The sequence below is a fragment of the Vidua macroura genome, chromosome 8 (assembly GCF_024509145.1).
Source record: "Vidua macroura isolate BioBank_ID:100142 chromosome 8, ASM2450914v1, whole genome shotgun sequence".
NCBI classification, from domain to species: domain Eukaryota; kingdom Metazoa; phylum Chordata; class Aves; order Passeriformes; family Viduidae; genus Vidua; species Vidua macroura.
The window spans coordinates 16,330,536-16,576,230 of NC_071578.1; the positions used below are offsets into that span (position 1 = coordinate 16,330,536).

The following is a 245,695-nucleotide window of genomic DNA, read 5'->3' on the forward strand; positions in this document are numbered from 1 at the left end:
GAAGCTGACTAATGTTAGAGAAGAGAAAAATCTTTTTAATATTATTTGGAAAGGCTACGTGGCAAATTCATTTTATTTTATAAAAACACAGTGCACTGTGAATCAGATATTAATATTTACTTTCTTGTTTTACCAATAGTATTTTATTACATAAAACAAATATTCCTTTATATTACCATAAAAATTGTTCAGTCACTATTAAGTTTTGATCAGGAAGTGAAGGAAAAAGCTGTTTGCTTTTGAAAAGTAAACCTGATTTTTTTTTTTTTTTCACTTTGCCAGAATTATTTCATGTCAATCCATGCCTTGTAAAAGATGTGTGTTGAATTTCTTCATTAAACATCATCTTTATGTAATATGAATAAGACCCTATGTTCTGCTGTTTGTAGTAATGTATGTAGGGAGTCCATATGAAAGCACTGAGCTGATGTTCTTTATTCTTGCCATGTGGTAAAACATTTTTTTCAGTATTAAAAATGGAGAGTGATAAAATAGTACAATCTGAAATCTCACATGGGAGTACTGCAAGACAGCCTTTTCTTCCCTAGAAGCCTTACTTGCATACGTGATTTATCTCCCCTTTCTGCTTTACCTGCCAGAACCATGTAGCTGTGTTTCCTTTGCAGTTTGTTACTTCTTAATTTGTACAAAAGGTGGCTAATTTAAATTTCTGATGTTACCAGCAGAGTTATGTGTTTTTTTTAAAGGAAGGAAAGGAGGAAGGTGTGAAATATGCACATGCACATATACATATATTAAGACAAGGTATAGACTTTACAGATTAACCATATTTTTTGCATCAACAAGACTTGTAAATTTTAATTACAATGTCTGTCATAAACCACCTTGACGTTGCTTTACAGAACAGCCTCTTGTATCTCTTGTTCTCTTAGGAAGGGGAAAGGAAGGGGGAGAAAAGGGAAAGGAAAAGTCTGGGAGAAAATCTTTGTTCTCTCACTGGCAAGTTCTCTGTAGCAAAGCTGTCCCACTGAAGCCTGTCTGTGTGATTGGGTACAGATTTAAGGAAGAGAAGGAACAGTTTGTTCTCTGCTGATTATATAAGAATACCCTTGTCAGCATGTTGCTTGCTTCAGATTACAGCGCGTATCCCATGATTAGAATGGAAAAAAATAGGAAAACTAGAGTGATACCCACATTTCTGTTTCTTTACTATACCTTCTTTTAATCTTGGAAACCTTGGGCTTAAGGTGATGGATATTATTTTAGCCTGTAGCTCTCTAGATGTCAATTTTGATCACGAAACTTAAATACTGTTTTCCTCAAGAAAAATATATTTGCCAGTTTGATTCTGCTGTTTAAAATTTTCTGGAGAATTCTGGTCTTTCCAAATTATCTGATGCCCACAGATATTTTTGTAGCATGTTTTTCTAATTTGCCTTTTGTCTCCTTGGATATTTAGAATTTCATTTCAGGATTGAAAGCATTTTTGCACTCTTTACAGGTCTTCTTTTGTGACAAGACAGATTTCCTCTTTCATATGCACAGTTGGTTCCAGGTAGAAAATTAATGAAAAAGCATTATTCACATTTCATTTCTCCCATTTAAATGTTTTTAAAGCATTAGGAACTTCTAGACAGAAGTATGAAGAGTTACATTGCACTTTTTAAAACTGCAGCCTAGATCTCTTTCTCTGGAGCTTAATGGATATGTTTAGGCCCCCAAATTTTTATATAGATCATTACCATGCCTATATACAATTTGCTGTAAAGAACAGCAGCTACTTTCAGTTGTGCTCCCACTGTCATCTCTCAGCAGTGGTGCCAGTGGGAGCTATTATGGTTGTACTCTCAGGGGACAGGCATATTGGGTGTGCAGAAAAGGGAATACAGCACTACAGATCAGTCAGGTCTGCAAAACTCTAATCCTGCATATGGTGAAGATTCATGTGGTTTGAGGTCATCTTATGCTCTCTCTCCCCTCAAATGCTGCCGTCGATGGACTGCTCACTGGAAAGCTGATCACATTTACAATACACTGGCAACTGAGAAACTTGAAACCAGCAGATATCAGCACTGTGCTGTCTTCAGAAATCCTAGAAATTTGTTTTGGACAAATACTTTATGAAGATGTTTCCATACCAGCTCCATTCACAAACAATTTGGTAATTTAGCAGCAGTTTTGCTGTCACAATCTTCTTGGTAACTTTTCTGCACATGATTGTAGGTGGTGCTTAAGTATAGTTTTATTATTTACTTTTTTCCTTTAAGTCTCCATTTTGTTTTTATTACTTTTATGATAATTTCAGGTGTAATTTTATTGGTATGTTATCATACTTTGAAGAATTTTTGACTAGGTTGTCTGGGATTTTCAGTATTAAATGCCTCATAACCACATGTATTTATTTTCTTAACCTTAGCATATATGTGACTCCAAATTGTAATTAGTGACTCTGTGTTAAACTGTATTAACATGTCTATAAAACACAGCATATGGATATCTTGATGAAAGGAAATTGGGAGATGCTGCTTTTATAAACCTGAAAGCTGCAGAGCAGATGTGGAAGGAATTATTGCAAAGAATCTCAACTGGCATATAAAACAGAAGCTGAAGTTTATTTTGGTTTTATTATAAAAGAAAAAAACATTTTACTAAAGCTCTGTTGTATTTAAGTTACATAAAATTGTGTTGTTCAGGACTAGCTGTGAAACTAGCTATGGAACAATGTGACAATGGAACAAGGCAATTTTTTTCCTTTAAATATTTAGTACTAGAACTTTACAAGTGGATTGTAAAACACGTATTTTTAGAATTTACAGTAAATTCAATAATGTTCCTTTTTGGAGGAGAAGACTGTAATAGATATTGCAAAGTTTTTTTTTTAATTTCATGAGCAAAGAGCAAAATAGTGATTACCCTTTTTGCAGTCTGATTGTCTGGCTTCTTCTGTGGAAAGTCCTGGTCATAAATGCTTATTTCTGAAGAACTATTAACCACAAGCATTCCCATGCTCTCATATTTTCAACACCTAATCAGTCAGCCTGACTTTGTAGAAAACACTAGATTATTATTTACTTACCTATTACAGATTTCAGCAAAGTGTTGATGTGCTTACCAGGCAAGTCTTGTAATTTAATGCAAGAAACAACACACTATCATTATAAATGTATTAAGGATTTTACTGTGTATTTGAGGAACTTCACAACTATATGAGGAAAGTAATAAAGCAGGCTTCTCAATACATTTTCAACATGACTGTATAATTTGATGTGGAATGAAAGTGCTAGTTACTTACCACTTTAAAATGACTAATATTTCTGTCTATTATTGACTCCCAAATTCTCATAGATTAGTCAATTAATAGCTATGTATTTTCTTCTGGGGTTGTTTTTAGGGAGAATTAGCAGAAAATTATGGTATAGTATTCAAATTTATAAAAATTTATTAACTTTATTCAATTACTAGTATTAATACTTTGGCTTCCATTGTTCCTGAAATGCAATGTGAAATAAACAAGAGTTATCATTCCAGTGTTTTGAGGATCTGTATTTTAACATAATCTCTAACTTTAAAAACCATCATAAAATAATGGCATACTAAAAACATAGCTAAGTTATACAATCGGAGTACAGTTAAGGCATAAAAGGCTTTCTTTGATCTACATTAGGAGCTACTTCATTGAAATATGAAATTTCTCAGACTAAAACTTGTGTAGCCAAAAAATGATAATGCAATTATTCCATATTTACAATTAATTATCCTTAGCAGAAATGTTCTCTCCTAGAGATATTTGAAAAAAAATGTGTGAACTTTTGTCAAGTTTACTACGAAACCTTTTGTTGCTCTTCCAAAGATTAACTGGGGGATGACTTTATTAATGATTTGAAAGTCAAACAGCTTATGTCAATTCCAAAGCTCATTGTTTCAGCTTTTTTTAAACTGTTATTTTTTTAAATCTAGCTACATTTTTTTTTTCCTAATTGAAATATCAGAAAGTCTTTAAGCAAATTAATTAGATTTTCAGAATTGCCTCCATGGTTATAATTGTCAGGCAAAACTGACCTTACGTCACATAAAGTAACATTAAGTTTGGAATATAGTGACAAAGCTTCTGGAACATTTGTAGGATAGCAGACTTCGTAAGAAACCTCCAGTCCTGAGTTAATAATGTGAAAACAATTTCTGAAATTCAAGTAGTTTGTCTTATTTATTAATTTTTATTTATTATTTTGAATCAGTATAGAAATTGTAGTGGTTGGGATTATTTATCTAGCAATCACAAACAGCCTCAAAATAGGTCTCTTAGTAAAATAATTGACTTAAGTGAAACTGCCTTTCTGTAAGAACTGTTTTCATGGGGCAGAATCCCTTTGTGACTGAAGCAGGGTTGTGCTTTACAGAGAGCTGAGATGCCCTGCCAGAGCAGTCGCCACCCTGCCTTAGTGGGCTGTACTTGTGTAGAATGATAATTGGTTTCTTGGAAGCAAGGAACTAATTGCAGATAAAGCCTGTGTGTTTCTTCACAAGAAAACTGCCTATCCATTAGTAAATCAATGAAAATTTTGCTGTACTGAAACCAGAGTGCAGTTAAGAAAACATTCTCAGTCCTTACTTTCATGTGTTTCTAATTTTCTTTTAAATTTCTGTTTGCATTTGTGCAAGTGTGCGTGCTTTTCTTTAGACCTAGCTGAAGGGTGAGTTTTGGAGCAAAGCCCAAGGAAAAACCTTTTGGCTATTTTTTTTTAAATTAAAAGCATATTTTAAGTGTTTTATGTAATTTGTTAAATAAATTGTTTGAAAATATTGCTATATAATACCATGATTAAAAACAAAATATTCCTTTATACATTATATTGCAGGGTTTATTCCTTATACAAATGATTCATAGCTCAGACTGAGTGCAGAAAAAAGCCAGGTATTCTTAAGTACTGATGCTACCACTATACCTTTTTTCCTGATGGGAAGATTGCCCAAGTAAACTCAACGTTGGTTTAGTTTCCCCATCTGTATAATGTGAATAATACTTACCATCTTACAAGAATGTGTGGAATTTAATATTTATGCATCACTCTAAAGTTCATCTCTAAATCAGTTCTGTAACCCAAACTCCAAAATGCATGGTTGGTAGAAGACTGTGAGACACACCAGTATTTTCTGGAAGGACTGTATTTTTCTCTACCTGTAAATACTGTGTTTGAGCTGGATGTGTTGTCTTTCTATATCATCAAGCTTGGTGGAGCAGTAGGGTATAATGCGATGACTAACAGAGAGTTCTCATGAGAACAGGCTGGACACTGATGTACAATGAGAGAGAAAACTGAAGCATTCTCAAGGCACTCTCTGCTTGGCTGAGAATGTTAAAAAGAAACCATGACCTGTGAGTTAAGTCCAGCAAAAAAATACTTCCTTCATCTGTATAACATTGAGTTGCCAGGCAGCTCAAAATTCACTTTGCAAAGTTCCCCCCAAGAAAGTGGAATTCTGGCTGCCTGCAGAGTTCGCCCACCTTGGGAACAAATTTGAAGAAAGGGAGGTGACTTTTTCTGAGAGAAGTCACTTCCATTCTGTGTAAAACCAGGGAGAAATGTCCTGGCTAACAATCTTAACAGCAGCTTTCCAACTTGTCGCCAAGGAAATGAGCTTCTTCTCAAGTAGGTCTGCTTGCAGCAACTTTATTACATACATCTAGACACCATTATTTCTTCATAGTCAAATTTTTCTCACCCTGCAATGCTTGGTAGCAGGGATGCAATTTCTGAACTGTTAATTGCATAAATACATTCTAGGAAAAGAGCAGTCCTGCAGCTTTTTGATACTCATAATTACTTCTTTCCTACAGTTTCAGAGAAGCATATGTCATCCTGGAGGAAACGAGCATCTAATTACTTTGTAGAGAGCACCTCTCTCTGTTGTATCTGAAGTGTAGCTTTCATGGTGTTCAAAAATCTTACTGTTATTAAATTATCATCCACTATCCTGATGAAACGAGAAGTCTTCAATTTACAGGTGAGGAGCTGGATCTCAAGAATAAAATCCTTAATACAAAAAATCGCTCAAGCTTGTTATTGATCCCCAGTATGCTAAGCTGGCCCATTGATATGTGCCTGAAGACAGATGCCTTTTTGGCCAGTCAAGCATATGGTGATTTCTCCAAATTTTCCATTCAGTAAAATACAACACTTCCCTTTCAGTATAGGATATCTTTTATTGTTGGAGTTTTGGAACTTGGAAAGAAAGTGCAAACACATTGTAAAGGAACAGTTATATATTTTTTTCCCCGGAATAATGTGATAGCAACTTTCCTGCACTCTTTAAAACAAATGGAAAAGCAGAGAGAAACTGGAAAAAGCTTCCGTGGAAAGGCTGGTGTTGCTTGTGTGTTTGGAGGATAATTAATTGTCACTATTGTAGAGCTGAAAAGACATTGCATGACTTGCTATGAAGCAACTTGACACAAGTTGCAGTGCACACTAGAATATTATTAACTGAATGTATTTTGAGCCAATATTCATGCTCTAAATATAGGAACGTACTGAAAAATACACAGATCACACAAAACATAAGTTGGAAAAGATTCACTACTCCAATTTCATTTTTTGCAAAGTATTGTCTTATGGCATTTTTTGCATACTATATGCAGTGAATGAAATCCAGGCCACGCTGGAGGCAAAGGCAATGCTAAATTTTCTGCAGGACCTGGATTTTATCCAATATGTACTATATTTCAGTATAGAATGATCAATATTACAAGTTAATTACCTAAATTAGTTTAGACTGACCATGTCTTATGTCTCCTAAACAGTAAATTATTTAGATTATATTCTGCTAAAAAGATCAAGGTGCTTTACTATGGTGGATGTATTTTCTTCTCTGTTCTAATAACCAGAACCTATAAGCCATGGAACAACTCAGAATTGATAATAAATGTAAAGCCAGGAATTAATAAGTGAACAAATATATAACACACTACACCTGACCTAATTTGTTTTAAAAATCCAAAAAACAACATAAAACCTGTTTGAAAATACGTAACTTACCAGTGGGTAACTTCACTGGTTTTTTGGATGTATTTGTTGAATAAAGTATTTGCTAACAGACTTTCTCCACTGTTATTACTGTCTACAGGACATCAATACTCTTGTATTATGCTCACAAAACAATTATTGCAATGAGGTGATGTGTGTTTGCTCAGGTAACAAAGTAGAATACGTAGAGATGGATCTGATTTTCAAGTGGTAGTATAATGTAAATAGTACGACGAGTTCCTTGCTTTCAAAGAGAATGAAATAAATGAACTGTGAGTTTTATAGCCCCACACTAGGACACGATCCCCGCATACCTTTGTTATGAGAATCGGTGCCCTTCACATAAAAACGTCCTAAACAAACCCGTGTTAGCTTATAGCCAACTCTCGCCAGTTTAAAAATTGACAATGGTTCCTTTAAACTAGAACTTTACGAGACTCTTTTCCTTCTTGTACTTCTTTCGGAAAAAATCGCAGGCAGAGGTGCACTGCTGCTGCCTTTCCCGAACCGCGTTGTCCCGCAGCGACGCTGAAACCACGCCGCGTTCCCCTGCCCTCCCCAGGCTCCGCGCTGGCCCCGGAGATGCTGCCGGGGCGAGGCACCGGGCCGGGGCTGCGCTCCCCGACCCGCTCCGGAGCGCGGCCGCGCTTCCCGCGCTCCGCGGCGCGCCCGGGGCGCTGCGGGGCGGGGGGCGCGGGCGCACATTCCGATGCGGTGAGGCAGCCGCGGCCCGGCCCGCCCCCGCCCCGGCCCCCGCTCGCAGGGCGCGCACGGCGATGGCGCTGGAGCGGCTCCAGCCGCGCGGGACGGCGCCGCTACTCCGCGGTGCGGAGGCGCGGCACTGGGGCGCTTGGCCGACGGCGCCCGTTTGCGGGAGGTAGGAGGAAGCTCTTCCGCGGGCGGCTCCAGCTGGCAGCTCCCAGCGGCGGGACGGGACCCGGGGCGCGCTCTCTGGCTCCGGGAGTCCCCTCGGCGGGAGCCGCCTGCTCCTCCTGGAGCAGCCGCGCGCACGCGGGGCCGGGGCCGGCGGTTCCTGCTGCCGCACTTGCGGAGTGATCCACCGTGCCTGTGGGAGCGCGGGGCTGCCCAGGGCAGGACAAGGAGGAACTGCCGCATCCCATCTGCCTCGCGTGCAGGGGATGATCCTAGCGACCCGTCCCGAGGGCAGCCATCCGGTGGGAGAAACCCGCTCTCCGCCACCGAGGAGGGGCGGTCCCGGGGCAGCCCTCCCGGGCGGCCCCGCGCCCTCTGTCCGCTGCTGACTGAGCCGGCGGCGCTGCCCCGCGGCCCCTCCCCAGCTCTCCCCGTCCCTCCCGGGCCCGGCGGGGAGGCGCCGCAGCCCCCGCCCCCGGCCCGCCGGGGAAGGCGCCTCGCTCGCTCCGCCGTCCCGGGCAGCGGCGGTCGTGGAGCCCTGGCGAGGCGGGGGCGGCCCCGTCCCGCAGAGCGCTCCGCCGCCGCGGCCCCGCCGCCGCTGGAGTCACCGCCGACCCGAGGAAGAGGACGAGATACCGGGTGACGCTGAAAGGTGCGTCCCCTGCACACCCCCGCCCGCTCTCACGGGCTCTTTCCCTGACTCCCGAGCGTGGTTGGCTCTCCTCTGGGGGCTCTCTGGGGCCGGGTCCCGGCCCCCACGGCTCTCGTGGCCCCGGGGGTTGCCGAGGGCTGCCCGCCCGCTGCGGCCGTGCCCGGGAGCGGGCGGGGGCTCCGCTTTCGGCCATGTTCCGCAGCCCCCGCTGCCCGCGCCCTCCACGCCGGACCTTCGGCTTAAGGGTTCTCCCTCTTCCTCTGGGAGGGCTCAAGAAAACCCCAAATGCAAAAGAAAATTTTGGGTGTGGGCTGCCCTTATCCCACATGCTAGAAATGGTTCTGAATTCATCATTCTCTTTCTCTCTTCCACTACGACTGTACAATCAGTTATAATTTTTACGTTTAAGTCTGGCAAAATTTAGTCCAAGACTGGTGCAGCGCATCGGAGATGTGGCGCTGGAAGGAGCCTGTGGCTGTAAGCGACAGGGGTGATGTCTCTCCCCCTCAATGGGTCTCTGCTCTTTGGGGGTGCTGCAGGCCCTGACACCCAGGCGTGGAGGGGCAATGCATTCCTCCCAGCTCCAGACTTCTCTTTGCCCCACTTGCTGAAGTGTTGTTGAGTTAGAAAGACTCAAAGTCTGCAAACACTTAGAGAAGTAGTTTCGCTGAAGTGTTTGTAGGATCAGGACCAAAGTGTCTAGGTGTGATGCTTATCTGTTCTCCTTCACCCTCTTGGGATGCCACCAGCACAGGTGATAAAGGGAAGAGCCTATACAGGTGACTGTGAACTGGGCTTCTTCTGATAAAAGAAATGAAAGAGCTCGAGTAAGAGTGGTAGAGAAATGCCTGAAGGATCAGCTGTACTTCAAGGAACAGTAAAATGTTTTGTTTCATAGTGAGGCATTTGTGTAAGGAGCAGAATTTGCCCTCTTGTTGTATTTATTATGCTAAAAGTTTGATTAAAAAGTTTTCCAAATATTTCCATCCTCTATGTTTGTATGACAAAAGTTTGCTAAATATTTCCATCCTTTACATTTGTATATTTGAAAGAAGATCAGAGAAACTGCCAATTATGAAGCAGCCTCTTAGTAATCATTGCAGAGCAATGACTATTCTGTCGTTTAAGAAGTCATGTTTTTCCAGCAACAAATGATCATCTTTGATCTGTGCTATCACATCCCTTAGAAAGTCAATGGCAAACAACCAATGTTTGTGTTCATTACAAAAGCACCGCAACAAATATGTGAGCAGTGAAACATACAAGGTGAAACCAGAAACAGACACTGTTTTGTGTAGTAGGAAGTGGTCAAGAGAAATTCCCAAGACATAATGGGCATGTATGCCCATCTGCATAAATTTGTAGAGGATTTCTAAAATCTTGCTTTCTTAGTCATCCAAATAGAATTCATTCTTGCCATATTGAGGTAGTAATCTCAGATACCATAATGAATTCATTTGTGTTTTCATACATGGTAAAAAGTCTGTTATTAAGACTTTGTGACTGTAGACGAGGCAGTGCAGTTCCTGTCCTTTCAGTTATCATTAATTTAATGTGATACATTTGATGCAATAAAAGTGTGATGTTCAAACCAAAGTTCCAAGACATTAAGAAGGAAAAGAAATACCACAAGGTAAAACTTCCAGATCAAGAAACATGAAAGCCCTACTGCAGAATAAAGAATTTCTCAAAACTCTGTTAACTGGAGATCATAGAGCAAGTTCATGGAGATGATAAGGTAATTTGATATCTGGGAGATTTGTAATATGGGAAAAAGAAATTCTCTGTATTTAGGTTATCTAAAAGAATGTAATGAAACAATTTGAGAACTATTTGTAAGTATCCATAGAAGTATTTCTTTTATCAAAGGGCTCTTTTATTTAAGAGAAATATGGATGTTAAGATCCACTAGTGACTAGAACCTGCACGGAAATCGTGTACAGGAGCAAGGCATACATTGAAAAGTGACAGCTGTGACTCTTCATGAAAGATTGTTGATTTATAACCACTGGGTATATTTTGCTTAAGTTAGCAGTTCTTTTTCTCTTTTGAAGAAAGGCAACTATAATTTAGCAATAGTTCTTGGATTTGAAATGAGAATTAGTTAAAGGAAAACTTCAGTTATTAAGGGGGCAAAAAGTAATTAATCTATTATTTCATTAGAAGGTCATGATTTGCATAGGGATTTTTTAATTAAACATTAAACTAAGGGTTTTTTTTAGTGATCTTCTTAACTTATGTGCATATTTACAAAAGCATTTCTTTAGGAGTGTTTTATTTTAGAACACTGATGACACTGATGGCCACACTTCAGAACATGGGTTGTCATTTTGTTTCCTGTTTCTAGCACTTAGTAAAAAACAGATTTTGGGTCATGACTGACTCTTAAATTTTATAAATGACAATGATACGTGTTATTAGCAATAATTAACTTTTTTGTTGTTGTTGTTTTGTTTTATATACTTCTTGCAAATACCAGTAACTGAAAAGTTGGAACGAATCATGCAGCTCCAGTGTGGACAGACTTACTCTCATGCCTGTTCACAGTGCAGCCATTGATGGTTTCATTGAGCAATGGCTGTCATTTGATTGTGCAGACAGCAGGTTAACAGCTGTCTGTACCTTTCATATGCAGTCTGATTCATTTGAAAATAACACTTTTCATCATGTCTCTGGTTTAGGAAGCTGTTAGCACACTAGCATTAAATCCACGCTTTCCTTAATTTTGTCCCTTCCTGAGCCTTCTTAATCATTTAGAAGAGAGGTGTTGCTCATGTACTAGAGGAGCTGCATGACTGAGTACGTATTATGTGAGAGCAGTCCAGCTTTCTCTGCATACTCCTTTATTTGTCTTGGCAAACCTATATATATATATCTGCTTGTGGGTAGGGTTTTCCATAGCCATGGTACTGCCAGATATTGGTCATATTTCACTCCTTGATTTTTTTGAGCAGAACATCTATCTGCTGAAACAAGACTTGTGTTTAACAGCTGAGGATAAAGTGCTGACAGACTTTCTATGAATTTCCTATATTGGGAGGTCTCTAATATTTTTATTCCGTTTCAAGGCACAGAATTTTGGTTTTACTTGAAACAAAGAAGTCAGTTTGTAAGTATGTCAATGTGGGATCAAAGTCTGGTCCTCTGGTTTTGCATACTCTGTTATGCTGACATCTCTGTGCAAGACATAATTAATGTCACTGATTTTAAACTAGGCCATCCACAATACTTTCTTCTTAACTGCCTAGTCATTCATAAATAATCCAGCATGTTCAAGCAAGAGCTCGATGTGGCAGCACTTACTGAAACCAGGTAACAAGAGCTAAGAGGAACGAGCTCAACTCCCCACCAGAATTAGCCTTCTTCCAGAGCTCGCTACATTGCTCCGGTTTATCAAGTGTCAGTGACAGTGCCACAGCTAATACCAGCTCTTTCAGTAAATGACTTGGAGCAGCAGGACACAAAGCTTGTGGAGGATGTGACATGCCCCATGGAGCTGCCTCCTGCATTCTTTACATCCGAAACTTGGGTGTACTTGGCTTAGCATTGGGGATTGAGGCAGTGCAGGCGTGAGTCTTTTACAAGGAAATGTATTTGGTGGGGCAGTATAGATACTGTGACATTTTACAGTAGTTTGAGGCGTATCATAAAGGTTTAAATAGGCTGTCCACTGTGGGATACTTTTTATTCTACATTGTTATCCGTAAGTTATATTTAATAACTTGTTACAATATTTTCAGTGGTGCCTCCTCATTTTAAAAAAAAGTGGGTATACTATTGTATTTGTCAGTTGTAACATTTCATAAGTAATTAAAAAATAAAATGCTCAGGCATTTTTCAGTGTTCTTTATGTTACTTATTTCAATGTTTTAAATGAGACACAAAAAAATAGAAACACTGAGAGCAAAGTTGAAGCTACCATTTGAAAATATTTGTGGGGTAATGGTTTTATTCTGTTAGTATGCACAAGTGCTGCATAACTTGCATCTAATAATAGTGTGTTTTCTTAAACAGATGACTCTCCAGTTGCGTTGACCTTGCCTTGTGTAGTAGGACCTTGCTGTCTGCTATTTCAGACAATGCTCTGATGTGAGATCTCTCCTCCCACAGTATTTTTCTCTGTCTGTGCTACAGCATACAGCAAGAATGCTGCTGCAATGATCTTTGGTATTTGAGGTTTTTGTTACACTGCATCTTCTTTCAAACATTTTCATGATGCATTCCTTTACTCCAAGTACAAAAGTCTGTTGCTTAGATTAGGTTAATTTCTTTCTGTAGTGGTACAAATACCTTTCAGCAGTGTTTTGGGGAAAACCAACTTGGTTTGCCTTTGGAATTTAGCAAGATAAAAAGGAATCGGTACCAGACCAGCTACTGCTTTGTGCACTACAAACAGTTCACATCAAAGAACAACCTGTAGATTTCTTTTTGAGGAACTTTCTTGGTGTGAATGCCTCCTTTTTAATTCCTTTAGGGTTTTGGATTTTTAGCTCTGTACCAAATTGCAAGGGAAAAAGAAAACCCAGTGTTGAAATATCCAGGCTGGTTTGTGTTTTGAAGATGGTATTCTGCTTCTGTTCTAATTCTAGGTAGTTTTCATACTCCGACATTTTTCAAAGATGTATTTTCAACATTTAGCTATTGTTCAATATGGACAAGTATGTTAAAATGTATTTATATCAGATTGTTGCCCATTGGTGGGCAATTTCTAAGAATTGGTTAGTATTTTTCTAACTTTTTCTAGAAAGAGTCACACTTCCGGTGACTTTCAAGTGTGTCAGATGTTCTGTGAGTCCATGCATTGTTTCTACTGAAAGCAGTGGGAAAATAACCTCATTGCAGGTACTTCTTGTGAAAGCTTTAAGTTTCTGATCAGTCAGTGTGCACCCATTTTAGTTCAGCACACTTATGGGAAGCAGTAAACATAGAGAAGTATCTCTGCAAGGCTGGAAGCCCCTGGATTTCTGACTGCAGGAGGGGCTGGCAAACAGGCTGAGTCCCTGCTTGGTTCTGGAGTACTCATTCACTCCTTAGCTGTGCCACAGCCCATGGTTTTGTAACATGTTCAGTGGCAGTGGTGTCAAAGAAGACCAGGCAGATAATGCTTCTTGAAATCTTTTGTATTATGGTACTTCTGCATTTTTTAGGTGAAGAATATTTCTTAATATGGCTCCTTTAGAGCCCGTGAAGATTTTCAGTGTAGCATGAATAGTCTGTTGTTTGCATTTTTACCTCCAAAAAACATACAAAAAGGGAGGAATCTTACATAATTACCTTTGTTTTGTTATGATTGCACCTTTTTTGTTTGTTTGTATCTTTCTTAACAATCAATTTATGTAATAGACAACAAAAATGGAAACAATAAAATCAAACAGTTGGACATCTGTTGGAAATATTTTTGTCTTAAGAGCCACTCAGAATGTTGCTGTCATTATTTGAATATACATGTCTTCTCATTCTGTGCTTTTATTCAGAAAAGTATAAGCAAGAAGTTCAACTTCAGTGGTGGTGTTCACTCAGTAGACTTAGAAATGAAATAGGGAGAAACAACATAGAAATAGATGGTTACATATGTGTATCATTTACTAAAACCTCCTTGACAATACCACTTAGAGGCATTCCTTATATCATTAGCCTGGGTAATTTAAGTATTTAAATACAATTATAGGGTTTTAATTTTTTTTTGTTGGATGGATTTAGAAAGTAGCTATCAGTATTCCATCATCATGTGAAATTATATTAGCTTAGGCCAAGTCCATGTAGCATTGGGTGCTGTTGTTTTCATTGTGTTACTTGTTAGGCTTTTGTCCCTCTAGTTAAAACAGATTTCAGAGACTGTAGGACAAGATTCCAGTACATGATTAAACTAACTTGCAGGATGAAACAGAATTGTTTATTAATTTTTTTAAAGATGTGTCAGGTGGAAGAAGAAGGTGTTTTTATTTACCTAAGCCAAATTAGCCTTCTTGGTACTTAAGCATAAAAGTATAAAACATTTGTAGATAAAAGTCTAAAGTTGAAACTTGGAAATAAAAACTTGGAAAATAAAAGTTAAGTGTATATGTAGTACCCTGGTATAGGAATGCCGTGATCGTTAAAAATCTAGCTTTAGCAGCCGGTTTCACTGTGGAGAAAGAGTATAATATTAATACTGTTCATTGTTCTTTGTGTTAAGCAGATATCATCAACTACCAATCTATTTGCACAGATTGAATTTATATATAGTTATGGAAACATTTTGGATTTGCTATAAAGAAAGAATATTCTTGTAAAATGTTAGGCCCATGACTAAGAAGGCATTTATGAATCTCTTAAATTATTCAATGCCTTTTTTTTTTGTTCTTAGTGGTCAGCTGAATTTTTTTCTTGTTCCAGCAAATTCTGAGCTATGGCAAATGTTTTTTGGTGAATCCCTGTGTCACTCACTATGAACATTTTTTGGAAGAATGTTTTGCTTGCTCTGATTATGTTAATGTAGCAAATTCTGGAACTCTGTCCTAAAACTTCTTATTTCTTTATAGTAGGAGATATAAGGACTTGAGGGATTAGGGAAAATAGAGTCTTGTTTAAAATTTTGTAGATTCATTTGTATAAAGCAATATGAATACCTTGGAAGTCAGCAACATTTTGGGTTGTAAATGGTCCTTCAGCTTTACCAAGATAAGGAAATACTAAAATTTTAGATTAACTTAGGGGGCATTAGAAAAATAATGGGGTAATTTATGATATTAATAAATGGATAATATCTGCAATTGATATGCATTTTCACTGTTTTGTCTAGTCATTCCAATCCATTCTAGGGACATACTAACAAACTGATTTTATTATGAAAAATGTGTTGTCAGCACTGTTTAAAGCATCAAATTCCAAAAGCTCATTTTTCTTCCATGGAACCTTCCTTTTTGTCTTAGAATTATTAAACCATTATTGTTCCCATTTGCATTTTGTTTTTATAAATAAAGGTTCTCTTTTTAAGGTTCAGGTTATGAATAATTATATTACTAGTACTAGTAATTATATAATAGTACAACTAGGGCTAGGAAAAAGAGTGCCTCTCTGAGTACATGGCTATAAGAATTGGCAATACTGGGAATCCTCTTCAGAAATTAATTCTGTATGCTTTGTGAGCTGTGATTCTAGATTTGCAAGCCAGGTTCAGTAGTGGTGTGTAGAAATAAACAGTTCCCTAGACAGAAGGCTATAAAACAGGTCAGTGTTAAAATATGCAGTAACATCTTTCCAATGTCTGTATAGTATTAGACTACTATGCCTGCCTGAGTTCTCTTTCAGGATTCAGATCATAGCATTTGTTTGGAGTTTTGTTACCTGATAAGTGTAGGAATGTTAGAGATGCACAGGCAGTAATGGGTTTTCTGGAGGTCTTCACTTCCACCCTCCCAGAAGAGGCAAGTTTGTGTATTCTCTTAACATTTGCGAATATCATTCTACTTTGCCCAAAGCTTAACTTCATGTTCGTGTCATCTCCTCATTTTGTTCCACATACTCTTTATTCTGTTATGCAAGTTGATAATGAAAACGTTTATCCTTAACAGTCAGTTATCTTGTTGGCTAGGTACAGAAAGCTGGTTTTGAGGCTAAAATTTCTGATTTTAGCCTCAAAAGATACTGTACCACAGTTACAACACTACAGCATAGTATTATCCTTTATAACAGCTTCAGTGCACCGCTGAACTTCATTTCAGCTGTGGTGCTTTACAGAAAGCTGCATAGAATTGACTTATGAGTTAGTGGGAGAGCTGTAAAAATATTTGAGGAAGGTGTGTGCACAGATTTAAAGCAAAGAAAATTGTTTGGTATGACAGCATTGGAGCTCTGAGGTTGCTGTTGAGAAAAATGGAAAGCCCTGGACAAAAGAGAAAAACCAACCTTCACTTTCTTGTTCTTGCTTGAACATTTAGCAAAACTCTCCCATACATTTTCTGTGCATTTGAGTCAAAGAAATCAGTGGATAATTAAAAAAAAAAAAGCCTTTGTGTCCTGGTTTTCCCGCCTTAGCCATTTTGCTTACAATAAAGCTCTATTTTGTGAGCAACCATATGCATCCCAATAAAGGTTTTAAAGTTTGAATTGAGACAGAGACTGTCTCAGCTTTTGGCCAGAAAATGCAAAGAAAGTTGGCCCTGTTCCCTCTCTTTGCCAGAAAAGCATGAAAGCTGGGGCCCCTCCTCTGTCAGAGAGAAAGGGAAGCTCTGATCTTTCTGCATAGAGATTTTTGGAAGTATTGAGTCCTTGACATATTACTGGTATGACTTGTCTGTCTCTTGCTTGCTAGATGTGACCCAAAGCCCCCAGGAAAAGATCTCTTATCTGCAATGAACTTGTATAGATTAACCTGGGCTTTTTCCTCTGATTATCAGTTTGGTACTTTTTTCCCCTTCTAGTTGCAGTCCTAAATATCAACAATTAATAAAACCAACTAGCATTAATGAACAAGTAATATACCAGAAAACTATTCAGAATCCTTGAATAGTTCAGTGTGAGGAATGCGTTGTCTGTTTCTAATTTAATTTGTTCTCAGATTACTCTCATGAAGTGTTTGAAGTTTGTCAAATACTTTATGAGGTCTAAGGTAGATTTTGGGTTTGAAGGTAGAGCTTGCCTTTCCTAAACTAAATTTAATTCTACTGATTTTTTTTTCTCTTAAAGGTAGGTAAAAAGGGAAAGCAGATAGTTTTGGAAATTGGTAAGAAGGTTTCTTGAATACATTGGGTCTGAGTGTGATATAGTCCCCACTAAATTAACAGGAACAGATCTAGAAGGAGGTACTTACAAGATTGCAAGATAAGCTTGTAATAAAATAAGAGGACTACTGATAAAAAATTAAAGAATCAAGTTTAAAAATGGTCTAGAACTTGAAGGAAAAGATGGAAATGAAAAAGATCTATAGGAGCAGCTAACTGTTTTGAGGTGTGCCTAAGAAAACAGATGAACAATATTTAATTTGAAATCCCAAAGGACAGGTTAGTCTGCATTCATTTACGAATGCTGGTTTTATATGCTCTTTCTTCAGAGGTCATCTACTGTTATCCCTGAACTTTATTCTAGATGTGCAGGTACTATATCTTCATAACTCATCTCCACATTTCTCACACAACCTTGTGAGAAATTGACTTCTTCTTGTTGGCTTTCTATCGACCAGAAAGTACCAGAGAGGAAAGCAGTACCATCCACATTAGAAGCTGTTACCATTTAAACAAAGATCTCTGTACAGTATGCAAGATATTTATTGGGGAAAGGGAGAGCTGCAGTCTGCCTGTTGCACCTTGTGAGTGCTGGAACAGGCGGTACCCTCACTGAGCTACCATTTGTAAACACTTTCTGTTCATATCATCAATGAACTTGACCAGTTGTGGCAAGTCACTGATAGGCGTCACCTTGCAAACTGTCTTGAAGCAGATTTTTGTTTTGCACCGTTTTGAAACATTACATAGGTTTTTGTTGCAAGCAGAGCACTGTTGCCAGCATCAGCCTTTGTTTTGTTCAGAGCTGTGTAGACTGTGCAGACCATTATTTTTCCTTGCTGCTTTGCCTCCCTTCAGGGATCTTTTCTCGTGCCAGTTATTACTTCATAACACACTCAGCCGCCTGCTGCGGTCAACACTGGTTTGAACGGTCTGTCCTGCAGGTGAGCCTCCTCCTGCACTGGTCTGCAGGGTTTTCCCCTCAGCGGGATGAAGTCAGTGTTGTCATCTTGCCCAAGAGAAGTGTGATTACAAGGCCTTGGACTGCTCCTTATCTTTCAGTTTGCTGCTTCAGTACTGGCCTGATAGTGTTTGATTCAGCATTTCAGAGTAACCTCCTCATCCCTGCTCTTGGCGACATGGAAAAGTCCATATTCATACTGCTGTTCAAGTGTTACTTGATAATTGATTTCCCTCAACTTCTTTTTATAATTTGTGGTTGTGCCTGATGGTGAGATTAGTGACCTCTTGTGCTGGGGAGTTGCAGAAGGGGTCAGTGGGAGGACAAGCCTGGGGCTAAGACTCTGCTGCAGTTCACCTGAGTCAAGAAAGGCATCAGTGGGTGATCTGGGTCCTGATTCTGATCTTACGAATCTGATCAGATGGCCAGGAGCAGCAGAGAGTGGGGGCCTGAGCCTGGAGATGTCAACAACATAGCTCAGCCAGAACTGGGGCAGTCCTGAGCTGCAATGGCTCCTGGGCCTGCTGTGGGGGGCTGCAGGTGGGGCTGGTGATGGCGTTTAAGGACTTGGTGTTCTCAGAGCCCTGACAGTGCCTCTGATAAACACCCGCATTGATCCTGCCCTGTGTTGCCATCATGGAATGCTGTGCTGGTTGTAGCGTTTGTTCGTTGTTATCGTGCCCAAGTACGTTACAGAAAACAGAGTGGTTTGATCTTAAACTGTTACAGCAGAAATAACCTTGAGTGTTTCAACATGCGTCTGCTGGCTCGTTATCTTTTACAGTCCTTCTGTGCTTGTGTTCTTTGGCTTGTTTAATTGTGGCATCAACTCCTTCCTCTGTGGTGCTGTCCCTTCTCTGCTCGAGTTTAGAGCATTGATCAGGCATATGTGCACACCTCCTCCCTTCTAGGACCTTTTTGACCTAAACACAAGGAGTAGAGATGTATTGAGTTAATGTGTTAGCAGCAGGGCTGCACAATCAAATGCATGCAAACAAATCTTTCTACTTCACTGAGAAAGTATACATGTAACGCCCATTTTTATGTAATATGTTATTACAGAGGCATATGAATATAAGAATGTGCCTAGGGTAGACCAAGATGATTTCCTAGCAACATTTTCAGATTTTAATGAAACAGTTCTGTTTGGATACTAGCAGACTTTCTGGCACATATTGCCAGTTAAGTCAAAATAGAAAAAAAGGTGTTCTGGAGAAGGAAGTGTCATTTTCCAAATTATGACTGCAGTTTTTAGCCTAGTTTCTTATGGAAATGACTTTGCAAAGGCACACTGTCTGTCTGTACATATTTTCTTGCAGCTTTTAACTTGGCCTGTAGCAACTGGGTTTATTACAAAGTGCAGATCTCAAAAATGCTAGACTCAATAAATTTCATGCAGATGTTACTCAGATATAGAAGAGAAGTTCTGTAAATCATTTTGGCTGTGAAGAAGTTGCAGATTAGTTGAGGGTCCATATAGGAGAAAGTCCTTAGTAATACTAATACCTCTGCTCTAAGAAAAGCTTTAGTTGGAAGTGGCATCACAGTTATTTCAAATTTATTACTTCTAGGAGTAACTAAGATATATAATGCTTGATTATTGTGCATGCTCTTGTTTTAGATTGTACCTTTAGCTACTCTATGTGAACCTTAAATATCCTCTGAGATACTTGTCCATTGATTTTACCAACAAGTTCATTGGGTTAAAATTCCATCTATTCAGCTGAAAGTACAACAACTTTTAAGAAATGTAAAGAAGCTTTGAACAAGTGAATGTTTGTGTTAGATAATATAGAATGAGCTTTTGCCACACATTCTTATCCTAAGTAGCTATAGTGTGTGGACTGAAGTAGACTAAAATCTGGCATCAAGTGCCATCTCATCAAGGGAGCAGATTTTCATGTTTAGAATTCTATTTTCTTACTATTCTTGAAGCAAAGAGCTTGACTGTACTACCCACGAGTGACCTGTTTTATGAAGACTGAACTTGAATACTTGGTGAAGGTTGCCTTTTTATCCTAAAATAATAAGTGAAGTACAAATGCACATTTATAAGCTACAGATTGTAAGTACAAGTAGTCAGAAATACGTAATGGACTACTTTCTTAAAGTGTCTGAAAGATAACCAGGAAAAGCAAATAAATATCTCCTCAGCAAGGATGTAGGTGTTCATTACAATGATTTTAAAGGTTCTCAACTGAAAGATCACCTAAATATGTCATAATCATTAATGAAGACATACTATGTTAATCTTCAAGCATGTTTCTTCTTCAAATAGGTTAAGTTGTTCAAGAAATGCAACTGGAGCTTAAGGAACATGGAATTTGTTGTGTATTTTCTGTGTTTGACTCCATGTACCTTGGAAGATGTGACAGTATATTATAAAAGAAACTTTATAACTTTGATTGTGGGTATATTTCTATCCTATTTATTTATTGAGTGAGATTGAATAGATAGTGTTTATAATTTGAATTACAATGAAGCCTATAGGGGTTTTTAAATATTAAAACATTTAATTTAAAATGATCACTGAAAGGGGCTTTCTTAACATAATCAATTTTATCTGAACATAATGAGCATCTTGCAACATCCTGAAAAAATAATTTGCAGTTGTGTAGCGACTTGCTGCTTGCACATTAAATTTTAGCAAGAGCCAACATTTTAGAGGTTGCTTCATGGCTTGAATTAGATGTCAGGGTGGGCTTTCTCCCAGAGAAGGATGTGACAGATAAAACCATCATAGGAAAAAAATTAATGTAGTCTTGATTTGCTGAGCAAATACTATTTGAGTAGTGCTGTTTTCAGTGTCACAGTGCTTAATATCTAGAAATATTAGAACACTAATGGTAAAGTAGAAATTGTTTCATGTTTTTCAGGGTTGCTGAATCAATAGTCTTCTGAAAATTCCACATTTTAAAAGAAGATAATTAATTGCAATCTAAGCAAACAGGTTGTTTACTCTTGCCTTGTTTTGCTCTTACCCTATTTTTTATTCTTATATTCTCTCTTAGGCATAATAATATGCACAGGACATAGCAGATGTTCAAAAGAGAAAGAATAAGAGATTAAATATTAAGATTCCTGAATGAAAGCATGAATAGATCCAGAGTGGTATACAAAGAAAATGAATTTTGAGAAAGGGGAATAGTAGTGCAGTAATTTAATAATGTCAATTTTCAGCATTTGAAATATTTTTCTTTGCTTTTCTTTAACTATAGTGTAAATGCATAAATTGACAAATGACTGAACTTTTGTCCTCCTACAGATTAGCATTTAATTTTTATTTGAAACATATACTGGGGTTTCAAACTCAGTCTTGTAGTTATGACAGCTGAACAGTAACATTAAAGTTATTCCTCAAGTCATGTTTTAAATAGGACTACTGTGGCTTAACATACTGTGAGTAAAAGTCTTAGCTTGAGTTTACAGAAGATAAATTGTAGTGATATATGTGCCTTTAACATACCCTCAGACATTTTAGTCTCAGGAATATTTTTTTACAGGTTTGTTCTGTTCTCACCAGTGTGGCTTGAATTACAGCTAATACAGGACAGTGAGAGAGAGGGAAATGAGAGAAGACTTGGGTGCTCACATGAGAAAAATGATGTAAGGAAGAAGAAACAAGACCAGGAAACTGAAGTGTTCTTGTTGCTTATTGTGTCACACCTGGATTGGAGTAATTTTAAAACTTCAGGTTGACAGTTTCTTATGACAAAGTGCAGTTGCTGTTTATTGAAATCTATGTCAGTGTGGCACATTAAGTCCCTTGAAGGCATGGTTTCACATTGGGTAGAAATGCTAATGAGCTCACATGGGAAGACTACTATATCAGTGGCACTTTGTGTTAAGCAGAAGTAGATAAGAAAGGATTGCCAGGGCTAGAGATTCCTGCTGGACGTGGGGTTTTGCTTTGTGATGTGAACCTCTCTGGTATTGCTTTAGGAAAAAGGAGAATGAGAGATAATGGTGTTTGCATATTTGGTAAATGGTTCTTTACCTCAGGGCTGAACTGTCACTGTTTTGGTGTCCAGGCAAATAAACGTGCTGCTGCAGAAAGTGATGTGCTGGTTTCTGTCACTGCTGAAGCGTGGATGCCAGTACAGTGGTGAAACTTTGCTGGGAGGCATGGGTGGCACTCCAGGCAGGGCGTGGAGTGTGGCTGGCATGCTGTGATACCTGAACCCTGTGCACTGCTCCAAAAGGGTCAGCCTGCTGTAGGGCTTGGCCAATGGCTGGCTGACCTCTGAAGGCTTGGAGCAACTGACTCAGACAAATGGTATCCTCTGGTTAAGGCAGCATCTCCGAAAGCATTTTTCACAGGTGTGGTAGGAAGAGACTGGGATCAGAGCATGAAACACCCAATTCTGTCACTGGTGTGCCATTGTGAATATGTGATTGGATATTTTTTACAAGTGAAGGCCAGCAATCTGTTTCCTACTTACTTTCCCTTCGCATCTAAGAACTCATCTGGCTTTCTGTAATTTTTCCTGCTCATGTACTTTGTACTAATGACTCTTTGAAGAGAGACTTTGATGAAAACTAGGATGGATGTGGTATGCCATGTTTACAAATTACTACTACATCAGTATGTAGTCCCAGGTTACTGTTGACTCTTTAGAGTCATAATCAGTTCATATTTCCAAGTGGCAGATTTTGAATGTGATAACCAAATTCTCAGCACAGTAGTGTTTGTCTGTAAGCCTTCCATTTTGTATTAATGTTTTAAGGCCACAAAAGTGATTGATAAATAAGTACATACTATCATTTCCCTCATATTTATTAATTGTATTTTGAGTACAACAATTATTTTCATTAATATTTTAACAGAAACAGAATTTGAAGTATTTTAAAAATAATTTGATATCGAGAAGTGTTGTGCACAAAACACTTTCAGTAATTCTTCTTCACTTCTGTCTGGTGGACTTAGAGCCTTGATCAGTAGAAGTCTCCTGTTATTTTTAAACATATTTAGTACTGGATGGCGTTAATGAAGGGACTTACTGTGCTTTATCAGCTGAGGAGAAATGGCATTGTTTGAGTGAAGTGAAACCATGCAAATGAAGGAGTGTGTGTGTGTGTGTGTGTAGAACTCAAGAATTTTTTAAAGTGTAAGATGAAGATACGAATGATGGCATTGAGTTCAGGGGAACCATAAAGTTTTCAAAGGGGGACAAAGCCTTGAAATAGGATGATGGATGAATTATTTTCAAGTCTGAAGCTCTAGGTGTTTCAAAGGATCTGAATGACTGATTGTTGGTACTCAAACACACACTCAGTGTGTGGGCAGGGCTATGAATGTGTTTCTTGCTGTTCACTGCGGATTATGTGAATAATTACAGTGAAGCAGAGGATAACATCTGAATTTTGAAAAATGGTTGATAATTTCAGCTAGTACCAATCTTACCATTTCTTTCTACATTTAAATGATGGAACTTGCCTTATGGTCTTTGATCTGTTTTGGTTTGTCTTATTTTTTAGTTGGAACTTGTGTTGCTTGTAGCTCTCAGATTTTTCTACTTACATGTCTATAATCCTGTAGATCAGTTTTTAGAATGTATTTGATGACTTATTTAAGCTGTTTCAATGTGAGATGCTGCAGATGCATTTCTACTTTGGCCTTGGATTCTCCCTTAAGTCTCTACCCAGCTTTATGCTTATGCTCTCTCTGTCAATTTATAGGACTAAATTTGTGAGCAGCATCAGATAATTCTGCCAGAAGACTCTCTTCCATTCTCAGTTAGTTTTCCTCTGGATTAGTTGATTCTTCTTCCTGCAGGAGCTCCTATTCAGGAGATATCTAATTGAGAATGATGGGGACCAGCTATTTTGGCTAGACCCTGCCAGTAGGTTGGCTTAAAACTCAAACCTCATTTTTAATTGTGTTTATTTTTTTGCATGGTTTGTATGATTACTGTTTAAATTTTCAGATCTTAAAATAAATTCTGATGCATTAGTGCATTTGTTTTCTACATGCTTTAAAAAAAAATATTTCTCACACTATTTCTTATTTTTCTTCTGTATAAGCATTATTTGTCCTTTTATTTTGTATAATATAGTTTATTAATTGTCAGTAATTTTCCTTTTTAGTTTGTCTAATCTTTCTGAGATCTACTTGTCAGTGACAAGTCTGTTGAATTCTGTGCCTTGAAGATTTTTTATTTTTAATTGTGCTGCACTTTGTTTTCCTGTGAGTGACTCAGCGCTTGAAAATCTTTTTTATACATTTAAGACTGTTCTCACGTTCCTCAAAAAATTAAGAAAAGTTATTCCAGAAGTACTTGTTCAGAGATGGAGAAGAATTATTCTGCCTTTAACGGCTGGAGTTGTGCATCTCAGATGGAAGGACTTGTTTGTCCAAGTGTCGATGATGGAATTACAGCTTCCAGATAAGGTCACTTAGCATGAAATTCAAGGAACCACTAAACAGAAAGTTTATTTAAATAGCTTATTGCAGGTCAGATCTAGAATGAAATACAGAACTGATCCTGACAGTAAGATAAATGCAGTTTTGGCTTCTCTCTGCTCATCTCCTTGGCAGAAAAGGAATTCTTGTAAAGAAATGAGGAGTGGAGCTGGTATCTGGCAGAAGCTTCACATTCTCCCTGATGGAGTGATGAATGATGAGGCAATTGAGAGAGTTCACCATCTGGCAGACATTTGCATAGTTTAAGACATCTAATACACAATTATGTTTAGATAAGTATTCTAGAAATTAGAAAAAAAGACTCTAACTTGACAGGACATATAAATACTTTAGTTCTTTGAGATTTTTTTTGTTGTGGAAACACAGATGCTGGTGGTAAATCTGAAGCTCTGAATTATGCTCTATGCCAAATCAAATGTTGTTATAACTTGCTTCCAACTGTTCAAATAGGATTTGTGCACATCTTGAGTGGTTCTTAAGAGTCTAGCTATTTCCTCCTTACTGTTTGCCCATAGTTCTCTAGGGAAAAGTGAAGTTTAGAAAATGGTGATGACATGTAGGTGCCCCGTTATTATGATAGTATCTCCTGCTTGTTTCTGACATAAAACACTCTAATGAAAAACTAATAGTCTGCATGATACAGCATAAATTAAAGAGGACTTAATAAATGTGATTTCTTATTCTGTTCAAGGAATTGGTCTGGAACAAACTATAGCTTATTTATTAAAAAACAAAGCTCATTATTCTTTTTCAATTGTAAATGTATAGTTATAATATACAACACATTTTCCTCATAAATCAGTTTTCTCCTTAAGAGCTTGAACTGGGATTATAGTTGTCAGGCATAGTTGTTGGGGTGATGTGACAAAGATGATCAGTAGTTTTATATCCATTTACCATGCCAAATTATTTTCTGTAATTTCTGAAGAATCTCTCACTAACTGAATGCTTATGCCTTAGATACTACGTAAATAATAGTAATTTGAAATAATTAATAAAATTACTTGGTTGTTGGTGGGTTTTTTGTGTGCTGAAATGTCTTTTGCCTAGGATAGATAGTTACCTTGTATACATAGCATGTAGGATGAACGTTGAAGAAATAGTTATGAATGTCCCAGTGTGACCAGGGTAGAGGGGGGGATTGTCATTTCTCTTTAGCTGTTTTGAATTACTGTCTGTCCCAGTCCAGTAGCAGTTAGCCCATGGAAACCACAGTATGTGTTTAGTAATGTCATGTATCTGTTTCAGTCCCCCTTATTCTCTGCATTTATAATCCTGGCCCTACCAGGCATTGGCTGAATTTCCTGTGCAGCTCCCATGGCATCGTACATACAGAATTGCATTTGGCATCGCTGACAGCACCCAGCTTCTCTAAACAATCCCCATCTTCACCTTGACACCCATCCCTTACTTGCCCCTCTTGCAGTTACTACTTGTTCCCACAGTCCAAACAGCACCATCAAATATTTACATGATCATATTTTCCTTTGACAGCCTAGAATTGAAAGGCTTTCTAACTTAACCACATTGTGTGATGGCTCTCGTCCTTCATATGCCTTTTCTAAGACTAAATAATGCTCTAAGTTCAACATACTATATTTTGTTTTCACTGAAGCAGGATTCTGGCTGACTTCAGATTGAGTAATGAGTTATAGATTAAACTGATAGTTTAAATTAATACAGTTTTGTAGTTGATTATGTTGGATGTTTTACCTAGACTGTTGTAGACTTCAATTCCAGATATCTGGGGATTAAGAAATCATTACATGTTGATATTAGTTGTTATTAATACTAATTAAAACCCACTTGTACTTGAAGTCTTAAAGTATATGCAGTCAGTGTAACTGAAAAAAAAAAAAGTAGACCAATTTTGTGTCACGTGTTTTCAGACTTAATACATTCTGTGAATGCATGTGCTGAATGGTTGCCAGATTGTTTATTTTAATTACTCATTTGTCTTTGTTGGCTGACCTCTGCATCCACAATCATTCACTAACGCTGTATCTAATTTCTTATATTTTTACTTTCCTTTACTGATAGAAGGAACACATTACATTTCTGACATAACTTAGGCCTTGTAAAATGAACCAGTGTCATTATTAATGGATTTTGTCAGCTAATCTAGTGGCTTTAGAAAATGCCAGCATGTATTGAACACAGTGCAGGCTTTGCTATCTATTTCATGTGCTTTTATGTTCAGATTTAACTGTAAACTAAATCAGTGTGGATGTACAATGGGAAGAGTATACTTTTGAATAATTTCAGCTTTTTTACATGCAAGTGCATTTATATATTTGTTTGAGGATTTTGTATGAAGATCTAGGCTTTGGCCACCCATGTGCAGACAGGCAAGTAAAGGAAGCCACAGGGAATGATAATTCTGCAATTCTACAGTAAGATAGGAAATACAGTTTTATTTGTTGAGCTTGTGAGTTTTTTACTTGATAGCATTTATAACACTGTGTTAACGCACTTCATAGCATGTGTAATGAATTCCATGACTTTCAGGAATTTGCTGTGCACACTGAATTGAAATCTGTTGATTGCAGTGGAAAGCAGACACTGGGAAGAGTATAACTGAGGACACATGAAACCCGTGTCATCTGTTCAGCAGAGCCACAACTTCAGATATTTTTGCAGTTGTCCATAGATCAGAGGCTCTGCCATTGTGGTATTTACTTGCTATTTCATGAGGTTTTGCATCATACACTAGACATACCAGACTTAGAGAAATTTCAGGGTGCATTTAGACATCCTAGCAAACATGATCTAAACTGAAGCTTTTACTGAGATGTGTAGTCCCCACCAGGCATTCCTAATATTTTCTTTTCATAGAATATAGTGATCATGTGGCCCCAAAGTGAGTCAGTTTGTTTGGATGAAAAGAACACTTTTTTTGACTTATCAGCCGGGTGAATCAGTTCAACTCTGTGGATTCATGATCTCCAGATGAATGAGGTGGAGGGAATGGGAACTAAAAGAGAAGAGTGAGGAGAGGAGTAGGTCTGCCAGTTTTGGTGGCAGCTACCTGCTAGATTGACATAGCTGAAACATCACATTATGTTTGCAAATTGCAGAAATGTGTAAACCACATTAGGAAGCATTTTCTTCCCTTCCCCATGCTGCTCATTTTCTCACTTTTGCTATTGTTGCACATTAGTACAACCATGCTACGAATTAGATTAGGAAAATATTTTAGCTGTGAAGTAACTTGAGTAAAAAGATTCTTGAGATGGATCACATTTGCATTGCAGTCACATTGCAGTGATCACAAGAGGATGGGAACAGCTGGACATGCAGTGGGAGCTTCTTATGCAGACATTATTCTTGATGAATTGGATTTCGAACAGGCACAGATAGAGAAGAGTGATACTGATAGAGAAAATGGGTGAGGAGAGAATGGAGAGGTGTGTGGCCTCAGCAGCTGAGGAGATAGGTGACCAACAGAACCAGTGTTGAGGGAGATTTGAGATAATTTCTTGAGAAAGGAAAAAGGTCTGAGAGAAGCTGTTCGGGGAGGATGTGTGGAAACACTTTGGTGTAAGAGAGAGATTTGAAAATTATGGAGTAGGAAGGAAGACTTGAAAGATCAGTCTTAGTCTCTGAATGAGCTTTGTAGATAGTCAGGGATAGAAATGGGCTTCTGGTTTTAGTAAATTTCTACTTACAGAAGCAAATTAGTGATGTGATTATTTTCCTTTTTTAAAGTTTCTTCATAATAAACAACGTAATTTAAAGTCCACAGTCAATTTCATGATCTTAAAATCATTGTGAGATGTTAAAGTTGCATAATTATGTTGTCTTTTTGCACAGTAGAGTGGTATTTTGTAAGAGTTTCATTCAGCAACAGGTGTAATAAGAGGTATAATATTTGCAGTGACAATCCAATCCATTAATTTTTATTCTTGACTTAGGAGTAATACAGGGAGTACATTTATGTATGTATCATGGTGGCAGAAAAGATATATTAGTAGATTAAGACATTTTGATAGATCACAGAATTCTTTGGAAAATCAGTGCTGAAGACAGCTACTAATAGACATGTTTTATACCTTTTACAAAGAATTATTGTTACTTGATATAGCAAGAAAGAAACTAAAGAGATAAAGAAAAAAATCAGCTGCTTCTTCCTAAACCTTTCTCCTTTGATCAGCATCATCATATGTACGTTTGGACTGAAAGGCCAGTGGTTGCCAGAAAAAATGAGATTCATCAAGTGTGTAGTGTCAAAAAGCTGTCATCTGTCATCTGTGTATTTCAAGAGGAAGGACAGGGAAGAGGGATAGGAAATGGTAGAATAAGAAAATTGCTGAAGTGCTTTCCTTTTTTTGTGTGCATGGTGGTGGTAGTGTGGGGGTTTTTTTGTTCTTTTTAAAGTGAAATCATTGAGGTTGAGGAAAGCGGATTAAAATCAACTTCAGGGCACAGTTTAAAGGTAGAGGGACTACCAGAGAATGTAGACCTAAAAAATTGGATGAGTGTTGCCTTTTCATTGTATGTGCTCCTCAGCTGAGCTGTTGCAGTAAGTCATAGGGTGCTCTGTGGGCTGTGTTGGTAACATGACTCTGTCTTGAGACCCAAGCTCGCCACTCCATTGAACTACTGCCACCTCCTTCTACACAACTTTTGTATGAACTGGGGCTGTTATTTTCCTTTCTGGTGCTAAATCTGTCTAGTACAGGATCTGAGTTTACCACCTGGACTCTGCTCTGGCTGATCTGGCATGCATGTGTGCTTCGTCATGGGTGGAGAATGTAAAACTTGTGGCTCTTTGTTCTCTCTGTCACTTTCCTTTGTGACTGTCCCTGTTGTTGAACCAGTAAAATTGAAACCTTGATTGAAGTATGAAATTGCATTTTTTTCCACGTACTTGTGGTAGTTACTGTATGAAGAAAATAGCGCTGTTCCTGCCCTAGCGAACTTTTAAGCCACAAATTTGTAGCAAAATGTAACTTCTCTTAAATTTGTTTTTCCCTTTTTTTTGTGAACCGCCCACTCTGTCAAAAATGATACATGTAGTTACACTTATGAATTTGATTTGGTCGGAAAAATGGGATGTCAAATATCCCGTGAACTAATGAGTGTGTTTACCTTTTGCTTTGTGCCAGACTGCTTTTGGATGAAGGTTAGTAATAAATAAAAATGAAAGCTGACATTCTAAAATGGATTAAAATAAAATTGTTAATCATAATTACTTGAGAAAAGTATCAGAACAGATTTTACACTTAAAACTAATCATTAAGCTTTCCTGCTTTTTATGCCTCCCATAATTTCTAATTCTATTCACTATAGATGATTTAATTATTATATGTAGCTGAAACAGTGATTACATCATTTGCCTTAGTTTTCTGCTGTTTTTTGCTGTTGAAGCTTTAAAGTTTTGGGGTTTTTTTTGCTTGTTTCTATTGAATTTGGAATGTTCTAGTAAATGTATGCCTTAATATAACTGCCTACATTTTCCAGTTTTAATAATACATGTTATGCTTTTCAGTGGTAAATGCGATAAATAGACGTATAAGTGCATTTGTTTAATTCACCATGATTTATCTAGGCAAGTCTCTTTTAGTCTTCTGTTTCCTTTTTTGAGCTGTCTGTAACCTCATATTTTCTGATTCCAAGCTTTGCTTCTACTAAGCTGCTTGCAGGAAAATAGCTGAGAATTAATGACAATGTTGAAATGCAGGTTAACTCTTTAGCTTAAGGTGTACAAGTAAAGGAGTCAGAAGATTATTTCAGTTTTAGTCTGATCTGTCTTCATGCTTTTTCAGTTGTAAACTTGTGGCAAAAAATACTATGTTTTCTTCATGATTTCAAGGAAAGCAAAAACCATGTAACACCAAAACAATTGTAGTTGTAGTTCTGAACAGGAAAAGAATTCTTTTAAAAGACAGTGTAGATTTAAAAGTGAATGTGTTCTTCAAAATGTTTTATCCTGGCTATGAGTCAGAAAAAATATGGAAAATACATTTTCTTTTTTCCCTTTTTATTTATGTGTTCAATTTCAATGTTACAGCTTCAGAATAATTAGTTTTCTGCAGTCATGTAGCTTTCCATAGTGAAGTGGAGAAAGCTATTTAAATATGTAAAACATGACAGTGATGTTCCAAAATTCTTCTATGAAATTTTAAGACAGATTTAAATGTGAATTTTGGTATTCTCTAGGTCTCAACTTGCGTTGTTGTGTTTTTATTTGTGATGGTGGATTTTGTGCCATGGATGCTGTTCAATATATCTATATATGTCTTTTCTTTACAGAAAACCAATTTTTGGAGTGCCCTGTGGGGAGATGCGTCTGTGACATGGAGTTTGTGTTTGGTCATCTACAATCTGAGGCAACAGCATGTGGGCTCTCTATGATAGAAGAATTAATTGTGGAGATAATAATAAGGAGCTGGTTTAAAAATGTTAGTGTCTCATGCCAGTAATCCAAGTTTGGGAAAGCCTAGCAGCCCAAGAGTAAAAAAAATTACTTTTTTGTAAACATCGGTGCAAAAAGAACAAGCAGTCAATATATATTTCACCATGTGTTCCCTGATTCTTTAGCACTGAATCTTTCATTACACTGAAATCATGGTATGAGGAGTGGTGGAGAAGGTCCTCCCCCCACCCCCAGCACACATCCAGCAACTAGAGACTGTGTCAAGATGACCTCTGAGGAGATGACAGCGTCTGTTCTCCTCTCTGTGGTACAGGGTAAAGTGATAGCTGCCCAGTCAGCTGGAGATGAAAATACTGAAAATGCTTTGGACACCAGTGTTATAAGAAGACATACAGCCAGTTCGGGAAGGCAAACCACACACAATCTGTCTTACTTACACAGACTTGAAGAAGAAAGTCTTCAGGGCTCAGTGCCCAAAATATTCCCTCTGGCCAAAGAACAACTGGCTAACGACAAGAGTAATGAAAATTTCTGGGAGAGGAACAGCTCCATCTCTGATTCAGTGGAATTTCTTAACATTAACTGTAACATTGTACAGAAAAACTACAAAAGCAATATCTCCTGCAGCCAGTTGTATCAATCGTGTGCTCCTTTAGCAGGGGAAGAGGCATGCCTGGAAACTGGAATTCCTGTTTCGCTGGAAAGAGCCATGCTTGCTGAAATTCAGCTGAAAATGAATGGACCTTCATTAAGAAGCCAGACAGCAGTAAATAAGAATGACAGCAGTGATCCTGATAAAGTGGCCTTTTTTCACTTACATTGTGCTAGTGAAAGGAATATATCAAAGGCTTTGTGTGGTTTACACAACAGCTTCATTTTGGATGACTGCTTACAGCCCATGAGTGATGGTGATGGTAACACCACTGGTTCCCCAGCCTGCACTTGCAGCATAATGCAGCTGACACATAATTGTGAGAATAAAAATGGACAGCAGTTGTATGAAGATGCTTTAAGGGATAAGTACTTATGTCTGGAAAGAGCACCACAAAAGGTTAAAGTGGCGTGCTCAGGACACAACTTCTGTGGAAATAACTTTACTGGAAGAATGCCCTCAAAGCCCTTTCTGAGCCATTTTGAAGACTGCAATGATAACTGTGAAGAAGAGATGGAAGAGGATTTTTTTAGAAACAAAAAGGAACGTTCTACATTATTAATAAGACGTTTCTGTAAAAACGATAAAGAGGTTAAAAAATCAGTTTATACTGGAACAAGAGCAATTTTTAGGACTTTACCATTGGGCCACATAGGAACTGTTGCTTGGAATTACGTTGAGCAAAGGAGAAACAACAGTGGCATGAAACTTTCTAGGATTACAACAGAACAGTTAACTATAATTCAGTCCCTAATAAAATGGAAATTTAATTCCTATCCTGAGAAGTCTTTATGGTATGAGGTAAGCTTTTCATAGTGTTTTTTGAGTTTTGGGTTTTTTTTGTTTCCTTGTTTGTTTTGATAGCGTGATGACCTTCCCATTAAAAAAGTACCTTCAACTAGTAAATACTTAGTACCACTGAATGGGATATTTGACTTATCCACATTGAACAACCTTATGCTGAACACTGCTTTTCAGAAAAATGTATTGTTGTCCTCTAAAATTCTTTTGGTTTAAAATAGATATGTGGTAAATATGTCTATAAGTGTATAAAATCTATACATATATATGTATATACATATATATCAGTATAAAATGTGTATAGGTAAATATTTGTACCTAGATTTATGTATACATTTATTTCTTGATAAATATTCTTTGCATTTAAGAATATAACACAGCTATATACAGAATAAGAAGATATATGCATTTTATAGATATTTATATTTTAAATAGAAAAGGTATGTAACATACATTTACATTTTTCCATATATATGATAGGGTTATAATTATATCTTATAGCTCTACGCATTTTAATATATATAGCATATGTATTATACGTATATAATATGCATATACGTATATGTATGTATAAATATTTGATGGATATATTAAAGATATAGTTGTTCCATAAATGTAATAATAGCATTATATATGAGAGTATTAGATTACAGTAAAAAAATTGTTGCTCAGGAAAAGAAAGCATAGTATTTCCCCAAGTTAAGGTATTTCTATTTCTGTTACACCTATTTTACAATAACAAAACAAGTAATACTTGAATAATATACATTAATATGCTGATACTGCCCTGGTTTGTGTTCTCTTAAGTTACATAATGCAAGAAATTCTAAGTTTAGAATGAAATCATGAATGCATAAATTATTATTACATAAATTACATAGCACATTCTTAATATATTATTTTAAATAGTAAAATATTTTCTGTGCTGGTAGAAATTAAATAGTTGTTAATGCAATCTATAAAAGATTTTGACAACTGATTACTGAGCTTAGCTAAGAAAGGAGCTGTAATTTTTCTCAGTTAAAATGTATGAATAAGCTCAAGGGAGGGGAAAATAATCACGGTAAAGGAGTGTGTTGTCATATAAGCTATGCTTATAAATTGGTCCTGAATAAATGGAAATATCTTCTTCTCAAGGAAATTTCTAGCACTTATGGGTCAGAGTCTTCAATAACTTTCAGTAGGACTGAAATGGAGGAAAACTTACATATGTGGAGTCGTAGAATCATCTATCATTTACATTCATGTAAAATCACAGAATCCTACCGTAAAATTGATCAAACAAATATGAAATTTTGTCAGTGGTAAGGGAAGAGAGGACTCTATGTCTCCATGACAGTTGTGCTCTCCTGTAATATCCTCATGTCCTTCTAGAAATTAGTATTTTTCCATTTAAATAGTTAATTGAAGAATTCTATAGACTTATGTTTGTCAGGTTTTTTACCAGGTTGCAGAGCTTTGTGGTACTGTTGATTATCGTGAAATTCACTGGTCCGTGGAAGTACAAACTTGCTGGGACAGCAGATGCAGTGGAAGAGTGTGTGATCATTGTCCCACAAAGGGGTGAATATAATACTGTGGGTTTACTTAACATGGTGTATGTGTGGTACATTTAAGTGTCATTGTAAGCATCATTTTAAGTTTTACGGGGGAGAGATGGGACAGTGTTTTGTAGCTGAGATAGCTGAAGGATGTGTTTATATTTCTTCATTGGTCATTTCCAATTGGACATGAGTTCCTTAACTTTTATCATGCTTGACTGTTTAACCACTTTCCACTACCACTGTATAATACTGAATGTACAGTATTTTTGGGGTGGGAGAGCTTTAATTTGAAGATTTTTTGTAGTCTATATATATGAACTCAGAAACAAAAGCAATAAGTATTCACTGAATAATTACTTAAGTAGAAAACATTCTGTCTACAAGTCAGCAAAAGATAAAGAGGCACTGTAAAGCACTTTGCAGAACTACAATGCACAGAATGTTTTCCTCAGTTTTCTGACCATAACACATGGTCAGAAAAAACTTAAAACCACATGTTTCTAAGTCTTTCTTTATCCAAATGGACACTAAATCTGTTTTTCTTCTTATCAACCTCTGGTATAATCTCCTTATGTACAACATGCATCAAGTTCTCTTAGCATTGTTTTCTTGTTATTTTAGTGTTGAATATTGTTTCTGCAATAATATTTGTATGTGTTTATGGCTTATATTTTTAGCATTATAGATGGATTTACATAAACATAGAAATTAACTTAATGGATGTGACAAATATATGGACCTATTGAGCATATGCACTGGGTTAAAATAATTTAATGAATTATGGGCATTTGTAGGAATCTTTCATGGAAATAATCAAAGGAAGAAGGAAAAAGTAGTAAATGAATGTGGTAATTTGTTCTTCCTTTCCCCTTATCTCACCCTTTGAGCATGCATTCTGTTTGGAACAGCTAAGTGAACAGTAGTTCTGTTCTTCAAGAGGAAAAAAAAAAGTTGGAGAAATTAAGTTTTCATAGCAGTACTGGTGTAACATGGAACAATAGAGACCTTTATGTTTTAAAGTAGGAAAATGTGGGTCTTATTTGTGCATATCCCTTACATAAAAATTCTAGCTTTAATAAAGGAAAGGCACTGAACTGTCATTTGTTTAAGTGAGTTTTTCTTTTTTCTTCCTTTACATAGGGAGGTGGTACTAAGGATTTGCACTATATAGAAAATACATGATGTTATATTTTTCTTCATGTAGCATATTATTACTGTTTATAGGTATTTCACATGCAGATTTAGACTCCTCTGGATTTAATGGATGTGTTGTATGAAGAGAGAAGATCTTTATCTTGAATATTTTTTCTAATTTTACACTTAGTTTTTGTAGCTAAATACAGTGCAGCATTTACCCTTATCAGACGGGTGTGTGTAACATGGCTGTTGTATCTGTTCAGGAGACATCTGCTTGTCTGTGTTGGAACAGTGCAAGCCCCTCACATCAGTACATATTAAGGGAGTCACAAGTGCGAAGAGTTTGCCATAAAGCAGATCATGAGAGTGCAGGCTCTGCTGTTGGCTTTGCTTGGACAGGTATCCACTGCTTGGGTTCAGCTCAGCTGCACCATGTTAGCAATCTGACTCATTCCCAGAGTCAGAGTTTCTGGGATCTGTGGGATGTAAGGCTCACAGAGCTGAAATACACTTTGTTTTTTGCTGATATGATGGTGGTTTTGCCGTGGTGGTAAAGTAATGTGACAAAAGTAAACCTGTCCACCATTGACTAAGATAAGAAATCTGGGCAGCTCACTAGACTTTCACAGAGTGATACTCTCGAGCTATGTAAGTGACCTCAAGATCTGCAGATGACAGCTGCAACAACATAGTTGCAGAGCATAATAGCGAAATTCTTTTGTTAAGCTTATTTTGTAGGCGTCAGTACTATCTTTGCTGTGTCATTACATTCCTGGTGCCAGCAGTTTGAGCTTTAAGAAGCAAGAACTCTGCTGCCTTGCTCAACTCTGCTCAGATAGAAGTTAGCACTCTAATATACACGGCATTCTTCATAGTTGCTAAGGCACTACTAAAATGCCAACTAGTAATTAGGCAACAATTAAAGAAAATATTAATTGTCCCACATCTGTTCCCATGGAGAATAGTGATTCTATAATAGATTTATCTTGTGGGAATTTTTTGTAATTCATGTTATGATTTGGTATAGTAGTTCAGCATTTGTTAGCATCAGGCTTTTGGCATTTTTTCCCCTGTAGTGTCCATGGTGTTTTTATGACTCATGTGTTAAATGAATGTAATGCAAGGATTTGTGATATGCATGGCTAATGTAAGGAGTCCTATGTTAAGATTTCTTTATTTCCATAAAGTTGAACTATAATCAGTTGGTGGTAACTGTTAACAAAAAGTTAAGGAGAGAAAAAAGATTTGGAGGTAAAAAGTGTTTATTTTTTGTAGAAATTTTATAAAAATCTATATTCTAGAATTTTTATTAATGTGGAATCTAAAATAGTCATCTTGGATAATATTTTTTTAAAAATAGAGCTAGGCACAAGTTGTTTTCTGTTTAATAGATAGTCTTTTAATTGTTGTTTATAATTGATTTTTAATTCTTAATAGATTCTTAACTACAGTAAATATTTTGTAATTAATATAAATATTGATTTTAATTTTGAACCTGTAGAGAGGGCTCAGTTCCCTCCCTCTGCTGTCCTCCTCCCTTCCAGAGCTGTATCAGCAATTCTAATCAGTGCATGCTTTTGTGACATTTCTGAAAATACAGACAGATTGAGTATTTCACTATCAGTCACGGAAATAATGTCTGCTTAGGCTGTTTCAACAACAGTTGCACTGACCAAATGCAGGAGCTTGTTACTGCAAATGCCAACACATTATTAACAAAGGAAGGGTTAGTAGTGCTCTGTGTGTGTAAGAACACTTTTTGGTTGTTTTTCTCAGGTGTTGAGTTAATTGTAACCTTTAATTGTCAATATTTTGTCAGAATTAAGAGTGTAACCCTCTTTTATATCTAGTAGTGTCTTGGAAGATAGACTGTTCCAATGTATTCAAAACATAATTTTTGTAATGAAGAGGCCCATGTTGATTCTTAAGAAGTGAAGAAAAACTTGAAAGTTTTCTTCTGTGCTAGTATTGATAAGCAGCATAAGAGTCCCTGTTTATGTGCTGTGTTTCAGTCCCATGACTGATCTGATTTATTAGACAGAAGGCTTGTGCAGTGTCCACATGAAATCACCTGGACATGAGTCTTATTAGTAAAGTTACTCTGCCAAACTCTGTGATATTCACAACCCACAAAGTAGCCAAAAAGATTAAATTATTACTGACATTCACTTCTGGATTGTTTTTAATTGTTTCTGTAGTAATTTCAGGTCTGGGTTTGCTGTCATACCATCTTTCTGTTAGAATTATGTGCTTTTCCCACAGTTTTTTACTTCTTGCTACATATTTTGAAAGATGGAATTCTCTAAATGGACTTCTACTCTCTTCCCTCACAGTTTTTCCCTGCATACCTGAAATGTAACATTGCTCTTCAGGCTAATATTTATGCTGTATTTGTACTTCTATTTAACAAAAAAAAAAAAAAAAAAAAAAAAAAGGCTACTTTGTGATTCTTTGGTGTGGACTACAGGCAGATTTGAGATTTTTCGCTTTCCATTTTGAAATAAAATTTCTAGTCTAGCATGCTGAAAGGAATTTACAGGAAATAATGACATAAAGCAAATAATCTGCAAGTGGTTGGAGTGTTTCTCCACTCTAACAATAATTTTTTCATCTGACTCTGCATGAGTATTTTGCCTGTTAAAATGCCATTGTGCTTTTTAGACATAAAAGTTTATTTACTTATGGTAAAGTAGTTGGTAGGTAAGAACAAACAGGTTTTTATTCTACCTGGACCCAGTATTTCTTGTTTCTTTGTTTGAAGAAAAAAGTTAATGAGCAAAATTGACTATTTGGAAAAAAATCAGGGAAGCAGGAGAACAGCCAAATAGGCATGAAATTATGTTTTCCCTTCAGTAAGTACTGTAAAAATAAATTGAACTTTTAAAAAATGAAGCTCTATACTTGTATTTGCTTTGGGTTGAGTTACTCCAGCTTTAAAGGCTAGCTTTAAAACCAGAAAATTGCCCTCTGTCTGTAGAAGTCATTTTACTGCCATAATGTGATAGGGTTTTAGCTAAATCGTTTAATATTTTGTATTATTTTACAGTTGCCTTATACCTTTAACAATATTGGGCCAAATTATGAACAATAAGTTTTAGCTGTGACCACACTTAGGTATTTAGAGCCAATAGTGTGGGAGTCTTGGCAAGAGCATTATATTATGCTTTCAGTTTTTCCACATTTTCTGACTTTCCTTTTAGTGACTGTTCATTAACTGTAAAGAAGCATGAAGGTCTGGTTTAGAAAGTCTCCCTGCAGCATATTAAAGGGTTCATATTAGAGTGTTAGAGTTGGACACTTTTCTAAATTCTTTCTCAGTTGGAACTAAGTTATCTCCATTACCTGTATGAGCTGTTGAAAAGTCGGGTTGTTTACTCTGGTGTAAGTTAATAAAAACTGTGCCATATAAACATGACTCTGTTGGTGAGTGAATAATTAAAATCTGAATTTATGAGATTTCATATACTTTTTAATTTATCTTGCTTTTCTACAATCTTTCAGAATCTTTAAAATTTTTTTTCTAAAATGAAATAAGCTTCCCTTGACAGTAATTGGTAGGCATATACCTTACCAGTATGATATTTCAAGAACAACTTAGAGGAAAAATGTCTACTGAAGAATTTTACTTGCCACAATATCTAAGGCATCCTCCATGAGATAGGAGGCTATTTGATTCTTCTGTGTGTGAAAAGTGATTGGATAATGCACAGTTATGAACCCTCTGGTCATGAAATTTTCTTGAAAATGTGGACTAGTGGTGACCTAAAAGTCAAAATAACAATTGAACATTTTACAGCCATTAAGCACTGCCCAAGTATGTATGAGCTGGACTGAGGAGTGACAGGGGGCTCTGAGGGTGCTTCCACACCAGTCAAAGCTAATGACACCAGAGCAGCCCTGGAACCAGGGTGACTCAGGGCAGTGTGACAGCACACAGCCTTCATCAGGAATGCTGCAAGTGGGGCAGTGCTGGAAAATAACATTTAGCCCTGAATTTGTAGCCACTTTTTTCTTTTTTTTTTTTTTTAATTTTTGTTGTCCTTATAATTTCACTAGACAATGATACAGTTAGACGCTTTTATTTCCCTGTAAAACACACGTATCAGACAGTGCTTCTATTGTCTTGCAAATTGTGTGAAAGTAAAAGTTTGTTTAATATTTTCAACTGTAACCAGATACTTTAATTTTTGAACTGAGATTGAAGACTTGCTTTTGGTATAGAAAATACTGAAAGATTGAGACCTACAGAGAAGGTTGCTGTGATAGCACAGAAGCATGCAAAAGCAATGAAAAAGTTTATTTTTGTCTTGAAATCAGCACCTGCACTTGTTGCAGGACTCTGAATATTCTATTGAACTCTTAGCTTTTCCAGTAACTCTAATGCCTGTTGAGTGTTGCTACCATTTGGACTTTGAATCCACAGTAAAATAATGTAATCTTCTTTTAAGGTGATTAAAAGTGATTGTTATGTACTGGTTATTTTCATGCTAGTCTCTCAACACTGTAAATATTGTTTTGGAGCAATCAGAATGGATACAGACCTTCATTAGTAAATAGTGGACAAAACAAAGGATGCATTATTAGCTGCTCTAGTTTCATGTTACAGCAATCATTGTTCTTAGAGTGTTTAGGAATTCCCTTCAAGTATTAGAGAATGGGTGAAATCCTGGTCATACTGTAATCTGTTTAAAATCTCCTATTGGGATAATGTTACTTGGAGGGAGAAAAAGAAGCATGTGCAGAATGAAGCTATTGGGTTCATGTGAACCATAGTTTTATGTCAAATGTTTATGTCAAATGTTTTAAGAGACAGGCATGTGCCAAGATGACAGACAAGCTTAGATTAAGCACTTTAAAAACTATAGTTTTAAACTAAAAATATTCCCTATATAAATATGTGTAATGCATTGTAATAAAACTCAGGTGGGATCATTAACTTAATAAATAAAACTTTCCTCAGTCCCCATCAGTTGCTTATGCTGTTTTTTATTGTTCATGTTATCACACTGCTTGGAAGCCCTGCTTCTGGACTTGAATCTGTGTCCTAGCTGTTTTACAAACAAGTGATGATCTCATCTGTTCTCTAGACTTAGAGGCAGTTAGTTGTTAGTGAGCTCACTCAGAGTTTGGAGAAGATAAACGTCTCCCAAATACTCTCCATATGCTGTGGCTAAATTTCCTTTTATCCTCAGCAAGCTCAGTAGCTGTGTGCTGCACTGTAGTCTGCAGAAGAGACATATCCTGTAAGTTTCCAGTGAAGGGGAGGGGTGGAAACTCACCTCCAAATTTACCTACTAGTTATTAATATTAGGGAATTTTAGAGTTATGAGCATAAGAGCAAAGAAAAACCCAAGTTTTTAATAAAAATGTATATAACCAATCAACTATTAACTACTTCTAGGCTGAATAATAGTTTGAATGATAATTCTGAAAGGTTTGTGTTTCAGCAAAAACGTAAGAATGTATCCGAGGCCTGGAGAATTACTCTAAATGTGATTTTGTGTTAGATCAAGAAATATACTCCAGAGAGCAAGCTGTCCTCAATCTCCTGTTTTAAATTAGGAGTTTATCTTGAGTAACTTTGCAGACTTAGAGCATCCTGCAGCATGCTTGAGGCCATTGTAATTCTGACCCTTGCATATGTGAGATTTTTCTACTTTATATAAGCACATTGCTGTTGTCATGGGAGCTGTAACATTGGACTTCCTGTCTGTTGTTTGCAATCTTGGGATTGCACTGGTGGCTTGTGTATGTCAATGTATGTATTTTTAAAGGAAAACATGTTATTTCATGAGCATTCAGAATATTTCTCTTTTAGGAAAGTAACTTGTGTTCTGGGTTACCTCTGTGTCCTTTTGAAACTTACCTTACTTCAAATACAGTCAGGGGGAACTACAAGAGTGCAAAACCTTTTGCTATGTGAACATTTAATTGAGATGTAGTGATTTGCTGTCAGCATAAAGGAATAGACCATAAAATAGTCTATTCACACCAAGTCACTCAACAGGGTTGGGGCTGCAGAAAAGATAGAGGTTATCTATAAGCATGAAGTATAACGTGAACCATATTTAACAGCAGTGTATTAATTTTCTTATATTCTGTAAGTCCAGAAATAGAGGGGGTTTGTTTCCTTTTTTTTTAATTGTTTTTCTTAACCAACAGACTGTTATTTGTTAATAAATGTCTATCCAGACATTTATGATAGTTTGAATGCATTTGAGCAACAAAGTTCTTTCATCTTTAGCGGGCATTTGTGAATCATTACATATGTAATGTAGCTTGCACAGTGTTTCTTTGCAGTTGGTTTGTAAAAACTGCAAATCCAGCCTTTGTATATGATGGTCACTTTTGAGTCATATTTTTTCTAGTTTTGAATAAATTTCTCATCACATGTTGGTTTTGACCAGCTGTTTCCTGTTTTTTCTCCCAGTGGTTCAGCTGCTGAGGAGATAAATGCATCAGTGGTTTCTTTCAGAATTAAATTAACTTTATAAAATTATGGAAGAGTACAGCAAATATGTTGGACACCATTACAAGTATGAAGTTATGCTGAAATTAAAGAGATGAAGTACTCTTTGCTATACCTAAATGTTTCATATACTAGAGGGCTTTTGCTACACCAGGAACTCACTTGATATAGAAGAATTAATCCAGCATCGGAAACACGAGGGTAAAGCTTTGTGTGGGGAATTTGGGTGTGCATGACGGAATTTTTCAAGCAGTTCCAAGTTTTTGTGTTTGCATGAGGATATTTTGATTTATCTGGTATATGATCTACATAATTACCTGACCATTACATCATACTTGTCCTTTTCTGCCACCCCCCAGGTTTTGGACTGCTTTGGACAGATAATAGGTTCATTTTTGTAATCATACAAATAATTTTGGAGTTTTAAAACTGAGTTTGATATATGTTTTCAGAATAAAGCAGGGCTGGTGTATCAAGGAAGACAGGGAATAATTGGTATATTACCTCCCTGTTAGAACTGGCTTTTTCAGTATACTTTGTTTTTGTTTTGTTCATGGTGAACTGACTCTGTATCCACATAGAGAGCAGCTGTGGTTTGTCCTTGCTTCAGACGTCTTTCTTCAGGACCTTTGAATGACTTAGTTGCTAACCCAAAAGGTGTTTATATAGATAATAATGAAAATATTGCTCCCTATCTTCAGATTTGAAGTAATTTCTGTGTAAGATTGTGGAAGGATCACCTGTTGCCCCATTTTTTTTGGTTCTGGAGTAGCAGGCTGTTCTGTGGCATCCAGCCGCACCTGTCCCTTGTGCTGTTTTAGTCCTCCCCGGAAAGCTGAGCGGTCAGATTTTATTTAGTCTGCACCCTCTGGCACGATAGAAAAGCACACAGAGACAGTTGGTAGCATGTCTTCTCCCATGGTCAGTCCCCTGGATTGATGGCTTTAAATATTCTTTACTGTTAGGTCACTGAATTTCTTACCAGTGAGCAGCAGAGGAGGAGCTGGGTCTGTAGTGAAGGTCCCAGCTCCAGAACCTCAGAGCATGCATTTGCTCCCTTGGACAAGGTACCTCAATTGACTATTTTATTTACCCATTTGTAGGCCTTATTCCATTCCCATTTTCATGGCTCTGCAATCTTCTACACATGCCAGCCTTAACAGTATCAGTTAACATCCTCAGGATATAGTCCAGCTATTGCCATTTGAAAAAGTTTCACCACTGCAGTTTGCATTCTCTTCATTTCTCTATGGCTTTTCCAGGCTCCTTCTCCCCAGGTTGCTTTTGGTGGCTGACTCCAAGATCTGCTCTCTCTTTCAAGGCTTCCTGACCTTGGAAGTCTCCATGGGAATTCTCATTAAATTCAGTGATAGGAAGGGGGATGCATTTTCCGCTCTCCCTTGAAAGTTCTAGTTATTTATAACTCCTCCTAATAATTAGCTTTACTGTTTTTACATCAAGCCTATCAAATAGTTTTCTGATCTTGTCTTCTAATGCCATTCTTGAACTTACGTTCTACATGCTTACTATTCCCTACACTGGTGATCTTTGTGGTGTCTCCTTTATTCTTCATTTTCTTTATAGAGGGAAAGAATTTTGCAATATATTTTTCTTTAGTTCTCTACTATTAGATAGTACTTTTTTGTAATATTCACAATCTAAGTTCAGCCAAGTCTAGTACTTAAGGCTGAAATTCTTTCGTCATGAATTTGTGTGGTCTTAATGGGCATTCCTACTTATGTAAGTCCAGCTTTGTGGAGCTCAAATTCCATGCGGCAACTGTCCCATTTTTAGCTATTATATTTCAGCTCAAAATTTTATTTTGTCCTCTTTTTTTCCATATTCGTTTTAGGAATTTTTTTTCATGTGAGGTTTAGTAAACAGCATTCAAACATTACCTTGGGTGATTGATATGCAAATGGTTATACTATTACACTTTAAGATTGTAATTTCCTTTCCTAAAGAGCTGGTATTTTTGGCCAAAGTGAAATCAAACTATGATAGAGCATAGTACATTTATAAGGGTTTTTTTTCTACTGTACTCATCAGGAAATAATAAGTATTTGCTAATTAATATTTATATTAGGCATTGATGACCAGATTCCTCTAATTCTTGTTGAATTTAAATTCCATCAGTCTGCAAAAAAACGCAAGGGAAACAACAGCCAAGATGAAAGCAGATTCACAGGACATACCCATGTGGTTGTGACTCACTGGATCTAAGAGAATAAAAACTTTAAAACCCCTTTTTTCATTATGTAAAGGACATGGAAATTGATTTAACAGTAGTGGGCGAACTTGCTAATGGGATATGAAAGGTAGTTAACTGAAAGAACTAATGAAAAGGAGCCAGTGTTCTATGAAAAACTTGGAAGGAAAATAAAAGATAGTTGACAAAGCGTCCTTTCAGTTTTGGGACATGAAAAATGTAGAGAGCAAAAACCTAACCAGAACTAAGAGATTTGCTGGTTTTCTGTGGCACTAAGACATATGTAAACCAGTGCTAGTGCTGTCATGATAGTTATGTACAGAGTTTGTACTTTCAAGTAGAAATACAAAGAAAATGAATAGAATTTTTTGAGAGATTACCAGTCATCATTTGATTTTTAAATCATTGTGAATTGAGACACTTTGGCAAGGCTTGATGTGACAAGGCCAAGCATGTGTGGCAAGGCTCAGTAGTTGGGCAATTTTACTACCTTCTTGGGTTTTTAATTAGATGTTATTTTATCAGTTTTTTTTCTCAACAGCATTTCTGCTATGGAGAATATTTGATAAACTGATCTGCTTTTTAAAAAATGATTGTTAGCTTAAAAAAACCAGATCATCAAGAAGAGTTAAGAGTCTCAAGTTTGATAAAAATTGGTTTTAAATTCTTACCTGGTCAACAAAGGAAATTAAATAATGAAATAGAATGACACATAATTTTGGAAAGCTTAGAATAACAAAGTTTCTTAGAAGACGAAGATGAGGCGTATCAAACTATTTAACACTGCTGCTGCTAGTTTGAGTCTCTGTGTTTTCCGGAGATTTGCAGACATCCACCTTTCTCCCAGAGACAAGAAGCAGAGCTTCCACCATTCCTTGCTCCTATATTACCATTCCCATGGTACCAGCAGTACTTGTGCACATACAAGAAGAGGTTTTTGGTTGCTTAGCTGACATTTGTGTGTCATTAATAGTATGTGCACCACAGCTTGGAAACCCATGACTGAGTCCATGATTTGTTGGATCAAATTTTGAAGTTTTTGACTGAGATGACATTATTTGCTTTATGTTCTGTTGATAAATGCTATGTTGGGCCCCATAAATACAGTGTAGATGATAACTTGTTTTCATGTTTGAAGAGCAGCCTATTAGCATCCCTTATCTCTTAGGCTTGTCCTGAATCACATCATAGAGCTTCTCTTTGTGCCTGTGTCAGTTCCAGCTGCTTGGGAGGGAGTCCCACCTAGCCCCTGCTAGGTGAGCAGGGGCTCGATAGCACAGCATATCTGCAGGACTGTAAAACAAGTTTCAAGGTTTACAGATATTTTTTTATAAAAACCTTGCCATGTTGTTAGGCCAAGATGTTAAGATGTTAAAGTCTTCAAGATCCATTAAGACTGGGGAAAAAACTTCTTAATGACTTGTCAAGATTACCATTGTAGGATAACAAAGTGTTTGGGGCATGTTTGTCTAGAACAGATTATTCATTATTTTGTAATGTGGAAAACCATACTATATTTTCTTCTAGATATTTGCCTCATTGTGATTTTTTTTCATTAAGAAACATTCATGAAATTGATTAAGCATTGACAAAATATTAACTGGAAATTCGAAACCACACTGTTTTTGAAAGACAGCAGTGTTGCTGCCACTGAGCATTCTGCAGTTTTAATTTTTCTAATTTTTAATTCACTTTTCCAATTTTTAACTTCTTTATGCAAGCAAGCACTATGGGCAAGTCAGTGGTACCAGTTTTTTTCTCTAGCACAGGAGAGAAGTACTTATTAACATACTTTATCCAATTTTTTCTTCTATATGATCTGTAGTTAGAGGATCTCCTTATTAGCATATCCATTAACATGTGGTCCAGCAGTTGGTCCTCTGCATTTATTGACATACAACTTAGGTAAGAATGAAGAGCATAAAAGAAATCATATTTTGTGTGTCCTGCCTAAATCATGTTTGGTCATAGGATTTGCTTGGATCAAATGGCTCTAGGACTGTTAGACTTTGTACATCCCTGGTTCAAAGGCTATTTGCATTTTGCTAATTGTTGCACGTTGCTCCTCTCCAGCCAGCTGTTGTCATGTTGTCCAACATAGTGCTTTTAACTTAGCCTATTATGATGGGCAGATACAATTGGTCTGACTGACATCAGCTAATGAAAGCATGAAAGTTTGAACTATTTGTCAGAGTTGAGTCAAAACAAGAGTGAGATGATCTGAGAAAGCTTTGTTTATACCGTAGTTCTCATTGTATTTTTCTGAAGTTAGAATTCACACTTTGGTGCTATTTAGAAAAATTGCATCCAAAATCGTGGGTTTAAATGAGACATACAAATTTCCTAATTAGTCTACTGGATAAAACTACCATGATTTTCAAGATGCTGAATGCCCTGTGTTCCTCATAATCAGACCAGCAACAGTTAGAAGTCTTAGGGATTTACAGGTTTGATTTTTAAGAGTCCAGTTTGAAAATTTGGGCTTAAGTTCCACTGAGACACTCTTTGAAAGTATAGACAGGGCTGCTGCATCACTGTCATCACTGATTTCTTCTTAGACCTGGTTTGGCTGTATGTACATACACATATAATCACGAGTAACTGTGAGTATGTGGTATGATACCCATGATGGCAAAATATTTGTCTTTCTGCAGTCCTTTTGACAATAAGACTTCATTAGATAAGAATCCTTATACTATATTTATGCTGACCCAGATCTCTGCGAGGATAGTTTTACAGGTGTAACTTTCCTAACAGAACTGTGTTAGCATCTCCTTGCTAGGAGAGCAAAGGCTAAGGTTTCAATACAGCTTGTAGATGGACTGTGTGTATTTTAAGTGTGGAAATTATATCATGGTTACAGAACGTGCATTTTCATTTGTTGAAACTGTGTAAATACTAAAATATAATTGAAATTTGTACATTAGAAGAAAAAGAAGTAGGAAAAAACTGATCTTTGCACCTGTCATTGAAGTTGTACTATATTTGAAGTAAAATGTGAGGTATATGCCATCTGGTGGATAGAATAATTCATACAGTTTTACTGCAAATCTTGATACATTTTCACTGCTGCATGATCACTTTTAATTGGCATTGATGGGTATTTCTTCAGTCAGAAGTAAAGGGAAAAAAATCTGAAAAATGAATTTGAGGCAAAATGGAATTCCAAACTTGGCGCTGGTGTTTGATTTGACAACTGGATGCTTGGAATAAAACCTCCAAAGCACAAATGGTGAAGAAACCATTTCCCTCCATTTCAAATATTAATTCTAAAGGTTTAAAATTGTGTGCCAATTAGTCAAAGATCATACCTGATAGACCTTTCTCCAGCCTCTGGCTCATTGCAGATTATGGGGTGTTTGCCACGATCTTTACAAACAGATTGGCTGTTGCTCTGTGTCTGCACTGACACAGCAAGTGAGGCTGGGGCAGCCTTTCTGAACCCATACACCCGTGTCCTACAGCAGCGTTCAGGTGCCTTTGCCTGCAGGACAGAATTCCATTTTCCCACTCATTTGGACGGACCACAGTTTCATTAAATATCATTTTCTGCAGAAAGCCGTGCTTCTAAAAATGTTGGATTGCTAGTTGGTGTGAATGCAGAGGTGACATGACTATTTAAAAAGCCTAGGTTAGGCAGATACAGTAAAGATCATGGCCACTATTAAATGTTTCTCTTTGCACACAATGCTACATGGGGGCATGATCTCAGGATGGTTTATGGAATAGGCATAGCATGGGATAACAAATGGAGCAGTCGATGTCTATTGATAGAGAATTTCCATTATGTTGATGAATAGTATTTATTATTTGCTCTTTTATGGACATGAAGGAATGTAACATCCTGTTATCTACTGGAAGACTGACAGTACAGCTCCCTTGTTTTTTCTTCAGACTGACAAAATATCTGCAATTAAAAATATCTAAAATTAATTTTTTTGAAACTTACTATTAGCATATTAGAAAATAATGGAAGTACTTCATAATATCTTTCATACTGTGATTTACTACAGATTTGATCTAATAAAAGCAATTTTGTGCTTATAGTCTGAAAAAGAACAGATTATTCAACTACATTGTAATCAATGCATGTGTGAAATGGAATTGTCATCACCATGTTATGTCATTGTTCCACTAGTTAATGAAAAGGCAAGGAAAGAACTGAAATACAATACAATGGAAAAAACAAGTAATGCTATTGCTTCCACGTGCTTCTGATTTCCCTAATTCACACTAGTTTAGGTGTCTGGAGGTTTATTAGTTCAGTCATGCTGCACAAAAAAGAGGAAGATTTAATTTCCAATGGAAGCATTCATGGCTTGTTTTATTACTGGAAGTAACTGAATACTTTAGAAATATTTTAAAAGATTCTTCTTGACAGTAAACTCGCTTAGAGTAGATTCAACAGACTCACTATATGTGATTCCAAGCTTCATGGAGTTTTTATTCTTCTTGTAACTAAATTATTTCTCAATATTCAAAGATAAATAATGTTTAAAAATACAGTAGAACAAGTGTTCAGCTTATTTGCAGAAATTAGGGTTGAAATGTCACTTGCGCTCTGGTGTATAAGGGCTTCTTTCTGAACTAAGCTGCTTCGGCACTTTTTTGTGTTAAATATTTAGTGACGAAAGAGCAATTACAATTGTACCTGCCTTTTAACTGTTTCACCGGTCAGGAAACACATACTCAGTAGAACATACTAAACTGTTGACAGGCTTATATTTCACATGGTCTGCACTCTTGCAGAAACATATGTATGCTATATTGGGAGTAAATGCTCTGGTTTGTGCTATGGATCTTCCTGTGTCTAAACTGCTTTGTATGATTATTTACCCTCAGAAAGGCCGCAGCACTTCAAAAGGCTCAACAAACACTGGTGTCTAAAGTTGCTTTGAAAAGATCCTTTCCCATAAACTTTCAAGCATTTTCCACATGCTGCTGTTTTCTCCCCCTGAAATTCTGAATGACTTCCATCATATTAAAGAAAAATATTCTTCCCATCCTGGTTGAATGATGGTTAGCCAAAGGAGGACCCCAAAAGAGGTCATTAAAAAAAAAAAAAAGGGCACATGTATACTTACCACATGTATAGGTGTATTTTCCTAATGATTGTTGGGGAGAGTGTTTTTATGATATTTAAAGGGTATTCAAGGATTTCCTTAGGCAATTTGTGGTGAAGCCTTCTTCCACTCTTCCAACTTAAGAGTGTATTTAGAGAGGCTGGTCTTCTTCCATCCTGTGGGACCAGGTAGAAGGGCCAGGTCTTTTTACAGGCTTTGCGATGTCATGTAGGTCAATTGGCCTAGATCCCATGTTTTATTTAGGACAATGAGGTCTCTGATGTATATATCAAACCTTAGTTTTCTGAGATCCATCACTTTACCAGCTTGGGAATCCTCAGAAAATGGTTAAGGTTTGGTTTTAGTGTTTTGCTGAATTTCTTCTACAAACCAGACAAAAGAATCTTTTCCTGAGGTGAATTTGCCCATCATGGAGCCAATCTTCCTGGCTTTTTGTGCTTATATGGCTTGAACAGAGATGATATTTTCTCTTGGATAGTCTTAAGCCATGACACTTATGTTTATATGAATATAAGCAAAAATAAGTTTTATTTTGAGCAAATAATAAAAGATTTATTCTGTTTGCTTTGTGTTGTTGATTAAAATGCCCCTTGTGTTCATACATGTATTTAAAAACATTTAAAAATCTATGTCTAGTAAAATGTTGCTCTTGGCAAAATGATGAAAAGAAACATTTTTTTCATGCAAAGAAGAGTATAAACACTAAATAGAATAGATTGTATAAAAGAACAATTTAATTTTTTTTTCAGTCTTCAGTGCTATGTATTTCAAAAAAGCTTAGGCTTTAAAGTTAGTCAAGCCTCAATACAGCCTGTGAATTTAAAAAAAAAATGGAATGTCACTCCTTCAACTCTTTATTAGAACCTTTTAAAACTAGATCCTTGTTTAAAAAAAAGCAATTGTCCCTTTTACTCTCTATTACTTGAATAACATTGTGGGCAAAGTTTTTTCTTTTTTATACCATTGTCAAGGCTATAGAAAATCATTTTCCTACCAGTAGGTGGAATCAGATGAAAATCTTAATTATTAAACACAGAGTGTAGCTGTATTTTGTGATCCAGCCAAAAAAAATCATCCGAGTAGCTCTAGTTTTGAAGTTCAAAAATAATAGCAGCTTTCTAAAAAATATTTAGCTCAGAATAATATAAATTAGACTAATAGAAAGTTATTGTTTATATTTAAGAATACCATGACTTTGATACTGATTCCTTACATGCACTTTCAGAGAGTACTCCTGAACAGGTTAAAAATGTCGCATGAAAGAAATTTCTGTTATTAGTTAATATCTATGTCTGTTCAGTAGGCAGTTATTCTTCTGGGCAACTTTTTCATAAAACTTTAGAATTAAAATCTTCAAATTACAAATAGAAATATAAGATACAAAAAGAATACAGTACCAGAAACTTATGAACATCTGGGTTTTATAGACACTATTTCAGAAAATAATTCTGATCATTTTTGTAATTTTTTTTTGTATTACATTTATTCTCAGACCTCTTATAAGGAGAGTTGGCAGTATAGTTTCTTTTATACATGTTACAAGCATTTTGGGGCATAGTTTGTTTTCCTCCTGAGTGTTTTGGAAAGTGAGTGAAAATATTCACGCACCCAGTACTTGCAAAACTTTTCAATAAACTTCAGGCATTAGGAATTACACAGGAAAGAAAATGTTAAGGTCTTTAATGATGGAAAATGCAGATTTTCCAGCTTGTCTTTGGCAGGTATAAAAAGTGCAAGTTAGGCTTCAGTCTTTTTTTTTTTTTAATTCTGCTAAATGGTCTCCTGCATTCTTGCCTTTCGTCCTTCTTTACTGTAATTTTGTGTGCTGGAGAGTTCCCATGTATGTTCTAGGAGGAAATAATTTTTCATGGGAATGTTTTTCTCCTTTCACCGAGGACAAGCTTTCCAGGGATGGTTTGGATCAAATCATACAGAATATTTGTAATGAAAAGCATAATTTACTGGAGCTCAAAATGCAGCTCACACTTTCTCAGTGAAAGGACTGGGGTGTTTAATGTATTGCAAATGCAGGTCTTGGTATGGACACAGGTTCCAAAATGTTTGAAAAACTAAAGCCCTTTGGGACAAACCTACACAGACAAATTTAGGAAAGGTATGTGGGAGAACTTGTAACACCAGAATTCTGCATCTGGGGTTTTCAGCTTTGAGACAGAACTTGGCAAGCAGACCAAATGGAATATGTTGGCTGTTGTCTTCTTTTTTTTCCTTTCCCAGGGTCTATACTGTAGTACAATTCCTTGCAGATACGCACTCACTCCAGTTCCATTCAGACACCGAAGCAGAAAGCTAATGAGTTATGTATTTAAAGACTTGTAGGAAATATGGAGTTTGCCTCTGTCCATAGCACAAAGTTTCTGCTCTTTGCAATGTCGAAGAAGGTCACTGTGAAGTTAAAGCTATTTTAGAATTGACTACTCTTAATTAAGAGGTCATATAGTCAGTCTTCTGCAGAGATGGATTGTTCCCTTTGGAAGGAAAACAAAGCTGAGTAATAGAGCACCTTCACCCTTTTGTCAAGAAAATCCCACAGCTGGGGACAACGTCACCTTCTCTGAAAACATGTCACACCATTTATGACTTGTGCTGGCACAATAAATTCTAAACTCTCATCCCTCAGGCATTTGTAGTGGTTTGTTTACCTAAAATTCCTTGACATTGTTGAGAAAACATTGCTTTTCTTCCTTGGACTGAAAGAACAACAAACTGCAAAAAAGCTGTTGATGTGGGTTGGAGGGAACAGTGTTGTTCATCTGTTGGATTCCACAGATGAATGGAACCTCTTGTAAATGTTATTAGGTCCATATGTTATGAGACTGAAAAATACATGAAAAGTGTATTTGACAGGAAGAGCATTTGGTTTTCTTGCTGACCTGTACTAAGATGAACAGAGCAAGGATATCTTACTGGTGCCTGACTCCTGACTGTGTTAGTCATGTCAATAATTTGCCTCATGTCCTTCACATGATACTGGAGTTCCTGATGAGAGCTTTGAAACAACCCTAACCCTGTTTTTGTGTGTGTGTGTATGTATGTATGTGCAGGGACACACTTCAGAGTGCTGTCAGTTTAGTTAGATTGACAAGCCTACTTGTGTAGAAAAGAATATGTTCCAGACCATAGGGACATGATGATCTTAAATTCAACTGATAGAGAACATTATCAGACTGTACATGGAATTTAGATAGCGTTATGTTTTTCTACACAAACCTTAAGTCCCCAAAGAGGAGAGAGAATTTCATTGTTTATCTGCCTGAAGCGCACTGAAATTGTATTTGAATAAATCTGTTAGATTGTTGTTCTGTTGGGACTGCCAAGAACGAATTGGCTGTCTTGAAGTATTCTTTGCATAGTGGATCATGCTGCACATTAAAGAAGCTTAAAAGAAGAAAGCAGTTTCTGTGCTAGATGGTATCAGGGTTCACACTTTGGATAATGATGTGGTCATAGGCACTTAGAATGAAGATTTTATTATGGACAGCAGGAGTTAGGAATTTTCAGTTCAAATGACATCATTTGTTCATCTTTAAATTCTCAAAGAACATTTCTGCAGCATTTGTGGAGTAATAGCTATGAAAGACTGTGAACCTTAGCAGCACACAGTATATATAGCTAAAGCTACAGATTCTAGAGCTGCTTCGCTAAATCCACTGCATATTTATAAACTTTTTTTTTTCAGTTACCTTTTTTCAAAACCATTTTGCTAAGAAATCATTAATGTCTCCTTTAAAATGTCGAAATACTTGAAAATGTCAATACATTATGAACTGAATGCCCATAGATGCCTTCCAGCAAATTTCAGCTTTATCTTGGAATAAATGTCCTTGTAATTAAGAAAAACAGTTGCAACTATTTTTCTGAACTTTATCATATTTATTCATTATATTAAGTTTTTTTCATTCAGAACAATAATCGTTCCCCTACTTTACAGTGGAAGTAGAAGCTGCCACTGGAATGAATATAGTAAAGATGAACATCTTTTCATTGATAATCTCCCAGTAACAGTAGGGCCATCTGTTATGCAGAAAGGTTTTGTTGAAATGAAGGAACAGGATTGTCATCTGAGATGTCCATTATTTAAAATATTAGCAGGTAGAACATCTGTTGACATTTCTCCCATTTCCAGTGTAACATTTGGCAGGCCTGCTAAAGGACAATAGCTGGGTTTTGTGACTTGCAGTTTCAAAACATGCACAAATGTAGGGGATTTCTTTGAGGAGCTAATCTGTGTTGTAAACCTCAGCATGGTTAGAAGTCTATTCAACATGTTTTCTGTAGGAGAGGTATCTTAAAATATTTATATCACATGTCTCTATCAAAGACTCTAGATTTTGACAGATGCATTTCAACAAGAGTTAATCATGAGCAAGAAACCAGAAGGCTGTGTACCTCCTATGTTGTCGTTCTGTGTAGAAACACATTTATTATTTGGCATAAAATAGGCAAGAAGAGACTACAGCTATTTCTCTCACTCTTTACCCATATGGACTCTCCTTCCTGTGTTGTTTTACTGTTGCCCTTTTGCTCAAAAATAATCAATCCATCTCTGACTCCAAAAGATATAATGAAATTAGTATATATGCAAGAGATGTTTACCCTGTTCTTTTCATGCTTGGGAATTCCAAGGGGTTGTCTTCTAGACACAAATCTGTATGGGAACAATGAACCAAATTTTAGAAGACCCTAAAGTCATCATGCTTTGTCAATCAAAAGTACATTTTCCCTGAATATAACCACTAAAATATTTCTTCCAGCTTCCAGCACTTGAGAAAATAAGCCACAAATTGGTATTAGGGAGTTTGGATACTAAAGCATGTGTTAAAATATCAAAGCAATACCAAAGGATCAATTATTAGAGTTAAACAAATTATTTTTTTCTAAAGATAAGTCCTTCACATGTAGTTGTTGTATGATATTAATTTTAGAGAAAGGAAAAATTCTATAGAAAAGTTTATCATATGAATTCCAGGAAGTCTTATTCAACAAAAGCATGCATATGTAATTGTTCTTGCTTCAGTTTTGGAAGAGTGAGAAAACTGTATTGTAATGCCAGAGCCTAAATACATAAGATGGTTCTAAGGTACTGCTCTTTGGGGTGTTTAATGACAAGGTGTTAAGAAGTTTTATAAAATTTTTTGTATAGGCTTAAGCTACTTCCTGCTGGTTTTGCATTACTTGCCTAGATGATGTTGTATTTAAAATTGATAGTCCTGATAAAGACAGTAATATTAAAACATTTGTTACAGTTTTTTTTTCCAGAAATTGTTATATCTGTTTTCTTTGAACATAATGCTCTCTGCCATGTGCCTTTTTATGTGCTTGTTGCTGTTAATTATTGTAAGAGAATACTGAATGAAGCTATCATGTTTTACTAATAGTTGAATGTTTTGCATGCTTTTTACTTTCCCAGCATCCTAGCATGCAACTGTAGCATATCTTTTAAGAGTTCTTCTTCTGTGTGTTTCCATAACGGTAAAAAAAGGTATCTTAAAGACAGTAAATGATGTGTCATGTTAGTTAAAAAGAATTCAGAAGATATGCAATTCTCACATTTACTTCACACTTTCTGCTACTCAGTGGTTCTTCAAAACTCCTGCTAGTCAGTGGCTTTCCTACTTTTACCTTTGTCATCATTACCTTTATCACATAATTCTCTTATTTTTCCCTTCCATAACTTGTTATTCTCACCTATAATCTTTTTTCAATCAGAGTTTGTTCAGAGATCAAGTTACTGAAGAGCAGTATTTGAGGGTTAACTAAATAGTAACAAGGCCTACTTCTGAGATAAAGTTACCCAGGTTACCAGATACGGAATTATTCATGTTTATTTGAAGTGTGACCCACTTTAAGGACCCTTTCTGAGGAAAGCCACAAAATACACAGTGTGCTGCAGTACTTTCATGTTGGCTCCATCATGTATCTTTAATTACAAAAAAAAAAAAAAAAAAAAAAAAAAGATTTGTAGAGCTGCTTATTTCAGTTCCTGCACTAGCAAAAATTCTCCTTCATCCACTTTGTGTTCCTCTGTGACTCTCTTAAAGTAGAATACAGCTGTCCTTGGAATTTTTAGGCTTGCAAAAATGGCTTGTTAACCAGGCCTTTCCTTTATAAATTGTGCCCCCTTGTGAAGAAATATGGTGGGTCAGTAGGAAGGGTAGCATGAGAGCAGAGCAGTGGGTGGCAGCCTCAGCTGTGTGTTTGGGAACTGGTTCTACAGGACTGCAATTAGAAATAATCCTCTTCTGTTTATATAATTAGCCTCAAAGTTTTTTTTACTATTAATCTGTATATTTTCTGCAGTAGTATAATTATATTAGTAGCTTAGAGGTAAGAAATCTAATGTAGGAAGAATAATTTTACTTTTGCTTACAGTGAGTTTACATCATGCCACTGACCTTATTTTCTGTATTTATAAATATGTTTTAGAAATTGCTTAATGGCTGGCATTGTAAATTATTTTTTTTCTATAAACTCATACAATACCAAGCACAAGGCAGTGCTTTCAGATAAATTTAGCATTGCATCATTTAATTTGCAGTAATGTAAACACAAACTCCAGTAGGCCTGCAAAATTAAACATTAAATGTATCAGATTTTATTATCTGTGTGTCCGTGATCACATCGAAATGCTTATGGAGTTTTTACAAGGAACTAATTTCCACAGACTGTTGGCAAGTAGACTTGTAGGAGCTGCAGAGGTGATGCAGCACCATGTGAAATGCAGCAACGGGATTAGGATTTGGCAACACAGTTCTTTTCTCTGCAGGCTCTCAGGCAGTCTCTGTAGAAGGGAACAGACTGTCATCGTTTGCTGCTGAAAGCCAACCTGCACTTTCTGCTTGTGTTGGCTTGCTTCAATGAGTTTTGTCGTTTTTCCTGCCAGTTGATATGATATGGATATAGTGAAACACAAGGGGAAAAGGTATGGTTTATGTAATATAAAATGTTCAAAAGCTTCTCTTACTGCAGGGATAATAGGAAAGCTTTCATTCCTCAAAAAGAAGAATGTAGTCCTGGAGAAAAATATTTTCTTGCTTTATTAAGCAAGGTATTTCTTTCTGTAACAACTTTCTTTTCAGCCAGTACTTATCCTGTAGATGTAAACAATTAGTAATTTTGAAAAGTCTGGGTTGTTTCCTTTTTATTTAAAATACCGTATGTGAATGTTTACTAGCTTATTGTGTTTAATTGATTGTAAAGCCACTTACAGAATTTTAGCACATAAAGTTAAAACAGTCTACTTTTTTGTTTAGTATTGGGTTCTAACTCTACAAATAATGTAATTATTAATTACAGACTTCTATTTTTCTTATTTTGTTGTTTTGATAAAATACTTAGATGCAGTTAATGAAGTTGACATTAAACCCCCCCAATGAATTTCTGACTCTTACTGTGACTTGATGAAGAAATACTGCATTTGCAGCAAGGGTTTATAGAAAACACTTGATATTTTTAGTAAAGTATATTGAAATCATAAACAAAGTATTTAAGACTTGTTTTTTTGAATATACAGTAGAATATAAATGCAAAAAAAATTCTGTAGCTATTGCTTCACCCAGTGTATTCAATACAAAACTGTTCAGTAGAAATGCAATCAGGGTGACATTTGATTACTATGTATATTTTTATAAATTCTAAAAATTCAGTTTTATCTTATTTTCCCATTATGTGCTTGTGAAGCTAAAATTACACTACCCACTAGTGATGATAGAGAATTGTTTCATTTTCTCAAACATATGTTGTACTTTTAAATAGTCTAAAAAACTTGGAAATTGTCTAATGTTTAAATGTACTGGACGAGTCTTCCAGTAAAGCAGTATGTTTCAGGAATTTTAACTGGACAGTGCTTTTGATTGAAGCAAGCAATTTATTGTGTAGATTGGTTAATGAGGAATCCAAATACCTACTTGTAAAAAATAACATGATACTGTTCTTTTTTTGTACATAAGCTCTCATGATTAGTAAGAATAAGTTGTGATGGTTACACTTAATGAACACAAACTCTGTATCTCAGTGACAACTTTTCTTACTTTCACTTAAATAGCAGGAGTTTTGCCTTTCTGATACCTTTGTACTTTGGTTAGCTTTATTATGTTCAAAGCAAATGACCTGGAAACATTATGACAAAGCTTTGAGGTTTTTAGTAAAGGGTCCAAATATAATTTTTTTTTCTTTGTGCTGCTACAAAGTCATAACACAAAGGGGAACTAAAGGTTGATGCATTGCAAATATGTTAAGTCGTACATACTATGATAATGTTTGGCAGCATTAGATTGTGGGACTTACTCTCCAAGAAGCAGAATAAATGCATAGGAAGATAAAATACCCTGTTTTAAAGTGTGTACACAGTGATAAAAAAGGTGAGTTGTGGGTTATACAGATAGGACATTTTACTAAATGACCATATTGCTAAGTAGCATGTGAATATAGTTTTTTGCTGATATATTAGTAAGTATATTAGATATATTTGGTGATATATTTTGTTGATACATTAGTATACAGCACTAATGTCCTGTAAACAAATAAAACACACAGTCAGCTAGTCAGAAGATTAAAAAAAAGAATGACTAGACAAAATGTTGAATCACGGTCACACATGTGTCAAGCACATATCGAAGGAGCAGTTAGCAAACCCATTCTTAGTTTATGGAATTTTATTTGTTGCCATCTTTATTCATTCTTACCTCTCTATTAATTTAGAGAGGGGACATGACTCTCAGCTAGTGTCTTTTTTGTATCAGTCATTTTAATAAAACTAAACTAGTGCCCAAGCTTTATATCTTACATTTTCATAAGTAGCTAGACCTCCTTTATTGCTTCATTTTGTTTTCATGTGGGCTTTACATCTTCATAAGCAGATTTCATTATAGAAGAATGTGTTAGTACAGTTTGTAGAGTAACTTATGGAATATAAAGACTGAGTTTTAAAATAGGTTTTAGAAGTACATGTCTCAGATGGAAGTAACTTTTTTGCACCACACAGTTGCCCTTTTCAGCACCAGTATTGCAACAGGTTTATATATTTAATGTAGATTTGGCATTTGATGAGATTTCTGTTATACAAAGCATATGTGAACTTTACCCTCAATGGAATAGATTGTCCTTGATGTGGCTCTGAGAAGATAGGAGCCTGGAAATTATCTCGGCTTGTTTATTCTGTACTACAGTAAAGATCCATTAGATCTATCTGATCTTTGTAAAGTACTGGTTTTTGTCCCTGATGTCACCGTAAGTTTTTATCATAGCACTGTTTGAACAAGTCTTCCTGCTTATTCCCAGAATAATGATGCTGTGGCAAAACCGCCCTCTAAAGATCTTAAGAATGTACTTGGAAAATTGAAAGTATTTGGGACTTGAGTAAAATGTTAAGCTACTGCTAGAGTTTCATGGAGACATACAATGCTTTCGACACTTTTTCATGTTTCTATGATAATTATTTAAAACAAGAGCAAACAACCATTTTTGCTTAATAGTTAACTGAAACATCCATTACAAATTTCCTTGCCTCAAGTACATGAATAGTTTGTTATGTACACAAAAACTTGCTGCAGTTAATTCAAAACAAATCTGTACTCAGCTCTACCAAAGCTGTTGAAGAGCACTATTTCTCATTAAGGTGAAGCTTTTGAAGTTTAAAGAATTCTAAATTTGGCACAGGTATTTATAGATAAATAAATCAAATTGTTTTCAGAACTGGTGTGATAGTATGAAAGAGAAGCTTGTAATAGGAATCTAGGTTTTATCCTTAATTTTGTGAGGCTAAGCATACACACAGGTCACTTATGCATGTAATTCAGTGTAATATAATTACAATTTATAAAAATGATTACACTGAGCAGAGTGGCTATGAATTTTGGTAAGGAAGCTGTTGTACATACAAAGGTTAGTTGAAGCTAATGCTGAAGCAAAATAAATCTCATGGATGACTAAACTCTGGTCCCTGGGTCTGTAACAATCCCCAGAGAATAAGGAAAGTTAATTTAAAATATTTTTGTTCATCTGGTCTTAAGCCAGATGCCTTAAATTCTGAAAATCAAGCCTCCAGTGACATTCCATTCCAATGGGAAAAGAAAGGAGAACATATACTCTGGTCCTAAAGAAACTTACTTCATCAACAATTAAAAAGTATAATTTAAATACTGAACTAATGTGCTTTTATTCCTTCTCCCTTGTTCAGTCACTCTACTTTTTCCCTCATACTCATTATCTTAAAACAAGCATATTTACCTTAAAAAACATATTTTAAATGTGATGGAGGAATTAGAACTTTTGAAAATTGCAAAACATTAGATTATCTATTTTGTGATTTTCAGTCAAGTGAAACTGAACTGGAAGTATAATTAATGAATCAATGCCCCGTGTTTAGATCTTGGACTTGGCTTCCAAAGCTCCATTTGGAGATAACATCAATTTTAACTTAATCAAAATGTTACCATTCTTTCATCATTTTAGCAGATTCAGATGATAATCAAAAACTCTCTCAGTGACAATTACTTCCATAGATTCAGTTTGATTCCGGTATACAGTTGTCTTAATGTAAGTATGGCTATTAATGTATATTAGGTATCTATCATCAAAGTTGTGTCATAAAATAAAAATATGATGTGAAAATTGAATGTTCGGTGTTCTGCAGAACAGTTATTTAAAGGCAGCAACTGAACACCCCAGTTGGAAAAAATGAAAACAGGAAGTTATTTTTTTAGGTTGCTGCAATGTATATTAGTTGTTCACAATGTCTTCACATGTTTAGCTTTTCTACATTTACAGATGCAGCAGAGTCTTCCTTAGCAGCTAATGACCAGGGAAGATGACTAGTGTTGAAGGTACTGTGTTCTTGATCCAGGAAACCAACATAGGAAAATTACCTCATGGTACCGTGATGGATTATTGTGAGCACTTAGTTTTAACCGAAATTTTTATTCTGAAAATTTACAGGATAGCCCTTTTTCTTTCTTATCTTTTTGTAGGGTTGTTAGTAAATGTTCATTGTGAACAGTGATGAATGAAGACTCACTTTTTATCAGTAAATTATGAATAAACGTGTAACTTAAAAGCTAAGTTCGGAGTATCAATATTCTCTTGTGACTTTAGTCAAGGAATTTTGCCTTTTCTATTTCTGGGTAATTAAAAAAAAAACCTTAAAGTGGAAAATGCCTCTTTTTAGAACAGAGTTATTTTGTTTCATGAAATCATGTTCTGTATCCTGGCCTAAAAGTCTATCAAACAATTCAGTCATGAAAACTCTGAGAATTTCCTGGCCCCTAAGTACTATCCAAAATAATCTTATAATTATTCATGTGACCCTATGAACCCAACAGCTGAAGTACAAGCAAACAAATAGGCATGGATTCAGTATCTGTAAAATTAGAAAATGAGAAGTAGATTTCCTGTGCTAAGGAAAACTTGCTCTTTTATTAGCTGTATGCCATGGGTAGGATGCATAATTTTTACAGCTGTAGTAATCTGCCTACCAATCTTTTACTGTAATATCAGTTAAAATTGGTTATAAATGAAAGTATTTTGGGACACAGAAAGGTTCTGTTGCACTTTACATTTATTCAATCCTTAGGTTTCTGTCTACAGATCTGACCTATAGACTGTTTCTGATAGATTGGATGAGATCTGCCTTTCAATGTAAGTCCAGAATGTAAAGTACAATAAAATCCCATTATGATGGGATTTTTTGATACAAATAAAAATTGTGATTGTATAATTACAAAGACAGTTTTATTACATGTACTTTGTGTCTGAGGTTTGGCACATTTACTCTGAGCTTGAGATCTTCTTAAGCAATTCTGAGCAGTTTCTCTACTTGCAGGGATGCAGCATTACACTGTATAAAACCAGCATTAGCCAGTTCTATGATTTTTAACCCTTACCACTGGCTATCTTATAAATTTTAATACGAGAGACATGGGAATGGAACAGACTGTGTGCTTTCTGAATCAGTTATAAGTATACATATTAACAAAATATTTGTAAAGAACACTTGAGGCCAGAGTTCAGCATAAGCAGCTATAGTGACCTTTGACAAATAGATGAGATTGTAGAAAGATGAAGAGAAACCAAACATGTAAGGGGTGGTGAGGTATGGTCTTCAACAGCCATAATTCTTAGGTTTTTCTGTCTGGTTCTAAGATGATCATGTTGGCAGGAGATCTCTTAAATGTTTTTTTTCTGTACTGTATGTTACCCCTAAACCTTATTGTCAGTTTATAGTTCAGGAATATGCAACTAAGATCATCTTTCAAAGTTGTTTAAATAATCAGTTCACATGAGTGGGAATGCAGCTATTTTTAAATGTGTGAGTTCTGTGGAAGCCTTTCCTCAAATGGGAAGAGTACAGTTGATACTAAGGTACAAACCCATACAGATTTCTGCCTGTACCTGATGCGTGTCTGGGGGTTTTGTTTGTTTTTTAGAGAAAATCCAGACTTGCTATTGCTCCACATACAGAATAATAGGTTAAAAAAAGATGTGGGAAGGAGGCTGTTGGGTTCCTCTGCTTTGGGTGCTTGGCATTCACCTGTTTTGAATGCTCCCATCACACATCAGTATTTTGGAAATGAAGCATATGAACGTGATGCCTGTTTGAAACCTTCAGTGAACTAATTGAATTAATTTCTTTTTTACCTTTGAAGGAAGCAAGCTTTCAAGGATGTATTAAATAGAGTTTTCAGTGGCTTCTGTTAGAATTTCTTACCATTTCTTACTTTCATTTGGAAGATTCAGTGATCCATTGTAATAGTAGCATCCCATTACAGTTTGATGTACCAAAGAGCTTTCTCCTACGATGAAAGAAGGAATTTAAAATGAAAATATTCATCTCTCTTGAATTGAAATTGTTTCATCATGACACATTTAATATTCTAACATCTAAATGCTTTGAGTGAATTATTTCAGTCTTTCTAACAGTTTTAAGCCTAATTAACCTATTTTAGGTAATGTACATAGCTACACTAAAACTTCTGAATCAAAAATTCAACCTGCTAGTCATCTTCTTGTTTTATATACTTTCTATGACACACCTGTAAAGTTTTATATGAATGCACTTTTTTCATCAGTAAGGTGTATCAAAAATTATTATTAAAATATATTTTTGAAAAGTGGTTATGTGTGTGGTACATATACTTTTATGTTAAAAACATAGTAGGTCATTTTGAAAGCTGATAACCCAAGACATTCCAGTCCACATGATCAGGTGTTCAAAGACATGACCCACTTCAGACTAGTGAAATTATCAGCTTTTCAGTAAAAAAACCCCAAGGTGTGCATTAGTTAGGTGGAGATTACACAGATGTTTATTTAAAAGAGTAATTTAATTTATTTAGTTACTAAGGCAGAAAATTGTTCATAAATTATATTGTTGGTGAAAGCTTGGAAGAAGTAAATAAGCACTCAGGAAATACAAAGAATACTGGCTGCATGTAGAATTGACAAGGGTAGAACAGTAAACATATAAAAGTTATAAGTTGCGAAGTATTAGAAAAAGATAAAATATTTAAAACTTAAGTTAGCAAATGAACTTAATAACAAAATAATTAATAACTATATATTTTTTCACATACACATTTGTACCAACAGAGGTATAAGTAACTGACCTAACTGAAAGTTGATATTTTTGGCCTTTTCTAGCTAAGATTACAGAGGTTTCTCTCACTGGCAAAGGCACTGTTCACATTGCTGAAAAGTGATGTGAAGAGCTCCTGTTTTGTGTTCGGTGTCATCCTTTCATTTTCTCTGTAATCAACTTGAAATTTCAAGTGTTTATGAAAAAACTTCCAGATGACAATTAATGCATTTTATCAACCTCTGTTTAGTATCTTAAGCTGATTCTTCTTAGTAGTTATTTGAATCTAAAGTATAATACCTGCCATGAAAAGCAGGACTTTCTTGGGGTGGAGATACTGTTTTAAATCTGTATCCTAATTAGATCACACTGCTTTTTCCATCTTCTAAATCTGTGAAGTTTATCTTTCCTTTGGAAAGGGCTGTTTAATACTGTTACCTTAAAGAAATGGAAAATAAGTAAATAATAGCAAGTTTTTATCAAAAGTAAAAATGATGACTTGTTGGAAGTTTTGATCTGCTGTTAAAATTTCTGGTCATAAATCCAAATCTCAAATTAATTTTTTTTAAAAACTGCGTCATCATATCCTGATGATAACGAATGAAAAGAATTATCCGCTAAAGACACTTGTCAGATACCTGAACTGAATAGGGATGGCTAATAATATTTCTGAAGACTGTTGAACTGTATTTAAGGATTGCCTGTGCAAGATAGTTTCATCCTCATTAAATTCTGTTTCTGTTCTTAAAATTATGTCATCCTTAACAGGATGCAGTTCATAAGGAATATTGGCTGGTGAGGTAATGCACATTCTGTATTTGCAATCAAAGCTGTAGAAAGTTCACAGAAAATCACTTAATGAATATTAGTGTTTGGGCACATCTGTGCTTGATCACTCTCTTGGCAGCCTTCCAGCTGCCATTGACACTGATTTCCATGTTCCCAGGGTCAACTCATCTGTTTTCTGTGTGTCCTCTGCTGCTCTGGGCCACGTTGCCCATTTACAACTTATTGTGTAGAATATACTGTGAGTATTTTGTTGAATACTCAACAAAACTTGCTGTTGAGTAAGTGAGCATTGTTGCTCTGTAGCACGATACTGTTGTCTTGTGCTCTGTCCTGACATTCTATCTACATCTTCCTCATCCTTGAAGAGAGCACAAAAGTTGGAAACGTTTTTCAGAGCAGGTATTGCAAAAATATTGGCAAGACAGCTGCTGGAAGGGTATCCACAGTGTTTCTTCTGAATTGCTGGAACCTGAAGATCATTTGCAGAAAAGGAAAATATCTGGGTCTCCCACAGTGACTGCATCACTGGATGTTAGAAAAGCTGTGTGAGTATGCTGGAAAAAGCATTGACTCCTATGATGAAGAGATGCCTGAAGATCTTTATTTTTTTCCTGTGATGTGTTCTTTCCTTCAGATGTGTAAGGGAACTGGACAGGCTCCAACGCACGCACCTTCCTTGCGAGGTGAATGTGCCCTACCCCAGGGAGGGCAGCTTCTGTTTGAATTGGGAAATTTATTCCCACTATAAGGAGTAGGTGAAAGTATATGCTAGGCTGTATCTTGGGGTAATGTCCAGTCCTCCCACCTCTCCAGTTCCTGGGCAGTGAGAGCATAAAGTATGGTGTTTGCTTTTGCTCACTGTGCAATTGCAAATGATGCAGGGTGCTACTGCAGCAAACAAACCTTGCTGGTTTTGCATTCTCAAAGGATCTCGGCAGGCTACTACATTTAAGCACCATGTGAAAAAACATAGAAAGCAAGATATGAGCAAGTTAAGATATAGAGAACACTGTTAATCCCTGCCATTCTTTCAGATTTTGCTGAATTGCATATATTTCACTGTGAATATATGTTTCTAGCTCCAGCTTTCTTGCTGATGAGTTGTCAAAATAGCCCTTTACTGCTATTTCTTGAGCACAAATGCAAATCTGCACCAAATGGCTGTGTTTCAGCAAAACCTTCAGGTGGTGGTAGTTCTTGTTCTCCTGTTGGTAAAGCTGTGGGCAGGCCAGGTGGCAAGTGCCATTGCTGAATCTGCTGTTAGTCTGCTTGGCAGGGCAGTTGTTGGCTTGCAAAGCCATCTAAAGTGTGATGTTCAAATACATCTCCAAAAGCTGTTGAGTATGAAGAAAGGCATCATAATATGCAACTCTTTATTTGATTGCATTTTATTTTTTTTAATCTGGGATGGCTGTTTGTACTTTGAGAATGTTGCCTGTTAGCCAAAAAATGTTGGATCATGAGATGCTGGGAGAGGATATGTGAGTTTGATGCCAGCTTGCAAAACTGCCAGATAGTTGTTTTCATGTTTGCCACAGGGAGAAAGTGCAACAGAGTGTCAAAGCAAACAACAGATCAGAGAAGCTTGGGAGAGGTAGTTGTCCTGGTTTCAGGTAGGGTAGAGCTTTCTTCTTAGCAGCTGTTACAGTGCTGTTTTGGATTTGGAATGAGAATGGTGTTTCATCTTCTGCTGGACTGGACAGTCAAGAGTCTCTCACAAATTTCAGTGGTGCTACAATTTAGAAAAGCTTGCAGTTGACTATTTGTATTCACATCATCTGGAATAATAAGTTGGGAATGGAATTTAGTTGACCACAGGTTTTATCATAAACCTTGCCTTACTTGTTCTTGTAAATACCAGAACTCAGGAAGACACATAGTCAAAAATTTCATCAGCTGTCCGGATGTGTGCTTTGGTTACAGGCTGCTGAGTACCACCAAGAAGTCAATGTTCTAACAATCCAAATGTCTGGGTTTTGTACTCCAAACACTGAAAAACACTTAACCAAAATGTCCAGTTTCTTGAAAGGATTTCTGAAGACCTCACCTATTCGATTCCTGAAGTGAATAAGGCTTGCCAGTGAACAGAACTGAGAAACAGTCCTGACAGAGCAGACCTTTCAGCTGTTCACAGCATCCTTTGTCAAACACAGTAAAATCCCTTGGCTTTGAACAACCTGCACAACTGTTTGAGATCTGGGCTCTGGCGTGTCCTCTTGAGAATGTCATTTACACAGCAGGAAGAAAGACAAACATATACACTTTTTTAGGAATAACAAAAAATGCATTCAGTGTTTATTTCAGTTCTTATAATTGATACATAATTAGAAATTGTTACAAGACATTCATATGTTAGAAAGACCTTGAATGAAAGATTTGTACTTTAGCAATGATCTTGAAATGTCATGAACTAATCAGTGGAGGTATGATCATAACCTGAATGAGATAAAGCTGAGAAAATCCATTGTATTTCAGAAAATTAACTATCAGCATTACCTGTATTTACATTTTTTACTAGTATATGCTCTGAAGTGTTATTCTGGAGTACCATTTTGGAAGACATAAAACTGAAATATTGACCAATTTTGCATTAATGCCTCATTCACCCAAGTTCACCTTGCATATTAGTATTTTTCTGACAAAGGTGTTTTTTTTCCTAGCAGACTGTGCTTGTATTCCATGCTGTAGATATCAGAATTAAATGGTAGAATAAATACATGTAAAAGCAATTGGAATGGTCCTTGGTCGTGACTTCCAAGAGATCACTGTTAGCTTGATTTGACCAATTTTAGTAAAGGTTTTCTTCTGAAAAATCTGCAAGGCCAAAATGAAAAATCACCCACAGAATTTCCTCACTTTAATGTAATTTTTCTTGGAACAGAACAAAATTTGAAAAGAGCAGCATTTCCTGTGCTGATAATTGTGTTTAGGCTTCTGGGTTCTGTAAAACCTTTGCGTTTTCAAAGGAGATATTTAAATGATCTTCAGCACATACTGTCCTGAGAGTTATTACTTGTTAATATACCACTATGGCTTGCAGGCATTTAAAAATGCTTTAAAAGCGTGCAACAAATGAAGGCAGGCTGCTGTCAGCAGCCCTCCATCATAGAAGTGCTCTGTAGGTGAACAGCCAGGAAATCAGACCGAAATGTGTCATACCCACTGAACACACACACACACCTCCTACATTTCAGTATTTCATCTTGATCATTTCAGGGTATCTTGATATATGTGTTATATATATATATATATATATATATATATATATATATATATGAGTGTTTGGACAGATGCAGTGAAGTATTAAAACCTCATCCTGTTGTCTTATATTTTTACAGTGTAGTAGCAATAAGCATAATTTTTCATTACTATTCTTTGCAATTAAATTCTTGGGTACACGTATTCTTCTCCACATTTTCTGCTGCCTAATAACGGGACGTTTTTAGTTGGATCATAATTCCAGTTTCTGGCTTTCAAAAGCACAGCAGCAGCTAGATGTTTGGCAATATGATAACATGCCTCTAAGTTATAAGCTAAATTCCTGATGCAGAAAAAATATGAAAAGAAGAAAAAAAAAGACTACAGTAAGAGATACATGTAAGTTTAAGTAAGAAATCACAATTATTTTTAATGAACTGTTATATCTGATATTTCCAGTACAGCAGTACCCATGAAGTCCAGCTTCATTTTGGGGGAATATGTGTCATAAACTGGGCAGTAAATGGCTGTAAATGGTGTTAGGGTTTCCACCATTTCTACACAGTAAAGCTACAGTAATATTGTGGAGACAAGGACATATTACAATTTGCAATTCCGTGATGATTAAACAGAAAAAAAAAGATTGCAAGAGAAAACTAAGGAATAGTTTCAATGCTAGCATAAGTTGCTTGTTCTTACAGTTATTTTAAAAAATATTTTTAATATATTGGCAAAATATGTCTGTCATCACTGTAAGAAAGTTTTATTGCCTGAAGGTTATTAATAAGTTAACTTGCAGATACCATTTTAAGTTACTAGAAGCAAAACTGAGGGGCTTTTAAAAGTAAAGTTTTGATGATTTATTGCATACATTATTAAGAAGTGAATAATCTATCTTGTTTCCATGCATTTTCCAAATAGGGTCTTGGTTGTAAAGCTGCAAGGATGGAATTCTGTCTGAATTTAATCTTTATTTTAATGCTAATTTTAATTTTTGAGTTGGAGGACAATTTTCTCCTGTAGAAATCAGAAATATTATGTGTTGCAAATAATTTTTATTTTTCTTTTACTTACCATTAAAATCTCCTTAAAAAAGAGAAGTCAAAATCTATTGAAGCTGTAGTATACTTTTATCGGAATTCTGGTATATTAGTATATGGAGTTTCCTGTTTCATCTCATTTCTTATTTTAAAAGTGTTGTGTGCTCATTACAGAATGTTTAATATTGCAACACTTTCAGAATCAGATACTGTCCTGAGTTTCTTGTGAGTTACTGCTTTATATTCTGTAAGTGAGACATGGCAACACCAGAATGCAGATGGTTTTCAAATCTTTAATTTGATATGTAAAGCAAAAATGAGGCTTTGTTTCTTGATGGGTAGCTTTCAGTTTAGTGCTGCATCTTACTCTTTTTGGTTCACATTCTTTTTTAATTACATTAGTCATTCTTTGGTTGTGGCATGGATATGATGGGATCTGGATTCTGCCAGGTTGATCTGTAAACCCTGGCTTTGCATAAACTTCTTTGTCTCCCAGGCAAGATTAAGTTTCCCAATTGTCTGGTGCAATCTCTCTGAAAGGTGGTTTCCCCTGTCAGTTACCTGAGGGATTTGTTCCTATTCTGATTGTTTCAGTTCTTTTCAGGGCTGACAGGTATACACATTTTAAGTCTGAATTTTTTGTAACCTCATCTGTGTGCAGCAGAGGTAAGACTCTCAGAACTTTACCACATCAAAACAAACAGAATTTGAAAATGTTAAGTGATGTGCAAAGTCTTTGGAGACAGCTAGTGCCCCAAAGTCTACTTTACACAGAAGAGATTAACACCATTATTCTGTGTATAATCTCTCTGGCAAAACACTGTCGCCTATTTCTGTCAACAAATGGTTTCTTTGCTTTGGCAGCTGAAAGAAATTTTAGTTGTGTAGGCAACAGAACATGCCTTTATAAGTTGCAGAACCCAATTTTAAAAATATTTTGGATAGTAACTGCAGTTTTGAGAAGTTAAATTATATTCATTAACTAAATATTTTTTTAAAACAAGCTAAAAAGACTAATTATGTCTGCTGTGTGTAACACACTCATAGTCCAAAGGTTTACCGTTTCACAGTACACCTTTTGAAAAGGTGCTTGCAGACAGTTAGCTAAATAAAAGGTCCACACACATCCTGTCCAGGTAAGGCATGCTTTAAGAGCACGGTTTTTTTCTGAATTAAGGTGGTGATGTGTCTTTACTGACAGTCTAAAAGCCCATGAAACTTCCAGATAGCAAAGAAAAGAAGATAAAGATGCAGGTGTAATATTTCTAGAAACCTCAAACCAAACAAGTTTTGGAAAATCTGCAGGGAAAGGGGAAAAAAAGATAGATGCCACAGCATTTCATGCTGTAATGTAGTGCATGAGTAGTGTAGTGCATCATGGTGCATCACGGAAGCTATCTTTTAATGGGATTGAGTTATATATAACCATAGTCAACATGTGAAAGTTTCTTTTTTTATGTTAATAAATATGTCAGTGTTCTTTTTCAGATCATTGAATTACATGACTAGTTAATGAATTACTATATTTTTAATATAAAATTTTACTGCTTTCCCTTAAAATGGTTATTACAAAAATTAAATATAAGGTAACAAATATCTACTTAATATATTGGATTGTATTTAATTTTCTGCAATGTGTTTACATGGATGAAAGAGCCGCATCATTGTTCACCTCTTCTGTTAGTGGAGTGTCAGGTCCCTCATGGGGCAGGGAGTTGGATCCCTCCTCACTTACCTGTCAGGGTAAATGCCAGGCTCAGGGCAGGGGTGGATGGGTGTGAGATCCCTGTGCCGGGAGCCACTTCCCTCCCTGGATCTGGGGCTGGGCATGTGTGTGTCCCGTGGGCAGGGTGCGGGTGCCTCTGACATGTGGCATGCACAGGCTGTGCAAACAGGTTCTTATCATCTGGCTGAGCACATGTGTGCTTGCTTTGTAGGACTGGCTGCAGTTTCTGCCATGTTGATGGATAGCTGTATTTTGTTTAAATGTGGGAAAGGATGGCAACAAGGCATTAACTGAAAAAAAACTGTCATGAAGCCATCAGCTTCTTTCTTCTGCGCATCTAAGATTGGTGGGGAACAACCTCATGAAAATTGTCTCAGCACCTGTCCTGGTGACAGTTATAGTGACCTTTCCCTGTGTTAATCTGTAGTTTACACTTTGTAATTAAGAAGCACAGATCATTGAAACAAATTATTAATGTTAATCAGTAAGTCAGCGTACAAGAATGCAAAGAATCAAGTCTCCCCTTGTATGCTAAATGAAGAGATTTCTTCCAGATTCTTGCTTTGATCATTAGACTCTTTTAAATAAGCAAACATTACTTAGTTGCTAAGCCACAGACTGAAGTTCATTAGTGTGTTATCACAAATATTGGAAAAAGAGTACTAAACCAATATAAGACAGAGGACCTTTGCGTAGGCTGGAAGTAATGCAATAAACGTGACACCGGAACATTTTGAAAGAGGGTTCAGAGTGATTAAAACCATTTCTGTTTGCAAAACCCCGCCCACTCAGCAAGAAAAAGTGCCAACCCTGAGTTGATCTGATTTTTCTGCTACTGATATCTCTAAGGTTTTCTGGAAGTACATCAGATCTTATAGTATTATAAACAATTTTGTTCATATTCTGTATTTTAAATGTCGATGAGGTATATTGATGTGGGTTTTTTTTTAGTCTAATGGTTATATTTAGAATGCTTTTAAACATAAGTTGAATGCCAGAGTGACTTCTTACTTAAATATCCTGTTTGGGAGCCTAACTCAAAATCCTAACAAAACAGTTTTGGATAAGTAGATATTGCAGGTTATTGAACTTCACAAGAAGTCGTGGTCATTTGGAATTGTTTTATATTCAGTATGTTACCCTAAGCAAATGAACTAACAGTCCATGCTTTTGCATTCTCCACAGATCTTCAGTACAGTGACAGAAGAAGAGGAAGGAGCAGAAGATATTTTTGAATATATTCCTCATCTACTGAGAAAGCTCCCAACATCTGTTACAGACTGTATATACAAAGGAGGTGGTTTTTATGTAAAACCATGTGTAACAGGTGCTTACTGTCAATATCGTGCCACTTTACAGAGGACTGCACTCTCTAACTATATAACTGGTGCTTTACTAGAAGCAACTACATCATTAGGAGCAAGAAGTGGTCTTTTAAATATCTTTGGAGGATCAACTGGAAGAGCAATGCTTAAAGGTAATGAAGATTTTTTTAAATCTCTGACCACTTAAAGTATAGGATGAGTTGCAAAAGTATTAATACTATATAGTATTCTGTAGTTTATATACTCATCCATGAAGTTAACAGATAAAAAAGGTTTTAAAATACATTTTTTATGTTTTCAAATATTTTCCTTTGCAGTCATTGTGTATCATAATGAATAGCTATCTTAGTTTAATAAAGTAAAAATGCAGCTAAATTGAAAAGACTTGTATTACAAAACCTTTTCAGGTTTTTTTCTTGTTCAAATCTTTTCTGCCTGCATCCAAATTTAATGTCTAAGCCATTGTTTTTAGGGTGTTCCCATGTGTAGTATTTCTCATTTACCAAGTGCTCCTGCTCATGGACTGACTTGGTTGAGAACTAGAGAAAGGAGTGTATGCTCTACTTAGTTATTATTGTTGCCATTATACAGGTAGCTGTCAGCATAGCATTGTGTTGTGAAGCATGTACTCTTCTTACTGATTTATTTTTGGTCTTGTCCTGGGTCCATCATCTTTGTAGTACTGGAACATTTCAAATAACATGGGTACTGTCTGTATGGAAAGTGCCTGTTAGGAAATGGATGTTGTGTACTAAACTTCCATGCTGATAATCTTTGTATGTAATAATATCCTTAATGTGATTTAGTTTAGTCTGTTTTGGAAGCTAAACAAAGCTTTATTGGTAGAAATTCTGTGCTTTAAAATATGGTTTTGTACAGAACAGTAATTACATTATTGATTAATTTTTAATTAATGTCTAGAATATTTCATAAGTTACTTAAGCATTTGGAGATTTGTCATCGTCTGATAAACCATAACAAAAGGATGTAGTATCTCAGTCATAGCATGGTAGAAGTGATGCATGTGGATATTATGGCTTGCCCAAAATTTTACAGAAATATGACAAAATAAGTGCAAAATAAGTACAGTTCCTTAACTAATGCAGATACTGACATGATTTTTAACAAATAATGGTATAGTTTATGCTCATATGTGGCTGTCTTATTTTTATCCCAAAAAATGGCCCTTTCTTGTTTTAATTTGTTTCTCTAGGTGAATCAAAAGGCAGAGAGAGGCACTAAAGTATTCTAAGAATAACGGGTATAGATGGCAAACTTGTAGCATGTGAATGAATTTCAGTAGTACCTTGAGCAGCATTACTAAGCTTCACGTACTGTCATTGTCTGTGAGAAACAGATATGGACAGTATAGTGCCCAATTTTGGTAGGGTTTTCCATTTTATTTTGTTTGGTTTTTATTTGTTCTGGGGAGATGAGTGCTTTAGAAAAATAAACAGGGACAGTCCTGCAACAGTTTGGAAAACAAGATTAAAAGGACTCAGCCATGTGCTTCAGAGCTGAGTTCTGAAACTGAAGCAGCAGCAATAGTTAGCTCAGGCTCACCAAGCTGCTGATAGACTACATCTTTTTATGGAGCCTGAGCTAGTGAGTGCACTTGTGTGCTCTGTGTACTCCATGTACCAGCACACTTTGCACTACTTTGGGGGTATCTATGATGACAGTATTACGTGGTGTATGTTGTTGGATTCTGAGCTAAAGGATGTAAGACATTAAAAAAATGCCAAGAATTTGAACTCAGTTTGCAATTCCACTGCTAGCCTGTGTAGATAGTAGAGACTGGATTTACTGTAGTGGCCTAGGCAAGATTTACTGGGTTGGTCTCTGGTGAGGAAGAGGTGTGCTGCAGCTTCAGGATACTGAAATTTTCTGGATGTGGAAGCTTCCTGTTCATTTATATTGTGATAATGTATTATATCTGAGAAATTTAGAGTCCTCTCTAAAACATCCATAGAGAGTGTTACCTGGTGATGTACCAAGTCATTTGCATTAGCAAGGAACCCAACTGTATTCTGAATTCAGAGCTCTGGTCATGATTCATGGGTGTGCCTTTTGAGAAATTGTCCTGTCTTTGCAGACTGATGAGAAGGTTATTTTCATCTATCCAGCATCCTCTGTATGGCTGGATTTAACCTCAATAAGCTAACCTCATCTAAACCTGAGAAATTTTAATTCCCATCAATAAGTCTGTCGTCAAATGCGATGGAGGATTTCTCACAGGATACAGAATGTCATGGGAACGCTTCACTCAGTAGTTGGTTGGAGGCATTGAAAAGGGAATATATTGATCCTATTGTGGTTTAATAGCTGCTGTTGTTTAACCCTGGTAAGTAGCACCTTTCTTCCACTCAATCCCCTAGAATGAGATGGAAAGAAGAGTAACAGTGCAAAAATTCATTGAAGAATTCAATTGAAGAGAGTTTAATAGATAAAGTAAAAGCTGTGTGTGCAAGCAAAGCAAAATAAAGAGGTAATTCAAAATCTGCAGTCAGCAGGCAGGTGTTTAGCCCTTTCCATGAAAGTAGGGCTCTGTCACATATAATGACTTCTTGGGAAGACACACTGTAACTCGAAATCGGTTGTCAACTGAAGAGTAAATATTACTGCACTTCACATGATTTTCAAGACAATTCTTAAAAAGCTTCCAAAGCAGAAGTAAATTTGTTTAATAGGACGAATCTATAACATGAAGTCTTGAAAAGGTCTCAAGAGCTGTTGAGTTTGTTTTTGTAAAACCTTTTCTGGACTAGACAGCGTTCCACTACTTTCAAAATGTTTGCAGGTTTTGGAGACAAAGTTCAGCACTCCCTTGCAGAGTGTGTTTAAAGAGGAGGCCATTACTTTAATGGGGAATGCCTTAATGATTCAAAAGGAAGACTTCTCAAAAAATTAATACTCTCTTTAGTTAGGGCTTTAGTGTAATATCTGCCCAGGAAATAGGGATCCTGCAAACAGCAAGTCCCTAATACTGCGATAGCCTCCTGGGTTTGTGTCTCCCTAGCACCAAGCACTTCGTCAGTTCTTTGTCTTAGTCCTAAGTGACCTGAGCAATGAACCTTGTAGTCACAAGCAGTCCAACTCCAGGGAGTACTTTCTAAGGTTTTGCTTGGTAGCTAAGGACCTTAAATGCTCCGAGTCCCCAGGGCTGCGATGGTTTTGTGGGCAGCTCAGCCAGTGTTGTTAGTTCCACAGAAGGCTTCCAAACATACCAGACCTTCTAAGCCAGAATTCCCAGTCACGTGGATCTGAGAGTTTTCAAAAACTCAAGTAGGGCCTGCTGTGTAGGAGAGTCATTGTCTCGCGCCTGGAGCAGGACGCCTGCAAGCCCCACTCTCAGATGGCTCCCGGGGCTCTCAGGCTCCCGACTGAGGGGCTGCACTCTGGTCCTGGTAGCACAGGGACAGTCTGAGACTGGGCTCCCGGGAACCACAGATGCCTGGAGTTCCCACAGCTGGTCAGTGACATTCACATCCTTGTCAGCATCTTTGTTGCTACAGAGAACATAATTTTCACATATGAACACTGAAGACATTTAGGCTGCACTGTTTTAGTACCTCTGTATGTAACTCAGAATTTTTGGTTAGTAAAAATTTAAGTGTGTCTTTCAATGGGATTTGGATTGAAGCCAGTTTTTTTTCCTGTAGAAAGGAAATCCTGCTTCTCAGCCTGTTCTGTTTCTTACAAATTGATTGTTACAGAAATTTGCTCATAGTTGTGATTGGGCCAGAACTTTCACTGGAATAATATTTGAAGGGCCAGTCATTGTCATAGCTCATATGGTGTTGACATTTTTATGCAGAAAGTGAAAAAAGTTGTGTCTTTCTTAAAAAGGGAACTAGAGTATGTGAAAATGTTTGTACTCTACATTTGATAGAGTTATCATTTGAAAGAAACATGTACTCTTCCCCCCCACACCAATTTTGTTCTGTTTGTAATCTAAGATAAAGGGAAGGAAAGTTAGAAAGAGGTGGCTGAAGATGAAGCAGACTGCAAGCATTTTGTATCAGTATTCTTTTCACTTTAGCATCTTCTAAAATGGGTAAGTCTGATGCCACTCTCTATGATATAAATTGGACTACATCTTCTAGAGAAAGCTCAACAGGACTTGTTAGACAGACAATAGCAGGTTTTGACCAAGAACATAAGGAAAGTAATTTGTCATGAATGTGGAGGCAGACTGCACTGATCTTAAGAAAACCTGCTTCATTCATCGCACAGGATTTAGTGATTGCCCTTTTTTTGTAATCAGACTTTGCCATCTGCAAGACTACACAGCAAACAGGTGCCCAAGTCTCCGTGGCTTTTCCCACTGCTGTTTCTTGTACCCTTTGCACAAAGAGTATTGTTACAATATTGGGAAAATTCCAGGATACCTGAAGTTGGGGCAGTTGTCTGATAGCTCTATGTCAGAGTCATGGGTGATAACAAGCTTGATGTACATAGATTTAGAAAGGCCAGCATAATTTAGCTGGTGGGTTGTGTGTGTGTGTTTGTGTATGTTTGTGCCCAAAGGTTAAGACCACATAGAATGAGAGATAAAGCCAAATGAGCTGAAATTAAGACCTGAAAAGACAAAATGTGTCTTAGGCTGACAGTCTATGGTGAGATGCATCAGGCAATGCGCTGTAGGAGAGGAAATCAGATACTGGAGACAGGTCAGTCTGTATGTAGATAATGTGGCCTAAGGCAAGGGTGTGAGTCAGGAAACAAGGATTTCATGCCTGCTGTGTTGCCTCCAGGATGTAGGTCAGGAATAGCAGGAACAAGTGCAGGTCATCTGGTTAGGAACAGAAAGAAGAGTGACATGGCAGGAAGCACAGATCAAGGCTGAGACATCACGAAGGAGGAGAAAGATTTTGGAGGACAGCTGTAAGTCTAGGGACACGTGGGACTGTCTGGAGCTGGCTACAATGATTGTCCCTGCAAACTGGCAGAAGGGAAAGATCACTGAGGTCAGTCTTCTGGACCTGTCACCCTCTGGCCAGGCCTAGTTGCAGCCAGATTGGGATGCAATCAAAGGGACACACAAAGGGTGGTGGGAGAAGGACTTAACTAGGATCTTTGACAACATTAATTTAACAAAAACTTCCTTCAATCCAACCTGTTTCATATATTATAGGCACAAAGATTTAAGTTCTGCCAGCATAGCTTGTCTTATCATTACAGTCCTCTTTCCAGGGTCAGTAAAGGCATATTACTGCAAGATAGACACATCATTAAATCAGGCAGAAGATTGAAGTTAACCAGTGTAAGTAATCTTATTAAAAGAATTTAAAATATTTTCATCTGTAAAATTGCACCTTTGGATGTAATAGGTATCATACTCCTAGTACATGTCTATATGGATCTGGATATCCTAACCTGTGTGCAGCGTTAAGCCATTAAGAAACAACTGAGTTTCAGCTGATTTTACATAGATTTTGGTTCCAGTAATACTGTGTGACAGTTTGGCTATGCTGTTGATCCTTTAACGTGTGTATCTGAGTCTCAGCTTATAGCAATGTTTTTGTTGGGAGTCTATAGCTGTTATGTCTGCCAAAAGAAAAAAAAAAAAGTTTAAATACATAGAATGAGTCTGTGTTGTTAGAGGTTTGTTGTGAGGAAGGTAAGGAAGAACATGCTGATGTCTGTGGATGAAGGCTCAGAGAGCAGAAGTTAGTTGAAAGTGATGCTAGTTTTAAAATAAAATTTATTATTTTTTAATGACAGCTGCTCTTTGGAACAAAATGAAAAGGGATTCTGAGTGCAGATAGTTAATCCCTGAACTAAGTGCTTATTATTGTTTATTATTTCAAAGGTCTGAACATTTGTTTGAATGGACCTTGTAAAAGTAGTGTCCATGGGAACTTTTAAAGTGTAGAATGGAACTTTTTTTGGTATGTTTATGCTAGCATGTCAATCACAAGCAGAAAACCCCAAGGACTCAAGGAACAAGATGACTCAAAAATCATCTCTTGGAGCTTTGGTTTTAGGAAACAAACTAGGAGACAGAATTCAGTTTTGTAAGATAATGCTGTTTTATTTCTCTCCAGACAGATTTTTTTTGCTAAATTCTAATAATGTACAGTTTACTTAGCAGATCAAAGACATTCAGATTTTTTTCTTTGGACTTTCAGATATTTGCTTTTATAACTAGTGAAAAATACTTTAGTATTGACCCTATAATGATGAGAAATGCTTCATTTGATGGTTCATTTTATATATTTGTAGTAAGATTGCATTAAAAAAAATTATATTTATAAATAAAATTAATTTTAAAGTTTTCTGTTGCATCTCCATGGGCATCCTTATCTTGTCATGTATAACATGATTTTTTTGAAAATCTAAGTGTCCTAGTTTACATCTGGAAGTTGGAAACAACATTAAATTGTCATTCTTCCAATTAAGAAAGAATATGCTTGTGTTGTCAATGAAAAAATAATGGTGTGTTGGCCAGGTCCCATGGTCGTTCCTTCAGTAGAGATTTTTCAGACAAGACGTATATTCAGCATATAAACAAAGTGTCTCTGAGTGTACTGCTCGCATTCCAGCTCTGCACAGACTTCTCAGACTTCCTGGGGAAATGGAGAAAGCTTTCTTGTGGCAGCATATTGGTTTTCAGTCTTGTGTACTCTAGCAAATTTCATAACTAACTTTTCGGTGATGTAGTCCTGCTGCTTGTAAAAGTGGTGTAAACTCTGTGTAGACACGGGTAAGGTTAGAATGAAGAAAAGAAGTGATAAAAGTGCCCAAGCCAGATACTGACTATGGGATGAAGGCAGGGGTTTGGTTTCTACTTAATTTCTGAACACAGATGCAATATGAAGGCTATACTGTCTTTTTAATTCCCCCTCTTGTAATTTCTTCAAGGTTAATCACATTTCTGGAAGCCTCAGGGAGGTTTTCCTCTACTTTGCCTCTCAAAGAAACTTTTTTGGATGGTTGCCTAAGTCATAGCCCTTGGTCCCATTAAAGTTAATGCTATTGCCTTTTACTAGAGTTGTTAGTGCAGAGAGCATAATAGCTGTAAAGGTAAGGCATTTGCTAATAAAGGAACACACATTGTGGTTTTTGTAGGGCTTCAGATGAAGTTTCCTAAAACAAAAGTAATTCCATTTATTACTTTTGGCCTGTTTAAACAACATTGATATAAATATAACTTGTACAAAAGCCTGAGTGTAGGGTAACTTATTTCTTAATATATTTAAAGACAAAAATCCAGCAGAATTAAAATCACTCTTGTTTATATCTCGGCTGTCAAAATCAAATGTTTGTAGTCTTAGCAGGATGTATGCTCATCCTTAATTTCTAAACTTCCTTCCATTTGAATCTTAGTGTTTCAGCTTTTATCTGGGGAGGTGGGAAACCTGACCTTTCAGTGAGCCAGCCAAATGCATGTCTTCTTCATGGCTTACACAAGGCATGTCAGTTATGCATTTTGCCACAGTTTGTAGCTTTAAACTGAGCAGCTGTTGCCTCACTGTTAGTTTGGACAAGTGCAGCGTGGAGACTTTTTGTGGCACTGAAGTACCTGCTCTTCTGGCATTTTAGGAGGAATCTAAGATTCAATGGAAGGCACATTTGCTGGTAAGATTTGCCCTTCTGTGTAGTACCCAGTTCTGATTACATACAGGGAGTTAAAGTGATAGTTTTATTTCCAGAGAAGGAAATTGGGTGACGGTTTTCTAATCTTAGTTTAGACCTATAATGGCTGCATTTAATAATAGTGCTGTAAGGACACAAAACTGTTTCTAGGTAGAAAATGAAGTAAGGATTTAATATAAGCAATATGAAATAATGTCTTAACTGTGTATTTTGTATTTCAGCTTGTTTGAAATGGAATGCAGTATTTCAAGTAATTTAGGAAAATTGCTTTGCATTTATTTGGTTCACATTGCAACTATTTCAATATTAAATTATGTTGTGGGACATTCCTTTGTTTCTTATTCTACAAAAAACAAGTGTCTGTTACAAAATTGCTGGACAAAATACGAATTTCAGTACTTTAAAAAGTACTAGAACAAGGTAAGTATTTTTTCCTAACGTATATAAATTACTCAAACATTACAAACTCATAACATGTTTTTGAATGTAAATGCACTTCTGTTTTTTCTTTAGTGAGCTTTTCTTCCTGTATCTTCAGTATACAAGTTTATAATTTGCAACCAGTTTTTGTCTTGTGGTTGCTTAAGGGAGTTTACTTTTTTTTCCTTTCTGAATGACATACATGCACAGTAGCACATAAAAGCAATGTTTTGCTCCTAACTGGTCATAAAGAAACACCTCCATTTGCATGTTTTTTTTTTGAAGTGGCATTTGTAACTTGAATGAAGGTTCATAATATTTTACTCTGTGAAAGGAATGTTCTTTATGTACTAACTCTCCCATTTCCCTAATCTGGCTGTTAGCTAAAGGCTATGACAAGCATTCACCATTCAAAGTGATAGTGCCCCATTGCAATAGGAAGGTTGCCTCGGTTGTCAACACCGTTATTCTCACCTCAGTGATTTAGACAGCACAGAAAAAAAGCACCCTGTATCAAGTGTATTAATTGCAAAACAGTGGTGTTTTTGATGTGTCTATTCAGTCAGTGAGAGCAAATCTGAGATAACTAGAAGTGTTACAAGAATGGGAGTGAAATTAATTTTAGTTAATTGCAACTCAGACCCTTCCTTTTGGCTGTTTTGTAATGCTTTTAGCTTTGATTTGAGGTGGAATGGTTTAAGCATTTTTCTAAAAAATTAAGCCGATATGAGGATTTTTCTTAGGGCATAATTGGTTTAGCTTTTATTTAAGAAGATTCATAGAGACATCGTTTTTGAATGTTTAAGTATTTGCTTTTGAAATACTAGTTATGTATTGTTTATGTATATACATAACTAGTTATATGTGTTAATGTATATAAAAGCATTACTACATATTTTAGTAATTCTGAAATAAGTCATTTGCCAGGAAGATTTATCAAGTGCAAATTGAAAATGTTTCAAAGCAACAGTAGAAGAACTAGAATAAAATTTGATGCTAAAAGTACCTATATTTTTTTTTTCTTGAGCTTAATTTTAAGGGCTTTGCACAACTCTACAGTAATTATATATTTTTGTCTACATTTCCCATGGACTTAGTGCGACAGATTTCATGCACACTTTCAGCTTTCTTTGTAAGTGTTGAGATCTTCTAGGAAAGGGGTAGATCTGATGCTGTTGCATTAGCTCTCCTCCCTTTGCCCCTATCCACGGGCTGGAGTGGTGTGTCCTATGAGCATTTTTCTTTGAGGGGGGAAAAAGAATTCTCAATCTGGAAAAGCTATTGTTTCAAATACCTTTTATTATGTTACTGTTAGCTTTAGAGAACATTTGATCTGGAGTTGTTCACCTGTATTTGCTTGTTGCAATTTAAATTGCAAAGCTCCACAGAGAAACACAGCAAAATGGTCCTGTGGAGGGCCAGGAGTTGGGCTGGATGATTCTTGTGGTCCTTTCCAACTCAGCATGTTCTGTGATTCTGTGAAAAATCTCTTTAACCTTGCCTTTTAAAATATTGCCTTTTAAAAGCAGAGGAGTTATTGAAGTATCATAAATATGCGTAACTTATTCTAAAAATACAATTTTTTCAAATAAAGTGCTCTTCTTATTAATTTCTAGAAGTTTCAAGTTGGAATTCAGAAGAATTCAGATTGGAAATGTCATTAATCTTTGGGACTTGATTCTGAAAATAGCTATACCTAAAAAGAATACTTTTGTGATATTTGCTTAGAAGAGTTAGTTCTGTTCTTGTGTTGGTGTAGGCATTTGGCTGATAAAATGCAATTAACATTTTAGGAACTTATTTGTGGTATCATACTTTAAAGCACCATGAAATAATTTTGTTATTATTTAAGTTGAAGTGTCTTAAATTTGAAAAAAAATGAACCTTAGAATTAGAATTTTCTTCTAGGCTTTAAGTGTTCATAATATGCAGTTCTGTAATTGCCATAAAGTAGAGGGAATCAAATTAAATCGTATAGTTCATGTCTACCTCATAGGTACAGTATTTGAATATAAAACCTTCTAATAGCTACTAACAAAACTTTTAAACATGTATTGAGCACAAAAAAGAAGAGATGCTTCAGGTACTGGTTGTCTTGAAGATGGTGATAGCATTTGCATACAAAGTCAGTGTTTGGGAGAGAAGTCTTCAGGTATTTTCCATAACCATATATAGAATGAATTTCTCTAAAAAAGACATCAAGAGGAAAAATGAGAATATATTTCAAATTCTTGTTTGCAGAAATAGAACTAGAACTGTGTCAGTTTGTAGCTTTAATTTGGGTAGCAAATAATTTGGGTAATTTGTAGCAATAATTTGGGTTGGAACGGACTGTGCTGGTCTTAACGACAAATGTGCTTTATTTTTCCAGTTGTTTTGTTTTCTTGCTATATAAACAATATTGTTGACACAGTTGGCCCTAACTCCATTTAAAACCTTAACTGCAGTACAGGTAGGAGTAGCACCACAAGGAAGGAAGAGGAGTGTTAATTTTTGCTATGTACTTTTACAGAAGGAATTAATTGCATTTGAAGTCTTCAGGTTAAGAGAGATTTCTTAAAATCTGAGGAAGGTACTAGTTTTGAGTTTGTTTTCAAATGGTAAAATCACTGGCTTTGAAAGTTTTCCTGTTAGGAAAGGACTGCAAACATCCTTTTTAGAATAATCTGCTAAAGCTTAGTGACAAAGACACAATTCATTAAGGAGTCTTGTGACTGTTTAGAACAGCTTTTATGTAGCAAGTGTATTAATCCTGTGAAAGCCAAATGTAATAAATACTTTCCTTTTTTTACAAGATAGCTACTTCCAGCAGTATAATACATGGAGCTATATACTCTGTTTGCTTGAACACAATCTTTTATAAATGTATCTTTTTAAATTTACCTTATGATGCCCAAATGACATAAACTAAACAAAAACAATTACAGAAAATAGTTGCTTATATAGTTGCTTATAGCAGGGTTTAGTCTAAGCAGAACTGTATCGATTTCCTAGTGAAGTTGTAGGAAAGCTTGCAAGGATAAATAAGTACTTAGAGCATTTATATTGAGGTAGGAAGAAGTCATATTGTGGCAAGTCATAGATGTTGAGATTGTTTAGATCTCTATTATGAAATTAAGGTTGATGTAATACTTTGTGTAGTCTATTGTTTTACTGCTTCTGGCTTCCAGACATGTGCCTGCCCTGTTCTCTGCTGTCTGCTGTATTCCACTAATCCCTCTCAGGCTTAAACTCCTGTGTCACAGAGCAGATTTCAGTTCTAAGGCTAAATCACGCAGATTCCTTCACTCTTTAATTTAAAAACATACAAAAGAAAGAATTGAAAGCTTTGCAGCTTTGACTTTTTGGCAGTTCTTATTATTGTAATGAGTTTTTTTTCATTAAGCTACATAATATTTTTGCTATCTCAGTATTACAGATCCTTTCTTGGACTTCAAAGTTGTATTAAGCATATCAGCATTTCCACTGGTAGCTCACCTGGCCATGTCTGTACTGCATAGCAGTCATGGCTCTCTGTGAAGTGGTGAGCCCACGATGCCATTGGTCCTTCAGTCCTTGGTATAGCCACTGAAAGTATGTGACTGTGCATTTGATGTGTTCTGTATGTCTGTGAAAGGACTTTGATTATATTGACCCGAGTTTTGCTGTGTATTTCTCTTTTCCATCTTAAAATGCCTCTCAGCATCCTTTGAGTTGTGCTTCTGGCACAGCCTTTGTGATTCCAGAAACCTTGCTAAGAATAGCTGGCTAGTAGCAATACTTTCTTAAAAGAAAAACTGGCATGATATAATACTTACATAACATCATGAACATGACTTACTATGATGGGAAGTTGTAAATTCATGGTAATCCCTTATAAAAACAGCGTATGAATTTTCCTTAGCTTCCCATCAGCTTCCTCATGAGAAAAATCAGCTTGTTAAGGATGCAGGCTGTTACAATCCTTTTGAAAATTTTCTGGTAATTGGCATCATTCGATGTTTGCATTGAAAGATACCTTTCAAAATGACCTTTTAAAATTTGGAAATTGCTTTCTAGAGTAAGGAATAGCTTCTTTCATTTAATTCTGTAAACTCATTACAGAATCTTCTTCTTCACTCAGTAAATTTAGCAATGGTAATTGAACTTTGCAAAACAGGTATTGTACTACACTGGAAACTATCATTCAAGTTGCAAATAAGGAAAAAATGTGAGACTAAGAGGATTCCTGCTATTCTAGGTAGAGAGATTGGTTTCACTCTTCCTGAATTACAAGAGGAAGTAGTTCACAGAAGAAAAGAGCTGAATTACTTCCCTTCTGAGGAAAAAAAAAAAAATACCAACAACAGTATGGCAATAATTTTACTTTATTCCTCTGATTCCTCTGTAGTTACAGACTTCCCTTTTTTCAGGCTGGCTTCCTCAGTTGTATTTTAACCCTAGAGGAAAAATGCTAATTTGACATATTGTACATTTACAATACATATTCACCAATGAGCTTGAGAAAAGACTGTGTCTGGGGGAAGAGAAAAAAAATATAAACTAATCCACACTAAAATAAACAATAAACATGTAATAGGAAAGCCATCTGTGTTTTGCCTGCATGGACCCCTTTGCATGTTGTGCATTATAGTTTCTATCCATGAAGCCCTTTACAGGTAAATTTGACTACCTGCACTGGCAGACTCTTCTAGAGATTCCAACAGCTTTCATCTGCTGTGTGTCTCCTACTGCTTGTTTCTTTGATATTACAGAATCTATGTGGAAGAAACATCTTAATGATACTATGATTTTTTTTCCCTTCTTTTAAATTATTTGTTCAATAACATACCTTTTTTCCTGAGAGCACTCAACCCAGGGTATTTAACCCATAATACTGTATTTCTCAGAAATGGCTATTAATACTAGCTTTGAAGATAGTCCACTTTTAATTCCAACCACAAGGAAAAAATGTAAATAATATGTAGAATACAGTAGTCGAGAATAGTTAAGTTGGAAGGGATCTACAGGTTGTCTACTCAGACTGCATAGCTAGTCTTAATTCTTTTGGTCTAAAACATAGGAGACTGTGCTTGTTTTTATCTTGGTGTGCACATAAGACAAGGGCATCAGCTGTGATTTTACCTCTGTGTTTCTGTGCAGTGTGAACAGGACACAATCCAAATGATATTTTGTAGGCAGACACCGAAGGAGGAGTAGCACAGCTCTGGCTGTGTTGGGGTAGAGTGGAGGTACCTGACCCCCAGGACAGTGCTCTGCAGGACGTGGGAGAAGAACTGTGGATTTGCTGCACAGCATTCCCAGTGGCTGCAGCTTACTGACTGGGTCATCATCAGTTAATGACATATTCATTTTCACATCTTAAACATCTCCCTCTCTTTTTGACCAGTTTCAGTGAATACTTTTTTGGTATGTCTTAAAATACTTAAAAGCCATTTCTTTAATAATGAAGTGCGAGTGCTGAATGGTTGTGAATTTTGAGTATTAGCTTTGCCCTTCACCCTGTTATATAATCCATCAATTTATTTCTAGTTCATAATTTTTCTCCATTTTTGGCATTTCTTTCAATTAGTGTCCTTGGTTCACTCATTTATTCTTGTGTGACAGAATCTTTTCATATTTTCCTCTACATTGTGAATTTTGAACTAGGAGGTAGAATTACTGCAGTATTTCTTTCTAGCAGCATAGAACTCACTGTTCTTATTAACTCTTTGTTAAATATCTTTATAAATGATGGTACTGTCTTTAACAGCACTTTGAAAGGCCATATTGTTCTTATTAGGTTATTCCTGCTGTACATTGCTGACACAAAACTATTGGAATAGTTTTGCAGTGTTCCATTACAAGTTTTTGACTAATGCCTTAATAAATCCTGCAGTTTTCTCTGATGTGTCTTAGGGCATTTCTATGTGTATGTGTTTGTTTAAATACAGGTATGTTTCCTGGATTTTGTTTTTTTTAGAAATCTAAAAATCTTGGATATCAAATTAAATTATAGCTGCTACAATAAATCTATTCACAAAATGTTCTCATTATCAGGGAATATTCAGAGCACACAGTAGAGTCAGTAATCGAATCCTCACCAAAACTAAGTGGCAAAGGAGTAGATTCTGTAGGTGCTTCAGTTACGTAGAGGTTTAATTTATATTATTCAAAGTGTAATATAAATAAATGAAAAAGTTTCCTTAGCAGATCATACAGAGATATTTTGTACACAGGTGCACAACCAACATTATCTGCTGTTAGTGGTTCTATTCTCTATTGATTTTCTGTGAAATAGTTATGTGGAGGACAGGTCTCAAACAAACTAGTGTTAGATTCTGTTTAGGTAACTACTGAAAGTAGGCCAGAATGATGAAAATTCTGAACTGATTGAACATTTTTGAAGTGTGTTCCAGTCTTTTAAAATTCTTTTACTGCTAAGCTTCAGGGCTTAAATCGGGACCATCTAATCAAGTGTTGTTTTTACTGGATGTGGCTTGGATTAATTTTGTTCTAATAATCAGTAAGAATAATAACTAAAACACCTTATGCAGCAGATTTGCCTGCCCTTTGGTCTGTGTTGAAAATCTGGTAGCATGTCTCATGCACCGGATTGTCTTTCCTTTGAAGATTCAAAAGGCAAGAAAAATTAGTTGTAAGTGTTGTACACTTATCAGATCTAACTTAATTCTCATGTTATTCTTTGACATAATTAAAATTAAGTTCTCAGATTGGCATCTAGTGTTCATCTTGTATTGCTAACACCAATGGCACTTTTAGTGTTTGCTTCACTTGGGATGACACTGAAGCCATAAGAAACATTCTTAACTGTTTTTACCTTGAATGAGTATATTTAATGATTGTTTTCCAAATTGAAACAGTTTTCATTTGGGTAGTTATTTGAACTTGGGCTTTCCTGTGCAGTATTTGGAAAACTGGACCAGATGAGAGCAGACTATTCCTCTTTCCCACCTATCCTTGAAGGGTCACTGTTGCATATAATCTGGTCTTCAGGATAAGACCAGAGTAAGGAAGATGATGCTTTGGGTCTTCAGGTCCAAAGTAAGACCAAAGTAAGGAAGATTATACATACAAAATGTATTTCTCAGGAACTTAAAGCCAAAAAAGAGATTTAATTTGTGCTTGTGGTAATTTTAAAAGGTTGTGTAGCAAGGTGCAAACTTCAACAGATCATTAATTAAATGCAGGGATTGCTGGTGTCAAAATCCAGTGCACTCAGGCTAGAAAGGAATGCCTCAAGGCTGAGGCTGTGAAACATTGAAAATGCCTGTTGCAGTTTTACAGGTACTTACATTATGTATGCTGTATTTTGCTGCAGCTACAGTTCATATAGTTTTTGAAAATTAAAAAGTTCCTAAAACAGCAACAAAAAAGAAAATACAGAGAATCAGTATCATAAGCCCTTGCTTTAATGGGTACCTAGCTTTGTAGACACCTTTTGTTTAACATCCTTTTTTTCCATAGGTGTGTGTATATACATTCTCAAATTACATTTTGTTTGCATTTTTTCCCATAGTCACTGATTTATAACAGTTCTTTCATTCTTAAAATTGAAAAGCTTCTGCATTACATAAATGGAAAAAAAAATAGAAGTAAGATTAATTTTTACTGCCTTGACCAAAATACTCAAATATTGGAACTGGACTTGAGATTCTTGCACTCTGTCTAATCACTAGATATTTCTCCATTGCAGCATTAACTCAAAGTTGTATGCATTTTAATTTAATTTTGAGCAGCAGCTCCTGCTTTGACTTTGGACATGCTTTGTATCAGTTTTGGGAAGTGAGGTTAAACCTTGAGTTCTGCTTTAACTCAAGCAGTAACAAGTTCATTTTGCAGTGAGAATTGTACAGTTCTTTTTCTACAACACTCTTTCCTTCCAAAGTAAATGAATAAACCTTCCCTTTTGACCATTTTGTTCTTATGGGCTGGAATTTATCTGGTAATTTACATGGACATTTGTTTAGCATTTGAACTTAACATTCCATATGCTATGCTGTATTTATATCCAGATTTTAAAAGGTCTTGAATACAGATGCTGCACAGAGAACCCTCCTGCTGGTGGGTGTTGCTCAAGTCAAAATCCTGTCAGTCTACCACTGTGACAGCCTTTAGGAGAAACATTTATGAAATGTATGTGAAAGTGGAATATTTCTGAAATAATTTAGGAGTTTTGCAGAGGAGGGATTTTATTAGATGGGATTTCATTGCAGGAACAAAATGAAAAACCCAAACCCACTTGAATAGCAAGTGTGGTGGTGTCATAATAACCTCTTTCCAGCCTTTTCACATATCTGTTACACTGTGATATAAAGGTCTAGATTTAGAAGATCATTCATTATAGCCCAGAATCCCTTCATCCAGCCTTCCTGGTGATAGTTGCCTCTGAAGCAATGAAATCTTGTGTCTGGTCTTGCACAGTGCATGCTGCAGCATGCCACAGCAAGACAGATGGCATGTTGGTATCAAATAGCTTTTGAGAACTAATTTTCAACCAGTCAACCAGACATTCACAGTCTATCTACCAAATTATAATTAAACCTTCTTCTGGCAGGTGTTCTGAAATCAGGATTTAGTCTCATAAGTTACAGCAGTAAGTGAAGGTCCCCTAAAATAGCAGGTCTCAGGTGGCCCATTGCCATACATGTAGACTGGAAGCAATAAAGCTGCTTTCTGGCTAAACATGTACATGGTGATCTCTTCAGACTTCTGGCAGCACTGCTGATTCATCTCTCCTCAATACCTATAAGTATGTCTATGTTCAACAAACTCTGTGTAACACAGGGTGCCCTTTGCAGTTGAAGTTATCTGTTACCCTATTAGCCTCAGGGTCATTTTTTACAGGCACTGCCTTCAAAGCCTATTATTTCAGGTGCAGAAGAAATGTTTCCTGGCTGGGGTTAGCACACACAAAACCACATTGATTCTTATGCAGATATTCTGGAGCCATTGCTAGTTGTACTTCTCTGCATAAGGATGCAGTCTCAGCTCTCTGCTAGCTGCCTTGAAAATGGAAAGGAATTGGAAAATCAGCATCAAATTGGACAAATTTTGTCCTGAGATCTTCTGATTTTGCCAAGTCAAAATTAAAGTTACTCTGCTACTCATTGCATCTTTTTTCTTGGGAGTTTACACCTAGAAGAAAACACAGTGGATCTATTTATTACGGACAAGTGTGTGATTGTTTTTACCAGCCAACCTGCATACAGAAAGGAAATGGTTGGTTAAATGTGTTGACAATATATGGTAATTCAGGGACAAGCAGCCAAGTTCTCCTGTATGCTGCAAAATATTTCCGTGAATGACTCAGGCTAGTGGAGTGGTAAAAGCCCTTGGATACACTTCCAGAAATCTGAGCAGCAATGTGGATGTAATTACACACGGCAGTGTAGCTGTACACTACGGGATGATGGGAGGCAGGCATGGCAGTTCAGGTGTGGTGAAACCATGGTGATGCCTTGAATTCCTTTCATGTGTGATGTCAGTGCTTGTATTTCACAGAGATTTCACAGGTTATTTATTCTGAGTTGGAAGGGACCTGGAAGTCCCTTCCGTCATTTGACTCTTCTGATCCAAAAGGATCATGGAGTCCAGCTCTTAAGTGAATGGCCCATACAGGGATTGAACACATGGCTTTGCTGTTATTAGCACATGCTCCAGCCAGCTGAGCTAATGTCAGTATATCTAGCTTAGAACCAGGATCTTCTAATCCAGCCATAAGCAGAGTTTAAATAGGTTTTCAAGCTCATACTTACAGTTAGGAACTTCTGAAAAATGTAAGGACTGCTATGTAGTTGTTAACTCAAAGTTAATATATTAATAAACACTTCATGCTGATCATCTTTAAATCAGCTTTACAATCTGAATGCCTGTTTTGTTGTGCATAGGTTTTTATCCTGTGAAAATGTGTACCCAACTTTCGTGGTTAAAGAAAAAAAAAATTCTTTCCCATGCATGTGCATCTCAGCTGCCCTAATAATTATGTCACTTTTTTAGACAAATTTGTTTCAAGTCTGAAGTTATATAGACAGGTTGTATCTCTTAACTATACAGTACTTACACTTTTTTTTTTCTGCAATTTCACATGATTGTTGCTATAATTGCAAAATTTAAAAAGTGTGTTCAGAGTCTGGTTTTCAAAACTGAACTCTTTGCCAGTTCCTAAAGCAAGAAGTGATTTCAGAAGTAAGTGACTGTTGTTATAATCACTCCATATCTTTCTTTTTGCTGAATTCCACTATTCAGTCGGTTCATGAGTCAGGATTTTGTGGTATATAATGTAATTTAACTCAGTTATACTTCACCATGCTCGTGTCTTTTTAAAAAATGCTCTCCAGAAGTTTCACAGATCTGTTCAGCAATAAAATCTTAGCCTCAGTAGAAATATCTGTGTGTTATAGTTTCAGGGTGTCCTATTTCCAGCAAAATTCTTTTCTACATGTGATTTCTGTCTTTTTCCTTCTCTCTTTGTTCTATAGAAACAATTGCTTTTTTCACCTGGCCCAATGTGGTAACTTGCTGCTGCTCCCCAAGAGAAGATCACCTTCTCCAATGTCTTGCTATTACTATGATTGACTTAAACTCAAAGCAGGCAAAACTAGCTGTGAAGTTTGCTGTTTCTACTCCAAACCTGAAAAGGATCCTGTGCCCTCAGAGTATATCAGTAGTCTTACTTGGTCTAATTAAAAAAAAAAAATTTTTTCTACAGACCCTAGCTCATCTTCTTTTCTTCAGCTTGCTGATGCTTAGATCCTAATGAACTCCAGTTTTATTTAGTGCAAGTACCCTGTAGATCAGAGCTCCCCTGCTAATAATAATTTCCAGTGTGTGCTGATAGGCAGTTTTAAGAGGTAGCCCATATTGCTAGATTTAGGTATATGGAGAGAGAACATGTGTGCCTTCTCATTCTTTGATTACTTGACTCATAAGTAAATTTGAAGATGAAACTGATCTGTTGGTTTCAGTGTTTTCGACAGTGAAATTAAACTTGAACTTGATCCTGTTCTGTGTCAAGCTTCCCACTAAGTTAAATATCAGGCTCTTTAATACTGGAGAGAGTTGTTTGCAGTCAAAATTGATAATAGTGAATTCATGTTCATTAAGGGAGAGAGAGATATTTTTAATTAGATAGAAGAGAAACAGGAAATTAACCAAAGCTTGTTGGCTTGGTTATTATGGTACCGAGATATGTTGCATCCAAGGGACAGCAAAACAATGTTATCCCAGGTGTGCTGATCTGTACTGGAAGCTGGTGTTCAAGTAAACTGCCGTATATTGCATAGGTGTCTTCTGCTTGGGGAGCTTTTATTGTATTTTCCCTCTTCTTTGAACAGAACAGTTCTATATTTTTTATGTTGACAGCTGTTCATCATGGATATTTCTTAAGTTTTTTTTTACTGTGGTCAGTTTTTATTTTCTCACTGTACACAAAATCCATATGTTCTCTTAAAGCATATGAGCAGTTTGGAGGATATCGTAGCATAGCTTACTAAAAAGGCTTCTATTAGAATCCATTTATTGCACACATTTTAATATCAGCAGAGAAATAGAATCCTCTTAAGATATTTCTATACTTTCAGTTACATTAATATAATGTCATAGAAGCAAAGTCTATTATCAGAAAACTAAGCTAAAAGATATTATAATAGGTTGAGTAATTAATTTTATTCTTACAGCTATTGAAATCCATCTTTTGCTTTTGAGCACAGTTTGTCATAATCAAAAGACCTTTGCCAGTAGCCTTCTAGAGAGTGAGCATGTTATTAGGGATTATAATATTCACTTTACTGCTTTAAAACTGTTTTTTGAATGTAGAGCTAGAATACTTTTTTTTTTTTTTTAATCAAAGTAAATGTAGAAAGAAAAGGACCTAGAAATAAAATTAAGATGGAAATCCAGTTATTGAATCTTTCAGTACATCAAAATTTGTTGAAAGTAGATTTTCATATTCTAGGCAGGCTTACTCTTTTGAGATTCCATTCATTTAAAAAATGCAGTGACTTTTCCCTGGCATGCTGTATTTTTCTGCCATTCTTAAAAAGATTATTCTTTTGTTAGAGAAGAAGAGTCTTTGTTCCCACGGGCATCAGCAATGATTAAGTCAGTCCAGGAGTCCTTTGTTAAAGCTAAGCAGAGGTTATCTTGTTTTGATTAATAAAAGCAATACTTGCTATGTTAAAGATTATCTGCTTCAGCTGTTTATCAGCAGGGTAAGCAAAGCTATCAATTTTGGCTTTAGGCAATTTGCAAATGAATACTGTGGGTCTTCATTTTCTTGTAGTATTTTTAGCATTAACTTGATGTGGTAGAACACAAAAACCCAGTATAATTTACTACAGCAGCAGCTAATTTTAGTGGGGATTGTATCTTACCTTAACTGTAAGACAAGCTTCTGCTTGTCCATTCTGCAAGTTACTCTAAGGACCTGGCCATTCTTTGAAGTGCAGAAAAACACTATCTGTTTCCTGAAGAACAAAAATGACAACACAAAGCTGGAGGATTTGCATATGAGACTGGATAAGGAGTTTTGTAGCAGAAGTAGAACCTTTCCTGGAGTGAAAAATGGTAGAAGCATACACACACAAAAAGACGAAAAGATAGTCCAGGAAAGAAACCAGCTTAATACAGGCAAAGAGACAGAAAATAGACTTCCATGCAGAGTGTTAATCATGGAAGGTGGTGAAGTTGAGAATAAGAATCCTGGATTTTCTGTGATAAAACACAGAAGATGGGAATGAGGAAAGATAAGATATCTGAATCTGGAGACGTAAATTATGCCAACAACCAAGATTTGCAAAGATGTGACTTATAGAAGAATTAAATATTTATAGGTGTAGGAAAAGTCAACAGAAATAAGTTATTCTACTTACTTAAATAAGTTATTTCTACTTCTTCAGTATTTATAGCCATACTTTAGCCGTGAGCTGTGTACCTTCAGATTTCTGTTTAGCCTGTGTTCCTCTCCTTGGATATCAGCTGCATTTTTGCTGCAGCAGCCTGTTCCATGTGCTCTCACATTACAGAGAGAATTTACATAAAGTTCTTCCAGTTTAATGAAGAATTGAGGAATGCTAGTTTGAAATTCAGTGTTTTGAATCAGGAAGTCTTTTATTTATTTTCAGTCTTCTTTCAAATCCAGCAATACTAGTGGCTGCTCTTGAGTCATCTTGGCTTAGCTTCCATGAAAAGATTTTCTTTTTGACAGCTTCATTTTTTTGTTGGAGTGAAGCTGGGTTATGAAGATTTCATTATGAAAGATGATAGTTCCATTAAAGGTAGTTTTGTTAAAGGCATTCAAAATCCCTGCGCTAGCTTTCTGCTGGATTTGATCAATGGGCAGTCAGTCTAGTGAAATCCAGTTCGAATGAGATATGTATTCCTGGTGGTTTCTGGCAGTATACAGATATACACTTTGTGGTGTTGAGCCTTGTTCTTAGTTGTGAGAGGCTGTACTAAGTGGAGCCTGAAGAGTGATTATACTTAGGCAAGGTAATGTGCAAAGGATAGTGATCAGTGCTCTACACTATTGCAAATTCAGTGTCAGCTTTTGCCATATTTTGAGGTCTTTGTCCGTAGTGTAGTTGGTATAATGATGGAAAAGGTGAATTATTAAGAATGCACCTTTAAACCTCATCAGCAAGCAGTGCGTTGCAGAACAGCTCATCTTCACTCCTATGTTATCTCTCTTTCATCAGTCACTAGGCACTCCTTATAGAGTTATATCTTCCTTTCCTGACATACTGACAGCTATAAGGTGTTTACAGCTGTACTTACCAAATCATCTTGGGTTTGCAAAGCACCGGTATCACTGTGGCGTTGCACTGTCCATAGTACTTCCGTCTGTCCTGTGGTGCATGATCACCTGCACCTGAGCCATGATCTGAGCTGTCTGGCCCAACTGTCCTTTCCTGACCTCGGTGCTTGTTCCAGAGATTGGATGTTTCTGACAGCTGCAGCTTTTTACCATTTGGGATGTGTTAGTTGCCTTCTGGGAGTGCATCTTCTGGTGCAGTCTAAAAAGAATCCTTTTCTTTTTGCACTAAGACTAAACTAAAGCGCAGTAAGTGAGGATGCTTGGGAGATTCACTTCAGAAGTCCATTTGTGATCTAAAATAAATGTACAATATAGACACAACCAAACACCCTCTGTTTCAATGGTGAGATACAGGGGAGGCTGGTGCAGGCTGTACTTTCTCTGCCTTGAGTGGGAAGGGCTGTCATGCATGCAGAGTCAGTGAGGCATTGTGACTTCTAGGGAGCAGACAGGTGTTGGTGGGTGTTTGTGTCACACCTTCTATATCATCCTCTTCCTGAGATAATGCTGGTTGTGAGAGTGACAGTTCAGTCCATATATGTAAAGCATGTGTAAATGCATAAGCCTTCTAATATAAAATGAACATTGTATTTTGCATTGTTTTTATTTAGGCATAAGCTTGTGTTCTGTTGCGAAGTCAAGAATAGTGCATATGAGCTTTTAGTGCTTTTTATTATGAAACCTCTCAGAACAGTTCTGTGGAGGATGAGGCAGGAAACAGAATTGAAGCCTCACGTAGAATTGAAGCAAAGACAACTGAAAGGGAGCCCAGAAGGTCACTGCATTCCACCTGTTGCCTAAGCCAGCAGCGACATATCAGTGGTGTTCTTAACTGGCTTTTCCCCCTCAGTCTTTCCTGCAAGTGTCTCAGTTACAGAGGTTTCTCAGTATCTACAGATACTGTGCAACGCTTTTTCATTATCACCAAAGTTACATATGTTCCCTGCTATATAACCAAGATACTGCTTGTTGCAAATTAAGCCCATTACTTTTTTTGCTTGCTAGTGTAGACAGAAACAATTTGTCTTTGTTCTTTCAGAAGATTCTTCTGTATTTGAACATTTCTCAATAGGTTCTGTTGGCCCAAAGACTTTATTTAGGGCTACTGCCATTTATCATTTGACTTTCAGTAGACTATATTAAGAAAAGCCAATTTTCTGTCTTCTTAACTTCCCTCTGATTAATAATAGTTTGCACAAAATGTCTTAGAGTCGAAAACTCATGTAGCATATTTTATGTTTATTATAAGGGACTGAATTTGAATCAGTCATTGTGAACTTGTTTTTTTCTTTCTTAGAGAAAAAGATTTGCACCCTTTATCACATGAGAGCTTATAGATATATTAAAAATATTGGTTAAGAGATAGATCTAGGGTGTAATTCCATTATGTGTGGAAAAAAATCTCTGAAGATATTTCATGAAGCAATGCAAAAAAATAAACTCCTTTTTCTGAGAATGATGAAGAGTACGTAATATATGGCTATGAATGTTTTTGCATTTAAGTAATTATTGAAAAATTGTTCAGAGAACCCATTTTAAACTTATCTAGTAAGAAGACTCACTCACTAGTTTGGAATCATTGTGTTGATGTTTCATGCTTCCCACATGATCTTAGAAAGCTTGCCTTCTTCCTTCTTAGGAAAAGTTTTATTTTTCAAGAGATATCACTGCTGGGATATTATAAAACTACCATGAATGTTTTGTATTAACGGATAAAACATGCATACTCCTAAATATATGCATTTTCTGAGAGGAATGAAAAATATTTTGTAGCTTGGACATTTGGTTTCACGATGCAGCAAGCTCAGATACAATTTATCTTATAGCAAGTGGATTATGAAGAAAAATGCTGACCCGCATGGGTTTTCAATTATCATTATACGTTATTTCTTGTGGGAATTGGATCTCAGTGCCCCAGTCAAGGCCTCAAACTGCTTTGTACCGTGGTTGTTACATGGGGGCAAAGCAGAGGCACACTCTGCCAGATGACCCTTTTCTTTGAGGCTGTGACAAGGTCCTGGGTTCTGGAAGAAGGTGTTTGGGTGTTTCTGGAAGCAAGTGAGTTTTGGCGGGTGGCTTTGCAATCTCCTGACTCCAGTTGCCCTCTATTTGGCCAACACCAGATATAAAGACATGCAGAAAAACCCCACGTAAAAGAACGTATTAGGTTGTTTAAGTAGAAAGAAAGTATTTAGAATATAGTGTATTGCTGAGTAAATGAATGAACAGTTCAACAAAACCAAAATACCAAGTTGTCTTGCTTTTGTACAGCACGGTCCAAGAGTTAAAGACCAAGCCTAATGAATTTTTCATTTGTTTTGTTTTAGAACGCCAAGCGTGTACATCCATGGCTGCCTCCAGCATCCTTCCCTCCAGCGTGGCCGGTATCAGCAAGGAGCTGCTCGAGCTGCAGCACCTCATCCAGTTCCCCGAGGAGGTTGCCAGCATTCTGACTGAGCAGGAGCAGGAGCTCTACCGCAAAGTGTTACCCATCGACTACCTCTGCTTTCTGACCAGGGATTTGGGTAGTGCTGACTGTCAAAGCAAGCTGCCATCTATTAAGGCATCCATATCTGCTACTATTCTTTCTTCTCCCAATGGTGAACGTAATGCTGTAGAAGATCTTGTGGCAAGGTTTAATGAGGTAAAGCAAAACTTTTAAATTGCTTTTCATAAGGGTTATTACCTGATGTGTGGGTTAGTTATTTCCTTTATCTCTCCGAGCCGAATTTAGCTGTAACACCAAATTTTTAAAATATGACTTAAGATAACTAGTTATTTAGCTAAATAACTTGCACTGAATTTAATAGGAGCTATATGATCAATTTCCTCAGTGAGGTTGGGAAACAGTGACCTAACCTTTTTCTTGCATATTGTAAAGTAAACAAGAAGAAAAAAATTACAGACTTCTAATTCTTCGTATTTATACTGACAGTATGGGGTACAGTTTCAGTCAGTTTATTATTTTGTTTAGGTGATGGAGTTCTATTTATTTGTTTTGGATTCTTGTAGACTAAGCATGATCTTTGGAGTCAGCACAGAAGTATTATAAACTAGAATCTTCTGTATTTTCTGTAATACAGCTACATTAACCTGCACTATTTATTTAATCACTGTGTGTGTCTTGAGCATTGTTATACAAAGAAGTGTCACTTGGCATGACATTTTCGCAAGCCCAATGTTGAGTTCTTTAGTAAGATTTTATTTTGTTTTCAGGAAGGTGGTCTTCTGACAAGTTTAATAGAAATTTGACTAAGGATTGAGAAAATAGTAAAAAAAATCCACCCAAAACCCCAACCCAAATCAAAAATCAAACCAACTTAATAAAAACTAATGTTTTAGCTGCAGAAACATGGAACAGTTTCTTCTTTTTTTGGGGGGGGGAGTGAACTATGTGCAATGTTAGCAGTTTCTAGAATTGTAGAAGTGCAATAAAATGAAGATAAACTTGACTTAATACTTTTTTAGTTTGCTATCCACTGCATTTTTAATGGTGGGTGAGATGAAAATCCTGCAAGTAGTAAAAAAAAACAGTATAAAATTAAGTAAATGTAGAAGAATGTGTATTAACCCCCAGTGAACTTCCTGTGTGCTGGGCAAAGAAGAATCAGGGAGTGAATATTGAGTATGTTTCAAGGGGTTCCTTCTTCTTGCGTGTATTACTGAGATTTAGCAACTAAAATAGGGTAAATATATTGGCTTCTCTCACCTCATTCAGTTATGGGAAAATACATAAAAGTTGCAACTGCAATATTCAGTCTTTAAACAGAGCCTAAAAATTAGTTCAAATTAGCTGCAGTAGCAGTACTCCAGAAGATGCTGTGGCTGGTGTGGCTGGAGAGGACTGTAGGTGCTGACCCTGCTGGGACCCTCCCTCCTGGGGGGCTTCTCACCAGGCTGAGGCCAAGGGAGATGAGGTGCACTGGCCAAGCTGTGCTGCAGCCTGCTGAGGCACAGTGCCAGGGCAGTCATCTCTTGTACAAATTGGACCGATCACAATTGTGTTCTGACATTGAAGGTCACAGGATTGAAAAGCAAGTGGGTCCTGAAGAAGTCTTGTCAGAAATGACTGAGTCTGTTCCATATCAATGACAATTTTAGCATTAAAGTTGCCTTTTGGTAAGATAGTCAGCATTATCTTTTAGTCTTGAAGGTTTGTGACTTTGCAGTTTTTGTTGTCTAGCGTTCCTTGTCTGGTAATTGTACAGAATAGTTTTTTGTATAATTTGAAATAACTCCCAAATATTCAGTGCACAGATTCTTTGGTATTTAGTGCAATAGATTACTTGAAGTATAATCTGGAATACATTTTTAAAAATAGAGATGTTATATGTTTAAATGGAGTTATTGTAAAATATTTACTGCTTGTAATAAATCACTGGTTTGCTATATGCTTTGTCTTATGGTGGAGTATATCAGTTGCCATAAGCAATCATAAGCGTGAACTCTCAAAATGTCTTTGTTTATAAATGGAAAGAAAATTCTTGTACAAAGAGTCATGATTTTGTTGGCAAAACTCAGTGAGCACTTGCTGATTTTTTTTGGCATTCCCTATAGAAATACTGAAGTGTATTTATAATGTGGGAGCCAAAATTACTTTTAGGATGACAGGCTTCTGATACATGATGGGGAAAAACAATTCCATGTCATTTTTCTGTTAAATAATAATTGTATTATTTAGAGTATTTTTCATAAAGCAGAATGTATGTTTTTTAGTATGTTTTTCTGACAATACATATTAAGGAGGAACACTCTATAAAACTTGCGTAAAATGATAGTCAATCCTGAAGATTTTGGGCTACGTGCATTCAGTATCACCATCTATAAATAAAGCCTGTAGTCTTTAAGGTTTGATTAAAAATGTAATTGCATAATAGTGGAGCCTTGGGCACAACATGTACTGACTGGTGGGACACAGCTCATACTTCATTTGCTGCTAATAATATCCAATTGATCTTAGAATCTCGTCAGAGCAAGACTCTAGACCAAGCTAAAGACAGATATTCTTTCCTGTTACTAAATGTAATTAAAAGCTGATTCTGAATTAGTGGGTAGTGTGGGAGGTACTCAGTGAAATACAGTAACATCTACCTTTACAAAACTATTGGCTCTAAGTCTCTTAAGACTGTGCACTCAATAGTAGTAGTAATAGATTTTTTTGCTCTGATGGAGCAGAAATGCTCTTTTTCTGCTCTGGCTATAAGAAGTTTAGTTTTCAAGGATGTAAAACTGTAGGAAGAAACTGTTGAGATTCTGCAGAGTTAGCAGAGCCCTGACAGCTGGGAAGATAGGAAAATGGTACCTAAGTGTTTTAGGTACCTAAGTTTTAGGACCCTAACAACTGTAACATACTTTTTTGCTATCTCTCCTTGTTGCCTACTGTGCATTTCTCTTCTTGCTTTAGTTCTTTTCTCTGGTTCTTGTATGACATGAGTTCACCCTGCTTCTTTACATGAAGTGACATGTGCTCCTTCCTCAGTGTCATGTGCCACAATCTTCCTGGGATTCTGTTTCTTTTTCTGTCTCTTTGCCCCCCCAGGCTCTTGCACCTTTATGACTGACTCCCAATCACCCTTCTGCCTGTTACCAGCAAAGTGACCACAGAAACACTAGCACAATGCACATGTTGTAAACATTTATGTGTATGTAAGCATTTAAAATAATTTCAATCATTGCTTTATATAAACATGAAAAGAGTCTCTTGTAACTTGATGTTTCTGGTTTAAGCTTCAAGTATAAGAAAACCAATAAAACTTTAAACAAAGTGAAACATTCATTTTTCCATGCTGACATATGTGAACAGAGCAATTGTGGGTTCTTAGATTGAAAGTTGCACCAGATTGGAAGGTCATTCAGACAGCTGACTGAAGTTAGTCCCACTGCTGACCTGAAAATGCAAAATCAGAAGTCAAATGCATAAAGTGATTTTTTTTGAAAGGTATGGTTGCCAAAAAATAAGCTAAAAAGGTAAAAAAGTTTAAACAGTGTTAGTATAGCCCTGCTACTGGAGTGGGTTCATCACTCACTAAATCATTCTTAAAATCAATAAAGTTAGTTAAAATATAGTTACTTGGGACACTTAGTGATGTTAGTTTTATTTTTAATGGTTACATTTTGTAAGATTTTTTCATTGTTCATTCAAAATACAAATTTAAACCTCACTAGCGAAACAGAGACATATCATTTTACTGAAATAATGGAATGTAAATAAATATTGCAGTCTGTCTCTTAGTTCAGCATTTTTTTGCAATGCCTAAATGGGTTTGCATAATGCTTATTAAAAGATTGTGTTTGTACAAATATCAAACTCTTTCCAGTCCTTGTTTGGAATAGTGTTTAATCAGATTTAAAATGGTAAATGTTCTCTGTAATGTTATATAATTTCACACAAGCATGTAAAGTAAACCATCTGTTAATAAGATATGCAATTTAAAATATTCAGATATTAAAAATGCATCTTAAAATTATCTTGCATATTATGCCAAGAGACAAAAACAATTAATAATTAAACCTCAGTGAAATCCATGTAAAAAAATCCAGTTCTGTTTTATACATAGAACTGTGTATAAATAGATACAGAGATATTCATCAATATGCTCTGACAGGTTTGTGCACAGTTAGCAGTGCAGAGGAACTCACTGCAGCCAGCTATTAGTGCTAATGCTGCATACTGCTAGTGTGTTTTAATAATTGTTTTTAAAGGGAGAAATTGGACTATCCTGATGAACCTAGAATTCTGCTTTTAAACAAAATGATGTTTTTTCCTCTTGCCATGATTACCGTATGATATCTGATGAAGGTTATTATTCATGTTCTTCAGATTTTACTCAAATTTCTTGATTTTTATCAGACAAAATTACTAAAACCAGAATAATTTGGTTAAATGGGTTTGATTGCCATGCTTATCCTTTAGATACCTTAAAAGTCATCTTCTTGTTTTGTATGCAGAGACTTTTCATACACATACTTTATTTTGTCAGTATTAAAGTTTCTTGCTTTCTTACTCCAGTGTAGGCAGTATTTAAATCAGCTACAATTTGTTATAGAAAGATATCCATGGGTAATTTATGGTAGGAGTTAAAGAAGGTATGTAATGTAATCTTACCTTGTGGTAAACCAGGAAGATTTTGTTTTACTTGCTAGCAACAATAATTGTTAAACTTCAGGCAGGCAGCTGTGTTTGGTAATTTCACCTCTGCAGGCTACATCTCTCAAGTATTATGAAGTTCCTAAAAATGTAATATAAATATAGAAGACATCATTTCTTCCGTATAGCATCACCCACTGAAGTATGTAGCTTGGGAATTGCTGTAAAAGTTTCATAAACTGAAGTGCTGGCAAAATGAGTGTAAAACACTACAGATGATAAAACACTGCACATTGCAACTGGAAATTGTTAATAATTTCCTCCCTCAAAGCACCACTACATTTACATTCTCATAAAATATAATAATAAGTTAATATAATTAACTTAAAGAATAAGTTAATTCCTATTTTAAAAAATCACATAATACATTATCTAGGAGCTATATAGAGGATGGTAAAAATTTACATAAATATAAATGAATATATATATTCATATATATATATATATATATATATGAATTATAATAATCTTGAGTATTAGAAGACTGAAATAAGAGAATGAGTGAAGAAAATCCATGGCAAATTTAGGGATACAGCTAATAATTCAACATTCATTAAATGCTGTTCCTTCCTGTGTACTACATGGAGCGAGGTTCCCATAGAGTGGATGATAAACAGTCCTGTAGGTTGCACTTGTATAGAGATTTAAGGTCATGTACCATAACTTGAGGATCAAGTTCCATCAGGAGTGTCTCTTTCATGTCCTTCATGTTTTATTAGTAAAAGCAGTTGACCCTCAGTAATAAGCAATATCCTGCCCCTGACAAATTGGTAGATTTTTGCCTGCATATAGATTTGACTTGAAATGAGTGGTAGTTCAATAATTAGGTAATCAAAAACAGAGGCTCATTTTACATTTTTAGTGACTGTTACATATTTCCCATGTTTAAATTAAAAAAAAAAATTAACACTTGAGTAAAAATACACCTTTCCCAAATGCATTAACAATGGCTAACCTGAATTTACTTGAAGTCTTTGATAAAGTAAGATAAGCCAAAAAACTTCTTAAAAAATTAGTTAAATTAGTTATTGAACAGATTTTGGTGCAGTTAAAATAGTAGAGATGATTAAAAACCTGAAACAGTACAGATATTTTTGTACTACAAATTGTAGTGCATATTGCTCAGTATAGCTTGTATTGCCAAGACATTGGGTACAGGTCCTGTGTGCTCAGATTCAGATTTGAAGAAGATTCCTACATCTCTTAAACTTTGCAAATGAGGCTACTTTCTATGTATCTGAACTTAATCTGGCTCAATGTTGTTAGTGCTTCTATTAGGGCACCAGAAAATATTTAAATCTTAAGCAAACATCTATTCAATTTTGCTTGTTTAGTACTTAATATTAGTGTCCAGTAATCCTGAAAGACACTCATTTTTATCCATCTGAATGAAAAGACTGATGTTGTTATCAAGTTATTTAAGTGGATCGTGTGTTAATTTATTACTTTTCTTGTGCCTTGCAATCATGTGGGTTATCGTAACGAAGCCAGGATACGTTTTCTCATGCTTTTCAGACTCATCAGCAGTGCAGCGGAAATCTAATTATAGGTTTGCTGTGATGATTTCTGTTCTGAAGGGAGCTTAAAATGAGTTCCATAAACAGAACTATGTAAGTCAAGTGTGAAAAAAAGAAAGTAAACTAAGGAAATAATGATTACTGTGTTGAAACTGTGTGGATTGTGATCTGATGTTAAAGTGCCGTCCAACACAAAAACTTAGTCCAAAAAGTTTTACTGCTCTCTCTTACAAATACTTGCAATGTATTTTGATCTCCTTGGCAAGGCTACTCCTGTGCACTCTTTGGCTGGGATGTGCTGTGTGTGCTCAGGCACTGCCTGAGCCCTGAAGCTCTTGTGCTGATGTCATGGCAGCTTGGTACCAAGGCAGCTGATGGTGCTTCATCCTCAGGTCAGGTGTTCCTCGGCTGTGGTGCAGCTGGGGACGTGGCTCTGCAAGCCAACCAAGAGGGAAGTGCTGCAAGAGGAGGTGCTGGTCTGTATCCACTTGGCTGGAGTGTCCAGAAGTCAGAGCTTGCCAGGGTGGAGCTTCCCTTTGCTCTCTTCCCTCGCTAGAAAACCTCCGGGTTTAGTGACAGAGAAATTGTGCCACATCAAAATAATGTCTGTGCTAATTGCTTACCAAAGTGGATAAAATAGGATTCTGAATTCAGCTTCCAAGTGAATTCCATAGCCACAAAGAAATAAGTACCTATAGAGATCTTCTCTGCTTTTGTGTGAGGTGCATCTAGCTCAGCTGTACACAAACAGCATCTGAGGAAACCCACTTCTGAACTCCCATTTCAATGAAAATTTGATATGTTTGTTATTTCTTGAATACCATCTGTTCCTGATCTCCAGGAAAAAATTAGAATACCAACATTTCTAAAGCAGGCATGTTCATTATCCCTCAGGAGTGGTTTGTGTCTTTAGACGCTCACTTCTGTCCCCTGATTCTGCCCAATCTCTTATATCTGCCTTTGCCTATTCTATTTTAAAATTAAAATATTCAGACACTTTTTTTTTCTTGTTTACTGAAAGATTTTTTAAAAATGTTTTCTACTCCTCTATTGTTGTCCTGCAGGAGGGGTGAGCATGAACTTCATGGTGCCTTTTGTACCCTTCTTTTGCTCTTACACTTTATACAGTATCTCAAGTCTGCAAAGGCTCACCCATGCTGCCCTTTATAGTTTTTTGTTTGTGTTTACAGATTGTAAAAGTTCAGCATGCTGTTTATATCAGTCTTAAACTCTCTATTAAATAGAATTTCAACACATGGCTGCCCTACTTTAAAGGTTTCCTCTTAATGGAGAGTCTGAAGTCAGTTGCCTTTTCAGACAGTCTTTCTCAATTTTGATACTGTTTTCTCCTGATCATTACATCTTTACTACCTTAGATTAAAACATATCTGTTTAAAATTATATGATTCTTTAAAATTTCTAAAACCATAGTAATCAAGTCATTACCACATTTTGTATTTCATAGCAAACAGATATTAATTTTTTTGTGAGATTGCATGTTTAGCAGTTGCATTCCCTAACACAGCCATTTCTGGAAAATGAGAATAATATCCAAAAATAATATGTCACTTTATTCCAGCATACAAAAACAAATCTGTGCCACAGATCTGACTGTTCTGTTTCACACTTTCTGATCTTAATGGATTTATTTTATTACCTTTTATTCTGGTTTTGCCCTCATTTGACCCCTGTGCCATGCAGTGGCATGGTGGTTTGTATTTTCCATACCTTCATGCTCTTCAGGTGTTTACTTCTTTATTGATTGAGTTTTTATATTTTAGGAGTAACTAACTGAACACATCAAATAAAATTTTAGCTGAATTCAGATTCTCATTCTGAGCTGCTGCAGTGGTTAGTGTGCTGCCCCTGATGCACACAACCTATTACAGCATCCCCATAGTCACTGTCCTCATTCCTGAATATGTCCCCAGCGAATGAATCTTCAAGAATTCAGTCTTAAAAGTGTGATTTTTTTTTTCTACATAGAGCGTATGACTTCCTTCTCATATAGACATTTCTTATTTATTGTTCTTGACTGATGTTGCCCTCAGACAGGTTAAATAGTACCTTAGATTCTCTATAGTCTTTGATTTTCCTCCCTCAGGAGCGGGTGACTCGGAACGCTGAGTCTGTATAGACTTGCATAAATAGAAGCCCTATATATTTTCAGTGGGGTTATTTCCCTGTTAGTATTAATGCATTTACATTTTATTTCACATGTTTGGTTTTTAAAATAAAAGTCTATGGCCCCTAAGGGGGGGACCCTGAGGGGTGAACTAGAGTTTCCTAATTTTTATAATCCTCTCTTCACACTGGTATTATCTGTAAACACTTGAGTCCTTCATGACTAAAGAATGGAACACAGTGTCAGTAAACAAATCACGTTTATTGCCTCCTAGGTGTTTACACAATGACAAAAATCAAGCCTCCAGGGAGTCATATTGTAAAAAGAAACAGTTGGTTTAAATTAGTTTTCCATGTGAAATATAGCTACTTTTTATGGATGTTATGGGAACATAAACTGGAAAGAGAATCTGCACACTGATAAAATGAAGGGTTGATTTTTATTCGTTTAAATACAAAAAGAATCTTGTACTAAGTTGATTTCTGATTCCGGCATTAATTAATTACCAAAGAGAAGTTGGTAGTACGGCCACACTTTGGAAGATGGGATTTCTTTTTATTTACTTCATTCATGATCTTGCAAACAGATAATGCAAATTATCTGAAATGTTCAGTGCATATAGGAATTAGCAAAATTATGCATTAAATGCATCTAGTTTTATGAAATTAACCAAAACCAAAAAACTCCAGTTTAGCAACTTTTATTGTTCATATTGTTAACAAGGGTTATGTGGGGCTGAGATCTATAAGCCATGTAAATGAGAAATTATACTGCAGATCTCTCCAGCAGCTTTAGAAATCAGCGCTAGCTGAAGCTGTCCATTTTCTTCTGTGGCATCAGTGCATACTCAGAATATCTTACATTAAGATGCAGTAGTTTTTGTTTAATAAAAGTTTTTCCAGACTAATTAGTGACTGAACTGTTGTAATGTGAATGTCACTGTGTAGGTTGTGTTTGCAATGCATATGTGATCTGGCTCTGAGTGGGTAAGTGGATTTTTGACTGATACCCTCCTGATGGAAGAAACCAAACTAACCCACATTATCTGTCAAGTATGCATGAATGCTCCAAGGGCCATTGCTTTGGCTGACCATACTGTCTGCTTGGTTTTACCAGGTGAGCTCATGGGTTACCTGGCTGATCCTGACTGCAGGTTCTATGGAGGAGAAACGAGAAGTCTTCTCATACTTAGTACATGTGGCAAAATGCTGCTGGAATATGGGCAACTACAATGCTGTAATGGAATTCCTGGCAGGGCTAAGGTACTGGCAACTTTTTTTTTTAATGGCTTTTCAGTGATAGATTACATTGCAGCTTCTGTTAAGCAGATGTCTCTGGAGAACAATGAAACTAAACAAAAATCCATGGCTAAGCCACATCATCTCATGCTGTGACTTTCTAGTAATCCCTTTTTGAAAAATGAAGCATGCTAAACTCTTTTTTTCTCAAATGCTCTGAAGACTCCATCAGTTTTCCTGGTACATGCTGAATATGTTGTATTAGAAAACTTTTTCTTTTTTTAAGAGAAATTTTTAAAAATGTAAAAAAAAAAAAGATGGGAAAGCAGTTGTGGTTTATCTAATGAGCTACAACTAATGTAACTTGGGGTTGGAGTCTCCAGAATATAAGTGAAACATGATCATGGTGATGGTCCAAAAGGATCAGTCTTAACTGTAAAAAAGAAACTACCCGAAAATGACAGAAAACCCCCCAAAAGACCAAACAGCCAAATCTGGTTTTTAACCCCTCTGACTTACTTATACAGACTGATGTTGGGATCTCATGCTGTCACGGTCTTATGTAGAAGGGCTTGCATTATCTCAAGGAGGAGAGAGTAGGGGCTCAAAGACAACTCATGTGGGCTCTCCTCTGGAATTCCAGGCTCCTGTAGGGCCAGGGGAGCAGCAAGGCAGTGCCTTAGCACTGGCACTGAACAGGGCAGCAAATGGCACTGAACAGGGAAGAGTTAAGATCAAGTTTCCCATCTCTTGGCTTTGACCCTCGTTGTATAACATGTTTGTGTAACAAAGCTTTAGAGCATTTAGAGTGTTTGCATTGCTGTTCTTTGTGGTCTAGTAAGGATCTCATTGAGCTATTTGTTTATGGTTTTGGTATATAAAGCTCTTTTGGAACACTCATAGACATGGGGAGTATGTTTCAGCAGAATACATCCACAATCTCTGAGCCATATATGTTATGAGGGAAAATGCAAGGCCAGTTAAGGGCTTAATTTTGTCTCTAATGCATCTGCACAGCACAGGAGAGAAAGGAGAGGAAGGCTAATGCTGATGAGAACAGCATTTCTGGGTCAGGGATGGAAAGTGGGGTTAAGGGCAATCTACTGTAAGTGCATCTTTGGATCTTTTGGCATGTCTGAGGTCAGGGGTGGGAAGAAAGGCCATGTGACTACATAGACATACAGCTCAGAAGGTAGGAGAACTCCCAGAGGTACTCATAGTCCTTGGAGCTATTTCTCTTGGAAATCAGAATTTCTTTTCAGCTACAGCTCTGCACTGCTGCCTGAGAGCTTGAACATGGTCCTGATTTCCTTATTTGTGAAAGTAAAAAATTTGTGAGCGAATTGGGGAAGAAATCAATGTAAATTTTACAAAATAAATTTAATTAAAACCCTCCAAGTTTTGCTTACTTTATGGATTGTTCATAAAATAGGTGAAGGAATTTGTAAGAAAAACTCTGATTTATCTTTATGCTGTTTCCTCAATCTTTTCTTATTTCTTTATGGGCCTGTCGAAATTTTAGGCAATGACAAAATAAAAATCTTAGAAAGCCTACTGGTACGTTTTATGCAGCTGGCTTTTATTAAAATGTGAAATACTGCTCCAGTAGATCAGACTGCTAGTTTCTCATTTTTAGTTTTGTTCTTTGATAATTCAAAGGGGGGAATTTTTATAAAAATAATGGTCTTGATTTCATTCATTCATTTCTGAGCAATTATAATTTCCTCTATTATATATATGCTGCAGGTGTTGGACTTGAAGGTAAGTTATTTAAATTTTTAAAATAAATTTTGTGATCTCTTCTTGCAATAGGTCAAGAAAAGTTTTAAAAATGTGGCAATTTATGGACCAGTCTGATATTGAAACCATGCGAAGTCTGAAGGATGCTATGGCACAACATGAGTCATCATCTGAATACAGGAAAGTGGTCAACCGGGCACTCAATATTCCAGGCTGTAAAGTTGTTCCTTTCTGTGGTGTATTTTTAAAAGAGCTCTGTGAAGTTTTGGATGGAGCATCAAGCCTCATCAGACTCTGTCCACAATATAATTCCCAGGATGAAACACTAGAGGTAAATGAGACAAATATTCTAAGATGTTATGTTCTTAGCCAGTGCTTTATTTTATATAATCTTACACACAGGCATCATCAAATTAAGGTTTCTAAACCAGACTGTTACTAGACTGGTCAGTTACACGGATCTCAATTTAATTCCCATAGTTCCTTAGCAATTTAGATTTGGTTGTTTCCACCTAGTTCAATATCAGAGTACTGAGAAATCAGCATTAGTAATAAAGGATCTTGTTTATACTTTGGATTAAATAAGTATGTAAAGCCCGAAATGTGTAATTATTTTCTGCTAAATATTCTGACCTTCCACTTAATTCACTGGGAATTAGAAGTTTGCAGTTTCTTAAAAACATAATGTAGAAGCTCAGCAGATCAAGCTTTTCCTCTATGGAAAGAAACTATTCTTAGGAGTTTTATTATTGTAGTTTGAAAAGAAAAATGCCCCTGTTAGATGAAACATTAAAGATTGAGGGGTTTTTTTAAGTTTTCAGGGTTAGTTTAACTTGTATTACTTGATTTATGAAATGATTTGGTCTGTTTTGGGTTGCAAGTCGGCACAAAATCCCATGGGAAGCAATTAGGAAATATACACTAAATATTCTTAATAGCAAAAACTTCTGTAGTGAGAAGTAGATGACACAACGTTCTATTTGTAACTATACTAATCTTTTAGATATCTCTATAGTTTGTTTCAGATTACAGTGGACAAGATAATTTCTTACAACGAGTAGGCCAAGATGGTTTAAATAATCCAGAAAAAGAATCAACAACAAACAATATCTTCCAAACTATCCGGAGCTGCAATCGCAGTTTGGAGTCTGAGGAGGGTGAAGATAATGTCAGTGAAGGGAGCGATTCAAGGAAAAATTCCCTGAAGGACAAAAACCGCTACCAGTAGGTCTCATTTTATTTACTATCACCACATCTATATATCATCGTTTTAGTCTTTGATTTTCGTTTACCAAGGCTTGCCTTTAGAAATAAGAGCAACTTTGACATCTTTCCTTGTATTTATCCATTTCCAGTTCAGAGCTTTTCTCCCATGATACTCAACTGCTTGGAAACTCTCTGTATAGCTATATTTTCCCTCATGATGTCATTACTTCCTCTCATGATAAGGGTAAATCCTTTTTGTCTTACACAGAGAGCTTTAAAAATCTACAGTTACAATTACAATTTTGATCTCTAGCGACAGGAATAGCACCAGGACATATTTGTTGTCAGAGCTCAGAACATTATATTCTGCATGCCCAGGCAGTGTTCTGGCCCCTTCAAAAAAAAGGTTATTTATTATCCTTCAAAAGACTTCTTCTTTTAAGGACATGTTACTTTGAAGGGTTTCAGTTTTGTCAGGAAACATTCATGTGTGGGTACATATTTTGAATTTTCAGGTTGCTGTAGTCCTACTATTTTGCAAAGAAGTTTACTTCATTGTGCCCTGTGTAAAAAAAGCCCAGTGTTCAGTTATCTGATCTCACTTTGAAGACCACTCTTGAAGACTGTACTAGTCACCAGCAGGAAATACAGCAAATGCAAAGTTTAGGACATCACATGATCTTCCAGAATGCTGCTTTGCAGAGAAGTTTCATTGCAAAGCCCATGTAGACATAGGTGGGTCAGGTCAACTAAGTAACTGTGTTAGACTAAATTCAAATTAAGTTGCAGAACCTTACTGCTCTGAGGTGAAGCACTGTAAAATTACATGAGGGCTTGCATAAAAACATGCTTAAGTCACTGCTTGAGCTATTATACTGATAATGTGTGTCAGAAATATCAATCTGTTCAGAACTATCCAACTTACTTCAGCTACTTAAACATTAAATCTAATAAGTGACTGCCTGAGAGGCAACTGCTATCTTCCTGTTTAAAATGCATTTATTTCATTAACATGTAATTCTAAATTTCATTTCAAATAAATAATCATTATTTCCTGAAAGAATGCTTTCTAATAGAATTATTCACATCTGGCTTTAGTTGCTTCTGGGAAGTGGTGCACTAGATTAAGCCAAGAAAGACAGACCCAATTCTCTGCCCACATATGCTATCTCTTGACATACTTCAAGTAATATTTTCAAGTACTAATACTTTCTTCCAGGAATTATTTTTTGTTAATTAATATGCTTTAAAATCAACTTGCAAATCACAGTTCAAATGGCGAATAAGCGAGGCATATAAACACTTCACTTGGATGAACAAAATAGAAATTAAATAGAGTTCCTTTTTTATGTCATTATGAAATAATTTCTTGGTAAATTACTTACCCTTTATTCATAAATGTAATCTAGTGAGTTGCACTCCAAATTATAGTAGGAATTCAGTTTTTTAAAAAACGAAGTGTGAATCTGAAATGAAAATTTAAAATTTAAATGAACAAAACTGCTGATAGGTAATTAAAGTTGTGTTTCCTGGTTCAGGCTACTAACTACTCAGTCATGAGTGTCTGTACTTTTGATGCAGTAAATACTGATTTTAACAGTAAAATACTTGTAGAAGAAAAGTTCTGAAAGTACTGATTTAACTCAAGTGTCTCACAGGATTTGGAAATTCCTTATTCACTTGCCATGTCTTTCCTGGGCATGCAGAGAACTGGATGAGGCACAGGAGCAAATTGCTGGAGGCAGAAGGACCATGTTCTGTTGTACTTGTATGGAGGTTATGTTTGGTTTATTTTTATTCCCATGAGCACCTTAAGGGTTCTAAGGAAGAAATATAGTCCTCTTTCTTGTAAGACCTGTCATATTTGCATACAGTGTTATAAAATCCAAATTATATAATAATTATGCATTATCTGATAATTGTGGTCATAAAGGCAGAAAAATACACTGCATAACATGTTTCTCATTACTTTATAATTGTAAGAAAGATTTTCAATTAGTTTTTCTTTTGATGATTTGGATTAGTATTGTGCAACATGAATGCACCAAAGCTGGTAGGTTAATTTGATTTGAAGAAAATGAAAGGCATCTAATAAAATCAGTGGGCAGTGGGTATAATTACTTTCCTAGTTGCGTTAGCAAATAAGCTCTACCACTCTGTAGCCAGTGACCCATCTAATTGTCCTGGATTTCTGTACATGCCAGATAAATATCAAACATTAATCTGTCTTAGAACTCTGTTCTGATGATTAATAAATTTTTAAAAAATAAAGGTATGCAGGAAAATGAAAAAGAAAACCAACCAAATTTGAAATAGAGTTTTTATGGAATTGCTAATTATTGAGTGACCTATGAAGATACTCCTTACTTAGAATCATTGCTTCATTAGCCTGATCTTATCTTCACTTTTAAACTTTTCCAATTACAGTAAATAACATATAAAATAATAGGGGAAAGCCTCAATTTTTTTTTCTTTTTGTATACCTTGCAATTTTCTCCTCTAAAACTGTAATTTGAGTCACTGTTTCCATTATCTTTTCATTTCCTTGCCTCTCAGGGCAGCCCATGTCAAGAAAGCCCCTGGTCCAGCCTGGGCTCTGTAAGTGCTCTCAGTAACTGGCAGCGGTGTCGCTTTTGGCAGCTCGTGTCAGAGGCTCCATTTCTGTGTGTGGTTACGTGTGTGTGCTTGGTTTACCTGCTTCTTGTACATTTGAATCTGCAGCCTGCAACATGTGAAACAAGGCATAAACAAAGGTCTGCAACTTCTGTCTCTGCTGTGATAGACTCCTCCAGCCATGCACAGCTACGTTATAGCATTTTTACAGAGACTTGCTTGATTGTTTTGAGGGAAAAGGGGAGAAAGAGCTGCTTCAGTTGTTTGTTTCATTTTAAAATGTAATTTTATATAATACAGATAAATATTTCAATTTACATGTGTCTCGTGAGAATCTAGTAAGACAATTTATGTCAGCTCAGTTAAAATGCATGACCTTTATTTGTAGGAATATTTCTTAAAGAAACAAAGCTACACTTAAGACTGATGCAGTTATTTTGTCAGTCCCTTCACCACAAGCAATAAAACATTAACCTATCTGCCACTTTTTTATAAATTTGGTGAAGAGACAAAGATCTCACCCATTAATAAATTCATAGAGGAATCATTGCTGTATGGAATAAGGGAAGAATTCAGATTAATTTGTCATCCAGGTAGAGGAGAGTTTAAGGAAAAGCTGATAGTCATCTGTGCTGTTTAGCACTGGGGGAGATGGTGTATGTGACTTGGAAACACAGCATGAGTCATCTTTGGCTTAGTTGGTAGGTAAGGGGCAGGAACTGGGAGTACTGTGGTGCTAGGAAGGGGAAGCAAAGAGGGAATTAGGACAAGATATCTTGAAAGATATGTAGAGGAAGATGGTTTGTATTTTATTGCCTGGATATCCTTAGGAAAGTGTGCTTCATTAATTCTGTTGTAAATAGAACAGTTTGTCCTTGTTTATGTTCACTGAAGTACCCAAATACTGAACATTTGTGCATTCATACATGTTAGAAGCTTCTGCAGGGAAGACATTTCATTTTAACTACCTCTTCTGTTAGTTCAGTATTGTTACTCTGTATCTACTGTTTCTAATTTTGGCAAAATACATCAGAAATTTTGGTTGCTGCATACAAGTTTTATGTTAATATTTTCCTTAAGTACAATAAAATTTCTTATGGAAAGTATCTGACAAAATTCTTTGTGGATCCTTATGAGGAAGGTATGTATTTTAAACAGTATTTTACTAGTGTTAATCAGAATATTGTATAACGTAAAAGGTCTGCACATTAAGTCAGTAACAGAAGAGAGATTAGAAGTCCTGTCTGAAATGCACTATATCCTGCTAACAGTTTCCCCATATGGCACTTAATATTTCAGCTGAAGCAATCTTGTACAGCAGATTTAGGAACTGGTATCACTTGGCCTTAAGAACCAATCAGACAATTTTTATTATTAATGCAAAGTTTGGAAAGTTCTAAGAAAATAAAATCATATTGTTTCAGGAGTTATAAGTAATTGTAGCAGCATCTCTTAATTGATGCAAAATTGCAATAACATAAATTGTAGTACTTCCAACACTACACAAGTTCCTGTAAGTCCCAATTATATGGTGTTGATAGTATTCCATTTATTTAAACTACTGCAGAAAAAATATTCATCAAGCATGTATAAATCATAAATCAGCACATGTATCTCTAAAGATAAATCTCTCATCTTTGCTCACGTGCAGATTTCTCATCGGAGATCTTTCAGATTCTGAAAGTGACATATTTGAGCAGTTGAAAGAATGGGACACAAGTTCAACAGAAGAGCAGCAAAAGGCTTTCTGCCATGGCATAGAACTCATTCCCTGGTACGTGTTGTCCATCAGGGCTGACGTCCATCAGTTCATGCAGCAAGGGGCAACCGTCATTCATTACGACCAGGACACACATCTTTCAGCTCGTTGCTTCCTTCAGCTCCAGCCTGACAATAGTACTTTGACTTGGACAAAACCCACAACAGTTTGCCCTGCAAATGCTAAGGCAAAACTGAGTGTGCTGGGCAATACTGCTGAGCTTGGTAAATACCAGTTTCTTGGTAATACTGGACTGGTGGAAGGCTTTTTGGACTTGTTTTCAGCCAAGGCTGTATATATGGGGCATTCAGGCATTGATATGCACACTGTGTGTGTTCAAAATAAGCTTTGCAATATGTCCCTTGAAGAAAATGGTATAACACTACTTTATGGACTTCAGACTACTGATAATAAGTTGCTGCACTTTGTTGCTCCAAAATACACTGCCAGAATGCTGTATGATGGACTGCTGGAATTGACTAAAGCTGTAAGAAAAATGAGGCGATTCCCTGATCAAAGACTGCAGTGGCTACGGAAACAGTATGTCAGCCTTTACCAGGTAAATGATGCTGTGATTCTCTATACAAAAGTCCAAATATATCAACAGCTCAATGTAATGCAATTAGTTTCCGTCATAAGTAAGATTAAATTAGAGATTAACACTAAATCTTCAACTTTGTAATGTGGATTAAGCAGAAGATCTGATTCTCCACACAAGGTAATGTCAAATTTTGCAAGTTTTCAATACACTGAGGTTAAATTTTTTTTCTTTCAAAGCTCTTCATATGTTTAGAGTTTTGGAATAAGTATTTTATTAAAGAAAAAGGTAATGACTGTACTTAAGAAGGGCACCAAAAAAATGATTGGTAATAGGGCCAAAGGCATCCCCAAAGCAGCAAATAAAATAACCTGGGGAATTCACTCAGTAATCAAAACTAGTCTCCTCTTGATGTTTCTTTCATTGGTTCCTCAGAGATCTATATTATTGCTTTAAAAATGTGTCCTTCTTCTCCTTGTTTTGTTAATGCTGAGAATCTTTATAGGAGGATGGAAGGTTTGAAGGCCCAACCTTGGCTCAGGCTGTTGAGCTCTTTGGAGGCAGACGATGGAGTGCAAGAAGCACAGGCACGGGATCTCTCACCAAAAGCACTGAGAAGCCCAATGTGCAGAGAAACAACACTCTGGGAATAAGCACAGCTAAGAAAAAGAAGAAAGTACTCATCAGGGTAGAACATTTTGTTATTTGTGTGTTTTGTTTCCTTCTTGCAGTCACTGTGTAGCTGTGTTCTGAACCAGAGAAAAGAAGTTAGATGATGATGATTTTAAAACTGTTTATTGTCATTCCAGGTTTGAGGATTATTTTCCAATAGTTTGTTTATTTCTCATGCTTGCAGCATTGTTAGGATGTACAGGTGCCAGGGCTGGCAGAATGGGACAGAATCTTCTTGCAACCTTTAGGTGCTACCTAAGTAAAAAGATAAAATACAGTTGGTGATAAAAATCTTAACATGCAAAGTGGTGTCTGGAGGCTGGTGTAATTTTTTTTTAAATCCTTTTTGTTTTCATATTTCAAAAAACACTACCATAGTTATTCCACATTGTGTTAGCACCCATTTTGTCTTGTGTGGGTGACGGAAACCTGAGGTAACACCTTATGGTCCCATGCTATGTGTCTGTTTTAAGTTGTCTCTTTTCTACTCTCATTGGCCTCACAGGAGGCAGTTTCATAAGGAATAGCTGATTTATCTCATTGTTTTGTTACAGATTGTACTGAAATGCAATGGAAGTATTGGGTTTGAGATGTTTATTATGATGCTCATTATTTGTAGGGTGAAAGTGGAGAGGCCACTGATGATGAAATGGCAACTCGGAAGGCAAAGAGCTGTAAGGAATATCGTAATAGAAGTGGTTCAGATCCTCAAGATATTGATGAACAAGAAGAACCAGGTAAATATACTGCTTCAGTACTTAAAAATCTATCAGGGTTTTGCTCAAAGCCTTTTTATGTAGACATTTTTTGTAATGTTAAAAATAAACTTATAAAGCTACTTTTGCAGTTGAAACTCCAAATCTGTGAACTCTGAAATTAATTTCTTTAGTTGTTCATGATTGTTCTTTCATTTAGTTTCAGTAGCATTCCCTTTCTACTCAGATAAAACACATTTGTAAATGAAATGGTGTTCAATACATATTTTTTAACTGTTTTGGGACAAAGAAATCTGCTAGTGTCTTACTATGTTTTAATGAATTTTCGTATAGATCTCCTAGACAAAAGCATTTTTATTGTTGATAAATGTTGCAATTGTGATGAAAACTTTTGTTTTCTCCTTAGATCAAAATATTATTATTAATGCTTCTCCATCTAACAACTTGCCATCAAGAAGAGCTCACTCTCTGACAGCATCTGGATCTCCCAACTTAGGAGCTACATCATCTTCACCAGCAAGACCAGTCTCCTCTCCTGTAATATCATCAAGCAAAAGTCAGTCTAGGTAAGGGAAAATCCATGCTTTGATTTAAAAAGAAAAGAAGCTATGATTACTTATTTATTATCTAATGTGGGGCTGTTGCCCAACTGGCAAAATCTGACAAAAACAGCGCCAGAAATGATATTAGCCTTTTTGTAGACATCTAAAACACATTGTAGAAGAACTCAAGACATTTAAGCTGAAATGCCATGAATCTGAGGATGGCTTTTTAGCAAGTCCCTGAGCAGCATGTTTCAGTTTATATCTGTTACAGAAGCAGATTGGAATGCTGTTCCAAAACTACACAAATACAGAGTTTAACTCTTTCTCCAGATCTTCTCCAAAACATGGTTATAGGCATTTTCTGTATAGTGAAAATCAACAGAAATGTTATAGATGTGTGAACTGAAGTTCTGAGGTTTCTCAGCACAAATAATTTATACCTGAGGGAGTAATAACCTTTACTGACATTCCTAGTGATGACTGTAGTACTGTCTTGGGAAATGGAGGAATCAATTTGGAATCTTTCTCTTATAGGCCTCTTTTTCTTGAACATTCATCCTTTTTGTGCCACCTAGGCAGCGTAAAAGGTTATGCTGTTGCAATATGTGCAGTAACAGAGTGCACTATTATATTAATGCTATAGATACTAATGGTGATGGTAGTAGTAATTACAGTATTAATAATATGTCAGGGATGTGGACAGTGCTTTATGACATACAAGAAGACAGTCTCAACAGAGGTTTTCCAGTGTCCTTCTGGAGAAGGAATGCTGAAATATCATTATGAGTATGAATCTTGGGGGTTCCACGAGAGCAACAGTAAACAATGGAAGAGATTACTGCTGCTGATAGAACATTATATTTGTAGAGACATGTCTTGTGCAGTGGTTTTGGTTGTGTGTTTCTTGGGGATTGTATTTATCCTTAAAATAGTTGGATTTGGAAACAGGTGTGAGTAGTAGAGTCACCTGTGAACATGTGTGGTTGGGTTAACACTGCTTTGTGAGCCTGTGTTCCTTTTGTTTTTCACTGTCATTCACAAACTTGGATTTGTCTTGGTAAGCAATTTTTTTTTTTTTTTTTTTTTTTTTTTTTTTTGGTAAGGGTGAGAACAGCTTTCTTTTACATTGAACTGAAGAAATACTGCTTTACAATCTCTGGAAAATTATTCTGTGTTTTGCAAATCTGCCTTTTGCTTTTATGCCAAAATAGTTGCTGTCTCTAAATTAGATTAAAAGGTTCAGTGGAGAACTCGCATTCCCTGGAAAAGGACAGCTAATGTTCCTTTAAATCCTCTCAGGCCTGGATTTCTGCATGGATCTGTGTGTAGCTAAGCACTGTGGACCTCCCCCAGTTATCACAGGTTTTCCCTGGCAAAGTTGTCTGGCATCTCCACAGCATCACTTTTCAGAGCAGTCCCAAGTTTGCTATGAGACCCTTCGTGACAGAACTTGCTCAGGATGTACCTTATGGCTGTTACATCATCATGTCCTGAAGGAGTCTTCCTCAGAGCAGATTTACATGTTTTACCCATTATCTTGACCCAGTTTTCATGAGCCATTAAGAAATTTGGAGCCCTGGAGAGAGTTTTATTCTGAACACAGGTAGCTTGCAGCTGCTTTTGTCATTCCTTCAAAGCACATGGGCATCTGATGAATTTCCAGGTTCCTTGGAAATCTAGTGCCACTTGTAAGGTGGAGGAAGCAAGAGGATGGTTGGTAAGGCTACTGGGGCATGGAGCACAGGATATGGAAAACTAGAGATGGGGGCTTTTTTGGGAAGGGAGAGTAAACCTCCTTGCTCAGCAGTCAATCCAGACTGCTGCTAATTGCAATTTTGGTTGTTGGTGACGGTTGAGTTTTCTTGGGGGTTTTAACTTTTTTTTTTTTTTTAACCTTTTGTTTTTACTGATTTCCCATTACTCTGGAAGATAATCTTTAGTGATCAGATCGGGTGAAATGGTTAGCATTTTCTTCTGCTCTTGGTCTCCCATTTGGTACTCTGCAGTTCCAATCTGTTTTCTGGAATCTAGAGGCTTTCCTCATCATGGTTTATTTTCCCTGTCTTATAAAAATGCTGGGAATTATTTTAGCTAAAAAAGTTTCATGCAGTATGTCAGTACTTTCCATAGTGATATCAAACAAATGGAATATTATCAACTAAAGTAGATGGTATTTTTTAATACTTTTAAATCACATTTTGTTTTCAATTGCATGCATCCATCCCATGCCAGGAGTAAACTCGGGAATCTGGTCCAGCCTATTTGTGTAGAAAGTCACCTGCTTGCAGGCATGTCCTTTGGAATGCTGGACAACAAGCTGCTCCTGTTTTTCCATCACAGCTGTCTGAACTATTTGTACTGAGCCTGATGGCAAAATTCGTAGAAGAATGGATCTGTATATTTGAACATTACAGAGCAATAAAATCTGACATGTGGTCTGATATATTTTGAAGTAAACACGGTAACTTGCGCCATTAAATATGGTTCAAACTAGATAGTTGTTGGTATTTGTGTTGTTGCTTAGATCCTGCCCTTTTCAGGATGCTGTTGCTGGCAGGTCCCATTCCTGTAATGTGTGTTCATTGGTGCTTAGGCCCAGGAAGGGGCTCAAGAGCTCAACCCCTCATTGCAAGTTACTCCATGTAGTTCACTAAGGACTTGTTCATACTGCTCAAGTAAGGCCTGATTGTACTTACTAGAGTGAAGCCTAAAGATTTTGGGATGCAACTTTTGGAAATGTGCTGGTTCTACTTCAAAAATGTTGTTCAGCTGCACAACTTAGATTAATGACTGCAGTTACAGAACAATCTATTTTATTATTTCATCTTCAATGAACCTTATACACAGCCTGCATTACAAGAATACTGGCATTGTTTTCTTTAAAGGGAAAATAAGTGCTTTCATTGTGCCATGTGCATCAGGTCTTTTTCCACATGAAAGTTTTAAATTGCATAATATACATTATTCATTCTGATAAAGTTTGCAGTTGTCTTGAAGAAAAAAAAAGAGATACTATAAACCAAGAAGGTAAAAAACATCATTATGCATCTTATAAGATGGTGCTTTATTTGCTTCTTCCAGATATTGGTAACACATTAATTAAGGAGAGCACAAATGAACTGTTAATACACTCATGCATAATATTTCAGTTAAGTAGAAGTTTAATGTAACCAGACTACAGCAGTCTTTTTTTGATTTAGCACATGGAGCAGCAGTAGCTGGCATGGCCGTGTCAAAGGAGGAATGAAGGGGTTTCAGAACTTCATGGTATCTGATAGTAACATGACTTTTGTGGAATTTGTAGAGCTCTTCAAATCTTTCAGGTAAAAGATTTTTTTTTCTGTACTAATTTCCTCCATCCAAGTTTATAAAAGAGCAAAAACTGAACTTTTCCACTCTTTTTGCAGTGTCCGTAGCCGCAAGGATCTGAAAGACCTTTTTGATGTTTATGCTGTGCCTTGCAATCGATCTGGCTTAGAGCCTGCTCCACTTTATACTAATTTGAAGATTGATGAAAATAGCAGTGGATTCCAACCTGATTTAGGTTTGTTAAAGAGAAAAATGCAATTGTTAGACTGCTGAGTAGCTTCAGTTATTTGCCTTAATAAAATGTGTTTCAGTCAGTCTCCTTATCAGTTACAAGTTTAAGTAGAGGACTGCTGCCATGCCTGCACTAATACCTAGTTAGCAGGATATAAGACAAAAATGAAGGGAAGGAAAAGTATTCCAGCTTTCCATTAGCCAGATATATTTGTAACTGGTAATAGCAGAGGAATAAAACTTGTTGCTCAATGGCTGAGCCCAGAGATCTGTACAGGTTGCAGGAGCCCTGGAAGGGCTAAAACACTGAGCAAATATAGGGAGGAGAAAGGAGGAGGCTGTGCCCTGTGTCCCATTTGGCTGTTTTTTTCTTATCTACTTTCCTAGTGGATCTGCTTTATGTGGGACAGAGGGGAAGGAAGCCTCTGTCCCCCTTTACATTCCTCAGTTGCCATCATCTAAGTCTGGGACTTTGGCCACATGTAAATAAAAGAGTCTTTCTGCCAAGCAGCTTGTGGGGAGGGTGCAGAACAATTGGCATATGAAACTGGAAAAAGATAAAGGGTGATTGAGCAGGAAGGGTGTGGGGTTGCACACAGTGAAGGAAAGGCTTTGAGGCTGTTTGTGGTGGTGAGAGGGAGCAGGAGAGTCCTGGGTGTGTAGGAGGCTGTGGATCCATGTTAAAGGTTCCAGGATTTTGTTCAGAGTAATTGGACACTTGTAGTCTGCTCACATGCATACTTAATGCTCTCTCTTTTATTAGTGGGTAGAAACAAGTTGATTTTGTTCTAATTTATTGCTAAAACACCCAGTGAGATACTTGTGTGAATCTCAGATTAGATTATATTCTATACAGGATATGTAACACACATAATTGTTTAGCTTATATTTTTATTTCCTCATTTTTCTTTTAAGATTTGTTGACTAGAAATGTTTCAGACCTTGGTTTGTTCATTAAGAGCAGGCAGCAGCTATCAGACAACCAGAGGCAAATATCTGATGCTATTGCTGCTGCCAGCATCGTAACCAATGGCACTGGAGTTGAAAGCACATCACTGGGAGTATTTGCAGTAGGAATTCAGCAGCTGAACGACTTCCTAGTGAATTGCCAAGGAGAACACTGCACCTATGATGAAATCCTCAGTATTATTCAGGTCTGTAACACAGATCTCTTACATTTCCTTTTTAGTAGAGCTGTTACTTCCATTTTCCCCATTAATGTTGTGTGTTGTTCAGAATAGAATCTGTGTGGGTATCTCCTTTCACACTGATATTGTCTCTACAGTTTACTTGAATTTAAAATTTAATGTTATCTTTATTTTGGGCCAGAAAATTGTATGGATGTCCATAAATATATCCATTTAAAAAATGCAAATAAATAGTTTTATTAGTAATGAGTACTTTAGCAGGGAAGGGATGTCACCACCTAGGAAAACTGTTCATAACAATTCTTTTATTTTTTTCTTTGTCAGGGACCACATTTGATTGAGCATAATCTTACTTTGAAACTTTAAAAAGCACCATTTCCACATATTTTTGTTTTATTGTAAAAAAAATTTCCAGAGCAAACATGTCCATTTTATTCCCTTATGTACCATGGCTGAAGATTTTAGAAAGCGTGTAGAAAAATTTTTATTCCTCCAAATTCCTCCATGCATAATTAATATACTCCAAAGCTAAGCCCCCGTTTAACAGTTAACAAAGGCCAAAAACTCTATATAACTATCAACACGTAAGATAGAATTGCAGAGTTTAAAGGACAAAAATTTTAAAGAAACTTCAAGTTGTAATACCACAACTCTTGCTGAGATGCTGTTATGTTGTATTTAAGCATACTAGATAGGAGTAGGACACCTGATCATAAATCTTTCTTAATTTCAATTTAATTGGATTAGTTGATCTCCCAACCTGAATGATTCTTTGATTTATGATTATGATTTTAGTATGTTTGTGTAGTGATTTGTAAGACACAGTTTGCAGGCACCTGATTACTTTATCCACAGAAAGACTGTGTTTAAATACTAACTGTTTTGTGCTATGAGCAGCTACATATAAAAACATAACAAAGACGTCTTTCTAAGAATTGTTATTATATATTTATCTTTGATTTCTTCCTCCTCATAGAAATTTGAACCTAGTGTGAACATGTGCCAGCAGGGGCTGCTATCTTTTGAAGGATTTGCAAGGTAATTACCTACATGCTCATTTATATAGATATATATATATATATAATACATATGTATATATATATATATATGTATTATATGTATGTATGTGTGTGTATATATATAAAAAGATGATGCCAGTGTATTGATGTTTCTTGGAGAGTCACAAAATGCTCATCACAGCATAAAATTTCCTCACATCTTCTCACTTCTAGATTTTTGATGGATAAAGACAACTTTGCCTCCAAAAATGACGAATCACAGGAGAATGCTGAGGACTTGCACTATCCTCTCTCATATTACTACATAGAATCCTCACACAATACTTACCTTACTGGCCATCAGCTTAAAGGGGAGTCCTCAGTGGAGCTCTACAGCCAGGTATGCAGGACTGGATTGTTGTGTAGCTTTCAACATGAACTTGTTTGTTTTACTGGCGAGTTTCAGGAACATGACCTTTTTGCTTTGAAAATCTAAATGTCCTAAACCCCTGCTTGCAAAACGTTGGAAAACATGATGTGTGGGAAAGCTGCCTGTAAGCACAGTTGTGCTCAAATGCCTTTTCTAAAGCAAAAAAAATGGGTTTAGTTTGAGATTCATAGCATTTAGACACCAGTCGGTCTGACCCAACCTACTAAAATTAGACTTTCCCACAGGAAAGACTGATCTAATATTTTAGTTCATTCAGATGTCAGAAACACTACTGAGATACTGTACATTGCAGTGCAAAGACAAATTTCAAATAGAACTATAACTTCTAAAAATGTTACTTCTAGGAATATTATACAGTTTTTAGACTTTATGCCTGATTGGTGCTGATGAGGGAAGGAACAATTTCTCCCTTGGGCTTTCAGTTCTGTATTTGTATATATATATATATATATATATATATATATATATATATAATATATATTATATATATATAATTCTTTTGTGTGTGTGTGTGTGTTTACAAAATGCTGGAGAAAGCATCAAACTGGCATCAGTGTTTTCATTATGCTGAGAGTTAATGACTCACCACTGAGAATGGACTCATCTGGTGTCCCATGTGCTCCTTCACCTGGGGCTGTAGACAGAGAGGTGAGGCTGTGTTAGGAAATCCTGAATATCATGAATGCACTGAGTAATGCAATTGCAGAGGTTCCTGTAGTAGCACTGCACAGTGATCTTAGTATTGTGTTGGTAATAGATGGGAAGTGAGATAGAGATCAACTGCCTTCAAAGTTTGCATGATTCAGAAAAGCTTCTTCCTGTCCCTCAAGTACTTGTTGCCAGCTGAAGGGGCACTTTGCTCTGGCTCATAGAAGTGGTGGAGTGCCAGCTATGGACACAACTGTCTGAAATCACATTATTCAGGTTTTGAGTAATTTTTTCTTTGTTCATGAATGGATTTACTGGAAATGGTTTTAATTCTTGGGATCTTTCTATTCAGTAAAATATTAACTTGTAGTACAGATGACAGGCGTGCTAAATACTGATCACAATAATAAGCTGGGCTAACAAAAGATGGGTTAGCTCATCTCTTCCTTCATGTTTCCTCTTTGCTTCCTTCATTGGTTTTTCTAGCAATGGCTTTCTAAAATAAGTAAATGAATAATTAAATAAATAACTTAATGAATTGATGGCTGTAAATAGCTTAGTATAATTGATTAAGATTATTTTCATTTTAACTATCTCATTTCCATTTTAACTATCCTCTTAGAAGTTTCTTAAGACTTCAGACTATCTTTTATTTATAAAACTAATAATGACAGAAAGAAAAACCACCAGCAAACAAACTGCAGGTGCTTTCTCCATAAGCTGTCATGGGAACAACCTGAAATAAATTGCCATGTTGCTCTATAGCTGTTTCTGCAGGTAGAAATACAGGAATGTCTCTCTCTCTCAGAAAATTAAGCTGTACAATAAGAATCACCTTCTGCAAACAGATTCCATGTATCCTGTATGATACCATGGATTTCAAAGCTTTATTGTAATTGTCTCAAGAACATACATGCTTTGCTTTATTTTCCCAGTCTTTTTCAATGGGAAATAAGGAATTCAGTTAGGGAATGCAGTTAGCTGGGGACTGTACATTCCATGGGCTGTTTACTTCACAGTGAACACTTCACACTTCACTCTTTCCAGCAATTTTGCTGATTCACTGGACTTTCATTCAGCTCTGCAATGTCTGTCTTCTGCTTTGATGGCATGATACTGTGGCTTAGATGTGCTTACATTATTCAATTGCATTATAGGTTCTTTTACAAGGCTGCAGAAGTGTAGAATTGGATTGCTGGGATGGTGATGATGGGATGCCTATCATTTATCATGGGCACACTCTTACTACAAAGATCTCTTTTAAGGTATGCTGGTAATTGCATGTAGAAGCAAAAAAAAAAAAAAAGAGAAGTTATTTTTTCTGTAACAAAGGGGAAAAAATTGCCTACTAGAAAAATACATATTCTAATGGGCTAAATTCTAATAGAATATAAACTATAGATTATGTCAGACATTAAATTCTCAGCGGTAAATATGCTTACAAGTCTTCGTAGCATATGTAGTGTAATTTTCTGTCTTTTTGTTGATACCTAAATAACAAAAGTAGGTGTTACCACTTGTGTTGTAACAAGATGCCAGCTTGCTTTGAAAGCACACAGTGGCTTCCGTCTTACAGAGGAAAGCAGATGTCTCTCCTGTCAGCTAGCAGCAGGCTAACTGAGAGCTGCAGAATGCTGCCATGCTCTTTCATCGGCCTCTCTCTCTGGCAGGAGGTGGTGGAAGCCATCGATCGCAACGCGTTCATCACCTCCGACATGCCGGTCATCATCTCCATAGAAAACCACTGCTCGCTGCCCCAGCAGCGCAGGATGGCCGAGATTTTCAAGGTAGGCTGTCCACTGCCATCAGTTACTCCAAGCACATGCCCTGGGGTTTTCCATAGTACATCACCTGTTCTTGATATTTCAGAATGTGTTTGGAGATAAGTTGGTGACAAAGTTTTTATTTGAGAGTGACTTTTCTGATGATCCCATGCTGCCTTCCCCTGGCCAACTGAGAAGAAAAATCCTGCTTAAAAACAAGAAGCTGAAAGCTCATCAAACACCAGTGGATATATTGAAACAGAAGGTATAGTCCTTCCTTAACAGCAAGCAGCGAGACCCAACTCTTGTTAGAAGTAGTTAATTTGTGTTTGAAATTTTTGCTAATTCCAATGTACAGCAGAATAATCTAATGCACATTCATGCTTGGATAACTCACAGTGGATTGCAGTGCTTTCAAATAAGTAGACAACACATATAGTAAATTATAGCTACAGCTTAATTTTAGTGTATATTATTTTTATAAAACTTCATAATATTATGATTAACACCATATGCCCTGTGTGACAAACATAAATGAATCTTTTTCTCTGATTTGCTACTCATGTTTATTGAGAAGTAATGATATGCATTGAGTATGTGTGTGTATTTACAGTATGTAGTAATTTTTGGTAGACTTCTGCTTTGTTTCTTTTTCCAAATTCAAGCCACTTGATTTTTTATTGACTTCTTGTGGGAGACTCTACTTAAATAATTTTTATTCCCATGTAAGAATTTCTTTGATTTCTAAAATTTAGGGCTGCATCTCAAACAACCTCAATCTGATGTCTGTGGTTAGTCAGCAGTTCAATCGAATCCTTGAAAACTAATTGCCATTGCCCAAAATGTAAATACAATTGCATCAGACTTAAATTCTTGTTATCAGATGGGTAAATCATACTGATCATACCAGTATATGGATATTCTCCATCTTTTGAAAAAGTATTTAATTGTTCCTGAAACAACGTATCTCAGACTGGAAAAAGGCAGTCTTGAATGATGTGCAGCTTGGACGTTTTCCCATAATTAATTAGGTGTCATATCTTACTGTTTTTCTTGCAATACAAGTTGCCTTTACATACAAACCCCTAAAGTGGTATTTTAGCTTGATCTTAGCAATCTACTTATTTCTCACTTAATATATTCAGTGTTTTCATATAAACAAAACAAGATACAAACAGTGATGAAAACTGTTTTTTTTTTTTTAAGTACTTAGCAATGATGTAATAAGTGTTTTTGTTGTTGTAGGCTCATCAGCTAGCACATTTGCAAGCACAGGCTAGCAATGGTGCTAGCAACCCCACACCTACCAATGAAGAGGAAGAAGATGAAGAGGATGAATATGACTATGACTATGAATCTCTCTCTGATGGTAACTATATTTATTTCTTTGTTTGTTTGTTACAGTGCTTTTGTTAGAACTGTAGTAATAAGATGTGAATATTCTAGTTCAGGAATGAGCTGGGTAAGCAGTGTCCTTGCATGAGTCTGAAAAGGCTGAAATTCTTCAGCTGGTAGAGAAAAGGACTGAGGGGTGAATTGGAAGCAGGTTACTAAGTGAGGTGGTGGATTAAGGGAAGCACAGAATGTTACTCGTTAGATCTAGCAGGTGCTCAATAAAACAACTGGAAGATCAGTCTAAAACAGGTAAAATATTTGTGCTGGTAGCAAACTTCTGGAATCTGCTGCCATGGGAAATTGCAGGGCCAAATGGCATCAGAGTATTAAAAAAAAAAGATTGGACAAATTAATGAAGAGCTTTATAAACAGTTGTTATTGGTAGCAGTATTTGGTTCAACATCCCTATTATTCAGTGATTCTGGTTGTTGGGGTGGTGATTATTGGCTGGTTGCTCTGTTGCCAATATCAGAAAGAGAATACTGGGCTGCATGGACAACTGGTCTGACACAGCTGGGGATGTTCTCCTGAGTGAATAGTGAAGTATTTCAGTCACTGCACATTTCATTCTGGTGGGGACCCATTTAAGTTCCAGGTGCCATGTTCAGAGAAGGTGTAAGGCTTGAGCATGTCCTGCAGCACAGGACTTCTTTCCAGGTCGTCTCTTGTTTACATTACTTGCTTCTGTGTTTAGTGATTTTAAAAATAGTCACAGAATGAACAAATGCAGTTCAAGACTTGACACTACTTGTGGAATAGGAGTGTTATTTATGAGTTTGGTGTCAATGCTGCCTTCAGTTGCATTTTGCCTGAAAGTTGGCCTAGCTGGCTACTTGAGCATACTCTTTGTGAGGAACAGGGTGGAGATGCTGTAGACGTAAATTGCCGTGAAAACTCAAATCTTTGCTAACAGACTTGCCAAGAAAATTTTGCAAACTGAATGCAGTAAGTGACTTTTTGGCACTGTTCTAGTTAAGAGAAAGTTTGAAAAATCTGAAGCTATCAAGAAACATTTACATCTTCCAATATATGAAGGAATCTGCAGCATGGCTTACTACTGCATTACAGTGATTATTCTTTGAAGTCTTTAATTAATATTTTGTTAAAACTAATCTAAATTATGGTCTGTAAACTTTCTAAAAGAGATTCCGTTTTATTTTTCTTACCAATACATTTTTTTTTGCGTAAGGCTAATAATTTTAGAACTGACACTTTTCATTTCTCTAGCTCTAAATCTTAATTCCCTTTACTCTTATTCCCTCTCTGACTCGTTTCCCTGTAGCTGATGTCCTTAATGCTTCTCCTGCTCCTAACAGCCAGGAAGGTAAAAGCCACTTGGTTGAGCATTTTAACTGCATGAAATCAGCACTGCATCTTCAGCCTGTTCAATGTGACAGTGTGAATATATAGTTTCTAGTTCATATTATAAATGCAAGCAGTGATTCTTATTGTTAACCATTGTTAACTGGTCAGGAACTATTAGAAGCCTGCATGTGTGACATTTGTTATACATAAAAAGAATATGGTCAAAGCATCAGGAATATCAGGAATAAATTGAAACCATTCCTTTTGTGACAACTGCGACATTTTGTTCCAGAAAGACCACATCATTATTAAGCATACTGTTCTCTGGAAAATATGTAGCTTTGAAGATATGTTTCTATATCTGTAAAAAAACTTGTGCATGGTGAAAGTAAGGAGAGGAAAGCCAAACCTTGCTGTACAATATGTGTACAGCATTTGTTTGATGGGGTTAATTGTGCTTGGACTTTGGCATTTTTTGTCATTCGGGAATATCAATTGTTTTCTTTTGGCAAATTTAATTCATTAGATGGTTTGGTTTTAAAGATCTTCTGAGCACAAGAGGATGGGCTTTAAAGGAAAGTCAATGTCTTAACCAAACCCAAGCATTAAATTTTTAAATAGAAGATTACTACGAGAGGATGATGCTCTGACCAGTAAATGCATTATTTTAGCATCTAATTATTCATCTAAGATTCACAACACTGTCCACAAATATTGTTAATTCAAATTAAATTTCCAGTTGAAATTGTTTGGCTTTATGTTTATTAAAATCCCATTAATTTTTAGATAATATTCTTGAAGATCGACCTGAGAATAAATTATCAAGTGATAAACTGCAGTTTGAATATAATGAAGAGACTGCCAAACGACTAAAGAAGGCTGATTGTGCTACTTACAATAATAAAGGAAAGGTAGTTCTGCTTTTTCCCTCTTTCTTCTCAGCTGCATTTTTATATATAACCAGGTTCAAAAGGATTTGGACAGTTTAGGTAACTGAGACATCAGATAGCAGATGCACTTTAATGAAGAGAAACAAGAGAAAGCATGGAAAGACACCAGAGAAAATAGCCTAAGTAGAACAAATGCTCATGATACTGTTCAAGAAAAGTCCTCAGAGGTTATAGTACATATAGGCTGCTTGGCTGAAAATGAATATTGATGGAACTGATGATTTCATCTGAATCTTCAGCATCTTTATGCTTCAAAATAAGTTTAAAATACTGCACTATGATATCAGATAATCACAGCACCTCTTATTAAATCATCTGAAAAAAGAACCAATGTATTACTGTTTAATGTATTATATATTATTCTCAACATGGATGTGTTTTGTCTAAATGTTTGTAGAACTGACTCTGAATAAGGCCTTTACACACTACTGCAGAATCAGTAATGGGTATTGATCAGAAATGTACACACGGGAGGGAGATTTGTTAGGTGAGAACAGAAACCATATAGGAAGAAAGAGATAAAATATTTCAAAGACATAAGTATGATATGCAAGAATTCTTCTACATTCAGTAATATTATTAAATGTTCTTGGTGTTGTCACTCAGGTTTACGACATGGAGCTGGGTGAAGAATTCTATCTTCCACAAAATAAGAAGGAAAGCAGACAAATAGCCCCAGAGCTATCAGATCTTGTCATTTACTGTCAAGCTGTGAAGTTCCCGGGTAAGCACACTGCCCTGTTTTATTGCTTTAGGCTGTCTAATTCCTGGAGACATTATGTTTATGTTTTGAATTAGTTTGAAGTAGTCGAGGAGGTTCATTCTTCATGATTTGGTAGTCTTCATAATAGCAGCTCCTGGCTGAGAAGTAGTGTTCATAAATTATGTGAATACATTCTGTTTGTCATATTAAAATGTTTACAAAAGTGAAATTTGCCAGTCTTCACAACTTAGACAACTGCTTCACTGCCAAATGCCAGATGACAGAAAGCTTTATCTTAAGAGCTCTGAGTTTCCATGTAAGGTCCTACTGAATTAAGAAGGAAAATATTCTTAAAGCCTTGAAGGTAGAGTGTCACATTTCTTTAAGTGACCTCTGTTTAGTGTGTTTCACCTTTGCCCACAGCTGTATTTTCTGTTCTTTCCCAAGTGGACAGGAGAGGAGCCATTTGCAGGGGTAAAGCACCTTTTCATAGGATGGGTGAGGGCAGCTGCTTGCACACTCTCACTCAGTCTTCATGGAAGCAGTTATGGAAATCAGAGAATCTTCTTCTGTACAGTAGGAAGAAAAACTTTTGCAGAGAAAAGGAGAGGGAGTAACTGAAGAGATCACTGATAAGTACTTGTTCAGTACTGAAATATGAGGTTGGGTATATTTTGGCTCATACTATGTACATAAATACTTTTAAATTGAGAATTTATTGTTTATTGATATATTTAATGTTTTGAATGAAAAATCTGCTCTTTACTGGAATGGTTCTCTGTGGAAAAGTTAGCAATTCTGCCAAATCATGATCTTACACAAACAGAACTATAATCAGATTAGAGAAGCTAACCAAACATAAAATAGTGTCAAATAGACAAGATAAACAGGCTGAAATATGGACAGACATTCTTTTATAATCTTTTATAACTTTAAAAAATTGTAGGTGTCACTTGTTAAAATAATGACTTCTACAAATCCAAATCTGATACTCTTTTTAATGAAATCTGCAATGAGATATCTTTCAAGTAAAATATTTTCTTTTAAAGAAAGATATTCAAGATTAAATGGGGATACTTTGGGTTGTTCCAAGCATTTTGACACATAAAAAATTCTGATGTTCTAAAAAAACTTTGAAATATTTAATTTTTAATGTAATACTTGTTATTAAAGAAATACCTGCTTTCCTTCTCAGATTTCTTCCTCTTGCTTTAAAGGGATCATAAATAGAACAATTAAGATTACCTCCTTTCACAGATGAACACATAAAGCTGTAGGAATTACTTTTCCAACAAACTTTGTCTCCTTTGAGACAAATGCTGCCTCCTCTGAGGGAATGTAGGCTTCCATGGCCACCATGCCACTGATTGGGTTGCTGTGCTCAGCCAGAGGGCACAGATGTGGTGCAGTGCCCTACCCAGCATTGCCCATTAATGATGGGAACAAGGCTGCTAGATCCATGACTCTGTAGCTCTAGTACCTGTGTTCCTAACCAACTCAGAAAATGCAGGAGTTTTGGAAATGGGGAAGGCAGAATTCGTGTCAGTATCTGATCAATGGTGTAAATACTTTATTTCTTCTGTCTTCATATAATTTTGTTCTGTGTTTACACTCGCCTACATCCCTGAGTGTTAATCACTGATTTGTGACTATAAAAAAGGGCAAGGACCATAATGTTCACTTACCCTAACCTACTGAGTAACACAGATTTCCCTAAGTGTTCCCTGGTCAAAACAGAATTTATCATGTGGAGAAAATAACATTTCTTGTTTATAAACCTCTGCTAACAAGGAAGCCACCATGGCCCTTGTTGTTTCTGTGCTCTTTGACCTTACAGTCCTTGTTTAACTTGAATTCCAGTGTATTGGATATCATTGCACCATTATCTGAGAGGCTGGAGGTCTGTTCTCTGGGATCAGCATGTAGAGGGAGCAGGGACTCATCTCACCAGCATGAAATTCTGTCACCATCTCCATCACATCAGATTATCTGCCCCTGTAGTATCACTTCTCAAGAAATTAAAGTGAACATAGAAAGGGGCACCCTGCATATAAAAATGCTGTAAATTCCCTTTTAAGGTCTGCAAACTTGCAGACTTTCTGTTGGTCTGAAACACATGGTGAGAAGGTGGCAATTACAGTTGAACCTGTTATGTTAGTATGATGAGAAGAAGGGCAGGGAAGCTTGTAATCCTCTGGATTAAGTCCAGAAGCAGTAAAGCACTGTCCTTATATCTAACACATGAAATGGACACTAAATTCTATAACTTGAAAAACATGGCAAGGGGTTGTAGGGAAACACAAAACATTTACTCTGACCCTGTGGTAGTACAATAGGATTTATGTACAGTATGGTGGGATCTGAGCTGATCCTACTTTGACCAGAGAGTTGGACCAAATGACTTCCCTAGCTTTGTCAACCTCTATTATTTTGTGATTTGATGGTTCTATGAATTGGTAAAGCTATATTTTGAAGTCAAGTTTGAATTGGAGTGAAAAATGGAGCATGTCTGTGGGAAGAGATGTGTAACATGCAAAGCATGAGAGACAGAAAGGAAGCTGCCAGCTGCAGTGTACCCTGTGGCCATCACACTGGGTTGTCAGCCCTAGGGCTCTGCACTGCACTCTGGTGATTTATGAGGGTAGTTTGTTTCCTCAGTGACTGTCTCCACAACAGGATTTTGAAACTGGATCTTACTTGCCAAATCCATTTGATCCATTCAAAACTGGGTTTAAATAGTGCTGGAAGCACACAGTGCATAACTCCTCATTCTTCTAGTCAATTCATATTCATTGATCCCAATTTCTAGCATCTTCTGTGGTTTATGTGTATGCTTTGGCTCAAAGAGACAACACATCTCCAATGTGGAAAACATTTATGTACGTTCTGAGTATTATTAACCCAAGCCGTTGCATTGAAACTGTGTGCATAATTTTAGTAAGTACATGTACACATGCCATAAAGATTGAGAGCTGAAAATTTGCAGCTGTGGGCAGTCTTCAATCAGAAGAGGCCAATGTATCCTCTTTGTGATTTACATTTGTATTTGAAATATTAGTATTAAATCTACAACTGTCTTTAGGCAGGTGTGAATTGATGTGAATTAATGTGGGACATTTTGGGAGTCACAGTTAGGCATGTAAGAGTGTATTTGCTTTGTTACATTCTATATCACAAATACATCTTGGGTTTCTAAGAGCATCCCACATCTCGCTGCTGTGGGTGTCAGAATAATTACTGTCAGAATAATTACTGTGCACTTTCATTTGTGCTCTCTCCAAGCCAACAGAAAGAAATTGACCTTAAGTGGGATTAAGTCTGTTTACTTCACCACGATTCAGGTCATGACTTTTAATGATTATATTTCTAGAATGCACAAGTTTGAATAATAGCTATGCTAGAGCTTTCCAGCTCTACTCCTAGTACATATTGGCCATTAAATAGGTAATGGATTTTGCACACCTAACTGTATTTACCAACACTGAAGTACAAATAAACAGAAGAAGATGACTCTGAAAACATTTTGAAGTTAAACTGTTTAACCAACAGCATTTGGACATATGATTGATATGATATGATATTATATTACATTACATTATATTACATTATATCTTAAAATCATAATCTTGCATTTATTTAATTATGTAGGTATCTAGATTAATTCCATGATATTCACTACTGTACAGATTTATTGCTTCTGTAGAAAATATTTTTATTTTTCAAAATTATTTCTAGGATGAATACCTTGGGACTGTTACTGCAGATTTTTTTAGTATCAGTTTAGACCATTTAGTAATTTGAGAGAAAGCCTTTACCTTCTTCAAGCCAAAAAGTACAATGGAGAAAAGTTATATCACAGAGAGAGAATTGTATATTGTATTGTTTCATATGGGTTTCTATATACATTATATAAATGCATGCATATATGCATTATATATAAACCCATACATAATATATACATATATAAAAGTCTGTATATATTTAAAGATGTTGAAATTAAGTTGTGGAGAAAAATACACTGCTTGTCCTGTGTGCTATATAACAGGAGTATTCATGCCTTCAAAAATAATGTAAAATATGGTGGAAAATGTCTTGCCCTCTTGGTCATGTTTTTTGGCTCATTTATTTTACATTTATGGGAACAGGCTTGTCAACTCTAAACCCATCTGGCTCTAGCAGAGGAAAAGAAAGAAAAAGCAGGAAGTCCATTTTTGGCAACAATCCTGGCAGGCTGAGCCCTGGGGAGTCAGCTGCTCTTGCCAAAGCATCTGGAAAAGGTAAAGTTAGCATCTTCTTTCACCAGTCACGTGGAATGACGCCGTAATCCAACACATGTACCAGACCAAGTTGTTAAAGATCAAATACTTTGCAATGTGTAAAACGTTAAACTTTGGAATGGTTTTTCGTTAGCACAGCAGCTATTACAGTACCACTCTTACAACTGAAGTGGTGAGTGTGGAATATCAGGATTACTTGATCAGAAATATGATGACCCTAATTCATAAACAATTCAAAACTAATGTACATTTTAAGTATCTTAAAGTTTATATTTTTGATTATATAAGTGAATATTTTCAAAGTACAAATGAAAGCCAGAACTGTTGGGCCGGTGCAGAAAATAATTTTATTGTCTGAAATAGAACTTAGCAGCCTAAAAGTCAGCCAAGTCCAAATGTGTCTAATTATGCAAATTAGACCCTCCAGGTGATTCAGTTTGTGAACCTGGAAATTGTGCCTCTGCCTATGAACAGATGTAAAGAAATACAAAGGAAGTACAGGAAAGGTTCTGGAGCAGGAATAAGACCCAGATCCCCTGCCTTTCAAGTGATTGCCATAAAGAGATATTTTGAACTCATTTTCTGGCTCAGGGAGGACTGTATTTCTTGCAGCCCAAGGGCAGGACTGCAGCAGACAGGAGAGATTTCCTTCTAGAGGCCAGTGTCCTAAAAGTGAAGAAGTGTGGTGCCTAATTCTAAAGCATATAAGTATTTTGCTGCCTTTTTCCCCTAACTTATGCAGTCTCTGTAGATGTCTGTTTGGAAAATTAGCAGATGGCTTTCAGTCTTGCCTCTCTTCCTCATGTAAAATGTATAAATGAGAAGAAGGGAATTTTATTCCTTAATTTATTCAGGCAAATGCTAATTAGGTATATATTTATGAAAGTGCTTGTTAGCACATCTAATAGTGGTATTATTTCAATACTTGGACATTGTGTTTCCTCTCAAGGATTGTTCTTACTGTGTGAGAAGGACTGTGCCACTTGCCCTGAGTAGTGTCATTTTCCAGGATCACCTTTTTGTACCATAACCAAAGCACACACACATAAGCCACTAGAAAACATTGCATTTTTGGAGCCTCTGTACCTTGTTTCTTTTCCAGGTCCTTTTGATGCGATGCGGCAGACCTGGGAAGATCCTTGCTCTCCTTACAACTCTCCAGCCTCCCTCAGTGCCATCATAAGGACTCCCAAGTGCTATCACATCTCGTCCCTGAACGAGAACGCTGCCAAGCGGCTCTGCAGGCGCTATTCCCAGAAGCTGATCCAGCACACCACCTGCCAGCTCCTGAGGACCTACCCCGCTGCCACGCGCATCGACTCCTCCAACCCCCACCCCCTGATCTTCTGGCTGCACGGTGTGCAGCTCGTGGCTCTGAACTACCAAACAGACGGTAAGGCTACCCAAACCCAGCTTTCAATACGTTGGAAATGTGATAAGAGGTCTTAAGTTGTGAATTTGTATTTTCCCTGTTTACTTTTCCCTGCTCTCCCGAGGGGATCTTCCTGTATCTGCACCCCAGCCACAAGCAGGTTCATAGCACAACAGTCTGGTCCTTGAGAGCAGTGACCTCAGAGTCCAGGAGCCAATGCACCAGGTTCCCTGATAACCCAGAAGTGCCTGGACAGCAACACTTCCATTTTTATATTTATTTTATTGCTGAAGGTTGTTTTTTTTTCTCCCAGTCCAAGTAACTGTTATCCCTTTCTGATAATTTCAAGCATAAAAAGGTACTGAAGTATTTTTCACTTGGAAGTGCTGCCTTGGATGCTGGTTTAATGTTGATCATTTTTTGAATATTTGTTATCTTATCTTCTGTTCCTTCACATTTTCCATGGGGGATCCATTAGGTCATCTACAGTGCTCTTTCATTATGCAGTTCAGGGCACATTCCTACAAACTTCCCAGAGAACTGTTGTAGGCAAGCCCTAAAGTTCAATAAAGACAATGGAAAGGAAAAGAATGAACTGTTCTTAGAGTTTTGTGTAATTACTGAATAGATTGGACACATAAATCACAGATAGTTCTGAAAACCAGAAATAGTACGTAACTAAAATAATTTTTAAAAAGATACTTCAAACATGACTTTGTCTTCACTGTTACATTTTTTCCATTGTACCATTGCTCTCTGTCAGTTTTGGCTGCCTTAATTTCACAGATCTTCCTCTGCAACTCAATGCAGCAATGTTTGAGGCTAATGGTGGCTGTGGATATGTTCTGAAACCTCCAGTTCTGTGGGATAAAAACTGTTCAATGTACCAGCATTTTTGTCCATTGGAAAGAGACCTTGATAATAAAGAGCCAGCTATATATTCTCTAACAGTAAGTACATGAAAAGGGAATTTTCATACAGGCAAACAGATAGACATAGACAATATGCAACCAGCATTACAGTCACACTTCTAAATGAAAAGATTGAATCTTTAAATGTTGCTTCCAAAGGTCAACCTAACTAACAGAAATTGGAGAGGAAAGGAACAAAGATTTGTCTTTATTTTATTGTATTGGCTGATTCGTATCCATAGTTACTTCCCCTGTTTCCTTCACAGTATTTGTTGAAACTCAGTCCTGAAAGCATTTTCCCTGGCACTACACAACTGTGTAAAATTACACATGTGCCTTGATGTTCTACACATTAGTGAACACTTGAAAAGCTGCACAAAAAGCCATTATGAAAAGCTGTACTGAATCTTGAAAAAATAATTTTTTGTAACTTACATAACAAGATACATAATTCATGGATTTTTGGCCAAAAAAATGTACTCTCAGAAGCTAGTCCTTTCCAGGAAATGTGTCAGAAAAGTGAAATTCATAAGAATCAGAATTTTCCCAGCTGTGGTAATTGCACACTTAATTCTTGTGTTCTGTATGCCAAAGCAAGCCAGAGCTCAATGCCATCACCCCAGAGTAATGGAGAAGAGAATGTGATCCTTTTTGACTGCATTAGTGGCACATTCATTCTGGATTACTGTTCAGATGCCTTGAACAGTTGTATAGAGTGTTTTTGCAGAGGAAAGATACCACAGCAGTGGTGTTGGGGGTGGGACGGTTGAGGGAGCTCTGCTTTTGAACTTTCTGCCCTGGCAATCACAAAAGTGAGTGTTGTAATTAATTCAGCACATTAACAAACTGTGCTTAGGGGTGTGCTGAGCAGTATTTAGCTCAGGATCGTGGCAGCATAGGGATTCCTCCACTAATTGTTCTCTGTGCTCCTCGGCTGCAGATCGTGTCTGGCCAGAACGTTTGCCCCAGCAACAGCACGGGCAGCCCCTGCATCGAGATCGACGTGCTGGGGATGCCCCTGGACAGCTGCCACTTCCGCACGAAGCCCATCCACCGCAACACTCTCAACCCCATGTGGAACGAGCAGTTCCTTTTCCGGGTTCACTTTGAAGATTTGGTCTTTCTCCGCTTTGCAGTTGTTGAAAATAACTGCTCAGCTGTAACAGCTCAGAGGATTATTCCCCTAAAAGCGCTGAAGAGAGGTACAGTATAGCTCGTGGTGGCACCCTAAGCCAAAATGGTCCAGCAGATTCCTGGGTTGAATCCTTCCAGAGGGGAATTTTTAATCAGTTGCATTTTTCTAGAGGAGAGAGGGAGCAAATACCAGACAGCACACCACAGCCTGGCAGTGCAGTGCTGATCAAAGACTCCCAGGGAGCTGGCAGCCGCCCCAATGGCTTGTAAAAAGTCCCATCCTGTGCTGTTGTGGAGGCAGGGCCATGTGGAACACACCTGCTCCTGAGGCTGTGTTCACCAGGGGATGGGCTGCTCCCTTAGGAAGCTTGGAGTGCTTTCACTCCTGCCCTTGTCCTTTGCCCAAGAAACTGCTGCGACAGCTGATCACTGTGCAGAGGGGAATTGCACTTCTCACAGCCATGGCTGGAGGGGAGTTGAAGAAAGGGTGGAAAAAAGTGAGAGATCAGGAAACATCACTAATTGTGTGACACCTGGGGGAGAGAATTTCCATGCTGCCAGTAGCTCTCTTACATTTGCTTTGTGCCACTTTAATGTCACACAATTGTCTGGGTTAGCATGTGAGAAGATTTGGCCATACACATGCATTTTCCAATGAGAATTTGACCTTGCTTCATTCATGTTCTGATATTTAGATATTTTATGTATGACTATATTGAATGTTATGGTAAAACAAAGGCAGGTTGCTCTATGAGCCACTCAGCAGTAGGATTTGTGTTACCCTGTGTTGTACAGAGTGTTAATGCAGTGGTATTAGAGAGCTTAAAATCCTACCTGTGTGGTAAAGTGTAGCTATAAATACAACAAATTTGAGTTTTCCATTTATGAGACTTGTATCCTAGGATGTGGCAAAGTATTTACAGAAAGATTTTTCCTCTTTAGGCTACAGACATGTCCAGCTCCATAACTTACACAATGAAACATTAGAAATTTCCAGTTTGTTCATAAACAGTCGGAGAATGGAAGAAAATCCCTCTGGAAACAGTCTGCCTGCATCCATGGTAATTTATTTTTTGTTTGTGTACATGAATTACCTGTACTCTTGGTTTAATAACTACTATGACGTGAAGATTTACAGGGCCAGAGTGTTCAAAGATGTTAGCCCTCAAACCTGCACATTCTTCAGACATACCTTGATGCCTACCTTTTTTTTTTTTTTTTTTTTTGCTTTGGTGGAAGTAAGGTTATCCTACCTGGATAAAACTGTAGGCAGGCAAATCTTTTCAAAGTCTGGCTCCTCTGCTGTATTTAGGTATAGAACAAGAAATGTGCTCCTCGACTGGGGGAATGTGGATGAGCAGTCAGGTTCAGTGCAGCCTCGTGCATTCTTTTGTGCATGAATTGTAAGCAAAACATTTGAGACCAAAAAGAAAAAAAAAAAGGAAGATGCAACAACTTTGAAATAATGAGAGTAAAATTGATTTCTGTTACAAGAAAAGATGAACTCTGCAGTTCCATAAATCATACAGATTTATATATGTGTGTGCACATCCATATGTTTATATGTGCAAATATGTATACATACATATAGGTATCTGTATATCTAAAAATATGCATGCACAGATGTGATTTTTGTTTAAAAGCCCTTACTGTTACGCTACCTGGGTTACTTGTGTTTTGGCAACTTTAAACATGTATTTTTTCATTTTGCTGACTCATAAAGTGTTAGATAAAACTTTCTGAGCTGCTCCTGTGTGTGCAGCAGATGTGCTGCAGGTATTACCTCCTGTGAATACTTGTCAGACTTGTATCTTGGTGAATTACTAGAGTAGAAAGGAAGAACAAATAGTTTGGAGGTTAAAACAAAGCTATAGCTTTTCATCCAGTAATCTGTATGCTGAATCCAAATATCTGAGCTCAGCTAGAATGGGGAATGAGTGATGGAGGTTGGCCCTTTGTCCATTGATAGTTTATCTATTCCCACTGGAAAACTTCCTTTTTATCTTCAGCTTCAGGATACAATGGAGGCTTTTGGAGGGTTTGTTGGGGTTTTTTTAGGTGTCTCGATCCATAGAGTAAGGAAGAGCCATGTATGAACTGAACAGCTTTGCTTTGTCAAGGCCCTCACAACTTGTGTGCACAGTTTCTTTAAAGCAACCTAGAAATAACATGCCTATGTAAAAACGTCCAGTAACCTGTTGAATGTTGTCTGAACAGTTGTTTAGCCTGGGAGAAAGGAAAGCTACCATGACTTACAAAGTGACAGTTCATGGAATTCCAGGCCCAGAGCCTTTCACTGTTTTCAGTGTAAGTGCGGGGACCACGGCTGCACAGCTGCTCAATCAGGTGAGTTCCTGCTGAACTGCAGACTCTTCATTGCCAGAATCCACACTAACATCCTGCTGGACCTCTGTCTCCCTGCACTTCTCACACACAGGGTCGTTGTAGTTCATTCATCACAGCAAGGGGTGCGGTTAGAAATGCATTGCTGTGGAATTAATTACACAGCAAACACAGAATATAATCAGTGGCATTTGCCCAATCTTGGCTTCAGATAATGGGTTTATAATCTTAGAACATATTCCCTATTAGTATTTTAATATTTGGGCATATGCAGGTAAGAAAAACAATCTGTTATAGTCAGTGGGTACAGTGGGTTCTTCTTAAAACAAAGGCAAACATTTCTGCACAATTCTTTGAAGTGAAGCACCATAGGAACAGAGAGTAAAAGTTAGAGGGCTAAGTTCATGAGTCGAAAAACCAGTTAACTCAGCAGGGATTGTTATTCTAGCAGTGGGAAAAGACTGTACTGTCCTGGGATTATGAATAAATTTTCTGGCCAGCCAAAAAGGACCGAAATAAGCTTAAATAGTACTGCCTTGTCTGGAATAGTTGAACTGCTTGGCTGGGCTAAAGAGAACAGGACATTACCCTGGAGTAAAATGTCTGAATAATAAATAGCACATCAGAAATCCTGCCTGCACTGTCAGAATACTTACTGATTCTTAAAGCTTCCTTATTCATTCTCATTTATAACTACTAATTATGCAGTGTTTATATTTAGCATTCTAATTGTTGTATGTGGTCTGTCTTAGCTCTTGGCTACCATAAAAGGCACCGAGTCATGCGCTGCAGACTATTTTCTGATGGAAGAGAAAAGTTTTATATCAAAAGAAAAGAGTGAATGCAGAAAACCACCATTCCAGAGAGTAATTGGTCCTGAAGAAGGGCTAGTGCAGCTTTTAAACAGTTGGTTCCCAGAAGAAGGATATGTTGGAAGAATTATCTTTAAAACTCGAGAGGAAGTAAGTCTGTTTTAGATAAATTATTATTTACAAAAGTAGCTAAAAATAGCTCTTAAGACCACGAAACAAAAGGGTGCAGTATTTGTTTCACTACTTGGTGACTAATATCAATGCTGTGCACATTATTTAAGAACAAACTTAATTCTTGAGTGAGAAGCACAACTGGACCGTATACACCTGTGTGACACCAACTGGACCTCCCTCAGCTACAGTATCAGCTGTGTGCTGTTTATTCATTATGGCTCAGTCACCAGTTCAGTGACTCTCTTGGAGTGATAGTTCTAATTTAATGCAAATCTAGATTATACCATGATAAGAAATTAATATAAAGATAATAGTTAAAACCAAAGGATCATAGATAGCAGAACTTCAGAAAACCACCATCAATTTAGATGGCAGCAACTTATCATCTGTCTAGAAAAATTAGAAATAATTTTAATACTAAAGAATAAGTCTAAAAGCCTCAAAGGATGATTAAATTAAAGGCTAAAATAATTAAATAGATGATTTCTTTTAATTTAAAGGAGGAAGATTACTTCAGTTTACACTATGAGCAAAGCATCTACAGCTTAAAATATGCTAGTGCCCAGGCTTGTGAGTTGTGAGACAGAGAAAAAAAAAGCAGGAGAAAGACACTTAATGATCTAATGATCCCATTTTCAGAGGCACTTTCTTTGGTCAGTTAGGCAAATAAAAATGCTTGCTTAGTACACAGATTTTACATATGTATATATCTATATCTATATCTATATCTATCTATCTATCTATCTATCTATCTATATATATATATATATATATATGAATGACAGATGGGCTCTGGTATACTTTAAACTGAAAAAAAATGTATTTTTGCTTATTTTGACACAACTTTTGATAAAGCTTCAATTTGACAAATTGCTATTATTTTACACAAGGCCACATTTTGGTTTTCTTTATATCTAATATTTGGAACAAAAATGAAAGGGTAGAAATCTGTTTGTGGAAATAGTAGCCTACTGAATTCTGCTGACTGCAGCACTGCGTCTGTCAGTGTATGCTGCCACATGTGTTCTGCCAAGCCCCATTCCTTCAGAAAATGGGTACAAATCTGCCTTAGCACATATGAAAATTATGTTTTTGTTCTGTCCTGTTATGGGAGTACCTCAGAGCATTATCCATAATTTTGAGCCTTTCTGCAGACAGCAGCACCTCAGAGCTTGGAGCTAGAAATGAAGCTGCAAATCTGACTGGAAAATCAAGGAGCAGGTCCAGTGACAGGGTGCAATACACAGTCCATATTTACAGCTTGTGAATCCAAGCTGTGTTCCAAGTGTTCCTAGGCTTTGGACAGAAATGCATTCTCTGAGAAGAGGATTCAAGGAGGAATTCTGTCAAAAATCTGCAGTAGTCATTGAAAAGGGAGAGAGAAACACGCAGCCTTCCTCTTGCTCCACACCACAGGAAAATGTTCGCTCAGATTCTGGCTCTCTAAATTCTTTTGACTTTAGTGCAGGGACAGGAAAGAAGAGAACCCTTTCCACCATCTCCCATCATACTGGCACCATTACATGAGAAAGCACCAATTTGTATACATAAGGGAAGGATTTAAGGGACCATTTTTGTGAAATATGATGCTATGCAAACATCTCCGTTCCTCACCTACTATGAAAGGTATTTCAAATACCAATTTTAGAAAACATGGGTATTTACTATCACTATTTATTATTATTATTAATAATAATTATTATTATTAATAATAATAAATAATAATTATCATTATTATTTATTATTAGCAATAGTGGCTTGTCAAAACTCTCTTATAATGCATTTAAAAAATTGAGCTGAGGCAACCGCAATCTCCAATTTCCCTGTAATAAAACCCTTGTGTGACCACAAGCTATTAGTTACCTCTCTTAAGTAAATGAATTTGTCTGTCATTTTCCTTTAGAATTTAAATGAGAAAAATGTCTTTCAAGAAGCAAAGGAAGAAGCAGCCATCAGCTCTGAGGATGACAGCTTCTTTGTTCAGGTACATGATGTCTCCCCAGAGCAACCACGCACCGTGATCAAAGCTCCACGCCTCAGCACGGCTCAGGATGTCATACAGCAGGTAAGCGGGTGTGCCCACCTCAACATGGGGGCTGGAAGTTGGTTTCAAACAAGCTAAGGTGGGATTTGTTTTCAGCACTCGCTGAAGAATCGGTTTAGTAACCTGAATCTGATGGAATGCCTCGTTTTTTGTTTTGTTTTTCTGCTTTTAAAGACTCTCTGCAAAGCCAAGTACTCCTACAGCATTTTGAGCAATCCAAACCCAAGTGATTATGTGCTCTTGGAAGAGGTGACTAAAGAGCCAGCAAACAAAAAGTCTTCAACATCTAAACCATCTCAGAGGATTCTCTCTGATCAAGAGTGTGTGTTTCAGGCCCAAAGCAAGTGGAAGGGAGCAGGAAAATTTATCCTTAAGCTCAAAGAACAGGTTCAGGTAAAAGATGCAATATTTTGCAGATGTTATAGATGGTGTGTGATCAGCTTAATGGGAACCTGCTTTCCATGTAAGGGAGACCCAACTGGCATGAGAGCAGATGGAGAGGACAGACTACAGCAAAAAGCAAATTCCTCTTTTCTCTGAACCTCCCTTACTTATTCCTTTGCAAAACTGCATCAGTTACATTCAGCAATACGATTCCCTCACAGCCTGCAAGTCCAGAGCAACCTTTATCTGCTACCAGCTTTCTGTTTCTCAAAACCTTCTGGCTGTGCATGCCATGTTCCCTGTCATAATAAAGGACCATTCAAATGGGCAGCACTTAAAAGCTACTGGAATAAAGTCCCCTTTATTCCTGGCCAGTGAAAAAGTTGTTCTGTTGCTTTATCTCAGGCTTTAAAAAATGGCAGGAATGAAGTACATGCCTGCTGGGAGAAGGAACTGTGTTCTCCTTTCCAGCAAACACCAATCCACAGCTGCTGTTGCTTTAAAGTAACTGTATTATAAGCACAGATTACCAAAATTTGCTAAACATATCTTTAACAATGCATAATTTTTAATGAATCTATTCAGAACAATCAGAAGGAAGTACCTGGATGAAAGCACAGCTGTACTGAATTCCTAAAGGGAGGCCTGCTCAGCAGTATGTCAGGTGTTTTCATATTCATTCCTTATTTCCCAGCGAACAAGCAGCTGTTAAACCACCTCTGTGATCTTTTTTAATTTTTACAGGCAGCACGAGATGACAAGAGAAAAGGCATCTCCTTCACCAGTGAACTGAAGAAGCTGACCAAGTCAAGTAAGCAGTACCGGGGCTTCGTGTCACCCGCGCTGCAGGTCCTGTCGGACAGTCCCCAGGGCAGGGACGAGAGAGCCGCCTGCGCCTTGGCCTTCAGTGACATCATGGAATAGTCCCGGCTGCTGCCACGGCAAGGCCTGCTCAGGTATGAGACACCGACCCCAGCACTGAGCAGGCTTTCAGTGCAGCAGGCACAGAGGATTCCTGCTTCCAAGCTGTAGCTCAGCAAACCAAGTGAGGTACAAGGACTGACAGAATGATCCATTAAAGCCTCATACACTGGTGTGCACAGGCACGATGACTTCAGGAAGGTCTCAAAGTGAACCAGAATGGTGGAGTTTCACTCACTTTCTCTGCCCATTTAAAACAAAATGTTGCATCCCAGTTGATTTTGCAGTACTCATTTTTATCAACAATTGTGCTTAAATAGCGATGCTCTGTTACTCTTTTGCTCTGGGCCACGGCAAATGAAAGTGAGCAGTAGAGCTTTTATTGTTTTTTGTAATGTCCAGATAACAAAATCATCAGGATTGGTGATCTCTTTTTTAGCTAGAACAAGTTTATAGTGTTAATTTCTGTCTGTGGAAATTTTGCCAGAAATGTTTAAACATTTACACTATCCTTTCTGTATCTCTTCATTTTCTTCCATCTTGCTTGACTTCAAACAACTGAAATACACAACCAAGACTGTCCCATTTCTATGGAGATAGTACGTGCCACTTGCCCAGCACTGTACACTAACCAGACACTTGCACAGTGCTACTACGGCACTGTGACAGCAGCTGGGAAGTTGCAGCTCATTGCAAATGAAGAAGAAATGTTTTTCAGTGTTGATAATCCCACCTCACAGATGGCCAGTTTAAGAGTACATTTGTTTTTCTGTATACATCTAATTATTAAAGCATTATTTGACATGCACTGTAATGCTACTGCTAAGTCACTAAATTAACAGAATTTAAGCAGCTTTCATTTGCAAGGTATTTCAAATAGGAAGGGATTAATTTGATAGCTTATTTCTAGACTGCTATAAACCCCCTAATTCATTTAAATGATTTGAATTCAAAGAAAGCAAAGTAAATTATGGGAAAATCAGAGTCACTTTCCTTCTTCTGCATTTGGTCGGGTTTTTGTTTTGCTGGGGGCTTGTTTTGTTGTGTTTTCTTGGGTTTTTTTTTTTTTTCCTTTTTTTTATGAAACCCAAATATGGAATTACATGACTGAATCCTTCTGCAGTGCCTTTGAAGGATCCTGCTGCGGACTGAACTGGTCAGAATTGTGTGGCCTGTGCTACAGACGTTTAATCCAGGCCATGCTGCTGGGTTAACATCCAGACTCTGGGAATCCTAAACGGGATACTGTAGATGGGAAAGATGCCTGTCAGCTCTCGAAGATTCCTCTCTTCCTGTTTCTTCACATCTGCAGATTCTCCATAGGCGGATGGAGAAGTTTTCTTGGACTGTATGTTGTAAACAAACACGTGTCATCGCCCTCCCCTTTTTAAACAAAAGATAATTTTAGCTTTTTGCCTCTAAGGAATCTGAAGGCAGAGAACCAGAGTTGTCTTTTATGTGTATTATATTAAAATAACGCACTTTTACCTGATGATTACTGTTAAACACTGTGTTAAGTGATTGTAAAGAGATTTAAATATACTGTAACTTCCTTTGCATATCTGTTTAACTTTGGTGAATATACACAAAACACTCAAAATTATTTATGGTTTATCTATGTTAACAAAATAATGTACAGTAGCTGAGTACACCTTACTGGTAGTGAGACCTTGGCAAGGAAAAACATTTTCTTCTTATAAATTTAGTTTTCCAGGCTTGTGTTTAAAGAAAGAATATTTATGATCATGTTTTAAAGTACATGCCATTGTATAGTATATTTATCATATACTACTTTTTAGAAAATGCAGATTTTTTTATCTTTCTCTGAATTTAGAGGAAAAAAATATTAGAACTTTTCTAGTTCTTTCTTTTCAGCACAAGATGTTTAATACCCAGTACTGACCAAATTCAAAACAATGCATTGATAAATGTAATATTTCAAAATTTTGAATTCAAACCACATTTTTCCATGTAGTCAGAAATTGTCTTTTTACTTGTCTGTTAAACCCAGAGAGTATAAAGAACTTTACACTATAAATCTTGACAATTCTGTTTACATAGAAACACTGTTGTGACGTTTTACGTGTGCTGAATTCATCTTTTGTTATCTAGGTTAGTTCTGGTCGTCTCTTTTTTTCCCTCCATGGGAGTTACTGATGTGTTTAGTTATTTAAAATAATCCATTACAGGGGCACAAATTAAACAACTGCTGCCATCAGCCATCCCTTTGATCTCCCACAAGAAATGTGTCTGTGGGGAACAAACTACTCTGCACATGTTTTTGTTTCACTAAAGCAAACCCTAAACAAAGGAAAGAAGTTACAGGCAGTAGTCTCATGACAGCTAATGCCCCCACCGTGAATAAGAAAGTGAAATTAAAGAAAACAAAGTTATTAACTGGCATATAAACAAGCAGACAGAACCTGCATTCTGTCACCAGAAACTATGAAGTCTTTCACTATACACTACTGAAAATGCCTATAAAGTAGCCATTTACCAAAGCAAAAAAGTGCCCTCTTGAGGTCACTTCCAGCTTTCAGAAAAAATAACCACAGACATACAAAAAGGTCAAATTTCTCAGTGGCATATTCTCACAGAGGCCATGCACTTCCCACTGCTCATCTTTCACAAAAGTAAACTTTTGAACTTATGTACCAAAGCAGCATTTTGCAAATCAGCAACATGACTCAACTCAAGCTCCCAGCCAGCTCAGCCTGTCACTCATTACCAGTTCCAACAGTAGCAGCCCCTGTGAGGGACGTGTGCTCCCTGCCCAAGGAAAAGACTGAGTCCGAGCAAAATGTTAAGAAGTGACAACTTTACACATAGTTCTATGCATAGTTTGCTTTGGAATGCTTTGGAATTACTGGGAAATACATCAACCAGCTGCACAATTCAACTAATGCAATGATTTTTTTAAATGTTAGCTTCATTCGCTCTGTTATAAAAACACTTAATGTCCTGTAGTTTGCCCTTACCTGTTTAGCTTTTTCTTTTTTGTTGGTGTGGCTTTTTTGGGTTTTGGGAGGGTTTTTTATCTTTAGCAGCTCTGAAAATTCTTAGTATCGCCTGTAGTATCACAGTAGGCTGGCAGACACCCTTGCTAATTAGTTGGATTCAACATAGAAAGTTCTTATACCCATGTTGTCATCCACTAGGGCTGTTCTGTCACATAGATATATACACAAAAAAAAAAAAAAAACCACGGGGAAGCAAAGGGGACATCAGTAGTCATGTTATACTGTGCACCGCAGGCCTGAAGTCTTGTGGACATTTAAAATTAGCAGCTTTGTACTATTTCTGCTAATTTTTCTAGCTGTGAGAATAGCTTATTAATATAAGTATCTTCATCATCAATCACAGTTAAAGCCTCTTTTGTCTGCTGTTTATCACAGTGAAGGAGAACAGCAAAATATTTGGCTTTTTATTTTAAAAGCCTAACTTTGTAGGCCTGTAGACATCTGGAACTGTGTAAGGCTAATGAACTTGTTCCAGTATTTTCATTAAAGTACATGCATCACTTAATTTAAAGTTTAGGTATTGGTAAATATTCAGGTAAACTTTTCTTGGTGAAACATGATACACATTGGGGTGCATTTGGGAAAGAATTGCAGTGCCCTTTCTCCTGCTGGTTCCAAGTAGTGGAAATACAATACAACCTGAAGCATTAAAGAGCAAAGGGGAGTTGTTAACTTCTGTGAAAGCCCAGTTAAAGAGCTTTCGTGTGCTAAGTTGTTATGCTAATAGGAATGTTTATTCTGTTGAGCCACAGATTTTATTTCTGCAGGAATCTGTCCACACATTCCTATGACAAACTGACAAAATAATTTTGTCCTTTTCCATGCTTTTGGCTGAGTATGGACATCAATTAGGAAAATACATTCATTTTTACATTACAAACTATTTACAGGAAGCAGCTTCCAGGATAAAGTTTGAAAGAAAGGAATGTAAATAATCAACATCTTCCAGAAACATGCAGTCTCTGAGCAGTAGCAGGCCTTGCACTGCACACTTTTCAGGTGGAAATCTCTTGCTTCTCCTGCTCCGTTGCCTATTGGCAAAAACACAAAAGTATTTTATTCTGTACTATTTAAAAACTGCTACTTTTCTACCAATTTCTTACCCTTTACCTGTGCAGCACGTGGTGCTTGCAGCGTGTGGCTGTAAGGGCCAAAAGCTGGGCAGCCCCAGCTCCCGTGTGCATGCAGAGCTCTCTGCTTGTAGGAACTGGGGCACTCCAGGAGCTGCTTCCTCTACCGCCCAAAGGGCTTCCTGGTTCTGTCTTACTGACCCCAGGGAGAGCAGTCAGAACACGAAAAAATACTATCTCAGTTTTTGGTTTTTTAAGCCTAGTGACACTTTTTTCCTTGCTTACAAATATAACTAGGTGAGGTGTCTGAATAGCTGCTTTTAGGAAGGTGTCTGCTTCTAGAACTCACAGGCTTTTGAGAATTAAACACTTCAACATGGAAATATCCAAATATTTCAAGAACATTTTCTCTTCCATTTATAGTTTATTTTCAAAAAGAGAAAACCTTGCTGGTAGCTTTACAGGCTAAGTTTGCAGCTTCTGATCCTCAGCTGTCTGTTCTGCTCTTCAACTGCTTCAATTAACATCTGGTTTTTAATCACTGTCTGTTACTATTCCACTATAAAACTCAGTTTACTTTTAGGGTAGCCCACTAAATGTACCAATGGTGGTAATTTTTTCCTGTCTGTGATAAATATTTTGTAATTTAAATAGAGATAGACATTTGGCAGAGTTAGCAAATTAAACACAAAAATAAATAGCAGTAAATAGATTTTGCTCCAATAGATGTGTAAGCTCTTTCAGAGTGACTTGTACAGTTGTCTTCCTCTGCCTCTTCAAGCATGTCAAAATATTCTGACAATGCAGCATCACTATGTGCCAGTCTTTATATGTTTGGAAACTATGTAAAATGAGCAATTTTAAAAGTGACTTTTCCACCTGGACTGTTTTCTCTCTGCTGACTTGAATAAACTGTATTTGTATATGTTGTAAAAAAATAAATGGTTTAAGATGTTGAATCTTTGTTTTTGCCTTCCTGAACTGACAAAGGTACTGACAAATGGCCCCCTTGGAATGTTGCAGAATTTAAACCATGTCTGTATTTGCAAACACTTAACAACTAAACTAAAAAGAACTACTCAAAATTAATGGGAATGACAGCCTAAGCAGACAGAAATGTGTATAATCACCAGTATTATGCATGCAGGTTTGTGGTCCACATAGTAAATATAATACATAGGTATTTTATATGTATAATACAATACATAGGTATTTTCTAATCCCTTAATACACAGATGTCTGTTCTAAAAATGTTTGTAAATTTATGTTTAATTACTTGGAAGTTGTGAACTAGTGCAATCAATACTGAAAACATATTAAAAGAGAAATAAATAACTTGCCAAACTATCTAAGAACCATAAATCAGGATAAAGGACTAAATACCCTAGAGAAAATGAGATATTTTCTGACTTAAAGGAAAGGTTTGTAAAACTTACACATATAACATTACCACATTACAGATTAAGCACTACAGAAGTGCATTAGCTGTCAGCCAGGGACAGCCCACTACATTCCTCTGTACAATGGAATTCACATAAAGACAATACTCACCTTTAAATTATTTCATATATTTCACCTGCTCTTTGCAAAGCCAACATGGAGCTGAAAATGGATTAAAAAACAATCAGACAATAAATAATATTTGGAGAATGTGGAGAGAATTACCTACAAAAAAAAAAAAAAAAAAAAAAAAAAAAAAAAAAACCCCAAACATTCTTACCTTGTATTTGTCCAGTATTCTTGACAGCAATGCTTTATTGAAGACACTGCAGTAGAGCATTCAATCATTATGACAGCTTAGAACTGAAATTCAATATTCTTAATTTGCCAATGTCAAGATTCATCAGAGTGGAAAAAAACACCAAATTTAAAATCATTTCAAGATGAGATAAATGGATAGAAGACATCAGAAGAAAAACAGGAAAAATGCAATACATATTCCAAATGTCTAGGTAACTTAGACATCAAACAGTCAATATTGTGTTAACATTTTCAAAATATTTATTAAGTTATCAACACAACCCAGTGAGTTTGCAGAAACATGTATGTCTATATTCTGTTATAAAAACTAGAAAAATACATAAAGAAAAATACAATTTTGCATGGTTGCAAACAATTCTTAAATTACTTGGGTTTGTATCTTTTTAAAACACTGACATGACAGTTCATTGTGATTCCCCAGCCCCCTGAACAGGGGCTTGGTGGTTAGGGGCACAGGCCTGTAACTGTGTGAAAAACTGCTGTTACCTTTTCTTGTGTTTCTATATTCACACAAAAGCCTACTTTGTGTTCCTTTTATGATGACTGGTGATTTCTTTCACCCAATCTTTCTCCATAATTAAGAATCCAAGTGAACTTGATTGATAGATACATTTATGCCAAAGATGATTTCTTCAAGTGCTTAGCAAAATCCAAGGGTTTGTGAGCAACAGTCTCATTGATGTGTTGTTGAAGCTGTTTGTTTAGTTCTTCATCTACAAATGAATCCATTTGCGAGAACGTATCCTGAAAATTACAAAATATGAGTTGTATTACTAAACAAGTCCATGTTTTCCATGCCTACCTAAGTTTAGCAGTCTTCTTCCTCTCCCATGGTCTCAGTCATCTAGACCAGACCTGTTCAACTGGCAAAGCACCGTGCCAGGCAGTCCTTCATAAGCTCGTGGGTTTGGTGAGGCTTTTGTGGTTTGTGGTAAGCTGGGCTTTAGAAGACTGCCTACTACACACAGCCATGGCTTCCAGCTCGGGGTGGGGGTGTTCACACACTGCCTCCTGTTCAACACACCTTACAAATACAAATCAAGCACAGTTTGCTGCCAGCACACATTCATAAATCAAGCACCTCTGACCAAAAGTCAGTAATGCTCGCAGCACAGGTTGTGAGTCAGAAAGGAGTCCCCTGACCCTTCTGCCTCCATCCACACCTCGAGCCCTGCATTTTCCTGGTGCTCAAATGAAGAATGATGATCATGCATATGATTAAACTTCCCTTAAAATTTCCAGAACCAAGTATTTTGTGCACTCATGGAGAAATGAGAGTCTCTCTTTAGTGGTGCACAGGACTCCAGTTCAGAGCTTCTGTCAAGAGCAGGGAGATCCTGACAGACTGGCAGCCTGGCACACAAAAGACATGCAGAACACAGAGGGTAAAACTCAGATACTGCCAAAATTTGTTAAATGATCCAAACAACCATAGAGCAGGCAAGAGCCCAAGGTAATTTTCCCACTTAGGTCCATTATAGCCCTATGGTCACTTTGTGATCTTGCTGTTCCATTGTTTCTGCTCCCTAAAGGAGCTTGTGCATTTCCTTATTCAACCCTTATTTCTCTCCCATCTGCTGTTCTCAGCCTTGCTCTGTCAAAGCTGCTCATGTAACTCCCTAGCAGAACACATATATCAAGGAGTCATTACAAAACAACTGAATAAGTTAAGTACAAACACATTTTCAGAAGTTGCTTCTCTAAAATGGAAAAAAACATTGTGCTCTCAAGGCTTCAACTGACATTACTGAGTTACAAAGTGGAGCACTGACAAGGTTAATTAATAGGTTATAATGTCTGCATTAGAAAGAAGGGAAATTACCACTTTTTAAAGGACACACCACTAACTGGACATTTAAGGAGGCTGGCATCTGGAACACATCCAGCACTAAGGATTAAACACTTCCCCCATTTATCCTCCTCTTACATTAAGTCTTTGTTCCCCTCAAATTTCCACTTTAAACCTGTAGTGACACTAACAGGGATCAGTATCTCTCAACACACTGAATCAAACACTCTGGAAATCCAGCTGTCTTGGCAACTACCCACCCCGGGGAAAGAGCTGGCTTTTTATTATTGCTTTTTGAACAAACATTAGTTCATCATTACAGAAAAGAGCCAAGAAATCTGCACTGAACCACTGCAAAGTGCAAAATAACAGCTACCATATTAATCTTGCTATGTTAACTGATGCTGTGGGAGGCAGGACTATTTATACAAGCTATTTCTTCCTTCTTTATCCTCAGTCCTATCTTATCCCAGTTTAAAAAATGTACTTGATGCAAAAAGTACAGAAACCAGAAAGCGACACTGAGTGTGCCAATGCTTGGGCACTGCATAGTGAGCCAGCAGATACAGGTTATATTGGTGTGACACATGCTTAAGAAAAGGATACAGAGCAATGAGAACAGTACCTTTCTTCTGGGTGTTACTGATGCAACAGGAGGATTAAAGGTCATTCCTTTCATACAGTATGTCTCAAAAAGTTCTGTAGCAGACCTACAGTAAATAAACAGTGAAAGAAAAATGGCATTAGATAAATACAACACCAGCTGATCTATCACCAACCCAACAGCAGCATCTCACACAAACCCCACTCTCCCCCTCCAACATATTTTAGAACTCCTCAGAGTAATGAGCATCACCTGGAAAAGATCAGGAGCCAATGGTTAGGAAATAATGCAAGTCAAATTAAGTAAAATGTGTCTAAATACGCACAAGAAAACTGTTGTCTTCCCAGAGCTCTGATCTGTACATACTTGAAAAGGGGGGGGGGGGGGGGGAAGGTAGGTAAAGATGGTCTAGCTGACACAATCTGCCAGAATTTCCAACAGTTCCTTGCCAAAGGGTTTTATGAAAAAAATCCATGGGAGAACAGGACCATCACAGAAAAAACTGGTTAAAAGATAGGAAACAGAGGACAGGAGTCTATAGTCATTTTTTGCAATGGCAGGAAGAAACTGGATTTCCACAAGGTTTTTTCCAGGACCTGCGCTTTCCATCATGTTCAAAAAAGAGCTGGAGAACACCAAGTTATTTGTAATAGTAAGAATGAACTACCTGTAGAGAACTGCAGACTGACTGTATCAGATGATCAGTAAAGTGGCAAATGAAATTTAGTGTTGGAAAAAGCAACTCTACATAAAAACAGTAGGCTCTGAGCAGACCACTCTTGTTATGACAGATACTTTTATGGGATTGTGGCTGAAGTGCTGTTTGGAGTTGAAAAGAAACAGAACACAACAGAAATTAGTTCCATTATAAATCCATAGATCATCCACATCTCAAATATTGCAACAAAGTCTCCAATTTCATCTTGAAATGCTTAAATTCGTAAAGGTTCAGGAACATGCAATAAAGTGTATGGAAAATATGGAACAGCTCCTGTGTGAGGTGGATGGATCCCTCCATCCAGCAGAGACAGAGACATCTGAGGTCTGCAAAGTCCTCTGAGGCACAGAAAGAGCGATCGAGCAGGCTGTGCACTTCTGCTCCCACAGTAAGAACCAGGGGCTGTTAAATGAAGCAAACTGGCACCAGGTTCAAAACAAAAACAAGCAGATCTTACCAAAAGGAGCTGTGGACTCACAGAACCCTTACCAAAAAATGCTGCAATTGCAGAAGGTGTGCTCTGATTCAAGGGACATTGAACAGTTTTATAAAGAACTCCATGGAGAGATACTAACAGAAAATGGTATCAGGTTCATGAAATGCACCAGGCTGAAACCTGTCAGAGGCCTGCTCAGAGCATGGTTCTTGTGTATGCCCTGGTTTTACTTTTCACAAGGCACCTGCTGCCAGCCACTGCCAAAGACAGGATGCTGAATTAGATCTTAGTCTGAGCCTGAATGGCTGTTCTCATGTTTTAACCTACTACAGACCTTACACTGCAACTTGGGTTCTAGTTTCCACTGGACAGCCCCAGTTCAGTGATCCTGATCCATATTCAGATCAGGGCTGCTGCTGAAGTTATTTTGCTCCCAGGGAAGAAAACACACTGCACTTTGAGATGCTGACCCTTGTCACAGCCTGGCCACAAGTCTCAAAAGGGAAAAGAAAGGAAAAGAAAAGAAAAAAAAAAAAAGGCACCCAGCATTCTGCATTCTGTACTGGCAGAAGAAGAAAGAGAGTTTGAAGATCAGAGTCTTTAATTATTTTTAGGAATTCCTTTAATATAGTATAAGCAACAGCTTCCTTTCAGGGCCTATTATAAAAAACGGAACTCTTTGATAACTCACCTTTGGCTCAAATCAAGCGGAAGAGCTCCTGAGCCTTCAGTTGGAGCTCCAGCAATAAGGTGAGTTGCAAATTTCTGCACTGTTGGATGATAATGTCTCTGAAAGAAAGGAAGAACAAAGGCAGTAGACAGACAGTAAAGGACAACGTATTTATCTATAGAATCTCATGTTTATTTCCAATTCATAAGATGGAAGGTCTGCTTCTATCTTAGAAACTGAGTACCTTAAAATCCATCAGTTTGTGGGATTAATGTCATGCATTTATTCCCTCATATCATGCTGTGAGCATGACTCCAGTTAGATAATTTCTACTCCCAGAAAGCAGGGACAAAGGGCAGAGGAAGCTCTCTCCAAACCCTGTCTGGAATGACAGATCAAAGTGTCAGTTCCTCTTGGAAAAAGGGCTGGACTGCAAGGGAACTTAACAGATCTAAAAAGTCTCCAAACTAATCTAATAAGGCAACCTGCAGTATGAACCAGTGTGGTATTATAATAAGGGATGTGTAACATCCCCTTCTGAGCTCATCCTTCCATAGCACTGTGTTGGTCTTCCTCTTCCACTCTGTTGGAATAGGCTCATATGGGCCAAGATTTGACAGATAAGCCTGAAGACCTCTGCTCTCCATTTGTGTAAAGCACCTAAACATTGAGCTGTTACTTCCCAAATCCCTGAGTTACTCACAGACCTGCAGTAGATGCAGCTCCCACAGTGCTGTGTTCTGGGCATTGCAATGCTCTGGTTCCTCTAATTCTGGGAGATAAACTCCACTGCCTTGAGATTCATTGTCTAGTAAGAGGTCCATCCTTGGGAATGTCTACAACACAAAAAAAAACCCCAGAAACTGAGTTGTTTATATTACCCACCCAATTATAAAATGGTTGAGTCAGTTTCAGGATTCATTCCACTTCAATCGGTTTCAGCAGCATTTAAACATATTCTGTTTTCATCATTCTTGTTAAAGGTGCTTTAAAAAATTTTGCAAAAAATCATTTTAACAAAAAATTCCATAGCCTTTAGCCAGTAAGCTAAAAATGTGAACAAGTAAAACTTACTTGCATGAATACCCTGTTTGTTGCCAAGATCCCAACAGTGGAATTTGGAAGTACATGAAGAGCAAGGATGGAAAGTCGCTTTAGGAAAGCAAGAGCTCGTTGCTGGGAGACTTGCTTTCTCCTCTTGGCAAACATGACATCCAGGCACTGCAGCACAATCCCTATGTCCTCGTTGGTGCCACCTCAAAAGCAGAATTTCACACCAAGAGTAAAGAACCACTTCATGGACATACATTGTGTACCCTGCTACGGGCTGGACACTGGAGCTGAGAACAGCAGGAAAGCTGGGAGACTCAGACACCTCTCATGTGATACAGACATTAAGCATCCACCCTTCTTTGGTCAAAATAGTCCAGTTTTGAACAGAAAAAATGTACCATTGTTTCTGTGCTCCTAAGAAAATACTTGTTCCATCAAAAGTATCTAATCATTAAACACTACTTATTAGTGTTATAAATAGTGCTTATTAGCATTAAGCTACTATTTTAAACCTAAATGCATTCATTGTATCATTTTCTATAAATTATTAAAAAGTGAAAAGATCTAGTCTTTTACCCATACAGAACAGCAGAAGGTTTATTCTTAAGAGTTTATTCCGAGTGAATCCACATTTCTGAAGTTAATTTAAATTATGTTAATTTCAAATTTTATAAATCTCTTTTTTTATAAATTATTCAACTTTTCAGAATTACTGGGAAATTTATATTAGAACATAAAAATGTTATCATTATAAAAATCAGAAATATATACTAGAAAATTTTAAAAAGCAAAATTTAAGTTTAAATTATTTTTAGAATTATATTGGAAAAATCAGGTGTTTCTTTACTGGAGAGAGAATTTGAGAAGAAATACAAGAATATTTAAATTGCAAATGTAAGAAATAATTATAAGGAAGTAGAAAAACTGAGGACAGACTAAATGCTTATACAAGATCAAATATTTGGCATTTCCTAATGAAATTACATTATTAGAACCTGTTACCATGTATTGGAATAATAATTCAAGTATTTGAATTGCAGTAATGCAATGTGCAACTCGAGAAAAAAAAGTAGGTTAAACCAGACAATAATCTTCTCAGAAATCAGATATCTTTAAAAAGTGTAGTTTATTAATGCTACATAAAGGCTTTAATAGCAAGGAAACAGAATAAATATTATCTAGGTGAACAGTGAAAATAAGAATCTGGAATTACCTGCATGTAGGCTGAACAGTGTCTTGTACAGATGTGTGTAAAATTTCATGGGATCAATGTTAAGAACATCACCTATAAACATAATCCCAGATAAACACATTTACTCCATTTATTTATCAGGCAATATTAAATAAAAGTTTGTTTTTAAAAGTCTCCTACCTTGACCAGAGAGTATATGAAAAGCACTGAGAATGCAATGAAGACTCTCACGATAGCTTAAATCCTAAGAATACAAAAGTGATTAAATACCCAAAAGAAAGTAATTTTAAGAAAACTGTAATAAAATTCAACTTACCCCAGATGCAATAAGAGAATGAAGGACAAGCAATAGGTCATCAAAAAATTCCACATTTATGAGATGAGCAAACCTGCAATCAAAGAGATTTTCATTTTTAAATTATAGACATTATCTGTAAACTCTGTTCAAAGTGTTTTGAATTGCCAAGATCCTCACCTTAAAAGCAGGCTAAATCAAATGCTGAACATTTACTATCTTCACAGGAAAGAAATTCAGCCACCAAGATGCTAATAATGGCTTTTCTAGAGGATTAAAGAAATGCTCGTGTCCTTTAGCAATTAATTAATCAGACAAAATAATGGAATCACATCACACCCTGTGGCATTTGCACCGCATTAATTCTATCATGAAAAATTTCAAATCACATTGAAATGGTTTTGGAAATAGCAGAAAACTTCAGCAGAGAAATAAAAGAATTTCAACTAATTTGTCAGGGACTATCTTTTCTCACTGCTTAAATCCCTTTCAGAGACAAAAATTTCTTTAGTGCTTTTTGTCATTTCCAAGACACACAAAAGAAGGTAGTCAGTTCTTACTTTGCAAGACCTTCTAGCACAGCTGGCAAAAGTGGAGATTTCTGAGCTTTCTTCAAGATCCTGAAGTAAGTTACAAATACAATATTCAAGGTCTCTGTGTGCTAAAAGAAAGAAAACAAAATTAAATACTTAATCATGTGAAACAGACATTTCTATTTCACTTAAACTCAACTGAAATGCTTTTCTCTGTCCAAGCCTGCACTCAGGCCTTCCCAACCAGTCCTGGCCCTGCCATCTCTGTTCTTATGCTGTAAAGCTCAAGTCCTCCAGTGCTCTCCTGCTCCTGGCTCTCTCCTGGCTACAGCCACCCTCCTCCTTTGCCTAAAGGCCACTCTGAGAGGCTGTAACACCCCTTACACAGTGTTCTATGGAACAGGGCACCTGGAGGACATTTGTCAATGGATTCAATACCATTTTGAGCAGACAGCATGAAGGGTATAGGAATGGCTACGTTGGCCTCCCTGGCTAAACTGAGAGTGTGATTTGCTAAAACCTAGACCTCTGTCACAAAGTGTTAGCTGACAGCATGATCTAGAGATGTGGAATGCTGCCAGGTTGGGATGGAGGGAAGACACTTAGTTACAAGAGGGTTAGGAGCTGCCACTCTGCTGAAATAGGGAAATAATATTTAAATTATTTACCAACTTCAGTTTCTTTTCTTTACTTTCTGATGCTTCTGCTTCCAGGAGTTCTCGTTCCAGTTTCTCTTCTGCTTTCTTCCACTGAAAATATACAGTTGATTTTAAGATAACAGATCCAATGTTTCCAACCAGTCTGGATATCCAGGTTGAAAAGATATCCAGAGAATAAATTTTCCATGCTTGGTGAGTTGCTTAAGTCACCCTGTGATTCTACAGGGTAACCCCTGTCCTATCAGAAACAACCAATCAAAAGCATTATCACCACAGGAAAGAGGAAAAAATAGAAAGATAATTAAATTCCCTCTAGAGCCTCATAAATTTTCAAGTACAATTCAAAAATTGATCATTGATGCTGAAAGTTAACAATGGCAACAGTAGATGTGTAATCATTGCTGGAACAAATTGCTACATAAAGTAACAGAAGTAGAGCATGACAAAGCACATGTCATACCTTTCTTTGCATTCTGGAAAGATTTTTTCTTTTCTCTTTGTAAGTCATGAACTTTTTCTTTGGTGCAATGTCTTCAGAATCTTTTTGTAATTCTACTTCCTTAATTCTTAAGTGAAGAAATACTTTTAACACCTATTGTAAAATAAAATAAATACAAGGAAAGGTCATCTACAACCTGATAGGAACTAAAGGTAAGAAAACCTGAATTCCATTCCAGCTAGTGGGCTTTGCTGGTCGAAATTCTTCTGCTTACTCCCCTCCTGTTCCTTCACGCCTGTATCTCTTGATCCCTGCTCCCAGTACCTTCCCCAGCACTGTCCATTTCTATCCATTCTTCCATTTGCCTCTCACTTCAAGTCTCCCTGCCTGACTTAAGCCATGTCTCTGGCAGAATCTGGTCTCTACCTTCCAGTTTCCCTCCCTTGCCCTTTACCTGTCTAACTCTCTGGCTCAGCCTAATCCTGAACTGTCTGTGGTCTGACAGAAGGAGGAAATCCTGCTTGTCTGTAGCCAGCAGCTGCAGTAACTTTAACATTTGGGGATTTTTGAAACTTTTGACAGAATATTGTGAGGTACAACAGAAAGACTCTTACCTCAGGTCTGACATCGTAATTTCTACCCCTCACAAGGCCAGAAATTACTTTAACTACACCAAGTGAAGCATAGCCCAACTTGTCCTGTTTAAAGAGCTTCTTAACTGCCTCAACACACAGTTCAGAAATCTGAAAAGCAAAATACAGAAATACACTTTGCTCTGTAAAGCCACGTCTACTACAGCAGCTAGTAACAGACAATACTCATGGTATTTACTAATTATAAAGTGCACACAGCCTGTAAAGCAGTGAACAGATACAGCCAAAAGATGTGGATCTTGTGGAATAAAGCTCAGAAATAATTATTTTTCACACAAAACAAGAATTCTTTCTCTAATCACAAAATCACTTACCATTTTTGATGGATCATTCATGAGTGGAACAATGAGAACAATAATGTTATTGTGGAAGTTGAAGTGGGGTAGGGCCACAAGCAGCTCACACAGACACTTCACTGCTACCTCTGCAAGACCTTTATATGCCTTTAATGAGATGACATTGCTTTTCTTCAATTTCCTTTGCTTCCAATCTGCACAAAATATTATTTTTAGTGATTACTCTTCAGAATGATGGTGATCATATAAATATTTAAATTTTTTGTGATTGCAAGCGTACTTCATGCAAGTGCTATCTCAAAGACAGAAGGTACCATTCATTCAGAGGAGGGAAACTGCTGCAAACAATTTTGCTTTTACTAGGAAAAATTAGAAGTGTTAACTGTACCTTTAATTGTTTGTTCCAGATTTTCCAAGTAATATTTATACTGGCTTACAAGGCCTTCTTCAAATTCCCTCAATTTCTGTGTTTCTTTTTTAACCTGTAAACATAATTGAAATGAGATTTTATTTGGAAATTAGCCAATGGTGAAAAAAAAGTTTTAAAACAAATATCAGATATCTAAGTACTTTTTTCTTCTAGACAGACATTCCTAGAAATGCATTAAAAATAAAACATATCTGCATTTTTCGACACATGTTTTTTCCAACTAGGCCTATTTAATTTATAGAGCTTGAAGTAACATTATCAACTAGATGTTATTTTAAAACCACGACTCTAAACTGCACTAAACCTATATCCAAAAAATCCTTTTAAAAACTGGTTTAAAACAAGCTCCATAAAACAAGCTACACTGCATTTATTCAGCATATTGTTGAACACATTTCAAAGAAATCTATGCCAGTTAAGTGACAACATTGCATTATTTGCTTTCTTTCTAACTCTCTATAGTGCAGGAATTTATTCCAAGGTTCATGAGGAAAGCAACCCAGGTTTGGTATACTATTTTCAGACACTACTTTTCCCCTCCATTACCACCTGCATGTCACCTACTCTTAGAAGAAAGTATGTAAGAATTTAATGCTCAAAACCAAAACCTCTCTTCCTGAAAGTGTCACAGCTTTAGAGCTTCCACAAGTATTTGTGTATTTGTCCCCTTTGCTCAAAACCAAAAATTCATATTAACAAATCAGTCTTAGTATCTGGCATAGCTGAAAATATTCTTAACTGCTTACATACACTACAAATAGATTTGCTGTTTCACCTTGGTAGCCTTTTCTGCTTCGGTCAGAGGCCGAATTTTGTACGAAGGTGCAATGTCTTTGAATATCTCCATCAAAGACACCATGACCAGCTTCCTAACAATCACAGCCACATTAGGATCCTGTTCCATCAGCATGGCACGCAGCTCTTTCAGCTTCTTAATCTGATTGAAGAAAATAGGCAGACATCAAATGAAAATCAACTGCAAACCAAGGGACAAGCACAACATACATAAACTCAGCAGTTACTCAGACTCTACTTAGTACTGCATAAAGAGCCAGGAAATTATAGATATCCCAACAAAAATTTAGTCTCAGGAATGTTCAAAATATCCTGCTATTACAAATTTGCACAGAATTACAGAAAATTATTAGTATATCCTGATGCATTGAGAACTGTGAGAAACAACCCTGAAATCAGAGCTTACATAAGGGTCATGTTTAAGGAACAAGAAAAATAACAAAAGTGATACAACACTGACCTTTTCCGTGTTCTATCCATATATTCTTGTGCTTTTGCTACTGTTTGCTTATTCAGATCTTTGTTTCTTGACTTAGTGAACAATACACACACTTGTACATACAGGTTAAGTAAATGTACCTACATTGCTGTCTGGCTCTGAGAGAATGGCAGATGCTAAGGCAGCTATGTGCATCTTCCTCTCCTGTAGCTTTTGTCTCCTTTGAGCAGTCATTTCCTCAGGAGTGAGAACAGGCAGGGGTTCCTCATTAAAGTCTGGCACAGATGTGAGAGTTAGAAAAGAGGGGAAGTCACTTAACAAATACCATGTTGCAGATACTGCATTTCAAACAGGTACCCTGGTAAGGCCACACAAGAAAAGAGACTAACACAAGAAGTTCCACAGTCAAAGAAGCTTTAAGAATGACTTTGCTAGATCTTATATTAAGCCACAGATTCATTTTTGCTCCACTTCAAAATCTTTTGCTTGCAAAAAGAAGCAGACTAAATGTTTTTGAATCTGCCCATGGTGTTCTCCAAGTACAGTAGGAACATATAAACTCAATGTATTACCCCAACCACACCAAGAAACTGCAGTGCTCTGCAATTTATTCACCATTCACTTTTTCATTATTCACCATTCACTTTTTCTCTTAAAAATACAATTATTTTTGTTTGTGTTTTCTGAGTATTATTTTGCTACAAGTATCTCCTACCTCAACTTCAGATCATATTTAGACAGTAAGGACCCAGAAGTCACAAAGGTACTTGAAAATGACCATTATCTCAATAGCCAACTGCAAATGGAAATCACAGTTTCCTGGAATTGATGTTTTAAGTAAAAAATTTTAAAGACAAAGACAGACACTTAAAGCCTACAAAGGTCTGTGTCCTGAACTGCAGTTCAAAATGATCTCAGAGTATTCAAAATAGAACCATATAGATATTCTTTAGGTAAGACCAATATTTTCTTCTTACTAGCAAATATGACACAAAGGATAAAAGGAACTTCATGCAAGCAGCAGTTCTAGGCAAAAAATGAAAATCATTTTGAAGAAAGAGAATCTGAAGCCAGCCATTCCTGAGATTCTAACAGGTAAGAGTGCAAGCTTTGAATAATGATCATGTTTTGGTGGCAACATGGTAATGAACATATTAAAAAACATCTTGAACAAAATACACTTCAATTGCAAACTTCCTTGGGGAACAGCAAAACACTTTTCAGGTATGTAAGTGATTTGGAAAAAAAAACCAACAAAAAGCAAACAAAATGTTTTATTACCCTCTGCTTCCTCCATATCTTCTGTGTCCTCTTCTTCATCATGTTCAACATTAAGAACTGCAAAAAGAGAGTATCTAGCATCAAGCACATAATAAACACTGTGAATTTTTAAACAAATACATTTTATACTTCTTGGCTACTATACCAGTTCCAGAATCTGTGTCTTACCTGGCTTTTCCACAGCTTGAGGAATTATGCCACTCTTGTCTTTGATGGGGAGCAGATGGATGAGTTCTTTTTCTGGCTCTGTTTGCAAACGTCTTGGCACCTTCTCATATTTCTCAATCACATTTTCATGTTTTCGTTTTTTGACGTGAACAGGCTCACTGAAAAATATGAGGCAAACTAAATGAACCAGCCATGTAATTAGACAAGAGCCACGCCTGACCAGCTGGATTAAGTGTCTGCCTCTCACCCAGGCCAGGGTGCTGTTTCACTTGTCCTTCCTTCCCTTCTGTGCTCCCCCACAGCACAGCAGCTGCCCTGGCAGGGCTGAGACCCGTTAAACCACCCCAAGCAGTCCTGCCATCAAGGACTCCACCAGCAACCAGCAGGACCAGGATCCTCTCACTGGGCAACCAGTCCAGAGCTTTCCTTCATGTCCCACAGCCTCTCTCCCCCTCACAGAGTCTTGACCTTCCAGGTGAGGCTTAACCAGGACATGACAATGAGTGGGTCAGTGACCATTTTTATCTACCCTACTCCATGGCTGTTTTTAGCACTATTACTATCACTTTTCTATTCTGCCCACTGGCAAAGCCTGTGTCACACAGCTCTCTCCAGTGACAACAGCAATGGTGTGGCACAGCGTGGTGTGGTACCCTTCACAGGTATGCTCCTGAGCTACACATAAGTGTACAAGAGCGTAAGTATTTAGTCTGTGCTAATATAAGCACACAATTTGTAAGTGTTGTAATATCTGACAAGTTTTTAAGACAGACTGTAGCTGTTCTCCAATTTAAGAGAGCACTATGAAAGGAACTAAATGCCCATAGCAGTAAAACAGGTAAAAGAGCAACAACTTCCACTGTTTTCCTACCAATCTAAAAACATTCTGGCAAAATGAATGTAAGACACATAGAACTACATTTTGCAAAATATCTCTAAATAAAACCACACAATAAATTTTGAGTTTTGCAAGACTTTAAACTTATGTCACACCCAGTTAATCTGGGGAAATGTGCTTACCATAGGGAAAGGGAAAGGTTTAAAACAAAATTCTTCTAATTCAAGAACTTGCAGTGTGGCTACTGCACATGCAGAGACCATGCAGCACAACTGCAACTTTGTGCATAAAAGCCATTTACGCCTTTCCCTCGAAACTAGACTAAATTATTAATTACTAAGCAGAATCAGCATTAACAAATCAAAACCACCCTACAGCAGCATAGAAAGTCTTTTCACATCATCAAAAAAGGCAAGCTAAGATTTTCAAACAATTATGTAACCAGACAGCTTTTTAGAAGTGTATTTGTATTTGTAAACACTGTTCTACAACTAGGAGCACTACCTTTCTACATATGTCACTGTGAACTCTACCCAATGCCTTTGGTCCACAAAACTGGTAACAAATTTTTTGTATGAATGTTCTGGTGCTGCATGTGTTTACAGACATGGCTTACAGAACCCTTTTTATTTTTTTCCAACAACTTGCAGTGCAATATGTAGTAGTCCATAATCCAGGGAATGTCCTGAACACTCTATATAGAAAAAAAGACTCTGTTTACAGATTAAAGCGTTTCATTTGTTTGAAGGATGCTACAGCCACCTCCCAGGAAGGAACACTGCAGAAACACTGACCCTGAGGATCAGGCGGAGCACCTGAATGCCCGGATACACATTGATACATTAATACTGAAGTGCTGACAGGCTGAGGAAACACTAAACCAGAGCTGCAAAGAAACACCAGACTGAAAGAGATCTCCTGATAAATGCATTACTTTACATGTTAATTATGTATTAAGCACACAAGGGTAAATTAGTATGAAAAGGAGACATTGCAACTCACTTAGAAGAAAGATCTCTGGTTAAAAAGGATGCTTTTTGGGCCAGATCCTCCATTAACTTTAAGTCATCTTCATCCATCATGTCCAGTGGAAGAGCATCTTCTTCTTCTTTTTCTTCCCATTTTTTAGCTATTTTAGAAGATACCGTTTACAGATTAAGATCCCATATGTATAGTCACCCTTGAAAACCTGCCTACACTTTTGAGACCATTTAATGCCTTATTTTTACCTGGAGCTACTGACCTTTATGCATGTGGGTTTTCTTATCCCAGAAAACTGCCTTTACTATGATATCCAATAATGATCAGTGCAAACACATTTCTACCATCTTTAACTGACAGTTAAAGATGCCAGAATGGCCACAGTGCCAGAATGGCCACATTTTGTATTTTTCACAAGTCTCCCATTCTATCAACAGGCACAGCAACTATTTGTATAGAGAAAATGAAGCGTTGTTCTCTTTAATTTTACAACAGGAACCAGCAGGATATTCAGTAAGCCCCATACCTGAGCAAACACTTACCAACTTGTTTCTTCTTGGATTCCTCCAATGGAAAAGGTTTTCTAGAAATAGCATCTCTGACAGCCTCTCTTAACTTCTTTTGTTCTTTACGATACTTCTTAGCAGCACTCTTCTGCTTGTACTGTTTATTCTTTAATTTATTGTCAAGTTTTATTTGACTAGTTCTCAGTAACTTGCGAAAACTTGGAACTCGCTTTGTGTTTTTTCTCTAGAAAACAAACAGAAAGCTACAAGTCACTGACATGTTAACAGTCTTTGCAAAATCTATTCCACTGTTTGAGATCTCCGAGTTCCTCTTTCTATTAGGACTGAACAATATGTTTCTTGACAACAGTATCATCAATTAGCCTCAAATTTACACAACTGTGTTACATCTTTGAGAAGAGAGCACTGTGACAAATATTTTACAGAAACAAGCTCTGACAATCTTTTTAATAAACCCTATGGTCATCACTTATAGACATGAACACTCAAGGTATGGCACACAGCTTGTTAGGGCGCAGTTCTTTGCGTGCTCCCAAGCACTCTGTTCTCTTCTCAGGGTGCTGCTGTTCCCCAGCACATGCTTAAGTACCTCGGGGGACGTCAACGACCAAGGCCACAGCCTCGGCCAAATGTCCTCCTGCAGGACACCTCCCCAGGCTGAGCTTTGGCTTTCTCCTGCCTGAAACTCTCCCCGCCCAGCAGCTGCAGGGACCTGGCAAGGCTGCCTGCTGCAAGGCTCACGCCAGCTGTACCACAACAGCGTTACGGGGGCCAGAGCTCGGGGAGGCACCGTGGGCTGAGAAAGCGGGCTCGGGGAAAACCTGGAGGCTCGGGTCAATACACGCGGCCCGTGCCAAACCCGCAAAACGCTCCCAAGGCCGCTCGGGATGGGAATGGACACGGCAGGGATCACCTTACGAGGGGCATGGGAAGGCAAGGCTGTGCAGAGAAACTGGGCACCGAAGCGCTGTTAGGGATGGTGGGTCCCTTTACAAAGGGGACAAGTGGCTGGATCAGTGTGGGGTTCCCCGAATCCTTAGCCCAGTTGGTTGGAGCGTGGTGCTAATAACAGCAAGACTGTGGGATCACTCCCTGTACGGGCCGTACGGGCCGGTCACTGAAGAGCTGGACTCCGGTGCCCACCCAAAGCACCCGCACTGCTGTGTTGATCCCGGAGGCCCGGGGCCGCGGCGGCACCAGCCGCTGTCGGCCATGGCTCCCCGTCCCGCCCGTCCGCCCATGAGCCCCGGGCTCCCCTCCCCTCCCCGCGCCGCCCGGCCCGGTCCCCTCACGGCCCCTACCGGCTTCATGGCGGCGGCCCGCGCGTGCTCCCGGCGGCGGAAGCGCTCCCCGCGCGGCCCGGCCCGGCCCGGCGCGGCCACAGCGGCCCCTGGCGGCGGAGGCCGAAGGCGCCCCCGGGGCCCGAGCGCTGCCCAGAGGAACGGAAAGAGGCACGGCCCGCAGCTGCTGTCAGTTTTATTTACAGGAATCGGGACTAGTGGTCTGAAAGGAAGGCTTGATCCTTCTATTTACAGTTATATACAGATTTATAGTTGAAAAGTAAGAAAACTGTACAAGATAACACAAAAATATAAGACAAATTGGATCCAATTAAAGTAGTGAATACATAAGTTAAGAAAAATCGGACATTTACATTTCAAATTGTAATGTTATGAGTAGCATATATGTAGATTTTAAACCAGATAGCAACGCAAGTTACACCACACTAAATCTTTACCCCGATTATTTAGACTCTGCTTTTAAAACACCAGACAACTGGAAGCCTCCTGCACTTAAAAATACATAATGGTAATTCTTACTTGATTTCCAGAGGGACCAGTTACAAAAACCCACATGTAAGGAATTTATTTTACATTAAATATTAGCAAAAAATGGATCAAGAGAGTGCAAGTGTTCCTCACCTGCAGTGCTATCCATTTTAAATTTCTGTCCCCTACAACCACAGGTTGTTGTACAGCATCTTCAAGAATAGGAAATGTTTGAAAATATTTGCAGTGACACATACAGCATGACGTCATGTCTCACAGTTAAAAGATGTTAAAGAATTACCACTAAACCAGATGCTTTTTGGATTTCAGTATTGCACACTAACAAAAAGACAGTTTCAAAACCAATTCTGTGTCTGCATTATTTCCAAGTGTTAAAAGTGGCTGTTTCTTTGAGAACACAAAAACCTTTAGATAGCCTTGTCATTTTCTAGTGTTCACCATTACATACAAGTATTTTTAGCTGGAAATGGCTCGACAACATAAAACTTCTGGTGGCAAAACCCTTTCACAGAATACCCACTCCATTTACTCCACAATCAATACACCAAAACAAATGCTTAAACACCACTTGCTTTGAAAGCTGTACAGTGAAAATAGCAGCCCTGCTCTTACAACTGTTTAAAATTCAGATTATTTTTGCTCTAGGTTTGGGCACAATATGTCTACAGTTCCTGAGTTAATTACATTTGCCCAGACTGAAGAATGAAGCTGCAACTTAAAAAAAAAAAACTAAACAAGTAAATAAGACAATACCCCTTCCCAAATCTTAACCACCTTGCACATAAACATACCAAATCACCTTATTTGGTCCTCAATACTTGCAAATTGTTAATTTTGGAGGTAATGTTTGTACCAAAGCATTTGGTTTGGATAGCAGTTTTGGGGCCTTAAGATTTAGCATTTCCCTCATCCCCTCCAAAAAGTGCCTTTGTGGTATTTTTAAAAACAGTTATGCCTCAAAAATTTGTTTAAAGTACCAACAGAAGTTATTACAAATGTTTATTGCATTGAGCTGATTCTTTTAAAGTATTAAATATGAACTCCCCGCTTCTCAGTTTCATAGGTTTTAGTATTTTGTGTGAAATCGGATCTTCCCACGGCAAAAACTAATACTGGCAAAAGGGTGAAGATTTCATCAGTTCGTTACTCCACTGAGAGCTGTGTCCTTTTTCCATCTCATTTTCACATTTTCTATAGTGCTTTTTCCACATAGAAGTGATGTGAAGACTTGTTTGTCATCAAGTGGTTTTCCACGTTTCCAATAGACCTCAACATTAGCTTTTCGGTGCTGGGCTATGGTTCTTGTCCCCTTCTTTGTTGTCCTTCATCAGTGAGGCAAACACCTGGAAAAGTAAATTATTTAATGAAGACTGCCGGTGTTATAATAATCTCAGTATTAACCACCACAATATTAGCACTGAGATTAATTTCTAAAATGAGACTCTAGAAAGGAAGCGCCCATTGCTCAGGAGTCAGACAAGCAGCTTAAATAATCATGAAGAGAGGTACCCCATATATTCATGTGCTGACATGTCAGATTTGATATATATCTCCAAGAAACTCACCTGTGCCCATTTTTTGTTACTATTCTGCATCTGAATAGCTGCAATACAACTAAAAAGCTTTTCTGATGTAATATCTTCTGGAAGTTTTGTTAGAAACTGTGCTATATGAATAAAGTCCATCTGTAGGAGAATATCTTCATATAACCGAAGGATTCCTAATCCTGTCCTAAACAAAAATTCTTCTCCATCTCTACAGAAAACATCCCAGACACGACAGGCCAGATCAAGTGGTAATGACTTGCTGTAGAGTGTAAAGATCCTACAAATGAGTCAAAAACAAACAAAAAGGAAGAGTTATAACTTATTTCAGAAAAACTAAAAGATAACTTCCTTAAAACCTCAGTTACATTAGTTCAGAGTAAGCAGATGGCAAGTTATTTTATACACTTTTTTTTCCCCTATTTCACTGATCCACAAGTCTACAGTTCTTGAAGTCAGAACTTGTATTCTGAAACCCTTCTCTTTGGATGCCACAAGAAATCCTCCATTTGAATGCAATCTCCTTTAGAAAGCTCTGGCTAAAGAAGTGACAATCTCTTCATACTCGAACAGAGTATAATACAAACCTAAGAACTTAAGCAACAAAGATCACAACTGTGTAACTTAACCCCTCTCATTTAAGCCATACAGTTTAACAGCTCTGTTCATCATTTGTTTCCTAAGCTAAATCTAAAGCCACAAGTAATCTCAATAGAGGGCTGCATCCCACTAATGTACTAATGATAAATCAATAGCTACATTTGAGATACATTTTAAAATTTTTCACATTAAAATCTCAAAACTCTAATAATAATTCTAGATGAAACTCATCCTTACACACACAAACAGATATTCTGTTTTTGACAGCACTACCACACTTCAAGGGTGCCTGAACTACTACCTTCCATTACAGATACACAGCAGAGCTTGCTACTCTCTGCCTTAGAACATTCCTTACTTCAAACATTCCTTGTTCACTGCATTTTCAAGTTTATCCCTTTTCAAACCAGGTCTTAAATTTCATCCTCCCGCTGCTTTAAAGTCTCTATTCCTATAGTCATGCTTCCTTCAGTAGCTGATTATGCTCATTTCATCAAGTCACTTACAATCACAGTACACCATACTACTACGGTGTAGTAGCCTCCTCTCCCCGATTTATGTCACACAACTGCAGCAACAGGAGAATGAACACACAGAACTCCTGTTTGTCTCATTTTTTAACTGAATACACCCCTTTTAATAAAGCTTGAAGCCTGTCAGAGGAACTGCAGTTACACAAAACAGTTCATCATGACTTCACAGCACCTACTGAATGCCTTTTTTAATGCTTTATTTCCAGTGTTGAAAGACCTATAGCAAAATAGAAAGTGTTCCAACAGTTCTAAGCTTAGGTTTTCTATGTTCTGTGAACTCACCAGTCTATCAAATATATGTCTGGAGTAAGACTGTATGATTTGAAATGAAGAAACAATTTAGGAAGATTTTCTTCAAAAAATACTTCAAAGGCTGCAAAGTATTTCAGCATCTGTAGGGATAGTAAAGCACATTATAAGCAATCATCAAAAGAATGTTTGGTTGTAAACTAACACAAACCCAATCAAGAACTGATGTCAACACAGCACAATGTGACTCCTTAGGCTAAGTAAAATGATTAAAAGTTTCTAGAGGAGAAATCAAAACATGAGAATGAGCTTTACGGATTAGTACCTGGTATTCTCAGTTTTATAATCACATGTTAAAGTTCTCCATTATTCAATAGGACAAAAGGAAGTCATCAATAAAATCACTATGCTTCAAGTCAAAAGAACGTTAAGGTCCAAAACTAGAAAACTCTGTGCATACCATGCTGTGATCCACACGGAAAAAGGCCAGCTGGCATGGCTTGTTTAGAAGGTTAGCAAAGGCAATGAAAGCATCTGCCTCTTCCAGATTGAGAATGAGCACAGCAGCAATGAAGGACATCCCTTGTACCTTCAAGTGGGAAAAGCATTGGGCAAATAAAAGTGAGTAGGTTCAGTAGATCTTACATCTTTGGAAATGGAAATATTTACAGTTTGCAATTTATCAAGTACTATTGCATAACATTTCCAGCTGAATAGGAACAACGTGGATAAATTATTTTTATGCATGCAATCAATTTGATTCCGGCAGTTCAGACGCTCTGGGAGGTCTCATGATCACAAGTCCTCAGGACTTGAAATACAAGAAAGTTAAAACCACACAGAGTGAATGCAGAGCTCATGAGAAACAAAATCTGGCCTCAAGTTCATTGTTAAACTATGGGAAAAGCAGTCATGGAGAAAAACTTCACATATGGGACAGTTTAGACCCAGACAGATACGTTGGAACTGAGACAAAATTCTGTTTCAGAACTGTCAATACATGTCTTTCCACTTGCCAAACTGTAATTTTTCACATATATAAAATTACTTCTAGATGGTTAGCTGTAATGCAAGTTTACATTTTTCCACCATTACTCTCCCAAAAACACTTTAGCCTGCAATAAAAGTAAAGAGCATGATTCTTGTAGTTAAGTGATGATCTGAATACCCATTATGCTAACAATAATTTTACCAATTTCAATTGCAATCATCTTTATTCCACTGTCTCTAAACATTCATGCTGCCTGTTCTCATTAAAGAAGAACCCACACAGCATTTTAATCAACTAGGGAAAAAGGTACTGATATGCATCAGAAACAGTCGATCAGCTTTCCATTTCTGGGGGATAAATAGGTGTGGAAATAAGATTACATTTACTGTCATATTAACATTAAAAAATGTGATAAGAAATATCAAAACTGGCTATATTTCTAATGGAAAAGATAAAACTTATCCACAAAAAATTACTTATTTGCCTTTTGAAACTCCACCCTGGGAACAAGCAGTCTCAGAACCAGCAGAGTTTGTAATCTCACTTAAAAAATATGGGAGAGTCTCCAAAAATGAGGTCACAGATGACAGAATTCAGGCCTACAAACATTTGAACATGAAAAACCAACTAGTTATTTATGCAGAGTCCCAAGCATATCTGATTTAGAGAGGAAGACACACCCTGTGCAAAATAATGCTTTGTTGCATGGATGGGACTTAAAACTTTTCAAGTGTTTTTGAGCCCCGAAGCATTAGAGCTTGTGAAAGATGTTCCTAGATACCCCCAGGAACAAAGACCAAAAAAAAACCCCTTTTCTTCATTACTGCTCATTGTTTAAATGCTTCTGTAAGATAACACCATTGAGACAGATGTTAGGTTTAGTTGGTTTGTTCAGGGGTTTTTGACAGTTTTTTAAATGTTTTTCTTTTTCCCTTGTTTTTAAACACAGTAATGTTTGCTGAAAACTGTCTTATCTTCAGTGCACTCAGAGGGAGTGATTATTCTATGTCAGCAAGACAACTAAGAAGGATTTTCTAGATTTTTGGACACGTAGTAGTGAAGCAGGGAGTATCACTATGGAAAGGGCAACAGGGGAAGCAACAGTAAGACAGAACAAGTGAGGTGCTAACTGGAAGTCCACTAGCAACTTAAGGGTTTTTTCCCTGTGGATACTCTGTCAGAACTATAATGTCTTATGAACACACCCGTTTAAAATTTTCCATGCAATCCAGATGCTCAACACTGACATTCAATATATTTTCAGCTATTTAATTGTCTCTAAGAACTACCATCATTGTGACTGCTACGAAATAACTGCCCAAGTTTAATTATTTTTTTAAGTGCTGGTAGCATAATGTTTAGAATACCTATTTATTCAATATACTTTAATCCTAAGCTTATTTGTCATGTTAGAAACATTTTACAGCAAATACTTACATATCCCACATCTGGTCTGTAACATGTATACGCTCCTAAAACACTATGCAGGAGATCATGATAAGGACCACCCTAATAAGAGGAGAGGGTAGAAGGAGAAAAGAAATACTTATTTTCAAAAAAATACAGGAAAGGAAGAAGCTGATATTTTAAGATGCAAGTGAGCCAGTGAATTGTTGCTTTACTAATATCTAGAGTAATACCATTTTTTACTCCAAGCATTACCAAAAATGCTTTTGAGATGTTAAAAGAAAGGTAACAATAATCCTATAAAATAATTCAGCAGAAATCAGTACATAATAGAAAATGAGGATATCTGGTATATATTCAAGGTTGGTCTTTCCTTTTCAGAGACAATGGATATTTTAATTCTTAGTAGCACAAGTTACTGTATAACGATATTGCATCTTATTTTATATACATGTGTGTGCTATATAAAAATCATAAAGCCTGAAAAGGTGTACCAGAATGCATCAAGATTTCTATAGCAGTGAAAATGCTCTCATTTCTACCTGTAGTTTCATAATTAATAGGAATTAATAGGAATCAATTCATTAATAGGAATCTCATACAATTTTTCAAGGAGAAAAAACCTCATAATCCATCACTAAGTGTCTCTACTTTATTCTCATTTAAAAACATTTAAGAAGTCCAAACAACTTCTAAAACCTATTCCATATTTGGCCAGTTATGTTTCTTGTTTAACTATTCAGAATTTTAAAGCTGTCATAACTAAAGTTAAAGGCATCTCACCTTCTGGAAAATATACAGGGATGGAAATGTGCGTGATATATCCAACTTAATTAGCTCCAGACTGGCCTCACGATCAGCAACAGATGCACCTGCATCTGCAAGCAAAACCAACACTTATTAAACCTGATAAATTCTACAAACTTCAGAACAAAACTCCTGTAGGCATATAAAGACAAGGAAGGCACATAAAGACAATTCATCCAAGAACTTCCAGAAGAAATTCTGCTAGCCCTTGAATTATCTCTGTCCAATCCTCTCCATAGGGACATGATAAAAACACTAGTGATAATGTGGGAAAAAAGACAGGTAAAAGACTTGGGGAAAAGGCTCTTTCAGAGGGCTGAAATCAGACAAGATGTCCAACAGGAAAGCCAAGATGACAATTTGATGAACAGGCTTAACAGAACCTGCTCTGCTGAAGCTTGGAAAGCAGCATTTCACTCCAGTCTTCCTAAAACTATCATAGTTGGTCTTCCAGACTTTGCTACCAAAGATTAGTAATAAGCACTGTCAGCTTGCTTGCTTTTCAGAGATGAAAATTCTGTCATTCTTCAGTTTTCCTTATTACTTCCCAAGACACCTGGCACAATTAAAACACCTCCTCCCTTCATTCTCATCCAGAACTATTACCTCTCAAAAAACCAGATTACCTAAGCTTTCCCCTAAGACTGCCCACACCCCCCACAACAAAAGAACAAGCAAACCACCACTCCACAGACCAAGGGGCATTGCAAACATGTTTTCCAAGGATAAGCATATTTACAGTCATGTACACACAGAATTTTTTATAAATTGTTTGTCTCAAAACATGCTTCAGATGTGTCACAGGGCTATCCCTAAGGAAGACCCAAATAATTTACAGTCAAAGTAGGCAATGGCAAGCACAAACAACTAAAGTAATGGAAAAGACACTATCACAGGGCAGCATTTTAAAAATTATCAGTCAACAGCACAAAGAGTTAACCTTTATAACAAGGAGACATCCAACATTAAAAATATCACTGATGCTATTTTTAACAGAAAGAACATCCACAGAAGACAACAATATGCCAGTGAAAAAACTGCATTCAACAAAAGAGTGCTAAGATCTCCACTTAATAGATTTGGAAGGAAAGGCCATCTGGCCAGGCAAGGAAATACAAGTGGGATCTGAAATGTGTCATGTTTTGTATTTTTCACCTCTCAGTTTCAGAACCAAATAATAGAACATATTCTTTTTACTTTCCCAAAATCATGGAAGTGATACCAACTGAGAACCCATCGAAGAAGAGCTAAGCAAGAGCATGTATTGTAATTGAGTTTCCTATTTCTTCTTTTTGTATTTCATCTAATATTTTCATGAGAGCCAAGTCTTTTATTGATACAGTAAGCACTGCCAAACCCCTCACTCACTAACTTGTTAAAAGACAGCAAACATTTAAGAAGGGAATGACTTTGAGAACTTTTAACAAGTATTCTTAATGCTGAAATTGCAGAGGAACTTGTGAGACTTCCTGGGTTTGTAAAAGTGAATAGGAGGTTGTCGAGCACTCAGGAGATCTCACCTTCTATGTCATTCTCAGAACTTGTCTCACTGAAGCTTTTCCATCGTTCCTTAGCCCTTGACAAGAAGATTTCATAAAGTTCTTCAAGAAACCAAAACAAAACCAATTATCAAAAAGGAAGTAGTAAGAAAAGCACCCATCCAAGACAAAAGCATGCTAAGGATTCTTGGCTTTGGTTACTTGGTTTCATCACTGGGGGCAGGAGAAGAGTCTATTAGATGGTTACCACTATACACAGTTTTATAGTGTGCACTGTGTTGTACTTTCTGCTGTGAACATGCAAATTATGACAGGGAAATCATGCCTTACATAATTCAGATTTGTATGTTTGTGAATGAAATGCTTACAATTATTAGTTACAAAATAAAGCAATTCTCCCCTTTTCACGCCCTTAAGAAAGCAAAGCTACAAATTCTGTTTTAAACATAAAAATTATTTTGTGGGGGGAAGCACTACCTTAATTCTTAAAATACTAAATGTTTTTGTAAGCCGGTTTTGAACATTGTTCCCATAATTTATGAGGCTACGATGTCTACTTGTAAAACACAATTGTTCCTAACCTTGCAAAATACATGTCTTCATAAAGAAATATACCCTGATTTATATATATACATACATATATATATATTTAACAAAAGTTTGCATTTTTCTTTGAAAATAATCAACTTAATTTAGCATTAACATGTGATCTGTCAGGAACATACCAGGAGTGATGTTTAATTCATTTCCCACAGCTAGACTCCAAACCTTCCCACGTACACTTGGGGGCAATCCCTGCCACCACAGCTCTCGAACTCTTCGGGTAGCACGCCTAATATATAGAAGCAGGGAGAAGGAAAAAAAATGGCACACATTGCACATCTTGTTTTCTAAAATCACTGGACAATTTACAAGCAAATTAACATACTGTCTACCAAATCAATATTCAAAGATCTCTACTGATGCTAAAGCCCCATTAAAAACCCCCAAACATTCAGCTCCCAGAAAGCACATTTCATGTTGCTCTGTAATGACCTCACACTATATCATGGCAACAAAAACTGACTTCTTGACAACACAGAAAAGGAAAATAAGGTATGTGGGTCCTCAGTTTCCAGAGGAGAAACAAGCCATGCTTGCCTCATTTATACAGCAGAACTTTACTTACATGCCTTCCCAGTTAGGTAGTATTTCATTGACCCAAATCACCATAGCACTAGCGATATTCTCTTCTTGCTTGAAACGCTCTCTCATTATTTTTTTCCTTTTATGCGCTTCTTTAATTTCTGTTAGGCATAACATGTTAATAATTCTGTATTAGTGTATATAAATTATTAGGTAAATTATTCAGCTACTACCCAAGTATTTAGATGTCTAAAATATCGAGGGTAAATTACAGTTGCATGTACTATTTCTGTTGATTGTAGGTGTATTTCTCTGGACATTTTTTAATTTAAGCTAAGTTGTTCCAATACAGTGATTTAGACAAGCAAAAATCAGGCTAGAAAACTCAGATAATTCTCTTCTGCAATACACAGGATAGCTAATAAGCAAGCACATCATCAGCGCTCTTTTTCCACTCGTGATTTTCATACCATATTTTATCTGAGCCTTATTTATTCACTAGATTAATCAGCAATATTTATGGATAATTTTACTATTTAAAAGTGCAATTCTACATCCATTTTAAAACTATTCAAATTTTACTGAAGCTTCCACCTAAAAGGATTCTGTATTTTCTTTTCTGGAAACAGGACCTAAAGACCTAAGACAAAGTCACAATGCTGAACAAGAGAACAATGTCCTGCCTTCTGTTAAAAAAAGATCATTTGCAGATTCCTCTTATCAAAAAGGCTATAAGAAGGACAGACCAGTGCTCTCCTGACATCACTTAGAACCACTGTGAAATTGCAAGACATTTTCTATTTAAGCATGCATTGGTCACATCAAGAGAGTAAACATGCTCTCCTTGGTAAACAGATATGGCTGACCAGCTTCATCAAGTTTTTTCCAAAGCTTTGAGTGTGTAGCAACAGTTAATAAACCAGGGCACACATGAGAACACCACACATGGCTGAACCTCCAAAGATGCTGTTGCTAAAGAACACAGACCACAGATCACAACTTACAAGATACACACCACAAGAGCAGAGTGAAATGCATTGTCAAATGCTGTGGATTTCTTATTGCATCTTTCAAAGTAAGCTGCCACAGATCCATAGATGATCAATCAGTTCAGAAGCTCGTATCTCTGACAATAGTCCAAGTAAAACATGCAGCACAGATTCTTAAAAAAGCTTATTCCCTGAATACTAGGCACAAGACTACAAGTCCTTTCAGCAACTATTCATAGATGGATGCAGTACCGGATGCTACAGATCTGTTTTTTAAATTAATCATGCCTAGTGGGAGTAAGAAGGTTCGCGCAGGTACAGCTGATTGGAAAATAACCCCAAAGTTTTCATCTCTCTTCACATTGAAATTGATCTAAAATTCTTAAGAAACCAGATCTTTAAGCAGTCAGCTTTATTATACCTTGGCTCTTACTGGCAACTGCAGCAACACATCTTGCAAAAAAAGTCCCAGTATCCAGAAAGTTTCTAGGTGACCACACTACACAAGTATCTTGAAAAAATTAAGTTTTTCCTTAAAAAGTAAATGAAAGGTTAAGTTGCATTCTAGCTACATTCATTGTAGCAGAATAACAATTTGATAACTGAGTTCTGTTTTAAACTGTGTGCCCCTATGCACCAGAGAATTACCTAGACATTAAACAGGAGTTTCTTTAATGTACCCACTTGCCTACAAGCCAGGATTTACTTTATTTTTGCAGCAGAGTTGAGAGGAATTACAGTGATTGTTGGCAGTTGACATACCTCGTTTTTTTGCTTCTGCCACCATCTCGTCGTATTCTTGTCGATGACGTAAAGCCTCCTCCACTGATTTGGCAGGAAGATTTCTGAAAACAAGTTGTTCCTGAATTCAATACACACAAATGACATTCTGGACCATTTCAGAACAGGATTAAATTCAGTTTTTCTCAAAGGTGAGCTTTGGGGCTGCCATACTGCCCGTGTTCCAGTAACAGCTGTAGAGAACTACTAGGATGTTTGCTGCTCGTGTTTTAGTTTTCTTGAACACCTGGAATGATGCTCAAGTGAGTGACAAAAGGAAAATGCTGATATACCATATCGTTATTTATTCCAATGCATTTCTGCCCATGTGTATTTTAATCATATGTTCCTATGAAATCTGTGATATGTATTTTCAATATAAGATAAAGGTTTTTATTTGTTGTAGTTAAGCCTTTAAACTTCTCACAAAAGAAGGTAAGTCTGCCAAAGGAAGAAAGGATAGATCACAACTGATGTCAGAGCTAAAGTTAAGGAAGCTTGGTGCAGTCTAAAAGTTCAAGAGATAAAAATGTGTTTGTTTTTTGGCTGCATAATGATCCTCTAATTGCTAAACACACTTCCTCTTGACCAAGGAGACTCACTTCAAAGCAATTTAAAACGCAGTGTTTGGTCTCAGCCTCTTACCTAATCTCTAGTCTACTTTGGTCCAAAATAAACAGTAAACAGTTTTGTCATTTTAACATTAAAAAAGTTTTGTCTCCTCTCTCATACAAGCAGACAAAATCACGTATTAATATTTTCAATTAAAGTGAGAGTAGAAAGTATTTTCAAAGGTTAGACTATGGCAACACACTACATGCTTGGGATGGCACTCCAGTTTGAAACAAGTGTCATTTGTAAAAGCATATTCATCCTGGCTTGTGTATTCTAATACTATAAAAGTAAAGAAAAACATCAGCAATCCAGTTATTGCATAGCTTACCCTCTACCATACAGTAAAAGAAATAATGCACTTATGAAAACAAATACTCATAGTAATCCATAATTCCATTCAGAGTATTTCTGCCTTAGCACAGAATGAGTTTACATACTCCCAGAGAGAATATCCAAAGAAACACTAATATGTTCTATTTTCCATTTCCTAACTGGAAGGGATTAGAGTAAACATTTAACAGTGCCATCACAAGATTTTCCATGGTGCAGTTTGCAAACGTTTCTCCATTTGTTTTCCTCAAGCTTGTGTTCTTAGTCAGCAGGTCCTTTCTCTTTCCTTCAAATTGCTGAAGACTGTATATCTGAAAATACTGACCAATTTATTACTCATTTTTCATTACTATTCTTATTTATACTTAATGTGGGTTTTGTTATATCTTCAGTTGCTGTTTCCCTGCCTTCAGCTGCACTTTTAGGCATTTCCTACCTAAAATGTTTTTAAGTTTCCAAAACAGGTGAAGGGAGGATAAGGGAGAAGGAAGTGCACACTGAGAAAGCAGTGAAGAAATCAATCAAGAAAATTCCTGAAGACTTTGAGGATGCCCAGAGCATGGTCACAGACAGCTGTGAGACACAGTAGATTACAGACTGGTGGCTCCATTACAGTGAGAAAGAATTCCTTATATAGGCTGTGAAACACTTAAAGACTCTTCTGGAAGTATTTGTTAGGCAGAATAATCCAACGATTCTTTCACGTAAGACTTGTGAATTTTAGCTCATCAGAAATGTATCTGAAATTCAGTCTTTCAGTTGCACAGCAGAATCATACTTACGCTGGTCGATCCTCCAGAATCAAAGCAGTAGTTGAAAGTGGTTCAAACTCAATATTTTTACGTCTTGCTGATGGGGGTGGAGGTTTATACATTCTTCCTGTCCGTGCTTCATATTCCTAAACAACATTATTGATAAAATTAAATTTCAACTTTCAGCCTCACTCCAAATTAGTAACCATGATATTACTTAATGCATAAATCGTTTCATATTAAATATTTTAACATTACTTAATAAGACAGCAAGTGGCAAACACTACAAGTTGAAATTGCTGATAGCAACAATGCAGCTTTCCAGGATTGCTAAGTAAAGATGAATGAAAAAGCAGTTTCTTGTATCAACTTAATCTATGATCTATTCTAGTTCAATATTTCAACTGAGCATCCCAGGATCAAGTAGTAAAGAAATCTGCATAATCTACCCAGCCTAGCTAGTGCACAAGTGTGTTTAAGTAATATGTGAAGTTGACAATAAAGAAAACCCCACCACTAATCAAGAACACGCGTCTCTTTCCATTTCTTCCTCTTGATTCCAGCCCCTCTTAAGATCCAGTACACCTCACATTCCTGAAGCCTTTAACAACACTATCACACCCACATTAACCAGAACCACCTACACTATACTCAGTGACAATATACCAGTATTTATCATTACAAGTCTGTTTCATATAATTTCCTTCCTCTGAGGTTAAAACATGCAATCTACTTAGAAAGAAATATTTAACTGCCTCCAATACACACAAGACTCTGAGGAAGAAAGAATGCTAATCCTTTGACCACAACAGCAACTCAACAAAACAAAAATATGACACAATCCTTAGGAAAAAAGCTAAACAGAGCCAGATGAAAATGTCAAATCTCATATCACCTTCTTTTTCGCCTCTTTAAATAAAAATTTACTGCCATGTTAATGGAATAATATGCATCAACACCATTCAGCACACTGAAACAAGTATCTTTAACAACCGTACACAGGATTGGTAGAGTTCTGATGTAATTTACACAAGCACAAGAAAAATCAAAAAACCAATGCTTGCCATTTAAATGAATACATATATACTCATGCCTAAAATTATTTTGTTCCACTTAAAAACAGAAAGCACATCAGTACTCCTGTCACGCTGTATACCTCAGGACACTCCAGTACATTTGTAAATTAGGAATGTATCCTGTGGTAACACCCAGAGATCAGCATCCAGGCTGCAGTACAATAGCAATGCCATCCCTCCTGTTCTTGGTAGAAGTTCTGTTCTGCCATATACTCCTTTGTAACAAGAGTCACCAAATCAAGTTCATTTAGTGGTCAGAGATAAGGAAGCTCCAACATCAGCAACCTTTTCAACATCTCTACATATCTAACTTGTATGCAAGTTTTAAAAAAAAAGGAAAAAATTTTTTAAAAGCACTGTAAGATGTGTATCAGAAACAAAGCCTCTCTTACGTTTTTTAATACAAGCATTACAAGTGAACAAGGCTAGTGCTTCCAGCTATCACCTGTGCTAAGAACTGATGCACTATTTCCAAGGCAACAGAGAAAGAAAAAAACAAAAATTAAATATTCTTCAACAGAGATTTTCACAAAAGGCATAACTCATCATCTGTTTCTGAAAGTACACATCATGAACAGTTGGGTTTTGTAAAAAGAGATCACATGGGCAGAGAAGGAAAACTACAAGTGTTACTAGAAAGAGTCAAAACAGAGACCAAAATAGACTGAGGCTCAAACTGTCATGGCTGCTCATTTCCCAAACTGAAATACATTCCAAAGTACCAGAACCTTCCAAAGGAAGGTTTTCCTCAAGAAGCCTGTGCTCTAGAAAACTTATTTGAAGATTAGGTCCCACAACTATCAGATGTGTACAGAACTTATGCAAATAAAGTATCCATTTTTTTTCTGGAATACTTGATATGACTAGATGTAAAGAATCCAATATCATTCACCGTGCATTTGATGCAGAATCTAAGAAGCTTGAACTCACATAAAACTTCACTTTGAAAGATGTGAGTTAATATTCTCCCATAACAAGGTAAAAATACAATTTGAAGTCAAATGTCTTGTCAAATGCTTAACATGCAGGGCATGTGCCAGAAGATAGAACAGTTGACAGCTAATATTCAAGACTATGTAAAACATGCATATGTAAAAAAATTATTTTGGAAGCATCACATGTATGGTTTCACAAAAAGGTTATTTTAAAAAATCTTTATTGCAACATATCAGGCATTTATTGAAAATTCCAGAATACTTCCTAATTCTAAAATAAAGAAAAACAAATTTCAGCTTTAATAAAAAGTTATCTTCTTACTATGTCTGGAACAGCATCCTGTTATCCACTGCCAATAATTAACTCCGTAAGAAGCTAAAAGCATGTTTTTCCTGAAAAGCACTGTGACAATTTACTTAAGAGTGCTTCGATATGTGGAGGGACTTGCACTTCTGGTATTTATTCCTGCACAGACACAGATAAGCCTATTAAACTACAGACAGGTAACTGGGGCTGGGAAAACATCTTTTGCTTATAAACTGCATTTGTTTAAGAAGATAAAGATATCTCAAATAGTATCTTCTTAAAACAAAGCAACAAAAAACCCCACCCAAAAACCAGAAACTCAAAAAACTCCACCACCTACCGCTGCAGCAAAGAGCACCAAAAAAATGCCCTGGTAAACTAAATAATTTTTTTTAAAAGTAAACAAATCCACAGAGGTCTTTATTGCTTGCACCTTTTTGTTATCTACATGGAAATCATGCAAGTCTGAAGTTTCATTCATCCTTCTGCTATAGTACCATAAAGGAACATCAGACCATTGAGAGTAATTTTCAATACCTCTAAACACTGGATTACTCCGTGTAGCATATAAGTAACTGCTCATAGCTTCCTCTTCCAATACTTAAGCCAATGACCTTACAGAAAGGAGAACCAGCTGCACTGCAGCATTCAGAAGCATTAGTAGACCTGAAGTAGGGTATGCTTGTGGGGATAAAGTATTTAGCTAAGTGTGGAACACAGGGATTCAGTGTTAGAAGACAAACTTGCATCTACAGAACCCAAACTATACAGCTGTAAAGGAATAAATACCAACCATAAAATTCAACATGAATCTGGAATTAAGTTTGATCTATTTATGCTCCAACAACAAAAGCTGAATTCCTGGGAATGAGTGATAAAACCATTTGGTTACAAGGACTACGGAAGTTCTCACAGTACCAATTATACAGACAAAACACCACACATCCAATTATGTTGTAGGTATGCTGGAGGAGAAAAGCATCTGATGTGTAGAGAATTTATGCAACTAAAGAATGCAGCATTGAATGAACTTCCACTGTCTTAAAGATTGCCTCTTTTTAAAGTAGATGTTAAGGCATACTCCAATTAAACATCCTGTTGTATGATTGTACGACAACTTCTTTTAAAATGTTTCTCCTCTAATGCTAAGTCTGATCCTATAAAAGATTTTATTCAATCTTCTGTGACTTCTGCTGACAAAACAGAACGGGGATTGCCATATATTGTGAAAAATGAATACATATATACTCATGCCTAAAATTACAAATCTCTCTCCCTTCTACACACACGTGACTGGAGCAGATGAATCTATCAAACATCTATTATGATTATTTTCATGATGATGTACAGCTAACTATCATCAGAAAGATTATATGCCTTCATCTGAATCAGGGTTGATCACCCAAGAATAGAAGCACTAATAGAATCACCTAGGAGTGCATCCATGTAAGAAGAATTTCTGCTAATGAATAATCCTACATCAGCATGCATATTGCCTCCAGGTTAAATGTTAAAATTGCTGAGCTAGCACTGGCTACAAAGGTGATTATAAACAAAGAAGTGTTTATAGCAAGAGTAGATGTCACTTAAAAATCCTGTGAGTCATAAACCAGACATTTTCCCAGAAATAAGAATTCCAGATGCTGTCGGGACAGGCAGAACAGTACATTCTCGCCTAATTTGCAGGTGAAATAGAAAGAACAGATGTATTGATGGAGAAGAAAATACTAATCTTCACACAGTACAAAAGGACAACCAAATAGACACTTAAAGAGTTTCTAGGTCAATCTTCCAAAGTTAACACCATTCACTTTCAATTCTCTGTTTGCTGTACTTTTTCCTCAATTGGGTATTTAAAAAGGTGCATCAAGTTTCATCTTCTTTTGTTTACAGGAAGCCACCAGCCCTGAGCCCAATAAAGACATGCTGAGAGTGGCCAGGCCATGTAATGTGAAGCACAGGCATCAGAATCAACCAGCAGTTATATGACTGCTCTGTTACACAGTTCCACAGAACTAAAAAGCCAATCTGTACTATTCATGTTTCACACAGAGTGCAGAATTACAAAAAGTGTACAAAGGAATGGGCATGCACAATTGCAGAAGGATCCCAGTCAGACAAATAGATAATATAAAATGTAACAAAAGTTTCAATAGCTTTTCTAGTTTTCCAATTTCATGTTGGAAATAGCGATTAAAAGCATCTGGAGATCTGAAGTACCACTGCTAATAGCTTTTGTGGCCCAATGACAGAAAGAAGATTCTAATATATCAATTTTCAAATTTAATAAGGTGTTCAAAAATATTACAAATTAAGCCTTTCAAAAACTTTTACCATTAAGCAATGAGGCACAGCAAACATAGAAAGTAAATTACTGTCAAGCTCTTTGATTACCTATTTCTTGATATCCAAGAACATGCATTATAAACAATAAACAATAATTCTCTATCACTTCAAGTTGTTAGTGAGATTCACATGTCAAACTTGTTTATTTTGCTAATGGTTTTTAATGAGTTGATGGTTAGTGCCATAAAATATTCATGCTACTGTGAAAACGTGATGTTTGTACTATTTTAATGAGTGCTACACAGTCCCATGCATGGCATCAAATACAACTACAAAAAGTATATATTAAATTTCATACCCCTGTGTTTAATAGACTGAGAGCGGATATTGACGCAAGACTGCCAGAACTGTCATCCTAATAAGAAAAACAGAAGCAGAGCCTTAGTGAATAAAGGAAAATACCATTACAAAACAGCAATATGCAAGCCAAAATTTAAATTCACATGTAGAGTATTCATCCTGTGTGTTTGAGAAAACATGGATGCTGTGTCTGTTCCTCCTCCTTCTCCAGCCCTCAAAATAGACACATAAGACAAAGACTTCCCACTTGTGCAAGATCTGCACAGACATCAACTGGATTGCTTTTCTGGTTTAACTGATCTTTTATATTTTCAGTAATCAGCCCCTTTGCCCAAAGGGAGATTTTTTTCCATGGTGCTTCTCAGATGCATGACAAAGGCAGTACCTGATACACCCTGTGTCTCCCTAGTACACACCACTCACAGACATTAGACTGACCTAACCACAGCCTTAGAAAAGTACATGCTGTTAGAAAAGAAAAACAAAACATTGTCCCCTGCCGTGTTATCATTGGTATTTCTAAACTAAAAGCTCAAAGGTGGGCTCTACCTCAGCCTTGCTGGTGGTAACAGAGATGAATCTGTAATGCTTTGAGCAACAGTCACTTCCATTATATATAAGATTCTAAGCACCACTCAAGCAACAAGGCAACCAGGTATAAAAGCAAGCCCAGCTCCAGGAGACCCTGTACAAGCACAGCTCTGTACATTTCCAACCAAAAGTCAAAGTCAGCTTTATAATGGAAAGATAAGCCAAGCTTAAAGATGGGTTGCAGGGGAAGTCACAAACAAAGCCCACTGCCTTTAAGCCTTCAATTACAGTGCCTGGAAGAAGGAAAATAAGGTTTTTATCATTAATTCAACAGAACATATCTGCAGTGTTCAGAATAACAGAAACCATTTTAAAGGCTTTCTTCACCCTTGCCATACTATTTTTCCTTTTCCGTACTGAAGTACCATGCCAGCCTTGGAAGGACAAGATTTATATTAAAACAAATCAACAAAATCTCACACTTTAAATAAATGTCCATGAAAGACAGCAGACTTATCACTGAACCTATCCTTTTGGAATTTGATACAGCCTGTCTAGATGATGATTTTGCTTCCTCAGCACCTCAAGCTCAGCAGCATGTCTACTTAACCTGCAAATGCTCAGTTCTTTGAGAGAAAAAAAATCTACATATCATGCTTGGCTAAAGAAATTCAAAGAAATAGAAGGAGAGGGATCTCACAAAGAGAGAATCCAGAAGACCAAAAAATAAAATATTTTTTCCCACCAATTCAAGTCAAATAAGTTCTATAATTTTTATTACCTCAATTTATATTATTTGTTTCCTCCAAATCCAACAACTTTCAGGAGCAGAAATGAAAATACATACCTATGTATGCCTATGCTTTCTTTTTCAAGCCTCAGTATGAGAATAGTTGCTTCAACACTCTTTGTAGTTGCTCTTAAAGACTTCATTTAAAAAAAAAAAAACAATCAGAAGAATTCACATCAGCAGATTCAGTATTTCCATGTTATTTTCAAAACATTGATCCCATCCTCCCTGGTAAGGTGCTCCCCTGAAGATGCATTTGTGCCACCAATATAGCACTGACATTGTAACAAGTTCTCCTTAACACATCTCCCCTGTCAAAGCAACTTGGGATGTCCTGGCAGTAGGAGCTGAACTGTATTTTATGGCTTTTATGCAAAACAGAAGAAAGCATCTCTCACTCTGAGGTCCTACCAGTTTCACTACCATTTTACTGACAAGATAATCACTGAAGAAATCTAAAACACTGGGGAATGTCTATGGTTTATCTCCACAATAGATATTTTACTGACTACACATGTGATAATTGAACCATGTGAGACATTTCTTAACAATCTGAACTGCTACAGCATCTACAAAGAAAACCATCCCAGCCTTCTCACTGCTTCTGGTAGGGCAAATTATTATTCAGGTGTTACAGGTTCCTTGCAAGATCCAATAGCCCTATTTATTATCTGTCCTTGTTTCAAGGCAGTTTGTTACCAATGTATTTCTGCTCTGTATCTGGCAAACAGGCAGAAGTCTTGCTTTCCTTTTTTCTCCAATAGTAGTGCAAGGTGAGCCAACGTGACCTCTAAATAACAATCTGCTTAAAAACCACTCCTGTAAAAAAGCATTCAACAACTTCTCTGAGATAGTCAGTCCTTGGGTTTGTTTACAAACACACACACATTTCAAAAGCATTAAGAGCTTTGTGCACTTTTAAACTCTAACAACCAAGATTGGAGGGAAGAGTTAATATTACAAGCCAAAATGTTTGAGTCATATGAAAATTGATTCAAACCACATCTGTTCCTCTGAAGAGAAACCTCTGAAAACCCTTGTCCCTGGGAGACCACAGGAATTCTGCCGAATCAAGGACTGCAATTTCTCCATTAGATCTCAGACTGGAGATAACAACATTGGAAATATAGTCAAGTGAAGACACTTATGTTTTTTTAGCCCTCAGGTATTTCTTTTCTGTAAATATTTCAGAGCCACCCCAATATGTTTTCAGAGGTTAGATGTACAAGTGACCCAGTCAAAGCAAGTACTTAATGGACTGTCAAAGATTAAAACCTTCAATTTTGTACACAAGGTGACAGCTATTGGAAAAGATGACTTCACTTCTGAACAAGCAGTCATTGCTAAAATCACTGCAAGCTTTTAATGGTGTGGCAGATTTAAGTAGAAAAGAAGCTCTTTTTTTTCCACTTCATTTAAGGCTGCCACTCAGAGAAGCATTATTAAACCTGCTGATAAAGCAAATTTGATGTACTTTTTGCTTTTGTTTTTTATTTTGTAATGTGTAATTGCGTATTTTGAATTTACTTTAATTCAGGCATATTATGAAAAACACAACATACTGCTTTAAAAACATCAATAAAAAGTATGCAAGCCTGCTTTAATAAAATAAGCTAAACTTAATGACTTGATGTTCAGAAAAATTTTTATCATAGATTTAAAGCTCTTTTCTTCAACTGTACACACAAAAGCTTAAATTGTGCTTGCATTTTTAAACAGAACTTGGACTTTAGTCAATACATTCCAAAATGTTATATATCAGCCCACAAGTCTGTTTCTGCTTTAAATGCTTCTGTATTAAAGTATTACAACAGTCTAATTTAAAGCAGATTTTTGTACAGACTGAAAAGAATTTACCAAACTCATCATTAATGACAACATGCTTCTTATAATAGCTAGTTTTATTAGCTGCAGTTCATGAAAAAAAGGCACACTTCCTAAAACCATCAAATGCATTTGACATTTGCAGTCCTGGGGAGTTGTTTTCCCTTTTCAAAAAAACAGTGAAGGAAAGAAGCCCAGAGGAAGGAGATGTCCAGCAAAAGAGTTGGCCTCAATCACATCCTGCTTGGGCGGCTCTAAATCCAAGGAGAGATGAGCGTGCCAGCAGCTGCGAGTGGGGAGATGCAGCTGCCAAGAACTTTCAACCTCTGACCCACTTTGAGGGAGCGCATCTCGCCCAAGGCGGCACAGCTGCACGGATGGTGCAGGCAAACCCTGCAGGCTGCTGTGCCACAAAAACATTCATCATCTTCTGCACGGGCTAAGAGGCTTGCAAGGAAATTATTTACAATCATGTTCATTAGGCAGTCTCTGAAGGCACAGCTGGCTGGCATCGTCATCTGAAAAATGTCTGAAATCATATCCCCAGTTAAGTTTTCAGATTTTCTTGGAGGTTATTCAAGATATTACTAGCACTACCTGACTTTTCTGGAAATGAAGTTGTCATATAGCAGTGCCTGGTTGATAGACAGTGACTGGGAGCCACAAGCATTCATTTAAATGTAATCAGCAATTTACTACATCATTCTTACCATAACAAAAAGAACAAAGGAGGTTTCCTTCAGCCAGGATGGAAGCCCTACCACTCTTTTGGCTATACATCTACAATGATGTAATTTTTCTCAGTTTTACTAATAGGAAAGTACTTCATGCTTCATGATATTGCCATAAAACTTTGATGTAAGTATTATCCTTATCCAAAAGACTTCCTCCTCCTATTATTAGCAAAGTTTTTCCTGTTGTGAGTTAATTTTTCTTGCAACAGGTCTTCTTAAGATCTCATCTTTTACACACAGGCTGCTGACTCATTACTGAGTTTCCTTAATCAAGGGTTTATTTGCACCCTTCCAAAGCTGGCCACTGACATCAGTAAAGTGAAAGGACTGTGTCCAACCATGAATAATAATGTTCAGGAATGGCAAGATTTGTGGCTAATAAACTACCATAAACCCCCTCACAGGCAGCTTTCCCACCTTCTTGTAGTCTTACACCTAAGGTTCATTTTAAAAAGGTGGCTAACAAGAAGTAACCGTGGTTCTGGCCACAAAGAGCTAAAAAAATTGGAGGAAAAACGCAGGGTTTCTGTTTCAATCATATCTGATCCCTCCACTCTGATTTAGAAAGTCAAAGTGCAAGGTTGGAGACACATTCCATGTAGGTTATGAAGTAACCGGACAGATTCACAGAATTGCATGTGAACAAAACACATCAAGCTTTAATCATACTTCTGTCAACTTCTTGAAGACCTTATACTATTTTTACTCACATCTCCAGCCTAGTGAGGAATTAGTCTTAGAGACTACAGTCAGCCATCTGAAGTGAAGATACTATTCCCCACTGATCTTCAATAACCAAGTGTGCCTACATTCATTCTAACCCATCACCAGCTTAGCAAATTCAAACATTTTTTGAGAAAAGAAACCACCAGCTTTTCTTCAAAGGCATATGCACAAGAAGCTATATAGTAAATTTTAAACACATGCAAGACATTTGACATATGCTAATTATGGAGACACTGGGGTAATTTCTCAGTTTAAGATCAAATTTCCTTAGGTATGTAGCTCTAACTGTGTGTAGAGCACACTGTGAAGCTGGTTCCCCCTTTGGTAACTATCTTTTAGCTCATGAGGCTTTAGATAAAGACCACGCCTGCTTTAGCCAAATAGAAAGCTAGAGCTATTAGCTATTACTGGTACTTTACTCAAGATCATGTAAATCCAACAGTGACTCTAATCTGGAAAACATTATAGCACAACCCACATGACTAGGAACAACTCAATCGTGGTTACAGATAATACATTGCTGGATACATTTACTTTTCTGACACTTTGGAGGAGTTAAAAAAGAGGAACACTACCATTTAAAACAAACACAATCACTGAGGGAAAACAGAATAAGAAAGCAGGATTGTTTCTTCAGATTATCATCTTCAACAGGTTGCCCAGGAAAGTTGTGGATGCCCCATCCCTGAAAGTGTTCAAAGTGAGGTTGGACAGGGCTTTGAGCAAACTGGTCCATTGGAAGGTGTCTGCCTATAGCAGGGAGAGTAGGACTCCCTTCCAAACCAAACCATTCTACTATAACATGGTCTCAGAACAAATGTCTTCATTAGAAAGAAAATTTCACTAAAAAACAGCAAGCAGATGACAGGTAACACTGTGCAGATTCTCTATTTCTCAGGATGGAAGAGACATCTGGATTTTACCACAGTATTTTCACAGCACAAGGCCAACAGCATGCACCTGCAAGCAAACCAAGAATGCTTGCCCTCTCCCACTCAAAGAGGAAAACCACTTAAATAAGAAAATTGTATTTGAAAACATAGAAAAAGCATTCAGTTTACTTCACAGTACAAACCATAGAATAATTTGGGTTGGAAGGGATCTTTAAAGGTCACATAGCTTCAACCCATTGTCACAAGTCACACTGCATTAAAATCCTTCAAAAAGATCCTCTCATTTTTGACTTTGGTTGCTCCCAAAAGGCCCTCTTTGCCACAAAGCCCCTTCTAGGAGGTAAGTGAACACTGCCTCATCCACAGCCATTTATACCTGCCAAACACATCAGCTTTTTTGGAATTTAAGAAAGGAGACAGAGAAAGCAGCCCTCAAGAGATTCAAGTTACAGGGAATATTCATATTTCTCATGTCAACAAATCTTTCAGCTTCAGGTTTGCACGCTAACATTAATGATACCAATTGTGCCCCTTTGAAGACTGACATTTTAGTATTATTTTATCAGAAGTATTATTTTATCAAAGGCAGATTCCAGAGGAACAATTCTATGGAAGCGCAACTTTGTGACAGAGGAAGGAAATCAGAGGTATCTTTGTGAAGAATTCCAGTAGCTCAAAACCAAGTTTTAATTTACAGCACTACTTTGCAACAAAGTATCTTGAGTGAGATTAACACTAATTTAAAGAAGATGACATGTTTCAGAATTCTAAGCAATTTGTCACAGGTCACCTACACAGGAAGTCTTCAAGACAAGGATGGCAATGGAAAAATGAGTCAGATTGCAGCATACCATGTTAAATAAGACTAAAGTTTATGAGAAGCTAATGCAAGTTCTAATGTCTTGACAAAGACAGCTTAAATGCTTTTTGAAGATATACCACCTTTTTGTAAGTATTTTTCATAAGTACTGAGATGTACTGAAGATTGTACAAAATAATCATAAAACTCAAATTCCTTAGTAACTACTATTACTTACACAAAGCCCCAAAAGAATGTTCTCAGAGCACCCTGTGGTCATATAATACCAATGTGGATATAACAGCAGAGAAATGCAGAACCTGCGTGTTGTTTTTGCAGTTTTCCTACCTTGAGTTGTGTGATGTTTACTCACCTGCTGAATAATTTTGGAATCTTTTGGAAGGTTTTCCCTGGGTGGGACTTTTCCAAACAACTTCCAACCAGGAGCGCTTTGGACAGCAGGTTTGAGTTCCTTTGTCCTTTTAGCGAAGAAGTTTCTGAAAAGAGAGGAAGGATTTTGTTTTGTTTGTTATAAGAATTTAAACAAATTATATTGTGCTTACTTATATTTCTTCAATTTCTCCACCAGTTTACCACTCGGGTGAACTGCAGAGATTTACTGCTCAGCAAATGCATAGTGCATTCTACTTTCAAATAATTAATTTGAAGTGGAACATCTTTCATTACAGGTGCTTTGATGCTAATATTTGTACTTAACACTCAACTTTACCTCTAAATTACTTTATGCAAAATCACAGCTTTTTTATGTAATAGCAGGCACTTTCTTATAGATTAACAACACACAGCAGATTCTCAAACTTTTATTTGGGGTTTGCTTTAAATGTTTCTTCCTGACTTATTTGGAGACTGAAATGACAACAGCTGAAAAACACCCTGTAACTTAAGAGATTTTTTTTTAAATGGTGAATTATTACTTCTACCTATCTTCACACCTTCAACTTTCATAGTATGGACTAGAAAACCACGCAACAGCCACACAGCTTCAGTTTAGCAGACAACCTTTATCAGTGCCTAAAGCAATTACACTAAAAGAGGCAGATGACTGCACTGCTCTTACTTCTTAGAAAGCCAACCATCACAAGACCGTGTTAGTGACCACTTGTCAGATACTCAGCTATACAATTTGACTCCAATCATAAGTTCCCACAGAGCATGTTATGTACAAGTGCTTTAAAAATGAAAAAAGTGTATTTATTCTGAATACTGGAAAGGTACTTTCCAGAAACTCTTAACACAAAGGGATTAAAACCTCAGTAGCCTGTAAGGTTATTTCTCAGGAAGCTTACCAGCTGACCTCAGAGAACAGAATATGGGAGTACTTTTGGTGGAAGATGTTTTTGTAGGGTTAACCAGCTAACTTCACAATCTTCTGCTGGAAAGAGATCCCCAGATTTATTCCTCACCTAATATATTTGCTGTATTTTAAAATACAATTCCTTTTCAAATTGGAAGCAGTCATGTTTGTGCACAGCAAACAGTCTCTTAGCTTTGCCCAGATAAAAGGAGCATGCTTCAATAACCACAATCTGTCTGAAAAGTGCTCAGGGCTCTTAAATTCCAGTGCTGTCAGGGTTTCTGGCCAGGCAGCATAGTTTTACAATTAGGAACGGTTAATGTTTGTAAGACCTTGTATGGTCTTCATACGCAAACTATCTTTTTTGTTCCCAGAATGTTTTTTGTTATTTGGGAAACAAGCAAATGCCTGTCAAAAATCCCTTCAGTGCAAGTTTGTCTGAATGAACCCTCAAACTGTGAACTTTTGTGTAGCTGAGGATCTAGCCACCAGCAAACAGCAAGCTGGAGAGATGGAGCAGTAGGTGCTGATAGAGCATGGAAGCCTCCCAAAAACTGATAAGCTCAAGACTGGTGGTCCCATGGAATCCAGGAAAAATCAAGAAACGCAGAACACCAAGACTCTCTTCACTCCATTTGAGGCCACTGCCACACACTACCATCACCAACAGCTTGTCCAAAAAAATTTTTGAAAGACTTCATTCAAGAAAACAGCAGTTGCTATAGGCAGGCAGGGAGTACAGGATTACACACACACCTGACTGATGAGAACACTGTGAGAGCTTTTTGTGGAAATGCCCAGATAGAATCTGCTGGTGCCCCAGTACACTGTGCCACTTCTGTGGAGGTCTCCCAGATGTTGTTCCAACCCAATTACTGGGAAAGCACGTTTAGGAATAACTGCATGGTTTGAATAGTTGTTTGCCATTAATGGAATTGAGTCGTTGCTACTAATAATAGTTTAATTAATACAAATTGTTCTAGCAAGCATTGGTTGTGATCCACACATCCCACAACTCTGTCCCCATAAGAGAAATTTGTAGTATCTTCGTCCATCCCTGCATAAGCTGAGTTAGTGCTCAGAAGCTCCAAGAGAGTGGTTTCTGATATACAGCCTGGAAAGGAGGAAAGACTAGCCATGGTACCCATGCCTTTGAAAAAACCATCCTCAGTCAATCCCAGGACTGCACACTATTAGTGAAATGAACAGATCCACTCAGTAAGACAAAGAAAGAGTGTGCTTACATAAATAACAAAGGCTCATTTCATAAGGACACTTTTCACAGTACTTTACATTGTCTTCAGGAGGGAAGGAGGAGCATTCAAAGAATAAACAACAAAACAAGACAGAAGTTTTCTAAAGACAAAATGTCACTCTGCACTACCCCACAGCCTTGCCCTTAAATCTGCAACAGCTGTATTTGAACTTCATTAGAGAAGACCTTTTCCCCAAAAGCAGGTATGCAGGAAGGTACATTCTGGAGTATCTTTCTTGACTTCATGGGTAGCAATAACCATCCAGTCTCTGTACATACTATGGAATACCACCAGTTACTTGGCAGTTGAAGTCCACTGCCTCTAGCATATGTAGAAGCTGAAAGATGCATTTAATTTGATGGCAATCTGTCACTGTATCAAAGCTGGTTCATTATTAACCAGGTAGCTGGTAGATTTTTAAAAGGAAAAAATGTGTAAACATACAGAATATTTTTATTAATATTTCAATACAAAATATTTAAGCATGCTCATGGCTTTTACAAGATTTCGTTTTTTCGTTTTTTTAAAACAAATAAAACATTAAAACAAACCTCCCTTAATGTAGTCTGGAAGGAAAGAAGTTTTACTTTTATTGAGCACATATTCAATGAAGTCTGTTTCTTGTGAAGGTCATTAAGCTGGTAAAACTTTGTATCATGTCAGAATAAACTTCACACAGGAATTCTAATCCAAAAGAAATTAATGAGAGATTACAAATAAACTTTGCTGAAGATGGAAAGACACTTCTTAATACATTTTTGGCAACTAACACTATCACATCTGAGGTGTTCTTGACAGCAGTAAAGCCTTACAAAAGCCTTGTTAAGGAACAGCATCTGTGAATGCTTACAAGTTGCATTCACTGAACTGCAGGAAGTGTACTAGATTTGATGTACTTCTTACTGCTTAGAATATTCATGAGTCTCACTGATCCCAGGAAGAGTCAACTATTGAAATGGCTGAAAAGTCAATAGCATTTTGGTACAGAATCTCAAAATCCATTTGAAAACCTCAAAATTCCTTAAAAAGAGCCCACACTCTTGAACTGAACAATTCTTTCTCTTGCAAGGACCCATGGGATAGAAGTATTAAATCAGTTCATTGATTTAAGCTCTGGTTTACAAAAGCCCAGGGGAAAGCAGCAAGGGGTTTTTTCCCAGCTTCTTTTATGTAACACATATTAACACCCTCAAATGACACTCCAAAATGTTTCAGTAGGTGCCTTGAAGATCTCGAAAGCTAAATGAAATGCCACAGAATGAGAAGTTATAGGCACAGACCCAGATATCAACTGCTAACATGGTTTGGGTTACACTAAACAAAAAACTGTGATCACACAACTGCAACTGCTGTAATGACAGCTATGACTGGTGGTTTTCCCCCCTATTTTTAACAGTTGCTTCAACTATTCCTGCCTGTGCTCAGGATGGTCTGTGCAAGTTTCACCATACTGATGGTACAGCAATTCAAAAATGTTAACCATTTCTACAGGTGACATTAACACTATGTTCTACTAATGAAATTACTTGCTTACATTCCACTTTTGCTTTTAAAATCACTTGTTCGTTGCTATTTATTAGTGTAGTCTAAATGCAATTAGAATTAAGTCTCAGAAGGGGACAGGTAGAATTTGATACTTCAGTGATTTTTTTATTTTACTTTGGGGTTTTGCCTTCCCCCCCAAAAAAAAATCTCAACACAAAAAATTTCTTTCCAATTTCCAAGTAGCTATAGGTCAAGAGGACCACAGATTTCCAAGATTTAGAGGAAGTTACTGGAAAATATGAGACAATTACTTCAACCTTGATCTTAAATTTTATCCAAAACCAGACTGTGCTGTATTTGCACAAGAGCCACTCAAATAAAGCTGAAGTGCTTTGAACAGCAGCAGGTAGGAAAGGCTCTAGGGTAGCTCCATCTCCAGCACTCTGCCTCTAGGTATAACTGAGTCACTCTCCACAAGAACAAGAGTCTGACAAGAATCTTTTGTTTGACCAAAAATGTCAAACGAACCTTGTTTCAAGCTACAGGTCATTTTGCTACAGCTCTTTCAAAGGTAACACATATGGATCTTCCCTTTGTACAACTCCACTGTGTGCCACAAACAACAGGCTGCAGCAGTATTCCACTGCTTTGTGCATCCCAGTAACACCTGAAGGAAGTAGCCTTCCTTCCCAATCATTAAAACTCCATACACAGGCTCAAGCTTCACCTATTCTGACACTTTTAGCAATCTACAGACAGATTTCAGGTGTAGAGGAAGGTTGGAGTTACACTTGAGCCTTTTAGGATGAATATCAGTATAAAGCATACTAACAATGAGACTACTTTTCTCTAATTTATTCATCTTGCACTACAGAAAAATGGCAAAATTCAAGTGGTATCAGAGGAGAGCATTACTTCTATACATGAGGAAATTATGCTTCCTTACAGTTCACTTTAATAGAAAAATAAATTTAATTTGAAATGCTGCATTATGTTAGAAAAAAAAAATTCAAACAAAACAAAACACAAACACTCCCCAAAAAAACACAAAAAACCACAAAAAAACAAAAAAAAAAAAAAAGAAAAAAAGAAAAAAAAAACAACTAACCAAGAAAAAAACCAAAAACAAAATCACTGAACTATGGGCATCCTTGGCAAACATACAGTGTAGCACCAGAAAAACATTTTCTTTCCAAATAAAATATTCAGATTTTAGGATTATTTTACTAATATATTAATGCTGTGTTTATATCTCAATGCTGAAAGGTAAACTACTATTCTCTGATTTCTCCCTTAGAAAATAACTTTGAGCCTGCTCAAAATATTTATCCATTGATTTTCAAATAAAATAGCTCCAAAAAGAGATCTCAAGTTATACTAGCATAGTAAAAGTTACTTTTTTTAGATAAAAAAGCTAACTGTCGAAGTATTTTTCTGACTTCTACTTTGCACACAACAATCTGGTTTACTGTCATTTTCCACCATCAATCATTTCTTCTCATTGCATCCATCTTTCAAGAGCTTTGATAACAGGGAAGTTGTTATGCCAAGAAAACAAGATTTGAAAGCCACGAGAACTGACAGAGGAAGTGAGGGCTGATTAGATTTTCCTTTTGATTAAGCACCTAGTACCTGTTAGTAAACACTGCATAAGACAACTGCATCATTTTAAATCCAGGGAAGCAACACACAAACAGGAAGGAATCAGCATCCCATCAAGAACATCCTCACTCTATCATATATAGCTTTTCCTCACAGAATCACAAAGGCTTAGGAGGGAAATCCAGCACAGAAGTAAAGCTTAAATAAACACCAAGTTGGACAAAAAAAAAACCCAGTACATTTTCTCTGTGTTTTTAACATAGTTACAAAAATGCAGTTAAAAGCCCTGAAGTTAAATTTCTCTGAAAGAACATCAAAAATCTACTGATTCCAACAAAATCTCAGAGTGTGTAAAAGGAATAAAGTAACAAAATTCATTAAAAACTGTGTTTGTATTACAAAATAACTGATTTTGCATCTCCACAAAGAACAGAGTTCTGCTTGTACATGCCATCTGCTCTTGCTCCACTCCATGCTAGTTTTTTAATAAGCTTCATAGGCATACAAAACAGGTGTATGTTTGAAACTTGTTGAAATTTGAATTAGCTGAAAGATGAGCTGATAAGGAAATTACTTATTTACCCAACAATCTTTACCCAGAGAGTTGTATCAGTAAAGAGAAGAGGCATGTTCCAGGAATTGCTATAGATACATTTTTACAGATAGAAAACACTAAAAGTAGTAATTTTTACTTAAAACCATACTTTCAGAACAAATTCTGGAGACTTCTATAAGCCTGCAATTCCATATTCTATAGGGAAAATTCCATAGCCAAATACATGACAAGAACTACTACATTCATATTGGCATCTCTCTACTAGGCATAACATACAAAAGCTGCCTAAGAACACAGCAGAATTCTTCTCCATATTTGAGTCTTGGCCATTCTGTCATGCTCTCATGTGAAATAATTTGGAAATAACAGCAGACAAAAAAAAAATTGCTTTATTAAGTAGAATTAGCCCCTCTGCTTTAAACAAGACTTTTCAATAATTTACATGCAGAAACAAACGTAACTCAACTCTAAGCATAAATAATGAATCATTGAAAGGAAATAAAACCTTTTTGGTTAGCCACTTACAAAGCCTGCAGAGCAACAGGCATTCTACATTTTTAATTTCAATAGCTTCAAGTGTCAGCCCATTTTGATCCAACACATTTGTGATTGCTCTCAGCACAAGTTTCAAAGTTCTGCCCTATATTGGAAGAGATGTGACCCAACGAATTTTACAGTTTACATTTTCCACCATTTTGCTACAAGCAGCAGCTAGATACAAGATTCTCTTTTAATTTTATTACCCCAACCACAGATTTGTTACAGGTTTCTACTTTTAACACCCTCTAGATGTAAGGATCTCCTCTCTCTCTCTGCACCGAGACAACCCAAAGACTATCACAAATGACCCTCTCCAAAGGAGCTTCAATGTTTGCAATACTCTAAACTTGCAGTCTTAAATGCTACACGAGCAAGCTTTTGGCCTCTCTCCCCTCCCCATCCCTCCAACAGAAACAAAAACAAATAAGGAAACAAAAAAATCCTACCCAGAACAATAACCATCCTCAGCAAGACCAAGCTTGTAGTATTTTTTTTAATTAAATATGATGTCTCCATTTATATTAGTGGTCAACTAAAGCCTTGGTTACAATTAATATACCTGAAATTTAATGAACTGTCAAGGACTAGCTGCTAAGGATTGAGAAGCTGGGAAGGAGGTGACTTCTGACACCTTGGAGAGGACAAAGATTGACAGAACTATCATGGAACTGCACTGATCAGACTAAATTATATCAACTCTCTTATCAAGCTCCTAGTGGATACCAGCCCCAAAGTGGCTTTACAAACTGGCAGAAGTTTTACTACAGGTACACAAACACCTGGGAAATTTTAAGAGTTGAAAGTGTTTAGCAGTATTACAGAACACTTTGTACAGAACACTCACTGATAAACTGTATTTTACCAGACTACATTCTACTCCTAACAAAGAGCTGTTGCACAGGTCAGCTTTACAAGCAGTTCAGGCATTCAAAACCATATATAAACAAGCAGACACATAAGCAAGGTAACAGACAGAGTTAAATTTCAGAATGGTTTAATACAAATAAAGGAAGAGAACAAGCCTTTACTTTTCAGAGTGAAGTAGCAAAACAGAGCTATATACCAGACTGTTCTATCATTTTCATATTTGATCAAGCAATTATAAAGCTATTTTGACACTACACCAACACTATGGTCAATCTTCTCTAATAATGATCATTGACCCACAGCATTTAAAACAAAGTCTTAGATCACAGCTGAGAGAAGTGGAGAATTTTTACCAGCTGACTACAGATATTCTGTGTATCTGTATTTTCTGGTATTTTTTGTACAGCCAGGAATATCTACTCCATCAAAGTCACAGCTACTTAATGAGCAACATACTCCAAGCAAAACAGTGCTAGAGGAACAAGATCCCTTCCTTCCACAAACCCACATAGTGGGGAAGCCCATTTCTCCTCTTTGCACAGTAATGTCCTACAATCCCTTCTGCTGCATCAGCTCCAAGACCCTCTATACCTTGCAAGTCAATCCAACTCACTAGTCCCACAGAAAACCATCGATATTTTTTCACTCTCCAGCTTAATGAGCTACAGCAGCTCACAGAAGATCATAAATACCAGAAGTAGGGACAAAACGTTTCCTTTGTTTCCTGACAAAAGCAAATTCTTCAGTCAGCTCACCAAGATATCTTACAAAGTACAACTCAATTAAACAAAGCACCTGAAATTGTTCTAGATGTGACTCGCTTTCAGTTAAGGCAAAACTCACCAGCTTTATCAGGGCAATCACTATACCTATAGTTCAAATGTGTCTATACAATGTATGCTTTCAAAGCAAAGGTGATAAAGATTTCCAGCCTTTGACATGGCCTACAAGTCGGTGAACTCGAAGTTCAAACACAGGGCAGAGTTTTATTTTGAAGACTGTCCCAGGGGTGATTGCAACTCTGCCCAGCCTGGTTAAGCCGCAGTTAATATTTTTCCTTTCTGGTGCCTGACAGAGTGCCTGTCAACTACTCGATTGCACAATGTAGCACTACAAGCAAGGTATTACTGCAGCACTTTTGCAGTCATGCAGTGCATCGACTTTCAGCTGCAACTAGCAATTCACAATATATTTTGTGTCATTGCTTCAGTGATCAATTACAGAAATACTACAAAACACAAGAATTAATTTTTGATCTATTAGCTGATATAAGAAGTCAGGGGACTGATTTAATTCAGTTTTGCCTGATAACTTTTCTAATAATGAGGAAGAAATTTTCCAATCTACCACTCCACTACTTACAGAATTTGAGGAACAGCAAGCAATTTGCAAAACACAGTTTACAACAAGAAAAAGCTACAATAATAGAATCATTTAGGTTGGAAAACACCTCCAAGATAATTGAGTCCAACAATTAACCCAGCAATCACCACTAAACCATGTCTCCAAGTGTCACATCTACACAACTTTTGAACATCTCCAGGGATGATAACTCAATCACTTCCTTGGGCAGCCCATTCCAACGCTTGACTAGCCTTCCAGTGATGATGCTTTTCCTAATATCCAACCTAAACTTCCCTTGCCACAACTTGAGGCTGTTTCCTCGCATCCTATCACTTGATATCTGGAAAAAGAAACTGACACCCATGGCACTACAACTTCCTCTCAGGTATTTGTAAAGAGTGACAAAGTCTCCCTTCAGTCTCCTGTCATCCAGACTAAACCACCCCAGTTCCCTCAGCTACCTAAGGCAGACAGATGCCAACCACGCAAATACCTTTGATAGCAAGTGGATTGTTTGAGTTTTAAAGCATTCTGGCATCCGGCATACAAACGGCTTCATTGCTGCCCAGCAGCAAGACAGACAAGATCCTACATTAATGAATGCATTAGGCAACTGAAGCAACACAGACAGGACAGAGCTTTGCAAGGTCTGAGGTCTGACCACAGCCAAGCTTAGATTGCCTACTCCTACAGCTGGCCTTCAGGAAGTTTTGACCAACAAATGGCAGAGGCAAGGGGAGCCAACAAGGAAGCTTTTATTATGCAACATGATCAAAAGACACTCTTTCACTTACCCAAGAGCACATTAAATAAAAATTCCCAATATAACAATGGAAACTGAACATAGCTGCTTCTTAATAAAGGAGTACCTTGGAGAAGGGAGAAAAATTGTAGGAAAGTACTCCTCTAGGCTACAGCTATTCTTTTCAGTCAGGCCATAAGAAAGCAGGAAAGGAATTCAGAAGAACACAAGTCTGAGTGTTTGGCTCTCTGAAGTTCTGAAAGAATAAACTCATCTATGACCATGACAACTAGTTTTCTACTAATTTAAGTCATAAGTTCACCCATACAACACCCACACTCTTCTTCAGACTGTTACCCCAATATCAAGCCAGAAGCAAAATGCTCTGCAGGTGGCTTGCACAGCTGACTGGTTTCTGAAAATACAGAGGCAAATTATCAGTCTCTTTTGCAGGCTTTCCTTGTGTTCACACTTCATTCAAAAATCTGTAGGATTTTTATGCTGCAGTTCTCTCAGACTCTGAGAGGTTTGACTGAACCTTGGAAACAGGTTGCAGTACTAGAGAGATGAAGCAGAAACCGTGCTTCACTTCCTTAGAAACAGTAATAAAAAGATGAACACACAGAGACTGCTAAGTTTAAAGCAATGCCAACCACCCAGCAATGCCAACCTTCCCAGCTGAACAACAAACAAGATCAATTATGATAAAAAAGGACAGACTTTATATTGTAAACATCTCAGTAGTTCCAAGAAATTGAAGAGAGGAGTAAAAATTTTTGCATCCATGTGAATGAAATGTGACAAAAACCCTTAAACTCTTTTTTTATTCTTAAGCAATCAGAACAAAATAACCTAATGAATAACTGAACAGCCAAGAGAGCAAAAACATAAAACTATCATTTTCTTAGAGGCCAGCTGTGATTTAAGAGATCTCATTTGGTTGTTATTTCCCATGTAAAACATTCTTCTTTTAGTAATAGCCTATTCAGAAGAGAGGTCCCATTCACTTTGTCACACTACTCTCAATATACTCTGTAAGAAACCCTGTGACCCCAAATAACCAGAAGACACCAATGAATGAAAAGGCCTTCCACAAAATGAAGGGGAGGGGGAGAAGATGCTTTCAGATTAAGTTTAAATGCCTCTATAGAACACTCCTTAACAAAACAGGCTATGATTCTAACAGTTTGCTGCACACAAAACAGCAATTTAAGCTGTTTGGCTTGAAAAAAACCCACACAGACCCCCACAAAAAAAAAAAGTTTAATGAGAACTTACTTCATGAAAACTCCTACTAGGATTACAAAACTCCTAGTACAAACGTAAGTATCAGTGTAGAATATAACTGGCCAGGACACTGTTGTCCAAGGAGAGTAGAAAGATTGCTAATAATACTTTAGGCATTACAGACTGATGAAGACTATACATCTAAGGCTTTAGAATTGACATCTATTCTGTCAGCTTTTTTTCCTTGGGGAAAGACTTGCTGCAGACAGAAGTTGGAGCACCGTGACCTTCTGAAACCCATCCAGAGTTAAATCAACATAACATTCTTCTGCTTGAGCTCCTGAAATTTAACTTAGACTTGCTAGTCAACAGACATCCTAATCAAATTGATTCTATGGGTGCATAGCATCTTATCTACAGTGAAACATTCACTGAAAGTCAGAAACTGGTCAACACGTCAACACAACTTCACAAAATAAATCCTTCTTCACAAATGTCAAGGAAGAATCCACAGAGGAGCTTCTCAACTTGATAATATGAATGTCATTTCCTATTTTTATCAAGTTACTTATGTCTCTAACTCAGGAAAAAAAAGAGTACTGTTTGAAGTTGCCCACAGACTAGAGTCCAAGTACTCTTGCTTACTTTCTCCAGTCAGCTTTAATTCAAAGCAATTAAATGTATCCATTTCTTCACTTAGGTTCTTCACAAAATTATTTCCAGAAAGCAAAAACAACTGCACCCAAAAACAGAAGGGGGAAGGGTGCCCTCATGGTTTCTGGGGGAAGCTTTTATGTATTCCCTTAACTCTTCTCTCTAACTGTATTTCCAATATATTGATGGTATAACTGTACTTTTTTTCATTTGGTTTGTTTTAATCTGGGCAATGTGAAAACCACACCAAAATCAAAAATAAAACACCAAAGTTTTTTCTTGCTCAGTCAAGATATAGGCACAGGCAATAGTGGAATAGAAATTAAGCACTGTGAAGTGACCCCATCAATCTGCTTTCTTATCTTTACATGAACGGAAGGTTTAGAAAACCTGCCACAACTAGGACAGTTCATTCCCACTTGATTAATTTTTGATCAAAATTCCACTAAACATATTTCTTCTCCATAGGTGCACAGTACATGCCCTGAAGTTTCATGATTTATGTACGCAGAGTTTTTCTCTAAGAGAAATGTTGATTTTGGTACTAAACCTCCACAAGACCCATCTAGGTAGATACCCAGGTAGTGCAAAAAGCTGCAAGTGTTGCTTAGTAATAAATTGAAATATAAACTACATAGCTAGAGACACTACTGTGTAACAATACTCCATGAACCTTCCTGAAACCCTCCAGTCTCTGCCAAGGACATCTGTAAAGGCAAGAATATCAGCAGCTTTTGAAGAACTACCTACCCATGGAACCACAAGGCTGTGTTTACAATGAGGGAGACAAAGATGTGAGCTTCAGTGATTTCTTAGTGCTTTGTGCCTACAAATACTGACTTCTTTTGACTTTCCATCTCCTCAAGTGGATATTTTTCAAAACTTCTGGACAATAAACACAATCACTCTGGGCAATGAACAAAGTAAGTATTAGCAAAGTAAGTATGAGACTAAAGACAGTTTCCATAAGAATATGTGTGCCAACTAGCCATACATGCTTATAACCACCTTACACCTATTTCTCACAGCACACTCCAAAGACCTACAAGAAGTAGCAGTTATGAATTAATCTCATTGTGAATCTTAGGTGAATACTGGAATACAAGTAAGTGGCAAAATGGTGCTCTACTACAAAAAAAGCAAATATCACTGTTGTCAACAGTAAGCTTTGAATCCAGGAATAAGAAACTTTGCCAACTACCAGATACCTAAATTTGTCTAGCAAACACACAATTCAGAAAGGTACAATATCTACACAAGCTGAAAAGATGCCTAGTACCTACCTATAGAACTATGAAGTAGAATCCATCTTTAGAAGAGGCTCAGAATTGAGACTCATCTCAGCCTTTGATTACTTGCTGCTGCTTGACCTTTTTGGTTTACTGGTTTGATCTGTCCCCCAAAGCAGCACATTTAGAGCATACTGAAGTCAAAGTAATAATCATGGCTTTAATTCAACTGTCCATGCGATGTTCCTGCTCACTGAACCATTCTGCACCCAACAGCGATCCAACAACCCAAGAACAGAGCATTGCCCTTGTAAGCTGCTACGTAAGACCACAAACCATAAGAACAATGCCTGTATACAACTGCATTATGAATCATGACAAAGCAGTGACAGGTGACTTCCAAGAAGCCATTTATTGCTCTGACCAAAAGAGTAGCACAGTGAACACAAGTGACCACAGCCAAGCAACTTTCCTTGCCATGACACTCTACTCCACATACTGATCTACTTGTGGTATCCCACTTCACATGTGAAGAGAAACAAGACGTAAAACAAAAACAATTATTTTTCTGTTAGAAGTTGTTAGTACTGATTTGACAGGCTTAATGATTTGGCACAAATACAACTTAAGAACCCAGGGCCATATAGCATACCTAATACTTACCTGAAAAAAAGATTCTAGTCACCAATGCAAACTTTCCCAGGATCTTAAAGTAATTATTAATGACAATCTCAAGGGCACAGCCACTCTCCCTGTCACGGAGTTTGGATAAGATGCATCTGACAACAGCTGCTTGCTTTTTCCCCCACCTCACCTCATCAGTTTTATCTCTGGCTCACTGAATGAAGACAGACAATTAATATGGATTATTTCAAAGAACTATGAAGCAGGTCAGTCTGATAACTGAAGAGCTGGGAACAAGATGGAACAGCTGGAAACTGCAGCCTCCTAACCCAGATCTGTCTGATCAAACTGTTCGGTCACGGCAATTACAGCAATAAAGCTGAAGGCAGTAGGATTTCCTTTGCCTTCTCTTTTTTAAGTATCTGCAAGAAATTCCCAGCTTTTAGAATCATTTCCATATAATTACAGCTATTAGAAAAACACAATGGGAAATACCAAATTTTAGACAGTTTGCAAACTCAACAAAGAGCATTACAAGCACAAAACATCCTACATAAGATACTCCAAGTTGCTAGGTTACCTGTGTAGCACATCCAGTACCTTTTGTTTTTTATTTTACATTGTGGGAGCACCTACACACTCTGACAAAACACAGATGAGTTGCTCTCTCTCAGGTACACAGACACTTGGTACAACTCAAATTCTGGGAAGCAATATCATTTATGAGCCTGTGCACATTCAAAACTACAAGCAACCTCCTTCTGAGAACTTCACAAGGAAGTAGATTTGCTACAAATATTCAAACACAGGACATTTTTTTATACCATTTCAGTTCTCATTACTGACATCCTCTTTTCAAGAACTACAGGATAACCCACTTGCATTGGCAACTGTCAGTTTTGAATGAATCTGGACAACTTAAAGTAACAGTGAGAAGTCTAAGCTTTTGAAATATCAGTTCAGAAAACAAGAACTACTGAAAAAGTTATAAGAGTTTTATTACCACTTTTCATAATGGATATTACCCACTCTAGCATTTATTTATCTAGAGACAAATGTATCAAGCAAGACAAGTTTGAATTTGTTTTTAAAGAAAATCATTGGAAGTTTTCATTAGTCAATCTCATTTTGGCTGATGAGATTAAATCAGCTGTAACTAAGGCTTTTATGAATGTATAGGCAGAACTGAAGGTAGCCAGTATTGCTCACCAGGCCAAATGCACCAGAAGCACAGCCAGCTGGGCCATCAGGCACGGTGAAATAGGATTTCCTGAGAGCCACTCTTCCACTGAGGTGTCTTGTACTATAGCTTTTGTCAGGATAGAAGCAGTTAAATTTTTTCATCTATTACCCAAGCCTTTTCTAACACCAGCAAATATCAATGTATATTGACAACTTCTACTGCACACCAAGTTTAAACTTTTCTATTGTCCTGTTTTTTTCTGGGATAGAGCTAATTTCTTCCCAGTAGCTGGTACAGAGCTCTGTTTTGGATTCGCTACCAGAACAATGCTGATAACACATTGATGTTTTGTTTGTTGCTAAGCTGTGCTTATCCAAAGTCAAGGACTTTGTGTCTCATGCTCTGCCAGTGAGGAAGTACACAAAAAGCTGAGAGGGAGTATAGCTGGGACAGGTGATCCAAACTGGCCAAAAGGATTCCACACTATAAAAACCTACTGCACAGAACATAAACCGGGAGAGTTACCCAGAAGAGGATGATCAGTGTGTGGGGAAAGGGTCTGGCATTAATCAACGGCTGGTGAGCAATTGTGTTGTGCATCACTTGGGTTTTTCTTTATATTATCATTATTATTATTACTATTAAAACTATATTTCACTTTGTTTAAATGACCACATTTTTCTTATCTCAACCTACAAGTTTTACTTTTGATTCTTCTCTCAATTTCACTGGGGCCAGGGGTGTAGGGTGTGGAAAACAAGAAGCTGTGTAGTGCTTAGTTGCCACCTGCGGTTAAGCCACAGCATCTATGAAGAAAATGCTCCAGAATTCCAATCAATTATTGATTTGGGACAAAAAGCAATAATACTAATGTTACTGGTCGATGTGTTCAAGTAGTGAGGCAAAAGGAAGGTAATATCATGGAATAGTCTGACCTGGAAGGGACCCACAAGGATCATCGAGTCCAACTCTTTAAGTGAATGGCCCAGACAGGGACTGAATTCACAACCTTGGCCTGATTAGCACCATTCTCCAACCCACTGAGCTACTCTCATACAATATACTGCAGTCCACATGACATGAGGAAAAAGAAAAAAAACATGGGAGAGGAAAACACTAACATGGAATAGAAGGAATAGCAGGACACCTCTCAGTCCATCCCTGAAACAAAGTGGGTGCACCAACCTTATTCTTCAGCTGCTACTATCCTTATCCTCAAGAATCCATCTCCCCTTTTCCTGAGAGTAGGCAAAGGGAGGTCATTTCTCAGTTTGGGATCCCAGTTTGATATCAAACCTCTCCCACCTCAATTTTTCAGTAAATAGATTAATCTTATTCTGTCATCTTAAATGTTTTAAGACCTACTGTCCCATCAGAGTGACTTGAACAACAACTATAACCCCTCAGTTTGGGAGACTTAGAACTGCTGGAAACTAAATTCCTCACTTCAAGCATAATAAAGTAATATAGAGTGTGCTATAAATTATGATAGTCCAGCTGCACCTCCTGTGTAGTATGCTAAAGAGTGAGTAATGCGACAGAGATCCTAGGCGACAAAGCTGGATGTCCCACAGCTTCCGGTTCTGTGCTAGAAACTTAACAGAAGTCAATTCAAGCACAAAGCACAGTCCCTGAATTTTTCAACACCACACTTAGAACTAAGTAAACTCTATCTACACCGTCAACAAGTAGCAGATGCTTTATAACACTTGGCAATTGCCACGACGATTTGAAAGGCGTTTCCAGCACCAACAACTTTCACTTTCCTCTCCAAGCGGTTTAATGAGTACCACTGTGATCGTCCAGGCAGCGATATGCCCTGGTACAGGAAGCAAATTCCAGTCTGAAGTCCATGTAGCTCGTAGTAGTAAAAGGGCCTTTATCATCTTACTGTCACGTCCAAAGCCTCTGTCCTGCCCTAAAGAGTATCTGCTTGCTAGCGAAAGAGCCTGTGAGGGTCAGAACCGCTCTTTGTGACCCGCAGCAAGACCCTGCTGACCCGATACCCGCTCCCGCACAACAGCCCACGGCCGCCCGTGACCCGGGCCAGCAGACCCACATCCCCTTCGCCCCGGCTACTACGCTGGCTATCCCTCGCCGGCCCCGCCACCGGCTCTTTTACCTGGTGAAGAACTCGGCGAAGGTGCTGCCGGCGCCGGCGATGCCCGCCCGGTGCCGGGCCCTCTCCGCGGGCTCCTGCGGCGGCGGGGCCGGCTCGGCGGGCGCGGTCCCTCCGTGGGGCAGGTGCTCCGGGGCGCTGCGGCGGCGGCTCACCTCGTACGTGTTGCGGGAGTTCAGGTTCACGTCCGTGAAGCCGAGGGGCGCCGGGGGCAGGGCAGCGGGCTCTGCCCGGTCCCGGCAGGTCCGCGCGCCGGGGGCGGCGAGCGGCCGGCTGCCGGCGTCGCCCCCCGGGCTGCGGGGCGGCGAGGGACTCTCGGCCACCGCCCCCCCGCGCCGCTCCGCCTCGCTCCGCAGCCGGCAGCTCCTAAGCGGCTCTTCCAAGGCGGTTCCCGAGGGGACGCCTCCCGCCGGGCAAGGGAGGAAGCCCCCGTTCTGCAGTTTCGCTTCCTCCTCCTCCTCCGGCCCCGGCTCATCCCGTCTTGCCCGAGGGGGCGGCGGCGGCTCCTGCGGCGGCAGCAGGAAGCCGACGTCCCCGTTGGTCATCCTCCCGCAGGGGCCCACAGCGCAGGCGGCTCCGTTCGCGGGCTTCTCCGGGCAGCGCTTCCCAGTCGCCGCCGCGGCGGGGCCGAGCGCCGCCAGGTACCGCTGCAGTAGCCGCTCCTGTCCCGGCCCGCCGCTCCGCCGGCTCGAGCCCCGGCTCCCATCCCGCTCCCCGTCCTCCTCCTCCTCCGCCGCCTCCTCCTCCGCCGCCGCCTCCTGCCGGCCCGCGGGAAGCACGGCTGCGCCGCCCGGAGCTCCGGCATCGTCCGGCCCCACCATTTGCCGCCGCGGAGCCCCGGGGGCGCGGCGGGGGCCGGGGCGCGCGCCTTCCTCCGCACCGGCGGCGCCGCGAGCGCTGGCAGCCGGCGCCGCTCCGCGCGTCGGGCAGCGGCCTCGGCGGGGGGCGGGCGGGCCCGGCACACGCAGGCGCGCGGCGCCGGCGGCGGCCCTTCCCCCCGGAAAGTCACCATAGAGGGGCCGGGCAGGAAGCACCCGCCCGCTCGCCCTCCCGGCAGGGCCGCACCCGGAACCATAGAGACGCCACCCAGACAGGCCCTACCCCGCCCGAGGCGCTGCGGAGGCCGCGCCCCGCCCCCGGTACCGTATTCCACCTAGAGGCTCGCGGCGCGCAGCGTGTACCGCATTCCGCCGATGTGCCCAGCCCGGCAGCCTCATCCCTCCGTCCCTGCCCCAGAGCCGCCCGGGCCGGCACTGAGCGAACTGTCCCGGCTCGCCGGCAGCCGGGCACACGCACGGCACACACGCGGAGGGCCCAGGGAGCCCCGGCGCTGCTGGCCCCGCGGGGGCGGAGCTGTGGGCACGAGGGACGGGCAGGGCAGCGTCGCTTTTTGCAGGAGACAGGATCTACCTGAGCTCTGGGGGAAACGGGACGGGGAGAAAAGGGAAATGAGATCGGCACTTGAAAATCCTGGGGTGAATCCTCTACTGAGCAAGGGATGGGATGTCATAACTCCTCAGGTTAACGCTGCGGAGGCGAATGGAGGGCATTTACAGGTCCCATCAGCTCTGTTTCCCACCACATTTCTCAGAGAAAAAACAAGTTTTTACAGTCTCTTCGGCCCAGCAGGAGTGCAAAGCCAAAATCACACGCAAAAAAAGAGGCAAGGGGGCTTCAAGTCCCCAGAAAAGCAGTAACAGCATAGGTCCCATGCTTGCTCTTGTAGGCTACTCCTCATCCTAGACAAACAAAAAACAACACCCCAACCCAACAGATTGCTTATGTATTCCCACAGGAAATACTCACAGTTCGTAGCAAGGGAAGTGCCACTGTCCCGGAAATCCTTGCTCAAAGAAGTTTTCCATTTAATAACCCCACCGTCTAAGGTGTTCCAGCGTGGTGGGGGGGCCTTGCTGTTAAAGGCAGGCGAGGGGAGCATGCCCAGAGGGAGGCGTGACCCTCCACGGGGAAGGAACAGCCTCTGTTTAGTTTTCCTTTTTTTTTTTTTTTTTTTTTTTCTTTTTTTCCCCGTAAAAATTGTGAGCATTTTGGAAAGAAAGGTTTAAACTGGGATTCTTCACCTAAATAAAAAGTTGACGCATTTCATTGTGTTGTTAGCACTTTGTTAGCACTTTGCTAAAGTCTGGGCTTTGCTCAACTTAAAAAAAAATAGTGATTTTCTTTTTTCTTGTCATGTTGTAACTCTACTTTTGAGGTCAGATGTATAGCACTGGTGTTATACATGCAACAAGGAAGTCTAATCTCACCCCTTTTGACTTGAGTAACTGGCTAATAGTTGGGATCTCAAATCGGATTTGACTATCTTGATAGCAAGCATGCAGCCTCATCCAGCTACAGCTGTGCCAAATAAGGGACCATTGACCTCAGCTGCTTGCAAAAATGCCCAATAAATATTTCCAGAATTGCCTATCCTTTGAATATGCCAGCTGAGCTGCTTATGGGAACACTTTGTACGCTACTTTGGTCAAAAGAAACCATTAACAAAGATGAACTAATTAAGCTTTTTTGTTAGCTAAAGCTTTCTATTTAAAGTTTTGCTGTAACTAAGATGGTAGGCTTTTTGTTCTCCACTGTGATTCAGGTTATCTCAGACACATGGAGACTGATCACTCTGCCTGCTGAGTGAACATACATCCTGGGTGCTACAGAGGCTCTCTTGCTTTTACCAGTGAGAACTTCAGATTTAAGGAAACACCCAGATCCAGAGAGTGTCAGTGTTCATTCTCAACAAAGTGTTCACTGTTTACCTGGGATGCTCTATGGCAGTGTCACCCTTGAATAGACTTCAGTGATTTCATGAATGCAGCAGCAGCAAAGCAGTACCAGATGTTAAACAAACTGCAAAATGGAGACTGGCCCTGAGGGTGTAACGCAGGGCTGGCTTATGGTGCACTGATTTCAGTCAGTGCAGCAGAGGTAGTTGGTAATTATGCCAGGAGTTTCAAAGGATAGCACATTGTGTTGCTCAAAATAAGACCATTTGGTTCATTGGATTTGCATTGATTTCCACCTCCAGGACTGCTGTGGTTTAATCCCAGACAGCAACTAAGGCCCACACAGCCATTCACTCAATCTCCCCGTGGGATGCGTGTGGGTAAAAATGAGGAAATTCATAGGTTGAGATAAAGACAGTTTAACAGGTAAAGCAAAAGTTCTGCACACAAGCAAAACAAAGCAGGGAATTAATTCAACACTTCCCATCGTCAGGCAAGTGTTCAGCCAGTTCAGCTCAGTCTGATTTGAATGAGCAAGGATGAGCAGGAAGTCTGCAGAATGATGTGAGCAATCCACAGGGAAGAAGTGGGACTAAATAGCAGATTATGGATGAGGAAACTGTAATTTATAATTTGTTCCCAAAGACTGAGAAACAACACCAGTCTGTAAAAAGCCCAAACAACAAACTATATAAACTAATAAGCCCATGCCCATCACTAACTTCTCATTATCAAAAGGACAACATAACAAGGATTCAAATATTAGTCTAACTCTTGTGCCAATCAATGCTGCTAACTGAAATACCCACTTAACAGGTACACCACAACCAATATGTAGCTGATAGTTTCTCAGAGCTGTTTCATTACTTCTGTAATTAAAATATGGAATGGCTTCCTCAAATCAATGTATAGGAAGAGCTGTACCCTAGGGCTCCCAAAACCTCAGATGTTCTATTGGCAATGTAGTTGTGATATCTGGCAGTCCACTCCCAAGGCTTTCACTTCTTTGGAAATGCTGCTTTGGAAAGAACATCTTGCACCCCACTAATAGCAGTTTGCTCTTTTAATACAAAACCCTCTGGACAAGATCTCATCGCAGAGTGTAACTAACAATTAATTAAGTTGTTTGGCAGACTCCTGCACACTGAAAGCTTCTCCTTGGCACATTCCCAGTCCTGCTGCAGTCCTAGAATTAAATTACACTGCCTGTGCATCAAACGCGCTGTATACCTGTATTCAGGCACTTCAGTCTGTATTACTATGCTTGCGTATGTTTATGCTTGTGGTGGTTCAAGCAGTGCCAAAAACACCCTGAGCACTGCTATGGGCCAAGCTGTAGCTGTCATTGCTTGTTAGGCACCAGGAGCCTTTCCAGGCCAGGTAACCTTCATGTTTCCCACCGCCAGACAGGGCTAATTAGATGATATACCTGTATACAGACTTCTGTTTCCTTCTGGCTATCACCATCAAAATACAGGAAAGCCAAAGACTCCAATGTATCCAAATGCTCCTGGTTTAAATGTCATTAAATCCATATGGACAGAGAGTTACCTAGAAATCACCCTTATTTGAAACCAGGTTAAAATATAAACAAACAGAAGTATTTATTACCACATACAAAACAGATTTGTAATTACACAGGCTCTTAACAGTGTAGAAGAAATTAATGAAATAAATTTAAAATCCACTTCTGTTATGATCCAAAACTCTTTTGCTTTCCTCTTTCTATCCAGTTAACCAATTAGACACTTACCTGATCCACAGTCTCTGTCCATGTCTGCCAGAAACCTCATGATGTGTTCACAGAAACTTCAAGTTTTCTCTTCCTTTTTGTACAAATTCACCCTTTGAGATGCACAAAAATGGGCAGAGAACAGACACAGATGAAGCAGAAGAAAAGAAACAAGTGTCAACAGGCAACACAGGACCTCATGTTTCTCTGCCTGAGATTGTCACTTGCTCAGGCAGTAGCTGTGTGTTGTTAGGGGAGGCATATTTTTGGGATGAAGTGAAAAGGGGGTCACTGTAATGAGGAGGAGATCTGAGCCCATTTCTCCTGTCCCTGAGAACATTTTGGCCAGTTGTTTTCCACCTACCTCTTTTGGGTTTAGAGGGTTTAGAGGACCAAGAACAATTACTCTCTTACATATCTCATCCACTAATTTTGAATCCCATATATTCATATATATTTTTTTTTGCCATGTTTTTTTGACATTACTGTCCTAGCAATTCTGTTAGTTTCACAGCACATGAAGATGGATTTAGCTTTCATAGCACAGATACAGGAATAAATATCTGGAAGCAAGAGCTGCCCACCTCAGTTTACAAAGCACTGCTTGTGAATGTTGAACCAGGTCCGAAATAATAGTAAAAAGGAGTTTATCCTTAAAAGAACAAGTCGCCCTTATCTTGGGCAAACAGAGTAAAGGGGAGTGGTTGGAAAGTTGGAAAGGGTAAGGTTCAATTTACTGCAGTGTGTTTAAGCTGCACTTAACTGGCAGACAGTCCCTCAGGAAATGCTGCAGCCAGGCACAGCCAGTAGGAGTAGGACTAATCACAGACAATGCAAAAGGGGAGAAACTTTTAAAGTGTATTATTTACTGAGGATGTTTGTTAATTATATTTGCTGAGAAATGTTTGTCTATTTGTACAAACCAATATGCAACATTTGGCACCATGGATGGACAGGAATGAGGGAAATGAGGAAAAAAAAAGGCGTATATTTACTACACAGAAATATCACTTTCTAATTATGCGGTGTTGCATCCTACACATATCCTGAGCTATTTTCCAGACAGCACTGAGAGCTTGTGTTGCTGAATTAGTCTATAAAGTTTTTCATGTTATGCTTATCAGTGAAGTGTCCCAATCCAACACTGCTGTAAATGGAGCTATTAGAAGATGGCTGTGGATGAAGAGTGTGACAGTGGGACGCTTCTCATTTTTCAGTTCCAAGGGCATTATGTACATTATACTTATTTTTTCCTGACTCAGTCTGAAGAGCCAATCATACACACTGCCTCCACTTTTCTGTGTAATTGTTTCCATAGATGGAGCATCAAGGAAGAACTGAGAGAGACCTGTTCCCAGTCTAAACAGGGGTGTCTCAAGGAAAGTACCTATCATGCAATCAAGCTATAGCCAGTGCACCTGATATTTGGCATGTTCTACCACAGGAAAAGAAGCATATACTACAGACAAGGGCTTTTGTTTATCTGGTTTTTATTCAAACACAAATTTGCTCAGCCCTTGCTGGAGAAGGAACATGGAGCACTAGGTGGCAAGCTGTGTGAGCTGTTGGAACTTCTGGGGCAAAGATTGTAATCTAGGGACTCCTGCAGGACAGGTTTGTTTCTGACCAGGGATAATTTCCAAGTAGTTATTACTACCGTGATCTTTACTGCGAGCATTTTCTGTGGCCTTTACCAGCATGAAGTCTGGGGAAATCCAGATTAATTTGCATATTAAGAACAAGAACTTGAATCTGAATCAATTTCCAAAGTAGCAAGTGTAGGCTGTGGAACCTTATCTGTTGTGCCTACAAGTCTGTAAGTATCCTTGAGCATCAGTGCCCAGTTACTTTACATGCTGTGGTCCAGCCATGAGCTTGCAGTAAGTGGGTAAATTAGGCTTGCCAGTATGGGCTCATACCCTAACTTAGGTAAGAGAAAATTTATACTGTCAAATGAGGGAGAGGAATCCAAAGATTGCTCTAAAATATGTGTTGGACAGATTATAGGGATGTGGAATTTTCAAAGAAAGAAGAGTGAATATAGGGCTGTGAACCCTTCAAAGGGCTTTTATCTGCCTCCTGGCATCACTTCTGCCTTGCATATATTCTCTGTACTGAACCACTGCTAATCCTCAAACACAGGTTTTCCAAGCACTGAGCGTTACTAGTGGCAGTGACAGGATCTTCCCTTCAGGAAGCAGCTGTGCACCGTGCCTGTGTAGTGTGACTGTGCAGTCCAAGCTGTTCTGACAGGGGCAGCGTGCACACTTGTAACAAGATGGGAGACTGAAATGCTCCTTATGAAGCACTGGAATTCAGCCTATCAAGTATCACATCTCCCAGGTGCTAGAAAGCTTGCCAGCTTGCTCACAGGCTCTGTTCCAGTAAATCTCTGAAATAAATGAACACAAAACAAAACACAATGTTGTGGCTGTCTGAAATTCTTTAAAGTCAAATAATGTTGATTAGAGATTAAATTTGACTTCTTAATTCTGAGTGCTGGCACTGCCCTGTGTAGACAGAAAATCCATTTGAAGTCTGTCCTTTGAAAATAATGCACATCATCTCTCAAAAACTTTTTTACACGTTGTGGAGACATGGGCAAAAAAGTAAGGGAAATGCATATTTATTTTCAATTAATTAAAATTCACATATTCTGAAGTAAAGCAGACATCATTTATCTGCTGTGTTGGAAATATATTGTCATAAGTAGAGGCAAATTAATTATTTCTACAGGGATCTGAGTATGATTTAGAAATAGTTCTGCCACATCAGTTGGTAAGAGTGAATTTCAAAAATCTTTCCTTCTGCCCTCTATTAGAAACATGGGGTGGATTGCATCTTTTAATCTTAATTTTAATGCTAGTTTTATAAATGCAATAACAGTCAATAAGGCATTTGTATCTTAAAGTATACAGAGATAGCATTTTGAAATGGTGAACACTTTATTATAGACTTGATGACTTTAACCTAGATGAAACACTAGTTAAAATAATATAGGTACAGATTACTATAGCAATGTCATGTAATTTGCATTCCTGTTTAGAAAACAAAACCCAAAGCTCTTTTCTCTTTTCAGACGTGCCTCACTGGAAAATGGCAGGCACTGTGATAAAATATCCGAGCAGCTGAACACATTGCTTTGTTAAATAAAATGCAACTCAAAAATATAGCTCATGTGCAAGAAAGCAAAGACTGCATTAAACCCATCTTCCTGCTTCCTAAATCACTGTGGGGGGCTGTGTCAGAAGCCAAGTCCACCGCAGCATTCCTGCAGCCAGCTGTGTGCAGCTTTGCCCTGCAGAGGTGCTCCATGGCTGCCTGGGAATGGTGCTCAAGACCAGGAGAGTTAAGAGCATGGTCACAGGGCTGTTGGGCTACTAAAGCTTCTGGTCTTACCTTCTGCATTTGGGACTGCACCTAACTGTCACAACGGGCATTTCATCCTTGCCTGAGTTGGCAAGGGTGTCTGCTGTCAAGGTGAAAAATACTGTTCAGGCACTGGCACTCTCCCAGGAAGGCCCAGTCGGGGGGCCAGAGGGGATAAAGTGCCAGCCCTGACCTCTCACCTGAGCTGCCTTGAGAGGCAGCTAACTAAAACTGAGCCAAGGGTGCTGGTAAAAGCTGGGCCACTAAGAACAGCAGAAAGAGAAAACTCACACTAGTTCTGGGGAATAAAAGAAATAAAATCATCATAAAAGAAAGCAATGGAATGACCTTATCACTGAAAAGCAATTTGCCAAAAACCCCAAGATGGCTAAATGATTTATGTCTACTCAAAACTAAACCAAAGCGCAGTCCTCTTGAATTCTGGGATCCAGCTTCAAAACTGAATACTGGAAACAGCCCCAGGAATAGTAAAATACAACAGAGAGAGAATAAGAAAGCAATTTGAAGTGTTGGTAAGGCTCTACATGGCTTTGTGCGTTTCCTGTATCACTAGAGAGTAAAGGGGATAATCAAAGAGGACTTAGGCAGTCCTGGGAAGGGGAATATTTTCTTCTCTATGTTAGTTGCAAACTGGAAGACATGATGGGAAGACAGCTACTCTTGCTGTAATCTTTTCAGTAATGGATACAAAGGTTTCTCTCAAACTGAAGATCTGTAAGAAAAATCAGAGAAATCCTATAATTTTAAAAGTGTAAGAGTCATCTTGTCTAGGTGGTATACCCAAGAACTCTGAAAGCACTTACACATTCACTGGTGAAGTGCTAGAAAAAACATGCAGCTTTCATGTGAGACCTGAAATACCAAAATAGTGCAACTTCTCTTTATCTCTCTAGGAAATCAGTTCAGCTGCTTGGTGGTCCAGCCAGCAAAAGGTGGCATCTTCACAGCTGAGAACCCCTTGTGCTGTGATACCAGTAAGTGTTGTGGAAAAGCCATTTACCTATAGTGTTTGTTCTCCTAATGCCCTTACACAGGAATCCCAATTACAAATAGAGTCTCTCCAAATTAGGCCATAGAAAGCATTGCAGCACCTCCACAGACTGGAATTCATAAGCTCTCCTACAGTAATGCTTGGTGGGACTTCCCAAAAAGTGAATTTGGGATCTCTGGCTTTTCTTTTTGGAAGAGAAGCCAGACCTTTTTCCCAGAAAAGTAATTAGGTTGGATATTACATCTTTTTTTATTTGTCCTTATTTAACTTTAAAGGTATTCCAAACTCAAGAACTGATTTGGTGAAAAACTCATGGTGAAATCACTGAGAGAACCATATTAACTTCAAAATATGTGAAGAGCTACAGAGTGGATGTATTGGATGATCTGTATTGGATGACACAAATTCAAATTATTTCTCTTAAGTCTGGGCAGACTAAATACGCTTTTGATATTTAGCTGTTGATTTAGTTATTCTTCCTTTAACTTCTCTAGACAGTTTCTGAAACAATGAATTATTCATCAACTTCCAGTTCACTCATACAGCTAATCCATATCTCTGTAGTAAGCTACTGTTTTCAGCAGTAAATGCTGGATCTGCTATATGAATAGGTTAGCAGCCTCAGTATACTATCAAGTTCACAAAACTCACATGGCATTGAAAGCATGAATATAATATATAAAGCCAAGACTATAAGTGTACAGACACACATATATGTACAGAAAGATTCTTTAGCTATGCAGAGATGAATAGTTGGTTAGACAGATAATCATATTGGTTTCAGAGGTAACCTTATTGCCTTCAATGACATTTTTTCCAAGATGTTTAAAATCAGTCTCCAACGGGACTGTGAAGTCACCAGAGCTAATCACAAACCCCAGTTTAGTCTGATTCACATACTACAATGGCTTTTCAGCCTGCAAGGAAGACAACTTAGCCATAGCATCATTTTACCAGTACCTCAATACATTTTACACAGTGAGACCACATACTAAAAATTGACACCACTTCCCGAAGTTTGTTATAATAATCCTCCCCCATTTGGACAAGATCTCAAAATTGAATTAACTATTTAATTAACCACTTTGGTATTACATTCATTTGACAAAGCAGAAATGCTGACACTGGATCAATGTGGCTTCAGCCTCCCGTCACTGCCTGCATGGGCACACAGCATCAGTGACACTTGGCACTAACCCTGCACACAGCTCCCAGGCACAGAGCACACCCTGCCATTCACCTACTGGAGGCTCATCCCCCCCAGCCAGCTGTGGCACCACGGCACAGGTCACGACAAAGGCAGTGCCCTTCCAGGAGGCACCTTGAGGCTTAGGTTGAATTATCATGTCCTGTTTGAGCACTGAGTTTTGATCTGTCTCAGTTGTCCAGCTGGCATGTCAGTGAGCTAGACTGAGGAATGAGCTCCACATGCAGTCATAGTAAACTGTTAAAGGCTCAATTTTAATTTCTGAATCAGGGCTCCTTTTAATCATATGTGCTATAAAACATGTGAGCACTTAGTCTAGGATGATGTCATTTTATAAGGGAGAAGACAAGGAGAAAGAAAGGGGAAGGACAAGGAAACTGATCTTGGTTTCTTATATAAACCTCTTCTTGGAGGGAGAGAGATTTTAAATGCAGTGATTGCATTTTAAAAAACATACAGTATCAAGCCATTATATACATATTGCAATATATCTTACATATATTCTCTGGGTAAGTTTATATTTTTCACAGATGGAACAAGCTCGCAAATTTTCTGAAGTCATGAGAGGCTGATTTATCCATTCCACCAGTATTTTTTCCAGTATTTTGCCCAGAACTTTCCTGTTCTATCCCAAGTAAGATAAATTCAAGAAATAGTTAAAATCAAAGCTTACACCGTTTGCAACTCACTTCACACACTAATTTTCACACAGCGTTGTGTTTTCCCCTGTGTTTTTCTTTCCTCCCTCTCCCATAAGCTCACACTTCACTCCTTCCAACCCAATATAGGAATAAAAGCAGGGCAATGCTTCTATTTCTGTCTTTGCCACTGACTCACCGTATAGTTTCTTAAGCATTTACATTTTCCACTTGGATCTTCTGGTATCTAAGAAGATGAATGTGTCTGTTGATGTCTTCTTTATGGTAAGAGCACTCACAACGTCTCTCTCTGTGCAGATTCGATTGTGTTTAGTAAGGGTTGAGTCCACACTACTACCTCCTATCAGTGAGGATATTAGAAGGGGTTCTGACCTCAGCCTAGATGCCTACTTTAATTACAACAATCAGAAATGTATCTTTTGAGATTGGTCAGTCAGATTTTACTTCAACTAACTAAATTTTGAGGTGGGGCACTCACAGATATGCTCACAAAACAGTATCATAATATACACTCTCCTTTATAATACATGCTAAAAAGGAGCCAGAGATACTCAAAGAGCATAATGTAATCCTGAGAACAGGAGATACACAGAGCTATTTTAATATGGAGAATGCTGGCTACCTTGTGCTACAGAGCCCTGCAGCGTTACTGTCTGCTGAATATGCAGAAGCATTGCTCTTTCCTTTTCAGTGTATTGCCTTAGGTCCAGCTTCTGTCCCACTTACAATCCTTCACAAATATATTCTGTCCTTTGGGGTCATTTTATTGATTGCTACATAAAAGTAAATGCATCAAGTCAAATTAGCAAGTGTGTAGATAATTCTTACAAACTAAGATTTAGTCCTTACTATTGGAATGAATACCTATTGGAATGAGATGAGATATTGGATTGAAATGAGTGGTTTGCAGATGTTGGCAAAATCTATGTACATGGAACTACAGATGGTTCCAAATAAGATGAAAGTGGAGTTGGCTCTTATATGCCAGCCTATGTTACTTTTGCAGCTCCTACTTCTTTAACAAAATATATATTTAATTCGAGAAGATTCTCCAGCAGTTGTTTGAATTATGAGTTAGTCTTACAAATAAACACATTAACAAGAAATGTATTCCAATTTTCAGTATCATAGCAGGAGTAACACAGTGGGCTGCTTAATTAAGACTGTGATGTCCAAGGCACAAAGAAAATAGGATCTTAAAAAACAGGACCAAGTGTTAACAATCTGTTATGAAATGGTACAATCCAACTAGTTTAGCTTAAATATGCTGATTTTTTTTACAGGGTAAGCTGCCAGCTATGCTGTTCAAGGTTTATTTTTAAAATTTCCACTCTCTCTACTAATTACCAGAAATATCATAAGAATGAAAATCAGATACTTACTGCTTGAAAATTATTTGTATTGGAACTAGTGACTAGAGTGGTTTTAATTAAAAGGCAAAGAAATAAAAAAATACCTAATGTAAAAATAAATACCTGTTTCCCATGTCAATTAATTGCATTCATTGATATTTTCTATTCACGTCCTAATTTCTTTTTTCTCATGACAGGATTACCATACAAATTCTTTGAAAATGAAGGACTATGCCCTATTTGCATTAGGGTACTTTATTGAATGTAGGCTGCAAATATGTGCTGTAATTATATACATTTATATGCAATTATATACATTTATATGACAATATGCATGTTATTATAATGACAAATACAAGACTGTTGGAATACATCAGAAGACACCTTTGGCTGAAAAATAAAGAGGCAGGGTTTGGGCGCTGTGAACAACTTATTGCCAAAATGCAGCAGATCCAAACTAGAGATCTTAGGTTTCTGTGTTTTGGTTTCAGTACACAAAATTTCAAACCAAAAAAATAAACTGCACCAAAAAAAATTAAAAAAAAAACAAAAAACAAAAAAAACAAACCTGTTTTGGTGAAAACATATTCTGACAGCCAGATTTGAGCGCATTCCCCGTGGGTGTAAACCGTCACGAAGTGACATCCTGGTCGCCAAGCTGAGATGTGATCGCGGTCTCCAAAAGGAGACACTTGGAAAGCGCCAGGTCCTGCCTCGCCCCTGACACTTGGACAAGTACAGGTTGAGGACTGGGAAAGGGCTCTTCCCAGGGCGATGCTGTGGGGAAAGCTCCCCCCGCACCGTTGGGAAGAGCGCTCGATCCCTTCGCGGGCGGCCCCCGCTCGGTCCGGCTGCGCGGGGGCCGCAGCCGCGGGCACCCGGCACCGCCCGGAGCTGCTGCCGCTCTGTCCCGGCGCTGCGGGCGGAACGCGCGGCTGCCCCGGCGCCCCAGCCCGGCCCCGCTCCGCCGCCGAGGGGCCGCCGCCGCCCGAGCCCCCGCGCCGCGGGACGGTCCCTCCCTCCGGCCCCCGGGAGCGGCGGCGGCGAGGGGAGGCGAGAGGCGAGGCCCCGGCAGCCGGCGGGTGAGTAGCCCGGGACAGCCCGAGCCGCCGCGGGCCACACCGAGGGCGGCGGGCAGAGATGCCCCCGCGGGCGGCCGCTCCCACAGCCGCGGGCGGCGCTGGCCGGGGGGGGGTCCCGCCGCCACCTCCGACACCGTCCCGCCGGCAGGAGCGGCCGGGGGGGCACGGGGCAGCGGCGCCGGCCCCTGCGCCGGGGCAGCGCCCCCGATGGGGAGCGCGGCGCTGGGGAACGGCCCGTGGGTGCTGCGGGCACTCACCGGGTGCCTGCTGGGCGCCCTGGTGCTGAGCACGCTGCTGGGCAATGCGCTTGTGTGCCTCGCCGTCCTGCGCTTCCGCCACCTCCGCAACAAGGTCACCAACTGGTTCGTGCTGTCACTGGCCATCTCGGACCTCTGCGTGGCCCTTTTGGTGATGCCCTGGAAGGCGGTCACTGAGGTGGCTGGGGGCTCCTGGCTCTTTGGCAGCCACTTTTGTGACACCTGGGTGGCCTTCGACATCATGTGCTCCACCGCCTCCATCCTCCACCTCTGCATCATCAGCCTGGACCGGTACTGGGCCATCGCCAGCCCCTTTCGCTATGAGCGCAGGATGACGCAGCGCCTTGCTTGTGCCATGATAGCCATGGCCTGGGCTCTCTCCATCCTCATCTCCTTCATCCCCGTGCAGCTACACTGGCATAAAGCCAAGGACAGCAGAGATCCAGGCTCCTGGCTACCCGGGACACCCCGTTGTGACGTCAGGTTGAACCGCACTTATGCCATCACCTCCTCCCTTATCAGCTTCTACATCCCCGTGGCCATAATGATCATTACCTATACCAGGATCTACAGAATTGCCCAGGCCCAGATCCGCCGCATCTCCACCCTAGAGAGAGCAGCGGGGCAGTGGCCAGCTCCTGGCAAGGAGCCCACCTCCTCTTTGCGGAGTTCCTTGCACAAGGAGACCAGGGTGCTGCAGACCCTTTCTATCATAATGGGAGTCTTTGTTTGCTGCTGGCTGCCCTTCTTCCTGCTGAACTGCCTGCTGCCTTTCTGCCAGCCCAGCCTCGAGGAGGACCCTGAAGGACAGTCACTCTGTATTGGCCAAACCACCTTCAACGTCTTTGTGTGGTTTGGCTGGGCCAACTCTTCAGTGAATCCAGTGATCTATGCTTTCAATGCAGACTTCAGGAGGGCTTTCAGCAATCTCTTGGGCTGCCAGTGCTCCTGCTGTGGCACACCCAAATCCCCTGTGGAGAGGGTCAACTTCAGCAATGAGCTGGTTTCCTATCACCATGACACCACCTGCCAGAAGGAAGGAGCTGTCCCGTTGTCAGTGCCTCCTGCTGCCACCACTGCCTGGGTGCAGCCTGTGCCCCATGCCATAAACCTCCAGGGAGAGGACAGCAGTGAGGAGATGTCTATGGAGAAGAGGGTTGTGACTTCTCAGACACAGACTGCCCTTGGCAGCAGCCCTAGCAGTTGTCAAGTGCCAGCTATTTTGCAATTGGATTGCAAGGCAAAGCCATCCCTGTAAACTGCTGCCCCCTGTACAGAACTTGGTCAGTGTGAGGGACCCCATTGCCTTGTCTCAGAGGGATGAGTGATTAAACACGTCTCACACACACAGCCACCACACAGGGAGAGTTCTTCCTGTCTCTATGTAAGTTCCCCAGCAACAAAAGTCCCATGCCAGAGGGATGGGAAAACACTGCTCTTATCACAGAGGGGTGATAGGCATATGGAGTCCATTCCAAAGGCACATAGCAGCCACACATTAACCTCTTCCCATGGCAACCTTTACCCTTAACTCTCACAGTCATTAGATATCTCCAATGCATTTGTTCACCCCCATTTTACAGTCAGATTTGAGGTATATATTAGGAATAGTGAGATATTAGATCAAAGTAAACAAACTCATCATTCAGGCAGCCAATCCCTCCAGAAAGTAGAAATATAATATGATCCACAAAAGAAAGAGTGACCAGGTCATCTCTGTCAACCCATTTCACTACTTGTAAATATGAAGTTCAACAAAAGGCACAGCAAATAGGTGGCTTGCAGGAGAGAGAATACTGGGAAAAGTTTATGATCATTTCTATCTGTGTAGAAGGGTTCAGCAGACATTAAGGCAATACAGTGGCATCTCATTGTCCTCTGTTTCTCTGTCCACTACTTAAAGGTTCTGCTGCTGAGCATTTAAGACTGTGCTCCACTCACCACCATCCTTGCCCCATTTTTTCCGTCCCCCACCTATGATGGATTGCCTTTGATTTATCTCAGGAAGATGATGAAGATGCGACTGTCCAGAAAGAGACATAAAGAATGCTTACACTGCAAGAGCTCTCTTGGGCATTGTCTCATAGATGGTACAGATGATATTCTTCAGAACAGTGATCTGTGCTGAAAGGACAGCAGCAGAAAAGAGACTCTCCTCCCAGTGATCCTGCTCCCTGTGATTTTAAACCATGTGTAGTTCTTAAATCCCTGTAAGCATTTTCCCTATCATTAGTTCTTATGGGAAAATATGCTCTTGCTATCCTGCTCTTTTCAGAAATGTGTCCTTGGGGAATACTTGGGTGTGACTGCCATCTGTTCTTCATGGACTACACTGGCAGGACAAGAGGTAATGGGCTGTAAGGAAGACCAAGGCAAGAACTTGTGAAAACTTTCTAAGAATAAGGATAATTAAGCACTGGAGTATATTGCCTAGGTAAATGATGACATCTCTCTCAGTGAAATGACTGTAAGCTTCTGTCAGCTATGACAGTGATCCTGTCTTGGGGCAGAGGCACAGAGTAATGGTCTCTTGAGATAATCTCTAGTCCTGCTTCACTATGACAATATGTCTCCTTAAGAAGCATTGTGCTTAAGATGTTTGGCTGTGTGGTTTTTTTGCATGCAACTATCCTTAGATATTCTTGAGACAAAAAAGATACAGATAAGAACTGTGAGATGCCATTGGTATACTTATTTTTTTTAGTGATTATCCATGTTTCTGAGCATTTAACAACTATCATTCAAGCATGCCTAGTGCCTCCTCTGGAGAGCAACCCTGAAATAAACCTGAAATAATTGTGTTGCCTTAAAAAAGATACAAAGTGTTTTTTTGTTTTGATTCCCATTGATTCGTTTCTAGGTGATCCTATATGAACTGTACATGGATGCTGTACACAGATGTTAGAGATTCAATTTGTGAGTATTTTCCTCAATATATTTCTTTCTTCTTACACAAACCAGAAACACATAAGAATGTCAAACTCCTTAAAAAAAAACAAAACAAAACAAAACAAAACAAAAACCAAACCAAACCAAAAACAAAACCAAACAAAAACCAAAAAACCAAAACAAACAAAAAAAACCCCAAAACAAACCCAAACAAACAAATTTATATGTTCAAGCTCTAGGAGACATCTCATTCCATGCTCTCCACACTAAAACCCATCCTGGGGAGATACTGATAAACCTGACAAGATACTTCTGTTTCTGTTGCACAAGCTTCAGCTGGCTCCATCCCTCAGAGAGTGAACTGTCCCTGCCCTCACACCTTCCAGCTCATGGGCAGGCACTCCTCTGGCAGTCGAGGCCACACATGAAATTATTATGCACAGGAGATAATTTTTTTTTAGTATGTGTACAGTCTCATTATTAGTGATAAAAGACGTTAATGGAAGAGAAAGATTTACTTTCTCCCAAGTTTTGCCCTGCTATGGGAGCTGTCTCGCCCAGGAATTAGGCTGGATTAGCTATTTAGAGTGATGATGAAAATGGTGAAGGGCAGAGTGGGTAGCAGAAATTAGGCAATGGATATATCTGAGTAATGTTTTCTCTTAAGAACAATCAAAAATGCATGGTAGCTTCAATCTATGAAACAATATTCATGTTAAGAATGGAAAACTGTTTGTGTCAGTGCTTGTGGTCATAGTTTAAATATGCTTCATCAATAGGTCAGATTGTACCTGAAAATAAATGTATGTTTTCCTGAAGAAAAACTCCTGGTCTTTACTGCAGCTTTTTAAAGTGACAACTTGAAATTGTTTTTTGTAAGTGATGTTGGAAATAATTGTTTGTAGCTAATTGCTAATGGTTATTACTGATGTGCAGATGATACACATTACAGTAGTTTACAGTTGTAGGGTCTGCTGCAGTAAGTGCATTGTAATGATCAACACTGCAATAAATTTCAGAAATTGCATATTATAAACTCTTTATTCTCATTTTTAGTAGCATATTACTGAAGGTACTTCATATGAAACTGCACCACATAGCTGTTCAGACTACATCTGCTGTTGCTGATTTAATAACATATAAATATTGACAATCTATGTAGTTTTATTTTCCTAGACTGGGAAGCATTCTACAGATCACCCACTTCTGTGAATAGTAAATGGGCAAGACTTATTTTTACTAATATTTTTTTGCAATGATTAACTGTGATTTCTGACTGACATTCTTCTCATGACAGGGTAAGCTGCTGCATTAGATTACACAAGATTCAATTAATATTTTTAGGTTCAAGTGTGATAAGAGATATTAAAATTATTACAATAAGCCAAGGTTTATTTCAGCAGAAATTAAGAAGTAAAATTATTTCCTATTTACACTATTGCAGCCACTCAAAACAAGTATCTTTCAAATGAAAAACTTGGCAGGGCGTTGTTATTTATTTCTGGGTCACAACTTTCTGGGTTTGGCAGGGCAAAATAAATCACAAACAGTAAAGGTATTTTTTTAGGGAGATCTATGGCTATTGCTCAAACGTACTTTTTATAACTCAGATCACCACATATCTACTTATGGATTCACCACAGTCTGTGTGAGGTATTTCACTGACTAAAAGCAGTTCATTTCCATGCCCAGTAGTACCACATTTTCAATACCATTAACATCACAGTGACCTAAAAAGAGCTTCTAAATAGCCCTGGTGTCAAAACAGTGCAACCTCACAGATACCTCATCAAAATACACTTATTAGCCAGTGTCTAAATGTCTGAATCAAAACACAGTTCAGTGCAGCAAAGTACAAGTGGTGGGGTTTACAATGTATACCAAATGCCTCTCCTGTTCAAATAATTCCCACTGTCTTGCCTTCTGTCAGTCTACAAAGTTCTCAACCACCTGCAGGTCTTGTTTCTTTATTAGATAATTGAGATAAATACAAAATTCTTGTGGTGATACAAAAGCTCAAGTAGTGGAGTTTATGGTTATGTGCAACTTTTGCAAATGAAGAATCCAGTGGAAATATCAATGTAAGGAAAACAAGATCATACCTCCATTATATGTATCACACCTCCATTTTTTTCTTTTCCCTCTGATTAGCATCAGATGCCTTAACATATCAGTTAAATTTTCTGTGAGGAACAGCTGACTTAGGTTGCAGAAAGAGAAACCTTTACACAACTCAGTTGTCAGAAGCATCTGTTGCTGCTTTGCTTTTGCCAAAGTCATGCCTCTTGTGCTGGATTTCAGATGAGGCACCTACGCACACCATATTGAGCATATTTCAATCACTTGAATATCAGTAAAAATCATTTTGTGAACAAGTCTTTATTCTTCATAAACTGTTTTCCCCCCTTAACTTGGGAGACTGAAGTGGCTTTCTGGGTATTAACCACTATTAGTCCAGTCCCCCTGGACTCTGATGTACCTGAGCAGTTTCATCACCATGGTTACAGACTCCCACCACATAACTTCATCTCATTGGAATTGTTTGACTCACTTTGCTGAAACCTCTTGCTCTTCCCACTGTAAAGAGGCACACAGTAGAATGCACCCCCTGGGCATAGGCTATTCCTCAGATTTCTAGTTCTCTTAAGAACCAGTTTTCATTTACATCAAAGAAAGGCACAAAGATGTTAAAGGCCTGACTTTTTTTTTTTTTTTTCCCTAGCATATTTGGCTTGAATAAACTTACTGTAGTCCTGATTTGGCCTTGTTATTCCTTCCCAGTCCCTACTTGTGTCTAACCATTCAAGACATCTTAGAAAACCCAGGGCTTATGAATGAATTTCACATTTTTCTTAAGTTAGGTAGCTACATGATAGGAAAACTGCCAATCAGTGGAACTACTGACAGCAGTAAATGAAGTTTGGACTGGTACCCACGATTTTTCATGTGTGCATAGTACAAAATTTCATCTTGAGACAGTTTTAGTTTACTTTAGGTACTGAGAAGACATTTGTAAAATTTGTGGAAACTGCTGCTGGGTTCCCTTTTTTCTTTAAAGAAAATTTTCATAGAGCTTTCTGCAGTTCAACATTTTAATAGATTTTTAACTAATTAAATTCATCTTTGCTCCCACTCTCAGTGAGAACACATCACTTTATTTTACTCTTTTCATATTTAAATCTGAACTGGCTGAATGGAGTCTCTATACACTACTTCATGGGCTCACATCTAATGATGACTTTTGCATGAAATGTGAGCAAGTTGTCTGAGCTTCTATTACAGTCAGGGGAAATCTAGGCCAAAGAGTCAAACATGTCTAGAACAATTCCCTGAATCAAGTGAAGATGCCTCTTCAGGGTGAGAGGAAAAACTGGCTAGACTGATTAGCTGATGGGGAAAAAAGCCAGTGATGCAGGATAGTAAGAGAAAGGGAGGAACAAGATCCAATGGGTAAACAAACTAGTTGTAATTTTTTACTGTTGGTAACAAAGGTGAACCAGTTAGATTTTAAATAAATGAATGCATAAAATAAAACAGAGTAGAGAATATTTACTAATGCCTAAGTCAGTAATATAACCATCAGAGACAACATCATGACAAATGTTCTTGGTGCACATTTGCTAACAAAAGGAGAGAAATACATAGAAGAGCTGAGTTTCAAGAGATGAAACTGGAAATTAGACATTGCCTCTTATGTTTTGGATTATAGCAGAATATTAGTACTGCCAAACCACATTGTGACAACAAATTAACCGATAATGGTGATTAGTAGCCCTAATTTTCATTTTAAGAATGTTTATCCTGTAGTACCAATGCATCCAAGCTATGAATTACAGTTTTACCAGACTGATACTTCCTTGGTGTGCTACCAGCCTACAGTTTTTAAGCTCTTCAAGGGTTTGAAAGCTCCAAACACCTCTTACCACCACAGGTAACACACAGAGCAGCTGTTACTGGGAACATCAGGCCTTTGGGGACTCAGCCCTTCTTTCAAGAAGTGAAATTTAAATTTTCAAGAAGTGAATTTTAAATTTTCACTGTATTGCTGACAGATATGCTACAGAAGAAGTACAAAGTAGTCTGAAAGATGTTTGTAGTGGAAGCCATTTCCTTGAAGCGTGTTAGAAAATTACTATGATGATCCTTAGAGGCATCACCTCAGCACAGATGGGGCGAGTCCAGGGACAGGGGAATAGAGATACAACAGAATGCCTTTTGTGCTGAGCTGATATCTGACAATTCAAACTGATTTTATTTGCAGCACAGGTCACTGCACTCACTATTACCATCACTTTTGGTTCCAGATAATGCACAACAGTTGCTTATCTGAATATGCACTACATTTTTTTTAATAGAAGCAGCATTTTATTTTGCTTCTGAATGACTCCTTTTGTGAATTTAAGCCTAACTCTCAGTGACAGGCAAGTTAGACAGGCACAAAATTTGAATTATAAATCCTTTGTTGAGCTTCAACTGTTGTTCAGTATGCCTTACTTTATAAAGCTGAAACATGTAATTTTGGGGTGGCACAAGCTGAGCTCAAACAATGCCTCAAGTCATACACTTCCAAATATATATTCTGTTTTTAACTGTTGCTACAACATTCCTGCTCCCCTGCAGTCCAATCATGAGAGTCATTCCTGGGAAACACACTGACATAAGATGAAGGAAATCTATATCCAGTAAAAAAAACCCCAAAACTCTTGGATGTAGAATAGTAGTACAGGGTAAAATTTTCACGTAATTTGATGCCATTGATTATTGACACTAATGTTTCTGCATTACTTAGAAAAATCATCATTTCCTTTCAAGAAATGCTCATTGCTGTCTCTGAGCCTCAGCTATAAGAGTGTTTCCAATGAAACAGGCAGTTTTCAGCCTTACATGCTGACTTACAGGATAGGGTTTTAGAGGCAGAGGACCCATCACTCTTGGCAAGGATATCACGTGTGCTAAGAAAGGAGAGAAGCCCTGCATGGCATATTGCTCCAGGAACAAAGGCTCTATAACATCATTCTAGTGATACAGGTTACCATGGAAAATACAGGAACTTCAGCACCCAGAGGGGTTAACTGGGGAGAACTGGATGTGCTGGGCAGAAGGAGTCATTGTGATTTTGGCAGCCCTTAGGCTGAGCATCTAACATCATGCATGCAATTTTGTACCACAAAATGGATTTTCCCTAAATTTCAGTCTGCAATCCCACTGCTCTATTGTGCCTGCTACCTCCATCTTCCAAGCACTACAAGCAGCTCCTTCCCTGCAGGACACTGTGGTATTTGCTATGATTCTGTTACTGCCTGATCCAGTAATTCTAAAGGTCTCATCATTATGCTCTTTGATTCAGTCAAGGTATAGAAAAATTATTTTCCATTTCTAATTGAGCCTTTTAGGCCCAGAGAGATCAGGATGCAGAAATGAGAAAGCAACTTTAACTGCCTGACAGGAGAAAAGACACAAACCTGACCATGTTGGATGTGGAAACTCAGCAGGCTGTGTAGGGACAAGGCAAATGCAAAGGAGCAGGAATATGATAGCCAACTGCCCTAAGTAATTTTTACTTTCTTACATTCTTAGTTCTTTTTTTGGGGGGTTTTTTTGGTTTTTTTCTGTGATGTTTCTTTGTTATTGTGTATGGTTTCTTTATTTATTTGGTATTTATGCAGAGTATAGTTGTACTTAAGAAACACAATATCAAACTCACTTGAATTTTGTAATACAAGAGCCACCAATCGTATGCTGGCAGAGTATATAAAGGCTTGCATAGCCTGTGTATTTCTGCCCCATAAAAATCACAATAATTTGTAGGACAGGGCCAACTTCGTTATTTGCTTGTATCTAATACACCAGCATTCTCCCCACTATTTTGGAATTGCAGATAAAACCACAATGTAAAAATAAACATAATCCATAAAAAATGGGGTTCTCTTAGGAAAAATATCCACCTTTTAGGTACATGACATCTTTCACAATTATCTCTTTTGGCATTTACTTTTTGCTGTAATAGTCTACATATTACACCTCACACCATGGAAAAACCAATCTCCAACCTTCAGCAGCTGGCAAAAGATTATTAAGTGCAAATAATCTGACTTTCTGGGCAAGTTAAATGTCTGAACTCCTCCAGTTTCAGAAGAGGTATTTTACCATGGAGATACACAGAAAGCACTATGCATGTTGCATTTCTATCAATTACAAAAAAGTGACTATTTCTATTATCTTTTACAAAATTAAATTAAATATACCAGGATGGTTTATTGTTATAAGTTTTATAAATTTGCCATTTAGTTTTTCTGGACTTTTAACTGGAATCTGGTAGTTCAGACCTTTTCTTTTAGAAAGCTTTTTTAAAACTTGTGTTCCAACATACAGTCTTTTTACTCAATTCATAAGACATTTAAAATAACTCAATCTTCTGTTTACAGAAGATTGTCAAAAATTATGATCTATTTCCTCATTAAAAAGCTCTACAATTACATTTTCTTAATGACACCCTCACAATTTACATTTTCAGAATGTGAAGTTTCCTTGCATTTCATGAAAAGAAGACAAGAAAGAAGCAATCCCAGCCCTGTGAGTTATCTCGGTGGTCTGTACAACATTTCCTGCCCTATGTGCTGGATGGGGGGCTCAGCTCATGCCTAGTCCAGGTTTTCCATCCCCAGCCGTCTGCTCTCCTTGTGCTGTGCCTGCTGCTGCTGCAATAACAAGATGCTCTCACACCATCTGATACAAGTGTTCCCTGGTAACATTTTAATAGATAATCTGCATCACTTTAGCTCCCCACACCCTCCTGCTCTTTAGCTACTCTTAACACTTAAATTATGAAATAAGCCTTTCCCGGCATGTTGGTCACCTCCACCACACTGCAGCCAAGAAATCATGTCAAGATGCATTTGTTGAGCTAATTTTAACACTACATTTCTAGAAATGTTCAGATTAAATGGGTTCCTCCAGTCCTTCTGTCTGTGCCTAAAATAAGGGGACAAGGGCAATTCAAAAGGGAGTTCATTTTCCTTCTGCAATACTTGCATGGGTTTTCAATTGAATGTAGGTCTGTATGCATGTTGCTACAACAAAGAGTAATGTATCTCCCACTTCTTCAACCTCACCATAGGATGACCAGTCATAAGTTCTATGAAAGGAAATTATCTTTTTGATATTCTAATGGAGTCCTCTGTGTAGTACTAGCTGAAATAAATTCCTTCTGTTATTTTGAACAAGCTTAAAGAATGGAAAAGGCAAAGCTCAAGTTCAGCCTTTCACAAGACTTGGAGTTTTGATCAGCTGATAGAAAAGCCTGGAGTTGTAGGGGTGCTCTTGCAGCTCCCATACCCAGCTCAACAAGGGGCATTGTCAACACTGAGGTCAGTCCGTTCATTGCACAGTGAAGAATGAAGGTAGGAAATAGTGGTCATGTGGGTTCTCTGCTAGTGGACACAACAATGGCTCTTTGATGAACATCTGAGAATCAGAAATGGAAAAGCTTTCCAAGTTTGTTTATGAAGGTGAAGAATAAGCATGGCAACCTTTATATGGCTGATAAAGAAGCATCCTCACAGTGGAAAGCAGATTACAGAAGAGAACACTTAAGAGGTGGCCTCTTAAATATGGAAAATAACATACTTAAAAAAAAAAAAATAACATGTAGTTGTGCATCTCTAATCAGAAACACAACAATCTGAGTTGAGAATATACAAGTCAACTAAAGAAAGGAATATATACATGGTGCAAGGAACATAGCAGCTCCCGTGGAGCAAAGGAACCACTCCAAAAACTCAGTTCTCTAAGATTTCCTGACCTGGGTGCAAAACAAGGCAATGACTCAGACAAGCTCATGGAAAAGCCTGCAGGGAATGCAAGATGAAAAAGATGGTGGAAATATATGTGGAACATTTTCTGTTAAAGCAGATGAATTGAGAAGAAAATGTATTCTGGGATGATTCTGAAGAAGTGTAATGTCCTTGCTTTCAAAAGAACAATCAGCAGCAGCATGATCTGTTGACTGAAGGATGGGCATAGGGATAATTTCAAACCAATTCTGCATCATTAGAAATTTATTTATAAATCTCATGATCAATACTATGCAGTTCCTTTAACTTTTCTATCATTTTGCAAAAAACTACCTCTTGAATGAAAGGTTGGGGTACTTGATTGTCAAGGAATGAAAGAAGCAACACACAAACATGTCAAAAACCTGGACAAAAGCATCAGTCTGACTGTAGAGAGGTGCTTAAATAGGATCTAAAGGTAATTGAGAAGGTCAGTCTATCTCCCTGTAGCCACATTAAAAATTATATTCTCTTGAGCCAGTACCAAGAAATTGGAAGATTGATAGCTCAAACAAGAAGGTTAAACACAGCTATGGTCTTGTGTATTTAAAACATTTCAGTTTATGAATCATAAACATTGTTTACCTACCCACTTCTCTGAAAAGGAATTTATAATGGCAAGGCTGGAAACTGTGACTTCATTCCACTCATAAAAGAAAACTATTTTGCAATCATTTGCAGTTGTTGCTGCAATCCTAGAGGCTAGAATAAGAGATATGGATATTATTCTTCATAGTGACTAGTGTTTTTATAAAATACAAATGATTAATTAAACTGAATTTTTAAAGATCAAAACCCTGAAGTCAAAGCCCTAACAGTTTCCTGTGCATTGTCTTCAAAGTCTGCAAAGTGGCCTCTAAACAGAATATAGGTTCTTCAGTTCAGAGTTAAAACCTAACACGATAATTTATTCATTCACCAATGAAAAGTGTGATTAAGGCTATGATCTGAACTTCTAAAAGAAAAAGGTGCCTAAGGAGATAGCTTTAATCAGTGATTCAATTTTTACCATTTGCCTTCTCAGTTCCTTTCTTTGTTATGTTAACAAGCCCCTTGTTTAAATCACCTCATCATAAATCAAGTTTTCTAGGTCTGTGATACTCTCATCACTCTTTTACAGACTCAGTTCAGTTGATCTTTATCTTTTGTTCAAGAGTAATGGTTAAACTGGATACAATGCCCCATTCAAAGCCTGGCTTTAGCCCATGTCTTACTTCCTGTGTCTTATGGCTGATATCTTTATATGTTTGCCTTTTTTGCTATTGTATGACACTGTTGTCTCACATTCAGCTTGTGGTTCCTGTAGCCTTTCATGCTTTCCTGCAGACATTACTCCATCAGCATCCATCATCTTGGCTTTGTGCAGGTGTTTCAGACCAGTATCTTGCACTGTCTCCACTGAACTGAGTCTCATGCTTAAGGCTGGTCCTGTGAGTGTTCACGTTAGCTTTGAATTTGGTTTAGAATCTGGACTGAAGTCCAGGTTACATCCAACATGGTACATCTGCAAGTCCTCATTGTAGAACTCACATGGTAAAGCACACTCTTTATTTCATTTGTTCAGATGGACAGACCCATTAACTCCCCAGGGATTTGTTTCAGGCTCTCTGCAGAGGCAAGGAAAGTATCTCTGCCACAGTGCACACTAATCAGGTTTTCGAAGATAACTCCATAACCAGCTACTTCTAGGGCTATAAAGGTTATTCTAACATAGGGGGACAGTAGGGAAAGTGTGGTCAAAACCCAGCTACAACAGTAACACAGACTACCTAGATTTAAACTGAGAACAAAAGGATACAGAGATCTTAGTAATGTAAGAAAGATCTTCCCCCCACTGTATCCCCATCAAATGCAAGAGAGAAAATTGCAGCTTGTGCAGGAAAATTCATATAAAAGCAATGAGCATCAAAGACTAACAGTTGCTTTACTGCAAAAGAGAAGTCACAATCATGGAGGGAAATGTGTGTGTAAATATAGGAGCAGGAGAACATGACAAAGAATATTAAGGAAGATTAGTTATTGTGTGAGTAGGCTAGAGAAATCTCATTCTGGTTTATTTTCTTTCCTTAGCTCCTGAAGTTTAATGACTTGTATGAGGCATAAAGTAAATTGTCCCAAAAATATAATAGCAATGTGCTCATTAAAACACACAGTAATATTTTCCTTCAGAGCTGATACACTTAGGACAATCTACTATAAAAATTATATCAAACATATTAGACAACTCCATTTCACACTGCATGGAAATGGACAGAGATCTTAGTGTAATAATATATAACCATTACATGACCATAACAATAATACATAACCATTACAGGTGGTCAGAACTTAATTTGAAAGCAACTCCAATGTTTGGTGAACTAATAAGCCAAGGCACATGATGTGCCTTGTACTCAGTGGAGCCATAGAAGATTTTAAAAGTCACAATGAAGTCCTTTATGATCTCTCATGGTACCCACAGCCCTCAGTCAGAGGCCAAGATTCCTCCTACAGCCCATGGAGAGTCCTCAGCACCCATGAAAGTGAAATACACAATGTGGCATGCTGGAAAAGGAGCCACACAGCTAACAGTCAGATCAGCCTTGTCCTTCAAGGGCATGTATATAACTCCAGGCAGCTTCCTCTTGAGATTCTTGGTTGTAAACCCTCTCCTATGGTTTGTTGCCCAAGATAGTTTATTTTCTTCTCATGGTCCTCTCTCCTCTGCTGTTTCTCTCCCACTCCAAACAACCAACCAGGGAGAGCTCTAACTATGCAAGGCAGCTAGGAAGTGGGAGAGCTACCTAAAAATGCTCCCCCACCCCTGAATTAGAGAATCCCACCTCTTCTCCAGCAGTCATTCTCTCAGTCTCTCAGACTCTGCAGAAGTCTTTCATTTTTAGGACTTATAGCACAGAAAGATCAGTGAGTCAATATCAACTGCTCTTTTTATATCATAGTATGAGTCATATCATATAATGGTTTGGGTTGTGAGGGAATTTTCAAGGTCTCCTAGTTCAGCACCTTCAACAAGCTGGGACATCTTCAACCAGATCAGATTGCTCAGAGCCCTGTCCAGCTTGGCCTCAAATCTTTCCAGGGATGGGGCATCCACAGCCTCACAGGGAAACCTGTTCCAGTGTCTCACTACACTCATTGTAAAAAATTGCTTCTTTATATCTATCTAAATCTGCTCTCTTTTAGTTTAAACTAATTATCCCTTGTCCTATCACAACAGGCCCTGCTAAAAGTTCTTCCCCATCTTTCTCCTTTTTGTGACAGAAGTCTTCCAGCCCTGTGACTATTTTAATGGCCCTCCTCTAGACCCACTCCAACAGGTGCATTCCTGTCCTGTGCTGGGACCCCAGAGCTGGATGCAATGTTCCAGCTGGGGTCTCACAGAGCAGAGGGGCAGAATCCCCTCCCTCACCCTGCTGGCCACACTGCTTTGGATGCAGCCCAGGACACATTTGGCTTTCTGGGCTGTCAGTGCACATTGCTGGGTCATATCCAGCCCCTCATCCATCAGCACTCCCAAGTCCTTCTGGGCAGGGCTGTTCTTGATCTGTTCATCCAATACTGCAAGGGTAGCAGGGAGCTGCTGGTAACTTGAGGGCCTGTCATCATTGATAGACAGGGTCAGAACAATAAGGAGTTTGGAACAGATGTGCAAAGTACATCAACACCCATGAAACAGAAGTATATGTGGGTTTTGAGATCCTAATTCTGAACGAAATTTCTGAAACTGATGTCTGATATCCCATCCCCAAACGTGCAGTAACGTAAAAGTTATGTCTACGCTCTCTTGAAACTTCTGGCATTTTTAAACACACCCTATGGAGAAGACTCTTACCACATTTTTAAAAAAAATCATCCTCAATAATCCACACTGATATTCTACTTCCGAAACGAGAATCCCTTTTAACTCCATCAATTGCAAAGGAAAATAAATAAATTGACTCCCATGCACCAGGCGCACGCCCATTGTCCCCACGCCCCCGGAGGATGCCCGCACAGGCGAGCTGCCGCAGCCCAGCTCGGCTCCCAGACTCCCTCGCCACCTCGGAAGGGGACCGCGGTTGCGGGCTGGCTTTGTGGTACCGGCGTGCGGCTTCCTCGAGCAAAGCGCGAGTGTGTCCGGCGATTTCCTGCCAGCCGGTGCCGTCGAGGCACAGCGCTCCCGGCGTGTCCCCGCGCTGTCCCCCCGCGGGCGGCGGCCGGGGAGGGGCATCGGCGGGGGCAGTCCCCGAGCACTGATAACCCCCGTGCCGGGCCCGCCGCGGGCAGCCGGGGAGCGCGGAGCGCCACGCACCGCACAGCGCATCGTGAGTGCCTCGGGACAGGGCGGAAAACACCGAGGTGCGTGGGGAAAACCGGGTGCGGGGGAAAGGACGGGTCTGATGCCCTTGGCAGCTGTGATGCCGCAGCCGGCGAGTGCGGGCCCCGGGTGATGCTGTTCAGTTACGGCTTCCCGGCCGGGGTGGTCCCGGGACGGAGCTGAAGGATGGACGGACACGAACTAGAAGCCCCGGGGGTTACAAGCCTGGAGGGATAAGCCCGCTCCACGCCCGGCTCGGTCTGGCGCGACCCCGGGGGCTGCGCTCCCGCCGGGACACCGCCAGCCACGGTCCGTGTGTCCGCAGGGCGCGGAAGATGCGGCGGGAAGGCGGGCCCCGCGCCGGGACGCCCCGTCGCTGAGGCACGCCGAGGATGAGGCTGCCCCTGGCGCTGCTGCTCCTCGCCGCCCTGGGGGCCGCCGCCGGCGGCGCGGACCGGGAGGCGGCGGAGGAGGCGCGGGCGGGGCGGTTCTCCACGCCGGAGCAGCACCGGTGCCGCTGGGAGCTGCGCTCGGCGGCGGGGGCCAGCGAGCTGCGGCTGAGCTGCCGGGCGGCGGGCGGCGGGGCGGCGCAGAGCTGCGCCTACCGCGGGGAGCCGCGGCGCTGCCCGGCCTTCGGCGCCCGCAGCCGCCAGTACTGGCGGCAGATCCTGTCCCGGCTGCGGCGGCGGCAGCACCCCTGCGCCCCGGGAGCGCCGCTCAGCGCCCGCCTCTGCGGCCCGGGCCATGCGCCGCCCGAGGCGCAGCTGCGCCTGCTGCCCGAGCCCGGCCCGGAGCCCACCGAGGAGCCCGCGCAGACCTACTGCGCCGAGCGGTGGCACTCGCTGTGCAGCTTCTTCGTCGGCTTCTGGGAGGGCTGAGCCGCTCCGGCCAGCGGGAGGGAGCGCGGCCGCCCGGGCTCCGCACCCGAACACTCGCGGCCTCGCCTCCCCTCAGCCACCGCCGCCAATGCCCCCTGACTTTGTCCACTCTCCTTTTACTCCCCAATAAAACGGTAACTATTTTGTGACAAGAACTTCGTGTAATTCTTTGTCTCGTCAAAGCCCTTTAACATCTGCAGCGCTGTTACAGTGTGTAACTGACCCGGGTGAGTTAAAGTTACACTTGGAATCACCCAAGTAGAAAACCATACATTTATACCAGAACAAGAAGTGACTGAGACCTTACTAAACAGTAAGTCCTAGAAAAACCTTTCTTGCTGACAGAGATTTCACAAGCGACACGAACCAGTCCTGTCCTGTTTCCCACAGAACAGTTGGGCAACTATCTCTAAAGAAGAACTTGAACAGGGCTGGGTGAGAAACCAGCTGGGAAAAGTTGAGAAACTCAGAAGCAACTAGGTACAGGAACTGGATTTAGGAGATGAATGATATTTCACCCAGCTAATGGCATAGTGTTTAAATAGGCAAGTTGTTTTACCTGGGGAAAGAGGAATTTGAGAGATACTTTATCCACACAAAATGGGGTACATTTTGGTAAGAAAAGCTAGTTTCCCTCAGCTGTCTGGGGTCCTACACAACCCTAGACATCTGCCTATGACTGGGAACAGTTGTAGACTCCTTTTGTACAGTTTTAAGGATGGCTGTGAGAAGGCCACTAAGAAGTAATCAGGATCTTCCCAGTGGCTCTCACGAGGATCTGGACTGTTGCATGCAACTCTTAGTGCCAAGACAATTTCCTTTACAGCAAATAATGCTGGATAATGCTCTATGCAAGCACTGTGCAAAAGCTTCATCATCACTGAATGTGATCTGGATGACTATTTTTCTTAATGACTGCTCACTTTTCCTTTATGTGCCTGTCACCCAAGCAGCCACAGAGTGGGCTGCTGGCCAGAGCATTGCACAGTACCTTGTGATAATGCTCAGCTTTGTTTTACTTCCATGGTCCAGGCACAGCAGCTTTGTGCAGTGCTGCTAGAGCTTGTATTTCTCACCATCAGATGCAAAGGTGGAGCACCATGGCAACCAAGCTGATTACCCACATCACTCTGCATTTGAAAACCCAACTAGGAACTCTGAACAAATTCATTGTTTACCCATGAGGGAGAAGAAAGGAGAGGATCCCTTTCTCTATGTTTAACCACAATATTTCCCCGAGTCTCCAAAATAGCTCAAAGGCTTCCTTTTAGCACCACTAACTAATAAAATACAACAACCCACGAGACTGTATTAATTGCATTTACTGTGGTTAATAACACCAAAGCTTAGTGCTGAATAGCAAACAAATACTCAGTTTTTCTGCTGACAAACTTATCTGCAGATCCTCAAGGCTGGGAAACTATAGTGAAATCCTCAGATTTGTTTTTAAGGGGGCGCCTTTTTGCTTCCTATCTCAACATTTTCATCCTCTCCCATGATTGGATAACAGCTAGCGCCGCCAGCTAAGGTAACCAAACCAGAAACACTTTGTAGCCAAGATCTTCACTTCCAACAGAAAGGATTCCTTTTAGTCCTGTGGCAGCTCCACAAGATGTACTCATTACACTTCCCACCCCTGGATTTAGTTCAGCTCCCCAGATCTGTCCATGCACCCACTGTGCAGCCACCCTTTATCTCTGCTCACCCATTGCAGCTGTGGCAGTCCTTCACCACTGCTCTAGGTCCTGGCTTGGCTGGCTCCTGTCATCAAGTGAAGATCTTGGCTGGCTCCTTCTTCAGCACCTCCTGACTGTCCTCAGCAAGAAGAGCCTGCGTGGCCAACCTGGCAGGCCCAAACCCTGACTGTTAATCCCGTTGGCCTGATAAACTCTTCCCTCCCAGAGGAAGGTGGTGCTGGGAACAATTAACTTCCCATGTGGAGCTGCTGCTTGGTCTGTCATGACAAGGGTGCTGCCAGCTGACATATCTGGACACTAGGTGTCTTTTTCAAGGAAAAGCATAAGTTACCTTAAAAAAAACCCCAAATGATTGACATTTTAGCTTCTGGAAATTAATTCTGGGAGCTCTAACTCAGGAAGTTTTCAGAGGAAAAAAAAAAAAAAACCCAAACAAACAAAAAAACCACATCTTGGTGCCATATTGCACACAGCACTATTTTCTTTCCTCTGGCTGCTGAGCTCATCTCTATATCTGGAGGTTCCAACAGAACCTCAAAAGCTGGCAATACCATTTCCTGATTTTCCTTTGGAGAAAAATCAGTGATGCTGAACCTGGGCATACAATTAGTGCGTCTGGCTTTAATCGCTCTCTTTATATGTAGAAAGCCCTTGATCCTATTAAATAGCACTAATCTCCCTTTCACCACCTTCTGATTTTGAAGGAACAATTAGAAGATGTTACTGTAATTTGCAAGGTTAAAGAAGGCAGTAAGCCGTCTTGCTGTGTGTAGCAATTCTTTCCTGTAAAGTGACATCAAAAATTAATAAATGGAATGGAATTACTCTTTCATCACTGCCTGAGCAGAGTTTGTCTCACAATAGATCTGGAGTTGCAGACCCCAGACTTTGAGCAGTTCAGTCCTTTGTCCCAGTCCACAGCAGGAATTACTCTTTCCTGGGTTCTGCACTAGGCACTTCCTTCTGGAAGATGCTGGTTTTCCCTCTCAGTCTTTATTCATTCCTCTGAATTCAGAGGTTCAACAAGTGAAATCTGCTCAGGCAGTCTTAGCTCAACCTTCAGCTCTACCAGCTGTACTTGCCTGTATTTGCATATTAATGTTTCCACATGTAATTTTGACACTGATGTTTCCCACTTGAGTTTATGACCAGCCTGTGCTACTGGAGTCTGCGAAGGGATGCAATGTTTTTGGAGGTTTGTGGTGCAATTTAAAAGTCATCAGACTATTAGCGAATAAGAATAAGGTGGAGACACAGAAAGAATAAAAAGAAATGAAAAAATAAAAAAGCAACTATTTAAGCTGGAGCTCATTGGATAATGGAACCTGAAATCTTTGGCAATCTCTCTTTAATTGTCCCTGACATATTTCAGGCCTCCCTAGTGCTGTGAACCCTATCTAAGATGTACTATAAAGCCAAGCAGCACACGAGGTGAGTGAATGGCAGGCTTTGTCAATTTGCCAAACAACAAATCCCCTCCTCTGTAATAATCTGGATTTTTTAAGAATTCCAAGCTCAGTTCATGAACACAGCTACATGAAAGAGGATTTTAACCGTACACTATTACAGAGTTTCAATTAATTCTATCAGCCCTCACACTCCTTCCTTATGTGGAAGGAATCTGTTAAGTATGAGTAAAATATCTACAGCTTTAAAAGAAATACTTTTAGGGCTTAGCCTCATCCGGTCTATTCTGTTCCCAGTGAAGTGTGGACAGGCTGCACTGTCTCTCAGATACTTTTCCCAATTTATTTCAAGCCCTCAGCAGGTAAATGATGCACATTTCTTGGAGGCGCAGGCCGCGCTGAGCCCGCAGTGCCGATGGCCGAGAGCGGCACGGCCCGGGCAGCGGCTCTGACGGACTCCGCCGCAGCGCTCGCACGGCACAGAGCCCTGGGCAGCACCCCTATGGCACACAGCCCTGGGCAGCACCCCTGTGGCACACAGCCCTGGGCAGCACCCCTATGGCACACAGCCCTGGGCAGCCCCCCGGCTCTCACAGCCCTGGGCGGCACCCGCATGGCACACAGCCCTGGGCAGCACCCCTATGGCACACAGCCCTGGGCAGCACCCCTGTGGCACACAGCCCTGGGCAGCACCCCTATGGCACAGAGCCCTGGGCAGCACCCCTGTGGCACACAGCCCTGGGCAGCACCCCTATGGCACAGAGCCCTGGGCAGCCCCCGGCTATCACAGCCCTGGGCAGCCCCCGCATGGCACAGAGCCCTGGGCAGCACCCCTATGGCACACAGCCCTGGGCAGCACCCCTATGGCACACAGCCCTGGGCAGCCCCGCACGGCACAGAGCCCTGGGCAGCACCCCTATGGCACAGAGCCCTGGGCAGCCCCGCACGGCACACAGCCCTGGGCAGCATCCCTATGGCACACAGCCCTGGGCAGCACCCCTATGGCACACAGCCCTGGGCAGCATCCCTATGGCACACAGCCCTGGGCAGCACCCCTATGGCACAGAGCCCTGGGCAGCCCCGCACGGCACACAGCCCTGGGCAGCACCCCTATGGCACAGAGCCCTGGGCAGCCCCGCACGGCACACAGCCCTGGGCAGCACCCCTATGGCACACAGCCCTGGGCAGCCCCGCACGGCACACAGCCCTGGGCAGCACCCCTATGGCACAGAGCCCTGGGCAGCCCCGCACGGCACACAGCCCTGGGCAGCCCCCCGGCTCTCACAGCCCTGGGCAGCCCCCGGCTCTCACAGCCCCGGCCAGCAGGGGCAAACAAGGAGCCTTGGCCCCCGGGGTCTCAGCACCCCAGGTAAACACGCAGCTGCTTCACTGAGAGAAGATCAATAAATTAAAAATAAACAAATAAATAACTATAGTATCTCTTTATAGGTATATTTCAGAGCTCTGTCCTCGCTGCAGGACCTTGCAGCCTGGACAGGCACAGGCACTCCTTTAACAAGGGCTCTGCTGCCTGCTGGGGCACATACTGCACCGTCCCACCCCAGCACCTGGCAGCTCGCTCACCCATTTTACACCCATACCAGAGCTCTTGGACCAGCTGGAGAAGCTTTCATGTTCATCTGTTAGAGGAAACCTAGGAATACTTGCTCCATGTAAAATCAGACTTCTTAGGACTAAGTTGTAGTTAATTTTAGGCTCTAACATGACATTATTTTCTGGCATAAAATGAGAAAATGTTTGATGGAAGCATCATGGTAAAACACAGAATTTCTTATTACACATTCAGAAAGTACTAAAATATCTATTTAACAAAGGAAATCCAAAGGACAAAATATGGTTCAATTATAGATATCCAAATCCTAAAACACAAAATTGTATGCAATATCTACTTAAGCACACATTCTTAAGTAATAAAAAATGTCTTAAAGCATTTCATTCTCCAGATTATTTACAGAGCCTGTATTTAATCTGACTACTGGACCCAGCAGATATTCTCTCATGAGTAAATTAGTCTTAGGTCCCAAAATGTCTATAGAGCTTGAATTTTTGGTTGAAAAGGAACAGAAAAACCCCAATTAATTTCTTTTTTTCACACTGCAGTTGTAACTAGCAAATACGTTCAATCATCCTCAACGTTAGTTTAGTGAAATGCAGGGGAAGAAAGTGTAATGGCTAACCTTTTAAAGCTGTGTTTCTTTTCAATTTAAAAAAGTACTGTGCACTTCCCAAAGTCACGATCCTTAGCAGCAGCATGATTTGCAGTAACAGGAGTAAATATAGCCTCAACTCCATGTGTTTGCTGCTTTTTTTTTTAATTTTAAGAGCAAAACCTTCCAAAATTATGAATAAATTTATCACCAGTATTCTTTTGATGGGAAAAGAGTAACAAGACAGCCACACAAGACAGTATTATTTCATGTTTAGTCGAGACAAGATGCTGAGGATTTCGAGCTGATCTTTTGTTTCTGCCCAAAGACAAACGGTATAAAATTTATATGCATGCTTCTGTCCTGACAGCAAAGGGCTTCAGCACGACTCTCGCTGAGAGCTAATGGCTCTTGGGGATGCTGTTCTCTGAAGTCCCTGGGCATGAAATGGTCTCTTGCAATTCATCTCCCGTTAATAGCAGCTCCAAGACTACAGTCTCTTTTTTTGAAGTTCTTTTATCCCCGGCTGAAGCTGCCTGTGCTCTCATTGGAGCCGAGAGGGTGTAGTGTGATGGTTTTCTCCCCTCAGCTCTATTCTCTCGCAGCCCTCAGCAGACGTCGGGGCAAGCTGGAGGCCCTATGGAAAGCGGGGCCTGATGTCATCCCACCCAGCACGGGGCCAATGAACGCCTGCAGCCCCCGCCCCGCCACACACGGACACACCGACAGCATCTCAATGGCCTCGGGGGCTCTGTAGAGCTTTGTCGGGCCACGGCAAATGGCAGCGGGAACGGGACGGCTTCTTTCAGTGGGCATCTCTGAGCCGGGAACATTGTGGGGCCATGGCCATATAGGAAAACAGCAGCAGAAAACAAAAAGTAGTTTGGTTTAAGAAAGAAGTTATTATAGACCCAAGGGAGACAAAACTTCTGTTTTCGTTTCTGGGAGATGAGGTAGCCCTGGGGTGGGGGCCAGCCATGTGCAGGGGACACCTATGAGGAAAACACAGGACTGGGACACCAAAAGAAGCCATCTGGCCCTTTCTACCAGCACCAGGCTGGTGGGGAGAGCCCAAATCTCCTGGCATTGGTTCTTTCTTCCTTTTAATGTGCCAACGTGGTAAACATGGCTTAGTAATGAAATAACATCATAAAATGACATGTGTATGCCTAATGCTACCACAATATAACCAGCCACAGCTTGGTCTGCCTTTTACATAGGTCCTCCTCACCTGCAGTGGTTGTGCAGATGTTTCATTGTCTTCTTCATGGTCTCTGCTGCCTCAGGAGATCAGACTCTGATACTCATGTACATTTCCACCTCTGTAGTTCCTCTGCCCAAAACCTGATGGAGTGGTGGGACTCCCAACAGTGCTAGTTCCTTTCAAATTATTCAAACTAAGGTGCCAGTGTGGAGTAGACTTCTTGGAGGAAATTTGGAGCTAACACCTGAATAAGGTTAATGAAAATATTTCCATCACACATCAGTTGCAGTAGAAGTCATTCGCACTTGAGAGGAAGTACCAGCTAATTTTAAATCAGTGAAAGTGAGAGTAAAAAACTGGCATAGACAACTCAGAAGATAAGGCTGGAAAAGCCATAATTTCCTGAAAAATGATAGCTCATTTGTTTTTTTATTATTACAGTCTAGGTAAGGAGTAAGCACATGTAAATATTCTTTCTAGATTTAAAACAGTGTCTTGCTGGATACCGTCTCTTTTCTAGGCACCTTAGGTATTCCTGTTCATCACAGGCTTCTGCTGTTAACCCAGTTATCCCACATGGGCACCCCAAGGCCGGGGAATATTGTGAGGGGTGTGTGGCCATAGTCACTCAACACACAGAGCAAACTGAAGCCATCTCTTGTCTAGTGAGAAACACTAACTGTATTTTACCAACACTGGATGATCACCATTTATAAATAAATATAAAATAAAAGAAAAAGAGAAAAAAAAAAGTGGTCTAAGTCTTGTGTGGGGAGGGGTGAAGGGACAGAGATTTAAGGCTAACAGTTTTCAGCTACGTTTCTATTGGTAAACTAACCTTTCCAAGACCTTCAATGATTGTTTGAGGCTGTAGAAAGGTAGCTCCTGTCAGATCTTCTCTCTTTAACTTCTAGGGACAACTTTTGTGGACTCTCATAGAAATGCATTATCACTCAACTTCATGTGTGTCTGCGTGAGCTCACCCCAGTGAAGAGCATCCTTCCCTGAGCAAAATGGCTTTTACAGCTGCTGCTGCTCTTGAGTTGCATTAAGGTTGTAGCTGGAAGAAGTCAGATCAAGAAGTGTGATTTCTGTTAGGTCTGTTAAACCAACACAGCCATGCCACTGCCAAGACTGACTGGAAAAGCAGTAGGATGTGAAGGGAGAAAGCTCCCACTGCCTCCCAGTCTATTAAAATGAGCCACAAACACAATACTGATGTGGTAAGTCAGGGCAATATGCAAATGGCTGCATGTCCCAGAAACCCTAATCCTATCAAGAATGCAGAAGATGTTAATTTGACCATCTTTCACAGCTCATAAATCTATCTGTAGCAAAGCCAGGCTGGCAGATGTCATCCACTAGCACTTCTTTGAGGCTGGCAGTCTCTGCATAGATGCCTGATCATGCCTCAGTAAAGACCAATAAAGAACATTGTTTGTGTGGCCCGAGGGCAGCTTCTCACATTTTGCTACAATAGAGGAAAACAGTGGGAAATGTGAATGACTGATTGGCAGAACTGGTGGTCTTGGTTGTCCTGCTTTCCACATGCATTTTTCATCAGCAGCAAGCAGATTAGTCTACCTTGCTCTCAACAGTTAGTGGTGTGTTTTCCAGATTAAGTTTTTTAATCCTAAATTATAAATACAAACTGGACATAGGTCCTTTTCTCTCAGGCAGTACTTACTTACTTCAAACCACTTAAAAGAGCAAACACCTTTATTATGATGTGATCTTACTCCTAAGATTTAACATCTAGAATAGAAATATTCTCTTTCAAAGCAAGCAAAGGTCTGTAAATAAAGTATCTCTAGAATATACTCATTTTATCCTTCTCAAATACAAACTTTAAAATTACCAGTTGCAATACAGCTTCTTTAATACCAGCCCGAATTAATCTAATTTTTACAATGATGGTGGTAAAATGGTAACACAGGTTGCTCAGAGGGGTGGTAGATCATCCATCCCTGGAAACGTTCAAGTTGGACAGAGTTGTGAGCAACCTGATGACATAGTTGAAGATGTCCCTGCTCATGGCAAGGGTTTGGACTAGATGAGCTTTAAAGGTCCCCTCCTACCTAAACCATTCCAGGACTTTGTAATAATTTGCTTTTAAAAGGTGTATATTGAAAGCACCACAGCAGATATTTTTGTGTGAAGTTACCTGGGAGCAAGGTGGATGAACCTGAAATGAACTGAATGTCTTTATGAACTGAAATGTCTTTCAGCTTCTCAATGGATATTGTGACTATTACAGAACTCCATGTCAAATCGCTTTATTACGGTGTTGGGCTGAAAAAGGAAATGAGACAAAATTATAAAGAAAGCTGGAGAGAAACAGGAATTTCCAGCAATAAAAATGACATGTGACTGTCTGCTATTACAGGTACAGACATCCCCATGGAAACTGCTGTTCATTTAGGATGTGTGCATTCCTGTCACAAGCCACCCACATCACTTCATTTTAGATCATGAAGCTGCAGTCCCACAGAACAGATTTCTCACGCTTGTTCAGAGGGTCTAGAGAGGGGCAGGCTCTGAACAGAGAAGCTGAGGTGCTTAATGCTGGCAAATCCCTGCTCTCTGCAACAAGGGAGAAGGTGCAAAAGGCAGCCACAGCTAAATAATTCTGATGGGTCTAAAGAGACAAGGCTGTAAAAAAGAAGTAAACCTGAATAAAGTCAGTTTTAAAACCTAAGGACATAATGAATTTTCTTGGGAAATCCCGGTTGCATTTTACCATTAGAATTAGATATGACAGGGGAGAATGCATTGCGTCTGATGAAAACTATTCCAACTCAATAACCTTAAATCACTATTGCTAAATTATGGTATAAATATAGTTCTGATTAATTTTCTGAAGACTAACAGAATTAAGAGGCAAATGTATGTTTACAGATATGAAATAATTCATTATGCTAAAACTAGTAGGTCAGTGAGTCCAAACCCACTATTTTAAGTAGGTTAAAAATGCTGAACCACAAACTCCACAAAATAAGTACTGTAAATTCCATCCAGTGGAGGAGACATATTAAACACTATTTTGTAGTTTGTTTGTTTCTTTTTTTAAAGGAAAACATGTTATTTTATTGATATTGCAGCAAAACATCTGTAATACATAACAATGCACCCTATCACACAATAATATCTAAGCTATTAATTGTACAAGTCACACCATTATTCTTTCTTCTTTACAAAAAACTAAACACAACTGAAACTTGATATATGAAATATTTAACTCATACGTTTTGCTCAACTGCTTTACTGAACAGCTAGTATTTCTGAGAAAGTGGAGGGAAGTCTCAGAAGACATAGAGGAGGCATACCTAAACCCAAGAGTTTATGGACTATTTTATATGAGTCCTTGGCTTTTAAAATTTGCCACAAAGTTCTCGTATCTCTTGCAAAATATTGTCATGATTTCAGTATTTCTGCTGGACTGTATCCATACAGCTGACACATGGTACTCACATGAATAAAACTATCCAAAACTTTAAAGCACATCCCGGAATAAATATATTTACACTAGGTGTGAAATTTTCCTTTTCACTGAAATATTCCACTTAACTGCTCCAGGTCTGAAATTACTATTATTTCTTTCTGTATTTTATAAATATCTGTTCATTAGTGTTTCCAAATTTGTAATTGACTAAAAACACTTTTAATAGCAAGTGGTATTTCAGAAGTGCTTTGGAATATGGTTTAATATACAATTACATAAAAAAGCAGGTTTCCACATTTGTCCAGTCCTATCCAAAATGGGGTATTCCCATTAGAATTCCCCCCAGGACTTACCTGCTCTGTGTTACTATTGAGAATTGCTTGAAATGAGATAGCTCGACATTCTGTCTCTCCACCTCACTTTGAGTCTGATTATACAAATGCCAAGAGGCTTTTAAAGCTGCTCAAAATGCTTACAAGACATATATACGAAGGATGTTGGATAGAAGGCTCCTTGTAAGTTTTTTATTTCAGAAATTCAGCAATCTGACACGCTCAAGAGCAGCATGTTTCTCTAATTTTTCCTCCTTATCAAGACACTTGGTGCCTTTCACTCTAATTTAGTGCGGACTATTTCCTTGACCTTGTGGTGCACCACTGACCTGATTTTCTCTGTTAATGCAGTTGCCACCACTCTGAGATGCTCAGTCAATTACACACACACACACACCTCTGCTCCCTTCCTTTTTTTTAAACCTATTTTTTTTTCTCAAGGTCTGTTCTGCACCTTCAGAAATCCATCTCTCTAGTAATGTGCTAAATGGTTCTCCATTCAAAGAGTTACTCCCAATAAGAGAATGTTTTCTTAAAACCTATAATTTTGCAGTTTCTAGTGCATTTTCACATTCCTAATCTTTTGAAATAAGCTTTAACATTAGCCCATTTAGTTTGAAGTCAGATTTATTTCACTGTCTGATTACTTGGTTTAGAATCTTTGCATTCAATAACACCTTTGACAAAATGTGCTTCAGGGACCTCATGTTATTACTGGAACTATGCTGCTGTCTGTACAAATTGCACTTATTTATGTATTTTGTGATTATTTATAAATCTTGAAGTTTTAGTACCCAACTGCTAAGTAGGTTTTTTCCCTAAATACTGAATTAGACTTTGTTTGATGAAAACAAATGCTCTAGTGAATAATTATTATTCAAAGTAAACCTCTCTAACTTCAAATCTAATTAGTTAATTTCATGCTTGCAATGCTTCAGTGAAATACTTTCAAATAGGGAACCACGATCAGACATTGGTCATCATGTACAGGTTTATTTATTAAAGATGACTCTTCTGGACTGCTTAGCAGCTCACTCTATCATTAATTAAAACAATACTTAATGTAACTGCTGTCAGCTTCTACTTTGACTAAAAAGCTATTAGATAAAATATCCCCCTCAGTTGGGTCATAAATATTATACAGACAAATTGATTTACTGTTATTCATTTTTGCAACAAAATTTGTTTTTTCCTTTCACAGAATCACAGAACTAGTACGATTGGAAAAGTCCTCAAAGATTGAGTCCAACCTATTTGGTTAATTTATTTACCTGCTTAATTTACTTACCAGCTTCTTTATCAGTCTAGCAAGAAATTCTATTTCTGTACACATCTATTTATTGATCTATGATGCCCACAGCTCCACAAAATTGAATAAATTTCTTGTGAAATAAGCTTCCAAATGCATTGCTGGCAAAAGTTACCTTTTTGAAGAGCAGCTGGACAACATAAAGCCTGACACCTCTGGCCCTGAAAAAGACAACTAGTTCCTAGTCCATTTCTCAGGCTACTTCTATCAGCCACACTATTCAATATGAATCCTTCACCACATGTACCATTCCAGATCTGTACACAGTATTAGCAGGTGACATGAAGCTGCTTTTCCAACTATAAAAGGCCTCAATTCACACAATCTTAGGCACTGGTGCATCTTCTTTTACTCCTTAAACAATTCACATTTGTTTTACACCTTAATGTGTGCAAATACTTCTGCTGTGGTCTTTTGAGAACTGCTAATGGTCCTAGCTTAAAAACTCTGCAAGGAAATGTTCCCCTGGCTGTACCACTGCACATGTCACGAGCCACTCCAATCACCTTTGGTGCCACCCAGGAAGACCCCAGCTGAAACACACTCATAAATGAACCAGTTTTATCAAGATTGCAGATGGAGAGAGGGATCTCACCTCCACTTCCTTCGAATTTCCTAGCTGTATTAAAATCCCCACCTTCCCATTTACATCTTACCACTATACAGAATCCAGGTGGATAATTTAATGCGACATACTTTGCTCTTATGCTGTCTACAGGGGGTTTTCAGCTT

General features: G+C 38.2%; 5 protein-coding genes across 6 annotated transcripts; 3 read left to right on the forward strand and 2 right to left on the reverse strand.

Moving 5' to 3' along the window:
- Positions 1-31,224: 31,224 nt before the first annotated feature.
- Positions 31,225-143,245, forward strand: PLCE1 (phospholipase C epsilon 1). Its single transcript, XM_053984320.1, has 32 exons — positions 31,225-32,427; positions 70,397-70,688; positions 94,681-94,997; positions 104,259-104,404; positions 106,193-106,451; positions 107,136-107,344; positions 111,591-112,257; positions 112,742-112,924; positions 113,528-113,645; positions 114,031-114,190; positions 117,370-117,492; positions 117,577-117,713; positions 118,625-118,863; positions 119,834-119,895; positions 120,090-120,255; positions 122,112-122,219; positions 122,625-122,741; positions 122,824-122,982; positions 123,963-124,086; positions 126,204-126,328; positions 126,974-127,091; positions 131,216-131,347; positions 132,450-132,740; positions 133,506-133,669; positions 134,571-134,832; positions 135,707-135,825; positions 136,982-137,110; positions 137,860-138,069; positions 139,997-140,158; positions 140,312-140,530; positions 141,266-141,477; positions 142,566-143,245. The coding sequence occupies exons 1-31, from the start codon at positions 31,240-31,242 to the stop codon at positions 141,443-141,445; spliced, it is 6,885 nt and encodes a 2,294-aa protein (XP_053840295.1). The 5' UTR covers positions 31,225-31,239; the 3' UTR covers positions 141,446-141,477; positions 142,566-143,245.
- Positions 143,246-147,510: 4,265 nt separating this feature from the next.
- Positions 147,511-163,415, reverse strand: NOC3L (NOC3 like DNA replication regulator). The gene is made up of 21 exons (XM_053984001.1): positions 163,391-163,415; positions 162,105-162,312; positions 161,584-161,710; positions 159,744-159,901; positions 159,576-159,632; positions 158,439-158,569; positions 157,836-157,997; positions 157,019-157,112; positions 156,649-156,824; positions 156,296-156,424; positions 155,703-155,834; positions 155,252-155,332; positions 154,611-154,711; positions 154,072-154,144; positions 153,936-153,999; positions 153,777-153,848; positions 152,585-152,766; positions 152,218-152,346; positions 151,532-151,629; positions 149,708-149,792; positions 147,511-148,037 (listed from the first exon to the last, which is right to left on the reverse strand). The coding sequence occupies exons 1-21, from the start codon at positions 163,397-163,399 to the stop codon at positions 147,906-147,908; spliced, it is 2,400 nt and encodes a 799-aa protein (XP_053839976.1). The 5' UTR covers positions 163,400-163,415; the 3' UTR covers positions 147,511-147,905.
- A 133-nt stretch (positions 163,416-163,548) lies between these two features.
- Positions 163,549-204,940, reverse strand: TBC1D12 (TBC1 domain family member 12). Of its 2 annotated transcripts, XM_053984115.1 has the most exons (14): positions 204,108-204,940; positions 187,735-187,858; positions 181,063-181,119; positions 176,131-176,246; positions 174,386-174,468; positions 172,678-172,795; positions 172,235-172,341; positions 171,531-171,611; positions 169,987-170,081; positions 169,234-169,305; positions 167,266-167,394; positions 166,839-166,948; positions 165,445-165,703; positions 163,549-165,222 (listed from the first exon to the last, which is right to left on the reverse strand). In XM_053984115.1, exons 1-14 carry the CDS (start codon positions 204,923-204,925, stop codon positions 165,154-165,156), a joined length of 2,238 nt encoding a protein of 745 aa, XP_053840090.1. In that variant the 5' UTR covers positions 204,926-204,940; the 3' UTR covers positions 163,549-165,153. The 2 variants fall into 2 exon arrangements, with proteins under 2 accessions (XP_053840090.1, XP_053840091.1); XM_053984116.1 differs by lacking the exon at positions 181,063-181,119.
- Positions 204,941-217,459: 12,519 nt separating this feature from the next.
- Positions 217,460-220,482, forward strand: LOC128810771 (D(1)-like dopamine receptor). The gene has a single exon (XM_053983895.1). The coding sequence runs from the start codon at positions 217,460-217,462 to the stop codon at positions 218,765-218,767; it is 1,308 nt and encodes a 435-aa protein (XP_053839870.1). The 3' UTR covers positions 218,768-220,482.
- Positions 220,483-232,470: 11,988 nt separating this feature from the next.
- Positions 232,471-233,549, forward strand: FGFBP3 (fibroblast growth factor binding protein 3). Its single transcript, XM_053984063.1, has 2 exons — positions 232,471-232,568; positions 232,853-233,549. Exon 2 carries the CDS (start codon positions 232,920-232,922, stop codon positions 233,403-233,405), a length of 486 nt encoding a protein of 161 aa, XP_053840038.1. The 5' UTR covers positions 232,471-232,568; positions 232,853-232,919; the 3' UTR covers positions 233,406-233,549.
- Positions 233,550-245,695: the final 12,146 nt, after the last annotated feature.

What these genes read in the sequence shown, in the direction of transcription:
- PLCE1 (XM_053984320.1), top strand. Translation starts at nt 31,240, where the DNA reads ATGACCTCTGAGGAGATGACAGCGTCTGTTCTCCTCTCTGTGGTACAG. An exon ending in TTGTGGCAAGGTTTAATGAG is followed by an intron (nt 94,998 to 104,258) that starts GTAAAGCAAAAC and finishes TGGTTTTACCAG; the next exon opens with GTGAGCTCATGGGTTACCTG. An exon ending in TGATGAACAAGAAGAACCAG is followed by an intron (nt 113,646 to 114,030) that starts GTAAATATACTG and finishes TTTTCTCCTTAG; the next exon opens with ATCAAAATATTATTATTAAT.
- NOC3L (XM_053984001.1), bottom strand. An exon ending in ACCAGAGATCTTTCTTCTAA is followed by an intron (nt 159,902 to 161,583) that starts GTGAGTTGCAAT and finishes CATATTTTTCAG; the next exon opens with TGAGCCTGTTCACGTCAAAA. An exon ending in ATTCTCTTATTGCATCTGGG is followed by an intron (nt 154,000 to 154,071) that starts GTAAGTTGAATT and finishes TTGTATTCTTAG; the next exon opens with GATTTAAGCTATCGTGAGAG.
- TBC1D12 (XM_053984115.1), bottom strand. Translation starts at nt 204,925, where the DNA reads ATGGTGGGGCCGGACGATGCCGGAGCTCCGGGCGGCGCAGCCGTGCTT. An exon ending in CTACCTAACTGGGAAGGCAT is followed by an intron (nt 172,342 to 172,677) that starts GTAAGTAAAGTT and finishes TCTATATATTAG; the next exon opens with GCGTGCTACCCGAAGAGTTC. An exon ending in TTCTGAGAATGACATAGAAG is followed by an intron (nt 170,082 to 171,530) that starts GTGAGATCTCCT and finishes TTTTGCTTGCAG; the next exon opens with ATGCAGGTGCATCTGTTGCT.
- LOC128810771 (XM_053983895.1), top strand. Translation starts at nt 217,460, where the DNA reads ATGGGGAGCGCGGCGCTGGGGAACGGCCCGTGGGTGCTGCGGGCACTC.
- FGFBP3 (XM_053984063.1), top strand. Translation starts at nt 232,920, where the DNA reads ATGAGGCTGCCCCTGGCGCTGCTGCTCCTCGCCGCCCTGGGGGCCGCC.